The sequence below is a fragment of the Trachypithecus francoisi genome, unplaced genomic scaffold, assembly GCF_009764315.1.
Source record: "Trachypithecus francoisi isolate TF-2019V2 unplaced genomic scaffold, Tfra_2.0 Lachesis_group4, whole genome shotgun sequence".
Classification (NCBI taxonomy): Eukaryota; Metazoa; Chordata; class Mammalia; order Primates; family Cercopithecidae; genus Trachypithecus; species Trachypithecus francoisi.
In genome coordinates this window covers 103,361,509-103,619,376 of record NW_022681469.1, presented here as the reverse complement: position 1 = coordinate 103,619,376, position 257,868 = coordinate 103,361,509, and the positions used below count along the sequence as shown (strand labels likewise).

Sequence of the window (257,868 nt, the reverse complement as noted above, 5' to 3'; positions counted from 1 at the left end):
CTCAGCTCAACATGACTTGACATAGTGGGCGCGCTGGCACCCAGAGAAAGAGAGAGAGCCAAAGCTGTCCGTCTTGCAGATGGACAGGAAGGAGCTAGGACACAGTTCCGCTAGCTCATGCCCAGAGGGAGAAAGAGTTAAGCTGCTGACCCTGAAGGCAAGGGAGAGCAGGCTGCACAGGTCTGTGTGGGAGCAGTGGGCTCAAGCAGCTGAGACAGGGCGGACAGTGTGAGAGAGCTAGTGTGAGTAAACTGTTGATGAGAGCTGTTGCTGAATAAAACCATATTCACCTGCCTATGGGCCCCGAGTGTTCTTTCTGTCCATGTACCCACTCCCCTCAGACTTCAGCATGGGCTGGACCTGGACCCCAGGACCTGACACCAAGTAAGAAAAGGAACAGCCCAGGGATCAAGGGTATTCCTCTTACATAAGGTGCTTTTGTGCCAATTAGGAAGAGGTGCTCCTGCAGATGGATACATTGCAGAAAGGAGTGTTCAGCTGATTAACTGAGAAAAGCTGTTCCATCTCCCTGTGGAAGGGCTATGAGAACAAGGTGCCTCTTCTGGGTAGACCAATTAGAGAAAGGTGTCCCTTCCTTAAGGCTGATTGGGTCACACTACTGAGCACCTGTCAGCCTCCCTTTTTCCCTCAACCCCAATCTGTGCCTTTGTGTGGGTACACCCTGGGCATAGCAACCTTGGTAAGAGCCAGGAGACCTGGGATCTACTCTCAGCCCTGTCACTAATTGTTTTACTTCTCTGGGCCTCATATTCCTATCCATGAGATTTAATCTAACAATCTACAGGAACATCCTAAGAACAGCAGGAAGTCATTGATGTGAAAGTGCTTTTTCTTTTTTTTTTTTTTTTTTGAGACGGAGTCTTGCTCTGTCTCCCAGGCTGGAGTGCAGTGGCGTGATCTCGGCTCACTGCAAGCTCCACCTCCCAGGTTCAGGCCATTCTCCTGCCTCAGCCTCCCGAGTAGCTGGGACTACAGGTGCCCGCCACCACGCCTGGCTAATTTTTTGTAGTTTTAGTAGAGACGGGGTTTCACCGTGTTAACCAGGATGGTGAAAATGTTTTTTTTTAAGGTGTAGTTTCACTCTTGTTGCCCAAGCTGGTGTGCAATGGTGCGATCTCAGTTCACTGTAAGCTCCACCTCCTGGGTTCAAGCGATTCTCCTGCCTCAGCCTTTTGAGTAGCTGGGATTACAGGCAAGTACCAGCATGCTCAGCAAATTTTTGTGCTTTAAAAAGTAAAAGGTTTTGCACAAATTGACCCATTGATATTCTTCCCCGAGAGGGTCAGTACTGAGACGGTCTTTCAAAATTACCCAGTCTAATCTCCAGGTTTTTTGTTTGTTTGTTTGTTTGTTTTGAGACAGAGTCACACTCTGTTGCCCAGGCTGGAGTGTAGTGGTGCAATCTCAGCTCACTGCAACTTCGGCCTCCCATATTCAAGAGATTCTCTTGCTGTAGCCTCCCAAGTCACTGGGACTACAAGGCATGCACCAACACACTTGGCTAATTTTTTTATTTTTAGTACAGACAGGGTTTCACCATGTTGGTCAGGCTGGTCTTGAACCTCTGACCTCAAGTGATCCGCCCTCCTCGGCCTTCCAAAGAGCTGGGATTACAGGCGTGAGCCACCACGCCCAGCCAAATCTCCATTTTTTATAGTCAGGGACAAAGAGGTCCCAAGAGGGAAAGCGACTTGTCCAGAGACACACAGCAAGCTGGTGACAGAGCTAGAGTGAGATCTCAGGTGCTCTGACTCCTTGTTCACCCAGTGCACCGTCATTCCACCAAGTCTCCCCACCCGGCTTGGAAGGGCAGGGGGCCCTGCTTCCCTTTGGCTCTTTTTTAGCATAGACTAGTTTCTGTGATAACATCTCTGCCAGCATTCCTTCACTTCCCGGCTCATGCGTTACCCTAGAGAGCATGTGGGCCCCAGCTTTTCTCTCAGTACAGCCCCCTCTGGCCTTGTCTGGAGAGGCATTGAATATGGGTAGTTTTATTTTTATTTTTATTTTTTTGAGACCGAGTTTCGCTCTTGTTGCCCAGGCTGGGGTACAATGGCATGTTCTTGGCTCATTGCAACCTCTGCCTCCCAGGTTCAGGTGATTCTCCTGCCTCAGCCTCCTGAGCAGCTGGAATTACAAGTGCCCACCACCATGCCTGGCTAATTTTTGTATTTTTAGTAGAGACAGGGTTTCACCATGTTGGCCAGGCTAGTCTTGTACTCCTGACATCAGGTGATTCGCCTGCCTTGGCCTCCCAAAGTGCTGGGATTACAGGCATGAGCCACCGCGTCTAGCCAAATATGGGTAGTTTTAGACATGCTCATGGCAGAATGATCAACAGGTGGAAGAAGTGGGAGGCCCAGCCAATGTGGATCCCTGAGAGTCCATGTCCACAAACAGGGGAAGGATAGTGGCTAAAATAGGTCTTGTAGGGAATTTTAAAGACAGATGAAGTGTTTGCTGAGGCAGTCAAAAAGGGGCTGGCTTCTGCCAGGTGGCAGCCAGGCAATGCCCAGGAGATGAGATTGCCAAGGAAAGGAGGCTACAAATGCCCCCTCCTTGTGATGTCAGGACCTCCCTTAGCGAGCGATCTGGCCAAGACACGGGAAAAGACACAGGATCCAGACCCGGGGCTCTTGGATGTCTCCTTGGACAGCTCAGTGCAGAGAGTCAGCTGGCTGCCTGGAAGTAGAGAGTGGGCAAGGGTGTGAGGGAATCTTTGGGGGCTATGGAAGCTGTTCTAGCTTGTGAAACAGGGCCAGGATGGACTCAGTGACTATGCTGTGCTCCTGTGATTTGTCTGTAAGTACTCTCTAGATGCTCTAATAATACATTTTGTTTTACTCTATCCAGTGGGCAGAACCTGTGATATGCTGTCAAGACTATGGGTGAAGGAGTCTTTAGAGAAGAAAATCCCATTGTGACTAAAGGAAGGAACCTTCTGTTTGGGGCGGGGAGGCGGACTTGCAAGCCATGACCATCCATCCACATAGCTGTTTCATCATGCAGCACTGAAATTCTGTACCTGTTAGACAGTAACTCCTGGTCTCCCTTCCCCTCGCCCCCAGCAACTGCCATTCTACTTTGTCTTTATGAATGTGACTACTCTAAGTACCTCATATAAGTGGAATCATACCGTATTTGTCCATTTGTGACTGGCTTATTTCACTTAGCATAATGTCTTCAGGTTCATCCATGTTGCACTGTGTCAGGATTTCCTTCCTTTTCAAGGTTTTGAGTAATATACCATCGTATGGATATGCCACATTTTGTTTATCCATTCATCCACTGATGGACGCTTGGTTGTGTTCGTGTTTGGGCTATTGTGAATAATGCTGTTATGAGGCCAGCCACATGTAAAACATGTAAAACTCACTGAATTCTCCCACTAGCTCATGTGGACAGTATTATTTTGAAATTCCATTTTACACATGAGGAAACTGAGGCACAGACTTTCTCAAAGTAGCTATTAAGTAGAGAGCTGGGCTTATGCACCCAAGCACTGACATTCCAGAGCCTGAGCTTAACCTGGACCCCACACTGTCATCTCACAGGGGTGCCAGAAGAACATCTAACTGGGCTTGGGAGAAGTCTAGGAAGACTTCATGGAGGTGATCTGTGAGCTGAGACTTAAGAGCGAGTAGTTCACTGACGGCTGATGGAGCGAAGAAGGGCTAGCCATTCCCAGCAGAAGGAAAACCTGTGTGTTGTGGCTAATGACACAAAAACCCATCTCCATTTCTAAGTCATGGCCCCTGTGGTCCCAAAGTAACATGAATACAAAAACAGAAGACACAGGAGATTTATTACCTGTGGGGTACCCCCCACTTCCTACCTATCCCCCTCCACCACATCATAGGAATCAAGTATCAAGGCCACGCCAGACTTGGAGAGATGCCAGCAGAAGCATTTCATAGGCTCAAAAGGATATACATTTCCCGGTCTCTTCCTGACCTATTTCTAACTCCCGCGTCCTTATGGGGGTGGAGCTGGAGTTTGAAGGGGCTGTGGTGGAGGTGGGGAAGAGGAGGATGAAACCCCCACAGCTCTTTTGACCTCTGCCTGTAAGTTCAGCCTATCTTATCCTAATGCATTCTTGGCTCATTGCTGAGAAATGCTGCTTATCTTGCGACTCCATTTAATCTCAAAAACCCTGCATTTATTCTTTTTCCTAGAACTCAGAAAAAACCCAAGCTCAGGGAACATGGTTGTTTACCAGAGGCATTTTAACTGCTTATCTAGAAAGGAAAGGAACAAAAGTTAGCCATTCTGGTCATCTCAGCTTTGGCAGCACAGAGGTCACGGAGAAGTTTTCCTAGGCAACTGCCTCTACTTATGAGTAAAGCTATAAAGACATACAGTTGTGTATAAGCACAGAAGTGAGATAGGCCCAGGCTCGTGTGGAGATCAAAGACTGCAAGACTTGAGCTCTGAGATCCTGCACATGTGGGCATGTTATATGTGCAATAAGTGTGTGGGGTGTCATGAATTGAGATCTTAATAAAAAGAACTAGAGGTGTAGAAACACGTCATCTTGAAACAAAAGAACGCCAGCGTTCCAGAGATTGTTAGTTGTTCTCCCGTGCCCAGTATGCCCCTTAACTTCTTCATAGTAATAGATTTGTTTTTAGCTGGGCTCCATTTAGCTGGGCAAGGCTGCCTTAAACAAAGACTACATTTCCTAGTCCCCTTTGTAGCTTTGTGTGGCCAAGTGAGTGAGTTCTGACCAAAGGGATTTGAGCAGAAGTGTCGTATCAGCTTCAGAAGCCTTCCTTAAGATGTGGTAAACCTGGACTCTGCTATTTATTCTCCATCCTTTACCCTGTCCTGTGATCTGCAATGTGGCTGCTGGCATCTTGGTCTAGGAGGTCAAGGCCACACATGGCGGAGAAGCAAGACAGAGGGAAACTGGGAACCTAACGATGTGAAGCACTCAGAAGCCCTGGGTTTTATGTGAGAGATAAATAGACTTTCATCTTGTTGAAGTCACTGATATTGTTGTTACCCTTATTATTAGTATGGCAGAAATGCCAGAGAAGTGGTGTTGTGTCTCTTTCAGTGCATAAGGAGGTGTATAGTCCTATGGCTGGGGACTATAACTTTGATCACTTGGTTAATGGGTTGGACAACTTCTCCATCATAAAGTGAACATTTTCCCCTTTGTAATTAAGCAGTATCTTATGGAGAGATTCTTTGAGACTACATAAATATCCTGTATCCACCAGTTTTAGCATCCATTGATGATTATTGTCTGAATGAATTATTATCATTATCCTGGTTGCCAAATGATGATTGGCAAATTCCATCATCCTTTCTACATTTATGAGTTTGACATTCAAATGTAAGGAGAGGCTTTTCCTTCTCCTTTATTTATATATATAAACATAGACTCATGGATTCTTATTTTATTCAGTTGGTTATAAGCTATGACTATCATTACTTACTCTGATGTACAGATTTAGCCAGTAGGAGCCCTTTTAAGCCAGGTGGTTTGTTCTTCTGATATGATTCCCTCATGTTTTTGAGTACTTCCTTACTAAGTTACTCTTATTTTGAGTTTTTCTGTCACTCTGAATGGAAGTGGATATTAACCAGTATAATCAGGCGTAAGAGTAAAAGAAATGGATGAGGGCTCTAGGGCTTCCTCCTTCCGCTCTGGACCTAGAGACCCAGCTCCTGACATGCCACGGGCAGGAAGGGGTTCACAAAGCAGCCACCCTTCAGCCAGAGTTAAGCTGGGAAGGCACTGGCTGCTGCTTGCTCCAAACAGCCTTGTTTTTGTGAAGGACTCAAGCCAGGAAACCTGGGATAGTCACAGAGTAGAAGCCCTGTGACTAACTTCAAGCCCTGCCTTAAAGCTGAGGATACATCATGGTCTCTGCATAGAGACTGAAGTAGAAGGGAAAAATCCCTACAACCATCAGCTCAGGTGCATGGAGTTCAAATATTCAGGTAACCAACCTAGAGGAAGGTGCTCCAATTGAACCATCAGAGCAAGGGAGCCAGGTTTGTACAGAGCTGTAGAGTAAGAAGTCAGAGAACCAGGGCAGAGGGAGAGCAAGAGGCAGAAGATTAAAAATTGTGAGCAGCACGAGGCATCTCAAGGGCACATATAGAAAATCATATTTGTACAGCCTGGGGTAAATGGAGAAGACTGTTCATGGTAGTAATGGCCTATGGTCTCTGGCCAGATAGGCTCCATTTAGCTGTCCCGAGGCCTGAGGAGATTGTGACTCCAGCATCCCTATAATCAATTTGTGATACATCAGTGTGGACAATCCCTGTGGGAATATCTGGTCTAGCAAACCCTGGAGAAAGAGACCACTGCCCCACAATTGATTGAGCTTTCACTCATTCTTAGACGTTTATAGTATTTAGGTTGAAAAGATAAGCTGCTTTAACAAAAGACTCCCTCATCCCCACTTCCAGAAATAGACAAAAAAGTAAAAAAAATAAAAACATTAAGCTCAAACCAGATGAAAGTGTATTTCTCTCACCTGTAACCATCTGAAGTCCATATCACCATGTGACTCTGCTCCATGCAGTCATTCAGGGAACCAGGTTCCTTCCATCTTATTTTTGCCATACCCCAGGATAGCACACTTAAACTTGAGTAAGCATCAGATGTACCTGGAAGTCTTATAAACACAGATTGCTGGGCCCCACCCTCAGAGTTTCTGATTCAGTACATCTGATGTAGGGACTGAGAATTTGCATTTCTAGTTTTCTAGTGATGCTGATGCTGGTGTCTGGGGGCAACTACACTTTTGAGAATCACTGTTCTTAGGTGCTGCTTTTGTTTTTAGGGTCACAGCACATGCTCATTGTTGCAGCTGGTGCTCTGGCTTATAGGAGAGAAAAGAGGATGAAAGAGATAGGGCCTGGTTTTCAGGTGCCGGCCCTCTTAATCTGCTGCTGACAAATTTAGTTCCATGGCTGCCTCTGACTTCAAGAAAGCCTGGGAAATACTATGTGACTTGGAAGTCATTTGCCCAGCTCCAAACATATAACCATGCATGAAGGAAAGAATGGATTCTGTTGGGCGACTAGCAGACTTCACACAGGACTTCACCACTTTGGGAGCAGTTTCAATTCATTTACTCAGACTAGAATTTTTATGCAGAATCCTACTTTGGAAGAGACTATGTTATGATTTCCAAAGAATGTCTGCACCGTTTCAACAGGAATTTTTCACAGGGAGGCACTGACGGCTATGTCTGAAGGTTTGGGGTCTGTACTTGCTGGTGAAAACATTAGAATATGAAGCAACTGCCAAAAGTCTCAGCTTGGCCCCAGAGAAAGCACCTTTATATCTGGACAGCATCCAAGGAGCTTTGATCAAGAATTTCCCAGGGCCAGTCCAGGGCAAGTGTGCAGCAAAGTAGGTTGGGTTTATATTATTTAGGGGTGTCTGTGTGTGTGTGTGTGTGTGTGTGTGTGTGACCTAACTGGTTCTTTTTCTCTGGGGACAACCTTCTTTCTCCCTTAATTTATTTTAAGGAATTGGCTCACATGATTGTGGGGAACTGGCAAGTCTGAAACCTGCAAGGCAGGCTGGCAGGTTGGAGACCCAGGGGAAAGTTGATATTGCAGCTTGAGTCCAAAGGCAGGCTGGAGACAGAACACTCTCTTCCTTGGGGAACTTCAGTCTTTTGCTTTTAAGGCAATCAACTTATTGGATGAGGCCCACCCACACTATGAAGGAGAAGCTGCTTTACTCAAAGTCTACACACAGCAACATTTAGGCTGGCATTTGACCAAAGAGCAGGGTATCATGACCTAGCCAAGTTGACATATGAAATTAACTATCACATTAGTAGAGAATTATATATTCTTCTTGATTAAAATGGACATTTTCTCAAAACCCCATGGGATACCTCTGCTATCTTCTTTCCTTGCCCCATTCAGTCCCTGTGCACAGACCTGCACAAATGGCTGAGCCTCATCATTCCTAACAGCGAGGAGGTCTTGGATGCGCCAGGCCTAGTGAAAGATCAACAATCTCACTGTTGGGGGTGGGGGTGGCTGTCCCATCTCCTCCTATTGGAGCCTGGCTGGGGCCTGGGTCCCCCCTTCATCTCCAGTCTCATGTTGGCGACCATGTGGACACAGCCTGGCAGCAGAGATTGGGAGGTGGTGGATAAGACAGAGCTATGGGGGGAGTGTGCGAATAAGCTGTTCCTTCATATTGTCAAGGACAGTGGCCTGGGCTGGACCCCCTGTCCTGATCTTTGGGGATGGTGGCCAGACAGCTGGGAAGGTCTGAGAGTCACATCATTAGAAGGAGTTTCACAATGTTCTTCCAACCCCACTAGTCAGACATGTTGCATTTGGTCAGATTCCTGTTCCCAGCCCCTAACCCTGACAGCAAGTCCCTGGGAGGACATGGTTATGAGGACAAGCGTGTGTGCTTCTATTCTCTGGAACTGGATCCAAGCCTTCCGGACACTCCAGGAGCCCTTGGTTGGAGGGGAGGATTCATTTGGTCAGTCACCTCCCTGGAGCATCCTGGAGGAGGCAACACTTGATTCTCACAGTCTTGCAAAACATCTGGCCCCCGTGTAGCAGGCCTCACCTTCCTGCTCTAAGTCCCACAACACAACAGATGCATCCTGCTGCCAGAACCAAACAGGGCACCAGACAGAATTCAGGGGGTCCAGAAATTCCTGTAGGTAGACTCACACAAATGCAAGAGCTCGTTGACTCAGAGATACACACAGCCACAGCCGTATAATGATGGGTATGATTATACACACACACACACACACACACACACACACACACCCCTTTCTCCTCTGTGTGACAGCTGCATTATGAACCAAGGCCTCTAAATTGTCCCTCCAATGTAAAGTCCATTGAATTTTTCTCCCTCGCTTTCTTCTCTACCTCAGGGACATGGAGTTAATTAATAACACAACTCTTGGCCGGGCGCGGTGGCTCAAGCCTGTAATCCCAGCACTTTGGGAGGCCGAGACGGGCGGATCACGAGGTCAGGAGATCGAGACCATCCTGGCTAACACAGTGAAACCCCGTCTCTACTAAAAATACAAAAACTAGCCGGGCGAGGTGGCGGGCGCCTGTAGTCCCAGCTACTCGGGAGGCTGAGGCAGGAGAATGGCGTAAACCCGGGAGGCGGAGCTTGCAGTGAGCTGAGATCCGGCCACTGCACTCCAGTCTGGGCGACAGAGCGAGACTCCGCCTCAAAAAAAAAAAAAAAAAAAAAACACAACTCTTGTCAATTCATGACATCCTGCCATCACTGGTCCTTGAGAGGCCATCTTTTATTAACTAACGAATCAATAGAAGTAATATAAAAGATGCTTAAGAAACAAATACACTCATGACACCCAGAGCACCGACGAATACTTACCATTACCTGCGTTGTTCTCATCTGCCACGTCCTTGACCTTCCTCTTCCCAGGTAACTGCTGACCTGAATCACAGCTTCATTTCCTTGCTTTTATTTTTATAAAGCTTTACCAAAGCTCTATTTTCTTACAAGAAATTATGACTTCTTGGTTTAAGTTGTTTTTAAGCTTACACAAAGATTTTATGCTATCTGTCATCTTTTGGGAGTTAACCTTTGCACTCATATTCCCATTGTTAACACTCCATGTGTAGTCCGTTGCATTGTTGAGAAGGTGAATGAAATAACTGCCCATCACTAATGAGGTGCATGCTCATCTTGGCTAAATCTGGCTTTAGGTCAATGGGTAACACGGAGAAATTATTACTTTCTGGATATATAGTTCTTGCTTATTTAGCAGGCTTCATGGGTTTATCCCTGTTTTATAAAACCTGGAAAAGCATTTTCTTTTCTTTTTAAGTGATTGTAGATACTTACAATGATTGGGTTCTTATTTTGATGGCATTGCTGTTTTTATCTCTAGCATGTTTCTTTACAAGAAGACCTCAATTACCATTCATGTTCAGGCAGAAATGCAGGCCTCCCTTAGGCTTGTGAGAATGTTCCAGCTCACAGGAACATGATGTAGAGAAATGAGGATTCCTTGCGGAGGACTGGTGGAAAAGAATGGGACACATGATGTGATATGGTCTTTCCCAGATGTCTGGCAGCACACCCTCTGCCCTTCCACGATGACCAGATTGCCCCTTTTACTTGCCACCTTAAGGTTGTGTTAAGATTTATTCCCAGGAGCCAGCTATGTGCCTGGAAAAAGAATGCATTCCTGCACTTCTCTTCCCTAACCTTTCATTCCAATGTGAAAAAAGAGTTTCAGGGCCAGGAAAGTCACACACACACACACACACACACACACAAACACACACACACTTAACCATGTCTAGCCTAAGTTTTACCTGGATCACTGATTGGTGTAGTTGCCTCCCAGCTAGTCTCTCTGCTTCCACATAGTAAGTCCTCATTTAGCATCATCCATAGATTTTTGGAAATTGCAGCTTTCAACAAAATGGCATATAACAAAACCAGTGTTACCATAGGCTAATTGCTATAGACAAGAGTTGAGTTCCTGGCATATTTCTGGTCCCAAAAATATCACCAAACTTCTAAATAAAGAGCAAGATGTTTCAAATAGTAAACATTGAAATAAGTGTGAGCTACACATCCAATTAAGAAAAATTCACTTTAAAAAGTAAGATAATTACTTACCCGTTTATTCTAGTTCAGGATCAAGAGTGGTCAGGGCACAAGGCCTGCCTTGGACAGGACAACATTCCATCACAGGCAGCACTCACACCCACACCCACATCCACAGTCACTCACACTGGGACCATGTAGACACACACATTCACCCAACGTGCACAGCTTTGGGATGCTGGAGGAAACCCATGCAGACACGGGGAGGACGTGCAAACTCCACACAGACAGTAGCCCCAGCTGGGAACTGATTTTTTTTTCTTTTCAACGTCATAATGAAACAATGTTGAAGGAAGTAACGTTTTTTGAGGATCCGCTGTACTTGCCCCTAATCTACAATCTATTCTCAAAACAAAAGCCAAAGAGATCCTGTCAAAACCTAAGTCAGAGCCTGTCTCTCCTCTGCCCAAACTTCTCCAAAAGATTCCCCATTCAGAGGAAAAGTCAAGCCCTTCTGATGGTCCTATACTACCAGGCCCCTCTTTCTGTCTTCTCTCCGCTCCCTCTGGCCTACAAATTTCACAAGAACTCGGGCTCGTCACCCTTGCAGGGCCTCTGCATTTGCTGTTTCTTCTGCCTGAAGTGCTCTCCCTCCAAGTCTCTGCATAGCTCATGTCCTCTCTTCCTTGCTGAAGTTCTACCATCTCAGTGATCTTATCCAGTCAACTTTTAAAAATTATAATTTCTGCTCTCCATAAAAAGTCCTCCTATACTCCTTCCGTGGTTTTTTTCTCTTTACATCTGTGAGTTTTGGGAGCCAGCTGCAGTGACTCACTCCTGTAATTTCAGCACTTTGGGAAGGTGCATATCCTCAAGTCATCCTCCAGACTGGAGGACAGCTTAAGGCCAGGAGTTGAAGACCAACCTGGGAAACATAGTGAGACCCTATCTCTATAAACAAACAAACAAACCAGGTATGGTGCTGCATGCCAGTAGTCCTAGCTCCTTGGGAGGTTGAGGTGGGAGGATCATTTGAGCTCAAAAATTTGAGCTTACAGTGAGTTATGATTGTGCCACTGAACCCCGCTTAGGTGACAGAATGAGATGCTGCCTCTAAAATAAATAAATAAATACATAAATAAACAAATACATACATAAAATAAATCTATGATACCCTTTAAACCACCTGTGGTGCTCTGTATGTGCTTTCCATGCATTTACAAATTTTTTTTTCTGTCCATCTCCCCATTTCCATCTTTCCCCATTCTCTCTCTAAGAAGGCATATATTTTACAGTGTTAAATCTGCAGCGCCCATACACCTGGCACGTGGTAAAGACTCAACAAATGTTTTTAAAGGAGTAAATGAATGAAGGAAGGAATGATTTCTTCTCTTTTCACCCTCATCTGCCTCCACAGGGGGAAATCTCTCTTTCTTTTGACCTACTATATAACACCTACTATCTGTGATACACAACAGCAATCCTCAACATTTTTGGCACCAGGGACCAGTTTCGTGGAAGACAGTTTTTCCATGGGAAGTGGGGGATGGTTTTGGGATGAAACTGTTCCACCTCAGATCATCAGGCGTTAGATTCTTATAAGGAGTGCACAACCTAGGTCCCTTGTATGTGCAGTTCACAACAGGGTTCGTGATTCTATGAGAAGCTAATGCTGTGGCTGATTGGACAGGAGGTGGAGCTCAGGTGGTAATGCTCCTTTGCGGCTACTCACCTCCTGCTGTGTGACCTGGTTCCTAACAGGCCACAGACCCATACTAGTCCACAGCCCAGGGGATTGGGGACCCCTGATACACAATCTCTTATGGAGCATAAATCTGTCTCATGTTATTCTTTTATTGTTACACATCATCCATCAGTGTGTCTTCACACCTGGAACATGAGGGCCCCTGGACCAAGCATCACACTGTCTCCTGCAACTCCACCCTTCTTTCTCTCATGTAAGAGCATATGACTCTTTCTCACATAGCACATCGTGTTCAAAGGAGGCATCTCAAAGAACCATCGCAGGTTGGGAGGAGAAAGTGTCTGGAGATTATGGTGCAATCTGCCACATTAAAGCCACGTCCTATGGAGACTGTATAGGGTGAGACAGTTGCTTCCCAAGTGTGGTACATGTGCCAGTAGTGGTCGTAAGGTGATTCAGGTGAATGCATACCTTTCTGGTTTTGTGTGTGTTTTAATGTGTATTACAGATTTAATAAGCATACAAAACCCAACATCTTGTGGCTATTACTGCTTGGGAACACTTTCCTTTTAAAATAAATTGTAAAACGTGTATGTGGATTTAAAGAAAATAATACGTAAGTAACAGTATAGGGGTTAAGGGCTGAATTGTGTCCTTCAAAATTCCTGTGTTGGGCCGGGCGCAGTGGTTCACGCCTGTAATCTCAGCACTTTGGGAGAGCGAGGCCGGCAGATTGCCTGAGGTCAGGAGTTCAAGACCAGCCTGGCCAACATGATGAAACCCCGTCTCTACTAAAAGTACAAAAATTAGCTGGGCACAGCAGCGGGCGCCTGTAACCCCAGCTACTCGGGAGGCTGAGGGAAGAGAATGGCTTGAACACAAGAGGTGGAGGTTCACTTGGCAGTGAGCTGAGATTGCACCACTGTACTTCAGCCTGGGTGCCTAAATGGGACTCTGTCTCAAAAAAAAAAAAATTCCTGTGTTGAAGTCCTAAAGCCTGGTACCCCAGAATGTGACTGTGTTGGATAGGGTCTTTAAAGAGGTAATGAAGTGGAAATGTGGTCATTAGGATGGGCCCTATTCCAATACAACTGATATCCTTATAAGAAGAGATTAGCACACAGGCACACACAGATGGCTAGCCACGTGAAGACACTGAGAGAAGGTGGCCATCTATAACAGAAGCCAGGGAGAGAGGCCTCAGAAGAAACCCATCGCTGACACCTTGATTTTCGGCCTTCAGAACTGGGAGACAATAAATGTGTTGTTTAAGCCACCTGGTCTGTGGTAGTTTGTATGGCAGCCCGAGCGAAGGAATACAATAGGTAACATGCAGAAGTGGCAAAGATTGTGAAGGTGGAACCCAGGTGACTAAGTATGGGGAAAATGTACTGGGCTTGGTTAGAAATTCAACTTTCCCAGTACCCAGCTGTGTGGGCCTCAGCAAAATCTTAGCCTTTCTGAATCTCGTGTCTCGTTTTAAAGAATGGGGGCAACAGTAACCACCTAGTCAGGAAGTTGTAAGGATTAAAAGTGCAAGCGTGAGTTAAGAGCTTGGTGATCAATAAATGGCAGTCTCATTGCGGGAAAGCAGGCACCAAGGGGGCGAGGAACATGTCCTTTAATTTCGGTCCCCAAGAAGCAGAATCCTGGGCTTTCTTGCCCCCATGGTCCAGGCCCGCCAGGTCAGTAGCGTTGGTGGCCCCAGAGGGGGCCGTGGTGCTGAAGGTGGACCTGAGGGGGTCACTTTCCTGTGAGTTTAGTCCTCCAGAAACAAGGAGGCAGGCATTCTTCCCATTTTATGTCTAGGAAAATGGAGCCTCGGAGCGGAGTGGTAATTCGTCCTAGGCCTCTCGGACGACCAGTGCCAAGGTCAGAGTGAGGCCCCGAGCCCGGAGCCCGTGGGCGGTGCCCTGGGCGACACCGGGGCGCCCTGGCTGCGGCCTCCCACTCTGAGACACGAGTTTGCAGGACGCTCCACCCCTTCCCTCCCGCCCCAGCCAGCCGGCCCCAGAGAAGGGGAGGAGTTCTCGCAGCGCCGACGCCGCCGTCGCCACGGCAACGCGGCCATACTGCGCCAGACCGACCCAGCTGCCGGATGCTGCGGCCCGGCGTGGGCCTAGTGGGCAGAGCCACAGCCAGAGCCAGTGCCATGGACAGCCTCTTCGTGGAGGAGGTGGCCGCCTCCTTGGTCAGGGAGTTCCTCAGCAGAAAGGTAACGGCTCGCCCCCTCCAAAACCCGGGAAGTGGCTCTAATTTGGGGGGATCATCGGGATCTCCCCTGAAGGCTTTGCACCTTCTGGGAGGGCGCCCGTTCCCTGCCTACTGTCTGCTCCAGAGATGCCCCAGAAGAGCGCCCCTTTCCCGGGACAGGGGAAACTACATTTCCCACAAGGCGTTTCTGCCGTCGTCAGCGGGCGCTTCCGCAAGGCAGGGTTTGAGCCCATCCGCTGCCCTCCTGGGGCATCCGCGATCCGGGACAGAGGCAGCTGGGAAGGGGGCTCGGGGGCCGCGCCAAGCAATCCTAGCGCGGGCTCACAGCGGGCAGGCCTGCGCCCCAGCCTGGCTGCTGGCCTCCGTGCGCGACCCACGCAAGTCAGGGTCCCCACTCGGAAAGAACTTCTCCCCAGAGGGAACCCCAAAGGGCCAGAAAAGTTCTTGACGGTCAAGCCCTTAGTCATTTTAGTCAACAGTGGGAATTCCAGTGGTTGCTTTAATTTTTGTAAGTTTTACTATTGTCTTGTCCCAGGAGAGTTTTTGCAGCGCTCACAAGTGTGGAAGGTCCTTAGCTGTCATCCGGCCTCAGGGTGGAGATGGGGACCTCCGTGGGGAAGGAGCTTGCCGGGGGGTCTTAGGCGTGGTAGTGGAGGGGGATATACATCAGTTCTTTCAACACGTGGTGACTGAGGGCTGCAGTCTGTGTGTTTTGTCTACCCTTGTAATGTCATACTGGGCTGGGGCGATGGACACTTGTCTGGTATGAAAACTCATACACGTAATTTTTTGAATGGAGGAAAGGGGAAGGACTTTGAAGTCAGATGGAGAGGGTTCAAATATTTGCTACTAGTTTGCAGTGTGAACCTGAGTACTTTACTCAAGGCCTCAATTTCGTTATCTGTAAAACACGAAAATAAGACCTACCTTTTGCAGATTTGTAATGAGGATTAATAATAACATATGGGCAGCTCTCAAGCATTGGATCTGACATATAAATACCATGTGCACGTAGGTGTTCAACTTTATACCTCCTCCCACCCTCACTGTCTCTGACACCAAAGAGGTGTCTCTGAACTGCACCTGTTTGGAAAGTGTCTTTGTGTGTTTTTTTATGATTTATTTTTATCTGAAAAAATTTTGAATGCATTTGGCTTTGTCGCATCTGCCCTGTTTTTATGGCTAATTGACCTGCCATCACCAAGTCCTGGCTGCATGTTGGATATCAGTTAACACACCCTGGGAAGCTGACTGTTACCATCATTTCTTTTAAGTCTGGGTCACTGAACAAAACTCTTAAGAGAGGGCTTCCTCATGTTCTTTCTTGAGTACAAATGAAGTCCAGTGTCCTCACTGACATCCAAGCCTGCCCTGTAGCTTGACCCCAGCTTACCATCTCAGTCTCATTTCCAGCCTCTCCCACATCCCTCCCTCCAACCCCCCACTTGACATGGCCAAGTTCCCCTGGTCACCTCTCCCTCCCGTGTTTTATCTGGGCACACTAAGGCCCTAAGAGTAGAGAGGAGTTGCCCACAGTTACTCAGAAGGTATTGGTGAGCTGGGGCTGCAGCCCAGGTATACTGCTTTCTCATCGCCTTCTGCTCCAGGGCAGAGACCATGTGCTCCCCACGGGGTTTTGTGCAGGCAGTCATTGCACCCAGCAGTCGTAAGCAAGAGAGCTGCCACCTTGGTGCCCGGTACCTGGAAGGTGATGGTTTGTTGTCTCAGATTCTCATAACAGTCCTGAAAGATAGGTATAAGGATTCCCTTTCACATAAGATTATGGTGAGACCAGGAGGCCAAGAAACTTGCTCAGGGTGAGCAGGTCAGACCATGTAATTCCCCTGCTCAAACCCCTCTACTGGCTTCACATCGTAATTAGACTTCAAGTCTCTCCATGACTTGACTCTGGCTACCCTCAGACCTCATCTTCCATGACTGCTTGCTCCGCCCTCTACCCTCCAGCCACTTTGGCCTACTTGAAGTCACCAAGTGTGGTCTGCCCTCAGGGAGAGTCATGATAGTTTCCTGGAGATGGCAGGGTCCACTGAGGTGACTCTTCTGCTGCCCCAGCCTCTTGGGTCTGTGGCTCCACTCCTGCAGTGACTGTGCCATCCTCCCTCTGCCACCCTGCCCCATGGTCATGAGCTGAGCTTGTCGTTACCAGTACTGTGCCCTTTCTGTAATCTCAATTCCAAGCTTCCCACCTGTCAAAATTTCCAGCTTGTCCCCCTTCGTAGTCCCACATAAACTCTTCTCCAGCCTCACCACGTCTATATTGCATTGTTCCTGCCAACTGTTCACAGTCCCTTGGGCCTACCGTTACCCGCCTACTTCTCACCCACCCATCGTTATAATTGCGCCCTCCATAACAGGCGCAGCTCTTTTGCCCTTCTCTCCCTTCATCATTCTCTTCTGACAGTAAAATTCCACTCGCCCTGCTCCACACTTGCACCCATAGAGCTGAATGGGATTGGAGAGAAACACACACCACCATGTTGATGGTGTCACTCTAAATCCATGACCACACCCCCTTGTGGTGCCTTATGGGTGCCTGCCCACCTGGTTGCAACTCTCCAGCCTGTTTACTTTCTCAAATCCTGGATGACCATTTCATACCTTCTTTCTCCTCAAACCCCAAAGCTCCTTCCCCATCTAATTTCGCTGACAAAACAGAAGTCATGAGGGAAGTCCAACAGGCTCCCACTACCACACTTGCTCAGATTCCTGGGCCTGCACCACTCACTCGCTCTCTCTGGTGTTCCTGTGGATGAATTCTCCACACCCCTGGTTAGGCCCGCCCCTCCACGTGTGCATGCCCCCTCTTGTGTGCTCAGGGATGTCGCTGTCTCCTGCACCATGCATTTCTCTCCTCTACTAGGTTACTCCTATCAGCACATATACGTTGTGCCCCTGCAGAATCCCATCTTGACCCCCAAACCCCAGCTACTGGTTTATTATTTCCTGCCTTTATATAGAAACCCCATAAAGGAGCTGTGTCTACTCATTTTATTATTTTCTCTGCTTTCTCAAACCATTTCTAATCAGACTTTTGTCCCCACCATTCCATGGAAATAGCTCTTGTTAGGGCCATTATTAACCTGGGATTTTTAGTCCTTGCCCTTCTTGATCTAATGATTATGTTTGTCACAGTTGATTGTGTCCTTCTGCTTGTCTTCTAGGAGACTGTCCCTCTTAGCTTTCCTCCTACTGCTCTGGGTGCTCCCTTCAACGTCTTTGCTGGTGCCCCTCATTTCCCTGTCCTGTGTACTCTGCTGGGCTCAAGGACTCAGTTTATGGCTCTCTTCTCTTCTCCTGTCTATTCACTCTCAAGACATCTCAGCCAGTCTTGTGGATTCCCATACCATCTATATGCTGACAATTCCCAAATGTCTATCTCTAGCTGAGACCTCTCCCTGAACTCTTGAATTCTTCCAACTGCCTATTCTACATATCTGCTGGGATGGCTAACAAGCATCTCAACATGTCTCTGATAGTGTTTCTGCTTATACTTCAGACATCAAATGTGTGGGGTATTTTTCCTCCATACAAACTAAGTCTCCAACTCTCCAGACACTAACTGGGTGTTGTACAATTCAATACAGTCCTGACACTACCTGTAGTTAGTGCAGACCCTGCAGGTTAAGGTCTCAGGCTCATGACTGCCCTCACTTCAGATGACGGTCAGAAGTCCCAAGTTGCCGCCTGAACTTCTGACCAACTAGCTATAAATTGAGGATTCCCACAATCCCCTTCACAGTTTTAATAATGTACTAGAATGGTTCACAGAACTCGGAGAAACACTTTACTTACATTTACCAGTTTACTATAAAGAACACAATTCAGGAACAGCCAGATGGAAGAGATGCATAGGGCAAGGTGTGGGTGGAGGGTCATGGAGCTTCCATGCCCTCTTCAGCACGCTGTCCTCCCAGCACCAACCTGGGAACTCCCTGAACCCCATCGTTCAGGATATTTTATGTCGATTCTGTTATATAGGAATGTTCGATTAAATCATTGACCATTGGTGGTTAGCTCAATCTATAGCTCCTCTTCCCTCCCTGGGAGGTTGGGAGGTAGGGCTGAAAGTTCCAGCCCTCTAATCAAGGTTTGCTCTTTCTGGTGACCAGCCCCTATCCTGAAGCCATCTAGGGGTCCCCAGCCACTAGTCATCACATTAGCATACAGAAGACGTTCTTATCACCCTGGAGATTCCAAGAGTTTTAGAATCTATGTGCCTGGAACCTGGGACAAAGAACAAATATATATTTATCATAATGTCCAAAACTCAATTTCTGATTTCCTGTTCCTCCTACAACTGTGCCCATTGGAATAAATGGCACCTCTGTCCTTCTGATTGCCTAGGCCAGAAACTTCGGAATTATTCTTGGCTTTTTCCTTTCTTGTGCACCTCATATCCAGTCCATCAGCGAATCTGTTGACTTTGTCATCAGAGCACATACAGAATATAGCCACTTCTTACCACTTCTGTTGCGAACACCTTGCTCCAAGCCACCCCTGTGTTTCATGTGAGTTGTGAATTGTTCAATAGCCTCCTAAATGGTTTTTCCTTGATCTTCTGCCTCCTACAGTTTATTTTCAACCTAGCAGCCAAGTGATCTTTCAAAAATATGTCGGTTCGAAATAGTAGCCTTCCCATTTCACAAAAGCCCACAAGGCCTTTCCTTATGAGTCTCTGAGTGACTTCTGATTTCCTTACCTCCTTTCCCCTGCCATGCAGCTCTAGATGCACTGGCCTTTTGCAACTGGCTCAGGGCCTTTGCACTTGCTATTCCTTGCCCAGAACACTTTTCTCCCAAGTGTCTGTGTGGCCTGCTCTTTTGATTCCTTCATCAATCAATGATGCCTTTCCTGACCACCTTAGATAAAGTAGCAGCCCATCCCCATACCCACTGTAGCCCTCTCTGTCTCCTTATCCTATTTTGTATGTTTTTTCCCCATATCATACTATACTTGTTGTCTCTCCCCCTGTAGAGTGCAGGTTCCCTGAGGACTGGGATTTATATCTGTTCACTGCTCTGCCTCTAGCAACTGGACTTACGGTAGGGTCTGTTCCCTTCATTTCACAGATAGGGAACCTGGGACAGGAGTGAGCATGTGGATGATGCTGAACAAATAGCTGACCATCTAAAAGAGTGACTTTCATCCTTATCTTCCCTCTTCCTGCTTTGTCTCCCTAGTAGTACGTATTAGCAGCTGCCACACCATACATTTATGGTCTGCTTTCCCAACAGAACATTAGCTCCTATTCCTTCTGTCTCTCCTGCATCTAGACCAGAGCCTGGCATATAGGAGGTGCATGACAGGTGTTTGTTGGGCGAATGAAGTTTGAGTGGGCTGGATGGGACTGAGGACTGACTGACTCCCAAGGGCACCCTTGTCTCTACCCCAATGGTATTTCTTTTCTTTTCTTTTCTCTTTTCGTTTCTTTTTTCTTTTTTTTCTTTTCTTTCCTTTTCTTCTTTCTTTCTTTTTTTTTTTTTTAGAGACAGGGTCTCACTCTTTCATCCAGGATGGAGTGCAGTGGTGAAATCATAGCTCACTGTGGCCTTGAAGTCCTGAGCTCGAGGATTCCTCCTGCCTCGGCCTCTCAAAGTTCTGGGTCTGCAGGTCTATGGCACCATGCCCAGGCCCCCAGTGGTTTTCAAATGCTGGTGTGCATCACACTCTAGAGCCGGGGTAGTGGGGGGGTTTGTTAAATGTGCCAGGGCTTGCTGATTTGAACTGTTGACAGACATAAAGAATTATCCATCAGAGAAAGACCCTCGTTATAGCATGTTCCACATCACTTTGACTGGAGGGAAAGCCATGGTTAAGCCCAGATGAAATACGGGTGGTTGGTTTTGAACCTCACCTCTCCTTCAAACAGACTTTTCCTGATGCACCTAATCCACCTTTTTTCCCACACATATATCCATTTCTTTCCATTTCCCTTCCCTATGGCCTCCTCTTTCCTCTGTTTCAAGGTTGTGTCCTTACTTTTAGTTTCCCAAATTGACCTTCTTACCTAAATGCATGGTGGGCATGGGTTTTGTCGTGTTTCCCCAGCAGCTAGAGCCTCTGTAAAATTCTGAACACAAAGGCTCTGAGAGAAGCTGAAGCCTGTGTAGCACTGGGGGTCTGGAATCCATTAAGAATAAGGAACACCGCTAACACCAGGCTGAGCTGTTGGTGAGGCATGTTCTCAGGCTCCAGCCATTTGACAATCACCATGACCCAGTGGGGTAGACAGAAAGTTGTGTTTGGTTTTCAGATTGAGAAGCCAGGCACTTGCAAACAGGACCCTCACTTCCCCAACCCCAGATTTTCCACTGCTAGAGCATGTCTCAGCTGGGCCTTGAACCTTGGTCTTCTGGCAGTTCAGGGTGGGATGATGGAAAGTGGCTTTGCTGGTGACTTAGCAGACATTTACCAAGAGCTTCCCATGGGCCTGGGTCCCAGAGTCACGGACTCACAGACTGGGATGGTTATAACGCCCGCCTGTGATGTGGTTCCATTGTGTTACCTTGGGCAAGTCAACCCCATCTCCTGGTTTCCCCAAATGAGAGTGAAGGGAATGAATATTAGCCTTTTGTTTATGTTTTTTCTTTCGTTTATTTTTAAAGCTGCTTTAAAAATATTTGAATATTCCATATTCCATAGTATATGGAATCATATACTATGATTCCAAATCTAGGACCAAACCCAGGACTCCTGTGCACGAGTCCTGAACTCACTCCTTATCTGTGAAATGGCCTGAAAACTTCAGCCTTCACTTAGCCCATGGGGCTGTTCTAAGAATCAGAATAATATTGATAATTGCAGAGGTGATGTCAAGTGTAAAGGTTATATGAGAATTATCTTGGTGCACATCAGGAATCTTTTGCTTGTGCTTTATGAGAACAGCGGGCTTTGATTTAAGATGGTAAACAGCGATTCAGATTTCTTCCCTCAGGGCTTAAAGAAGACATGTGTGACCATGGACCAGGAACGCCCACGCTCTGACCTCAGCATAAATAACAGAAATGATCTTCGAAAGGTTTTGCATCTCGAATTTCTCTATAAGGAGAACAAGGTATGTGCTTTCTAAGGTGTGGTGTGGAGTCTTGGAACTGAGTTTGGCGCTGCCAGAGCACTCACGGGCCCTGCCAGTGACAGGAGAGGCTTGAGGCGCTCTTGGCCTGCCACACTTGTAGTCAGAGAGAAACGGACCCCCCAAGTGCAGACAGACCCCCAGCAGGAGTGGGTTTTCCACCTCGGTCAGCTGGTGCTGCCCATTGGCGTGTTGTGTGTGTGTGGTTGTCGGGCTCATTTTGAACAGAGCCTGTGGCAGGGCTTAGCCTCCCACAGTTATTCCCTGTACTCCTGCCTCCCCACACAAGGCTATTTTTAGTAAAACTGTACTTAAGAATATCGTATCCAGTTATACTAAAATTTTCCATTCCCTGCTTGTGTAAGAGTTTCCTTCTTCAGTTCTGAGTAATACCTTAGTCTTGAGTCTCCTGTGACATATAATTTAGGTAGAGGAGGGAATTGGGTTCAGCTAACCCAGGTGCATTAGAGTTGGGAAAGCAAATGGAACCGCATTTTCTGGGGCGGGAAGAAATCTCTGATCCCCTATACTTGATCTCCCCAACCTGCTATTACAGGCTTTCCTGGCACCCTATAGTTTTCCTGTTTTTGTGTTTATCACATTGGCAATAGAATATTTATGTGATTTTAAAATTAGTATCTGCCTCCCCCAATACCTTGGACACAGCAGAAGCCAGAAATGCAGTCTTTTTTGTTCACTATTATATCCCCATACATAAAGTGTTGTCCGATGGCATAGTAAATAGTCAGTATATATTTGTGGAATAAATGAATAAATGACTATACAAATGAATGAAGCTACACTTTCTACTTAATTTTTAAAAATCTGTTAGGAAGACAGAAAAAGAATGGGCTGTCCAGCAAATCTTGCCTTGTCATTGGGCATAGTGTCAGAGTCAAAAAGAAAATGATACAGTTCAGCATTTATCACAATTTTTTAAAAAAGCAATAAAATGATATCTCATGTGGAAGTCCAATATGCAAAGCCAACAAGGGAAAATGCTCTATTTGAAGTTGAGAAAAGGAGGTCTTGCTTTCTCGGCTAGCCTCTCAGCGTCCAACTTTAAACCACTGATCAATTCCCTCCTCTCAGGAGGGAGCTGTGAGCCAGAGAGAGTTGGCTATCCAAGGTCTCACAGTCAGTTACCAGGTAGGGATGAGGCTAGAACCAGGTGTTTTGATTCCCTGTCCTATTGTAGGAGTGATTTTTTCAAATGGACTTTAGCAGTTTGGATTCGTAGGGTGGTAGGACCAAGGCTATTTTTTGAGACACCCAGAGGATCCGCTGAACCACTTGAAAACTATGCAAATACATGTCATAGGCCAGGGAGGAACCTAGGTCAGGCATCTCTCAATAAAGTGAAGGATGGAATTTCAGGCAAACATATAAACTAAAAACAACTGGCACCTACAGGAGCACTCAGATTGCTAGAAATTTTCGTGCTCCCCTTAGAGAAGAAGTAGGCATTGGCAGCCAGGTGAAGTCTATCAGGCTCAGTAAAGACATCAAATAGAAGGCCTTTGTCCTCTGGGTCATGGGGTGACATGCAGGCACCTGTATCTCCTGTCCTGTAGCAAGTACTTTGTAAGTCCTGTAGAAAGACTGGTGACCCAGGCAGCAGATGCTCTGCAGTCCTCCGTCTGCTGTGTTCTAAGGCAGGAGAGTGGACTGTACACTTTAGGAGAATTTTGCACAGAGAGTGAGACAGCTACCCAGAAAATTCAGTTAACCATTCTGGTCACATTGGGCTTTTAACATAAATGTACCTTACCTAATTTCCCAAAAGTGTCTTTGATATTGAAGCTATTTTTATTCCCTCATTGTGATATAGTCTCCCTAAAGTAGTTGTTAGTTTAAGATACTTAAGATATTTTCATGAGATACTGATAAGTGCCCTGATTGATACAGCAGTTATTAGCTGTTATACAATGAATTGGAGTGTATATTTTACAGGAAAATTATGCAGTAGTCTATCTATTACATAATAATTTTGACATTCATTCAGCACAAAGCTAGCCTGATTCCAGGAAAACCCTGCAATTTAATGTTAATATTTCCAGTAACTTGTTTTAACCTATTAGGTATAGGATAGATAAAAATGCCTATGTAAATTGAGATCTTGAAAAACAATATCTAGATTCATATAAAGGCTGTGTCTGTTGTGAGCCAAGTGATGTGAAAAATCTTAAGGGAGAATCAGGTAATTCAGGGGCTTAAGTCTCTCTTATTGAGAGAAAAAGCAAGAAGGCTACAATATAGTATCTTTCCCCTAACTCTCTTTATTGTAAGCTTCGTTTAATCTTAGACAAAATAGTTTTTGTTTGTATCTCTTACTGAAAAAAATAGTAAAACTGTCCCGGGTTTTATCTGATGAATCTGTTGAGTTTGGTCGTAGTCCATGGGCTGTGGGTCTTAGTCCCGGAGTCCTGCTGCATGGATGAGAGGACTAGGAAGGCGGAGGACTTGGCATGCCTCGAGGGCCTGCTCTGCTAGGCTCCTTGGTAGGTGCCTTGCTAGTCTGCAAAATCACAGAGTGCCCCATGTCTAGCCACGGCTTGGCAGGACCTGGGTGTTACTGGGCGAGTGGCTTGGGGACTGACACATGGCTGGGTCCCTGAGGCCAGCCTGCATGTTGTTGCATGAATAGCTGTGTCTATCCAAATTACTTACGGGAATTTACATCTTTGCTGTTCTGGCGTAGTAAGTATCAGTAGGGTGTGAGAATCTGTATTTTTAAAAAACGTCCAAAGGGAATATTTGGTATAGGCAGGGCTGGAAAATACTGGTATCGTTTAATTCCAAAACCTACTACTGAAGACTTTCGTTTGCCTTTTGTTTTTAAGGTTGGAGTGTAAAGTGAGTCGGTCCTGACTGCCTCTCTGTGCTCTTCACGTTAACCTTCTGCTTCAGTTGTCTCTATCGTCGCTGGTTTCAGTGTTAGATGCAGAGCTTACAAGCTAAAAAAATATTCAGGCCCCAAATACTTACGAATCTGTAGGGTTAGTGTTCCCTACAGACTCTGTTTGTTAAATGAAGGGATATATATTTTATAAAGTTATTCCTTGGAGCAAAAAACCAAGAGGAAATTTGCTTGTACATGCCTCTATTCCTACCACATTTTATTCTAGTTGTTTATTGAATCACCTGTCTCATGCACTGGATGCTAGTTCTTTTAGGGTAGAGATTTTGTTTTTGTCTCTGTGTTCCTACCCAACATAGTGCCTGACACATATAATATGTGGCCAGTAAATGTTGGCTGAAAGCTTGTATGAATGAGAAGTTGATAAACTTACTCAAAAAAGTGGAATAGTTGGTTTTTCCACTCTTCCGTGAAGCTGTATATAAATTAATGATTTTTTTTTTCTCTCCCAATGATAGGCAAAGGAAAATCCTCTAAAAACAAGTCTTGAACTCATCACCAGATACTTTCTGGATCACTTTGGAAATACGGCTAACAATTTCACTCAAGATACCCCAATCCCTGCACTCTCAGTTCCAAAGAAAAATAACAAAGTGCCATCGAGATGCTCAGAGACTACACTGGTAAATATATATGACCTTTCAGATGAAGATGCAGGATGGAGAACATCATTGTCAGAAACAAGCAAAGCCAGGTATGTTTTCCCATTATTCTGTTTATTAGTTTCCTATTGCTGCTATAACAAGTTACTATGTACTTCATGGCTGTTTCAGTCAGTATTCTCCAGAGGAACAGAATCAATGTGGTCTCCCTGTGTGTGTGTGTGTGTGTGTGTGTGTGTGTGTATGTGTGTGCGTGCGTGTATCTATATGCATATGTACCTGTATGTATATATATAAAGAAGTTTGGCCAGGTGCAGTGGCTCATGCCTGTAATCCCAGCACTTTGGGAGGCCAAGGCAGGAGGATCATTTGAGACTGGGAGTTCAAGTTCAGCCTGGATAACATAGAGAGACCCTGTCTCTACAAAAACTTAAAAAAAAATTCGCTAGGGGTGGCAGTGTGCACATACAGTCCCAGCTACTCAGGAGGCTGAGGCGGGAAGATCATCTGAGCGTTGGAGTTCAAGGCTGCAGTGAGTTATGATCACACCACTGCACACTAGCTTGGGAGATGGAGTGAGACCCTGTCTCTTAAAAAAGAAAAAAAAAAGGTTTATTTTAAGGAGTTGGCTGATGGGACTGTAAGGGCTGGTAAGTCTGAAATCTGTAGGGCAGGCTGGAAATCTGAAAACTCAGACAGGATTTTCATGTTATAATCTTGAGAAAGAATTTCTTCTTTGAGAAACATCAGATTTTGCTTTTCAGGCCTTCACCTGATGGGGTGTGGCCCACCCACATCACTGAGGATAATCTGCCTTACTTAAAGTCAGCTGATTGTAAATGCTAATCATATTTACAAAATGCCTTCACAGCAACAGCTAGATTGATACTTGACTAAACAACTGGGTACCACAGCCTAGCCACATTGGCATATAAAATTCAATCCTCACAGTAGTTAAAGCAATGCCAATTTATTCTCTTATAGTTCTGCAGGTCAGAAGTGTAAAATCAGTCTCACTAGACTAAAGGCAAAGTGTTAGCAGGCCCGGTTCTGTCTGGAGGTTCTGAGGGGAAAATCCATTTTCTTTTCTTTTTTAGCTTCTAGAGGCCACCTATGTTCCTTGACTCTTGACCCCTTCTTCCATCTTAAAGCGCATCGCTCCAGCCTCTGCTTGTGTTGTTACATCTGCTAACTTTACTACTACCTTTGATCCTCTTGTCTCCTAAGAAGGACCCTTGTAATTACATTGGGTCCACCAGATAATCCCATTTTACGACTCTTAATTTAATCACATCTGTAAAATCCCTTTTACTGTGAAGCTAACCTGCTTATGTAGTTAACCATAAGTGGGTTAACCCACTTATGCCTAGTGTTCCATTATTGGAACACTAAGCATGTGGGAGTTGTTTATATCCTACTGCTGAAGGTCATCACCAAGGTCTGATTTTTCACTCGTGCAAAAATTCAAAAAATTGCAACCTCTGGCATAAATGGATTAATAGATTCCAGGGATAAGGATGTGAATATCTTTGTGGGGGGGTCACTGTTCAGCTTCCCACACTCTGTGTTTTCAAAATCTCTGCTGTGAAGTACTGTTATTATCCTGTTGAGGCTGTCAGAATGGACTACTTTGTGATGGAGAGTAGTTACGATTCACTGTGTTTATTTTAAATTCCATGGTTGTAAGGTTCAAGCACTTGCTTTATTTGATTTTCTTAAAAACAGGGGTATGGTATTGGTATTCTAAAAGGCAACAAAACACTGTAGAGATGGGAATAATCTGAAAAATAAGTGCTTTTAAAAATCTTAGGAAGAAAATGAATTGGCATTCTTGATTGAACCTCTATTATCTGGGAAACAATGACATTAAATTACGACCTTAAGACACTGCAGTCCCCTGTAGTGAGCTTAACTTCCTGGGAATGGGTGCTGTCTTCTGGCTCCATTGAAAGGCATTTCCTCACCTGAGGGTCGCTGAAGCTCAGGGCATGGGTGTCAAGCTGCCAAAAGGTGAGATCGTGACAAGCAATTAGCACAAGGATTCGGAGGTGCAGAGTTGTAAGGGGCTATGATGAAGCTCTTCCCCCGAGGCACTTACTGCCTGGCTGAGAAGTGAAATCCTTCTGATACAACAAAACAGCAACTAGGAAGTTGAAGCTCCCGAGGCCTACCCAGTTACCCAAGCCAAAAATGTGGTTGTTCTTGCCTCTTCCTTGTCTGTCATCTTCTGCATCTGTGAGTCCTGTGAGCTCTTCACCCAGAGTGATAATAGGCACTTTCCTTCTTTCCTCCTTTCTCTGCCCACCGGCAAAGGCCTCAGTTCACACTCCCATCCTCTTTTCCTGGTTAACTCCTACAGCCCCTCCCTGGTCTCCAGGCCTCTAGTGATCTTCCCCTCAAATCCACCGTTGCCCTAAGGTAGTGTGAGCTTTCCACGAAAGGAGTCTGGCCATGCCGCTCCCCTACCGAAGGGCTTCAGACATTCCCCGCAGCTTTCAGGGTAAACTCCTTAGAATACCATGCAGAACCTCATTCCTGACCAGCCCCGGCTGCTCCCCTGAGCACATTCTGCCTTAGAGGCCTGTGTGCTGGGGCTGGGCCTTCTCCTGGGGACCTCTTGCTGCCTCATGCTCTCAGACTCAGGTGCTGCCTTCTCTGGGAGCCCTTCGGGATTTCCCCAGGCTGGTTCCAGTCCCTTCCTCTGCTTGACGTGCCCCAATTTCAGCACACACGACTGCCCTCCCGCATGTGACCCAGTGCCTGGTAAGCAGCTTGGCATAGGGTAGGGGCCCGTACCCATTTATGGCAGAGCCCAGTAGTAGAAAATAACTGAGCCTGTGTCACAGGACTGCTGGCTTCTGGGTGATCAGAGGTAAGATTTCCCTTTGCCCGGGTCTCTCGTTTTGTCTTGTGGGCTCTCTCTTGTTCTTTCTGAGTCTGTGCTTATTCTCACAGTCTCTCACCTTCTTTTGTTCTTTTTTGCTTTCTTCCTTCCTCTCTCTCTAACACACACACACACACACACACACACACACAGCCATTGGCACACCTGACTCCAGGTTTAGCTGAACAGCGGGGAATGCCAAGTTTGCTGTGGGTCTTCTCTATGCTTCTCAGTGGTGTGCGGCAAGGCTGGGCTTCACATACCCCATGACTGTACTGAAAGATTATAGTCTTCCTTAGTCATTCAGGTCTGGAAGACTAAGGATGCTCTTTAGTCTTAAGGACTTGAGGGGTCCTGTTATGGATCATCATCTCTGAATTTGTTTGCTTGTTTACTGGCCTTATTTTGTAGGGCAGACTTGCCCCGATACCAGAGTATTGTCTGTTCCTTGTCTTTCATGATAATGCACTGGCTGGTTAGAAGTCATTGTAGACTTATTAATGGGCTTGCTTTGAGTGCCCATTGAATGTGGAATTTGCTATCTTTGTTATTGATTCCTTCTGGAGAGTCTGTTTTAATGGAAATATTCCTTTTTCACAGACATGACAATCTTGATGGAGATGTACTTGGTAATTTTGTATCATCTAAAAGGCCCCCACACAAAAGTAAGCCCATGCAGACGGTTCCAGGTGAAACTCCTATGTTGGCTTCTGCATGGGAGAAGACGGACAAGCTTCACTCGGAGCCCTCCTTGGATGTGAAGAGGATGGGAGAGAATTCCAGGCCAAAGTCTGGTCTGATTGTGCAAGGCATGATGGCTGGGCCCATCGCCAGCTCCCCACAGGTGGGGCTGTTGCTCTTTCTGTTGTTATGAGACTGGAGGCTGAGGACTGGGCGAGGCTTAAGGCACGCCTGGGTTTATTTGGGGTACCTCACAGGACAGTCCGAGAAGAGGGCCTGTGCATGGGGTGGGAAGTACACTGCCTCTGTTTTCTCCCTGGCTCTACTGTCAATGACCCATGAGGCCTTGAGCAGATCTCCTTTCCTGCCCTTAGCTTACCCATTTTGTCTGTGAGGTGGATGCCATGGTTTTCTATTCCTCTGCTGGGTGAGAATACCTACTCAGCTTTGTCTTTGCAATTCAGGAGTGGAGAACCTATCCAGGTTTAGAGAGCATCTTTAGGCTGAGTGTGGTGGCTCACGCCTGTAATCCCAACACTTTGGGAGGCCGAGGTGGAAGAATCGCTTGAGCCTAGAAATTGAGCCTGGGCAACATAGGGAGACACTTGTCCCACTGCCCCATCTCTACAAAAAATTGAAAAGTTAGCCAGGTGTGGTGGTGTGCATCTGTAGTCCTAGCTACTTAGGCGGCTGAGTGGGGAGGATTGCTTGAACCTGGGAGGTTGAGGCTACAGTGAGCTATGATCATGTGACTACTCTGGCCTGGGCAAGAGTGAGACCCTGTGTGGAAAAAAAAAAAAAAAAGAAAAAACCAGAGAGCATCTTTTAAAATAAATGTGAAACATGATAGTTAAAAGGGACTAAAACCCCGAAGCCTTATGGTTTCATTTATTTTGCTTTTATTTTTTTCTCTTTCAAAAAGAGATTCTAAAAATTTCACATTGTTGTTTTATAGTCTCCCTTACAGGGTGACCATGGTAGAGTTCCATTAGGCAGAGAGACAAAACCAAATCAGAGACATATGTAAAAGAAGTTTGCAAAACAACAAACAGAAAAGCAAAGCAAAAGTAAACACCAAACTCAAAGTGCCATATCAGTCAAATCAGGGAGCCTAAGCCAACAAAAAATAGGTGTCTGTGTCCACCTGCGCTCTCACTTACCTGCTGTATGTTTAGGTGTGGGTGTAGGTGCTGGCACTGTTCTCTCAGTTCATTTGGAATTAGGACAGAAAGAAGTGAGTCCTCTCCCTGCTCCTGACTCCATCTTGTGGGATCTTTGGTCAAGGTTTTTATTTCTCTTGGCTGCAGTCTCTTCTATTAGACCAGCTGTCTAAGGTCTCTTAGGGCTCTGGGATTTCAGTGCTCTCGAGATCATGCAGTCTTGGGGTCCAGATCAAGGAAGAGCCTGCCCGCCACTATGTAGTTCAGGCCACACCTTGATGTCATACCCCATCCTAGGCCTTCTTGTTGAAGAAGGACATTCATAAACTGAACCCTGTCCAGAGGAAAGGGGCTAGAATGGTGAACAGTTTGGAGGAAATTAAAAGGTTTGGAGATGTTTAATCTTGTGGGAGATTGGCAGAATATAAGAGATTTCTTTGAATATGGAGGTTGGAGTAGCCTATCTCTATGTGAGATAAACTCTGTTTGCAATCTTGAGCTTAGTCTGTAAGCCTCCTGAGAGCAGGACACTGTTGTGTTTCTGTGTAGTGCATGGTGTGTGCTTGCTGGCACCATTGTTGGGTTGAGTGGTGTAGCCCTGCCTGGTGGCTCCAGATAGCACAACTGGGCACCAGCGGATGGAGGTTGGTATAAGAGCCCTCCATTAGTCAGAGCCACTTCAGCAGTGGAGCAGGTTGTTTTGGAAGGGACTCAGCTAGTTGTGTAAAAGGGAAGTTAGGTAACCCATCTGCTGGGGACACTGTGGAAGGAGCCTTGCCTGGGTGACAGTTTAGACTTACATCAGTAGTTCTTAGACTTTTAGCCTCAGGCTGTCTTTATACTCTTAAAATTATTGTGGAGTGCAAAGAGCTTTTGTTTATGTAGGTGTGTCTCTTGCTATCTACTGTATTCGAAATTAAAAGTGAGAAGTTAAAAATATGTACTTACAAAAATCATTAAAAATAACACTAGTAAACCTATTACATGTAACATGATATATTTTAATGAAAAAAATACATTTTTCAAAACAAAAAATTAGTGAGATGAGTAGCATTGTTTTACATTTTTTTGCAGATCTCTTTAACGTCTGGTTTTGTAGTAGATAGTTCAAGCCTCGTATTTGCTTTTGCATCCAGCGTGTTGCAATATGGTGTTTTGGTTGAAGTGTATGAAAAAATCTGGCCTTACCCAGATAAGCAGTTGGAAAAGGGAAAAGTATTTTAATAATCTTTTCAGAAAACTGAGGTTTTTTTTTTTGATGCTACACCGAAACTAGACAAGTTATAGTTTCTTAATGTGAAATCTTAAACCATATAGGTGAACTTTTTGTACCTTATCAATTTCCTTTGGTATGTCTTGCACTTTGAATTTTTTACCCCTGATGATTTAGTAACATAATATATTGGTCATTTGGAAAATATTGGTTACTGAGTTATATAGATCTTCCAGATGTGGACACATCTCATTAGACAAAAAGAAAATCACACCAAAAAATTTCATTTGTTGATGTCACTCCCAGCTGATCCAAGAAGTTTTTAAGTATTGCAAAGCTCTCAAACTCACAGTGGCAGTTAGAAGTTTTCCAAAATTCTAATTTTTACCTGACAGCTTGTATTTTATCACTGACAAAAATACACCATTTGTTTCCCTTGAGGTGACAGGCTCAATTGATTTTCAAGAAAATGCCTGCCAAATACCCACACTTGAGTAACCATAGTTTGTCTCTCAGTGGTTCCATGAAAAAACCAGCAAGTTCACTCGCAGCCTAGACAGTCGCGCAGTGCCAGCTGCCATCCTCCACGCTCAGCGGAATGCCTGCACGCCCCTCCCACTGTGTCACTCAGGGTGTTGAAGAGATGTGTGTTGGAGAGTCTAAGGGCATAAAATGAATACTTTTTATGTGTCAGCATGGACATTCCTCAGTGAAGTCAGCACTTCGTTCGCCTATTTTCACTGCGAGTGTGCAGGTAAAGAGGGCCTTGGGCACTAGTGGAGTTTGGTGCCACTGCCTTGTTTCATGCTTGGGACCAGCAGTTTTTCCCACTGTTGCTTTGTGCACAAAGTCAGCACAGTGGAAAAAGGCACCTGGGACCAGCAGTTTTTCCCACTGTTGCTTCGTGCACAAAGTCAACACAGTGGAAAAAGGCAAATTGTGTCATCTTACTACTATCAAAATAGTTTTGAATTCCCTAAAAGGGTCTAGGGACTCTTAGGGGTTGGTGGACTACTCTGAGGACTGGTGAACCAGAGGAGCATGGTTCACCGGTATGATGTCCTGCTCATCAAGTGTGTGCAGTGGAGATCCCCTTTGTACCTGTGCTGTGACGGAGATGGCTTGGACCTGCTTCGCTGCCGAGGGCATTGCTGCAAACTTCTCCTTTTGGTAATTGTTTTGGGAGGTGGTATCTGAAACCGCAAAGGATGTTGAAGGATGGGTTGCTATAGAATTTTGCCAGATTCTCTAGAAGGGACATTGTGGACTTTGAGTACCTTGGTCATACTTTTTGGTTGCTCAGGAGAAAAGGGCCAAAGATTGTTGGGTATTTCATCATTTTTACTACATCGCTTCTGTATTTAAGAATGACTTAAGAGGCTGGGCTCCCTGCAGCAGCTCCAGCTCCCTTCGGCCAGAAGTTTGAGTCTCCTTGGGAATGGTGACTAATGTCTTCCCCACTTTGTGCAGGGGATGTCCTGAGTGGCTTTGGGAGGAGGTTTATAGTGCTTAGTAATGTCTGCTTAGCCAGAACCCTACAAAATTAAGGTGTCCTTATTCCAGCCCAGGCTTTACTATTTGGTCTTGGATTATTTCTGGAAATATTGAGAGGTTCAGAATTTTAAACCAAGGAAAAGCCTGGTATGTCTGTCTTTGTCTTCCCACCCTCCCATTAATAACAACGTGAGTTCCCATTTCCTCCACTAATCTTTGACGGTAAGGGAGGATATTTGGATATTTCAATTGACTCCTCTAGAATTCCTTCATTTCAAACACTAAGCAAATCTTGAGTGCCTATTAGGTATACGCTGCTGAGCTGGGTGCTCTGTGAACACCAGAGGCAAATTAAGAATGACCTCTGCCATCAGGAGGGGGTTAAGACCATATGTAAGTGGGCACAGGGCAAATGCATGTAGGAGTAGTGAGCGTTTGCTGACTGCTGCAGTACGTCTGGCTCTGTGCTAGTGCCTTGCACAGGTCTCATTTCATCCTCCCTACAGTCTTGTCGGAGAGAAGTACTACAGATGCCTCATCCTTCGTCCAAAACCTTTGGGTTGGATGTCTTTTGGAATTTATATATATATATATTTTACATTTGGAAAGGAAGTACAGTGCATGAGACACATACCACATAATGCCTTTTGTAGGGTTTGTGGTAGCACCCCATAAGCAAAAAACATGACCATTTCAGCAACTCCATGTAAGAATGAATATTCACATTTTAAAAAGACTATAAACAGCCTCATAAACAGTTAAGAATTTACCACAGGATTTTAAAAAACCTTTCATTTTCAGAGGTTTTGGGATTTATTTATTTATTTTTTTGAGTTGGTGTCTCGCTGGCCCAGGCTGGAGTACAGTAATGCGATCTCGACTCACTGCCATCTCTGCCTTCTGGGTTTAAGTGGTTCTCTTGCTTCCACCTCCCGAGTAGCTGAGATTACAGTCATGCACCACCAGGCCTGGCTATTTTTTTGTATTTTTAGTAGATATGGGGTTTCACCATGTTGGCCAGGCTGGTCTCGAATTCCTGGTCTCAAGTGATCCACCCGCCTTGGCCTCCCAAAGTGCTAGGATTACAGGCGTGAACCACCATGCCCAGCCTGGTTTTGGGATTTAGAAATGACAGGTAGTGGATTGTGGACTGGTTATATTACAGGTGAGGAAATCAGGGACAGGGAAGTTAAGCAGCCTGCCACAGGTGACACAGCTGGTAGGTGGTAATGCAGACTGGAGCAACTGCTTCACCTGCTGCATGAACCTGCTCTCTGTAAGGGCTGCGAGAGAAAGGCCCAGGCCTGCTCTGAGGTTCCGGCAGGTGGGGTGTGCATCACTGAAAGCACAGAGGTGGGAGCATTTGAGTAGCTCCTCAAAGAATAGGCAGGATTTTAAGGGAAAGAGTCAGGGGTGGGAAAACACATTCCTGGGAGAGACATCACATCATGGGCAAATGCTTGAAGTGGGATCTGTGTTTTCCAGCTCCCCTCAAGGGTCCTCACTGCTTTTGTCCTTACTCCCTTTAGGATTCTTTTCACAGACGCTCTCTGAGACGTTCCTCACCCTCAAGCAGCTCCACCCAACCCCAAGAAGAGAGCCGGAAGGTCCCTGAGCTCTTTGTCCGTACCCAACAGGATATTCTGGCCTCGAGCAACAGCTCCCCTTCCAGGACCTCTCTAGGTCAGCTTAGTGAACTGACCGTAGAAAAGCGGAAGACCACTGCCAGCAGCCCTCCCCATCTGTCCAGCAAAGGGCTGCCCCCGCGGGACAGGGCCAGGCCGAGAGATCTTTCTGAGGACAGCCCAGCAGTGGATGGCAGCACAGACGCGGACAGGATGCCCTTGAAGCTCTACTTGCCTGGTGGTAATTCCAGGATGACCCAGGAGAGGCTGGAAAGAGCATTCAAACGGCAGGGCAGCCAGCCCGTACCTGTCAGGTGAGTGTGCTATGCCAAGGTGACGGCTTTTCAAAAAGAAACTCCACCTCTCACGTGTTGTCTAGTCCCTAATGGCTCCCAAGGGGACTTCTTAGGCTTCTTGGTCTCTCAGAACAAGCCTACGAAGTAACCAGCAAGGCAGTTTGTTATGGTCTACCAGGAAGAAAACTCAGCCAGAGCTCACACACCTGGAAAGCTGAAGAATGCTCTAGACAGGGGTGTCCAACCTTTCAGCTTCCCTGGGCCACACTGGAAGAAGAATTGTCTTGGGCCACACATAAAATATGCTAACAATAGTTATGAGCTAAAAGAAAAATCGCAAACAAACCTCAAATGTTTTAAGAAAGTTTATGAATTTGTGTTGGGCTGCATTCAAAGCCGTCCTGGGCTGCATGTGGGCTGCGGGTTGGACAAGCTTGCTTTAGCAGATGGGCTCAAAACATACCTGCAGCAACATGGCCAGGCAGATGTGGCTAAGAGTTTCTTGTGGGAAGCCAGAGATACAGTGATGAATCAGCTCCCACAAGGATCCCTTAGGGCATTATTTCTAATTTATTTTATTTTTCACCCTATGCTTACTTTTATTCTTTACAGTAGGACTTGATGATTCCTACATTGATTGATTTTTTTAATGTTAAACCAACCTTACATTCTAAGAATAAATCCCACTTGGCTATGATATATTATCTTTTTGTATATCATTGGATTTGACTTATGAATATTTCGTGTAGGGGTTTTATGTATAAGTTTATGAAGGAGATTGGCTGGCGTATTTCCTTTCTTGCAACAGCTTTGTCAGATGCTGATACCTAGGTTATGCTAGAAGTGGTCCCTCTTTTTCTATCCCCTTGAAGAGTGAGTATAAGATTGATGTGATTTCTTTCTTAAATATTTGGGAGAATTTACTGGAGAAATTTTCTGTGCATTAGGTTGAAAGGTTTAAATTATGCATTCAATTAACAACTTTTTAATTCAAATTTCAACTTTCTTCTTGTGTAAGTTTTGGCAAGTTGTATTTTTTCAAAGACTTTGGCCACTTTATGTATATGTTTTTAATTTATTGGTATAAAATTGTATAATTATATTATCCTCTTATTATCACTTTGAAGTTGGTAAGATCTATAGTTATGTCTCTGTTTCATTCCTGAGATTGGTAATTTATGTTCTTTCTCTCTTAACTGGTCTCAGTAGGAATTTGTCATTTGTGTAATATACTTAAAGAAAACTTTTGGCTTTATGTTTGTTTTCTATTTCATTGACCTCTGCTCTTATTTTTATTATTTTCTTCATTCTCTTCTCTTTGAGTTTGATTTGCTATTATTTTCTAGTTTACTGATTCTCAGCCTTCTTCTTTTGTAATATCTTTTAAAGCTGCACATTTCTCTGTAAGTAATGCTTTGTCTGTATTCCATAAGTTAATATGTTAAATATTCATATAACTTAGTTAATATATTTTCTAATTCCCATTGTGGTTTTTTTTTTTTTTTAACCCATGGGTTATTTAGACATGTACTACTAATTTCATACATTTAGGGTATTTTTGTGTTTATATATATAGTTTATACATTATTTTTTGTTTATGTAATTATATATATTATTCTTTATGATTACAATCCTTTGATATTTGCTGAGATTTCCTTCTAGTATATATTTACAGCTTATCTCTGATAAGGAGCATGTATTTGGAACTTTAAATCTAGTCTGATAATTTTTTATTCTAGTTGGAATAATTATGGCATTTTTATTTTTATTTTCTTTTTACTTGAATAACTTCCTTTAGTATTTTTTTTTTAGCAGGTAGGTTAATTTTTTTTTCTAGTTTTTGTTTGGAAATGTCTTTGGTTTGCTTTTTTTTTTTTTTCTTTGGAGACAGGGTCTCACTCTGTCACCTAGGATGGAGCGCAGTGGCGCAATCACAACTCACTGCAGCCTTGACCTCCTGGGCTCAGGTGATCCTCCCACCTTAGCTTCTTAAGTACCTGGGACCACAGATTCACTAATTTCCACACACCTGGCTAATGCTTTGTATTTTTTGTAGAGACGGGGTTTCGTTATGTTGCCCAGGCTGGTCGTGAACTCCTGGGCTCAAGCGAACCTCCCATCATGGGCCCAGGGTAGGTATTCTCATATAACACATGGTGGGGAGGGGCTGCCTGTGGAAGAGCAGCCCACTTCCAAGAGGAAAAAGGGCAAAGCTGAGCCTAAATGCCTTTTATTTTTTATGGAATTTATCAGTTATAAAATTCACACTTCCTCCCTTAGGGTGGAGCGATTAAAGAGGGGGAGAATGGCCAGGTGGGCCAGACCAGCAGAGCCCTCTTCAAACTTCTAGAAAACACTGGGAGTTGAGAAAAAGCATCCTTCAACCCAGCAGTTATTATCCCCATTTCACAGATGAGGAAACTGAGGCACAGAGAATCCAAGGAACCTGACAAGGTTTCTGGATGGATGCAGATCCAAGGGTGCACAGACTGGCAAATGGAATATGGGCTGGATTTTGGCTCTCTCTCACTCCCTCAGTGAGGCATCTTTGCGTAGTGCACATACTATAAAACTCTACACAGTGCTCTTGATTTGAAACCAGGGCCAAAGTAATCCCAGTGGTAAATGTATCTGCATCCACTACCCTTCCCAACTCCCCTCCATCAGTGCCCCCTTCCCCTTGTTGTTTAATTCAGTTTGGTAAACAAGGGTCTCAGTCCTAGTGTGTACCAGGTCCTGTGAGTTCCTCAAGGGGAGAAACGCATGTGCACATATAATTCTTCTAAAGCATGGGAAAGTACAGTGAGATGACCTCAGAGCTGGCCATTAGCACAGAGCCAGCTTCACTACTCTGTCCTAAGGAAGCTGGAGGAGAGGGGCTACTTGGGGCTCTTTCAGGGGCTCCAAATATCAGGTTCAGGAAAATCCATGGAAGTCACACCTGGGGCAAAGGTGGGGTTAGGGAGCAGGTGGAGGATGCAACCTGCTGAGATGTTAGGAGGTGTGAGTATCTGTGTAGTCAGGCGCTCCTAACTCTGACTCCTCAGATCTGACCCCAAGAGCTGAAGGGACTATTTTCTGGTTTATTTTTTGTTTTTCTTCTGTGTCCTTTGATATCAAAAGATGCTTGGATTCCTTTGGAGGGGCAGATGCACTCTGATTTTTTGAATTTCCAGCTTTTCTGCACTGCTTTTTCCCCATCTTTGTGGTTTTATCTGCCTTTGGTCATTGATGATGGTGACGTACTGATGGGGTTTTGGTGTGGGTGTCCTTTCTGTTTGTTAGTTTTCCTTCTAACAGTCAGGACCCTCAGCTGTAGGTCTGTTGGAGTTTGCTTGAGGTCCACTCCAGACCCTGTTTGCCTGTGTATCAGCAGCGGAGGCTGCAGAAGATAGAATATTGCTGAACAGCGAGTGTTGCTGTCTGATTCTTGCTCAGAAAGCTTCGTCTCAGGGGTGTACCCTACCGTGTGAGGTGTGAGGTGTTGGTCTGCACCTAGTCGGGGATGTCTCCCAGTTAGGCTACTCAGGGGTCAGGGACCCACTTGAGCAGGCAGTCTGTCCGTTCTCAGATCTTAACCTCCGTGCTAGGAGATCCACTGCTCTCTTCAAAGCTATCAGACAGGGACATTTACCTCTGCCAAGGTTTCTGCTGCTTTTTGTTTAGCTATGCCCTGTCCCCAGAGGAGAAGTCTACAGAGGCAGGCCTCCTTGAGCTGTGGTGGGCTCCACCCAGTTCGAGCTTCCAGTGGCTTTGTTTACCCACTTAAGCTTCAGCAATGGCAGGCGGCCCTCCCCCAGCCTCGCTGCCACCTTGCAGTTAGATCTCAGACTGCTGTGCTAGCAATGAGGGAAGCTCCGTGGGCGTGGGACCCTCTGGGCCAGATGTGGGATATAATCTCCTGATGTGCCGTTTGCTAAGACCCTTGGTAAATCACAGTATTAGGGTGGGAGTTACTCGATTTTCCAGGTGTTGTATGTCTCATTTTCCCTTGGCTAGGAAAAGGGATTCCCTTCCCCCTTGCGCTTCCCAGGTGAGGCGATGCCTCACCCTGCTTCAGCTCTCGCTGGTCGGGCTGCACCAGCTGACCAGCACCGATTGTCCGGCACTCCCCAGTGAGATGAACCAGGTACCTCAGTTGAAAATGCAGAAATCACCCGTCTTCTGTGTCACTCATGCTGGGAGCTGGAGGCTGGAGCTATTCCTATTCGGCCATCTTGGGTGTGAGCAATGGAATAAAGCTGGATGGAGAACGACTTTGTTTTTTTTGTTTTTTTTTTTTGAGACGGAGTCTTGCTCTGTCGCCCGGGCTAGAGTGCAGTGGCCGGATCTCAGCTCACTGCAAGCTCCGCCTCCCGGGTTTACGCCATTCTCCTGCCTCAGCCTCCTGAGTAGCTGGGACTACAGGCGCCCGCCACCTCGCACGGCTAGTTTTTTTGTATTTTTAGTAGAGACGGGGTTTCACCGTGTTAGCCAGGATGGTCTCGATCTCCTGACCTCGTGATCCACCCGTCTCGGCCTCCCATAGTGCTGGGATTACAGGCTTGAGCCACCGCACCCGGCCCAGAGAACGACTTTGATGAGTTGAGAGAAGAAGGCTTCAGTTGATCAAACTTCTCAGAGCTAAAGGAGGAAGTACGTAACCAGCGCAAAGAAACTAAAAACCTTGAAAAAAGAATGGATGAATGGATAACTAGAATAATCAATGCAGAGAAGACCTTAAAAGAACTGACAGAGATGAAAACCATAACACGAAAACTACGTGACAAATGCACAAGCTTCAGTAACCGACTTGATCAACTGGAAGAAAGAGTATCAGTGATTGAAGATCAAATGAATGAAATAAAGCAAGAAGTGTGGAGAAAAAAGAGTAAAAAGAAATGAACAAAGCCTCCAAGAAGTATGGGATTATGTGAAGAGACCAAATCTACGTCTGATTAGTGTGCCTGAAAGTGACGGGGAAAATGGAACCAAGTTGGAAAACACTCTGCAGGATATCATCCAGGAGAACTTCCCTAACCTATTAAGGCAGGCCAACATTCAAATTCAGGAAATACAGAGAACGCCACAAAGATACTCCTCGAGAAGAGCAGCTCCAAGACACATAATTGTCAGATTCACCAAAGTTGAAATGAAGGAAAAAATGTTAAGGGGAGCCAGAGAGAAAGGTCGGGTTACACACAAAGGGAAGCCCATCAGACTAACAGCAGATCTCTCAGCAGAAGCTCTCCAAGCCAGAAGAGAGTGGGGGCCAATATTCAACATTCTTAAAGAAAAGAATTTTCAACCCAGAAATTAATATCCAGCCAAAATAAGTTTCATAAGTGAAGGAGAAATAAAATCCTTTACAGACAAACAAATGCTTAGAGATTTTGTCACCACCAGGCCTGCCCTACAAGAGATCCTGAAGGAAGCACTAAACACGGAAAGGAACAACAGGTACCAGCCATTGCAAAAACATGTCAAAATGTAAAGTCCATCAATGCTAGGAAGAAACTGCATCAACTAGCAAGCAAAATAACCAGCTAATATCATAATGACAGGATCAAGTTCACATATAACAATATGAACCTTAAATGTAAATGGACTAAATGGTCCAATTAAAAGACACAGACTGGCAAACTGGATAAAGAGTCAAGACCCATCAGTTTGCTGTATTCAGGAGACCCATTTCACATGCAGAGACACACATAGCCTCAACATAAAGGGATGGAGGAAGATCTACCAAGCAAATGGAAAACAAAAAAGAGCAGGGGTTGCAATCCTAGTCTCTGATAAAACAGACTTTAAACCATCAAAGATCAAAGGAGGCAAAGAAGGCCATTACATAATGGTAACGGGATCAATTCATCAGGAAGAGCTAACTATCCTAAATATATATGCACTCAATACAGGAGCACCCAGGTTCATAAAGCAAGTCCTTAGAGACTTACAAAGAGACTTAGACTCCTATACAATAATAACGGGAGACTTTAACACCCCACTGTCAACATTAGACAGATCAACGAGACAGAAAGTTAACAAAGATATCCAGGAATTGAACTCAACTCTGCACCAAGTGGATGTAATAGACATCTACAGAACTCTCCACCCCAAATCAACAGAATATACATTCTTCTCAGCACCACATTGCACTTATTCCAAAATTGACCACATAGTTGGAAGTAAAGCACTCCTCAGCAAATGTAAAAACCGGAAATTATAACAAACTGTCTCTCAGACCACAGTGCAATTAAACTAGAACTCAGAACTAAGAAAATCAAAACTGCTCAACTACATGGAAACTGAACACCCTGCTCCTGAATGACTACTGGGTGCGTAACAAAATGAAGGCAGAAATAAAGATGTTCTTTGAAACCAATGAGAACAAAGATACAACATACCAGAATCTCTGGGACACATTTAAAGCAGTGTGTAGAGGGAAATTTATAGCACTAAATGCCCACAAGAGAAAGCAGGAAAGATCTAAAATTGACACCCTAACATCACAATTAAAAGAACTAGAGAAGCAAGAGCAAACATATTCAAAAGCTAGCAGAAGGCAAGAAATAACTAAGATCAGAGCAGAACTGAAGGAGATAGAGACACAAAAAACCCTCCAAAAAATCAATGAATCCAGGAACTGGTATTTTGAAAAGATCAACAAAATTGATAGACCGCTAGCAAGACTAATAAAGAAGAAAAGAGAGAAGAATCAAATAGACGCAATAAAAAATGATAAAGGGGATATCACCACCGACCCCACAGAAATACAGACTACCATCAGAGAATACTATAAACACCTCTACGCAAATCAACTAGAAAACCTAGAAGAAATGGATAATTTCCTGGACACTTACACTCTCCCAAGACTAAACCAGGAAGAAGTTGAATCCCTGAATAGACCGATAGAAGGCTCTGAAATTGAGGCAATAATTAATAGCCTACCAACCAAAAAAAGTCCGGACCAGATGGATTCACAGCCAAGTTCTACCAGAAGTACAAGGAGGAGTTGGTACCATTCCTTCTGAAACTATTCCAGTCCATAGAAAAAGAGGGAATCCTCCCTAACTTATATTATGAGGCCAACATCATCCTGATACCAAAGCCTGACAGAGATACAACAAAAAAAGAGAATTTTAGACCAATATCCCTGATGAACATCGATGCAAAAATCCTCAATAAAATACTGGCAAACCGAATCCAGCAGCACATCAAAAAGCTTATCCACCATGATCAAGTGGGCTTCATCCCTGGGATGCAAGGCTGGTTCAACATTCACAAATCAATAAACGTATTCCAGCATATAAACAGAACCAGACAAGAACCACATGATTATCTCAATAGATGCAGAAAAGGCCTTTGACAAAATTCAACAGCCCTTCATGCTAAAAACGCTCAATAAATTCGGTATTGATGGAACGTATCTCAAAATAATAAGGGCTATTTATGACAAACCCACAGCCAATATCATACTGAATGGGCAAAAACTGGAAGCATTCCCTTTGAAAACTGGCACAAGACAGGGATGCCCTCTCTCACCACTCCTATTCAACATAGTGTTGGAAGTTCTGGCTAGGGCAATCAGGCAAGAGAAAGAAATCAAGGGTATTCAGTTAGGAAAAGAAGAAGTCAAATTGTCCCTGTTTGCAGATGACATGATTCTATATTTAGAAAACCCCATCATCTCAGCCCAAAATCTCCTTAAGTTGATAAGCAACTTCAGCAAAGTCTCAGGATACAAAATCAATGTGCAAAAATCACAAGCATTCTTATACACCAGTAACAGACAAACAGAGAGCCAAATCATGAATGAACTCCCATTCACAATAGCTTCAAAGAGAATAAAATACCTAGGAATCCAACTTACAAGGGATGTAAAGGACCTGTTCAAGGAGAGCTACAAACCACTGCTCAGTGAAATAAAAGAGGATACAAACAAATGGAAGAACATACCATGCTCATGGATAGGAAGAATCAATATTGTGAAAATGGCCATACTGCCCAAGGTAATTTATAGATTCAGTGCCATCCCCATTAAGCTACCAATGACTTTCTTCACAGAATTGGAAAAAACTGCTTTAAAGTTCATATGGAACCAAAAAAGAGCCCGCATTGCCAAGACAATCCTAAGCCAAAAGAGCAAAGCTGGAGGCATCATGCTACCTGACTTCAAACTATACTACAAGGCTATAGTAACCAAAACAGCATGGTACTGGTACCAAAACAGAGATATAGACTAACGGAACAGAACAGAGCCCTCAAAAATAATACCACATCTACAGCCATCTGATCTTTGACAAACCTGACAAAAACAAGAAATGGGGAAAGGATTCCCTATTTAATAAATGGAGCTGGGAAAATTGGCTAGCCATAAGTAGAAAGCTGAAACTGGATCCTTTCCTTACTCCTTATATGAAAATTCATTCAAGATGGATCAGAGACTTAAATGTTAGACCCAAAACCATAAAAACCCTAGAAGAAAACCTAGGTAATACCATTCAGGACATAGGCATGGGCAAGGACTTCATGTCTAAAACACCAAAAGCAATGGCAACAAAAGCCAAAATTGACAAATGGGATCTAATTAAACTAAAGAGCTTCAGCACAGCAAAAGAAACTACCATCAGAGTGAACAGGCAACCTACAGAATGGGAGAAAATTTTGCAATCTACTTATCTGACAAAGGGCTAATATCCAGAACCTATAAATAACTCAATCAAATTTACAAGAAAAAAACAAACAACCCCATCAAACAGTGGGCAAAGGATATGAACAGACATTTCTCAAAAGAAGACATTCATACAGCCAACAGACATGTGAAAAAATGCTTATCATCACTTGCCATCAGAGAAATGTAAATCAGAACCACAATGAGATACCATCTCACACCAGTTAGAATGGCAATCATTAAAAACCAGGAAACAACAGGTGCTGGAGAGGATGTGGAGAAATAGGAACACTTTTACACTGTTGGTGGGACTGTAAACTAGTTCAACCATTGTGGAAAACAGTGTGGCGATTCCTCAAGGATCTAGAACTAGAAATACCATTCGACCCAGCCATCCCATTACTGGGTACATACCCAAAGGATTATAAATCATGCTGCTATAAAGACACATGCACACGTATGTTTATTGCGGCACTATTCACAATAGCAAAGACTTGGAATCAACCCAAATGTCCATCAGTGACAGACTGGATTAAGAAAATGTGACACATATACACCATGGAATACAATGCAGCCATAAAAAAGGATGAGTTCATGTCCTTTGTAGGGACATGGATGCGGCTGGAAGTCATCATTCTCAGCAAACTATCACAAGAACAGAAAACCAAATACCACATGTTCTTACTCATAGGTGGGAACTGAACAATGAGAACACTTGGACACAGGAAGGGGAACATCACACACCGGGTCCTATTGTGGGGTGGTGGGATGGGGGAGGGATAGCATTAGGAGATATACCTAATGTAAATGACGAGTTAATGGGTGCAGCACACCAACATGGCACATGTATACATATGTAAAAAACCTGCAAGTTGTGCACATGTACCCTAGAACTTAAAGTATAATAATAATAAAAAAAGATGCTTGGAAAATATGTCACCTGGGCTCCCGTTGTGGGGGTTGTGGCTGTTTGGGGCCACCTGTCACTTGTCACTGGCTTATCAGGGCTGCCCTTGTTGGGTTCCTCTCACCATCACTCAGAACCATGGGGACTCTGTCCCTGACCTGGGCAGTCCTCTAACCCTCACCTCTCCCTCTCACTAGAGTGCTGTGTTGCGGGCAGATGCCTTTCTCTACACATTTATGGATCTTGCTATATCACCCACACACCTGACCTGAGTAGACCCTCAGGAAACTTCTGTGCAGTACATGGGAGAGGGAATTTTGACTTACAAGCCCCCAGGGCTAGGTCTTCCAAGCTTCTTGGCTCCTCAGGGGCACTTTGTGAAGGTGGGTTGTTTGGAGGCAGCTCACTTGTGTTGCTCACAGCCCTCTGTTGGGGTGTGCTGGCCTGTCATTTGTCTGAGGGTCCCTCAGAGTGAGTTTCTGGACCTGCAGATGGCCACAGGGACCTTCCTGCGATTGGTTTTCTGCAGATTAACTCAAAACACACCATGCTGGGCATCTAGCAATAGGTGTAGGCATAGGCTGCACAAGTTCCAGCCATTTACTTGCACAGTCTGCTTCAGAAACCTGGGCGTTAACTGTGGTTGTGAATTGAGAAGAGTTTTATCCTCCCTTAGGAATTCAACCCACAGCAGTTGCCACAGCACTGACATCTAAGGGTCAGGGCTGGTGAGCAAATGTGTGCCTTGTCACATGGCTTCAACCATGGAGCTGTGGGATCCAGGGGTACCAAGACATGAAGGCTTATGGTATAAATGAGGGTGCTGAGGCCCAGAGAGGGGCACAGACTTCTCCAGGGTCACACAGGCCATCAGGGTCAGGGGCAAGACGACCTGACAGTATAGGCAGATAGAGGGGTGCATGTGTTTTCTGTTGCTGGTGTAGCATTACCATAAGCTTAGTGGCTTGAGGACAGACACAGATTGTCTTGTGGTACTGGAGGTCAGAGATCTGAAGTATGTCTCACTGGTCTGCAATCAGGTGTCAGCAGGCTTCATTCCTTCTGGAACCTCTAGGGGAGAATCTGTTTCTTTGCCTTTTCCAGGTTTAATTGGCCACCTGAATTCCTTGGCTCCCTTCCTTCACCTTTGAAGCCAGTGATGTTGGTTGAATTCTGCTCAGGCCACCTTCTTTCTGCTTTTCCCCTTCCTTCTCCCTCTTCTGGTTTTGAAGACCTTTGTGATTACCTTGGACCCACCTGGTTGATCCAGGACACTTGCCACATCTCAAGGTCATTTGATCTGCAACCTTGATTTCATCTGCAATCTTAATCCCCCCATCCCCCCTTGCCATGTAAGCTAACACATTCAGGGGGTCTGGTATTAGGATGTGGACATAGTTGAGGGAGGGGATCATTATTACGCCTGCCACAGAGGGCACATACTTTTGTATGTTTGTTGGAGCATTGTACTTTTTTTTTTTTTTTGTCTCACTACAGTTTTTAAAATATTCATCTACTCTCTCGATCTCCCTTCTGACCACTCTCAAAAGATTTTTTTGTGTTTTCACATTTTCCAGGCATTTCCCCCATCTCACTGTCACATCTGTCTCTTTTTTATCTGGGCCTTGTGTGGAAAAGGCAACAGGAAATCCACAGCCATGCCATCCCCAGAAGTAGCAGGCTTAGGCGAGGGGAGGATGTCTGGCTTTGGGGCCTGCCGTGGCGGGTCCGTGGAGCTTAGGGTCGTCATTGATTTCATGAAATGGATTTTGTCCTGGAGAAACTGAATATCTTCCCAGAATACAACCTTGAAGTATGATGTAGTCCGTGGAATTGAAGTCTAATTTAGACTTTTAAAAAAGATTTTTAAATTGAACATTTTTATTTTTTATTTTATTTTATTTTTTTTTGAGACGGAGTCTCGCTTTGTCGCCCAGGCTGGAGTGTAGTGGCACCATCTCGGCTCACTGCAAGCTCTGCCTCCCGGGTTCACATCATTCTCCTGCCTCAGCCTCTGAGTAGCTGGGACTACAGGCACGCACCACCACGCCCGCTGATTTTTGGTGTTTTTAGTAGAGATGGGGTTTTACCATGTTAGTCAGGATGGTCTTGATCTCCTGACCTCGTGATTCACCCGTCTCGGCCTCCCAAAGTGCTGGGATTACAGGCGTGAGTCACCGCGCCCGGCGAGCATTTTTAAAAAGCAGAGTGGAATATATGTATCTTTAGAACTTGTTTAAATTCTTAACTTCATAGACTGTCAATGCTGGAAAGATCCTTAGAATCCAAGCCCTTTATTTGGCAGGCAGGGAAAATAGAGCCCCAGAGAACAGAAAGGAAATGACTCACTTGAGCTTTTGCAAGTGTAGCAAAGTTTTTTTCATGAGCTCTGTTTTCACTTTGTAGTTAATGTTTAAAGCTTTCTTTTTAAATAGCTATGCTCCTCCTGTATTCACTTAAAGCCTCCATCACAGATGTCACTAACCAACATATGATGTCTTGCTCTTCATGTTACAGATCCTTTGGTTTTGGGTAGACTTGATTTCAGACTCTTATGTTAATTCACAGGCATACTCATTTGTTCAGTTAATTTATTCAACAACTATTTAGCAAGGACCAGCAGTCTGTTTTTTTTTTTTTTTTAGTTTTTTTTTTTTGGAGACAGAATCTTGCTCTGTCACCCAGGCTGGAGTGCAGTGGCACAATCTCGGCTCACTGCAACCTCCACCTCCCAGGTTCAAGTGACTCTCCTGCCTCAGCCTCCCGAGTAGCTGGGATTACAGGCCACAGGCCACCATGCCCAGCTAATTTTTGCATTTTTAGTAGAGACAGGGTTTCACTATGTTAGCCAGGATGGTCTCGATCTCCTGACCTTGTGATCCGCCCGCCTTGGCCTCCCAAAGTGCTGGGATTACAGGCGTGAGCCACCGCGCCCGGCCCTAGGACCAGCAGTCTGTGAAAGAAGGCTTGTACTGGCTTCGAATGCTGATTTTTAGTGCCCCTTCTCAACTTTGCATTCAGTGACATCACATTGGTAGCTTGGAATTGGTCATGGTTAGAATATTTATACCATGGAGATTGGCAAATGCAGCACATCAAGGTCCCCATCCCTGGAGAGCCAGTTGTTAACATTTAGCAGCACACCACCTGCGATGGCCTACTGTGTGCCAGACCCACCAGCCAATCAGCTGTGAACAAAGCAGATTGAGTCCCTGCCCTCTTGGAACTTCCACTTCCAGTGAGACTAGGCAGCCCACAGTAACACCAAAACAAGGAAATGTATAATATATCTGAGGATTAGAAGTGCTAAGGGGAAAAATAAATCATGGAAGAGTGACAGGGAGCCCTGGGGACAGAGCTGCTATTTTATAAAGAGGTAGCCAGGAAAACCTGCCAGAAAGGGTTATATTTGAGAGGAGGCCAGAAGGGAGGCAGGGAACATGCACTTTGATCTCTCGGCGCAAATGCAGAGAGCAGTTGTGCACAGGCCCTTCAGTGGGAACATGTGAGTGATTGAGGCTGGAGCACATCGGGGAGAGAGGAAAAGAAGCAAGAGAGGAAGCAAGGGCTTGGTCTGTGGGGCCTGGAGGCTGCTGAATGCATTGGCTTTTACTCTGGATACTCCTGTATCTAGGAGATATGGGAGCCTTTGGAGGTCGAGCAGAGACATGCTGTGCTCTGTATTTTAATAAGATTCCTCTGGCTGCTGTGTTGAGAACAGATTCAAGTGTGGAAGGAGAAAGGCAAATGTGGAGGCAGGGAGACCAGTTAGGCAACTGCAGTAGTAGAAGAGAGCTGATGGTGGCTTGCATCAAGGAAGTGGCAGTGAAGGTGGTGAGACGTGGGCTAGATTATGTGTATGTATACATATATGCAGATGTATATCATGAGTCACTTACCAGCAGGGATACGTTCTGAGAAATGTGTTCTCAGAAGTGCATCCAGATCTGTGGGCCCCCGGAGGCACTGGAGAACCCGGGAGAATTTGGGGTGCACCTGTCTGACTCCTCGAGACTGCTGAAGTGGAAACATCATAGAGTATACTTCCACTGACCTAGATGGTGCAGTCTACTACACATCTAGGCTAAATGGCTTAGCCTATTGCTCCTAGTATACAAACCTGGACAGCATGTTGCTGTATTGAATGCTGTAGGCAATTGTAACATGATAGGAAGTATTTGTGTATCTAAACACATCTAAATTTAGAAAAGGTACAGTAACAATATGATATTATAATCTTATGGAACCACTGTCATAGATGTGGTCTGATATTGACCGAAACCACATATCTCATTGGGATTTGCCTATGGATCGGATGTGCTGTATTAGAGAAAGAAAGGAGGCAAGGATAACCGCAAACATTTTGCTGAACAGCTGTAAGATGGGGGTTGCCATTCCCTGAAATGAAGACTGTGGGAGAAGCAGGTTTAGGTCATGGTCATTGGGCCATAATTTATACCTCTGGTCTGCATGTTACTTTCTATCAGGCCAGTGGTGTTTCTTTGTGAACTGGCCCTCCTGTGGCCTTGGTTCAGGGATCATGTGCTTGGAGTCCACACATGTGAGCAGCGAGCTGTCCTATTACTGTTGTGCTGTGACCTTTCTCCTCTGGCACTGGGGTTTTTTTTGAAGCTGTTAAGAGGCTTCCACACCAGGACTATTACTAGAGCCCAAGTTAGTAGGATTGCTCACAGCTACTGTCTGAGGACAGTAAAAGCAAGTCTCCACCTTGCCTTTAATTCATGCACTTCTTTGTCCTGTGCTTGCAGGTTGCAGTCTGCCTTGACCTCCAGGCCTCTCTGGGCCTCTGTGCTCCTGTCTGTAAATGAAGGGGTTGGATGGGCTGCTCTGTAATGGCTCCCTGACTCTACCCTCTACACACGCCTAGACCAGACTTCCGACTTCTTTTGTAATCTCTGAATCACGTTGATTCAGTTGACGCCTAAGGCTCATCTTATGTAAATAATGAGCCTGTAAACTAGGGTCTCGTGACTTTGGAGTCCCTCCTAGACTATGGGCTCCTCTGAACTCCTGTGGGTGTATAGTAAATGGATATAGGACACAGCAGCCTGGAATCACTCCCAGCCTTGAGTGTGAACATCTGTCATTGGAGGCCTGTTCCAGGCTGTTCCTGGCTACAGCATTTAGAGATGAAGGCAGGCTGACCAGGGCAAGGTTAAATTCCACCATCCCTAACCCCTTTGCCTATTACTTGTTGAATGGTTTCTCAGGTTAGGTTCCTAAGAACAATGGTTCTTAAACTGTGATCCCTGGACCGGCAGCATCTGCATCATCTGGGAACTTGTTAGAAACAACTTGTCTGACCCACTGAGTCAGAAGTTTGGTGGTGTCCTGGGTTTTAAGCTTTTTAGGTGATGTCATGCATGTCAAGCTTTAGGAAGCAATGCCCTAGGGGCCAAGCCTGTTAGATTCCGGTACATGTAATTTATTGGGGACATGCTGTCAGGAGGAAGTGGGGTGAGGAAAGTGGAACTGGGCAGGGGAACAAGCTCAGCAAAGGTGTTAGGGCTAAGGGCTCAGGCTGATCTCCTGGGGAGACGTGGAGCATGAATTGACTCAGAGTTAGTCCCATGTTTAAGCAAGGGAGTGGGCTTTTTGTGCCCCTCTGTTAGTCATTGGCTATGGGCTGCCCATCCTGGAGTGGGGCGGGCAGTGTGCAACCTCCTAGATGAGTTTGGCAAAGGACAATTCTCCAGAAAAGGATGCAACTATGAGCCCTTAGCAGCTGACATTGACAGCAGCTGGGAAGTATGTACCTGTCCGAGGCATCTGGGCAGGACACCTGTGGCCTCCATGTTGGTTCTCCATGGCTCCTTCTACACTCACCCAACCCCTGGGTATTACAGTAAAGATAAACTGCAAAGCCTGTCCCTGGATAGCACCTTAGGTGCATTGGATGCCCTGGTGAGGTGGGCCAAGCCAGAATCTTTTACAGGTTAGGATACAGACTCCAGAAGGGGAGACTGAAACGAAACTGTTTCCAGGCTCAGAAAGCCTTTCCCGTCATGACATCTGCAGCCCTCTGCAAGAGCATTGTTTCAACCCATTACTGGCTTTATGGCTGGGTTACATCCTCTTGTCTTAGTGAGGTGAGAGGTGTCATAGCCCAGGTGGCACTGGGGATGCTAGTGCATGATATGGTTCCCTGCCTCCAGAAGCCCAGGGTGCACCGGGATGCCCTGTGTAATTGGGTGCTAAACTGTGACCCTCACAAAGGAGTGGAAGTTCAGGGAGTAGTTAAGGGACGCTATTGAGGGGGCAGGAGGGCCCTAGGCTTGAAGAGGTAGTGTTTAATGTAAAAGACTTCCTGGTGAACCAGTAACATTGGAGAAGGAATGGCTGTACTTCTAATTCACAGATCCAGGGCAGATTAACCTGCCTTGTTCTGCTGTGGATCTCTGCAGCCTTGATATAGCCAAGGCCCCAAAGTCTCAGTGTTTCTGCCTTTGTGTCGAAACACTCTGACACTGGGGATGCCTGGCAGTTTTTCAGGTTTTGCAGAAGAATGGACAGTAGATGGCAGCAGATCTTCATCAATCCTCCCAACCCCAGCTACTTAGTCTCGTTGCCCTTGTTGCATAATTTAATTCAGCGGACACTCACCAGGCCCCTACCAGACCTTTCTTAAGCAGTCCAGAGGGAGAGAGACAAGTGCATCCCAAACTCTCCCAGGTCCTCTAGTGCCTCTGGAGGCCTCCAGATCTGGAGCAAAAGCCACAGGCACACAGATGCCTGTCTGTGTCCAGAGGGGGACTGAATTGTGCCAGCCGGGACTTGGAGGAGGCTTCACAGAGGATGTGGCATTTGCAGTTCATTGACTGTTCCCTGCTTCTGAGCATCTCGACTCTGAAAACATCTGCACCTCATGGGATGAGTAATGGGGAGAATTTTCATTTTAATTTGTCTTTATGCATTATTTGGACTTCACATGAGACTATTAAGGTTCAACATCTGACTCTTGAGAGACACAATACCTAGTTCCTTTCCAGCATGCCAGTCATCCTGTGTGGATAGTGGCCGGCTTGGGCTCTTGCACTGGTTCAGCTTGACCTTCTTAACCTGTTCTGGGGATCTCTCTTCTGTGATGGATACAGCTGTCTTCCACGCCTACCATTGATGCCCGATGCTCAGCCACTTCTCCCCACTTCTCAGCCTGTTGATCACATTCTACCCTATACATGTGCCTTCAGTCCACAGTGGAATACCATTTCTCTCTTCTTCTGATTGCTGGCCTCCTGAAAGTAGGCACAGGAGATTAAACATGAGAAACAGCGCCAGTACATATTACAGGCCACTCTGAGCCCTCCAAAAATGGGGTTGATGACCCCGAAACCCTGTGTGTTTATTATAACCCCAAGGTACCTTCAGTTCCATGGTTTCCAAGTCTCTGACCTGATGCACCTGTCAGAAGAAAGAGATTTCCCTTGACTCAGATTTCCTTTGAGATCCAGAAAGTGCGGCTAAAGAAGTGAGAGAGGGGACACACATCTCCCTGGAAGGGAAGATGAGTGATCTTGTATTGTCCATCTGTGGACATCAGCGTGGCAGCTCTGAGATCCCCCTTGGACCACACCTGGGCCCTTGCCAGCTCCATCCTAGGTTCTGAGTCCTGGGATGCAGGCTGGGAAGATATTCCATGCAGGAGAAGTCGTAACTGTTAGATGGAAGGAAGCTGTTGAGGCTCTGAGACAATATTTGGGAGATGAGTATGAGAGAGCACGAGTGGTATTATGGAGAGTCTTTCCTGTATTCCTTTTTTTCTCACTCCAAGATGCTTTTGTGCTGCTTTGTTAGCTATGTTCCAGCAGTTCCTGGCTACCAGAACCCCAAATAAAGGCCCACGTAGAGGTTAATAGGACCAGGACAAGGCTGAGTGAGGTGAAGCATCTAGGATGCAAAATGTAAGGAGCTACTCATTCTCACAGTTGTTCAGCTGCAAGCTGGATGCCTGCATGAACCTGAGAGGGAGGGTCTGTTTAAATTTTGCACCTTAGGCTTCTTGATTATCTCACCCTAATCCTATCCTGGTTAGCAGAGTCTGGCTGCTTTCTTTTGTTCCCTCAGTATCTTGGACAACCCTCAGTATAGAAAAATGATTTGATAACTCATATTTATATTCATGAACTTTTTGAGGCCTGGAATGGGGCCTTATTTCTCTGTCTTTACTCGGCCATGTCTCTGGACCTGGCAATAATAAGTGCCAAGCAAATGAGAGAGTGCACTTAGCAAGGAGAATGGAAGGGAAAGTAATGCTAATCTGTCTGGGATAGTATCATGAAACTTAAAAGTGATAAATCTTTCATATAATTGGAACAGTTTGAACTTTAGTTTGCCTGTTGGCATTCATTAATTTACTCAGTAATTTTTTGTTCGTACAAAACTAATTACATGACCACCCGATCACCCAACCATCTATCTAGCCAACCAAACAACTAATCAGCCATCTGACCACCCAACCAACCATCCATCCCAACCAACCAACAAAACCAACCAACCCAACCAACCATCCGACCATCCATTCATCCAACAAACCATCCCACCCACCCACCCACCCAATGCACCCAACCAACCAACCTAACCAACCCAGCCAACCAACCATCCAGTCCACCAGCCAACTATCCAAACATCCATCCATACAACCAACCAACCAACCCACCCAACCAAACCAACCAACCATCCATCATCCATTCATCCAACAAACCATCCCATCCATCCACCCAACCCACCCAACCAACCAACCTAACCAACCCAGCCAGCCAACCATCCAGTCAACCAGCCACCTATCCAAACATCCATCCATCCAACCCACCAACCAACCCACCCACCCAACCAAACCAACAAACTCACTGTCCCAACTGTGATGCCCCATCTTTAAGTCATCTTGAATGTTGCCTTCTTTAGGAAGCCTTTCCTGAGCTCTTCACTGTACCTATACTTGGACATGATCTGTTTCTCAGACCTCTCATGGCACATGTCACGCTGGAGAGTTGACAGGCTACTTTGTTCCTCCTGCTGGACTGTCAGCTGCCTGAGTATAGAGGTGACTTGTCTGTGTCTCTACCTTTTTCAGTTTTGCTCGGAATTATTCCAATAAATAAGAATTGAGATGGATTCTTGACTTTGCTTGGAATTTGGGAGGGGAGAATGAAGTGTGAGGTCTTTCCTTAACTCAAGAGGTTCATAGAAGAGCAGAATTAGTGACTTAGCACACAGAAAAAGTCAACTAAAAATAGCAGGCAGATCTGTTGCAGGGTCAGATAGATGGTGCTAATTGAGATGCCACAGGAGCTTAGAGGAGAGGGAGGGAGTTTTCTGGATGAAGCAGGGCTGAGCTGAGCCTGAAGGCTGAATGGGTTTGAATAGCGCAGTTTTGTGTGGCAGGGGGCAGTCTTATTCTTCAGGCCTTATTGCTGTGCCTGGAACATATTCATCAGTCTTCTCTGCCTTGCTCTAAGCCTGAGGTTTTTTTGGGGGTAAGGGGAAAGTTTGCTGGTATCCCCGTGGTCTCATTCCTAAAGACTGAAGCAGCTCTCTTGTTCTTCCCCAGACTATTTTTCTACAGCCTGCATTGGGTTCTGCTGCATTTGCAGACATTTTTGGATAATGTACACTTATGGTGGGTCATGGAGAAAGGACCTAAACTCATAGCTCCTCCTAAGGATCATGGCATTTGTTTAGGGAAAAGATGGGTATCCTTGTTCCTACCCTGTGATAGGCTGGATGCCTTGGGGCCTGACATAGAGAGAGCCAAAGTCTTTCCCTTACCAAATCCCATTAAGTCCTGCTGGAGTACTGGGTGGATGCCTTCCCTCATGACTCTTGGGCTGGTTTTCTCAAATGGTGGCTGAGGGCTGGATTTCTGCTGTGACTGTCAGAGCTGGTGTCTCCATTTTGGAAAGATGGCCTCTGATGCTGAGTTCTGTTAAGGGCATATTGGGCAGAGTTCCTCAAATCACAAAAATGACCTGCCAGGGCAGCTTCCCGTATGACTAGATTCTGTGTATGTGCCTCATTCCAGAAAATTCTACTTTGTTTTCTCTACTCATTCCACAAGAAGTTAGTAAAGCCATGGGATTTCTTTCATTTCCTGTTGAGGCCAGTTTTATGGTCGTAGGTCCGTCAGAAGTGGGGCCTTTTCCCAATAAAGTAAACAGTTTTTGATCTCAATCTAAATACTTGGTATTTAATTTTATTGAACAAAGCATTTGTAGAGTGCCTCTTGCTTGTTGGAATGGTGTTGGGGAGAGAGATGCTGAAGATGAGGTTCCTGCTCCCAAAAGGCTGAGACATTCTGACAAATATGTACTACAGGATTGAGAAAAAGATGAGTGTGATAAGGGATCTGGCAGAGTGCCACAGAGATGGAGTCTGGATAGTTTTAGGAATAATTATGCTGTCGATGTCTGTTGAGTCCTGTCTATCTGACAGGCCCTGTTATAGGAGCTTTGGACTTATTACTTCATTTAATCGTGACAGCAACTTTGCATATTTACAGGTGGGGAAACTGAGGCACAAAATGACCAAGCAGTCTGAGTTCATACAGGTTTTCTGGCTCTTGGGGCGTTAGTCTTAACCATTATCCTAGGCCCTGACCTGGGGGAAGAGGACTGTTGAGAACTGGCATTAGCAAGGATGTAGAGGACAGGTCTGGCAGTTGAGAGAGAGGAAGAATCCCAAGCCAAGGGGATGCTGTGAGCAAAGAGGTGGGCAAGTTGGTGTAGCTGGAGCCCAGGGGATGTGTGAGTGGTAGGAAGAGGGTGGACTGCAGGCCCGACAGGTGCCCCAAGAGCCAGACCTTCTCCTCTAGGCAATAGAGAGGGATAGAAAGTTCTCTTGTGTTTTGGGTTCTGTTGTTTTTTAACCAGGAAGATGTACCGCAAGGTGAGTCTAGGGGTGCAGCAGGTCTGAGCAAGGTGACTGGCAGCAGGGCCCCAGCTGGGAAGGCAAGTAGGCTCTGGCCTAGATGTGCCAGAGGGGTGAGGAGCCAGGGAGCGGAGGAGGAGAATCCAGAGGACGAGGCAGTCAAGGAGGACTGTGGGCCTGGAGGAAGGGGAGGCTGGGCAGGCAGTTAGCAGGAGTAGGGGCACCTGAAGGGGAGGTGCTGGTTGAGTCAGGAAGAAGATGAGTTGTTTCTGGATATGTCCAGTGGAGCTTTTGTTTCCACAGTCAAGAGTGGGGCAGAAACGCAGGTCCCAGGGAATGTTGGGAGGAGCTGGCATGGGCTGAAAGCTGAATTCCTTGGAGGGTGGATATTGCCAAGGTCAGTATCCTGCAGTGGAGACCACATGCTTGGTGTGGCCAGGGCAAGAAAAGACAGTGGTCAGAGCAGAGCCCCCCCCAAGGCGAGGGAAGAGCCAGTGTCTGGGAGGCAGGAGGTTGCAGCTTCAGACCCTTAGGAGAGGTGGGGAGGTCACTGGGCCTGGTGATGGCGGTTCCCAGGTAGCTTTGGAGAGAGCACCTTTAGCAGAGTGCTCGGGGGCAGAAAATCAACTGTAGCGTGTTGAGGAATGGGAGGAGATGAGGATACATGTGGAGAGCCTTTGTGAAAGAAGTTTAGAGATGAAGGGTACACAGGGATAGGGTGGCGGCTCAAGAAAGAGGAAGGTTAAGGAATAGGGCCCTTTACTCAGGACAAGAGAGATGCGCGCACGTTTGCGAACCATGTTTGCACCAGCAGCAGAGACAAGAAATTCATCATTCACAGAGCCCAAGGAGACAGGGTGCACGTGCTCGGGTGGGGCCCAGAAGGGGACAATACCAGAGTCATTTTCTGCTACGCTCAGTAATGATAATTGATGTCTGTGATTATGGGCCCAGGGCATTACAAGTCCCGAAGTGCCTTTTAAATCTCTAGTGAAAGAGTCAATTCTACTCAGCAGAGTTGTTGAGTTACTTGAAATTTATTCCAATTAAACAAAGCTTTGTTAAGTCAAGTTATTGAGATCTCCTATTTGGGAAACATTGCATTGTATTGTATTCTGAGACTTTGAAACTTGGCTCGCCATCTTTCACATATTTAGTAACTCTTGGCACGGTGAGGTTGAAAGGGCCTCGCTTTAGAATTGAACAGATTTGGGTGCAAATCCTAGCTACGCCGTATACTAACAGGGCAAAGGCAAAAATTTTTTTTAGCCTCTTTTAACTTTTTTAAGATTGTCATAAGGAATAAGTAAAATAAAATATATAAAATATTTGGCCCACAATGGTTATTTTAGTAAATATTAGCTTCCCCCGACCCCAGCTATTTGGTTAGTCAAAACACCCATTTAAAAACAATAGATGGATATATTCCTGGATAGACGGGGATTTTGTGAGAAGGATGGAAAGTGAGGTTGGAGTCAGATTATGGAAGATTGTGATGGTCAAAAGAGAAATGTTCAGGTTAGTTGTGAGAGCCAGGGCCAAGGGCTCCTGTGCCTTTGTGCATGTCTTTCCCCTGGGATCAGACATATAGTAGGCTCTTGGAAACGTTTGTGGATTGAATGAATTTGCCTGCCTTGAGGCATTTCCTTCTTTTTTAATTGAAGGCTAGGGGAAGGTGGGTCCATTTGAAAGCTCTGGAGGGTGAGGTCGATGTGTCCTCCTACCCTCTTCTCTTCCAGAAGGTTTTCCCAGGCCAGGCCTGGACAATGGGCTGGCACAGTTGGCTCCGCTTGCCTAGGCCCATGTGACTGTGGTCCTCCATGTCACTGCATCTGCCTTGAGCCCAGGGTTTCACTCAATTGTGTGAAGGGTCAAGGTGCATGGAAAGTCTAAGGGAGGACAATGGCATTTCTATAATCGATGTTGCTTCCTTTGGTCCCAGTGTCACTTTGTTTAGCCTTTCTTCTTTAAATAAAATTTCGTTTGAATGAGAAGAAAAGGAAATCATGTAAACTAAAAAAGTCCCAGATGGAAACCAAGACCAAGTACTTTGCCACCATCTGAGGATTAGAGACTGTTCGGCAAGGCTGAGAGCCACATCCATTATTTCATATCCACCTCCTCATGGAGCAATGGCACACTGAATGGCCATTTTCCAGAAGCTGCTATATGGAGGGCAAATGATCTTATAAGGGCATTTTGGCAGGTGTCTAGGAGTCAACCCCTGGAGCTGCCAAAGAAACCCATCCACACACAGAATTCTCCCACCCATAGTCTCCCTCTGCCCCTGCTCAGCTCCCTAACAAATCTCAAGTCTCTTTCTAGCCCTGACATGAAAGATCAGATGTCTTTAAAATTCAACTTACTCCTAGGAGTATATTAAGAGAAGTTGAAAGCATCCATTTTAGATCAAAAACAAAAGGAGGTCTAGTCTAAGGGAGGAGACCACCCCTCATATTGTCTTATGCCCAATTTCTGCCTCCAAAGAAAGAAGAAGTAAAAACTAAAAGGCAGAAATGAAATCCACAAGCAGACAGCCCGGCACCACACCCTGGGCCTGGTAGTTAAAGATCAACCCCTGACCTAATTGGTTATGTTATCTATAGATGACAGGCATTGTATAGAAAAGCACTGTGAAAATCCCTGTCCTGTTCTGTTCTGTTCTAATTACCGGTGCATGCAGCCCCCAGTCACATACCCCCTGCTTGCTCAGTCGATCACCCTGCTTGCTTAATCGATCACGACCCTCTTACGTGGACCCCCTTAGACTTGTGAGCCCTTAAAAGGGACAGGAATTGCTCATGCAGGGAGCTCAGTTGTTGGAGATGTGTTTCTTGCTGAAGCTCCCGGCTGAATAAAGCCCTTCCTTCTTTAACTTGGTGTCTGAGGGGTTTTGTCTGCGGCTTGTCTTGCTACAGGTTCATTTAATGTTTAGTAAAGACATTACTACTGATTTATTATTCTTCTTTTTAAAGAAAATAACTACAAAAGTGCACGCGCACCAGATGCAAGAATCTGGGAGAACTTAGACAAGGATCCTGGTTTTAAACAGTGTTGTCATACAAACAAACTCCATACGGATTTGGCAGGAGAGCGTCCTTATTCTAAGGAGATGCAGGCTGAAATATTTAGGGATGGTGTGTCATGATGTCCACAGCTGGCTTTCAAATCGTTCAGCAAAAAGAAAAATAATGTGTGTGTGTTTGTGGGTGTGTATGTATGTATGCATAGAGAGAGGGAGAAAACAAGTAAGGCATATGTCAACAATTTGTCACCATAAGTGAAGAGTATATGCTGGTGTGTGTTTTATTTTTCATTCAGTTTCCCTGTTAGTCTAAGATTTTTCAAAATAAAAAAAGAGAATAAAAAAACACATGGACTAGATAGGAAAAACGAATCGTTAATAGGATCTATCTCTTATCTCTGAGTAATGATCATAAAGAAGTGTAACCAGGTTTGTTATTCACTGCTGGAATCTGGGTAAGGTGATGGTATAAAACCCAAGGCTAGCCCAAGACACACTGAGGGAGCACCTCAACACAGCTGATGAATTTTTGTTACATGGGCATCCGCAAGCTCTTGTACTCCAAGGAATCAGTGGTTACAGAAACAACAGCTCGCACGTATTTTCCGGGTGCATAGAAAACAGGATTTTTCAAGTAGGTCTGCTGGGCCCTGGGAAGCTGGTTCCCACCCTCCTTTTCCAGACCTATCTTACGCCCTCTAACCAGCTAGGGCTGGAATCCTCACCCAGCCTTCTGGTTGTTTTCTCAAAACTTCTGGACCTTTGATTCCACTCCCACCGTGAGGCTCAACATGACATTTCCAACAGTAGACTGCCCAGAATGGGTCCAGCTGCTTCCGATGGTTTTCCATTTGTTCTGGAAAAAGCTCCAGATACCTTTGGTCAGAGCTCTTCCCGGCGTCTGCCTTGCTGCGGCCATTTCTCGCCCACACCATCTGGAAGGGGCTGCCGTCTGTAGGTCCCTGCACATCTGTCCCACTGGGGAGGGAGACGATGGTGCGAGAGTGCAGCTTGGAGAACCAAGGACTTGGGATTTTGGAGGGGGTACTTTCAGCCTCATGCCTGCGTTAGATTCGGATCCTTAAAAAACCAGAGAACCAGAGCCCTGCCAGAGGGCTTCATTCCGCCTCTGTGGAAGTTTCATTGTAAGGAGAAAAGGGATTGTGGTACTCCGATTTTTTCTTTTCTACTTCTACAAACTCATGTGAATTATTGTTACCTTTTAAGGATCTGGGAGGGAAACTTGCCCTGTGTTAAAGTGTTCAATCCCCAGGTCCTGAATTCTGTGTGAGGTGGGCCTTGTGCTCCCGCGCTGTGGGGTTCGTGGAAAGTTTCAGTACAGACTTTCCACCCTTGAGTGGCTGGATTCTCAGCCACATCCAGCCACTCAGTGAATGCCCTCACCTGCTGGGCTTTCCACTCACAGCCACCTGTGCTGAATAGCTGAGGAACCTCAGCAGAGGCAGGAGGCAGTAACCCCAGAATGGGGGCAGGGAGGAATGGGACCCATGGTTTGCTACCCAAGCACCCTCACAGCCCATTTCCAGGGAAGATGACTGACTGTCAGGAGAGGCACAACGGGCTGGCAGGCCGGCTCAGGGACACAGCTAATTTTAGCCCAGGGTGTACTTGTCCGAATTGGGGCTGGCTCCCTCATGGAAATTCCACAGCTCTCTGGTTTTATGTGTATGAGTGGTGTAATGCTCAAAATTTGCAAAGTTAACTTGGGTTTAAAGCAACGTGTTTCTTTCTCCTTCTTCTAAAAATGCCCAGAAAATAGTCATTTCTCTGTGCTTTGGGAGTAGGTCAAAATTTCCTGGAGGTTCTTTTTTCATGATGGGGCAGTGTGGGGTGGAAGGAAGCATAGCTCTAGGAAACAGTCTTGACTTGATCTTGCTCTAGCCAAACCAGGGGAGGACAGAGAATCACAGTCTCTGTGCCCAAGGAGACCTTTGGGTCATCCATTTGGTGCAGTCAGTAAAATAAATTATTTTTAAAAATACTGGAGGACCAGCCTCAGGTTCAGAGGCAGAGCCAGACATTGTGGTCCTGAAACTTACACAATCTGAGTGACCTCTTTAAGGGAAAGAATATGAAAGTATTTAATTTTCACAAATTTTCCAAAAAGACAAGACTGTGTGAACACACATTTCTAAGGTCTCTTAGAAAGAAAAGTCCCTGAAGCGTAAGCTTCGTTAGCTTCATGGTAAATCAAATGCTCTTCGGGTTGTTATTATTATTATTTTTTTCTGGCCAAGTAAGGACATTAAAACGATTTCATAAAATTTCACAATCTTATTTCAAGATTATGTCAACCTTTAAAATGAACAAATTAAGCTTAGCAAAACATTTCGCTGCATTGTTTTTTATTTTTCTCATGTCACCACGGACCTGTGTGTCTTGGACAGTTGGTAATTTTCCAAGCTTCAGTGTCTTCATTTGTAAAAAATAGGGCTAAAAAGTTCTTATGCTGCTTTCTACACAGGACTTCTATGAGAATTAAATTTTAAAACGTGCTTAGCAAGTGCCAGGAAAAGTAGAAGGTGCTGCTTAGATGAGCAATTATTATTGAAGGGCAAAGCTATAGAACATTTAGTGTCCTTACAAGGTCACAGAAAAGGTAAATCAAAGCCCAGGGAAGGTAAATATTTGCCCAAGGTCACTTGGAGAAAGGCATGAGCTCCAAAAATAAGTGTTATTTAAAGGTAAGCCTCTTCATCTTTTTAAAAGTAAATGAGGCCGGGTGCGGTGGCTCAAGCCTGTAATCCAGCACTTTGGGAGGCCGAGACGGGCGGATCACAAGGTCAGGAGATCGAGACCATCCTGGCTAACACGGTGAAACCCCGTCTCTACTAAAAAATACAAAAAAACTAGCCGGGCGAGATGGCGGGCGCCTGTAGTCCCAGCTACTTGGAGGCTGAGGCAGGAGAATGGCGTGAACCCGGGAGGCGGAGCTTGCAGTGAGCTGAGATCTGGCCACTGCACTCCAGCCTGGGCGACAGAGCGAGACTCCGTCTCAAAAAAAAAAAAAACAAAAAAAAAAAGTAAATGAACCCAAATTTCTTTCTTTTCAAATGGCTATGAGGTCAACCTTGGACCCAGTCAGAGCTGTTTCGAACATGCGGCTCACAGCTCTTATATAAATGCTTATGTAGGGGAATGCCTTATAAGTTTGAAAGGAAAATGCTTCATCCTAGAAGTTGTTTTAAACCATGCTTTGACATATTTAACCAAACAGAGCCTAAGTGGGTTTAGTGTTTTGTGGGACTCAGCCTCTCTCGTGGGTGCAGCTTACTTCCCTGACACGTTGGTTGGCCTTTATTAGGACAGTCTTGGGCAGGATTGGTGCCCCAGAGTGGCTTCTCCTAGCAGCTAAGTAAACATCTCCACACAGCTTTTCAATCTACTGTGGAAATTGGCAGCCACTCCGTCAGGCAGCCTGTCAGAACCTTCCTTTTGTCATGCCAAGGATGACTTTAGACCTCCCTGGGACAAGGCCAAGGCTGTAGAGGCAATCCTTTCCATCCTGGGCTCTCACACCATCCTTGGGAGGCAGCCCCAGGGACCTCTGGGGAGGGAGGCTGGGCTGCCAGGGATCCCTAATCAGAGGCAGCCTTAGTGGCCCTGCCCACTGGGTGTGCAGCCTGCGGCCCACTTACACCTGGGACACCTCATGCCAGGCACCCCATCACATCTCCAGCACTGGCCTTGGTCACTGGGCTCATCCAGCATCTCGTGATGGGTGGGCTTGGTCAAGTCCAGCAGCCACGGGCTAGTGTGCAGAGGGGTGGAGGTGAGACCAAGATGAAGGGAGATCATAGTCTAGCAACATTTTGCTTGGTGAACTGCATACCTCAGGCCAGACTGGTTATTCAGTGAATTTGAGTGTGTTCCAGAGACATGCTTCATAGAGATCACTTTTCCTTCAAGAAGGTATTTTTCTCTCCCTGGGGTAACGTCATGTCTACCCACCGTTTCACTGCCTGTTGAGCAACTCCTGCCTCTTGCACCAGTCACCTTTTGGAGCTGACTTCAGCTGTGCCCAGGAAACTTCAGCCTGAGAGAAGAGCAGGGAGGTATGAACTGGGAGGGCCACAAAGTCCTGCTGGTATGTGTCTCCCCAAGGGAAGAGCAATCTGTCCTAATGCATTTTGGGTCTTAAGAAAATGAAGGCGGTGCCTCAAATATCCAGCATGGGATAGATTAAAATAAACCAAGATGAGAGTCAGGAGCCTAAAACTCTATTTCTGCCTACTAACCAGGGGCCCTGGGAAAGCTCTGTCCTTGACTCCACCTCCAGCAGGGCTGCAGGATTAGATTAGATGGTCTAGATTAGCCTTTTCAGCCCTTCCAGCTGGATGAGCTATATCTAGGTGATCTCTGAGTACTCCTCAGCTTCCAGAGGGAGCAATCATTGAATACCAATTGCGTGCCAGGGTCTTGTATGAGAAATTGGAAGATTAGGGAAATAATATGAGGGAAGGTCACATTTCTTTACACTTTTGTTTTGCAAACTGTATGCCCTTGAAGAAAACTTCTGAGTCTGAGACTGTGATAAATTTCTTCTCCATTCCTGGAATGTTCCAGAATCCAGCCTGACTCAAGGAACAGAGATACAGGAAGGAGAAATGTTGGAACTGATTTCAGATCTTGCTCTGGCTCTGCATACTTCTTGTCAAGGACGTGTGCCAAGGACTGTTGGGAGGGACACGTACGGAAAGAGAGTTTAGCTGAGAAACCATCACCCCAACAAAACAATGGCTTAGGAGGCTGGAGTACCGCACGTGTTCTCTCCAGCCAGACAGCCTGGGCCCAATGGCTTTTCCAGGAGGATGCGGGGCCATCCATTTCTCCCTCCCTCCTACCCGGGCCCCCCCGCCCCGCTCTGCCTCCCAAATCTGTCCTCACTGGGCGATCTCTATCTTTGTCCACCTTTGTCATCATGGACCCAGATGAGAGAGACTTGGGTATGCAGCTCAGTTCCCAATTAAGGGTTTCACTGGTTTCAGGAAGATAATTTATTTGAGTTGAATTGTTAAGGCAGATTGTTTTCACAGGATTCCAAGCAGAGAGCTTTTCTCACAGGAAATGTCAGACCAGCAATTCTAGTCAGGTTTTCCACATCCTTAAGAGGAAAGAAAAGACAGAGAGAAAAAAATATTCCTTTTATATGTTGTAGGTGAACCATTTGAGAACTGGCAACTGCCGGGTATAAACTTAAGATCTGTTAAAGTTGCTATTCGTTGTGATGGTTAGTGCACACGATGACTTCTCGATAACCCAACCCTTCGTGAGACCTCATGTTCTTTATGGCTTAATTTGAAAAACGCCTGTGAATATCCAGTGACCAAGGGAGGTGGAGGAAGCCCCTCCAGAGGCTCAGAGTCCCGCTGAGCTCCCAGGAGGTGAAGCCACTGAAGAATTCCCATCCTCTCCTTGGACCTTGTTTTCCTTGTCTGTAACACCAAAGGTCATGCCAGGTGACATCTAAGTGCCATCCAGCTCTAACCACAATTCTGTACTCCGCCTATACCTAAAGGAGCTTGGCTGAGGAGCTACAGGAAACCAAAGAAAAAAGGAGAACAGGAAAGTGAAAGGAAAAAACTTTTCTTCCATGGAGAACTTGGGTTTGTCCTTTTTTTTTTTTTTTTGCATTCTACATTTAAAAAAACTTTTTTAAAAAAGTCTTTTTATATCAACTTGCCCTCAGGGATCTGACTCACAAAAGCTTACTGCTTCTCCAGCAGTTCAGTCATTCACGAGAGCTGTTGAAGTGATAGGGGCTATGCAGAGTCACTGATGGAAAAGCCAGGAAGGAGTGCAGCACCGCTGTCCCTGGTGGGCACCTCCAGTGTTTGCTGTGTACATACATGGCCAAGAAGTGCTTGCAGGTGGGGAGGGGCTGGGTCTGAAGAGCAGAAGCCCAGGTTCCCGAAGTGTTGTGGTTCTTATAGCCCCTCAAAGACAACTCCAGCAAAAGGGAGGTTGAGACTAGAGGCAATGCATCTGTTGACAGGTGATGCCAGTCTTACCTATCATGTGCGTGTCCATCCAGTTCTTCTATGTCTGCCCATGTCTGAATAACTCTCTCCTTAATTATAATCTAACTGTCTTGTTCATTGCACAATGATGTTCTGTTTCACGTGGGGGAGTGGTAGGAGTGCTGAATTTGTAGTCAGGAAACCTGGACTCTGGTCCTGGGGTTTTCAGTTTCACTCGCCTTGTTGCATGGCCTCCAGTATGTATATCACCAGCATATTGGGTATGTGTGGGATGCTGGACATCCTCATCTTGTTACTGACTCTAGCAGGGATGCTTCCAATGCCTCAGCGTTAGGTAGGATGTTCTTTAGGGTTCAAATAAAACCCTTCCCTTAAGCATGCTAAGAATTATTTTTAAAGAACCATATATGGATATTTATTTTTATCAAGTGCTTTTTCTGCATCTATTTAGATTATTTTATATTTTTTAAATCTCTTGGTTTGAATTACATTATTAGATTTTCTACTGTTAAAATAGTCTTGCATTTCTATTTGGTCATAATTTCTCTCAAGCTCATGGCTAATACAGTTGTCTATTTTATTTTATATTTTTGTATTTTATGTTTACAGGTATTCGTTTTTTAGAATCAAGGTTGTGGTAGCCTCATTAATCATCATTATCTCAACTAACACGTAGACATTTCTGTATGTAGGGTGCTATTCCTAGTACTTGATGTATTAACTCATTTAATTCTCACAACAATCTTTTGAGGGAAGACTATTATTAGCCCCATTAGATGACGAATAAAGAATAGATGAAGAATCTGAAGCCCAGAGAAGCTGGACACTTGGCTCTCCTGCACAGACTTTTAGTGTGTCAGTGAGATTCACAGCTGGGATGGGTGGTTCAGGGTCAAAGTGCACACTCTTTGGGAATGTAAACTGGGGAGATTTTCTCATATTTGGTGGAACACATCAGTAAAACTCTTCATGTGTATGTTGGGGCTGGAAATGGGGATGAATTTTAAATTAATGATTTAAGAAAATTATTATAGGTAGTTTCGGATTTTCTGTTCATTTTTTAGTCAGTTTTGTGATTTTTCTAGAAAGTGGTCCCACCTGTCAGTTTTCAGATGTATTGGTTTGAACTTATTCGTACTATATTCTTCTTACTGAAAAGCTGCCATTGATAATGTTTAGTTTTATCCTTCCTTTTCACTCTTAGTATTGTTTATTTATACTCTCTTCTCTTTATCAATCTTGCCAAAGGTTTGCCTTTTTATTAATCTTTTAAAAGAGTCAGTTTTGAGGGTTGTTGAATCTATTTATTATTTCTTGTTTCATTAACTTTTTCATCTTGCGTTGATTTTTCCTCCTTTCTACTCTCTTTTTTTTTTTTTTTTTTTTTTTGAGACGGAGTCTTGCTCTGCTGCCCAGGCTGGAGTGCAGTGGCCGGCTCTCAGCTCACTGCAAGCTCCGCCTCCCGGGTTCACGCCATTCTCCTGTCTCAGCCTCCCGAGTAGCTGGGACTACAGGCGCCCGCCTCGTCGCCCGGCTAGTTTTTTGTATTTTTTTAGTAGAGACGGGGTTTCACCGTATTAGCCAGGATGGTCTCGATCTCCTGACCTCGTGATCCGCCCGTCTCGGCCTCCCAAAGTGCTGGGATTACAGGCTTGAGCCACCGCGCCCGGCCCTTTCTACTCTCTTTTGGTCTATTCTGTTGTTCTCTTTTGCAGGGGGGTGCTTAGCTCTTTGCTTTCCACTGTTCCACAGTAATAGGTGCCTTTATGCTATACATTGCCCTCTCCATATTACTTTAACTGCTTCCCATAAGACTTTATAAGTTGTGTTTTTGACGTTAACCATTTTGAAATCTTTTCTGCCATTATTTCTTTAAAATTTTCTAATGCATGGGTTATTTTGGGGGGATGTAGAGGAGCTATCTCTTTATTATTGAATTCTTGTTTTATTTCTTAGTAATCAGAAACACAGTTTGGAATTTTTTGAGACATATATGTGGACTGCTGTATGGTCAATATTTATAAATTTGTGCTTGACAAGAATATATTATTTAACAGTTGGATATTTTGGATCAAACATGTTATTTTAATGTTCAAATATTCTTTATTCTTATTAATGTTATTTTTCTGCTTGATCTGTTAGTTGCTGGGAGATATGTGTTAAAATTTTCTATTATGCTCATGGATTGAACAGTTTCTCCTTGTAGTTCTGTCAAATTTTTGATAATATGTTTTGAAGCTGTGTTGTTAGGAGCATAGAGGTTCATGATGGCTACATTTTTCTGTTGAATTTTTCCTTTTATTACTCTCTAGTAAGTAAGTTTATCACTAATAATACTTTTTATCCCAAAGTCTGTTTTTATCTGATAGCATTTAGCTACATCATCTTTTCAATGGCTAGTATACAAGTGGTATATTTTTGCCATGCTTTAGTGTTAAGCTTTTTTATCATGTGTCTTAAAACAGCATATAGATACTTTTTTAAAGTAAAATTCAATCTCTGTCTCTTTTAACTGGCAAGTTTAATTTTTTTGCCTTTAGTATAATTGCTGATTTACTTGAATTTATTTGTCCTGTTATATTTCATACTTCCCTTTTGCCACACTTTTTCTTTATATCATTTCTCCTCTTTTCTTGCATTATTTTTTAAATTAACCATTTGAAAGTGAACAATTCAGTGACATTCAGTACATTCACAGTGTTGTATAACCACCACCTCTGTCTAGTTCTAGAACATTTTCATTTCTTCTGAGTAAAATCCCTTATGCATTAAGCAGTTTTTCTCCATTCTTCCCCTAACCCCTAGTCTCTGGCAACTACCAATCTGTGATATTTCACATAAGTGGAATCATATAAGCTTTTGTGTCAGGCTTCTTTCACTTAACATAATGTTTTTGAGGTTCATCCATGTTGTAGCATGTATCCATACCTCATTCCTTTTGATGGCAGAATAATACTCCATTGTATGGATATATAACATTTTATTTATTTACTCATTTGTTAATTGACATTTGGGTTGTCTCCACCTTTTGGTTATTGTAAATAGTGCTGCCATGAACATTTATGCCCATGTATTTGTTTGAGTCCCTGTTTTCAGTTCTTTGGGGGTGTATACTGAAAAATGGAATTGCAGAATAATTTTATTTTTAACTTTTTGGGGAACTCCCAGACTGTTTTCCACAGTGGCACTTACTTGTGAATTATTGAAATGTATTTTGTTCTACTCTTTTCACATTTAGAAATTATACATTATGTTTTTATTGTTCTGGTGGTTACTTCTAAATTTTTTTTTTTTTTTTTTTTTTTTTTTTTTTTGAGACGGAGTCTTGCTCTGCCGCCCAGGCTGGAGTGCAGTGGCCGGTCTCAGCTCACTGCAAGCTCCGCCTCCTGGGTTTACGCCATTCTCCTGCCTCAGCCTCCCAAGCAGCTGGGACTACAGGCGCCCGCCATGTCGCCCGGCTAGTTTTTTTTTTTGTATTTTTTTAGTAGAGACGGGGTTTCACCATGTTAGCCAGGATGGTCTCGATCTCCTGACCTCGTGATCCGCCCGTCTCGGCCTCCCAAAGTGCTGGGATTACAGGCTTGAGCCACCGCGCCCGGCCTAAATTTTTAATCTTAATTGACTTTAATCAATCCTTCTACCCCCTCAAAAAAATGTGACATTTTGGGAAGCTTTAACTCTGATGATCGTTTCCCATTCCTATGCTCCTGTTTATTATGTCAGGTGTTTTAGTTTCATGTTGTTTTTAACTACTCTTAAATTAGTTGCTATTGTTATTATTTTAATTGTTTCTATTGCCAGTTCTCATTTAGGTTTATCTAAATGCTTACTGATTTCTTTTATTCCTGATATGAGTCCTTAATTGTTCATTCAGTGGAGGTTTGTGATAGTTAACTGTTTTAATCCTTGTCTGAAAATGTCTTCATTTTGTTCTTACTTTTAATGATGTTTTAGTTGGGAATTTCAAAGTTGACAGTTATTTTCTTTCAGCTTTGAAGATGTTATTTTATTGTCTTATGCCCTTGTCATTGCTATGGAGAGGTCTGCTGTAACTGTTTATAGGTAATACGCCTTTTCTCTAAGATTTTTCTCATTGTCTTTGGTATTCCAGTAGTTTTAAAATGACATGTCTAGGTGTGCATTTATTTTTACATGTCCGTTTGAATGTCATGTTTCTGTGAGGATACATGTCTGGAAAGTTCTTAGCAATTACCTTTTCAGGTATTCCCTTCCTAGATTCTCATTATTCTTCCCTTCTGGAGCTTCTTTTATATGTAGGTTGGACTTTAGAAGTTTTTCCTCCATGTCTCTGCTCTTTCATGCATTTTATCTCTTTCCTGATTGGTGATATTCTGAGTAATGTCATCTGATAGCTCTTAGTACTTAATGATGTCTTCACTTGTCTAATCTACTGTTTATGTTTACCAAAAGATTTTTTCCAAACTTTAAAGATGTTCAAAACTGCAAAAAACTTGAAAGAAGAGTACAATGAATATCTGTAGGCTTTTCACCTAAATTCAGCAATTGATACAATTTTGTCACATTTGTTCTTTCTCTTTCTTTCTCTCATCTCCTCCCCAATATATATTACATGTATTTATATATACACGTATTTTTCTGATGATTCATTCTAAAGGAAAATACAGATATCCTGGCATTTCACTTGTAAATATTTCGGCATGCATCTCCTAAGGGCAAGAACATTTTCCTCCACAATCACAGTACCCACAACACTTCTTTCTTTCTTTCTTTTCTTTTCTCCCCTTCCCCTCCCTCCCTCCCTCCCTCCCTTCCTTCCTTCCTTCCTTCCTTCTTTCCTTCCTTCTTTCTTTCTTTCTTGACAGAATCTTGCTCTCACACCCAGACTGGAGTGCAGCGGTGTGATCTTGGCTCACTGTCACCTCCATCTCCCAGATTCAAGGGATCCTCCCATAGTCCTATAGATGGAACTACAGGCTCATACCACCAAGCCTGGCTAATTTTTGTATTTTTAGTAGAGGCAGGGTTTTGCCATGTTGCCCAGGCTGGTCTCAAACTCCTGGGCTCAAGTAATCCTCCTGCCTCAGCCTCCTAAAGTGTTGGGATTACAGGTATGAACCAGTGTACCTGGCCCAATAAATTTCATATTGATTCAATAACATTAACTGACATGTAGCCCATAATCACATCTTTCTCAAGTGTTCCCGAGATATTCTTTTTTTTTTTTTTTTGAGACGGAGTCTCGCTCTGTCGCCCAGGCTGGAGTGCAGTGGCCGGATCTCAGCTCACTGCAAGCTCCGCCTCCCGGGTTTACGCCATTCTCTCGCCTCAGCCTCCCGAGGAGCTGGGACTACAGGCGCCCGCCATCTCGCCCGGCTAATTTTTTGTATATTTTAGTAGAGACGGGGTTTCACCGTGTTAGCCAGGATGGTCTCGATCTCCTGACCTCGTGATCCGCCCGTCTCGGCCTCCCAAAGTGCTGGGATTACAGGCTTGAGCCACCGCGCCCGGCCCCGAGATATTCTTTTAGGCTTTATTTTTTTTTCAATCCAGGATCCATTCAAGGTTTGCCCATTGTCTTGGTTGACATGCCTGTCTAATATTTATTTATTTATTTCAGACAAGGTTTCACTCTTGCCTAGGCTGGAGTGCAGTGGCATGATCGATCACAGCTCACTGCAGTCTTGGCTTCCCAGGCTCAAGTGATCCTCCTACCTCAAGCCTCCCCAGCAGCTAGGATTACAGGCGTGCACCATCACACTTGGCTAATTTTTTATTTTTTATTTATTTATTTTTTGCAGAGATGGGGTATCACTATGTTGCCCAGACTGTTGTCCAACTTCTTGGCCCCCTGAAGTGTTGGGATTATAGGTGTTAGCCACTGCACTGAGCCTCTAGTCTATTTTAACCTCAGTTTTAGTTTTTCATGAAGAGAATGGGCTTGTTTTCCTAAGAACACCCATATTCTAGATTTGTTGTCTTGTTTCATTATTAGGTTTATATTAAGCATTTTTTGGGGGGGAAGGACAATACAGAAGTGATGTTGTGTATTTCCTGTTACATCACATCAGGACCACATTAATGCCAGCTTGTTTTATTTTGATGATGCTAATTTGGATCACTCTGTTAAGGTGGTGTATGTCACTCTCTCTATCATTATAAAGATAACTTTCCCTTTGGCAATTAATAAGTAATCTGAAACTTTCAGACCATATGAATACCCTGTTTCTCAAAAACCTTCCATCCAGTTGTATTGGCATCTACTGATGACCCTTTCCCATATAAATGATTAAATTGGAGTGTATAAAATGATGATTTTCTAATTTTATAATTCCTTCTACATTCATTGACGGTATTCTGTAGAGAAGAGCTTGCCCATCTTCTCTCTCTTTTCCTTGCACTACCCGCAGCTTCTTCCTTTTTGTCCTTTATTCCTTCCTCTTTCAGTAGCAGATTCATGAACGTTTTTTTCAATATTTAATGTATTATCTATCACCATTGTTATATGCCCATTATTTCAGTGACTACATTTACTCTTCAGAGCTGCCCATTCTTTTTTTATGTATAATGTCTAGCTCTTTTCTTTTTTTTTTTTTTTTTTTTTTTTTGAGACGGAGTCTTGCTCTGCCACCCAGGCTGGAGTGCAGTGGCCGGATGTCAGCTCACTGCAAGCTCCGCCTCCCGGGTTTACGCCATTCTCCTGCCTCAGCCTCCCGAGTAGCTGGGACTACAGGCGCCCGCCTCGTCGCCCGGCTAGTTTTTTGTATTTTTTTAAGTAGAGACAGGGTTTCACCGTATTAGCCAGGATGGTCTCGATCTCCTGACCTCGTGATCCGCCCGTCTCGGCCTCCCAAAGTGCTGGGATTACAGGCTTGAGCCACCGCGCCCGGCCGTCTATCTCTTTTCTTATGATTTCCATTCCTGTTTTTAAGAAGTTTCTCTAATCTTTCTAATGTACAGCCTCTCTGAGATTGTCGCTCCATCTTGAGTCTTTGGGAGTCCTATTTGCTGTGTCTGTTGGCTTTCACCCATGGTACATCGTTTCTCATGTGCTTGAGAGTTTATTATTTTCAGCATATTTTAGTAGGACTTATAAAACAAATAAAAAAACAAAAAAACCTCTCTCTTCCAGGGAATCTTGTGTGAACTGGTTTGTAGAAGTGCTCTGTCAGATTATTTTACATTACTTTGGTTAGGTGTGCTGGGGTATCACTGACTTCGGAAAAATTTATGTTAATTTCTTGTATTCTAGATTCTTGTGTCATATGAATGGGGTCAATTTGACCATTGACACTGGGTTCTGATATTTCGTCAAATATATAGCAAATGTCTTAGTCTATTTTCTGTAGCATATAACAGAGTACCTGAAACTGAGTAGTTTATAAGGAAACAAAATTTGTGTACTACAATTCTGGAGGTTGGAAAGTCCGAGGATGGGAGGTCACATCTAGTGAGGGCCTTCTTGCTGGTGGGGGCCCTCCGCAGAGTGCTGAGGTAGCTCAAGGAATCACACGATGGGGAGGTTGAGTGTGCCAATTCAGGTCTGTCTTCCTCTTCTTAGAAAGCCACCAATCCCACTCCCATAACAACTTGTTAATTTATGAACCCATTAATCCATTCATGAGAGCAAAGCCCTCATGACCCAATCATCTCCTGAATGCCCCACCCTCTCAATACTGCCACATTGGGGATTTAATTTCAACATGAGTTTTAGAGGGGTCCGATATTCAAACCATAGCAGTAAGTGATCAGTATCTTTATTTTCATGAGATGCCTTTCTTTTAGAACCCATAACTAATTTAGCCAAGAATCTAGTAACAAACAGAGGAGTAAGCATCTCCTCTTCTCAGTTTTTATTTTTTTTTGTTGTTTATTTTTATTTTTTAGGGGTAGCGGCTTGCATGATCATAGCTTATTACAACCTTAAACTCCTGGGTTCCGGCAATCCTCCCACCTCAGCCTCCCGAGTAGCTGGGACTACAGGTGCGTGACACCACGCTCAACTAATTTTTTTATTTTTTGTAGAGAGAGGGTCTTGATATGTTGCCCAGGCTGGCCTCAAGTGATCCTCCCGCTTCTGCCTCCGTCTCCGCCTCCCAGAATGCTGGGACTATAGGCATGAGCCACCACACCTGGCTTCTTCTCTGTTATTATGTGAGAGTGACTCTTCACTAAGCCAAGGATTCAGGTATTCAGAGATTGAGTCCTGGTCCCTTGGAGCCCAGAACACCAGCAGTGACCTGGCTCGTGCCTCTCCCTGGGGCTGGGGCGGGGCATGAGAAGAGCTGTGGTGGGAGGTGGAGGCCTCAGCAGAGGGGTGAGCGGAGTTTTGCCAGTTGGCCCCCATGGATTTATTAGTTGCATACTTTGACACATGTCTCTGGGTTATCTGAACAATCACACTTTGAAAAAGTGTTTTGAATCCCTTGATTGATCTTTTTGTCGTTGTTGTTCAGAATAGTTTCACTCAAAGGGAAGAACATGTTTTTAAACTGACCTTTTAAACTTTGTAAAGCTTATGCCAGAAAGAGACACATGAAAGGAACAATAAGCACATTCTCTACATGGAAGCATAATTGAAGTCTCTGGTGATGAGATCTATGGGAACCCGGCACAAAGCATCTGAGCTGGGCTCTTATAGCTGATGGATGGCCCTCTGGGTGGAAGTCCTGTGACCAGAGAGAGAGGCCAAGCTGTACCCTACCCAGTGGGTACATGATTCCCACCATCTCAGCGGGCTCATGGCCACCTGCCTACCTTCAGGAGCCAAGGGAACCACTTGGGAGATTTGGCCCTTGTCCTATAGTCTGCAGGAAGCCATGGAAGTTTCTGAGCAGAGGAAGGATGTGGAAAATCGAGGCAAGAGCAGAGTAGAGCATTTGAAACCAGCGGCCTGGGTTTGAATCCTGACTCTGGCACTTCTATGTCGTGTGACCTTGTGTAAGCCACCTGGCTTCTGTGAGAATCATCTGGCACTGAGCACCCATTTATGGAGCACTGGCTATAGGCTGGACACCCGAGATCCGGAGGAGACCAAGATAATCCTGCAGTCCTTTCTTCTTCCTTGCTTGTAACTCTTACCATGTGTGTTAGTTTACCATTGCTGCCATAACAAATTACCACAAACTAAGTGGCCTCAAACAACATGAATTTATTATCTCATAGTTCTGGAGGGCTGAAGTTCCACTGGGCTAAAGTCAAGGTGTTGGCAGGGCTGGTTGTTTCTTGAGGATCCAGGGAGAATTTGTTTCCTTGCCCTTTTCACCTTCTAGTACCCACCTGGATTCCTTGGCTTGTAGCTCCTTCCTGTCTGCAAAGCAGATCACTCCAATCTCTGTTTCTATGTTCACATCACCTTCTCTTCTTCTGTGTCAAATCTCTCTTTACCTCTTTATGATAAGGATCCTTATAATTACATTGGTCCCATTTGGGTAATACAGGATAATTTCCTCATCTAAAGATCTTTCACTTATTCTCATTTGCAGAATCCCTTTTGCCATGTAAAGTAACATTCGCAAGGAAGTTCCAGGGATTAGGATGTGGATATAATTGAGAGCTGTTATTCAGCCTACCACACCACGTGACATTGCATTTAATGTCTGTTCATTTTCATATCTGTGTAATGTGTTTCTTCTGGGCAGTGAGATAGATAGGTCTGCCAGATAGCCTCACATGTGCTGGGTGAGTGAGTGAATAAATGAATGAATGTGTTCTTTGGAGTTGAGAAGAAGCTGATGTTCCACTTGAGCTTTAGAGGATTAGTGTGAGTTTGCTTGCCAGAGTATTCTAGATGGAATGAGCAGCTTATGAAAAGATATAGAGGCATGAACTGAGACGTTCAGCATGGAGGAAATGTGGGTGGAATGTGATGGCCCAGAGTGAGATGAGGCTGGGCAGTAGGTGGCCGGGTCATGGAGAGCCTTGCAGGATACCCTAATGGGCCTGGATTTTATTTTTATAAGGAAGCAGTAAATGTAGTTATTGCCATTGTCTTTGGAGTTACCGCCTGGGTTTAAATGCCTGTGCTGCCACTTACTTGCTGTGTAACCCTAGGAAAATTACTAAATGTCTTTGAGACTGAGTGAAATAAGTGCTTCATAAAGCTTTTCTGAGAAGTAGATGACTTTTGAGGCTTGCAAAGCATTTAGCACAGTGTGTGGAACAGTCAAAGGAGCCTGTAGGAATGTATTGGTATTCTTGCTGTTATTTTAATACATGTGATTATTGTTATTATTGATGGTGATGATGGGGACTCTGAAGAATTTCAGCCAGGCTTCAGTGTTGTGGTCAGATTTGCTTTCTAGGAAGATGACTTTGGCAGCCATGTGAAAATGTTGGGGGCCAAGGATGGGTGACACTAAGGGTCAGGAAACCAGTTAGGAGCCTATTAAAATAATCTAGGTGAGAGATGAAGAGGCAGAGAGCAGAGGTGGGGGTTCAAGAGAGATGTTATTGAATGCAGGATGTTGGAGAGATGTCTTTGCTGCTGCTGTTCCCTGCTTGAAATCATTCAAGGGGGATTTTAGAGGCTTAGTACCAATGCCTTGGTCCTTGATTTTCAGAAAGGGACACTGAAGCACAGCAAGGGGAGGATGCCTTGCCTTCATCTCCAGATGAAGCAGTGACAGATGGGATAGGCAGGGTAGAACTCAGGTCCTCAGCCCTTTGTTGCAGAGCAGGCGGAGGTGGGAAGAGTGTGACTGGAAGAGGCTCCTGATGAAAGTGCAGTTCTTCATGGATGGGGGTGCTCTGACACAACCTCAGTGTGATTGCCCCTTCCACACCCCTCTAACCACCCCTCTGTGCCTTAACTCCTCTTTCTAGCTCATTCTTCCACCAGTCCCCACAAGAATGCCTATAGAATCCTGGTGGTGTTGGGCAGAGGGGTTTTGTGGTTTTGAATTAAGGCAAATGACTTGACTGAGTCAAGGAGGGCACGTGGAGGATGAGGACTGCCTGGGAGGAAGGGTGAGGGAGTTCTGTGTTCTAGCACCAGTGAAAGAAACCCAGAGTCTGAAGAAGTGTGTACTCAGGGATTTGGTACTGTGTGTCCTCTGAGGTCTTCCATTCACGCCCCTTCATACATCTTCAGGAGGAAACCAATTCAATAGAGTACACCAGGGCAAGATTACGATTGTTACTTCAATCATATCTTACCCTGCAAGGATGTTGGAGGAAAATATATTTCAATGCCACGCTCAAAAGAGCTGTCATTTTTTAATATAGTAAATGGGTTTTCAGAGAGTGATGTAATACTGTTATTTTTAATACTTTCTGTTTAGAAATGATTTTACTTTATTTCAGATCGATGCATGCTAGAGAACAGAAAAATCTAAAGGGAACTTTAGAAAATGCTCCCTTAAAGGTTCCACCCTTAAAAGGTGGACCCTTTTAAGAAAGCTCTGTGTGTACATACCTGAATTTACAAATCAGAATCACAGGGCAATGTTTTAAGTAACAGGAAGATACGGGAGGGTTCCTTTAAACACCTTGGTACATTTCAGAGGTTTCTTATAAATAACTGCTGATGGCTTTACCAGAAAGCTAGGAGAGAGGAAACAAACAAACAAAAATCATGGAGATGAGATGAACGGATTCTGGGCAATGATGACAAGAACTTGGTTTGTTTGTGCGTGTGTGTGTTTCCCAAAAGTATTGCAGTGAAATTGGCGAGATAGCGTACCTGCAGTGCTTGGCAAATGCCAGCCTACAGAGCTGACCATCCTGTATTGGCTGGTGTATGAGTCTCTTTGTGAGAACACAGAATCGACAAGCATCATGGAGGCTATTTGGTCCCATCCCATGTGGAACCTATGGCTGAGAGAGGGGGAGTGTGGCCGGGCGCGGTGGCTCAAGCCTGTAATCCCAGCACTTTGGGAGGCCGAGACGGGCGGATCACGAGGTCAGGAGATCGAGACCATCCTGGCTAACACGGTGAAACCCCGTCTCTACTAAAAAAAAATACAAAAAATTAGCCGGGCGAGATGGCGGGCGCCTGTAGTCCCAGCTACTCGGGAGGCTGAGGCGAGAGAATGGCGTAAACCCGGGAAGCGGAGCTTGCAGTGAGCTGAGATCCGGCCACTGCACTCCAGCCTGGGCGACAGAGCGAGACTCCGTCTCAAAAAAAAAAAAAAAAAAAAAAAAAGAGAGAGGGGGAGTGAATTCAAGGCACACAGAGGCAAGGCCAAGACTAGAGAGACCTGTCTCCTGAATGCCTGTCCATTGCTTTTAACAGTCTTCTCTGCCGTTTGCATTTCTCTGTCTGTCCCCTCTGGTACATTGATATTTTCTGTTTTCTAGGAAAAATCAGTTGCTGACGTCTGACAAGGTGGATGATGAGCTGGGTGCCCTGCGGCTCGGTAGGTGCAGCGGGTGCCTCTGTGCTGTGCCCATCAGGGCCCAAGGGGTCCTCATTGGCTCTGTCTGAGAGATGGGTGGTGGGGGGCCCCTTTCCTTCCACCTGACCTCAGCAAGTGGGTCCAGTCAAGTGAGCAGAGCAGACTACTCTCTCTCTGATTGATGTCTTCTACTTCTTGCCCTTCTCTCCTGGGGACATCCTTTTAAGAGACCAGTCAATCCTGGATCTACACTGTGGGGCCAGAGAAGCTCTTTGGTATTTTTTTTAGGGCCATTCAGTAATGGCCTTAGTAAGTTAACTAAGGTCTCCAGAAAACAGTTCTCATTCAGAGTATCAGTATAGCTCTGTCTGGGAAGGCCCATCCTTTTAAAAAGTTTTTCAGTGTATTATGGAGGCATAAGACACAAACAGTGAAGGCATTAAGTGTACAACCTTAAGTGCTCTGGTGTGCATCTTCACTTCTGTGTACATCTGTGTAACTGCTCTCTGAGATCAAGATAGAGCATGTTTCCTTCCACTCTTTAGTTTTGAAGCAAACTTTTTTCTTTCTCTTTCTGTAATTTCCTACTCTCCAAAGACTGATGTGTTTGCAGGGTTTTGCAGAAGCAGCTAGAGATTGAGGATGTTGAGACCAACGATTGACCGTGAGAGGATGAGGCTTGAGTGCTGCCAACATTTGCTCCTCTTCTGGAGCCAACAATTTACCTATTGTAACATTTTGGGCAGACAAGAGCTGTTCAGATGCTCTTCTTCTCCCTTTTGAACTCTCCCTTTTAAACTGAAGGAAGAAAGCAGTGCCCCTATTTAGAACTCCCTTGTGTGAGACGTGTAGTCTGACAGTTTGCTTTGACGAAGTTGAAAGAAAGGTGCAGGCCTCTGAGCTGTGGAGGCGGAGGTGGGGGTTTGTTTACTCTGCATAACTCATCCCAGAAGCAGCAGATCCTCAGAACTCCCCAGATGGGGTAGACTTCTGTGCAAGGCTGTGCAGAGTACAGCATGGAGTCAGGAGGTGCTGGCATCCAAACCCTTTTTATGTACCACTGCACTTTAAGATTTTGCAGTGAAAGCTGCTTGTGTTTGGACACAAGCAAAGCAGTTCCTGGTCTTCAGAACCCAGAGAGCTTCTACTGGAAGGAAGGCTGTTAGCAGTTCTCAGAAGCAGCTGTTTGAAGTGTGTGTGTATATGTTTTCTGGAGGGAGGCCGACTCCTCTTTGCTAATGGCTCAGCTAATGATTTAGGAAAGGAGAAGAAGGTGAAGGATAGGAGACCATGGAACCCAGTCATGGAGGGAGTTCATGAAAGAGAAGAAAGGAAGGAGAAGTCTTGTGGGGGCCAGGGTGTTGGGAGTTGAGCAATTCAGAAACAAAAATCATATTTGGTTAGAGGAACAGCACTCCTTCTCCACCCCAGTTCATTTTACTTTGGTTCAATTCAGTAAACTCTTGTCAGCAATTACCTGCCAGGGCATATGCAAGGCTCTGTAGAAGGCAGACCAAGGTGAATAAAAGGTGGCCTTGCCTTTTTGGAGGGTGGGGTAGGTAGGACAAAGGAAGAGAGGTATCTTCCCATAGCAACACATGAAGCAGATGCCCAGCAGTGCTTAACTGCTTTAATAAGCCAAGTTCTGTGATGGGTTTCTGTATTAGTCTGTTCTCATGCTGCTAATAAAGACATACTTGAAGCTGAGTAATTTATAAAGGAAAGAGGTTTAATTGACTCACAGTTCAGCATGGCTGGGGAGGCCTCAGGAAACTTACAATCGTGGCAGAAGGGGAAGCAAACATGTCCTCCACATGGCGGCAGGAAGGAGAAGTCCCCAGCAAAAGGGAGAAAATCCCCTTATAAACCATCAGATCTCATGAGAACTCACTATTACGAGAATAGCATGAGGGTAACCACTTCCATGATTCAATTACCCTCCCACGACACGTGGGGATGATGGGAACTACAGTTCAAGATGAGATTTGGGTGGGGACACAGCCAAACCATATCAGTTCTGGAAGCTTCCATACTGTGTAGGTATTTAGTCTGGACTCTGAAGAATGGGCAAGGTCTTGCCAAATAGAGATGTGGAAGGAGCCGTATAGGCCAAAGCCTGGTGTATGTGTGAGAAAGATTGGCTAGAGGTAACGGCCCTGTCGGGGAGGGTATGGGGGTCAGTGTGAAATGAGGCTGAAGTGAAGGCTGGGCTGGGCAAGATGATTTTGAGTGCTGTGCTAAAGAGCTATACAGCAAGTCATTGGGCAGAGATTCTGTGCTAGTGAGATATCTAGGGCTGTGCATTTGGGGAATATATCTGGACTTAGGTGTAGAATAGACTTTAGGGGTACAAGCTTAGATATTGGGATACTGGTGAGGGGCTCTTGGCGTAGTCCAGAGAAGAGGTAATGAGACCCCTGTTACCTGGGAAATCCAGTGGGTATTTCAGTACCTGCCCGAATATCACCTCTTATGGGAAGTTTCCCTGAGCATTTATGGCAGAATTAATTGCCTCCCTCTCTGCTCTGAAAACCCTTGCACTAGTCCCTTTTTCAGCACTTACTGGGTTATGTTGTAATTTTTCAGGAGGCTCTGTCTCTCCCTTGGCAGGGAGCTGCTTGAATGAAGGGGTGGGGCCTTAGTCATCTCTGACCTGTGTGTCCTACATCATTCCTAGTACATCATGGCTGCTCAAGAATGCTCTTGCTGAGCAAATAGAAACATAAGGGCATATTCCTGTGACAGTGGAGAGAGAAAGGCAACGGGGGGCAGAATATGAGACATTTTGGAGGCAGAGTGATCTAGAGGCTGGACTGGCATGGTGGGTGAGAGAGGGTAGAGGTTTCAGCCTGGGGCTCTTGTAGAAGGGTAAAGAAGAGATGGGTCTTTTATTGAAACTGGAGCCAGGAAGGGTTCTGAGTTTCTGGTGTTGGGGCACTTCCAGAAGATATCTTGTGGTCAGTAGGAAGTTCTACACAGGTTCCCAGAAAAAAGCTATGCGGACCATTCTCCCTATGGAATCTCCTATGAACATCATTCCCCTTGGTATCTTTGACTCCCTATTGAAATAAAACCCAATTACTTTATACATACATACATACATCCTACAAAAAGCACGTAGAATGGTATGGGAAACAAAATCCTTTCCTGCTTTTCAGTCAGACATTTAAACCAGGACCTTAAAAATAGCATTCTCAAACCACTGACATTTACATTACAAATTGTCTGCCTGGCCAACATGTCGTTCTGGAGTGTTTTGTTTTTCCCTTGCATGGTGTTCCCACCACATCTGGGCCCGAGGCCTGCTGTATGGTCCTGAACCAACTCCCTGCATTCAGGGCAATTTCTCCCTGTAGAAGCCAAAGGAGTTTGCCTTTTCCAAGGGGCTCACTCTGGCCTATGCTCCATCAGGGTCTGCTTTTCCTGGGCCCCCAGCCTTCATTCCCAGATTTTCTTCCTGGGACCCAGGCAGAGCATGTTTCAGGCCTGGCTCCCTCCCTGACAACCTCAGATTAAATAGAAACCTCTAAATGGTCTTAAATACTATCACTTTGTGCCTCCAGGAAACAATCTGGCTCAAGGCATTGCAAGAAACCCTTCAGGGACAGTCCTCCAGTAATCTGGAATCACTCAAGTTATCCTGCCCCTTTGTTTGGGGCCTCAGATGTCTAAGGTGGAATTAATCACACATCTCTTTTCCTCCAGAGAACATTCTCAGTGTTGGTCTTTGCAAAGCCTGCCTATCAGTCTTCTTCCCTTTCTTCCTTTCTACCCTTTTTTTTTTTTTTTTTTTTTGAGATGGAGTCTTGCTCTGTTGCCCAGGCTGGAGTGCAGTGGTGTAATCTCACCTTACTGCACCCTCCGCCCTCTGCTTCCCAGGTTCAAGTGATTCTCCTGCCTCAGCCTCCTGAGTAGCTGGGATTGCAGGCCCATGCCACCATGCCTGGCTAATTTTTGTATTTTTGTAGAGATGGGGTTTCGCCATGTTGGCCAGGCCGCTCTTGAACTCCTGACCTCAGGTGATCCATCCACCTCAGCCTCCCAAAGTGTTGGGATTACAGGCATGAGCCACTGTGCCTGGCCCCCTTCCCCGCATTTTACATTTCCCGCTCTCCTTCCCTTTCTCCCTCCTAACTTTCTTTCCTTATTTATCTTTAGCCCTACCCCTTATACTCTTATTACTTTCCTTTCCCATATGCAACAATTCTCTTATGCTTAATCTGTATCTTTTTCTTGTGTATGCTCTTGCAAAATCTATAATGTTTTGTGTGCATCATTTTTACTTGACATAGATAGCATTGTGTTATATATATCTCATTTGGTTTCTTACTTTCTCTACCCACGACCATGTTTTTAAGTCCCATTCTTGTTGCTGGGTAGACATCTGGTCTTTGTTTTAGGTTATTTATGTAAGGCCATGGTCATAGGGTAGCTTTTCAGAGACCCTAACTAAGAAGCTGTATTAGTCCATTTTCATGCTGTTGATAAAAGTATATCTGAGACTGGGCAATTTACAAAGGAAAGAAGTTTAATAGAGAACTCAGAGTTCCACGTTGCTGGGGAAGCCTCACAATCATGGTGGAAGGCAAGGAGGAGCAAGTCAAATCTTGCGTGGATGGTGGCAGGCAAAGAGAGAGCCTGTGTAGGCAAACTCCTGTTTTTAAAAGCCATCAGATGTCATGAGACGTATTCACTATCAGGAGACCAGCACAGGAAAGACCCACCTCCATGATTTGATTATCTCCCACAGTGTCCCTCCCACAACACGTGGGAATTATGGGAGCTACAAGATGAGATTTGGATGGGGATACAGAGCCAAGCCATATCATTCTGCCCCTGGCCCCTCCCAAATCTCATGTCTTCACATTTCAAAACCAATCATGCCTTCCCAACAGTTCCCCAAAGTCTTAACTCATTTCAGCATTAACTTAAAAATCCACAGTTTAAAGTCTCATCTGAGACAAGGCAAGTCCCTTCCACCTATGAGCCAGTAAAATCAAAAGCAAGTTAGTTACTTCCTAGATACAGTGGGGGTACAGGCACTGGGTAAATGCAGCTGTTCCAAATGGGAGAAATTGGCCAAAACAAATGGGCCACAGGCCCTATGCAAGTCCAGAATCCAGCAGGGCAGTCAAATCTTAAAGCTCCAAAGTGATCTCCTTTGACTCCATGTCTCACATCTAGGTCATGCTGATGCAAGAGGTGGGTTCCCATGGTCTTGGGCAGCTCTGCCCCTGTGGCTTTGTAGGGTACAGCCTCCCTCCCAGTTGTTTTCATGGACTAGTGTTGAGTGTCTGTGGCTTTTCCAGGCACATGGTGCAAGCTGTTGGTGAATCTACCATTCTGTGGTCTGGAGGACAGTAGCCCTCTTCTCACAGCTCCACTAGGTGGTGCTCCGTAGGGATTATTTGTGGGGCCTCCACCCCCACATTTCCTTTCTGCACTGCCCTAGCAGAGGTTCTCCATGAGGGCCCCGCTCCTGTAGCAAACTTCTGCCTGGACATCCAGGTGTTTCCATACATCCTCTGAAATCTAGGCAGAGGTTCCCAAACCTCAATTCTTGACTTCTGTGCACCTGCAGGCTCAACACCACATGGTAGCTGCCAAAGGTTGGGCCTTGCACCCTTTGAAGCCACAGCCTGAGCTCTACATTGGCCCCTTTTAGTTATCACTAGAGTGGCTGGGACATAGGGCACAAATCCTTAGGCTGTACAAAGCACAGGGACCCTGGGCCCAGCCCATGAAGCCGTTTTTTCCTCCTAGGCCTCTGGATCTGTGATGAGAGAGCCTGCCATGAAGACCTCTGACATACCCTGGAGACATTTTCCCCTTTGTCTTGGGGATTAACATTTGGATTCTGGCTACTTATGCAAATTTCTGCAGCCAACTTGAATTTCTCCTCAGAAAATGGGATTTTCTTTTCTATTACATTTCTTTTCTATTGCAAGTTTTCCGAGCTTTTGTGCTCTGCTTCCCTTATAAAACTGAATGGCTTTAACAGCACCCAGGTTACCTCTCGAATGCTTTGCTGCTTAGAAATTTCTTCCACCAGATACCCTAAATCATCTCTCTGAAGTTTAAAGTTCCGCAAATCTCTAGGGCAGAGGCAAAATGCTGCCAATATCTTTGCTAGAACATAACAACAGTCACCTTTGCTCCAATTCCCAACAAGTTACTCATCTCCATCTGAGACCTTATTGTTCATACTACTATCAGCATTTTTGTCAAAGCCATTCAACATGTCTCTAGGAAGTTCCAAACTTTCCCACATTTTCCTGTCTTCTTCTGAGCCCTCCAAACTGTTACTCAGTTTCAAAGTCACTTCCACATTTCTGGGTATCTTTTCAGCAGTGCTCCCCTTTACTGGTACCAATTTATTGTATTAGTCTGTTTTCATGCTGCTGATAAAGATGTTCCTGAGACTCGGCAATTTACAAAAGAAAGAAGTTTATTGGACTTACAGTTCCACGTGGCTGGGGAGGCCTCACAATCATGGCAGAAGGCAGGGAGGAGCAAGTCACATCTTACGTGGATGGTGGCAGGCAAAGAGAGAGCTTGTGCAGGCAAACTCCCGTTTTTTAAAGCCATCAGATGTCATGAGACTTATTCACTGTCACAAGAATGGCACAGGAAAGACCCACTCCCATGATTCAGTTATCTCCCACTGTGTCCCTCCCACAACACATAGGAATTATGGGAGTTACAAGATGAAATTTGGTTGGGGACACAGAGCCAAACCATATCGGAAGCATTCTCATCTAAATTCAGATTCATATTTAAATTCCAGACTTTTTTTCCCAGCCCAATGGTAGAATCTATTGGCTTGTTCAGTGACCTGAGTCTCTAGGAGTTCTCCTTGTGCTGTGGCTGATTCTCCCTGGGGAGAAGGGAGGCTGCAGCATAAGATATAAGCTGTGTGTCCTGGGAGTGGTGGCCTTTGATACTACCCCCGCCCACACAGGCCCGCTCTAGCAGGCCCCTCTAGGGAGCTGGGTTCACAGAGCCAAGCCCTCAGCTACCCTCTGGAGTTCACTCTGCTCAGCCTTGCCAGCACCGTTGCCTTGGCATTGTTTCTCCCTGGGTCCTTTATCACTGTGTTCTGGTAAATGCAGTGGCAGCAGGTGTAATGACAAGGGGGCCTTAGCTAACTGGGAAGTCACAGCTGGTGCTACCAGAGACCCAGGTGGGACCCTCTCCAGGCCTCAGTTGCCCTACTATGAGATGACAATATCTGGAATATGGCTTAATGTCCTCCCTGCTGGAGGCCCAGGGCAGTGGGATGGCAGAGTGACTAGGAGTCACTCTCTCTGCCACTCTCCATTTGATTGACTTGGGGCCAGTTACTTAACTCCTCTAAGCCTCAGTTTCCTCATCTATAAGTGAGGGTAATAATAATTACTTTCTCATAAGGCTGTTGTGGAGGAAGGTGATCAAATTCAAGCAGTCAATAAATGCAAGTTACAATAGTGATCATCTGCAATAGTTATTTTATCAGCAATGGTTCCATTTTCTTTCCTAGTCTTGTCCTCTTCACCTTCGTCCTCAGGGGAATGATCTTTCGAGTCATGCCCACCTTTTTTAAGAAATGTGTCTGAGCTAGGCTTTCCTGGTCCTGGTTCCATGGCTTAGGCCCCGGGCACTTGTTTCACTGTATGTCCATGTGTGGAACTTTCTAGTGGACCAGTAGCTAAGTCTCACTTGGCAACATCCTCGTAGTATGAACAGAACAGGGTTGTGGCAAGGAGCATGGACTCTCTTGATCTGGTTGCTTCCCTTCCACTGAGGGTCTGGGAGCCCCAAAACAGAGCTGAGGTGAATGAACTGGGGAGGAACTCTCCTTTCACTCAAACCTTCTGCAAACTTAGCAATGTCTGTGGTGTTCAGTGACTTCATATTCTGTTCTCTGTGAGTCATAACAAGGGGCTCACATGGCCATGGTTTTCTTTCAGAGGATGTGGAGGATGAGTTGATAAGGGAAGAGGTCATTCTGTCCCCAGTCCCATCAGTGCTTAAGCTGCAGACAGCATCAAAGCCAATCGACCTCTCAGTAGCAAAGGTAAGTGTAAGGAGACTCCCAGGTTAAATGCATCTTGATTTGAATGGGTCTGGATGGCGTGATTTTGGTGTTTCTGCCCCAATCCAGCTCATTGTAATCTCTTGGTCATTGTTGAAATGGAAATTTGGGTGTGGTGTAGAAGAAAATGTGTGATGTAGAAGAAAACTGAGAGTCAGGAAAACTGCAGTCTGGTCCTGGCAGCTCTTGTTCCCTCTCCAAGACAAAAGGTGAGGGAGGAGGTTATGTCCTCCCCTCCAAACACTGTGGGAATAGAGCTGCTTTATCATGTCCCTGTGAGTACCGTTAGGGTGTAATGGGAATGATCCAGTTGTCCCCATTAGAGCAGCGCTGTTCCTGTACTGGTCTCCTAAGCTCTGGCCAGGTTGCAGTGAGGGAAGGACAGGGAGGTGTTAACAATTCTTCAGCACTGTCCAGGTGCACTTCCATGGCCACTTAAAGGGCCCCATGGTCACAGGGGACCTGGAGAGGGTTCCTGGCCACAGCAGCCTCCTCTGCAGGGGTGTCTGGGATTGCTCACCATCCTCGGCTACTAGGGTGGCCTCACTACTCCCGTGGCCAGAGGCTCCTGCAGGATGGAATGTCATTCCCGCTGTCCTCTTCTGGCCTTTCACCAAGATCCAGGAGGGAAAAATAAGACTCCTAGGGACACAGCTGACCTCCTTTTCTTCCTGCTTACTACAGATTTACTCAGCATACAAATCAAAGAGCAAAATACTTTTCTAGAGGTTTTGTCCTTTCGTTTCCTTCCCTTCTCCTCCCCTCTCCCCTTCTCTCTCATATCTCCCCTTCTCCTTCCATTGTCTCTTTTGAAGCTACAGAGGATCAGATACACTTAAGTGGCCCCAAACCTGGGAGGAGGTGCTCTGTCATCTGTCACCACATTCACGGGACGATGAGTCTTTGCAGAGGGCACTTACACTTGGGGCAGGCCCCTTAGGCTCCTAAAGACTACCCAGCAGTAGCATTTCCAAAAGCAACTGGAAAAAGTGAGGCCTGCAGAGAGAACAGGAGGGCCCAGGGCACGTGGCCTCTGTGGAAAGCAGAGTCCAGGTTCGCAGGCTTTGTTGACCACACTGTGCCTAGCGGGAGCTGTCATTCTGAGCCCCGACAGATGAATCCACACATCCTTTCTCCTGTGTGCCACCAGCCCACATTTGATGACATGTGGACAAATGCTTCTGTCAAAGAGATTTTTCCTTATATTTAATGAAAAGGAAAAAAAGAGCTGATTCTGGTGGAAAATAAGGAAAGGTCTGACCCAGACAGGGGGTGCAGGGAAGTGGCTGTAGAATCCACCTGCTGGCCTTGGGACTCACTCAAGGCTTCAGAGACCCCCTCAGATGTAAAACTATGGCAGAGAGAGGGTGGGCCCATCATGAGGGGAGTGGGTGGGGACACGCTGCCTTTCTCATCTGAGGGCCTGTCCATGGGGAAGGGATTGACCATTCTGGGGGCTCTGGAGGGTGATGCGTGGGTTAATGGGGGAATGAACAGTGAACTCATTATCAGCCAGAAGTCTGGAGAAGACAGCTGTGAAAAAGTTGAAGGGCTGCCTTGAGAGATGGTGGGAACCACTTCGCTGGGGGGTTGGGGTGGTTCAAGCAGAGTTCATGGGGGACCACTCATGGGCGGCATCACAGAGGCGGTTCTTACGCATGGTAGAGAGTTGTACTGGACCAGGAGTTGGCAGGCATGTTCTGTAAAGGGCTCAATAGTGTATTTTTGGCTTTGCTGGCCCTGTGATCTCTGCTGCACCTATTTAACTTTGCCATCATGGTATGAACACAGCCACAGATGGTATGGAAACAAATGGGCTTTGCTGTGTGCCAGTAGAACATTATTTACAAACAGGTGGTGTGGGCAGATTTGGCCTGTGGGTCACAGTTTACTAACCCTGCACTAGAGCACCGGCTCTCAAACCCGGTGCACTGTGGAATCACCTGAGGGAGTCTTAAAACTACTGGTACTAGAGTCTCACACTCAGCAACTGGGGTTTAATTGACTGGTGTGTTTTCTGAACATCAAGATTGTTTTTAGGAACTTCCTATCCTACGTGGTTCTAATGTGAGGTCGAGTTTGAAAACCCCTAGTCTTGCCTGTGGAGGGTCAGAGGACCTCCAAGATCCCTTGCAAATCTAAAATTCTCTTTCTCAAGGCCCCTGTAAGGAGCTTACAAAGATTTTGTCCCATGTGAGCACAGGCCGGCTTGGTTTAAAGATGTTCCAGAGGTAAGACCCTCAGGATTGAGTTTATCTTTCCTCACATGTAAGAATGAGCTTGGAAAATAAAAAGAAAAGAGATGAACCGTGCTAGAAAATGGACTTCCCTGCTAGAATTCAAGAACAACTTCTGCAGGAATATGCACACTGAACATTGTATTGTTGTTTGCTTTTAAAACAACCAGTAAAACTCTCTCTTCTTTTTATAGGAAATAAAGACCCTTCTGTTTGGTTCCAGCTCTTGCTGTTTCAATGAAGAATGGAAACTTCAGAGTTTTTCCTTTAGTAACACAGCCTCATTAAAATACGGCATTGTGCAGAACAAGGCAGGTTGCTCCTAGGTTTCCTTGGGACCTTTCTGCTGGGCCATCATGCATAGGGGCGGGTGTACCTCCCGGTTTTGGTTAATCCTGTGAGCATTAGCTGGGCTGTTCTGGGCCAGCCAGCCCCGCATGTGCTGAGTTGTCACTTGGTGCAGGCACTTCAGATATGGCTGGTGGAGCGAGAGCTGGGGAACAAGACCCTCTGCTTTGGAGATGTTCAAATTGAACATGGATTTAAGGAGCACTTGTTGTGAGTGGTGCAGGTGCTGCGATCCTCAGCAGGAGAGCGCAGTAGGAGGCCTTAAGTCTGCTTGGGGCCGCTGGATGGGGCCTTCTTAGGCTGATCATTGAGAGATTCACAGGATTTTGCAGATAGAGCTGGAGAAAGGGCACTCCAGGCAGGTGGCATATGAATGAAGGGGAAGCGGTATGAAAGTCTGAGGGCTGCAGGAAAAGGCAGAGGGATCAAGTGTGCGGAGCAAGTGCTTGAAGTGAAGGGTGTAATAGAAGCTGGGCCAGCAGAGGCTGCTGGTTGCAGATCTAGAACATGGCTTATACCCAGTTCCCACATTATACTCATGGGCAGAAAATAAGCTAAACCCAGGATCAAGAATCAGCAGATGAGCAGAGCAGCTTGGTCCGGTTCAGTTTCTTAAGCCCCAGGAACCTCCCCTGCGCCACACTGCCTGAGGTCGAGCCCCAGGACCACCAGCTTCTGTCCCTGCCTCTGGTGGCCAAACTCAGCTGGTCTTCATGAGCACCCTAGCCTACCGTTCAGACAATCCTTAAATCCGAATGAGGTCTGTTTGTGTTGTTCAGTCCCACCAGCCTTTGCCAATGTGTCCCAGGAGTCAGATCCTGTGCTAAGCCCTGTGATGCCTACAGAGATGAGCTCCTCAAGGAGCCTCTGCACTACAGGGTGGGAAAGGACAAAGATACAGCTAATGTGGTACCAAAGCAGGCCACAAGGGGAGCAGAAGAGAGCGCAGAGCTCACATAACCATAGGCTGCTGAAGGGGCTCGCTGCCAGCCAAGATGGTCAGGAAGGCTTCTTGGAGGAGGAGGCCTTTAGGATGGGCCTTGAAGGCTGGGTAGACAGTTAACACTCTCAACCTGTAGACACAGAAACGTTTCCCTATATGATGGAACACCTATGGTGATGTCCCTGGCTTCACAGCTGACTGGTTATGAAGAGTCACTTTCCTCCCATGACACACTGTCAGCTGGCCCCTTCCTCTAGGAGTGGACGCAGGGCCTTGTCACTCCCTCTCTGTGACCCAAGGTTAGTGTGTTGTAGAAGCAGTTGCCACATCAGAAGCCCTTCTGTTGCAGAAGGCAGGGCCCCTTTACTCTGTCACTTGGGTTCTGGGGTGAGTTTGGGTGAAACCAAAAACTCTGCCCCAGGCCAGTTCTCACTGGCAGCAATGGTCTCGTTCTTTGCAGGGTGGTCCTTGCGGAGTCCTGGCTGCTGTCCAAGGCTGTGTCCTACAGAAACTCCTGTTTGAAGGAGATAGCAAAGCTGACTGTGCTCGGTAAGTCAGTGATCATTCTGGCAATATCTTATTTTCCCAAGTCTTCTCTAGAGTGTCCAGAAAAAACAAGCAAGGAAGCGTGTGTGTTCCCTGATATTTCCTGTCTTCTGCAGGTCAAGAAAGGAGAGGTTAATGGCAGCTAGCTGACAAGGCCTGCGCAGACCAGTGTTAAGGAGACTTGTATGCGTTTGTTTCTAAAAGCGAGGAGGGTTCTCAGTGGTGCTCCACCTGGGAAGGGGCTGCAGGAACAACATTGAAACCAATTTCCTCTCCTCACACAGCAAAGCTGCCCAAATCCCTTACACCCACCAGGTCGACCTGCTGACCTTTTGACTGAGTCCAGGCCTCCCCTCCCTCCCCACGCTATCTCCCCTCTGCCAACATTCGTAACCACACATTCCAGGCCACCCCACAGACTCATCGCTTCCACTCCCTGCAGCCGTTCAATTTTCATTTCACACGTTAAGTGTTTGCACATGAGCAGCTCATTCTCATTCATTCAGCACACATTCCTGGAACATCTCTGTGCAGGCACAAATGATATAGGGGAGATTTAGATGAGCTCTGTCCTCTCCAGAAATGCTCCATGAGGTTGAGAGGCAGATAGAAAACCCCTATCTCATACCGTCATTGGTGCCAAGATGAAAGGATTGGCAGAGCACTGGTGGAGCTGGAGGCGAGGCCTCCTTTAGGAGGTGGCCTGCCTCTCTTTCCCTCCCTGCAGGCCCGGTGACCAGCTTGTACTGAGTCACCCTCGGAGCTACAGAACTTCTGGCAATTGGCCTTTTAAAAAAAAAAAATTTAGTTAAAATATAACATATACAAAGTAGTTATACTATGTGCGTTCTGCTCAATGAATTATCACAAAATCACACACCCCTGAACACACTGCCTAGATTAAGAAAAAATGTTTCTAGTACTCCAGAAGAATCCTCTGGTACCCAGCAGGCACCCCTATTCTCCTGAAGTGACATTAATCCTTAAATGGATTTTAAAACCATACTTAATCTTGCCAGTTCCTGAACTTTATTGAAAGGTACTTGTTCTTTGAAATAAGCATTTGAGAATCTTTTTTTGAAAAGCCTGGGTGCTACATGGATAACAAGACCCATTGCCCGTGCATTCCTGGGAAAGACGCTGTTCACTGGGAGAGCCATCCAGCCAAGATTGGTACTCCAGTGAAACACATTTCACCAGCATGGATGATTTTGCCTTAGATAGGGTTCAAATGAAGGTGGCTCTTCATGCTTGGCATCTTATAATTTTTCCAGTGGTTTTGCACAGTAATAATCAAGGCATTACCTCCCCAACCAAAGATGCTAATCAGAAGCACAACAACGTAACACTTCTGTGGCAAGATCTCACCTGTTCTTGTTCTTCTCTCTGCTTCCCCTCCCCTTTACTCTCAGGTCTATCCTTCATGGCTCTTGTCTGTACAGGATCATGCCCCACTGCCTGCTCTGGAAGTTCAGCCCCACAAAGGGCTGGGAGGTTTGAATGTCATGGGCAGAGACTCTGCCATCAGCTCTCCCTGGTGGACTCAACACAGTCCTGTATGCTCAGGAATGCTCCTGACTGGGTAGATCTTTGCTAAGTGAGAACCCCTGGCTGCCCTCAGAGGGTACAGGGATACTGAGCACATACGCACCCACCTACCTACCTCCCTTCCTTCCTTCCTTGCACTGAAAAAAATATGCAGAGTGTACTTACCAGGTCCTTAGCAGGGATACGGGGCTGAACAAGACACATACAGGTGCCCTCATGGCACCTACGATTGAACAGGAGAGCCAGATAGGAACAGGTGGTTACAGGGGACATGCTAAGGGTTCACCTGGACATGAAGTGGCTCAGGGTGGGCTCCCTGGTGGACTGACATTTTCATCTTACGGAGATATGAAGGATGGACAGAACCCCTGATTCCCCTTCATATGCATCCTTGCACACTCTTATTTCCCCTCAGATTTTTTTCCCTTTCACGGCAAATATTCTCAAACTCCTTCCTGGGCCCTCAGGCTCTGTGCTCAGGCTCTGCACCTGCTGGCTTCTCTCATTGTACATGGGCCACATCTTTGTGGAGGCCTCCTCGGACCTCCCCCATTAAGATAAACCCAGGCCGTGCCTCTAATAACTGCACTGCCAGTTGGTGCTCTTGCTCATCGATGTGGTTACCTGTCCACATCTGCTGCCACCTACTACTGCCCACACCACTCCAGAACACAAGCCCCATGAGAACAGGGACCTTCCTGAGCTGGTTCACAGCCAGGCCCCTGGCATCCAACCCTGTGCCTGGTCCACAGAAGAGGCCCTCAGAATTTTTGTTGAGTGAACACATGGACAAATGAATGAGTTATCCAAACAGGGAGGGGAGGCGGATTGGTATTCCAGTAAAGAGAACGAGATGTGCAAAGCCTGTGGGCAGGGAGAGGAGTGGGGAAGTCACTGGGGATGGTTAGGGCAGCATTTGCAGGAGGAGGGTAGGACCTGGGGTAGTGGCAGGTCAGCGCCAGGCTGCCAGAGGGGGCTTGGGTGCCGCCAGCTGCTTGGATCAAGCCTTGGCCCTTGCAACAGATTGTCTCTCAACTCATTTCGGCCCAGTGCTCCTTCAGAGTTGCTTTTGAACTTCAACATGGGCTTCTAGGGGAACTTACAGATAGTTTCCCAACAATCAGGACAAGGCATTTAAGTATGTTCCAGGAAGAGCCGACTGCTCAGGGCACAAGGCCAACTTGGTTTTTTGTTGCCCTACCCCCACCCCACTAAGGGGATGTGAGAGCTTCTGTATCCCCCAGGCCACATCCATGGGGGCCGAGCTCTGCTTTCCATATCAGGGAGGGAAGCCAGGCCTTAGAAGGCAAAAGCCATCCAGGTTGGGATCCCAGGGGGACTCTGGGTAGAAAGAAAACTGCTTAGCTGGAGGAGTGAGGTTTTCTACCTGTCACTGCTGGCCAGGCAGGCACCTCCTAGCTGCAGGCCAAGGATGGTGCAGCCCACTGGGTCCTGGGGCCAGTGGGGGTGGGCAGAGGAGGAGGGAAGAAGGAACTGCTGGCCTGTTGGGGATTGTCATGTGTGGGGGTGTGCCAGGTGCCAAGGAGCCGGACCCTATGGGGTGGCCTGCCTGGCTGGACCAGAGGAGGTCTGTGCTGTGCAGCTAGGAGAGCATAGCCTGCTGGCCAGGGCCACTTTCTCCAGCGAGCCTGGAAGGATTAATGGTGTGGGAGAGTGACCTTGCCTTTGTTTGGAGCCCTGAAACTCTGGGTGCTGCTTGTAGCCCACCCCCTGGGCTGGGTGCTGCTTGTAGCCCACCCCTACCGGCTGCTGCCCCATCACAGAGGTGCTGTGCTGTGTAGGATGAGTGAAGTGGTCTGACTTCCTGCTCCCACAGTCCTCCTGGCAGGCCTCAGGGGACATCCTTCAGACTCAACTGAGAGGGAGGAGTGGAGAACCTGGCTCAGTTATGGAGCTTGCTGAAAAAGCCTCAGGGGACTCAGGCAGAGGTTTCGCAGGGAGACAAGCTGGGGAGGCCCAGAGACCCTCTCCCCTGACCCCAGCAAGGACTCGCCTCCTCCTGGTAGTGGGCCCCGGGCAGCAGGCACCAGATGCCCTCCCCAGCCTTCCCACCCCAGTCTCCTCCCACTCTCCTGCCCTGGTCCTGCCTCAGGTCCCGGGTAGATAGGGGTTGGGGAGGGAGAACCCTCCTGAGGACCGGTTAGGGCTTCTGTCAAGTGAAGACCAGGAAGACCAGGGAGTGAGGGCGGGCTCTCTGGGGCCTGGAGAAGAGAAGGGAGGTGGAGTCCATGTCACTGCTTTGCCAAGGCCTTGCAGGTCAGAGGCTGCAGAAGGTCGTCCTTGCCAAGTGGGTGGGTGTCTAGCCTGTAGATGTTGGTGCCCAGGCTGGGAGGGGGAATGCATGGCTCTGTGCCCCGCAGCCACCCTGGGAGAGGGGAAGTGTGCTGAAGAGAGCACCAGACTGGGTCAGGACCTGGATTATGGTTGTGTGGAAATGGAGCATCACTTTCTCTGTTTGTGAAGTAGGAATAGTCATCTCTGGCCTGCCTAAATTGGACTCAATAAGAAAATGCAAAGTCCTTGGTAAATCTTCAAGGGCTCTACAAGTGAGTAGGGCCATCAAACTCAGCCTGCCATGGTACAGATGGGGAAACTGAGGCCCAGAGAGGGAAAGATGGTTGTTCAGGGTCACATCTGGCATCCCTGGCAGAACCAAGACTGGTACCTGGTGCCCCTATGTCACACTGTGCTGCTGTGCCCTGCAAGAGGCATGGAGCAGTGGGGGCCCAGGGAGACCAGGAGGGAGGCTGAGGGCTCTGAGTTTTAGACTTCCATCGCTGGACACCCATACAGACTCCTAGGGACCAAGGGGTGGATCTGTTCATGAACGGCTTCACGATGGAACCTCCCCTTTGGCTTTAAGTTAGAAAAGATGAACACAGAAGAGTACAGAGAACAACATAGCAAACACCTACGGAGCCCCTGCCCCACGCGAGCAAAGGGGAAACACTGGGTCACGTGAGCAGGAACCTCTCTCAGTCCTCAGCTCCTCGGTTTCATTGACTTACATAGTTTTCACATTGATTGATTGCATTATTGATGTTCCTCCAAAAGCCATGTGTGCATAGTTGGGTGTGAGGCTTTAGCACTCCCTTTTGACCCTGAAATTCTAGGATTTCAGACATGATCCAGCTTAAAAAAAAAAAAAAAAGACAGGCCCCTCTGTTCTCTTCAGGAACACCACAATGACCTGCCATCAGCTGCCTTCTGATCTGGGGCCCTGGGGAGCTCAGGCCCGAGGGCCAAGAGGCAGCCCCTGCACTTTCCTGCCTGTGTGTGAGGTCTGCCTTGGCCCTGGAGGCCCCCACCTCAGTTGTTGCCCACCACCACTGATGGGGAAATGGTTCTGTGAAAGCAGATAGAGGATGGGATCGTACTCTCCAGGGAAGTCACGCTGAAATAAAGGCATCTTGGCAGCAGTGGTGTTTTTTCTGCAGGACTGTCTGGCTTCATTAAGACTCATTCCATCAGGCCAGCAGTCGGCCTCTCCTCATTCGGGAAGGACAGAGCTGGGCGGCAGGACTCGGTGTTTTTCCACTTGAGAAGATGCTGTGCCGGCTGGGCTCACAGAAAGAGATGAAGAGCTCTTGATGCCCGTGAAGGCCTGGAGAGAGCCACAGGCCAGGAGCGGCCCTCAGACGCGGGTGCAGATCTGAGAGTCGGGGAATCCAGCAAGTCCTCCTCTCACTTCCACTTTGCCTCTGAAATTGGGGAATTCAAGGCCCAGAGAAGGAGGGGAGCTTGCCCAAGGCCTCTGTGGACATTGGTAGCAGAGCCCATGGTCCTGCAGCCCCAGGCCAGCCTTTCTACCCTCTGTTGCAGCTTTTGACCCTGAGAGGGAGCAGACAGGGAGCTCCCCCAGATTGACTATAGACTCTGTACATGGCTCCATGGGCACGTCACATGGACAGGTGAGGCTATTTTGAGAAGGTTAGGGTAGAAGCATCTCTTTCATCTGAAACACTTGGGTAATTTAGGTAAAAGCAGGATGTATTCCCTCAAGATCATTTATTTCCCCTATCTCTAGATAAATGTCTTTTTCCTGGACTTCACCTGTAAGGAATTCGGCTCTTAAAGAAACTTCTCTTGGTTTAAGAGGCTGGCCAGGTGCCAGCCTCCTGGAAGGAGTCTGACTGATCAGGAAATGCAGACCTGCTTGTCACCCGTGTTCTGCCAGTGAAGGCATGCGCTGAGCTATCTGGTAAAGGCCTGGGCGATTCCAGACGCAGCACCTCCTTCCCCTGTTGTCATCTGTGGGTGCAGGTTCTTACGCAGGCACATAAAGCCCTGGCTAATCTGAGGTGGGTTAAAACCACGGTCCCCAGCCTTTTTGGCACCAGGGACTGGTTTTGTGGAAGACAACTTTTCTGCGGGCTGGAGATGGGGTGGGATGGTTTCGGTATGATTCAAGTGCATTACATTTATCATTAGATTCTCATAAGGAGCGTGCAACCTAGATCCCTCGCATGCACAATTCACAACAGGGTTCCTGCTCCCATAGAGTCTGATGCCACTGCTGACCTGACAGCAGGTGGAGCACAGCTTCACTGGCTCACCCACTGCTCACCTCCTGCTGTGCGGCCCTGTTCCTAACAGGCCACAGACCAGTGCCAGTCTGTGGCCTGAGGGTTGGGAACTCCTGGGTTAAAGACAGAATGGCAGCGTTGGAATGATGCTTTGGGGGCATCTGACCCAGTGCCTGCCTGCATTTGTAGGTGGGCAGGCAAACAAAGGCCAGGGAGGGCAATGGTTTCCCCAGAACCTGTGACCCAGGAATCGAGCCCAAGTCTCTTACCTGTCTGACCACTGTACTTTTTCCAACTCCACTGAGTTTTCTAGAAAACTGTGTCTCAAAAGAGAAAGATGGAGAAGGCCCAGGGAAAAGAGAGACTGGCAGAGTTACTAACTGGAAGCCAGTGAAAAGAATGAGGACTTGTGCTTGGACACATGGTGGTTCAAAGGGGCTGTAAGCAGAGCCTGTAGGATCAGGGGACAGGCCCCACCGCAGAGCAAGATCTCTTGATTGTGTTACGTGGTGCTGAAAAGACAGGGTCAAAGGCAAAGGAGGCTGGTTCCTAAAACCAGGTGCCCAGGACAGTTGGTTCAACTTGCCCAAGCTCTCCTTCCTTCCTCAGTGTTTATTTTTTTCCAGTTTTTACTTACTATCTGATCTGGGTAAATCACTGTGCCTCCATGCCTCAATTTTCCCATTTTAAAAAGAGGATATAATAGTACTTCCCTCATAGGGTTGCTTTAACAATTTGATGAAATAACATGGAAAGAGCTTATAACAGTGTCTGGCACATGATAAATATATATGTTGGTTTTTCAAGCATTTTTAATTTTTTTTTTTTTTTTTAAGAGACAGGGTCACTCTGTCACCTAGGCTGGAATTCAGTGGCATGATCATGGCCCACTGCAGCCTCCAGCTCCTAGGGTCAAGTGATCCTCCTGCCTCAGCCTCCTGAGTAGCTGAGACTGCATGTGCCACCACACCTGGCTGATTTTTTAATTTTTCCAGACAGAGTCTTGCTATGTTGCCCAGGCTGTTCTCAAACTACTGGCTTCAAGCGATCCTCCCACCCGGGGCTTCCCAAAGTGCTGGGATTGCAGACATGAACCACTGCACCTGGCCAGTGTTGGCTTTTAAAGTCTTATTTGTTGCTACACTGAGAAGCTTCCAACTGAGAATTACCTGCTTCAGTAAGTTAGTGTAGAAGTGTTTGCCAGGGGGTCTCCTTACTTCCAGATAGGGAGCTTTTCCAGCATAGGTACACTCCAGGCATGATTTTGTATAACATCTATCCCTGTCGGGGAACACAGGTCACACCTGTGTTGTAGGAAGACACGCCCCCACCCCCACCCCATGTGTATGTGCAATGGCGACTGGACGGGGGGCGAGATGGAGCAAAAATGCTGGTGGGGCACTGGCTGTAACAGCTGAGCTAAGGGGCAGAACACCCTGGCCTGGGCCACACAGCAATGGGAGGGTGGGCATGAGGTATTCAGGATGTGCAGTTGACAGTTCATGGCCATCATTTGTATGAGAGCAGGGCATGAAGCAGGAGCTGTGGGGGTAATGGAGTCACGTTTGTGGGTTCTGAGTCCAGTCCTTTCTTCTTTTTCTGATAAGCACTGCTTTCCAGGGTTCCCTTAGTCCTTGGTGTGGGCTCTCCTGAAACCTAGAGCAGTGTTTTCTCATGGTTGTTTTCATAGTGAGCCGTGACCTGGGCCAGTGCTCCCAGCAGCTGGGGCATCCGGTTCGGTGAATGCTTGGTAACTATTTCCTCCAAGGAACATGATGGGCTTCCTAAGGCTAAAGAAGTGTCAGGCAGTCACTGTTTTATTTTCTTAAGTGCTTGAGTGCTTGTTGCTTGTCTCATTGGATTTGAAGGATTTCCAGTGTCAGAGGCTTGGTGTCACTTTCATATTAGATGTTGGAAATCCACTTTCTCCTTGTCATGGCCCACGTGGGGACTTGATGTTTTCATAAAAGACAATAGTAATAGGCACCATTGATTCAATAGTCACCACATGCCAGCCACTGGTCCATGGGCCTTACAAACATCTCGTGTAAAGCCATGAGGGAGGTGCAGTCGTCATTGCCAGTTTATGGATGAGGAAACTGAGGGGCCACTGTGGTCTGTCACCTTTTAAAGTAATTGGATCACAGCAGCTTGGGTGTAGGTCACTGGATATATATCCCAGGCACCGGGCAGTGACCACATGCTGCCCACTGTGGTGGGCTCCTGGTTTCTTTTCTCCTGCTCTGGAAAAGAGGGACAAACTTCAGTATTCTTCCTCCCCAACAGTTCCACATGGAGCTCAGGAATTATTTGGTGACTGAAGGCAGGCACCCCCTCCTCTGTTTTCCTTTGAGCCTTAGCAGGGTCTTCATCAAGTCCTTTTGTTTGTTAGGGAGAGACCAGCTAGCTTCCATATGAGTTTTTTAAAAATTTGCAGAATCCAAGAGAAGCCTAGAAGTATAGCTCGAAGGAGTCCTGGGAATGTGAAATGGAAAGAAATATGTATATTCAGCCGTTTCCCTTCCCTCTCATTCAGTGCAGGCACCAGGGACCTCTTAGTTACCTTTTTTATTATAGAGAGGTCTCTGCCATGTTTGATACAGCTGACTGCCTGTCCATTTGCTCCTAAGACTGTGTCGTGGCACTCTCTCCTCATTCCGCCCCTCTGACCCTTCCTTCTCTACCTCCACTGATTCCTTAGAGTTCCACAGGGTTCCACCCTTGGCCACTGTCTCTGCTTTTCTTCATTCTGTCTCTGGGAAATCTGTGCCAGCCCCAGCCGCTCTCTTGGGCTTTCTACATGACTGACAGCCTTATCTAAAGATCTGAGTGCATCTCAAACTCAGTAAGTCTGAAGTGCGACTCATTATCTTCTATCTCCAACTACCTCTTCCTAGCCACATTGTCCTTATTTCACTTGATGGCACCACCATGTACCCACCCAAAACACAGAGCTCATCCTTGAATCCGTCCTGTCACTCTGTGTCTAAATGTCCAGCAAGTGAGGCTGCTGTCCCCTTGGCCCTGGGAGTGAAGAGCACCGCCTGTACATGCTGTTGACTCCAGGTGCTTGGAGGTGGGCATGGCCAGGGCCAGAGCAGAGTCCTGAGATGGCAGTCATTCCCGAGCACTGCTGGCTGGGCCTCTCAGTCCCTGTCAGAACTCATAGCCCTTTCTCTCACACACTTCTGGGCCCCACCAAGCCTGCAGAGCCCCCTTTGCTCCTATGGGCCCTTTCCTCTGCCTCCTCCTTCTCCAGCCCCACCCAGGGCCTCCCACTTGAAGGCACCTCCTTTGGCCCTCAGCTGCGGAGACCCCTCTTTCCTGGGCTTTGCCTTGGGGCTCCTGGGCTGCAGGTGGCCCCTCTGCAGGCAAGGGAAAGAACAGGCCATCTGCAGAGGGGGCTGCCTGACCACACTAAGCAGAGCTGCACCATCTCAGCCTTGTGTCCACATGGGCATAAATGCCTTCCTTTTCTTGTCCGCAGGGGCCTGCAGCCTTCAGATGCCCACCGGACCCGCTGCCTCACCCTGGCCCTCGCAGATATTGTGTGGCGAGCAGGGAGCCGAGAGAGAGCCATTGTCGCACTGTAAGTGGTTCCAAGGTCTGTGTTGCCATGGCTCATCGTCTGCTGGCAGCTGCCGGCAAGCTGGCTGTCTGCGCTCCTGTCCTTGGGTCCTTCCGGTCCCCACCCTGTGCCACATGCTGGGAGGAGCCCTGCAAGCCAGCCTGATGTGCTGGGCAGCCCCAGACTCAGGGAGAGCCCCGTCCTTCCATGCGGCCCTGTGATGCCCTCTCTGGGCTCCAGTTCTCATGTGGAAGGTGTGGTCTGTCTGCCCTGGTTTCTTCCTGAGGAGCTCTGGGGTGACCCCTCAGAGGAAGCCTCTGACCCCTGCAGCCAGCTCCTCTCTATAGTTCTCTGATCTGGAGACCTCGGGAAACAGCCCTTCAGGTTGATCCAGTCCTGACCCCACTGTACTGCTCTTCCCAGTCCCCAAAGCACACTGCCATTTGCTCTGTCACTTGGGTCCCCATCCCATAAAGACTCAGGGAGGTGAGATGAAGCCCAGGCCCTGGACCCAGTTATTCTGACCCGCATCATCTCTTCACCACTGGCCCCATTCTACTGCATATAACCCACGTGCAAGGTTTGCTGGCTCTTCAGCCTGACCCGTCAGAGTGGAAGCATCACTGTCCCAGCTGTGAAGCTAAGCGGTAGTAAAGGTGATCGCTTTTGGGGCCAAGGACCATACTCTGGGGGCACATTGGTCACTGTAGCATATCGCTTCAGAGAAAGGACTCTTAGATCAGACTCCCAATGCTGTTGCTTATTGGCTGTGTGACGTTGGGCAATTGATGTAACCGCTCTGTTTACTCCTCTGGAAAATGGGGATGATTATAACGATTACTTACTTGGATGGCTGTGAGACCTAAATGAGTCAGTATAAAGAAATGATATATAATAAATATGATTATCAGTTTGGATCATTTTATCAATATGAATAGCTGATAAATAATAATAATAATTGTGAAGTGTTTAGGACAGTGTCTGGCACATACTAAGCACCACGTATTAGATATTGTTATTTATTTTTGTTATTATTACTGTCACTTGTCTTTGGTACTCACCTTCCGGTTAACTTACTAATCCTGGCCTTTAGGATCTGCAGGGCAGCCCTGAGAACAGATGGGGCAGGAATTCAGTTTCTCCCTGTTTTACAGATTAGAAAACAGAAGCCCAGAGAGGGAGGGTGGCTGGTCCAAGGCTACACAGCCACTAAAGGAGCACGGGGCCCCAAATCCGGCTCTGATTCCCGGCCATCTTGGGCTGCACACCCCTGGGGACTGCACACCCAGGGGGTGCCTCAGAGAGGACGGAGGTGGTGTTCCTCCATCAGTGAAAACGAAGGGCAAGTCAGCATTCCGCAGTCTGGAAACACATTTGTCAGTTGTCGGTGAGAGTCAGGCTTCCTACTGCCAGGGGTTGGGTTTGGGTTTGGTTATTCCAAGCTCTCCCTTTGCAGTCTTTTTTCCATTTCTTTTTTTTTTTTTTCTTTTTCTTTTGAATCCTGCTATTGGAGTTCTCTGGGCCTAGCCTAGTGGGTGAGTTCAAAGTGGGGAAAAACGAGAAACTCTTGGCTCCATTTTCTCTCTGGAGCCACCTTCTTATTTGTCTTTATTTAATGACACATGTGGTTTTGCCCCGGCTGGAGGGCACGCCTTCTCTCCACTCGGAGGACTCATGCACCTTCCTTTCCTTTTTAGGGCTTCAAGAACACAGCAGTTCAGTCCAACAGGGAAATACAAAGCAGATGGAGTCTTAGAAACAGTATGGCTTTCTGGAAAATTATCACGCAACCTTTGGCTTTGTTTGGGGACTGTCTCCTTTCATATAAGTAAATCCTTCCTCAGCTGGGGACAGGCTGGCCTTCCCGCAACCCAGGTCCCAGGAATCCTCGTCCTGGGATTAGGGTGGGGACAGACGTGAGGTGGCTTTGGGGATGAGCTCCTGCTAGAGCTGGCTTGACGGTCTAAATAAAGGCTGACTGGCTCCCTGTCCCCTTGAGGGTGTGCAGGTCTGTCTGGTGAGGTCTGTACGGAATGCCTTTTGGTGAAGCCCTGGGCTTCCCTGTGCCCCTCTTCCTCTTTCTTTAGCATCTGCTCCTGGATTGTTGTGGGAGGGGGTGGGGCAGGGGTGGTAAGGAGAGGGAGAGAAAGTTAGAACGTGGGGAGGAACTTTAATAGCTTGGAACACCAGCCATAAAGCCAGATCTAAGTCATACACAATCAGGGACATAATGGGAGACGTATATTTTTGTATTTTGTAAAATATAAAAACAGTGAAGTTTTTCAGCTACTTCTTGCCAACCTCTTCACTGAGAATTTTTGTGTTAACAAATTAGTTTCATTTGACCTCGGTTTGGGCATGTGTTGCCCTGTGACCCTAACTGAGGGTCTTGCATTGTTGAATATTTTCTCTTGAAGTGTTTTTTCCTGGCCTGCCTGAGAAAGCAAAGGAGACTCTTAAGGGCTGCTTCCCGCTGAACTCAGGATGGCCGGTTCACTTCCACCTGGTCTGGCTATTGTGATTTGGATATCGACCTCCGCACCAGCCTCCTCTCTGGTATCAGTGACTCGCCCATGGGGTGCAGCCCTCCCCTGTTGGGGCCACACAGGAGGCTGGAATTCTGGAGTCTGAGGTCCAGGGCTGCCACAGGGCTGCCTGAGTCCCAGCGACTCCAGCAGTGCCAGGCAGCCTTTCAGTCACGCAGACGGATGGCCGTGCCTCTCAGCCCCGACTTGGGGACGCTGCTCTCTGATGCAGGGACATTCCCAAGTGGGGTTTTGTAGCTACTGAAGCCGGGGAACAGAAGCTAATCCAGGATGGGGCACTGCACCGGGCTTGGGCCACTCATCCTGCATGTGTGTGTCTTCGCAGCTCACGCTCCACAGTCTGGCCTGCTATGAAGATCTGGTGACTTTTCTCCAACAAAACATTCGTCAGGTATGAAGCGCGCCTTACTCCTGTGGGATGTGCAGCCCTGAGCCTTCTGATTTCACTGTGGGAACAGTGCTGTGAACTGGAGTTCTTCCCCCTGTCACCCCCCGCCGGGATGGCGAGGAAGCTGGGAAGGAGGGATGCTGGCCCCTGGTTGGGGGCTGAGGAGAATGGACTTGGGGTGAGGGATCCAGCTCCTGCCATTGCATCCTCAAGGGCTGGTCCTGGAGGCACGGCACAGGGAGCAGCCACAGCCAGGGCTACTGACAGCAGAGCTGGATAGGTGGGGTCAGGACACAGGAAGCAGCTGTTAGATGGAGGTCAGCACAGCTTTCTCTCTGTCCGAGTGGAAGCAGCCACCACTGGAATACAGGAGCTCTTTGTCAGTGAAGTGGGTCCTGGGACCAGCTGGTGAGGTGACCAGAAAGCGGCTTCCTGGGTGGGTTGGAGGGCTTAGCAGTGTGATACACACTTTGATTAGTGTCCCTGGGGTGGCAGGGCTGCTCTAGGTGAGGGCTCTGGAGCACCCGCCTCTTGCCAGAGAAGAGCTGTACATTCACTCCTGGCCATGAGCTGGGTGGGATGTGGCCAGGGCCAGACAGCAGCAGATCTCAGGGCTCTGGGAAGTCGCGGCAGCAGAGCTGTGGCATCACAGGCTCTGTAGGGAGGGGCCGCACACTCCGGGGGTAAAGAACGCGGTCTCTGGAGCTGGTTGGCCTGGCTTTGAATCTAGATTCACCCTTCAGTAGCTACCTGACCTTAGGCAGCTTACTGAATCCTCCTGTACCTCACTTTCCTCATTTGTAAAATGTGGGTCAGAAGAACAGTGCCTGCCTCAGAGCATCATGCAGAGAGCCTAGGGCAGCTGGGCTGTGCTTGTTCTCAGTAGTTGTTAGCTTCTGTTGTTGACATTAGGACTGCCATTGTAATGATGCTCTAAGGGCAGCCTTGAGATGGGTTCCTTGTAGACATGTATAAATGAGAGGGACGCATTTCAGAAGGCGGGTGTGGCCTGAGCTAAGGCCAGCAGACCTGCCACCTCTGAGACCCCCACTACGAGGCCTCACAATTCTGACATCTGAGTGTCAGGATCGAAGCAGAGGAAGAACACAGACCTTTCTCTCCTGGTGTGCTGGCTGGTCCCTGAGCCTTCCCTTGCCTTCCCTTTGGCCTTCTGGATGTGGGATCCATTCTTTTCGGCCCCACAGAAGGCACTGGAGGGTTTGGTGGTAAGCCGGAGAGTGGGAGGACTTGCTGGAAATGGGACCAGGACTAAAGCTCTTGCTGTCAGACTGCCTTCCGCAGAACTTTCCCAAGGACCCTGAAGGCCTGGGCACAGCCCTGGGAAATGACCAGGCCCTGGCAATACCAGATGTCCCTTGGGTAGGCAATGGGACCTGCCTTAAGAACAAGAGGAGGCAGGTGTGGTCGCCAGAGGGTCAGTCCACCTGAAGTGCTTTCACCCCTCAGCCCGGGCAGAGGCCTCAGGGCCTGTCCCAAAAGCAGAGATTAGGATGGCTGCCTTTCTACATGGGTTGCTCTGTCCAGGCGCATGGGAGGAGGAGTGCTGGCTGAGGCATCGGGAGCCCCCTGTCTGTCCTTTGCTACCTGTCCCCAACTCTGGTTTTTCACTGGAGTCACTCAGCAGGCCATCTGCTGATGCAGTGCATTCACCACCTGGCCTGGGCAGAGGAGGCCTGGAGCAGGGGCCTGGGGGCCTCCTCTGGCTTATTCCGTAGTCACATGTGGCCTTGGGAAAGTCACTGGCTCTCAGTTTCCGCATCTGGAAAATGGAAGATGGAGCAGTTATCGGGTAGCTTCCAGCTCTTCATCGTCTACGTGTGGTCCTCAAAGAAGAAGCTTAAACACGTGGAGAAGGGTATCTTCCAAATGCAGTACTAGGCAGTCTGAACGAGCAGAAAGGAGACCTGCTATTGTTCCAGAGTGTTGTGAGAGTGCAGCAGTCACAGGAGAGATGAGCAGAGTCTGATGGCATCCGTGTCCGTGTGTGGGATCTGGCCAGGGTGGCCAGGAATGGGATCGCCTAGTCACACTCTCAGCTGAAGCAGAGCTTGGAGCCACCAGGGCCAGGAAAAGGAAGTGACTGGTGAGGCTTCAGGGGCTAAAGTGGAGCCTGAGGGTGATTGCTCAAATGCCCACAGATCCTGAGGCTTGTAGCTGCCCACTGATGGACTGGGGTGGCCCCTCAGCACCAGGACCTCTGCATCCTTGTCCATGAGACGGAGCCTCCCCCTCAGCCTGTACCCCAGGACTTTGATGAAGCCTAACCAAGACAGGGACTGTGGAAGGGGTTCAGAGAGTGGGATTTGTTCCAGGGCGAGGGAGCCTCCTTGCAGCGATGCCTCTGGACTCAAGACAATTGCCTCCTCGCCTGGCTTTGGTCCTTGGTACAGGCAGTCCATATTCGGCCCTCCTCACCCTGGAAGGCAGCTCTCCGCCTGCAGTTTAATTCATGTTTTTGCTGGAAGCAGTTGAGCTGCCTCAGCACTGCCCTCACCAAATTCATTTTCCATGGCCTGGGCCTAAGAGGGGTTCCTTGTGCCAGGCCTGGAAATGTACACCAAGCCATCTTTGCCCAAAATAAATTGCCTCCTTGCTGTGTTTTCATTACTGCTCACTCTCTGGGCAAGGTGTCTGGCAGGCTCCTGGCCAGCTGGAGGATGCCCCCACCTCTGCCTCCCCTTGGAGTTCCTTGGTAGACTCAAGTCTCTACGGAGTGCAGAGCAGCACTGGAAGAATGGCCTCTTCTTCCCAAGTGGCACCACTTTCTAGACCCTGATGGCAGTTTTCAGGCCAGTTGCCTTGCCTGACCTCGCCTTTCAATGCAGGCATGTTGCCCTGTGGCCTCCCATGTCTTGGCAGCTTGAATTTGATGAGATAATTGTAATAAAAGTTTTAAAAAACAAAATGGAATATTGGTGCCATTTAGTTGTATTCCAGCAAGAGCAAGAAGCCTCAAGCAGGGTTCTTCCCCACCCACTGAAGAGAGGCATGTCAGGCCTCGGGGGTCTCCTTGAGGGTGTTCCTAGGACTGAGGGAAATGCTGGCATAAATGTAATAATAGTTCCCCAAATTTACATAGAGAGTTGGGGCTTACAATGGGCTTCTGTGTCCGTTTCTTCATTGCCGGTATGTAGGCATTACAGGCATGGCGGAAGGGGAAACAGACCACAGGCCAAGAAAGTACTGCTGCTGCCCCAGGACAGCATATATGTCCATGGCAGAAGTAGGCAAGAATTCCAGAAGGGGAAACTGAGACCAAGAACACTTTGTGATTCGTCCAAGGGGAGATGGAAATTTGTGGCAGATTAGGTAGGCTTTCTATGGAAAGGGACACCGAGACCAAGAGCTTCATGACTTCCCTAGGCAGCATGCAGAGCTGGGACAAGGGGCTGGTGGCCCAAGTCCTCCTGGGCTTGTGTCCCCCCGTGCAGGGGGAGACATCAGCATTACTCTTTGCCATTTTCAGAGCACTTCCGCAGACATTGTGTCATAGAATGTGCACCAGAAGCCAAGGAAATAGGCCAGGTGGGTCTTCATTATTCTTGTTTTGCAAAGAGGAAACAGGGCAGCAGAAATGAAGTGGCTGGCCTGAGATCACAGAGTGAAGATGAGGTTGATTGAAGATGGTTGTTGATTCATTCATTCCATTCCTATTTCCAAAAAAAAGATTGGAAGTTGCTTTTTAAAAGAAAATTATGTCTTCAGGGTTCTGCTGTGCCCCTGCATAGTCAACTTGCCCTCTCTTGCCCGTGGACCTTTGCATGTGCTCCTCCTTTTGGAGCAACGTTCACTTTTCTGATTCCTTCCCTTCCCTTAGGTTTCTGTTTGGACATCGCTTTCTCCAAAAACCCTTCGTTGATACTCCCTCCCCAAACTTGAAGTCTGTGTTGAAGGCCCTTCCTATGTGTTTCTGAAGGAGCCTGCATTTCTGTCATGGCAGAACCCCTTCTTCCAGCCTTTTCAAGTTGCTTATTGTTTTTTCTTCCCTAAGTTACTTCCCCAGGAGGAGAGATCCATATCCACCTTGTTCACAAGTACAGCCTTAGCTGGGAGCATCCTCTCGGCACAGAAATTTCACCAATAATTTTTTTTTTAAATGACTGATTGACCAAGTGAATTCATGGATGGAAACAAAGAGTATATTTTGAGGAAAAGATAATTTTATCAGAAGCTTGAGCTGCAGTAGTTACCATGGTAGAGAACCATATTTGTCTCTGAGCTTCCTGGCAGCCAAGGCAAAAATGTAAACATGATAAGTTTTATAATTTTCATTGTCTGTTCCGGGAGAAACAAGTTGGGATTTTTTTTTTCTTTCTAATTTTATGTCCAAAATGTGATTACACATAAAGAACACTGACTATTATAACAGGCAGTGTCTTCAGTCACAGTTCATGGTTTCCAAAGTGGGATGGGTGAGGCCTTCACACTGACTTGCAGTTGGGGATGGCGTTTCTCCAGGGAGCAGAAGTGACATGGCCCATCCCAGTAGGCTGTGGCCCACTGGGCTCACTGGACAGATGGGCAGGGCAGAGCCAGCTTCGTTCTAACAGCTAACACAGGTGCCAGGCCCTGTTTGAGGTACTTTATAAGGATTAGCTCATGTAATTTTCACAACTTGGTGAGGGTAGGTGTTGTGATTATTACCCTCTTTTTACAGATGAGAAGACTGAGGATAGAGGAGTCCAGGAATGTTTCCATGGTCACATAGCAAGAAGTGGCAGAGCGAGGATTTAAATTAGGCGGACAGGCCCCAGGACACCAGCTCCAAACCAAAATTTGGAGGAGGACTCACTTTGGATGCAAAAATCTAAGGGGTTGCCAAAAAACTCAGAAGTTAGCAAAACCTATCGTTTTAAAAAATCAAAGTTAATCAGAAAAATCCACAATGAACAAAATACCAAAATGTTGATATTTTAAAATATATATATAAACATTTAAGATATGCATCTACATGGCTGCCTCCTCCGCCTCACCGGATCCTGACTCTGCTCCAAACCTGCTCTCTGCTGCTCTCAGCACAGCACAGTTCTTCTGAGTAAGGGATCTGGAATTAGAGGTCCCTGGAGTCCGTGTGTGCTGCTGACAGGCTATGCGGCCTCAAGCTGGTCACTCAGTTTCTGAGCCTCAGTTCCACATATGCTAGAGGGCAGTAATCATAGTACCGTCCCCCAGGCCTGTCAGAGTGTTCAGGGTGATAATGCCCATTAGACGCTTGCATCATAATGGAGCTGGCCATGACTGTTGCTGTCTTATGAGTTTCGAGGACTCTGAGGTCACTGATGCTCTCTGTGGTGGTCCCTGCATCACCCTCGCTCTGCTGTCGTTGTCATTCAGGCTGTTCCAATGCCCCATCCTTTAGGAGGTCAGCCTTCGGGCCACCCAGCAACCCCAGGGCTGGGTTGGAGGCAGCTGGCTCAGGGCAGGCTGCTCCCTGGGGTGTGGCTCCCACAGAGGTGTGGGGCTGGGAAGAGGGAGGTGCAAATGGGATGGAGCTCATTTTTCTCTCCCCCTCCCAGTTTGAAGTGGGCCCCTATGGCTGCATCCTGCTCACCCTGTCTGCCATCCTGTCCAGGTCCACGGAGCTGTGAGTATCTTTCTCCCTCAACTTCCTGGGGCTGGGCTGATCTGTCTTGTTCACTGCTGCCTCCCTAGAGCCCAGGATGGTGCTTGGCACATGTTGAGGGCTCCATAAATGTTGTGGAAAGGATGAATGAAGCAGTGCAGTAGGGGAAGGAGTAGGGGAAGGTCTGCTGGTGGAGGAGAGAAAGTAGTCACATTCTACATGTACACATGTCCAGGGCTACCATGTGTGTGGTGGACAACCTGAAAGACACGCCACCGGCCCTCAAGGAGCTTGCCTGGGACGGCAGTGTGTACGCACTTGAGCACTCAGGGGGATGCCCCTGGCACTTGTGCAGGGGATGGACAATTGAGGCTGAAACCCAGGAGATGGCCGAGGGCCCTCAAGAGCTCAGGACAGGGAGGCCTCGCTGTAGACCAAGGCAGCCCTGTAGCTGCGAGGACAAGACTGGCATCCTCGGTGGTGAGTGGGCGGTGGCTAGTAGGCCCTGGAGGCAGGGAGAGGTGGCAGGGTGGCTTGTCCTAATCTCCCCTGCCTGACCCCTGTTGGCAGGGTCTGTAGGATGAGTCTGTATCAGATGAAACATACCCCCCCAGCCTGCCCCCCAGCTGGAATTTCCCCATGAAACTCATTTGCTAGGAGCTTTTTAGGCCTCTTTGTATTTGTCACCTGGGCATGTCACCAGGAAGCGTAGCAGATTAATAGCGCGTGAATGGTTGTGGAAAGTATAATCGATTGCCCCATTCTCTTTCAAGCAGAGGACAGAACCCTGGAGGCCTGGAGTCCTGGGAGAGTGAATCTTACTTTGAGGGGTGCATGGTGGGGAGGACTTGGGAACAGCTCTCAGCAGGTGGGCCCTGGGAAGTGGGGAGGCGGGTGAGTAGCCTTGGGGTGCCCAGGGGCGGGAGGTCGCAGCAGGAGACACTTCTTTCCTGGCCTGGTTGGGTCTGGTCGGCGCCCTCCCTGTTTCCAGGGGCCTCTGCTGTGGATTCGGGGGAGGACAGTGGGGACTCTGTGACCTCGTGCGCCAGGCTGCCTGCTGCTTGCTGCTTCTGACCTTATTAAATGCGTGTGAGTGCACAGCGCTTTCCAACTTCTAATCCTGCCATAATGATATGATTCATTCCTGGCGTGGACTCACGTGCGTGGAGACCATAAGCTGCACCACCTTCTCCCCAGGACTGGGTTTGCTCCTGGTTTGCCTCATTCCTGGGCTGACGGGTTGGGTGGGAGTCTCCAGGTCTCCTTGAGGGGAAGCTGCACTCTCAGGAGGGCCAGGCTCAATGATGCCAGTCTCAGCGCCCCCATCCGTGTGGGGGCCCTCTGGCTCTGGGAGTCTAGGGCTCTGTGCTCGAGTGTGTCTGTTCTGGTGGTCACCGGGGCAGCCTGGGAGTGGGTGCCTTGTTACCTGCATGCTCCTGTATGTAGCCCTGTCCCTCTAAAAGGGGCTTCAGGGTTCCATGCCCAGGCCAGTCTTCATGTTGTGCAGAGCTGGGGGACTAGGGCTGCTTCTTCCCCCTCCCTACCCTTTCCAGTCAAGCTGGGCACCTGTGGGGAGTCAGTGTGGGGAAGGCTGCCCTGCTGGACCTGCACAGCCTCATGCTTATGGGCCTGAAGTCACACCCCTGCCAACACGCATACACAAACACAAATATGAATACACACAGATACACAGATGTGCATACATGGCCACACACACAGACACACAAAAACTCACAAAGACATGGACACACACACAGACACATAGTCCAGCTGTTCTTCCAGGACATCTGTGGCTCTTCCCTGGGTCCTGCAGGCAGATGGTCAAGGCCCCTGGGGCAGTATGGGCCTTGTCTCCCAGAGGACCCAAATAGAGCCCTGCTGTGGTGTTGGAGCCAGGCAGGCAGGCAGGCATGCCTTGGGCTTCGTCTTACCCTGTGGCCTCCCCTTCCCCTCTCCTAAGATGACAGTGTGTAGGCAGGTCTCGTTGCCAGTGGTAAGGATAGTGTCTGTGAGGTTTCCCGTGCGCCAGGCCCTTTGCCTTAACATTTTGCGTACAAACACATGGAGTCCACAGCAGCTGTGTTAGGTGGGCACCGCTGTGAGTGCTCGCACCATCCCTGTTTTTCAGAGGAGGAAGCAAGGCTGAGGGAGGTGAGTAGGCTTTGAGATTATACAGCAAGTAAAACTGGTGGCCCTGGGCCCCACCCAGGCCATCTGGCCCCAGAGCTGGCTCTTTGGGTTTGCTGTTTGTAAACCTGAACTTTGGAAAAAGTTGGTTGGTTTTAGGCCTGACTCTCTACTCCTCTGAATAGAGCTGGAGTCTCTTCCTCTAAAGTGGGAGTGAGAATTCCTGCCTTACAAGATGTAGCTGTGCTTAGCACAGCTCCTGGTGGGTACAAGCTGGGAATAATGGCCACGGCTGGTCCGACCCTATCCCAGGAGCTCAGATGCCTCTGTGTGCCTTCTTGTCTTTTCTTGCCTGCAGCCTTGGCTTGGGGCCCTGTGGGGGAGGCCGTGCTGCCATCTCCATAGGCACAGCCACAGGGATGTCCAGCAATTCCCGACGGGGCTTCTGCAGTGACACTCACCCTTGGCAGGCACGTCCAGAGCAACCGAGAGCTCCCTGTGCTGAGTGCCACTGGAGGGGTGAGGAGGGGCCGTGGGACCACGCCCCGCCCAAGGTCGTGCAGTGCAGAGGTGTATTTGAGAAGACACCCAACTCTCTCTGATTTGTTCAAGTTCAAGATAACTTTAGTTAAGCTTTTAGTTAAACTGAGGGCTTAGAGTGAGGATCAGGGCAGGCTTTGGGCAGCCTGTGCCGCCTGGGGGCTCCTCCAGATCAGTGTTCCCTCCTGACTGCTGCATGCTTCCCCCGGAGGGGTTGCAGATGTGGGCATCTGAGTGGAGCTAACCCTTCCACCCTACCTGGGGCCCAGGGGAGACTCCTGAAGCGGAAAGACAGGAATGCCAGCAAGGATGGGAATAGCCTGGGCAGTCATGGTGCTGCCCAGATCCCATGAGACAGCCACACTGAAATTATTTCAGATAATGTGCTAGCATTTCTGCATGTGGGAGTGTGCCCGTGAATAAGCCATTCTATGGCCTTCCAGAGGGTAGTCCCCAGAACAGCCTGCTCCTCTCACGTGCCAGTCACACTGCACTCCCTGCATCCCAGCACCTCCAGCCTTGGCTCTCTGAGGGATACCAGGCTCTGCTGAAGGTTTGCAGTGATTTGTAGGGCAATGATAACAGTTCTGGGACTGGAATCCCACCTCTGCCTGCTGCCTCCGGGGCTAGCAGCCGGCAAAGGCCTTTCTCTACAGACATTTGGACACTTGGGTACAAATGTCGTACACCTCAGGCACCATTAAGTTTGTCCCGGGAAGCCCAGTGGGGTGGCAAGTCACAGGAAGGCACTCACTTCTTGGCCACAATGTAGCACCAGGATACCTAGGTCCTCAGCTCAGCTCAGTCACCGACAACCATGTGACTGACCCAGCCTGTGCCTTGGGTTCTTTATCTAACAGGAGGGGTTGGGCTGGTGCTTTTTAAACTATGTTTGTAATGAAAACAAAATCTGATTTTTTTTTTACCCAAATAAGCTTTATCCTCAAGCTCACTGTGTGAAGCAGATGCAGCAGAATGACTTTGATTAGAGCAGCAGAGGTAGGAGGGAGAGTCCCCTGCTGCCCCTCCCCAGCCTCCCAATCCAGTACCAACCCCTGCTGTCCAGCCATGGCCCCTGAGATCCCCCTTTGGAGAAACCCCAGCTCTGCATACATAGCTTAAAAACCTCAGGACCAGATGATCGCCGAGGGCCTTCCTGCTCTGAGGTTCAGATTCAGCTTTGCCAAAGAATCCTCTGATGCCATTTCAGGGCAATCTGTTACCACTTGGGGCAGTTGAAAACATGTCCTGATAGCAAAAAGAGACAGCTGAGTCTCCAGGACCAATTGTAGTTCAGCTCAAGAGAAGCAGAGTTTGTAAAGAACCAGCCAGTTCTTTACAAATACAGCGTGTGTATGTGTACGTTTGTGGTGGTGTGATAGTGTGTGTGTGTGGATGGGAGAGACTGGTGACGCTGTATGGCCAGGTGTGAGATGATGTGGGTGTTGGTGGTTGTGTTTGAGATTGTGTGAAGGGTGACTTGATTGTGTACACGTGCATGTGATTGTGATGTGTGATGGAGAGGGCATGGTGGTCCCTCCGTCCTGGTGAGGGTTCTCTGACTCATGCCTGGGCACTGGAGGCTTCTCTTCTTTGGCCCTTGCACCAAAGTCAGTGCCTCCTGTCTGTTGGCCATTGCTAACCCAGACCGGAGCCAGGGTGAGGACACCATGGGCAGATGTAAACCTAGCTGAGCGCTGCCGACCACTGCCTGCCTGGCCACTTCATTGTCAGAGGCCTCAAGAACAGTCGAGAAACAGACCTTTGAGGCTGGTTTATCCCAGGCTGTGTGCAAAGCCTTGTGAAGGTTTTTTTCCCACTTGATTTCAAGCTGTTTCTTTTCTTTTCTAAGATCTTGAATTACTTATGGTAAATCTCATGCCGGATTTCATGCTCACCGAGCTTTGCTGCTTTTCAAACCGCATGGCTGGAACTTTCCCCAGGGAGCTCTCGCAAGCCCCAAGGATGCTCAGGGTCCTGGGGTCAGGGCCAGCTCTGAACCAGACCTGGGCAGCACTGAGCATGGGCTGCTCCAGTGCCTCGGTGGAGCACAGGCTTGGCCAGGTCATTGAGGCCTTGAGAAGATCCAGTGGGGGTGAAAACCTTTTCATGCAGTAGATTCTTGGCCTTCATGACAGTAGCAACTTCAGCTTCTCAAAGGCAGTCTTGAAAGTCCGGAAGAGGTGGTAGCTTGTCATTTGCTGAAACAGTTTTCGAACAGCACAAGCTAGGTGCTGAGGGTGAGGGATGACACTGGGCAGGACCCACACTATGTCTCTCTGTGACTCTTCGTAACTCTCCTCAAGAGATTAAAAGCCATGGCAGCAACAAAATAGTTTATTCCTTTGTGCAAATAGTCCTGAAACAAAAGCCAACTGTGAGTGTTGGCTGGAAAGACAGTGACAGAAGCTCAATTCCCAGCCAGTGTAAGCAGAAACAAAGCTACTGACTGATTCCTATCAGAGGCCCAGGCTTTAAGAGGGGCTGGATCCAGGAACCCAGACGTTTGTCTTTGGGAGTCGGTGTCTGTGTTTTGTCTCTTCACTTCTGGCTCCTCTGTCCCGGCTGTATTCTCAGGGAGGTCCTCCTGCACGGTGGGCTCAAGGGAGCCCTTCTCCAGCAGTTCCTCAGCCTGCTGGGTGCTGGGTGCCATTCCTGGTGTGATTGCCGTGGCCAGGCCTGGGCTGCACCATCACAGGCGCATGGACATGGGGTATCCCCAAAAGGCAGTCACCGCCCAGAGAAGGCCGCCACATCTGCTAGCAAAAGGATAGGGCAGAGTCAGGAAACAAGTGTCTGAGAACAGGAGAGCAGATGTGGGTTTAGGGTGGGCTGGGCCTTCATAGAGGCCCCCAGGCTCCTCTCAGTAATGGAGAAAAGAGATCACCAAGCTTTCTGTTCCAGCAAGTGTGGGCAGTGCTCACCCTGTCAGAGACCCTCTAGGGGGAATCACAGGGGTGGGTGGTTCGTGGGGTGAGATGTGAACAGGGGCTGTTCCCCTTGAGAATCACAGGTTCTTGGAGGTTCAGATGTGCTGTTCTGAATGGGAGGGGTCCACGGGATGCTCATCAGCTTACCTGGGACTCTGCTGAGCCTCTGCCAGCCCAGAATAATGAGGTGTGAACAGAGCCACCCAGACCAGGAGCCTGACCACTGGGCTTCCATCTCTGCACAGACACCTCAGCTTTGTGGCTCACTTGCCCTCTCTCACCTGAGTCTTCCCCCAGGTCACATGTGAGGCAGGGTGGGACGGGTCAGTGTCCTTCCTACCCAGCGTGCTAAGATGTTTTGAAGCTTAGCTGGGAAACAGGAGGAGAGGAACTTCCTCAATAAACTCCAGCCCAACTTGAACACTGATTCAGATTGGGGCAGAGGCGTCCCTAATGAAGATTTTCAGCAATGTCTCAAGAGACCAAGGTGACAATGGAAGGTGGACCCACGGGGGCATGGATGCCAGTGTCATGGAAATAGTGGGCCCGCCACTGAGACTGCACTTCCTTCCACTGACTTTGTCTCTCTCCCTGGTCCCACCCCTGGGAGCCACCTGCTCCTCTGTCCCCAGGCCCCTTTACAGAGAGCCAAATTCCATCCTGTAGATCTCTGCTTCGCTTCCTCTGGAGACCCTGTGCAGACCCCTGACCCTGTGGAAGACTGAATCTGGAGGCTTAGCCTCATCGGGAGCTGGAGGTGGAGGAGAGAGGGAAAGGGCCCTTGCTGCCATCCTGGGCCTTTGTGGTCTTGTGGCAACCCAAGGGATGGGCCCACAGGCTGGAACCCTTATCTCATTTACAGGTGTGGGAACTTTGAGAAGTAAAGGGTCAGTTAATGGCACAGCTGGCAGCATCACCCGAGGCTCCTGGCTCTCAGTCTAAGACCCTGTGCCTGCATCGTCTTCCCTGGACTGTGGGAGGGGGTAACAGGAGCTGCTCAGCTTAGAAAGACTTAGACTTAGAAAGAGAGGTGGCAAATGAGGCCCTAGATAGGCCCATACCAGCTGGGTGCTTGACTACCTGCTTCCCTCTCCCAGTGCAGCTGGCCTGGGCTAGGCTAAAGCAAGCCAGCTGTGCCTGGGCCAGACCCCTAGGCTGCTGAGATGGCAAGTCACAGCCACTGACCTGTGACGACAGTCATTCTGCCATGGACACCAAGCCTGAGAGCTGGGTGGGAGGGGCCCACCTGGAACAGCTGAGAATGGGGGCCACACCCATGCCGCTGAAGAGCTGGGAGGTCTCCTGACCCTTGGTCCTATGTGCATCTCCTGCCCCTGCCCACTCACCCAGGGACCTTACCTATGTGTTCATGAAGGGCCAGGTGTGCAGAGAAAGAGGACAGGCCTCAGAAGGAGGGAGAGGTAATTAACCTTCTGGAAGGGTCTCCTGTGCCAGACCAGCCTCAACTGTGTGGGTGGGGTGCTCACTTCCACTTGCCTCTTCCAGCTCCTGGAAGCTCTTCCACCAGGGCCTTTCTCACATGCAGTGTCACCTGGGGTAGTTGTGGGTAGCCTTGTGTCATTTAGGGGCACAGTTGCTGTGCACCTGCGGGGTCTGGAGCCCAGTTCTGGCCCTCAAAGTCCTTGCCACCTGGAGAGGCAAGACAGGCGAGTGAACAGCAGTTGGTGGGTGTCCTTAGGAAGGAGAGGAGAGATGGGGCATTTCTGTCCCTGGGGTGAGTGAGATTATAGAGGAGGTGACATTTAGCAGGGCTCTGAGGGATAAGTGGGAAGGGTTTTGGCAGGCAGCAAGAACAAAGTAGGCAAAGGCCACTGGTGGGAGTTTGCAGGGATCAGTTGCAGAGGGTCTGGCTGCGGGGGAAGGAGCTGGACGTGGTGGGTGGCAGAAGGCAGCTTGGGAAGGGCTTTGGCCAGCTGCTGATGAGGCTGGGCCCCTGCTTTCCCTTCTTCCTCCTTGCAGGTCCCTCTTTCTCCGTCCTGCAGAGCCTTCCACCAACTCTCCCCCTGCCTCCTGGGCTCCCATCCTAGCCCTCTCCTCTTACTGCTTCAAGAATGGAAACAACTTTCACCCTCTAGCCTGTGGGATGCTCTGCAGTTTGCAAGACCTGGTATGGTCTAGTCCCTTATTGCAATAGCCCTTTGAGGTAATTATTGTTATCCCTGTCAGGGGATGACACACCGGAGACTCAGAAATGGAAAGCGATTTACCAAAGGTCACGCAAATGGGTCCTGACACCCATTTTCTCTGACTCATCGCCTACTCCCTCTTGGCCCTCCTGGGAAAACAGTTGATATCCGCTCTATTCAAATCCTCTTCAGATATTCACGGCTCCATTTCAACTGCTTGGAAGTCTCGGTTTATTCTGGGTTCTTGGCTGTGATATGAGTGGTTGAGATGGCAGGAATCGTGACCTCTTGGTCATTGTTTTTGTTTTGTTTTGTTTTTTGTTATTATGGTTGTTATAGTAGGAAAAAGGAAGTGACGTTTACTGAATGCCAATTGCCTTATATAGTTCATCTCATTCAGTTCTCACAGCAGTCTTTAATAGAAGGAGGGGTCGTCGTACCTGTACTGCAAATGGGGAGACTGAGGCTCAGAGAAGGAAATAACTGATAAGTGTCAGTAATTGGATTTGACTAGGGCCCTCTGACTTTAGAGCCCAAGTTCTCTTGGTTGTACCACAGCTGCCCTTACACTATTGGTGGTGTCCTTAAAAGTCAACATAAACCCCACGAAAGGGCTGTTATCTCTGGAGGTCACTGCTGGTGGGTGGGGAAAATGTAGTCAAGGGTCAGTTTCTGGGAAGGGCAAGCAGGACCTGGCCTGGTGGGACAGGGTTCCTCCAGGGCCTGGTGCCCTAGTGGTCAGGTGGAGCGGGGATGGCTGGTTGGGTCTCCCCAGGGTAAGTACTGCTTACTTCAGGCTTGATGTTTTCAATAGAGTCATGGACCAGGCACACTTGTGCACATCCTAGGAGGCGCCTAGAGATTTCTTGCTCCAGTTCTCTGGTTTTCTAAGTGAAGACACAAACTGAGAGAGAGGTCAGGACATGCCTGAGGTCACTCACCAGTCAGGGGCCAAGTGGACACTGGTGTTAGGTGAATGGCTGTGCCTGTAGGCTGGGACCTGGTCTCTAGACCACTTGGACTTATTTTCCTTCTTATTCAGAAACTTTTATACCACATGCCCAGATTCACACAGTGAGGCTTTTAGATGAAAGGGCGAGCTGTGCCTGAGCCAGCAATGGTGGGGGCTAGGGGCAGGGCTTTGGGACTCCAGGGCTTGCTTCGAGCTGGCTGGCCTGACTGATCATCCCATATTTCCGGCCACAGCAGACACTGTGATGTTGGTACTAGGGACAGAGTCCTAGTCCTGCCTACTCTGTGTGACCACAAAACCGCAAGTCCTTTTTACTGACTGGACCTCAGTTTCTCCATCAGTAAAACAAAGATGGTGGTCTTACTCTCCTGGCTTTACAAGGCTTTTGAGAGAAAGATGCATTTGAAGGTGCCTGAGACTGTGCAGATTCAAGGCCCATGCACTGTGCAGCCTGCTCAGTGGCAGAGCCTCTTCGCCTTCTGGGATGTATGGACAGAGGGCAAGTGGAGAAGGGAAGCAGAGGGCCCTGAGTCTGGGCTGACGTCTGTCACTAACTCAGGGCCAGTTCTCTACTCTTTCTGGGCATTCATCTTACTTTCTGCAAAATTCCAAGCCTTGCAAACTCTCGCAGCCCTGATATCCCCTTTGTTCTGTTTCTTAATACAACGTAGGATCTCAGGAACCTTCAGATGGTGGACAGAGTTGGGAGGTTTGGTCCTTGCTGGCATCCTGGGCAAAGCTCTCTGTTCCTCCTCCTCTATCTTTGGGTGATATAGGCATCCCCGGAGGCTGGATCATCACCCCAGACCCTTGGTTCAGGGTTCTGACCCTTCGCTCCCAGAATGCTGCGGAGGCTGGTGTTAGGGCAGCCAGAGCCAAGCCTATTCTGTGAGTTTCCACCCCCTGGTCCAGCCCACTCCTCCTTTGTGCTTGTTGGACTGAAATCCCAGCAAGCTCTGCTCCCTGGAGGGGCCCCCAGTGTAAGACAGCTTCCATTTTGTCTGGTCCTGGGCCCTCCTGGCTCCTGTCATGCAGCTTGGTGCCTGGTTCCTCAGGCTGTGCAGAATACTCTGAGGGCCCAGGGCTATCCAGCCCTCAGGAGTACATGAAGGAGACAGCTACCCATTAGACTGGATGGTTAAGTCAGTCCTGGGTAAGGGACAGTCACAGCTGTGGCTCAGGTGGCCCCTGCTCCTAGGATGCTGCATGTCCTTGGAGATCCAGGGGCTGATAGAGGAGAAGGATGGGACAAGCCTCCACACTGCCTTCAGCCCATAGGATTCATGTAGTGGGCTTCTGCCTGTAATATTTCATTTGAAGAAAGGGCTCTGAATCTAAAAAGATGTTGGAGGCCACTTGTGTTGGTTTCTAGGGCTGCCATAATGACAGACATTCGTGTGTCACAGCCCTGGAGGCAAGAAGTCCAAGATCAAGGTGCCAGAGGGTTGGTACCTTGTCAGACTTCTCTCCCGGGCTTGCAGGTGGCCACTTTCTCACTGGGTCCACACAGCTCCTTCCCCGTGTGCTTCTTACAGGGCTCTGTTCAACAGAGTTTTCATCTCCCAGAGGGATTTACCTTGGGGTGGCTAAAAGGAACCATGTCCTAATGGCAGGCTTCCTAGCATGACAGCAAGCTGGGAAGGAGGATGGAGACTTGGGAGGGTTTTCTGCCTCACGTGTGGCAGATCTCTGCTTACGGGGATACTGAATTGTTCTGGTGCCTAGTGGTGCTCAGCCCATTTCTTTCAATTTGGGGAATGTCTTCAGCAAAGGAGGTGTTCACCTTGCACCTTTGGAAGGACCCCATTCTGAGGGTGGAACCACAATGGTACCATGGTACCTTCATCTTTCGCTTGTGAGTGTGCATCTTTGGTGTCCCTGTGTGTCCAGATTTCCTCTTCTTCCAAGTCAGATTGGATTAGGGCCCACCCTAATGGCCTCATTTTAACTTAGTCACCCCTTAAAAGGCTCTGTTTCCAAACACACATTCTGAGGTGCTGGAGGTTAGGACGTCAACATATAAATTGTAAGGGGACACAGTTCATCCCATTACACCTCTCATCTTCTCCAGGCCCCTCATGCTGCAGGAGGGGAGACCGAGGCCACACAGCAGGCTGGGACTAGCCATGTGGATTACCTTCTCTGGCCAGTGCTGAGGCTGTTGTTCCTCTGCTCAAGGACTCCTCACAGTCAGCTCTCCAGAGAATTCCCCTAGAGGGAGGTCTGGGCATCTAGATTTGCCAAAGTTGTAAATCTCTTAAACCATAAGCTACTCCTTGGCGTCTCTCTCTCTCGAATGCCCTGATGTGAAATGCAGATGTTCCTCCCTTTTAAGATTCCAGCGCACTGCTGAATTTCCCATCGTGTTTGCACCTAAGGATGCAATTACCATTTCCTCCCATTGTCCTTTCTGCCTGTCCCCCTGCTCCCAGCTGACGCAGGCTCTCGAGCCCACTGGGTGAACACGAGGCTATGAGCTTATGAAGCTAGGACTGCTTCTGAAAGCTCCGGGTGGCATGGGGCCAGTGATGCTTATCGGCACCCCCCTCAGGACCCTTTTGAGGTTATTTTCTTCTCTTCAGAAGATGCTTGTATATGCTGCGGAGAGCATTTCCATCAATTCTTCTGCCTGAGCTAGGGCCAGCTGAGTGCTATGCTCTGCTGTGAGTCACTCCCAGCTGGCTCCTTCCCAGGCCTGCTGGGCTATCTGTGGTGGGTGAGCCTCAACCACCCTTCCCTGAAGACCCCCAAGCCTTAGTGGTTCTCTGCAAGCTCCTGCAAGGGTAACCCCAGCTCATCTCATGTGGATCATAAACCTTCCGTGTTTGGCCATGGTTATTAAAAACCACAAGCAAGCGTTTTCCCCAAGTATTGTGGAGCTTGAGTTTCTAAACTTGTTTTGGAAGCAGACGGAGACCCAGGCGTGTATTTTAGGCTTGTAGGCTTATGGCAGATCTTAGATTTAAAGCATAAATTGAGACCAAGTTTCTCTTCCCCCCAGGGTTGTGTGTACCCCCCTGGGTCATGTGTACCCCCAAGGGCTGTGTGTGACCCCCAGGTTCAAGTGTGACTCCCAGGGCTGTGTGTGCCCCCCAGGGTCATGTGCAGAGGTGAGGGGGACAGACCTGGGACCCAGGCTCCCTGGCCTCACCTTGCCCCCCAGAGCCAGCTTCTCTGCACTTATTCCCACATCTATAAAATAGAGCCAGGAATTGCCTCTTCACTTGGGGCTGGGGGTTGCAGTTGCCACCTGCTGAGCACAGTGAGTAGATAGCAGCTCCTTCCCTGTGTGCTCCTTACAGGGCTCCGTTCAACAGATTTTCATCTCCCAGAGGGATTTACCTTGGGGTAGCTAAAAGGAACCATGTCCTAATGGCAGGCTTCCTAGCATGACAGCAAGTCGGGAAGGAGGATGGAGACTTGGGAGGGTTTTCTGCCTCACCTGTGGCAGACCTCTGCTTACGGGGATACTAAATTGTTCTGGTGCCTAGTGGTGCTCAACCCATTTCTTTCAATTTGAGGAATGTCTTCAGCAAAGGAGGTGTTCACCTTGCACCTTTTGAAGGACCCCATTCTGAGGGTGGAACCACAGTGGTACCATGGATTGGAGGCACAGGCCTCAGAGCCGAGCACCCTTGAGCAAGACATCCCTTCTCTGAGGCTTGGTTTTCTCGAAGGGTTTTAGGGAATAACGTGTGTACAGTGCCTGGTGCAGGAGCAGATGGTAGTGACTGTTACTGTATAATTCAAGGAAACATTAGAGTGCATTCCTCCCATTCTACAGGCTGGCAGACTGAGGCTCAGAGGTGGAAGAGGGTTCCTCAGTCTTCACCATTGGTAGTGACAGTTGGGATGTGAATTCAGGACACTGGATTCCAAACTCAGAGTCCTCTCTTCTGTGTCATGCTTCAGTTGCTGTTCTCTGGTGTAGGCAGAGCTCTGGTGAGACTGGAATGGAGGCCATTGTCCAGAGAACGCAGTGAGCTCTACTTTAGGAGGCCTGGGCTCTAGCTCCATCCCTTCTGGGTGGGAGCCTCCTCCATGGAGGGCATAGAACAGAGCACTCAGGTTCCCACCAAATCTGGAATTCTGGGTCTTAGCCTGGAACCCAAGGGGAGCGCCTGGTCACCTAGCGAGGTTTGCAACCTGGGTCAGGCAGAGCTGTGCTAACAATGCTTCTTCTTGTGTTTTCCAGCATCCGCCAGGACTTTGATGTCCCCACCAGCCACCTGATTGGAGCACATGGCTACTGTACACAGGTCAGGGGCGCTGTGGGGCCCAGGTGGTCCTTCCCCCTCCTCTGTCCCTCCGAGAGGGAGGTGTCCTTCTCCCTCCTCTTGCCCAAGAAAAAGGCAAGTCTTTCTTGCCTCTGCCAACACTCTCCAAGCAGCTTTCACATGCCCACCTCTGCTGGGTTTCACTGTCATGTCACGGAGACCTAGAAAGAGAGTTCAGTTTCGTGTCTGTTTCTGGACAGCTTTCTGTGCACTGATCTATGTGCCCAGAGCTGCAGAGGATGCAAAAGAGGCTGAACTCAGACCAAAGTGCTACACGGCCCAGAGCCCAGGACGCAGGGAGTAATGTCTCAGGCATGGGCCAGGGGACCCTGGGTCCAGGTGGGGAGATGATGGCTCTGGCCCCTTCTATGTTTGCACAAGGTGTTGTCTTTATAGCCACCCTTCTCTCTGCATCATTACAAAGGGGCCCTCAGTGGACCTCACGGGGACGGAGAAGACCCTGAAAACAGCTGCTTGTCATCGATCCTCTCAGTCACCCAGGTGACACCAGGGAAGGGACCTTTTCAAGATGTTACCTAGTGAACATCAAAACTGGGAGCTCAGCTCTACACCTGGCTTCTATCCATGCCTTTCTCCCCATGATGAGGCCTCCCAGAGTGGCCACATAGGCCACAGTGAAATCTGGCTCTCAGCGCATGGGGGGCCACAATGCATAGCATGGATGGGCTGGACAGAGCTGCACATCTTCTGGGTCCAACTGAGGACTCAGTTGTCCTGGGGGTCCTGGCTCACTTGCGTCCAGCTCTGGAAACCTACCTGGGCACCATACAAGGCAAGCTTGGGGCCTGTGGTTTGTCCAGGGCACCCACAGAGGGATTGGGGGGTTGGCTGCTGCCCACTACCGTAGAGGAAGGCCTCATGGGGAGTGGCTACTCTTCTGGCTGCCTGGGGTGGCCCCACTCTCACTCCAGGGACCTGCCTGCCCCATGGGAGCTTCCCCTTTTCTGGGGCAGAGAAGGATGCTGCCCAGGTGTGAGCAGTCAGGCAGGGTGCAGAGGAGCCCAGATGAGAGTCTGGGGCTGGGTCCCAAACCCTATTCTGTTTCACTCACAATATGAGCTGGGGCAGTCTTTTTCCCCTCCTGCGCGTCAGCTTCCTCATTTGTACAAGAGGCATTTGGACTGGACCAGGGTTTCTTACACTTTGAATGAATCCGCTAGGGGTCTTGTTGAAGAGCAGGCTCAGATTCAGTAGGTCTGGGCTGAGGCCTGAGATTCTCAGTTGCTATCAGGCTCCCCAGGGAGGGGGATTCTGCTGGTTCACAGACCACACTGAGTAGGAAGGGACTGCTGAGCTTTGCCGTTGTGTGACTTTTGAGTCTAGGAGCAGGGAGAGGCCCGATGCCCCTTCTCCACCATCTCAAGAAGGCTTCTTGCTATGAGGAAGGTTTTAGACAGAGATCAGGGAGCAGGGGCTTTTATTCCTCTTGAAAAACCAGATGGGAAAACTGGAACTTGCTTGAAAAAGGCTGTGCCTTTCTCAGCAGCTGCTGCCCCTGAGGTGCTGTATTTTACAGCCGATATTTCCTCCAAATTCTTGTGTCTCATTTCCTCTACAAGGACACAATAAGTCCCCTTTAGTATCTCCCTCCAGTGGAGGTCCCTCTGCGGCCATCAGAGGAGGCCTCTTTTACTATCACTGGGGCAGGGGTGTTGGTGTTAACTGAGGGATTTATTAACCCCCGATGTCATTTTCACAATTCAGGGGAAAATGCCTCTATAACCTCTGCCCTCCAGAGTTTACACTGGTCAAGGGCCGTTCTGGCCATTCCTATGTGCTCCATCATGGGAGTGATGCCTCCTTCTTGCCTCACAGACAGCGCCAGCTGTGGCAGAAGGTGGATGAGACAGAGAGACCTGCCTGCCCTAGTGCTGGGGCTGGGCTCGCTCAAATTCCTCCTCAGCAGGCCCTTAGAGGCCACCCTTCATCTTGAATCTGTGCCCAGGCAGATAGTACCATGAGGGTAACAGGGTTGAGGGAAGACAGAAGTCACATGGGACAGAGAGAGCCAGATGTAGGTGGAAGCTCAGCTCTGGCACTAATGGGCTATGTGGCTTGGGTAACCTGCCTGTGAGCCCCATTTTCTCCACTCCTAACAGGAGGTTGGACCCCTGGTTACCCTGTGTAAGGAAGGGACCTTCCAGCCGTGTTGGTACACCAAAATGTGGGAGGCATGGGTTGCAGGTGACTGCTGGAGGAATGTTGCTCCACATGTCACTGTCTCCAAGTTCCAGGGTTGGCATGCTTGTTGGTTTGCCAGGTATGTGGCCTGAGTCACAGGGCCACCAAATGCCTCATGCCACGCAGTAAGACGACGGCAGAGGCAGAGCTAGAACTCAGACTTGGGCTTCCTACTCCCACCTCTGTGATTCTGTTCTGCTGCCTACTGAAGTACCTTCCTCGGCTTTCCCTGCCCTGTTAAAACCCCACCGTCACTGATGAAGTTCAAACAAGGCCTGGAGTTTAGTTATTGGTACTGCACTGTGGTCAGTTTCCTGGTTGAGATAATGTGCTCTGGTTATGTAAGATGTTATCATTGGGGGAAGCTGGGTGAAGGGTACACAGGAACTCTCTGTACTATTTTTACAACTTCTTTTGAATCTAAAATTATTTCAAAATAAAAAGGTTTCTTTAAAAAATAACATCATTTAAGACTCACCCAAATGTTACTTCTCCTTAAAGCTGCCCTGACTCGGTCATGTGGCCTTGAGTTCATCTGGCTCCAGAGTACTCCGTGCACACATTTTTACAGCCCCAGCCACATCCTGCATTGTGAGTCAGCATGCAGGCATGCACCTGACTCCCCAGTCTAGATGCAAAGCACATGTCAAGAGCCATATCTCACCCTCTCACCAGTGCCCCCAGTAGCCTACAGCATAGGACAGGGTCCTGTGAACAGTTGGTACTCAATGAGTGCTTGTGGAATAAAGGTGGATGGGTGCCTGGAGTTACCTTGATGAGAAAAGTTGGTGCCTTTCCCACAGGGCTTGTGGGAAAATTGAAGTCACAGCCTCCTCTGCTCTCAGGCTCTCTTCCTCCTTGCTTTCCTTCCTTTTCCAATCTTTTTCTCTTTCCCCCGTCTCCTCTCCACCCTTTCAGTAACTGATTCAGACTTGATGAGCCTATCCCCTTTCTCTCATCTGCAGGAACTTGTCAATCTGCTCCTGACTGGGAAAGCTGTGTCCAATGTTTTCAACGACGTGGTTGAGCTGGATTCTGGGGACGGGAACATCACACTTCTCAGAGGCATTGCTGCACGCAGTGATATTGGCTTCTTATCTCTCTTTGAGCATTACAACGTGTGCCAGGTACCCAGATGCTCACGTTCACCACAAGTAGGGGAGCCTGGCTCCCTGGAGCAATGAGAAGGAGGGAAGAGGGGAAGGAAAGCTGGACTCCACTTCTCAGAGCTGGCTGAAATTCGGGTCCAGTTGGAATCACAGAGGGCCTGGGAAGAAGTACAGCTGCTCTGCTGTGGCTACAGGCCTGTAATTCAGACCCAAAGCCAGCTGATACCGTGTTCTGGGGAAGATTGTTTGAAAAGGACTTTGAGGGATTTCCACAGTGATTGTGGGTCACAGTGGCTGCAGCTGGTGTCTGTGTGGTGGGGGAGCCTTCCCAAGGGACAGGAACTTGAGGTCTTAGGCCTTGTGTTAGTTTTCTAGGGCTGCCTAACAAAGTACCACAGACTGGGTGGCTTGAAACAACAGAAACTTACTGTCTCACAGTTCTGGAGGCTGGAAGTCTAAGATCAAGGTGTCAGAAAGGCCATGGTCCCTCCAAAACCCATAAGGAGAATCCTTCCTTGTCTCTTCTAGCTCTTGGTGTTTTCTGGCAATCCTTGGCGTTCCTTAACCGTATGGTGATGCTTCTATAGATGTATCACTCCGGTCTCTGCCTCCATCCATCATCATAGGCCTACCTTCTCCCTGTGTGTCTTTTCTTATACAGACCTCAGTCATATTGGATTAACTGGATTAAAGGTCCACCCTACCCCCATATGATCTCGTCTTAACTAATTATGCCTGCAACAACCCAAATACAGTAACATTCTGAGGTACTGGGGGCTAGGATTCAACATATCTTTTTGGACGCACAGTTCAACCCATAGTAGGCCTCACACATCCTGTTTGCTGTCGTGTGGTCCCTCTGCATCCTGTGTCACTGCAGCCAGGGGCTCAGAAAGGGCTGGGCCGCCAGGTAAAACTGGACAGGGCATGGGTGACTGTACCTCTGAGGAATGTGGCCAGGGACTGAGGGAGCTGGGCAGAGGAGCACTGGACCCTGCCTTCTTGTTCTAGCTGCCATGGAAACTGTCTCTGAGCGTTGCTTTCCATGGCTTCAGAGAGTCCATTGTTCTGTGGTTGATTAAATGGGAAGGGTTGTCCTGAGGGGCAGCAGGAGTGCTTTTCACAGTGACCACGCCCTGCAAAGATTCTTGGAGGGTCTGGATGAGGCCTCATTCACCATATATCCTCAGAACCAGGACACAGAGATTGACTCAGTGGGGCCATGCAGATGGTGCCAGGCGATTCTACTCTGGATTTTCAGGGTGGAAAAAGACTAGGGTTTTAAGCCAGGACTCAGTTTTACCCACCCTTCCCATATGTTGAGGTGTGCTGTGTCTTGCTAATGAACCATGTGGTGCAGCCCCCTCCCCAGATCCCCTCTCTGGGTGATACCCCCAGCACGCCAAAAGCAGACTTCTGGGTCCCAAAGACTTGGGGTAAGAAAGAGTGAGAGTGTCTACTTCCTGGCTGTGCTGGTGTCAGGAGGGAGCCCAGGAATGTGGCTGGTGAGAAGCACCAGGGCTCTCAAGCACCAGACCCTGGGTGTGCTCTGAAAGTATTCAGCTCAAAATTCCACGGGCCAAGAGAGGTAACCTTGGCCAGGTTCATGGAATTCCCACGCTCACCAAGAGCTCTGGTTTCATTCTTGGGTCAAGGGTGTTGGTCAGAGAGTAAACTATTTTCCTGTGGTCTGTGCAGGGTACTTGATGGGAAAACCAGTTGGGGTTATCCTTCCCTTGGAATAAAATGACTGTTGAAGAAATTCAGGCCCTACAACCATCTCCCCTCCTCGTGGGCTTTTTGGATCCACATAGACCCTCGGCTGTTCTGTGCTCAGTTGAGGACTGGGAGTTTTGTTTCCCTGCAGTAGGTGGATGCTTCCTTCCTCTGCTTTGTAACTGCAAGCTCACTAAGGAAGGAGCCCGGGCCTCCTCTTCTCCTCCATGAGCTCACTGAGGGCTGGGCCTCAACCCTGCCTTCCACTGAAGGCTCAGGGCCCGGCAGCTCAGACAAAGCCCTTCCCTCTTCTTCTTCTTCTTCTTTTTTTTTTTTTTTTTTTAAGACAAGGTCTCACTCTGTCACCCATGCTGGAGTGATCTCGGCTCATTGCAACCTCTGCCTCCTGGGTTCAAGCAATTCTTCTGCCTCAGCCTCCTGAGTAGCTGGGATTACGGGGGCATGCTAATTTTTTTTTTAAAGTAGAGATGGGGTTTCACCATATTGGCAAGCCTGGTCTTGAACTCCTGACCTCAAGGGATCCACCCACCTCAGCCTTACAAAGTGCTAGGATTACAGGCGTGAGCCACTGCACCCAGCCCCTTCCCTCTTTTTAACACCACCTTCCATCCCTTCTGTCCCCAAGTCCCTTGGGCCCTACACAATTAGCCACATTGGACATAGAAGGAGTCCAAGGTAGTCCAGCACCCAAGCCCAGACCTGGACTCAGAGCCAGGGCCCTGCTCTGGCCTGGCCTGGCCCTCTCCTCAGGCAGCACAGATACAGCCACAGGGAAGACTGGCATTTGGAACAGCCTGGGCCATGACGTCCACAGCGTTCACTCACTAGCAGGTGAAGCCCCTCGCTGGCAGCCTGTCTCCAGGCTTCTCACTGCAGCCTGGGGTTCTGGGGCCCTCACTGAGTATGTGGGAGGAAGAGGTCCTACCTAAAAGTGAGCTGCCCAGATGACCCCTACTCAGGTTGTGCCTGGGGAAACAGATGAAACTCTGTGCCAGAGAAACTCACCCCCTGCCATAAGTAACTGGCCCGGCCTGGTTGTGTCCTATGGGACCTCCATGGGCTATCTGTGACCCCACCAGGCTGGTCTTGCCCATCTGACTTCCAGCTCGCTCCCTCAGTCCCACAGCTGGCCCAGGACAAGGCTCACCGGCGAGGGGTGGACTGCATTCTAGGCTGCAGTTGGAGGTCAAGTCCCTTCAGGCTCGTGGTCATGGTGGTGATGGGGGACTGACAGTCCAGGAGGGATGGGGTGGGACAGGGAGTTTAGCCTCAGCACTTCTTTCAAGACCTGTAAGGCATGTTCACTGCTGTCTTCATGAAGGGGCCCACAAAGGAAAACAGCCTGACAGGCAGAGTTGTGAAAGCTCCCTCCTCCTCCTATCCTCCCCAGCTCAGAGGTGGCCACCATCGACCCATTTACTCAACCAGGAGCATGTCCTCTCCATCAGGAGGACATGTGCCTCCCCCTGAAGTTGTTTCTCAAGCCCATCCACTTTCATGGGTCAGAGCCACCGGCATCGCTGATTTTGACACCTGTGACAGCCCAGCCAAATTTAGCTCCTGTCCCCATTGCTTTCCCCCTATCCAATCCTGTCCCTTCACTGAAGCCAGTGTGATCTTTAAAAATACACGCACGGTCATATCATTCCTTTTCTCTGGACCCTCAGTGGTTTTCCAGTCCTCTGAGACTGTTGTGAGCTGAACTATGTCTCCCCGAAATTCCTGTGTTGAAACCCTGACCCCCAGTACCTCAGAATGTATTAATAACTGTATTTGGCTTTTAAGGAAATGATTAAGGTAAAATGAGGCCACTAGGGTGGGTCCCAATCCAGTGTGGCTGGTATCCTCCTAAGCAGAGGAGGTTAGGACACAGGTCACACAGCAGGAAGGCCTTCTGAAGGCACGGAGAAGGCAACCACCTACAAGCTCGGGGGCAAGGCCTTCAGAAACAGCCCTGGTGACAACTCTGACCTCCAGCCTCCAGAACTATGAGATAACAAATGTCTGCTGTCTGAGCTGCCCCGTCCGTGGTATTTGTTATGGCAGCCCAAGCAGACTAATGCAGAAACTAAAATCCAAAACTTCCCACCACCCCCAACGCCCTGCCAGACCTGCACCTGCCTTCCTCTCCCACCTCAGCCTGCGCTACTCTCTCCTGCAGGCTGGGGCTTCTCTCGGGCTCTCTCTCACCTCCCGGTCTTTGTGCACGCTGCACCCTCCACCTGCCCAGCTTTTCCCTCTCATCGTTTTGACTTAAATGTTACTTCCTAAATGGCAGCCTTTCCTGCCCTCATAACCCCATCTAAGTAGGGGGTGCTTCTCATTGTCCCCTCCATATCTTGTCAGTCACCATCAGGGTATCTTTATTCTTTCCTTCTTAGGGCCTCTTCTGGATTTTAAGCATCACATTTCATCGCCTTTAGGATGCAAACTTGACCACATTTGAGCACTTCTGAAATTTTGATGCATTATTACAGTTGATGGTGTGTCAGACTTTGACACACCTGCTTTTTCTTTCTTTCTTAGTGATACAAAATATCAATGGTAGGCCTGGCGCGGTGGCACAAGCCTGTAATCCCAGCACTTTGGGAGGCCGAGACGGGCGGATCACAAGGTCAGGAGATCAAGACCATCCTGGCTAACACAGTGAAACCCCGTCTCTACTAAAAAATACAAAAAACTAGCCGGGCGAGGTGTCGGGCGCCTGTAGTCCCAGCTACTCAGGAGGCTGAGGCAGGAGAATGGTGTAAACCCGGGAGGCGGAGCTTGCAGTGACCTGAAATCCGGCCACTGCACTCCAGCCTGGGCAACACAGCGAGACTCCGTCTCAAAAAATAAATACATGAAAATAAAAAAATAAATAAATAGTGAATCTGAGGGCATCCTGGATTCAATAAAGTACAGTGGAAATGTATGGGTTTGATTATTTAGTTAATGTGTCATCCCCATCAATCTGGTAAGCTCCATAAGGACAGCACTGTTCTTATTGTCTCTAGCACTGTGTCCCCATTGCTGTCCTTAGAAATGCCACACCATAAATTCTGTCCTTAGAAATGCCACACCATAACTCGAGGCAAGTAAATGCTAATCCTTTTAAGTGAGTGCTTCTAACCTGGCTGTCCATGGATGGCTTTAGGCCATTCACAACCCCCGCCCTAGAAGATTAAGTAATCCCTGATTGTGCTACATGTTCCCCCACCAGGACAAAGCCTCAGACTGTGCTGTAGGAAATGTGGCCCTCCCCGGCCAGCACCTCCCCCGCCCCCCCCGGCCCCCCACCGCCCTGCCCCGCCAACTCCGGCCTCACCCCAAGCCTTTGGTTACTCAAGAATTTAAAGGAAGTGAATTTCATTTCTGGAAAATGTCACCCACTTGGAAAGAGGCTCCTGAATGAGGAAATTCATTTATAAACTCTTTGGGCAGCTTTTTTCCCTTAATCTCTCGACTGTTATTTCTGCGTGGCAAGCTGTGATTTTGTCCCTCTGTTGGAAAATTCAGGGTGGCTGATTATGCAAAGGCCTGTTCCCTGGTCAGCTTCGGGGCTCTCTCCTTGCTGTGAATGAATACTGGGTCCCTGTGTCAGGGTTCCCTGTTCCTGGCGATGCCCTCACCAGAAAAGCCTCTTTGAAGCATGGAATGGAAGCCAAGTTTACGTGGGGTTTAGGCACGTCCAGCCACGTCCTGTAAGACATCTAATTCCCCCACACTTCACTGAGGAATGAGTTCTGCAGTCCACTTGAATGGCACACAGGGCTGGGGTGAGGCCTTGGTGTTGGGGGAGGGGACACTTGAACCTTAAGAAGGACAAGTGCATTGTAAAGATTGTCCCCCTACCTTCTGAAGGAGGCAGCTTTAAATGTGCATGAATTTCACTGGGGACCTGGTTCAGGACCTTCAGAGCACAGCCCCGCTGTCAGAGACATCCCAGACCAAGATGGGAGCTGCTCGACCACTCTCCTGTGAAGGGTTCTGGAAAAAGTATGCCCTTCTCCCCACTGGAAAAATAATTCCCATTCTTTCTTTAATCCACAGGCTGTAGCTGTAAATACCTGAGCATGCAAACATCTCCCTGGGGCTGGTGGGGATTAGGCCAGAATCAGCCTGGCCCGTGGCACGTACATAGCTGAATAAACCAGGGCCCAGGGTCAGGAGAGGCGCCGCCCAAGGAGTGTCAGGGGCTGGGGGAAAGTGCTTGAAGGCCAGGCATTCAGGGGCTTCACAGGGGGTCCTTGTCACTTCTCTTCCCGTTACAGGCAAGATGCTAGCAATGTGCTGAGGGTCCCGGTGCTTATTCCTCCTTATCTGTCTTCCACAAACACGCTTCCACCATGAAATTCCCCTGCTCTGAATGCTCCCTATCCAAGTGTTGCTGCAAGCTCAGTGCCCTGCTGCACCCTGAATTTCTCTGGCCCTCCATTCCTGGCACCCCCACAGACTTCTCACTCAGACCTTTCCCTCCTGGCTCCCCAGGGCTCCATTCCTCCCTGTCTCTACCCTACAGTTCTAGTTCAAGTCCTGCTTCATCCATGAGAAATTTCATTCGTCCAGCATTTACTTACCTCGGGCTCCTGGAACTTAAGGGTGTGATCTGTCGAGCATGAGGCAGAGGTGCTGCGGCTGAGGTGGGTGGGCACCTAGTAATGTGCTCCCTGGGAGCTGGAAGGAGGAAACTATTTCTGCTCTAACAAGGGATTTGGGAGATGCAAGCTGTCCAAGGGTAAGCAAGCTCTAGGCTAGTGGACAAGCTGAATTTGTTTGGGGGGTGTAGGAAGAACTGGTTAGGAAGTCACTGCCATGGTACATGTTGGAGGCTAAGTAGATCTCAAGAGGAAAGGCTGGCAGTAGGGGAGCTCTTGGATGCAGAATGAGCAGTACTGGGAACCACTAGATATGGGGGAGGAGGGGGCGAGTGATACCGGGTCTCGGGTCTGTATGGCAGAGGCCCTGCGAGCAGCAGCAGGTGGGGTGGCAGGGCGGGGATGGCCTTGGGAAACAGCCTGGTGGCCTGAGCAGCATGGGGGGCTCCCAGCATCAGACACAGACGTGGTCTTCAGCAGGGCCCCTCTGAGGTCAGCCCTGCCTTGGGTCAGACAGAAAAATGCCCTGGCCCGTTTCCCTGGGGACGGCATTTCACATCAGGCCTCTCCCTCATCCAGGTTGGCTGCTTCCTGAAGACCCCAAGGTTCCCCATCTGGGTGGTGTGCAGCGAGAGTCACTTCAGCGTCCTCTTTAGCCTGCAGCCGGGGCTCCTGCGTGACTGGAGGACTGAGAGGCTCTTTGACTTGTACTACTATGATGGCCTGGCCAACCAGCAGGAGCAGATCCGGCTGACCATTGGTGCGGGCCCTCCCCCCCTTCCCCAGGGAGCCTCCAGGCTGATCACAGAAACCAGCATTCATATCCACCATCCCCCACGACAGACAGTAGTGCAGACTCCAGCGTCCAGACTGAGGGATCAGAGAGCCAATGCCCGCAGGGCCTCCCTGCAGGCGGCGGCCAGAGCTGGGCCTTGAGCAGTGGGTGGCATTAAGGGTGTTGGGTAAAGCCTATACCACATGGTGAAGAGCCCTGAATACTATGCTGACCAGCTTGGATGTATTCTTCAGGCAGTGGGGAGCCATAGAAGGTTTTAGAATCGGGGTGGTGAGATCAGAAGTGTTTTTAGAAAGAGTATTGTGGTAGCTGAAGTGGGACTTGGGTGGGGACCAGTGAGTTGTGCAGGTGAGAACAGATGTCAGGGATGAGGGTGGGTCCAGTTGAGATGGAGAGGAGGGGACAGGGACTAGAAGGGGTCGGGTCCCGGGAGTGGTCTGTGCTGACCTCAGGGTGAGTGCAGGGCCCTGGGTGACATGTGGTGTGCCTCTCTCCTCCTTTCCAGATACCACCCAAACCATCTCTGATGACACAGACAACGACCTTGTCCCACCCCTCGAGCTCTGCATCAGAACCAAGTGAGTCAAGCCCCTCTCTGGCTTTGAGCCTCACCCCGAATAGCTTTGAGGAGCCATGGTTGGGGGCCATCAGGCCTGCGGGGTTCCTGACTACCCTGATTCAAAGGGGTGTGGTGATTGGAAAGACACAGGTTTCTCCACTCACTGGGGCCCAGGTTCAGGAGTGTGTGGTCTGCAGTGGTGATGCGTCTTTAGACAGCTTATGAGGCTGCCCTCATGGTGGGGGGTGGGGGCTACATATGTACCTCTTGAAGCCCCTCCTCCCTCAAGGTAGCAGCAGCCAGATGTGGCAAGTACCATTAGGCCCGAAGGAGGCAGGACAAGTACCATTAGGCCCGAAGGAGGCAGGACAAGTACCATTAGGCCCGAAGGAGGCAGGACAGGGGTGCTTACCTGAGGGTGGGGGAGGCTTGAGCAGGATGGGAAGCTAGGAGCCCTGGCCCAGCCTGGGGGTGGTGGGAGGTGCTGCCTGGAGCGGCACCCTCTGCTTGCGGAGGAGCTGGAGGAGCAGCTCGGCCACTCTGAGCACTGAGCAGCATGCCTGTGGCCTCAGAGGCAAGTGGGACCTTCAACTCCTCTGACCCAGCCCCTCTGTATTTAAGGGGAGGCTGAGGCTCAGGCTAGGGGAGGGGAATGTTCAGTCACTGGGGTGAGTTGGGGCTTACCTCCTTGCTGTGTTCTCTGAGAGGACCCCTGGGCTGGTGGGGCCGTAGCTGTCAGAATTGCTCCCCTTGCCCTGGCAGGCCCTTCACAAAGCCCTTGGGGAATGACCCGGAGGCCTCAGCATGCATGAGAGGAGTAGCTCAGGGGGCAGAGGCCTGGATCCTAGTCCCTTCTGGAGGAGCAGTGGAACTGGTAGCATTTATGAGTGTGGGCTCTGGAGAGAAGTTGCCTGGGTTCCAGCCCTGGTGTTGCCGCTTCTTGGTGTGAGCCACTGGACCTCACCTTCCTGCACCCCACTTTGTCATCTGTAAAATGGGAGTGATGCATACCTTGCTCACCAGACCTTGTGAAGAGTGTTTGGGACATTACTAAGTGCTCCATGGTGTTTATGCTCACGATGATGACCTCAGCCACTCCTGATTTGGTGTGATCTCAGAGAATCTCCATTTCTCTGCCTGTGAAATGGTTGGGGTTGTGGCAGGGGGATGGAAAATGGCGAGGCCCCACAATGCTTACTGCCTGAGATCCACGGGCCACAGTGAGCTTAGGGTTGATGCCCACCACAGGCAAGCGAACCTTTGAGAGGAGATGCAGAGAAAGAGAGCCGTTCACATGGTGGAAACACCAGGAAGGGGAAGTGGGAGGAGCACAGAGACATCCTCGACGTGCTTTGTCTGTCCGTCCATCCACCTGCCCGCCCTCCCGAGCCAGGGATGAAGCATTCTTGCAGGGTCATGTGCCGGTGCTTCTTTCGTCGGGAGGATTAAGGGCACCTGCAGGTCGCTTTCCTTTCATGTACAAAGGGCCAGTCATTCAAAGTGATGAGAGAAAGGCAGCAGTGGGGACAGGAGGTGACACTAGCCTTGGCATCTGTACAGGACAGCGTGGGAGGCCACAGGGCATCCTTCCTGCAGGTGGGCCTGTTGAGCAGGGCTCCGACACCCTGGACACAGCCTCTGCTTGCCTCTGGACTCCCAGGACCCTCTCTAAAGGCCTCCGTCTGACTCTGTGTCTCTGTATCGCTCCCAGTGGGTGGCCCACCACCTGACACCTCTCCACTGCCTCTTCCGGAGTAACTCCTTTTTCCCCAGAAATTCTTCCACTGCATGACTCACCAAGCACCTCCCAGCGTGGGCCCAGGATTGGACTTCTTGGGCTCAGCGCTAATTGACAATTGTTTGAGACTGACCTGGGGCTTTGGCCTGCGTGGAACTCAGTCCACGCAGAGTGAGAGTCTTAGTGTGTGGACACGGGCCTGAAGCTCCTCTTCCTCTTCTATTGGCTGCCTCCATCTCCCAGGACTTCCTTCCCCCGCCCCTTGGCCACTTGTAAGCAGGTGACAGTGAGGTGATGTGGGAAGCAGAGAGACTGCATGATTTGAGCCAGGGCCCTGCCCTTCTCTGCCCTCACATCTGCTCAGTGTTGTGTGAGCTTGGACAAGGCTGAGCCCCAGCATCTCCTCGAGCAGTCATGGATGGAAAATAATTCTATCTGTGCAGCACACAGGGGCTGAGGGGAGCCCATATGCATTTGTGGCTCATGCATGGGGAAAGTTTGCTCCAAAGCAGTGGCTTCAAGCTTCAGGGGCATCAGAGTCACCTGGAGAATATGTTAAAACACAGATCACCACCTGCAATCCCAGCACTTTGGAAGGCGGAGGCGGGCAGATCACCTGAGGTTGGGAGTTTGAGACCAGCCTGACCAACCTGGAGAAACCCCATCTCTATTAAAAATACAGAATTAACCGGGCATGGTGACGCATGCCTGTAATCCCAGCTACTCGGGAGGCTGAGGCAAGAGAATCGCTTGAACCCGGGAGGCGGAGGTTGCAGTGAGCCAAGATCATGCCACTGCACTCCAGCCTGGGCAACAAGAGGGAAACTCCGTCTCAAAAAACATGCAAAAACAGAAAACCAAAAAACACAAATCGCCGTGCCCCACACCTAGGGTTTCTGAGCTTTTTCAGATCCAGGGCAGGGCCCAAGAATTTGCATTTTTAAGGAGTCCTTGAGTGATGCTGATACTGCTGGTCCTGGTACCACACTTTGAGAACCAGGTAAGGGCAGTACCCACCCCCCACGCAAAACCCTGCTGCCTTGTGAGAGTCGGGTATCAAGTGAGGCATTGATTCTCTGGCCTACCATAGGCACTGGGCCGGGGGAACCGTCTTCCTAGCTCCATTAGCTATCCCCTCATCCCCAGGTCTGTGTTCCATGTCTGCTAGAATTTTGCTGACACCAGCTGCCTGCCTGTTCCACTTCCCACATCAATCCCCTATCATGGCGGGTCCACCTGGGCAGTTATTCCTAGAAAAGCTGAGTGGGTGAGTGGAGAGTGAGAACACTGCCCCATACCCGTCAGTTAACATACCACTGCAATGGGAGACAGCAGGCCCAGCCTCCCAGAATCCTAGTCCAAGGGGTCTGATTACAAAGGCTTGCGTTCTGTTTCCATCCCAGATTTTCAAACAGCCCAAAGGGACAGACTATGGAAAGTGGCCTCCAAGGTCAGTGAGGACCCACTTCCAGGGGGCCTGGCCTCTTAGGGGTAAGTCCTGCTGTCTGTAGGAAGGCCCCACCGTGTCAGGAAGGGGATGCACATGACGTCGCGGCATGAGCTCAGGTCATTTCAAAGGCTGCAGTCAGAACCCAAGCTCCTGATAAGAGGCAGCTGTGTGCCCACAGCATCTTGTCCATCTTGCTCGGTGGGTGGGGCTGCAGGGTAGGCCAGCCTGGTGGACAGGCAGAATTCCCCTCCATCAGGTCAACCCTCATAGAACCCCTGGGCTGGATACCATGAAGGAAACAGCTGAGCAGGACTTGGCTCCTGCTGTCAGAGAGTTTGCCATCAGCCAAAAGTCAAGTTCGGAATCAACCCTGTTACAGTCCAGGGAAAGACGCACCACCCACCCTTACACCCAGCTCTGATGCCCTGCAAGAACCCCTGAGCCACACAGCTGACTGTCTGGCAGCTTGCTTGACTCTACAGAAAGGCCTTTGGGCACCCCCTGTTATCACCTCTTCTTTTACAGACAGTGAGATGGAGGCCTCTAGAACAGAGGTCTGTGTCCCAGCCACACTTTCAGTCACAAGCTCCAGGAACTGTGGCTTATGCTTTTGCTGTCCCAGCCCATTGGAAGGTCACTGAGCGGGCAGTGACTTCCCACCACCTGGCTTTGTAGCCTCGGTGGCATTGCACAAGCCCAGACTGCTGATTTCGCCTTCAGAGAACAGCATCCTAATTCAAACCATCCCAGATCCCATGTGTCTCTGCACTTTGCTGTGATGCAAACCTCGGCCTGAGAGAGTCTCCTGTTACCTTTGCCTGTGTCAGGAATGTGGGGTCTGTCCCCTGTCCCCTCCCCCTGTTGTACTGTAACCATCTCAGCAAAAACAGGCTAATTTAGGGTCATTTCCAAACAAGACACACACAGTGACCTCTCTCATGCTTCCAGCCTAGCTAGAGGGAGAAAAATGAAACGGTTGTCAACAGTCCAGAGAAAAGAGGAAAAGAACCCATAACCGGAGCCTGGGGCTGGGGCACAGATGTTTCTGTTCGGAGGTGCAGACGAGAAATGGAAAATGTGATTCCAGCTGGGTACGGTGCCTTCGAGGGGCTGAGGCAGAGCACCCACCTCCCTCAGCTACCTTCACTGCCTGCGGAACCTCCCGTTCAGCTTCCATGCTGACACCGTTTTGCCCAGGCTCCCTGTCCGTAGTGCCTCCCACCCAACAGAGGAGCATTCTCTGGGTGCTGCCACTCCCTACTGTCCATGCCAGCCCTCTTCCGATGCCCTGCCCCCCACACACACCTGCCCTGTGCTGGCTCTGCAGTCATCAAGCTGTGTGAGCTCCACAAGGTCTGGTTCTTCTCCCCGCCTTAGTTTCCCCATCTGTCCCTGGGATCTAAGGATCCCTCTCCTGAGCTGCTGTGAGGTTGAGAGAAGAGCTGTGGAAGCACTCGCTTTCCTGTGAGCCGCCGTGACCTCTGGGCATGCCTTGGGGAGGAGGAGGAATCAGGTGGTGGCAAGTTGGGCCAGGGCTCAGGAGCAGGCAGAGAGGAGAGGGCAAGGCAGGGCTTTGAAACGTGAGCGAGGACCGTGGTTTCCCTGCTGAGTGCCTGGGAGGGCGGGGCTGCTCCCTAAGCAGGCGTCCACGAGGAGCCGCTGGCCTGGGGGGTCGTGTTCATGCAGCAGCTCCCCCACCTGCCACCTCCACCTGGAGCCTAGGCTTCAGGCGCTGGTGAAACCAGCTTTGCCTTGGAGCCTGGCCTGGGTGCTGACGGGGACCCATGGCTGGCCTGGCAGTCAGAGAACACTTCTGCAAAGAGGAATCTGGATCTGATCCTGCAGGATGGCGGACTGGGCAGGGCCCAGCAGGGGTTAAGGCCCAGGGGTGAGGGATACCCACGTGACTCATCCTGGAGCTGCTCCCCATTCCGAATGGCTGGAGCTTGGGAATGGAAACTTTCACACAGGCCTATTTGTCTGGAGATACAAAGTGTGCAAGAGTCCCTGGATGATTTTCTACCAGTCAGGAGCTTTGAACTCAGGCCTGCTGTCTTGTCCTGGCTGGCACAGGCTCTATGAGGCATCTTTTTTCCCCCGTGAAAAACACAGCGTTCATCAACGTTGAAAAGCAGTTAAGGCAGGTAACCACCCCTCTGTTGCAGGGATGCCTTTAGGGGGACAGGGCCTTATTTTCCGCCATGAAGTGCCTTTCTCTGTGATTTTGAGTTGACTTGAACCCCAGGGACCATGGTGTTTTTACAGAGCCAGTGGTCTCAACGGGACGATTTTGTGCCCCTGGGGTTATTTGGCAATGTCTGGGGACATTTTTAGTCATTTCAGCCCTGGGAGAGGATGCTAAATATTTCACAATGTACACGACAGCCCCCACAACAAAGAATTACCCAGCCAAAATGATTAAGGTACGAGGATGAGAGACCCTGCTATAAACTGGCTGTCTGGCAGTTGCCTCCTGCATTAGCACTGATGAATGAGTCTGGAACTGTGATTCGGTCTCTTCTGCTCCTCAGGGGTGTTTCCATTTCATCCCTCCCCTTTCTGTGCCTGTCCACAGTTGTTGGTTGCATATGCGGAGCCCTTCTTACTTGTCCTTGTAATTGACTCACAAGCTTTCAGAACGATTCCAATCAGGGAACGATTCGATTCATCCCCTACACAGGCACAACATGTGTCATGGCTCGGCCCTTTTAATTTTTAAAATGTCTCTGCTTTGATTTTTCTATTGTAATTGCAAACTGCTTCCCCGTGGTGTTTCTAGTACTCTCCCTGCATTTGCACCTGTTGGCTGGATGGAGAGGGTTGGTTATGTCTATAGGAAACCTCAAAACCAAGCCCAAACTCAGCAGCCTGATAGTAAGACTCAGCCACTGTGGTCACACAGATGTTGTCTAGTGGCAGATGAGTGTGACTCACCCCTGCACTGAAGCAGCTTGCCAGGATTCAAGGAATTTGTAAATTGAGAGCTCATAGGAGGTACTTCAGTCTTTCTGAGTGAGGAGAGTAAAGGTTTGGAAGGATAGAGAGGGGTGGGGTGAAGGGTCCTGGGCACCAGGCTGAGAGCAGGCACGTTACTGTCCTTCCTGCCTCCCTTCTGCCACCCTCTGGGAGTCTGCATTCAGGATGTGTTCCTTGGTGTCCAAGATTTCAATGCTTACCCACAAATCTTAATAGAACAATAAAAGCTTTTTAATGACACACTCCAAACTGCAAAGATGATGAACAGAACAAGAAAATTGAAAATCTCAAACCCTCATTGTGTGGCTGCAGATTGCTAAGGTGCTTTTAACCCAGCAGACGTAATAGATGAACTCAGTACCCAGGAACGGGGGTCAGCACAATGCCTTCCCAGCCTGCTTACCTCCAGAACCTGCTCAGTTGTGTCAGCCAGAGCAGTGGCCATTTTCCTGCTGGTTGGACCTGTATTAGCTACTACAGGACATCATCAGACTCCACCTCCAAATAGTATCAGCAGTGGGCACTCATCGCCGAGGAGCAGTCTAATTTCGCCAAGCCAAGCCAGTTTGTCTCCGAATACAGCCCCAGTGTCTCTTACAAGAGCAGTGAAGATGAACACTATGATGCGGATAAATTCCATCAAACTAGCTCAACCCCGAAACCCAGTAGACTCCTCTGGATCTGCTTGACACACAGAAGCCCTGTAAATAGTCCGAAGCACTTGGATAGTGTAGAAGCACTTAATTCTTCTACATCCGATGGAACAAGTGCTGATGCTGGTCTTTTCACTTCAAAACGATTGAGGAAGGGGAGGTGGGGTTGTGGATGAACATGAGAGTGTTATCATGCACCTCTTGTCACAAGTTAGACTGGGAATGGATCTCACTAAGGTAGTTCTTTCAGTATTTATTCTTAAAGTATCTCTTTTAAAAATGTATGCAGATATTTTTGCACACCAGATGTGTTTCTAAGCATTTATGACCAGAAGGATCCCAGGAACCGAATGGTTCAGGTGGTAAAAGGGTAACTCTCAGCCTTTCATGCTGGCAGAAAAGGATTGGTTGCCAAAAGACCATACAACCCGATTTTGGGTGAGATCTTTCAGCATCACTGGACATCAGCAAATGACACAGAGGAGGATGCGGAGAAAGTTTTGGACACCGTTGCCCCAAACAGTGTAACATTCCTGGCTGAGCGTCTTTTCCAGCATCCACCCATTTCAACCTTTTATGCCAAGTGTTTCAACAAGAAGATACAATTCAGCATTCCTATTTGGACAAATCAAAATTTCTTGGGTTGTTGACTAGGGAGTACAATGTAGGGCAGGATTGCATCTTGTGTCTTGACTAAGATGAATGTGACATCCTTACATTCCCCGATGGTATGCACGATCTATCCTCACAGTGTCCCGGGCAGAGCTAGGAGGAGAATGCAATATTAATTGTTCCAAATGGGCTGTATGCAAATATCTTCCACACCAAACCTTTCTAGGGGAGCAAGAAGCACAGAATTGCCATGAAGACTTTTTTCTCCAAATGACAAGAAATCTTTCTGCTCATTCGAAGGGAAATGGAATGGTGTAAAGTATTCAAAATATGCAAGGGGAAAATCCAGTCTTTACAGATACCAAGAAGTTGTCTGTAACCAAGAGGGAAGTGAGATGGAAGAACAAGGTGAGTATGAAGCTTGCTGCCTTTAGAAGGGACACTTTCAACCTAAAAATCAGAGACTTTGATGCGGCAGTTGAAGGAAAGCACTGACTTGAGGAAAGACAAAGAGCCTAAGCCTAGGAAAGGAAGAAAGAGATTCAGTGGAAGTTTAGGCTGTGTCATAAACATGGGGAACAGTGGGTTGAGGATGAACCATTGACTGAAAACTTTTGGTGGTTCCAAGCCTTCCGTTGGAAAATGCAACTGTGTTACTTTGGGAGAACCTGTTCACACCCTTCTCATTGCAGTTCCAATGTCAGGAATCCTAGACTTTCTGCATATCGATGTACAATTCAGTTGAAGTGAGAAAAGCTTCCCCTTTATATTCCTCTGTGGCAGGTTTTCTTCAATCCTGAAAAAAATCTTCAGGGTTTGAAAACAAAATGTCTGTTCCCTGCCCAAACCTCATACTTGGAAAAGCATTTATGAATTCCAGCCTCAAACTCTGCACTGTAGAACTGCTGGGAGACATTCAACATCTGTTTCCTAGTTCATATATAGTCTTAGGATATCTGTATATGTATAATATACCTAGTGCCAGATTTTATGTAAACACTCCATCTGCTATAAATTTGATTCCTCTGAGTGTTTTTAGAAAAGTAGCACCATGTGTTAAAATCAAGTGCTAGGACATGTCATGGTCTCACCTACAGTAACTTTCTTTTGTAACTAAACTGTTACTCAGTTGTCTGTAACCCTGGACCATAATTTAGTTATACTCTGTGCTTCTTCAGGTTAAAACAAAACAAAACAAAAAACTGTCATGTTACTTTAGTGCTCACAGCCGTTCACTGCCTTTCTTTGGCTCTCAGTAAAACCCAGAACCCTTACAAGTTCATGCCAGCTTCCTGGCCCCTCCCCACACTCTCTCCCCATTGTTCTTCATGCAGCCATATCTAGGACTGCACAGGTGCCTCTAAAGTGCTAACCACTGGGCCCCACTGGAGAGCGGCTGGTCCACGTGTGTGGATCATTCATGTCAGTGGAGGGCCTCGGTGGAGGGCCTAGTGGTGCCAGGCACAAAGTAGGTTGTGGTACAAAAGAATGCGTCACCTGCCACCTGGCCTCTCCATTGCTCTCTGGGGCCCTGGGTGTATTTGTGTTTCGTAAGAGACTGGTGTGTGGGTTTGTGTGTGAATCTGGAGTGGTGAGATGAACAGGGTGGAAACTGAACTATTCAAAGCCTCCAAGACAAAACCTTCAGGAAGTGGAGGCAAGAGATGGGCTCTCATCTGGGACCCTGAAGCTTGATCTCTCTTTGTCTCTCTCCTTACTCTACGCTTAGGTGGAAGGGGGCATCAGTGAACTGGAACGGCTCAGACCCCATCCTGTGACTGTTGGATGTGGGTAAACCCTGTAGTCCACCATTCATCACCTCATCACCGAGGATGACAGCTGAACCCCAGGCCTCTGGGGCAAGTCTCATGCAACCCCAACCTGGGTCAGCGTGGCTGCAGAAGCATCCAGAGCCTCCCTGCCCCTTCCATGAAGGGCCCACCCAGGACTGTGCTGGAGACCCAGTGTGTTGCTGTGTCCCCTCCCAGCTGAGCTGTCACTGCTGAGTACTGGAAGGAGGTTGCCAGGATCTCTGCTGCCTTTGTCTGCATCCCTCCCTTGCTCCCCGCTGGGTGGTCCCTCGCCCAGGTCTCCGATGTGGTTGGCCCCAGGGACTCATTATTTCTGGTAGCTGGCTTTCTATAAAACGAGTCAAACCCATGTCAAGGGCCCAGACTCATTTGTTCCATAGCTACGAAGAGCGTGGTGTGCACTGTCTGTGCTGATCATGGCTGGTGTGGGGAAGGTGGTGGGTGATTCGCCCAGAGCCCACATGGGGCCCCAGGAGAATGGAGGTAGACCTGGAGGGCAGGCTGGACCTGGCCAAGTAGATACGGGAAAAGAGCCTTCCAAGGAGAAGGAGGGACCTCTTGGCCATGGGGGGACAATAGGACAGGGATAAACAGAGGGACTGGGGACTGGGTGTGGTCCCTGGTACGTGTAGGGGAGCATGTGGGGAGAGGGCTGACTGAAAATGTGGGTGGGCAGAGCCTGTGGAGCCCTCACATTCCAGAACAAAGATGGTATAAGTTGGAATAGGAAAAGTGCGATAATCACTCATGAAGGGGAAATAGTAGTCTGAACCTTGTTTGTTCCATTCATTGATATCCCACCAGTTTCAAAAAGAAGGTGAGAACGTGCAGAAGTACAGTGGCCTGCTGGTGAAGAAGCGGGTGAGGAGAGAGGTTGTGTGAAAAGCACAGTGAAGGACTCCTTTGCAGTGGTTCACAAGAACGGGATGGATGCAGGAGCCCAGGGGCACAGCACTAGCCTCTCAGGGTTTCTGTCACATTGAAGTCTGCCATCCTTGTACCCCACCCTGTCTGCCCAGTGAGTGCTACAGTTGGGACTGTGAGGGGGCTGTGCAGAGGTAGGTGTGTACACACAGGAACCAGGAGATGCACCCCTGCTGTGTCTGCTCCGGCCCAGGGAGAAGCCTAGGAGAGCCACCAGCACTGGACAGCAGCCTGTCCCCAGCTTCCATGTGCCCCTGGGGCTCAGGACACAAGCAGCTCAGGGCTGTGTCCTGCTATAGGAGACCCCTTTTATTTTAGGTGCCAGGGGGGTAAAACTGGCATTTGGATGGTGACAATGAAAGCATTTGTCTTGTGTTCTTGTGGATGGGGCATGTGTAGAGGCCTGACTGTTGGTCTTTGGGGAGAGGCAGGCTGAGAGCCAGCCAGGCTGGGAGGGAAGTGGGAGGGTAGGGACTGCTCTGTCCAGGCTGTGCTGAGGCCCCGGTGGGGTTTGCTATGTAAACTCCAGCAGCCATTCACAGCAGGCTTCCAGCAGAAATGCTTCCTATATATCCCTGAAATGTTTATGCATTTGTTTTCCTTGGCCAGGGATAGGGCACTCCAGCTGAGCACCCGGACAGAGGAAATCGGTTTCCCAGCAGCAGCCTTGTTTATCAGCCTGGGAAGGAAAAGTGTGTCTTTTCAATGAAACTCACTTAACCTCCTGACCAAGGTCCCTTTGGCAGGGCTAGAGAAAACAAACTATTCCCATTGTGGCTTGAGAAGACCATTTCCAACAAATTACAAACCTGCTTCTCTAGAAGCCAGGTACATTGTGCAGTTTGACATTCCTTGCCTAGGTTTTCCTGGAATGGAAGATGAGCACAGCCCAGCACCACCCTCCCCCAGACCCAGATGCTGGGGCGAGTCCATGGTGCTGCTACCAAGCCTGCAGGAATGAAATACAGGCCCCTGACTCCTCACCTGTGGGCAATCTCCATCCAAGGGGCAGAGTTTTCTAGGGAGACTGTGGGTGGGCTTCAGAGTGTCCAGAGCCGCCCAGATTATGTGAAAGGTTCCCCTCCCCTTGCAGTGGTCATTTTGGGAGAGGGAGTTGTGGTTAGCTTTTGTCACCTTTCCACCTTGAACTTGGAGTCCTCCCCAGATGCCCAAGCTGGCTGTAGCTCCTCTGGGGAGGAGGGGCAGGGCAGCAAGGTCTTAATCTGTCCTGCAGCGGTGCTGGGTATTGCTGTGGGCCCTCTGGTGAGCACATAGGAAGTTCTAGCCTCCTCTTTTGTGAGGGGGCTTCCCGCTGCTAAGGACTGCCCCACGTCAGCTGATACCCTCTCCAACTGCTGCTATGGCAGCTCTCCAGCCCCTCTGCCAGAGCCAACCTCTCCTCTACCACCTTTATGGAAGACCTGAGTCTTCCTTCTGCAGGATCCACACTTGAACTGTGCAAAGCACCAACATATCATTACCTCCCAAATCCTGGAGATCCCCCGCTCAGCCCATCTCCTGCCCCGCCACCTGTCGGGAGCTCCTCGCCTCTAACCCTTCCCACTCCATGTGAGTGTCCCACACCTTGGGGTGCACACATCAAGCTTTCAGGCAGTCTCCTTGGAGCCTCCCTCACTTGGCTTTAGGAGCAGAGATTCACCCTCTCTGCTCCCCATGGCTAGGGGAAGGGGACCCAGGGACCCCAGCACACTGATGCTTCTCTCCAGAGACATCCTCACTAGCCCCTGACCTCTTCGACTGCCAGCCCAATACTTTCTTCATCCTCTTTCGTGGTGGGAGGACCATTCACAGCACTCTCCTTATTCTACATAGAGGGAGCACCTGTCAGAAGAGCGGTTTCCAGAACTGCAAGAATTCCCTGGGGGTCAGAGCTGGACCAGGGCTTAGAGGGGCGTAGGAGGTTGTCCTAAGGCAAGGTTTGTCCAGACTCCACCTGACTGCTCCCCAGGGTCTCCATGTCTGAACCCAAAGGGAACGCAGGGATGGGGGCAGGACCCAGCCCATCCAGAGCTCCAGCCCTGGAAGAGGAGCAGCAGCGCCCCCGCCCGCCATGAGGGCCGGGGCTGGTGAGGTCTCAGAGAGGCTTCCACAGGCCCTAGGCTCTGCTAAGCAAGGGTGGCACAGCAGGACATCTCTGCCCTCGTCCGGATTCACCACTCAAAGTGCTGTCCTCAGACCAGCAGCAGCAGCATTACCTGATGTTAGGGCTTAGAAATACAGACTCAGGCTGTGCCCAGAACTAGTGGATCAGAGTCTGTGCTTTCACAAATCCTTGGTTGAATCTGAGTTCAAGTTTTAAAGCCCTGCTCTGGAGGCTGTGATTTTGTGGAGAGACAGTGTGAAATGCACAAGTAGCCGCCAAAATGAACTACTGAAGGCATGTGTAGGAGGCGCTGGTGGGCACGTGAGGAAGAAGCCCTATCAGATCCCAGGCCTGAGTGCAGCCCTGACTCCACTGCTTCCTGCCTCTAGGGCCTTGAGCACTTGACTCTAGTTCACCGGGCCTCAGTCTCCTCATCTGTAGAATTACAACCTCCTAGGGCTGGGATGAAGATTAAGTGAGTTACTACATGGTGCAGTGCTTAGAACAGGGCCTGGCATAGCACCAGGACTCAGTAAATGTTGGCTCCTAATATTTCCAATGAGATAGGAGGTGGCATCTCATCCAGGTGTTGGAGGATGAGCAGGGTTTTAACAAGTGGAGAAGTGGATGGAAGATCATTCCAGCTGAGAGGAACAGTGAAAGCAGAGAGATCAGGGGAGTCCTTGATGTCTGCGGGTCTCCTCTGGGGTGACCACGGTGTGGGAGGCCCAGAGCAGTATGAGTGGAGGCAAAGAGCAGGAGAGGGCCTCAGACGATGGTCTGGGGCTGGGACGTTTTCCTGGGAGAGGAGAACTTCTCAGTGTGCTGCTTCAGACCTCTCTCTCCCTGGCAGGAGGGTGGGGTGTGGGGCAGAGGCTGAGAGCACGTTGAGGGGATGGAAGTGAAAGATGGCTGGTGGCCTTTGCAACTGGAGGCCCAGTGGACCATGCTTACATGGCCACTGAGCTCTTAGGGGATCCTAAAATTTGCAGGAGGCAGTCAGGCTGCCAAGTCTATTTGCAGGTATTTCTCCACCCACCACAGTCTGCCCTACTCCCTAATCATGCACTAATCCTCATGGAGCTGTAGGAGCTTTAATTACCAGGCAAAAATGCCAGGCATTTGTGATAATAGAGATTGCTTAATGCAAACTCCAGGATGAGGGGGTGGGCTGATAGGTGGGTGGGGGAGGGGCCAGGCAGAACGCTGCTGTAATGCCTGCGCGTGTGCTCCTGGCAGACCTGTTATGCAGACCTGTTATGCACAGAGAGGGATCAGGACCCTGCTGGTCAAGGGCCAGTGGCTACCAATGCCTGTGGGTGGCCTTTCCTGCCCTTCCTTTTCACACCATCTTCCAGACTGTGGCGCTTCCTTCCTTTCTCCCGCTCATTTTCCCGCAAAATACTCATCCGTCCTGTGTCCTGTTCCTCCAAGAAGTCACTGAAGGCCTTCTTCATACAGATGGGGAAACCGAGGTCCAGACAGGAATCGTTAAGAGCCCTCCTGGGCATTTCTTTTCCACAGGGGTCTCTTGGAGACCAGACCACCAGATGGTCTTGGGGCTGGATGGAATAAATCTGATGGGGGTGGGGGTGATTCCAACCTGCCTCCCTTTTTGCCTCCCCTTCTGCTTTCCTCTCCAGCCCCACACCTCACCCACAACAGACCTCAGCAGCCTCTTCCCCAGCTGCCCCTGGCTGCCTGCAGCCTTCCCTGGTGTTCTTTGATTCACCTGGGTCCTTGCCCTCTGGCTCCCCATGTCCATCTGTCAAATCCTACCCATCCCACAAGGCCAGCTCCAAGGCCCCTCCTCTAAGAAGCCCTCCTGGATTACCCAGCTGAAAGTTCAAGTCCTCCCCTCTGAGTGCCCACAGGACTCAATCTTATCCCCTCTTTCACAAGCCTATGTCTTAATAGTTAGAGGGTGTCGATCACCTGGCCACAGGTTCCTCTGTTGTCACATATACACAAGCAAACACAAACACATGCACACACACCCCTGTGCACCTCTACTGCTGTTTCCTTACCCCTGGGCCCGGGACTCCTTCCTCCCTCCCTCCCTCCCCCATGGGAGGACAAGCCCAAAGCTCCATCTGCCCACTTTGAGGCCCCTCCCCTGCTCACACCCACTCCAGGCAGAAAGCCTCGGCAGCTGGGTGTCAGGGTGGGAAGGTGCTGCCTGAGGCTCCAAACCGTTGGTTCCAGGTGTGGCTTTGAGATTAAACCTGGCGCCTTTCCTGTGGCCCTTGATAAGGGCGATCCTGGTTGTTTATCTGGCATTTTCTGCTTAAGGCCTGTCTGAGGTTCAGCAAAGTCCCGCCTCCCTCTGCGATAAGTACAGCACTCGCGGTTCCACCTCCCTGTGCCTGCTCTGTGGGGAGCCCAGGGTTGGCACCATCCCTGGGCTTGCCCTTCCCCTCCCCAGCACAAGGACTGACCCTGAGGAGTGCTATTAATAATTATATCAGGACAGTTTCGTAATCAAGAACTGCCGTACACAGGAACTGGCGTCTGAGGGAGGATTGTTCTGTTACTGATTGATCTCCCACCACCCTGCCCTTCAAACTCCAGGCTCAGATCCTTCTTAGATTGTATTTGGGGGATGGAGCTCAGATGAGGAGAATCCTCTTGGTGGGCTGGAGCAGTCAAAAGCTTCTTGAAGGGGGAGAATTGAAACTGGACCCTGAAGTAAAGTGGGTTGTGGGAGGGGCAGAGAGCATTCCAGGTAGGATAAGCAGAGGGTCTGAGTTTTCAGGGGCAAGGGGCCTGGGGACTCTAGGGGTGGTGGGAAGGTTAAGGATGTCAGGGCTGGATCCTGAAGGGCTTTGAATGTCGGGTTAAGGAGCTTGAGCTGTGAGTACTAGGGAGCCATGGAGGGTTTCAGAGCAGGGCAGTGATGGGTCCAAGCTATTTCGGAAGACTGATATGGCAACAAATGTGGAGGACAGATCAGAAGGAAGATGCTAACTTCTTAGCCGGGACCGTGGAGAGGAGGATCGGGTGTGAGAGAGCCTGCTTTTTTTTTCTTTTTTTCTTTTTTTTTTTGAGACAGGGTCATCCAGGCTGGAGGTACAGTGGCACAATCACAGCTCACTGCAGCCTTGAGCTCCTGGGCTCAAGCAATCCTCCTAAATCAGCTTCCCAAGTAGCTGGGACTACAGGTGTGTGCCACCATGCCTCGCTAATTTTTAAATTTATTTTAGTAGAGACAAGGTCTTTCTCTGTCGCCCAGACTGTTCTCAAGCTCCTAAGCTCAAGCGATCCTCCTGTGCTGGCCTCCCAGAGACATCCTGCCTTTTAGAGCTTCAACCAAAGGAGCAAGGTGGTGGGGTCCATGAACCCGTACCCAAGTCCGCGCTCTCTTCCCTGCTTCCTGGCAGGCAGATCTCGCATCCAGCAGCGTTTCCCTCTGCCTACTCCTCTGTCAGCACTGGTGGCTGCAGCTCTCCTGAGAGCATCTTTGCAAAACATCCCTGCCACATGATGAAGGAAGGCTTCCTCTGCCCCCCTGCCTTGGCAAGCCATGAAGGAGGGGGCCTCAATTCGAGGAAGTGCCCAGGGCTTTGTTCTGACTCTGGCCATGGCTGGACCCACTGCCTATTGTTTTCCATGCCATTGGTGACCTTGGGCCAAGTGGACTGGACTGGCTGGCTCCCACCTCCAAGTCAATTGCGGAAGACAGCCAGGCTGGCAGGATGATTTTCAGTCCCTAGGTGGCCTTGAGTCGGGCCCCTGCCCATGCAGAGACTTAGTTTCCCCAGCTCTTGGTGGTCCCAGTTGGTATTATGGAGACTGTTTATCTCCTAGGAACCAGAAATCTCTTATTAGGCAGGAAGGCGAGTTCCCAGCCCCAGAATAGACCCATACCTCTTCCTGTGTCTGCTGTTGTTGTGGGCCCTTGTCCTGGACCTGTGGATCAGGGGCCCAAGTCTGTCTGCCATTCTCTCTCTCTTGGTTTTGGAGATCCTTGCTGAACCTACCATGGGGTGTGGGCTGTGAGAAAAGGGGCTTGGGTTGGATGATGGAGTGGTTACAAGCTTGTACTGGAATTTGGACCACCTGAGTTTAGATCTTAGCTCCAACCTCTCAGTTGTGTCACCTTAGCTAAGTTACAAAACACACACACACACACAGTGACCTTTCTGAGCCTCAGTTCCCTGTCTGTAAAATGGGAATAATAACAGCATAAACTTCATAAGATTGGTGTGAGGATTAAGTGTAAGGTCCCTAGAAGAGCGCCTGTGCTTAGTAGGTGCCCAGTAAGTGTTGGTTCTTTTGCCATGAACTGATAGGAGGGTGCAGGGGTTGGGGCAAGTTCACCTCAGTGAGATTCGGGAAGGGTGACCATATGAGATGCTGTGATGCAGCGAGGCCTGCTGGGCATTGTCTCTGTGTACTGACCCCTGGAAGTCAGTCCCTCCCTGTACCTTTCCAAACCCAGCCCTGAAAGGCAAGGCCCTCTTCTCCTTTCTCTGGCTCTCCAGGCCCCATAGCTGCTCCTGGGTCAGCTTGATAAATGGCTTCTTCTCTGCTTGCCCCCTTAAGGCTGTTCCTCCCCACTCTGGGCTTTGGTTCCCTGCTTGTGAAAGGAGGTGATTGATGAGGAGACACTGCACAGCGGCTGGGCCAGCATTCCCAGCAGTGACCACTCCTGAGACTGAGATGGAGGGCAACAGGGGCAGACACTGTGTGCAGCCCCTAACAAGCCTGGCACTCACACCTCCCTGGTGACAGATAAAGAAACTGAGGCTCAGCCAGCCAGGTGCTTGCTCAGGGCCTGAGGCTAACAGATGCTAAGTGCCCACACTCTCCCTGCTCGTTCCTCGCCTCCTAGAGGATTTGCTGGGATTCTGGAAGGCCCCCAAGCAGGGCAGAGGAGAGGGTGGGGCTTCCTGGAACCCCTCCTGTCCTATCTTCCTTTATTTCCTGAGACTTACTTTGGGGACTCTGGAAAAATGTGTGAGTGTCTTGGTTTCTATACCCGTGTGCTATTGTGTGAGAGCCCAGCCTTTCCTTCAATTCAGACCCCTCCCCACACCCCTGACAAGCAGTCCGGAGGGAGAGATGGGTCAGTGCCCCTGTCTGGCCCACCTAGAAGGCAGCCAGCCCGCGAACGTGACGCAGCCCCAGTGCCTCCTGCAAAACCCACTTCCTATTGCCTCTAAGCCACCACAGAAAATGCCAAGCACTTTTTCCTTCTTCCCAGCTAAGGCAGACACACCTTGGGTTTATTTGTCTAAGGATTTTCCATTTCCTTTTCTGGAAAGTTGTTTGGGTCCTGCACGTTGCTATCTCCACAAAGGAGGCTGGGAAGAGAGGCACGTGTCCCTGAGAAGTGAGAGTGGGGAAAGCTGAGAACCCAAGACCTGTGGGACTCAGCAGTGCTCACCCTGACACCTGCCTGAGGCCATGATGATGCCCAAGGCCTTTTGGGCTGGCCTGTCATAAGAATAAACCTATTTTAGGCTTGAACAACCCAGGCCGGGGCAGTGACTTCCCCAGGGCCTCATGGCACGAGGTTGCCAGGTCTCCCCTGCTCATGGCTATGCTCACAGTTGTCTTCAGAGGCCCTCATTGTGTGAACTTCTCATTCAGCCCTGGCTCCCACTTGGACAGATTTGGGTGGTGTAGGACTCCCTGAAGGCAGAGCCCCTACATCTTTACCTCTGCATCCCAGCCCGGTGCTCCTGAGGCAGAGCCTGTCCTCCTCATCTGCACCAACCCAGGAGTGGGAAGCAGAGCATCTCCATGGCTCCAATTCAGTCTATGCAGAGAAGACAGGCTCACGTGGCCACATCCTGGCGGCAGCATGCCATCCCCGCTCCACCAGCTCCTCCCTGAGAGTCAGAGCCAACCGTGGGGAGAGGGGCAGTGAGGGAACCTCCCCTGCTCCTGCTGTGGCTAGAAGCCCACCCCTCCTAGCCCTCTTTCTGCTTGGACCTTCCTCTCCCCAAACCACCTCCCTTTCTTTATACAAACAAATCTGTCTGCCATGTTCCCTACTCCAGGAAGCCTTTCCCGATTACTGGAAAGAGGTGGGGCTCTTCCGCTGCCCAGAGATCCACCTCACCCCTTCCTGTGGCTCAGGCCTGGTCCCAGCTGCCCACCCCTACCCACCAGGGCTGCATGGTAGAGCATCACAGCTCCAGGGTTCCTCCATTGGCAGGGGCATTTGAGTCCACTAGCATCTGAGCCAGCAAGTGGTGGAAGGATGGTTCCTATGGGCATTGACCCTGGTACTAGCTCAGGCGGGGCACCGGGCACTGTGTTATCAGAACCACGACGACTCCGCATCAGGGATTCGCCCTACTGAGGTGCCCGGTCTGAGTCCTTTCCATCGAAAGCCCTGCTACCGCTGGCTTTTCAAATCTCTGCTTGATCAATTCCCTGGATGGCCAGAATTGGGGAAAAGACTTCCTATTAATGACAGGCAGCTGTCTCTGCTATCAGAGAGTAAGAGTTGGTAAATACTTCCTTCTTTCTTGCCATGACTTCCAGGAAGCACAGATGGAAAGTGATGCTCAATGGCAATCTGTCTCTGGTGCCACGAGCAGTTTCCTTCCTCTCTTTGGTTTTATTTTCACTAGATTGTTGTTAGGAGTTTTTCTTGTAATTCAGTCCCTTAGTGTTCAAAGTGTGGTTCTGGGACCAGCAGCATTGGCATTGCCTGGGCGTTTGTTAGAAATACATAATCTCAGGTCTCACACGGCCCTCCTGAAGCAGAGTCTGCATTTTAACAATACCCCCGGGTGTTTATGCTCACATTATAGTCTGAGAAGCACTGATGGAATCCCCAAAGACTTTTTTTTTTTTTTTTTTTTTGAGACGAAATCTCGCTCTTTCACTCAGGCTGGAGTGCAGTGGCGCAATCTTGGCTCACTGCAAGCTCCGCCTCCCGGGTTCAGGCCATTCTCCTGCCTCAGCCTCCTGAGTAGCTGGGACTACAGGCTCCCGCCACCAGGCCCGGCTAATTTTTTTGTATTTTTAGTAGAGATGGGGTTTCACCGTGTTAGCCAGGATGGTCTCGATCGCCTGACCTCGTGATCCGCCCACCTCGGCCTCCCAAAGTGCTGGGATTACAGGTATGAGCCACCGCGCCCAGCCCCCCAAAGACCTTTTAAATCAAAGCTGCGTGAAATAAGACCTGTGATGCTTCTTCCCCTTTTCTATCCCGATTTCCCTACCAGGGGCCTCCCACGAAGCCCTGTCAAGCCCAACCCCACCCCATTCAAGCCCCACCCCTTCAAGCCCCATCGCTTCCAAACCAGCCCTTGCTCTGATTTTGCCCCTCATTCTGCTCCAGCGGGGTCAGTGACTGAAGGCTGTGGGAGGGGACCCTCTGTGTCGTGGTCTGTAGGGATGAGAAAGATAGTGAGCTTGTGCCCCAGGATAGGGACCCTCCAGGAGCTGGCTGATCCCTCACAGACTAAGTTGACCCTCCTATGGCACTGCGTCCTCATGGTTCTGTTCCTGGTCACTCCTGGTGAGTGGGGCATCATAGTGTGGTCACACCAGGCCCAGGTACTGTCGCCAGGATGAGGCAAGAGCAAGGAGGGCCCGAGAGACCTGGGAGTGGTCGACCTGAGGAACTGCAGCCCCAGGGAGTGGGTCCTTAGTCCCGCTTCTGCTCCAAGAGCTGTCGCTAGGTGGAGGGTGCAGGAAGTGTTGGATCTGCAGCCTGTAGGGCAGCACTGGGACAGGGGGCTGAGTTCCCAGAAGCCACATGTAAGGAGCAGCCTTCAGAGCTGGCCCACGGTGGGACCTGCTTCCCAGGAAAATGACCAGGGCCCCACCAGGGGAGCACCCACATGGAGGTTAGTGGCCCTTTGGCAGGGATTCATCCAGGGGATTCCAGAGTCTGATCATGTGTACTCCCAGGCCACCTCTGCGAGGCCTTCAGATCCCCAGGCTCCATGAGTCCAAGCTCTGCCTCCTCCTGGAAGGCTTTGTGACTTCTGCCCTCCTGATCAGCTCCTCCCCACCACTCCAGGTGTCTGTGAGTCTGGGCCCCCTTCCAGCCTTCAAACCCAGGGCCTGGGCCTCCTCTGTCCACCCATCCTCAGGCTCAGTGGGTAGGGATGGGCAGGAGACGAAGGCAGACCTGTGATGCAGGCCTGGCAGGCCCCTCCATCTTGGCTGGCCCTAAAAAATGGCCACTTCCAAAGCCTCTGGTTCTCGAACACCAAGGGCTTGGGGAGGGACCCTCATTCCCTGTACCCAGGCTGCTGCTAGTGCTGTATTTAGCCTTCTTCCTGGGCCTGGGCCTGGCGTGGACACCCAGGCTTCCTGAGTTCCAGGCTCTGCGGCCCTAACCCCATCTGGCTCTGGCTCTTCAAAGGCCCCCTTGATGCCAGCCTGGAGTGGGGTGTTCAGGGAGGAAGTAGGGACATGGGTCCTGCCTCAGTCATGAGGCAAGTCCTGTGCTCTGCTGCATGCCCTGCTGGGGGCCACTTTACTGTTTGTGGGGCTGGGGAGGAGTAGGTTGAGACTGGTTCACTGTGTACGACATTGGGGAAGTTACCTGAGCCCATGGCCTCAGTTTACTTTGGTGCAATGGGGACGTAAAGGCCTGCAGATCCTGCTGCTGTGATGTTCCGATGCTCTGGCAACAGGATGGCCTGGAGGACATGGCATGGGGGGCCTATGAGGTGGCTTCCCAGGACCTGCATACCTGTAGAGCAACATCACAAAGCAGGAGGTGTGTGTGCTGGGGTGAGGCTGGGGAGCTGGGAGCTGGCTGAGATGGGCCCCAGGGCAGGGGACCATGTCATCATTTTCTCATTAGGTGAGACAGTGATCTGCCCATGTGAGATGATCTTGCTGGCCCTGTGGGCTCCAGGAATGTTGGCTTCACATGAATAGATTTGCCAGATGGACGTCAGAGGGAGGGGGGTCTCTGGGTGGACAGGGGCAATGGTAGGCCCTGCCCACCCTTCCTTCCACCCTTCTAGGCCTCACCCACCCCAGCCCCTGCCCACAACATCCTAGGGGAGAAAGAGCAAAGGGGCACTGTCCCACAGGTGGCCCTGCCCCATCCCTCCTCTTGGTGGCCTAGCATACCTTCCTAACAGTGCCTGGTGGACTGGCAGATGGCAGGTCCCGCTCAGCTTTGAACACCTTCCCAAGCTGCCTGCACACGGGGCCTGCTCCCCACCTGGCTGTGCGCAGAGAACTGGGTCAGGCCCGGCCCCTGCCTTACTCAGGCTTCGGGATACTGTCTGGAGATGGAGACCAGGACACACATAGCAAGTAGAGTGTCCCCAAGAGGGGGCCCAGGAAGCAATGCAGTCATAGGAACACTCATAGCTTCTCTTCTGCCATTTAAACTCAGCTCTCAGTGAGGACAGAAGGTGAGGGAGGTCCTTGGATGAGGGGCAGCACAGGTGGCAACTGCTGTGAGCACTCGGGCCAGAGAGACAGGCTCAGGGCTGCAGGTAGTGGAGGCCGCAGTGTACATGGCACAGGGCTTCAGAGGTGGTGGGGTGATAGTGACCACAATGTGTATTACTCCGTGTGTGCATGTATGCACATGCGTGTCCTCATATGTGTATGTTCAGGCACACACGTTTGTATGTGTGTGCACACATGTACAGGTGTGAAATGTGGTGGTACATCGTGTGTGCAGATGTGTGTTGTCCATGCATGTGCACGTGTGTGTGCAAGTATGTGTTTGTGTGTACATGAAGCCCATGCACTGTCAGAGGTGGAGGAAGGGATAACCAGGCCTATTGCCAGGTCCATTGCCTGGTTGTGACTTGGCAGGGCCTGCAGCAGGGACTACAGACCCATCCTGAGGGAGGAGAGGGTTAGGGACCCAGCCACCACCTGGAGCTTGTTGCATGGTCCGTCTGAGCACAGCTGGAGTGTGCCCATCTCCAGTCCCGCCCTATGCACTGCTGGCTGGTGGTGGTGGTGGCAGCAGTGGTGTCGGGGCCACATTGACTTTTGTGTGCCAGGGTTCTTTGGCCTTCATGGGCCCTTTCCTCCAGACATTAAGACATTAAAGATTCAATTTTACAATTGCATTGGCATCAAGATGAATGTATGAATCCTGGTGGTGAGGCCTGTTTGAACAGCCCTGAGCGCAGTGAATAAGGAATTTCACCAAAGCTCTGGGGCCACTTGCATCTAGGCCATTCCACCATTGGGCCCAGGAGGGAAACAAGACTGTTCCAGGCAGGGCATCTGTTTCTTCAGGTGAAACTCACTGGGCTTTGCATGCTGGGAACACTGAAGAAGCCAGGGAAGCTTTGGCCTTTGAAGCAGCTGGCTTGAACCCGGAGGAGGCAAGGGCTCCCAGAAAATCAGACTGGGCCAGGAGGCAGTGGGAGCAGTGTCAGTGGCCACAGTGCTCTCAGGAGGAGACAGAGCCAACGAAGATGCAGTGAGAGGTGACAGAGGCAGCAGCCACCAATGACAGGGTGGGACTAATTCCAGGGGGACATTTGTCATGGGAGCCTTCAGGAGAGGAAGAAGTGAACCGAGAGTCCAGCGCCCAGAGACTCCCTGTGGGGACACCTGGCTGGAGGTGCGGGGTGGGAGGGGCTGGGGAAGGGGAGCATGAGAACCACAAAAGGCCAGCAGATGGCCCAGAGCCATGAGGCAGTGGCTGCTGACTCTTCAGGGACTGCGGTGTCAATGAGGGGTTGACAGGCCTCTATCTTGGCTCAGGCCTTGATTGGAGATGCAAAAACGTCAGGTCCTGGGGCACTGGGAGAGTAAAAGGCAGGGTCTCCTGTGGATTCCTTTTGGCTGCCCAGGCCTCTTGGTTCCTGATCAGGGAGGGCACTTTTCTGAGTCCTTGCTGCAGCCTGAGGAGGAGGTGGCCTCTTGTTAAGCAGAAAAGGAAGGAGGAAGAGGCTGGGTGTGGCAGGCAGAGCAGGCCAGGCAGGACTGGAGACCAGGGGTTCCAGCCTGGCTCCACCCTGCCCTACCAGAAAACTCTCCGAGCCTCAGTTTCCCATGCACCAGAGAAGGGCATGAGATCTGGTGCTATCTGACCCCTTCTCCCAATCCTGGTGCTTTATAACCTCACAAGCCGACATGGGAGACTTCTGAGGGAGCCCAGGGCGGGAAGAGCAGAATGGAGGCTGCTGGGGCCCGGGAGAGAGGCGGACCTCAGCGTGAGGATGTGCTCCAAAGCCACTTAGATACATGATGCTTCCTTCCAGGGCCCCACAGCGCTGAGGCCATTCCAGGCAGAGCCCCTGTCCTGCCCTTCCCTCCCTAAGGGTGTGGGCTGGCAGCCTGGCACAGATGCCACCCCCAGCTTTTTCTGCAAGTGAGGAATGCTTGCCCTTTCCGGCCAGTAGGGATTCCTCACCCTCAGGGCAGGGCTGGGGAAAATGTGACTTCACTCCTTCCTGGACTTCCTTCCCACAGAATTGGGGTGGAAGTAGGGCCCAGTCTCCTCAGGGCACCCTCATTCTGAGAGTTCAGTCTGACTCTCAAATCTCTGCCCCCGTTCCTGAATGTGGCACCTCAAGCCCTCACGGACCCCAGCCTGGCTGACGGCAACTTTTTCCCATCCTGTCTCTGTGGCTCATCCTCTATGGCATCAAGCAGGGACCATTGCTGGAGAGTTGATGGTAAAACATCAGAAAACTATGCTTTCCATAAAGAAATGGGTACAACATTATCCCTGCACCCCTAGGACAGTAAGCCTGGCCAGTGCTCAGGGCAGGCAGCGGCAGGGTGAGGAGGGGGTGGGGGCAGGGAGAGGAGAAGCGCATGGGAGGCAGTAGCCTAGAAAATTACTAAGTTGTTCCAGCTCTGGTGAATCACTGGTGGCCCGCTAAATCCGCTTTTGATTTAAGAGAGATCGTGTGACACCTAAATGTTCAGGAATTATCTGTCAGACAGGGAGGAATTCACCGGCTTTGAGAGGTGGGTGCCTATCTCTTCTCTCGGGGGATTGAGATAGTCAGCAGATGCCACCAGGATAACCCCCTCCACGCCCAGCCCTGTGCTCAGCTCTGCGGCAGGGCACGGTGGGCAGGAACACAGAGGCCTAGGCCCTGCTTCGGGGACTGTGGGCCTGGGGTGAGCACGGCCTTGGCCTTCACCGAGGGTTCTGTTGTGGAGGAGGGATCAGGAGGGGCTGCTGCAGCTGGGGAGGAGGGCAACGGCACCGTGGCAGAAAGAAGAGTGTGGGTGCCACCAACCAGGCACTGCCAGCCTGGGGCATGGAGCCGGAGCCTCTGTCTAGAGCAGGAAGGGGTGGTGAGGGCCTCAAAAGGATGGCCAGTGGAGAGCTCCAGTCAGAGGAACTTGAGAGACCCTGGGGCCATCCTATCTCTTTTCTGGGTCTGTGTGCTCTGGGCCTGGGCCCCTCCTCTGCTCCCCCAGGCTTGGAGAGGGCTGGCCTTGCCTCATGCAAAGGACCACTCTAGACTGGTACCAAATCTGGCCCATGGCCTCCTGTGGGTGCAGGCCTGTGTCTGCACCACCTCTCAGGGTGACCTGAGAGCCAGGGCCGGCAGGTCAGTCAGGAGTGGGATGGCAGCGGATGCCCTGTGCAGGATCTTTAAGGAGAGCCGGGAGCCACTGGTCAGTTGGGACGGATTTACTGGGAGGAGCATTTTCTGATTTTTCACCACCTTCTTTCTAGTACCCTCGGGAACTGGGTCCTTTCTTCCCACCCTCCATCAGGGTTCTCTGCCCCAATTCAGGAAAGCCTGAATGATTCTGGAAAATTCATCCAAGTTGTGGGCGAGCTGATGGTGACTAGATGGTCAGGACCAGTCTGCTGTCTGAGTCCCCTCCTACCCCAAGCTCCATCTTCCTGGTGGCCCTCCTGGAGGGAATGAAGTCATTGTTTCCCCTAGCCAGACTTGTGGGTGGGAAATCCCTGCTGGCCCCAGAGGGATGGTCCATCCCGCCTTGGCCCCTCTACCCTGCACTTAGCAGAAGCTTCTGGCCAGTGATAACCTCAGCCACACCCAAGGTCTGGACCCTCAGCCAACATCCAAGGCTCCGTCCACCCTCCTCCGGATGCAGCCCAAGGCTCTCCCACTGGGAGATGGGGCCCAGACAGTCCTGGGAACAGCCAGCTCTGGCTGGAACGTGGGTCTCCCAGGCATGTCAGGAATGAGGCACATCTGGAAAAGCCTTTGCCGAGACCATTGCTGTCAGCAGGGCCAGGCAGTGACCAGCCTCAGTGGCCTTAAGCCCCGCCCAGGGCTCAGAAGTGGGGGTGGGGGCAGCCCCTTTATTTAGCTTGGCTCGGCCCGAGTCCATGGGAGGACCCAGGAGCCAGCAGAGGGCGAGGGGACAGCACCTGCCAAGTCAGGAAGTCCTGGAAGAGAGCTGGGCTGCACACAGCACCTGCTTTGGAGCCTAGTCTCCTAGGGCTCACTGGAATCACAGGGATGGCTCTGGCTGCCCTCAGCTCCTCTGGTGCCCACTCTCAGTCCGGTGCTTCCATTCCTGCCCCACCACCCCAATTATACATGGTTGTTGGAGGCTGTCCCCTCTTCCCTCCCTCCCCCCTACCCCATCCTGGCACCTCTCTGGGCCTGCAGCCCCCAGATTTTGTACTGGGCTTTCTGTCTGGTAACCAGGTCATCGGGGGCCCTTCCTGACAGGCGGGCAGAGAACTGCATTTGGGCTCTAGGATGGGTGCGTCCTGAGTTTTCGTGCCAGCTCTGCCTTTCCTTGGCAAGCCACTTATAATCTGAGCCTTCCAGGGTTGCAGGAAGCAGGCCCCAGCTGGACACTGTGTCCTTTCTTCCTTCCTTCCTTCTCTGGTCGGCCTGGATTTGTGGCAGATCAGGGAGAAGGAGGCGGAGGGGTTGGAGACATCCCTGGGCCTGGGGCTCCAGCGGCAAGCCTTTCCCCTTTTTATCCACATGGCCAGGTGACGGCCACAGGGCCCCTCAGAGATGGTGGGCACATGAGCTCCGTATGGGCATTCCTGGCCGTGCCTGCATTCTGGTGGCGCCTCCTGCTGACAGCCATGCCTTCCTTCAAAAGAATGGAGCTGTAATGGTATTAAAGGCAGAGGCCACGTTCACAAGGGGGAGAGGGTGGGAGACACAGGGGGAGGTGGAGTGGCACCCTGAGGACCCTCATAGCCTCCTGAGATTGGTGGGCACCTACCTGCCTGGGCAAAAGTGCTTTGCCTGACCACTTTGCCCTGATCCCCCCCGGCCTCCTGCCACAGTGCAGAGCAGGGGCTTCTGCTGAGCGCGCGCACACACACACACCACACACACACACACACACACACACACACTCCACAATACCTCGATCATCAGCCAGCGTATCCTCACCTAGCCTGTGGGCCCTCACACCAAGATGGAAACTGCATGTGAACAGGAGCTGGTTTGTCTGGCTCGTGGCTGTCTCCCCTGTACCCAGAGCAATGTCTGGCACGTGACACACACTAAACATTTATCCAACTATATGTCAGATAAATTAGAAAGTCCCAGATGACTCTTACCCACATGGGCCCCCTGGGAAATCATGGATCCTTAGCTGCACAGATGCTGACCCAGCCACGGACACCATCATGGACACACGGGACATGCCTGGGTCCACACAGGCCTGTTTTCCTGTCTCTGCCACTCTGCATGGCCACACTGGCCTGAGTTCAGTGGCTCCTTGTGGCCTGGTGCCAGCTCTGCCTCTGCTTCTTTCCTCAAGTCTTCTTGGCTGGGTCCCAGCACCCGCCAGCCTCATAACAGCCCTGCACCAAGCAGAGCAGGGCAGAGACAGGGGAGGGGAGGAGGAGGGTGGTGTGTATGTCCCTCAGTAGACATGGTCTGCAGGAGACACCCAGGAGCCTGTGGCCTGAAAGGAAATGGCCGTGTTCCAGAGGACTCTGGTCTGAGGGATGCCACCCCCTGCCCTCAGGAGCCAGGTCTGCAGGAGAAACAGTCTGCCCTCCAAAACTTCAAGGTGAGGGGATCCTAGCCCTGCAGAGAGAGCTGTGGTTGGACACCCCTGGAACTGACCAGAGAGCTCCTCATGTGAGTCAGTGTCCCTGCCAGGGCATGGGGCCAAGGGCCAGGAGCCATGGGTGTGAGGGAGCCTCCCAGAGCCTGGAATGCTGAGCCAGGGTTCCTCAGAGGAAAGGATGTAGAGGAGGGCCCAGGAAGTAGCCCAGCAGGGCCAGTTCCCTCTCCTGGACAGCTAAGAAAGTACTGATGACTTTCGGCCACCGGGCTCTCTGAGCAGGCAGGGCCTGCTGGCCACCACCGTCCTGTATAGGCACTTAGGGGAATGCGTCATCCCCACCTGCAGCCCCAGCAAACACACACCAGGCTGGTCCCTGGCAGTTCACCCTGAGAGCCAGGCCACAGCTGGGCAGAGGGGTGACCAGTAATGGCTGGTGTCATTCTCTGCAGGATGGCCCCTGGACAAGAGGCATAAGACCCACTCATCCTTATCCTGCCCCAGGCACACTTAGAACTCAGAGAAGTCCTCTCACCAGGCGTATAAATGGGAAGATGCCAACACTCCCGAGTAGGACTGTGGTGGGGCAGGCAGGAGGTGGGAGGAGAGCCCAGATCATCCCAGACCCTCCCTAGGGGATGCAGGGGGACCCTCCCTCCTGGGCCTGGCTCTTCCAGCACGTTCCATGCAGCAGGCAAGTGGGCCAGGCCCAGGGATTCCTGACAGCTCGCTGGCCCCAGAGTCCGGATTCTTTTTGTTTGTTGGCTGGCATTGGGCCTCTGGATTGGAGATGCCCAGGGCACCGGGGGCCCGCGGGGGTCCGCAGCAGGGCCTCGGCCCCTCCCTCTGCAGGGGCTCGTCTGGCCCCTACCACTCTCTGCTTCTCCTCATTTATCTCTCCCTTTCTACTTCTTGGCTCTGGGTCCAGTCCTATCTTCCTGTTTCAGTTTGTCTTTTCCTAGCCCTCTGCGCTCTCTCTGTCTCTCTTGGCCCTGCTTGTCTCTCTGTCTCTCTTGGCCCTGCTTGTCTCTCTGTCTCTCTTGGCCCTGCTTGTCTCTCTGTCTCTCTTGGCCCTGCTTGTCTCTTTGTCTCTCTTGGCCCTGCTTGTCTCACTGTCTCTGTTGGCCCTGCTTGTCTCTCTGTCTCTGGTTGGGGATGTGTCTCTTTTGCTTCCACTTTTGCTCTATTTCCCTGCTACTGTCTTTCCTTTCTCCTTGTCTGTCTCTTCTCCTCCCCTCAGCCTGCATCTCTCTGTCTCTCCCTTTCTCTCCTGCTCCCTCCCTCCTCTCCAGCACCTTCCAATGCTAGGTGGGGCTGCCATTCCTTCCACCTTCCCAGTGACCCGCCAGTGTGACTGCCTTGAGAGGAAAGTCCTAAACTGTCCCCATCTTCACCAACCTGCTCACAAATCATTGGTTCAAATTGCTCTGGAGAAGTTTGGGAGCTCCCAGGGTGGCGGCTTTCTAACAACTCTGCCTAGCTCAGGCCTGTCCCCAACCATGGCACGGAGGGCAGCCACAGACAACCTCTCTGCACCTTCTGATGCCTCCGTGCCCCATCCACACAGGCCTGGCTCGGGGAGACTGGGGACTCTGGGACATCCCTAACCATGGCATGCAGTGGCCGTGCGGGAGGCCCTGACTGCCCCTCTGGAGCCCTGGGCCCAGGGACTCCAGGCCAGTGCCTCTCTGGATTGGGATGGAGATGTCAGGCCAGCAGGATCATGGTGCCTGCCTCCAGGGATGGCAACGTCCACCCACTGAGTCCAGCCCGCCCGCCCCACCCACTCCGGAGCACCTGGCTGTGTCCTCAGGAACCCCCTGAGCTTTGCACACAGAGCGGAGACACCTGGATTTCTCTGGTCCCCTGAGTGGGGCCAGCTTGGAAGAATTTCCCAAAGCCTTATTAGAGCGACGGCTGCCTCCTGCCTGCCTCCTTGGGCTGGGCAGGGCTGAGGGCGGAGGGAGAGAGAGAGGGAGGGGGAGAGGAGGAAGGAAAAAGTTGGCAGGCGGACAGCAGAGCCGTGTCTGCATCCATCCAGAGGAGGTCCTTGCGGTGTGGGGCGGGCCAGGAGTGAAGAGAGGCCTTCCTCCCTTTGTGCTCCCCCCGCCCCCCGGCCCTATAAATAGGCCCAACCCAGGCTGTGGCTCAGCTCTCAGAGGGAATTGAGCACCCAGCAGCGGTCTCAGGCCAAGCCCCCTGCCAGCATGGCCAGCGAGTTCAAGAAGAAGCTCTTCTGGAGGGCAGTGGTGGCCGAGTTCCTGGCCACGACCCTCTTTGTCTTCATCAGCATCGGCTCTGCCCTGGGTTTCAAATACCCGGTGGGGAACAACCAGACGGCAGTCCAGGACAACGTGAAGGTGTCGCTGGCCTTCGGACTGAGCATCGCCACGCTGGCACAGAGCGTGGGTCACATCAGTGGCGCCCACCTCAACCCGGCTGTCACGCTGGGGCTGCTGCTCAGCTGCCAGATCAGCATCTTCCGTGCCCTCATGTACATCATCGCCCAGTGCGTGGGGGCCATCGTCGCCACCGCCATCCTCTCAGGCATCACCTCCTCCCTGCCTGGGAACTCGCTCGGCCGCAATGACGTGAGTGGGGTGTCCCCGAGCTTGGGGGGTTCTAGAATGATGCTGAAAGGCACCAGTTCCATCCTCTGCCCATTGTGCAGATGGGGACACTGAGGAATGGAGAGGACAAGAGGTTGTTGGAGGTCACATAGAGAGCGGGGGCGGGGGGGCGGGAAAGAGCTGGGGCTGGAACTCAGTTATGCATGCCTCCCAGAGCCTGTTTTCTGCCAGGCACTGTGGGAAGCTGAGATCAAGAGAATAATGGTCTTGCCAATGTCCCCTGCAGGGCATCTATTATGGGGAATAAGCTTGGCCAGCAGTTCCTCGCCCCTTGGCTGTAGCTTTTTGGCCCTTCTCAGTCCTGCCTGTGATGCCAACTCCCTCCTCCTGCAGCCCTGCACCCCGGGGAAACTTTGCCCGCTTTCCCCAGCCACCCTGAACCAGATGCCCAGCCTGTCTGCAGCTGGTTCTGCAGGTGTGTGAACAGGACTCTCTCAGGGAGCCCCCCATATTCACACAGATTTCCAAACAAACCACCTCTAGGAATCAAGAGAAAGGCCCTCTTCCACTCTTCTGCCCCTGGAAATTAGACAAAGATAAGGGAGTGAAAACACTTTCTGCAGCTGTTTGAAGGCAGTTTTCCTGGATTACAGTATGGGCTGGGGGGCAAGTGCTGGGCTGCAGGGTCTCCAGGCACTGAGAGGTGTGGCGTGTGTGTGTGTGTGTGCATGTGCGTGTGTGTGCATGTACGTGTGCGTGTGTGTGTGTGAAGGTGTGTATGTGTGCATGCATCTGCCAGCATGAGTCTCTGTGCTTGTGTAAACTGTGTGCATGTTTGTGCTGCTGTGTTAGGGTGTGTGGGGGTGAGTTTGCAACCACACGTGCCCATGGCTCCTGGCTTGAATGGGGTCTGGACTGGGGTCACTAATGACAAGCAGATACTGGTAACTGGGTGGCAGCTGTGGAAAAGAATGTCTCCTGGGCTGCTTAGCATGGCAAAGTGGCTGCTAGTGGCAGCTGCCTGCTGTCCCAGACCTGGCCTTTCCCAGCTCCTCAGACAAGTGCAAACTCAGGCCGGGCTTGGGCAACAGCAGGGGGCGATTTGGCCTGAGAGACTGAGGAAGGCTTGGAGGATGTCTCTGAGGGCCCAGGGGACAGGTGGGCAGGCTTGGGGGTGCCCTCACAAGGAGGGAGAGAGGTTAAGGAGCAGAGAGGAGGACTTGTCTAGAGAGATGAGGCTGGCAGGGCTGTAGGCAGGGCAGGTGGGTGTGGGGACGGTGTGGGTCATCTCTGAGGGCGCCTCAGAGATGGCAGTAGTGTTTACAGCAGCTGTCCTCTCACTTCCCGGTCAAAGTTCAGATCCTGCGGCTGACAGCCTGGGGGAGGCTAGGTGAAGGTCTGGTGCAGAGGGCAGCTGGCTCAGCTCAGCCATGGGGGGCTTAGCGCTTTTGTGTCACGGTGACACCTCACCCAACCTCCTCTGCAGCCAACCTCTGCTTGGCCCAAGATTGAAGATTACCTCCATGGGCTGGAGTTTAGACTTTAGCCAGTTTAGACGTGGCTGAGGGGTATGTATGGGACAGAGCTCAGGCAGGCCATGTCAAGCTCTGCCCCCAGGTCTCAGTTTCCAGTGGGGGCAGAGCTTGTAGCCTCGGGGAGTTCCACTGGGTAGGGTCAAGCTCACACTGAAGCTTGGCTGGGTATGATAGGCTGGGGAAGCATCCTGTAGGGGAGGGGATGTGATTCCTAGATTTTCTGGCCCCGTAGCATCCCTCCCATCTCACAGGGCAGAACCTCTGCCCCTGCTGCCAGAGGCTTCACACTCTAGTATGCGCATCCGAGCCAGAGGCGGGAGGGCGGCCCCTTCTGTGCCATCTGGAACACAGGCCACACCCGACTCCTGTGCCCCATTCCCTCCCTGGCCTTCATTTGTTATAGTCACCCCAATACTTGGGCTGGGCGTGTTGCAGATGGGAGAGAAAGAGGAGCAGCCTAGTGTGGGAGCCGGCCCTGGGCTGGGAGGCAGACACCTGGGTTCAAGACCTGTCTGCTGCTAACTTATTGAGCTTTATTGGAGCTGAGGACCCTGACCCTCAAGAGGGGACTTAGGTCTTGTGACCTCACAGCCACACCCGGACAGCCAGCTCACTTCATTGCTTTGAACTTATCACCCATCCCACGAACGCTGGCTAAGAGCAGCCCAGCAAGGGCAGTGCTGAACATAAGGGTGCTAAGCACGATGGTGGGGGCTCAGGCACTGCCCTGTCCTGACAGTGGAAGGGTGAGGGTCAGAAGCTCAACTCTGGGCCTAGAAATAGAGACGGTACCCCCCAAAGGCTCCCGTCAGACACTGGCCCTGGAACTGGAGGGGTCTCAGGCGTGGCCTGGATGCCTCAAGAGGAGCAGGGAACAGTCTGGGCAGCAGGTGACCCACTCTCCTTCATGACCTGGGGGAGGCTCCTGCAGCTTCTCTGGCCCTGAGCCCCACCCTGGGCAAAACCGGGGTGGGGCAAGTGGTTGGCATGGAGATTCCCAAGGAAAACAACAAAAGAGGTGGCAGGAAGTGGTTGGGGTGAGTCAGGGGGTGTCCCTTCGGGACATGTTGGGGACAACTTTCTCCTGACTGAGTCAGGGCTCAGGATACGCCCTAGAGAGACCGTGGGCCTCCATCCAGCCTGCAAGGTCCCGGCTAGTTCTAAGAGCCAAATACCAATTTTAGCCAAGGGTGAGAGGCTGGGAGGCTGGGGTGGACACTCTTGCCTGTCCCTGTCCTAGCTCAGCCACTAATACCATGTGGCATTACACAACAGACTGGCCTGTGTGGCCCTAGTTCCCGTCTATGAGATAGGGACATAGCAGGGTGTGACTGGGCTCTGAGAAGTAGGAGATGCTAGTGGACTCAGGATTCCTGGTATTTGCTGGCTTTTTTCATTCTTCTGCTGTCTGGTCTGCTCAGCCGGCTCCCTACAAGCATGACCGGGAACTGCTGGGTGCTCAATGTAGGGCTAGGTTAGCTGGCTGCCTCCTCAGAGAAGCCCACAGCCCTAGGTCAAGATAAGCCAGTGCCCAGCTGTCTGTGATATGGAGCAGGAGGCAGATGCGATAAGCGGTGTCAGGGCGGGCCTGGGAACTTTTGAACTTAAGGGGTGGGAGGGCCAGGAAGGTATCAGGGAGAAGGTTTCGTAGGAGCCTGAATGTGGAGACATTGCAGAGGGAAGGGACAGAGGGACTGTGTGAGCACAGGCTAGGAGGAGGTGGAGGCCATGGTGTGGGAGTTGTGGGGTATGGTCAGGCTGAAGGGGCATGGGAGGAGGGTGGTGAGTGCTCAGGATTTGGGCCAGGGGCTGCATCCAGGGGAAGGGGTCTGGATCCCCAGAGCCTGTGATTTCAGCCCGCTGGGCTCAGGCAGAGGGCAAAGCTACCCTCTTTGGGGTCTTCTCCCAGCCCTGCTCATTCAGGGCCTGACTGCTCATGAAGAGGGTTTCTACCTGCAGCATCAGGGGCCTGACTGAAGCCCTAAACTCTCCCCTTTATCCCATTTTTCTGGGCCTGAGTTTCCCCAGCCATACAGTGAGAGGCTCCTTCATGCCACCAGTTCTCCCGGGGGCGCTGCCACCTCCTCCAGAGCTCAGAGGAGGGCTGGGGAAAGGAAGGCAGAGTTTCCATGTCCCTGCCCAGCCCGGCCTGCCCAGGGAGGGGCTGGGGGCTGGGTGGTGATGCCACATCTGGGACATATAATTACTGTTTCCGCCAGCCCCAGATGAGGGGGAGGGCACAGAGATGGGGCGGGAGCTGCGTGGTGGAGACTTCCCTCATCACAGAAAATCCTGAGGCTGCTTCCCCTTTAAGGCCCTCAGAACAGCCCAGCCGGTCCCAGTGTTGCCCATCCCAATACTTGGCCCTGACCGGGGCTTGCCCTGGGAACTCTGAAGGGGCCATGCTTTGAGAAGGGACATGGCCCCCTGGGATGCCTGTCTGAGGGGCTCACCCCCTGCTCATTACCCCCAGGTCACAGCCTCCTCTCACACCTTGCCTTCCCTTCGCCACCCCAGGCAACCTTCTGGCAGCGTGAAGGGGCCATTAGTTCACTACAAGCCAATTTCAGATGGTGCCCCCACTTAGTCTAGGGCCCCCACCCAGCAGGGGCCATGGCCCTTACCTTCTGGAAGCACCAAGTCTGGAGTCTCCTGAATGGCTGGGATCTGAGCCCTCACACCTAGAGGTGAAGGCAGGAAAATGCTGTCCATGAGGCCCTGCAAGTAGCCAGGGTCCCCTCAGTCAGGGCTTCCCCCTGGGGACAAGAGGGGCTCCTTGCCCACATGGAATGGTGCCCAGGGGGGTCATGAGGGGCTGTCTTCACTCAGCCAGGAGCTACAGTTCAGTGGGGTGGGCATACTCTGAGGCTGAAATCTCCAACTTAAAAGATACCCGGAAAGGCTGGAAAATGCCCCCGGCCCTTTCAGCAGCTTCTCTCAGTGCCTGCAATCTCGCTGTCAGGGCCCCTTGAGAGGCAGATTTCTACTCAGTGTAAAGAATGTTGTTGTTGATATCATTGTTGACATGAAGAAGGGGCTGCCTCTAAGTCAGTAAGATCCTTGCCATTAGGGGTGTGCAAGTGGATGCTATCTGGTGGGGAGGCTGTTTTGGGGGTGCTGTTCTATGCAGGGGTCCAGTGGGGTGGGTGACAGGTTCTACAACATAGGCTTTGTGTCATGCTGAGACCAGCAGTTCTGATGATCTGCAGGGGATCCGGTGCTCAGGTTTCTGATCTGGGGCTGGAGGGTGACCAACCCGAGGTCAGGCAGGAGGTACTTCTGGATACTGCCAGGGGCTAGAATCTGGGCCAAGGCCTCCATTTTACTGATGGGGAAACTGAAGCCCACGGAGGCATGAAGACAGAGGTATGGCGCTGCCTCCTAGCCCTTGATTATTTCTGCTGCTCCGAAGTATACACACATGGCACAAACACAAACATGTACACACATGTGCTCTTGCGTGGGGGATGCACACACGATACACAAAGCACATTCTCAAGACCGGATGGTCCCACTCAGGCTCTGGGACCCAAGGAGGGTTGGGCGGGGGTTCCTCAATAGAGCCTTTTCCTTTCCCTGCCCTGGAGTTAGGAAAAGAAGGAGGGAGGGAGGGAGGGAGGGAGGAAGCCATTGCTTTGTGTATTGTTTCTTGTCAGGAAGATGAAATGGTTTCTGGGAGCAAATAAAGGGCTTGTTGAGACCTGCTGCTTTCTCACATGGAGGGCTCTTTTTTTTTTTCTCTTCTCTTCCCTCTCTAGCTGGTAGTGGCACCTGTGTGGGTGTATGACACAGGGAAACAGTGAGGCACTCAGAAGTGCCATCAGACATACCAGTGCAAACACACAGCACAGCCTCCAGGACCTCATTTCCTGCAGAGACCCCTGTATGATAGCTGTTCCCAGAGAGGGCCGAGACACTTGGTCAGTACCTCATCAGTTGTCTAAATATCCAACATGGGATGAAAAAGAGTGTGCATTCTCTAATTCAGGGGTAGAGGGTTTTTCATATTTTTCTTAAAGCAAGCTTATTAATTATGGGGTTTGAACCCTCCCTGTTCGTGTTGTTGGTAGTTTTTGGCTGCTTCATTATTCTATACATTTCTAATAGAAGATTGTTAAAATTTTTCACTCTGGTGGTAGAGTGATCCAATCCTCCTTGTAATTCTGTCAATTTTTCCCGCATTTATTTTTAGGCTATATTGTTTGGTGCATACAAGTGGGGGGTTTTTGTAGTTCTTTTATAGATTTTTAAAATTTAATTATTGTGCAATAAACCACTTACAATCTAACAAAAAAGAGAAAGAGTCAGCCCTGGACACATGTGGTCATCCACAGACACAGCAGGCACTTATTTACAAAGACACACAGAGGCACACAAAACCAGGAATACCCCCATGTCCACGTGTGAACACCCATGGAGGAGTGACACTGTGGGGCCCACATGGGTCTCCTCACTGCCCAGTGCTGAGTCCTGGAGGCACTGGGGTGGGCAGGGAAGGCCTCGATGTTTCCTGTTCCTTGAGAACGAATGCTCAGAGCCTCAGTCAGGCCTGGCTCTGGAGCCTGCTGTTCCCCAAAGCCAGGGCGCCAGAGTGCCCAGGCCAAGCCAGGGGCCCCATGCCTTGGAAGCTATCCTGGTTGGCCTGTCTATGGGCAGCAGGGAAGGCTTAGAGCACATTGCCTGGAGATATCATCCCTGGGCTGTCCTGGAGGCAGGACACTCTGGCAGCCACAGAACCACCTTCTGCCGGCTCCCAAGTCCACGCTAGGAATAGCCAGGTTCCTTGGCTGGGCCTGGGAGTGACCAGCCCATTGACCTGTGAGTGTAGGGTGGCACAGACTATGGGGCAAGGATCCCGGCTTTGCTGCATCCTCCCTGGGCCTCAGCCTCCGCATCATCATCTCACTGAGCCATCACACAGGCTGCCCTCTGGGGCTCCCAGAGGCTAATGATTGGCCCATTGTTTCCCAGCTAGAAAGTGAAGAAGATAGCCCTGGGTCCGGAGAGCACCTCTGGAGCCAGGCTGCCCCTAGTGAAGGTGGGGGTTCTAGAAAATTAGCATTCTCTGCCACTTCTGTCACCACACAATGAGCCTCTCCTCAGACGTGTGGGCAGAGAAATGGCAGAGGTCCCCCACCCTGTCCTCACCGAGCTCCCAGGCCAGGAGGAGATGCACCCATGTAGGCTGCAGGATGATTGGTTTCCTACAAGATGCAGAGAATTCAGTGAGGGCATGGTGGGTGGGAGCAGAAGTTAATTCCAGCCAGGGATCTGGGAAGGCTTCTAGGAGCTGGTGGGGTCTGAACTGGGCCTTGAGCAGTGGTTTTACAAGGGCTCAGCACAAAATGGAGAGCTTGTATCTTTCTGACACTTCAGAAGAAATGTGTGGATTATTCTTTAGGTAATACTTGCATTCACAAAACCCAGGGCTGCAAAAGCGGGAAGAGAATTGTTCCGATTGTTACTTTTTTCTGCCTTAATAAGACCTGGGTCAGGCAAAACTACATGGAGATGTTCAAACACACACACACACATATACACATATATATACTATATATAATATATGTGCATATATATAAAATATATTTTATATACAAATACTTCACATACATTTATACATTCACATATATATATATAAAACAAGTGATTACAATGGGAATTGTCCCTGGGTAAGCAACTTTTCAAATTTAATGGGTTGTAAACAGTAACGCACATTTTGAAGTATTTTACCTGCTCTTTCCTGGACATTGACTTTCAACAGGCCTTTCAGTGCCCCTTCCAATTCTGAATTATCAAGTTTTTCCAGATGTAAATAATGCAAGTGTATTAGGCAGTTGAAGGAAGGTTGCCAGTAGATGTTGAAGCAATCAGGAGAGGCTTCCTGGTGGTAGTGGTAGTGGGTATTGGAGAGGAAGGCTGTCAGCCCATGTGGTTCTCAGCAGTCAGGAAAGCACATTCCAGAATTCCCAGGACAGGTGGCTGACCCCTCCCCTTCCCAAGGACTCAGAGTACAGGGCCTGGAACCATCACCCCCTGCTCTGTCCACTTTGCATAAAAAGCCTGGTGTCTTTGGGTAGCAGCTGGGACTCTCACAGCTGGTTAAGAAACAGAGGAGGAGATGAGCTCCTTCTGGTCACATCTGTGAGGGGTGGGGCTGGGAGGATTCTCCAAGGCGGGAGCCACTTACAGCGATGACTCCATTAATCATCGGGGAAGGGCTGGTTTCAGGACTTCGGCCAGCTAGCAATTAGGCCAACCCCACAGAGCAGAAGATAGAGGAATAGAAGGAGCCGCGAGCTTCCTGACGGCTCAGATCCAGAGGGACAGGGGCCTCACAGGTGCAAGTGTGGGTGGGCATCAGGACTAGCCGGGCTGGCTTCACCAGCCTCAACCCCATTCAGCCTGTCCTAATTCTGGGCAGGCTTCTGCCAGCAGCTCCAGCTGCCGTCACTCCTTCTGCCTGTCCCCAAATCCTGCACACACAATGAGAAGAACCAAAACAAGAGTCACAACCACTACCCCATCCCTTCTGCATCGGCAACTCTTTCCAAATGCCCTGAGACAGCCCCTCTGGCCTTAGAATCTCCCAGCTGCTCTGGAGAGCAGGCATGGACAATGAGATCCATTTTGTAGATGGGAAGACTGAAGACCAGAGGGGATAGGCCATGCTCACAGTGCCAGAAAGTAGAAGAGTCAGGACCTGAACACAGGGCTTCTGCCTCCTCAGCCCAACCTTGGGACAGAAAGGGAACTGGGCATTGCCCAGAGGGCTGGCGGACCTAAGGGATGTAGCCCTGGGGTCCGCCAGGAAAAGCCCAAAGTTGGGGCTGCAAGGCAGGGGAGGGGATGTGAGTCATTCCCTGTAACCCAGGGCTGCAGACAAAGGCGGGAAGAGGATTGTTCTTGTAGGATGGCCTCAGGGTGGCGCTGGGAAAACCTCCAAGGTGTACCCCCCTACCTTGGATTTTGCAAAATTCCCTATGGCCTTAGAGACACTCCCATACCCTGAGGATGGGAGCTGGGTAGTGAGACTCCCATCTGGGAAGTGTTTGGGTGCAACAGCAGCCCTGCCTGGGAGAAGGCAGCCTAAGTGACCTCATCTGGGCATCTCTGCAAGTGAGCCTTTGCTGATGTGGTCCAGCTCCCCTGTGTGAGTGCACTTAGCCCCTGGGATGGCCACAAAGCATAGTGGAAGGTGCTGGGGCTTCCTGGGGAGGGGTCCTCCTGGGGCAGCTGCATGGGGAGGGCTTTCATGACCTAACAGCAGCTCCTATTCCCTTCTCTTTCCATGAGTCATGTTTCTAAAAGTGGCCCAGGAGTAAGTGGCAGCCAGATGGTGGTGGCGGGGCCTCTCTGGCCAGGGAGAGGGAGGGTGAGGCTGGGGCCAGCGGTAGGGAGGAAGAAGAGAGAAGGAGAGACAGGGAGGGCAGGGCCAGAAGTAATGGGAGACAGGCCTTGGACCAAGGAAAGATACAGGGGTGGAGAAGGAGAGAGAGAGGGTGGAGACAATAAGGGAGGCAAGCACAGAGGAGAAAGAGGGGTGGAGGGAGCCAGGACCTCTCTGAAGGCCTCCCCAGCCCCAGAATTTAGATGTGGTTGGGCATGGGGTGGAATGGTCTGGACTTTTGGGTATGAAGCCATGTCCCCTGCTGGGCCTTCCCACCTGTTTGCATCTCTTCTCCTAGGAGTGCTCCTGACCATCATCTTCATGCCTGGGGCTTGCCCCTTACCTCTGGCCTTGGTACCCCAGAATACCCTGGCCTGGTTGCAGCTGGATGTGAAGGCCTCAGCTCACCCCAGGCCTCTCCAGCTTCTAGGCAGAGTGGAGCCTGGGTCTAGGCAGGTATTAGGGGCTTAGCTGGAGTTTCATCAACAGCAGTGGGTGGGTTCAAGGTCTGATTTCCACTACCTGCTGTGTGTGCTTGCCCGGGACCCTGTGATGGACTCTGAAGGCCCATCTGAGGGTCTGCCCTCCATGCCTGGGTCTGGGAGGCCTGGGGATCCTTGGGGTCCTGCGACACAGTCCCTGCCTACCCTTCTCACCAGTCCTCACCACCTCTGTCCCCTGCAGCTGGCTGATGGCGTGAATTCGGGCCAGGGCCTGGGCATCGAGATCATCGGGACCCTCCAGCTGGTGCTGTGTGTGCTGGCCACTACCGACCGGAGGCGCCGCGACCTTGGTGGCTCAGCCCCCCTTGCCATCGGCCTCTCTGTAGCCCTCGGACACCTCCTGGCTGTGAGTCAGGGGCCCTCCCAGATGGAGGTGGGGGAAGGGAGGGCAGGGGCTGGTGGGGTGCCCTACCATGGGCAGCCAGTGGGACTCCCGACAGGGCTCTTGCATTGGGTGGAGGATGGCAGGTCAGTGCTGGGGGCTGGGGGCAGGGTCCTGCCCTGGAGAGGAGCAGAGGGACCTCCTGCCCAGCTTGGGGTCAGCACTCCTCTCTCCCTGGGTCTCATGGTCCCCCACCCTGATTGTTCTCTCTCCCTCCACCCTTTCCCTTCTCTCACTCTCTCTTCACCTGTGACTCTCTGCCTTTGCCGCTCCCTGTTTCCCTCACAGATTGACTACACCGGCTGTGGGATTAACCCTGCTCGGTCCTTCGGCTCCGCGGTGATCACACACAACTTCAGCAACCACTGGGTAGGCGACCCACAGGCTGCCCCTACTGTGCAGGGAGGTGGAATGGGAGGCTTTGGTGTCTGACCCCACCCTCACAGTGTCCCTTCCTGTCCTGGAGGCTCTAGGAGACAGCCAGGGGACAGGAAATCAGGAAACCAAGGCCTGCCATGTAGAGGCAGGGTGGGGTCACACTGCGAGCAGTTTCAGGCCCAGTCTCTGCCCTCCCAGCTCGGCCCTGCCCCATGCTGCCTGGCCTCCAGGTCATCCCAGCTGTGTGGTTGAAAGTCGGGCTCCAAATCCTGGCTCAGCCACTTTTGGGTTCAGCATGACCTTGCGCCGTGTGCTTGAGCCTTGGTTTCCTGAGCTGCGGAGGGGGATATGGTGGTACCCACCTCTCAGGGTGGCCGGGAGGAGGAAAGGGCTCACTCCCTATCTGTAAACTGAGCTCAACACAGAGGAGGCGCTCAGTGGATTTTGGCTCTTATGGTTGTGGATATGGATGTGCTAGGCCAGCTTTGCATTAGGCAATGGTCTTTGGGGCCCTTTCAAAGCTGGGAGCGTGGGGGCAGTGGCCTTCCTCAAGAAGGGGCTGCTACTGCCCATGCCTGAGCTGGGCCATGCAGAGGCAAGGAGGTGCCCTTACCACATACTCTGGCCTGGGCCAGTTTTGAGGGCACTGGAATCAGGATGTTAGGATTTGGTCCTCCTACCTGCCTCCATCCTAGGTGGGAGAAAACCTGTCCAACGGGGTGGTGGGCTGGGAGGTAACCCAGGGAACACTTTCCAGGGGCTTCTGAGTGCAGCCATCTCAACACACCTGCTCTCTTCCTAGATTTTCTGGGTGGGGCCATTCATCGGGGGAGCCCTGGCTGTACTCATCTACGACTTCATCCTGGCCCCACGCAGCAGTGACTTCACAGACCGCGTGAAGGTGTGGACCAGCGGCCAGGTGGAGGAGTATGACCTGGATGCCGACGACATCCACTCCAGGGTGGAGATGAAGCCCAAATAGAAGGGGTCTGGCCTGGGCATCCACGTAGGGGGCAGGGGCAGGGACGGGCGGAGGGAGGGGAGGGGTGAAATCCATATTGTAGACACTCTGACAAGCTGGCCAAAGTCACTTCCCCAAGATCTGCCAGACCTGCATGGTCAAGCCTCATTTGGGGGTGTTTCTATCTCTTTCTTTCTCTTTCTGTTTCCTGGCCTCAGAGCTTCCTGGGGACCAAGATTTACTAATACATCCACTCCCTTGAAGTCGTGGAGGAGGTGAAAGAAAGGGACCCACCTGCTAGTCGCCCCCTCAGAGTGTGATGGGAGGTGTGCCACAAAGTCCCCCCTTGCCCCAAAGTTGCTCGCTGACTCACCTGCGCAGGTGCCTGGGATTCTACTGTAATTGCTTTGTGCCTTTGGGCATGGCCCTCCTTCTTCTCCTAACATGCACCTTGCTCCCAATGGTGCTTGGAGGGGAGAGATCCCAGGAGGTGCAGTGGAGGGGCAAGCTTTGCTCCTTCAGTTCTGCTTGCTCCCAGGCCTCCGACCCGCTCGGACTTACGGCCTGACCTTGGAATTGTCCCTATCTCAGGGCCTCAGCGACCTCCTTCTGCAAAGTGGCAGGGACCGGCAGAGCTCAACGGGCCTGCAACCCCTAAGTGCAGACACAGCGTGGGTCCAGAAGATGTGATCTAGACCAGGGCTGCTCTTCCCACTTGCCCTGTGTTCTTTCCCCAGGGGCATGCCTGTTGCCATACACCTCTGTGTATGTGTGTGCAGAGCAGACAGGCTACAAAGCAGAGACTGACAGCCAGCCAGGTAGTTGGAACTTTCTGTTCCCCATGGAGAGGCTTGCCTAGATAGAATAAAGCCATTTAGAGGGTGTAGGAGGAATACCCATGTTACTTCTCTGAGTTTTAGTTGGTCTTTGCATCTATCACTGCATTATCTTGCTCATTCTTTCAGTTCTCTACTCACTCTCATCAGTGTAGACACAGGTCACCATTATGCTGGTGTATGTTTATCAAAGAGCACTTAAGCTATCTGAAGTCCAAAGCCTGAGAACAGAAAGACCCTGATGCAGGTCAGCCCATGGAGGCAGATGCCCTTGCTGGGCCTGGGGATTTTCCAAGCCCTCAGCTGGTCCTGAGCAGGATGGAGCAAGCTCTTCTCTTGTTCATGAGCTCCTGGTTGGAGGCATTTGAGCAGGTGAGTAACCTGCACAGGCTTGCCGTGTGACCCCTGGCCACAGCCTTCCGTCCACATTGACCTGGAGGGGAGGGGTCAGCCTTGACCTGATGAGGTCGCTATAGTTGCAGCCCAAGGACAGTTCAGAGATCAGAATCAGCTTTGAAGGCTGAATTCTTCCACTCATCTATCTACGTAAGTCCATTCATTTCCACCAGGGCCAGAGCAGTTCCACCACTGTGCACTTAGCCATGATGGCAACAGAAACCAAGAGACACAATTATGCAGGTATTTAGGAGCAGAGGGACAACCAGGAGGCCCTTAGCTATCACCAGCGCATCACGTTTGCACACTGTCTTCTCCATTCCCCAGCAGGAACTTCTAGCTCATTTAACAGATAAACTGAGGCCCACGGTTTCAGCTAGACAATGATTTGGCCAGGCCTAGTAACCAAGGCCCTGTCTCTGGCTACTCCCTGGACCATGAGGCTGATTCCTCTCATTTCCAGCTTCTCAGTTTCTGCCTGGGCAATGGCCAGGGGCCAGGAGTGGGGAGGGTTGTGATGGAGGGGAGAGGGGGCACACCCACCCCCTGCCTGGTTCTAGGCTGCTGCACACCAGGACCCTGCATCTGTCTGCTCTGCATATATGTCTCTTTGGAGTTGGAATTTCATTATATGTTAAGCAAATAAAGGAAAATGACTTGTAAGGTCCTTCGGGCTTCCTGTAGTTTTTCTTCTTTTGATGCCGTGTCCCCACAAATGTTTCTGGATTACTCCACAAGGAAATCAGTCCACTGCTAGAAACCCAGTCTGAGGAGGAGCCACTGCCTCCCCTTCTGCCTTCAAGACCACCGATCTCAGGCGATGGATACAGTCACACCCCAGAACCCTATTTGAGGGATACAGGGTCCTGCCCCTAGCAGGAGACTTCCAGAGCCCAGTGGGATGACTTTGGAGACCTGGGGGCAGGGAAAAGGGACAGGCTTCTGATCAGTTTAAATGGAGCGATGGGAGCCATTTTTGATTCCGGAGTATGGACGGGATGGGGGAAAGCAGGCCTGAAGTCTAACAGCCCCCTCATCCCCTCTACCCTCCACAGAGTAGGGCCCAGGGAACACTAGGGATTGTTCCACCTTCCTCCCTCCCTCCACTCACATTTGCAACCCATCTGACCGGGGCTGGGCATCTCATGGGAGACAGACTCACTCCTCAGAGCCCAGTGCAGTTAGGGCTACTTCAGGTTGAGACTGGGACCCCAGCTCCTGATCCTTCTGACGTGCACACACTCTTAATAGTGCCTGATAATAGGGAACAGGTATCACCACGGCAGTGGGCTGAGGCGGGAAATAGTGTATCGACAGGTCCTGGGGCCCCAGCACTGCTCCTGGGAGACACATGGTTCCTGTGCCCTCTGTGGAATGCCTGGCTGATGGTGATATAAGGGGGCTGGGTCTCAGGGAGCCAGGAGCTAGGCACCCCCAATGAAGACTGAGGCCATGTTGATGGAATAGGGTTTCTAATTTCAGTGTGCCCTGGGTCACTAGGCTGTCTCAGTCCCTGCAAATCAGTGCATCACATCTGCACACTCTTCTTCATTCCCTCGCAAGAACTTTTAGCTCATTCGACAGATAAGGAAACTTATCTCTCAGCTTGAGAGGGGCATATAAATGGCAGAGTGCCAGCCAAGCTATGGGAATTGGGTATGGGCTAGCCCGCTGAATCCCAGGCCTGCCTGTGAGGGTGTTCCAAGCCTATCTCTCACGGCCCTTCTCGGCTTGTCTCCTTAACTTGTCACATTCTTCTAGGCCTGAAGCCCTCCCAATCACCAGTATGGGCCTAGCCACCCCACCTCAACTCCTACTCATTCACTCCTACCCCAACCCCATTTCACCCCCACTCCATGGCACAGCCTTCTTTAGTGTATTGCTTAGATATGACTTCTAGAATCCTAAAGCCATGAGGCAGGGCCTGAGTAAGACATTAGGGAACTGGTATTGCTTGAGCACTTACCATGTGTGAGGAATCTCCCTGAGATTTTGCATACATTCGCTCTAATCTTTACAACATCCTTGGAAGGTAGAGATATGTGTCCCCATTTGTAGAGGATGCCAGGGCCCCTGAAGATGAAATGATTTGCCCTAGGCCACACAGGGATTTGAACTATTCTACTTGGCTTCAAAGATCAGGCTTTTTCCGCAATGTGGTCTGGGCCGGTTTTGTCATGATTCCTGCTAAGTTAAGCTCTGGGCTAGCCAGGAAGCCAGGCTTCATGAAGAGCGCAGCCACTCCTGCAGAGTGGGCATGGGGAGGGGTAAGGCAGGAGAAGGGCCAACCCCAGAGCCATCTGGCATCAGGAGAAGCCTGTTCATTCCAGGGCTAACTGGACGTGGTGTCACCCAAACCTCCCTGTTGCCTTCCAGGGCCTCTTCTTGGGAGGAAAGTGTCTGAGAACCATATTCACCCAGCAGAGTATCTGAGAAGGGGAAGGGCAATGCTGTACCATGAGGGATAATAATGCAGTAAGAAAGGCCCTCAGCTACTCATCAGGCCAGGGGGCAATAGCTTTGGGCCAAAGTGATCCCAGACTCCTCCTCATCTTCCAGCCTGTGGTTTTAGTGCTCCAGGCACCCCATCTCTTTGGGGCTACCCCTGACTCTGATCTTCTCATCTTCTATACAGCCCGACACAGGGAGAGGTTTGAGGGAAAAACAGATGAAATGGGGCTCCTTGGGTAGCTGAGACCTTGTCTGTTTGTTCATTAGATTTTAATGGAGGTAGTAAATTTCTTGAAAACTCCCAGGATTCAATCTTTGTCCTCAGGCTGTTGAACATTCAGGCAACTGCACATGTGATGTGACTTGGTGAGGGGCACCTGTCACGCATCTCCGACTGGGTCCCTGATGAGACCAGACAACACGTCACTATCTCCATCAGACGCCCTCCTGGCCCTCCCCTTGAGACTTGCACACAGAATGGCTCAGCTGGCTTGGAAGGTCATGCCCCCTGCACCTGGCCCAGAAGGAAGCAGAATTTGATCCAACAGCCATTGAATCCTAGAGTATTTGTCTTTCCATTAAACTCACAAGAGCAAAAAGTTACAGTTCTGCATATGGTTCTGTTATTGCTCCATTTATTCTGAGGACCCCTAGGAACCCTGGGAAGATCAGAAGGTCAGCCAGAGCCCAGCGGTGAATGTTCACTTCAGCCACACATATTTACGATCTCAAGCATCGGATCAACCTCTTCTGGGTTTCTAAACATTTAGGAGTCTGAGATCCTTACAGATTCACATTTGCTTTTTGACATTTCACTTTCTCCTCCAGAATCAAGGGGATTCATCTTTCCTGGCCCTGGAGAGGTGTTGAGAGGTTATAGGGAGAAGACTTGATTTCTGAAACACCTTGGGCTAGGATTCGTCCACTGGCCAGAGATGTGGTAAAGCTTCAGTGGGATTAGTGGCCCATAGCCCTGGCCCTGCTCCCAGCACCGTCATCCATCTCAAAGCTTCTGTGGGCTCCGAGGGCCCAAATGGAAGGGTGTAGCTGGCTCAAGGCCACTTGACCACAAGGACCACGGCACTCTTGGGGGATTCGGTAGATGCAGGGAGGGTTCTCTCCCTTTGGGGATTTTTTTTTTTTTTTTTTGAGACGGAGTCTTGCTCTGCCACCCAGGCTGGAGTACAGTGGCCGGATCTCAGCTCACTGCAAGCTCCGCCTCCCGGGTTTACGCCATTCTCCTGCCTCAGCCTCCCGAGTAGCTGTGACTACAGGCGCCCGCCTCGTCGCCCGGCTAGTTTTTTGTATTTTTAAGTAGAGACAGGGTTTCACCGTATTAGCCAGGATGATCTCGATCTCCTGACCTCGTGATCCGCCCGTCTCGGCCTCCCAAAGTGCTGGGATTACAGGCTTGAGCCACCGCGCCTGGCCCCTTTTGGGATTTTTAGGCAGTCCTCAGTATCCCTGGAACCCAAGCCAGGAATCTGGAAAAGCACTGGAGGAACTGGTGCCGGGACCCTGCCCATGGTGTGGCCAGGTCACGTGCTGGCCCTTTGGGATTTTTCCATCACTCCTGTAGGTCACACCTTCACTGGTCAGAAGCCTCTCTAGGAGGGGACAGTGATTAATGTTTCATGGAGGAGCTGCTGGGCATGACGTCTTGTTTTCTTTAGGTTTAGAATACAATGAGGATGATGAGTGGAATTTGCTGCCAAGCTGGGGGCCAGTGTGGGGCCATTCTTGGGGGCCCAAAGACCCAAGGGTAGTGATGTTTATTGTCCTTACTGCTAAAAAGGGGGCGATTCTGTAGGTAGGGAAGGCAGGTGAAGCCCATGCTTATAGGGGTGTCTTCCCTAGCCCTCAAGAGCCCACTAGTCCCCACTGACACCTTGAGCCCTGGTGTGCAGAGAGGCCTATGGCGAAGGGTATCCAGCAATTTTAATGAGCTCATCCTGCTTAGGTGATTCTGCTTCATTCCAATAAAGCCATCTTCTCTGCATGTAGGATTTTGCTTATTTTTCTGTTTTTTCCAGCTCACCAATCAGGAACTGGGTGACAGCACAACTGATCTTCAGCCATACAGGCTAGTACAGCTTCACCTGGATGTGTCTTTTTTTTTTTTTTTTTTTTAGATGGAGTCTCCCTCTGTTGCCCAGGCTGAAGTGCAGTGCTATGATCTTGGCTCACTGCAACCTCTGCCTCTCAGGTTCAAGTGATTCTCCTGCCTCAGCCTCCCTAGTAGCTGGGATTACAGGCATGTGCCACCACACTTGGCTAATTTTTGTATTTTTAGTAGAGATGGGGTTTTGCCATGTTGGCCAGGCTGGTCTCGAACTCCTGACCTCAGGTGATCCACCCCCTTTGGCCTCCCAAAGTGCTGGAATTACAGGCATGAGCCACCGTGCCCAGTCCACCTGCTCTTAAAATACTAAAATATTTCCATCTGTTTTGAGCTATCGAAGTAACATCGTCCCATTCCTGCTCTCTGGCCTTCCTAGCTTCCTGGTCCCTCTCTATTTTCTCCTAGACTTCCCCACAATCCAGCACTCAATGGGTTAAGGGGGCCCCTCAGATCCTGTCCAGCACTAGAGTTGTAGGATAGTTCCGATGGACTGGTGTCCTCACCATACCAGGCTGGTATACATTTTACACGTCAACCTTGGGTGGGAAGGAGTAAGAGGTGTCTATCCAGCAAGGTCCAATTTAGAAAAAGGGTGTGTGTATGTGCATGTGTGTGTGTATCAGCAGATTGGGGCACATAGTCCAAGGCTGGAGTTCAAGGCTCCTCTCTGGTCCTCAGTCTCCCCACCTGTAAGGAGAGTGGGTGAAGTGGTCCCTTTTCTGTGATGTCTCAGTGTTCCAGTCCCTCCCTGGCCTGGAGGTGGTGCATTGCTTCATCTGGAATGCCCAGGGAGTGAGGCCAGGTGGGACAGTGCACGTGTGGGGTGCAGCTGGGCCCTGGGGGGCATCTTTCCCCTGGAATGCTCCCACTGTGCTCTGGCGGCTCTGCTCCCTCTGTGCCTTGAGTTATGTGGAACTCAAGAGATGTGTTATTCCTAACAGATGTCACCACCAGGTACTAGACTCAGTTTGCCTAGAGCCAGCATGCTCCCCAGGTCGAATATTGGTTTGAGAAGGCTGGCCTGGCTTGTGTTTATTAAGGGTGAGTTGGCATACATTTCTCAATAAGCTTAAGTAGGTAAGTAGATACATAATTTGTAGAAGAGTATTATCCTTTCTCCCTCTGAAATAGGAATATGAGGGAAGCTGATTCGACAAACGAGTCCAATCCAAAAAAAGGAAATCCAAAGAATTAGCACAGATGAAAACGTTCTTAAGGATTGGAGCTTACAGTTCACAGCAGTCTTGAACATTCTGAAAGGGGGCAACGTGCCCCTGGTGACTTATTCATATGAGTTTTTTTTTTTTTGAACTTAGCTTATATTTTTCATAATGCGACTTAAAGAGATGTAATAACTTATGCCTTTGAGGAACTCAAATAGGAAACCAAAACAAATCAAACCAATGAAACTAAGACAATTTATTTTAATCATGTACGTGTAAAGTTGGTGGCTGGGGGTGGTGCTCATGGCACACAGCGTGTTAATATAGTTGGAATATGACTTTGGGGGTGTGTGTGCATGTGTGTGCACGTGCGTAGGAGGCTCAATTCTTCGGAGAGTCACGTCAGGCCTGTCAGCAGGAATGCCCACGCTGCATCTGTGCACGTCTGCGAGCTGCCTGTGGGCCCAGCTGCAGGGTCTTCTGGACTGTGTCAGGCTACTGCCTGCCAGGGGATGACAGGATTCATGCGGACTCCAAGGAAACCTTCTTTAAATCTAGCTTTTGAGCAATATGAGGGCACCTTACCCAGACCCAGTCGCAGAATAGTGGCACATTGCCGAGTTCTGGGCAGCTGATGTTGCTTTTTCCTGCTGGGAAGAGCAAGTTTCTGGGGGTCTGGTGGGAGTCTGGGCTCCCCTTCCTCACTTGCCAAATCAGGCTGGCAGGATGCTCTCATCCATCTTCTTTGCCAGATCCAATGTCTAACCTTGGACTGATTATACACAAAATATTTTTTTTGGTCAATGAACATTATTTTCAAGAAGAAATACATAATAAATTCAAAATGTGATTAAGAATGTCAGTAACCTTTATATTCATTGATCACATTTCCTCAGCTGACATTCCTTGTGAAGTCAGGCACTGGGAGGTGAATTCCATATTTAAGACAGCAGAGCGTGGCCAAAGCTAGTTTCATGTCCCAGTGAAATCATTGACAGAGGAAGGTTGTGGAGGCTGGTCACAGGGGATGTGGCCCCATAGTTCCAATAGGCCACCTTGTGCGTGCCAACGCCAAGCACGTGCTGCGGCTCTGAAATACACCCCGGGGTGCCCTTTCCTAGCGTTCTGTGCTTTCACCCTGTGTGAAAGGGTGGGCCTCAGCAGCGAGGAGATGGACTCGGGGATTCCCCCGCCCTCCTACGCCTGTACCTTTTTGTGTCCTGCCTCGCTTTACCCCCTCTCTCCCATCTGTGTCTCTGCAGACCTAAAGAGGAACCTCCGCTCAGCGCCCTGTGGGAGGATTCCTGGGACCTTGGGTGGGAGTGACTCTGTTAAACTGTTCGTGAAGTTCCCTGGAACCGCTGAGCCGCTACTGCGCCTGGATTGTAGCTGATGGGCTGGTGGCAGCTTCCATCCGAGACGAACTCCAAGAATTTCCGCTGCTGGCAGTGACCTCCTGGGCTGGGATGAGCAGCTGCATCTGGCTCCAGGAATGTGAGGTCTGAGACACCATGCCCAGGAATGCCTCCATGGGCTTGCAATTGCGGTTCCAGAAAATTCGGAGGGCTCCAGGCCCCTGCCCCTTTCCCTCTTTCTCCCTAAGTGTGAAGCTACCCAGACTCCCCTTGGGGAGATTTTTCTGGAGGAAAATACCCTGTAGAGTTGGATTTGAAATAGCTTAGCGGCCAGAGGGACTTTACCAATAGGTGCCACCCATGCTCCTGGCTAAGGCCTGAGTGGAGTGGCTTGGAGAGGTCACCTGCCCTCTGTGATCCTCGCCACGTGAGGGTCACAGCTCTTGGAGCTATCGACTGGTTTTCTTTTTTTTTTTTTTTTTTTTGAGGCGGTCTCGCTCTGTCGCCCGGACTGGAGTGCAGTGGCCAGATCTCAGCTCACTGCAAGCTCCGCCTCCTGGGTTTCCGCCATTCTCCTGCCTCAGCCTCCCAAGTAGCTGGGACTACAGGCGCCCGCCACCTCGCCCGGCTAGTTTTTGTATTTTTAGTAGAGACGGGGTTTCACCGTATTAGCCAGGATGGTCTCGATCTCCTGACCTCGTGATCCGCCCGTCTCGGCCTCCCAAAGTGCGACTGGTTTTCATGGGTGGCGAGGTAAGTCTGGAAACCACATCACCCTCTTGGAGTCTCACCATTCAAGTCAGCAGAGTAGAGGCTCTAACAAGGCCCACAATAAGAACTCATTTTTTTTAAGCCAGTGTTCACCAAACTTGTTTGCCCACAGAACCTTCTTTCGGAAGTAACACAGATTACCATTTCCGACAACTGGATTTCTACAAAACACCCATTATAAATGCCGGCCTGGGTGTTATCTCTGAGGGCCCCTTAGCTTTCAGATTGCCCTGTATAAAACCTCAGGATGGCTTAATCTATCAAAACCTCTCCCGAGGGCAGGTGTGAGGGAAGAAGCAGGAAAGTGAGGTTTAGAGTTCCCAGTGATGGTGCTGGTGAGGTAGTGGGGGAGAGGGGCAGGTATAGGGTGTGCCAGAGAGAGAGAGAGAGAAGCGGGGAGAAAGAGAAGGAGAGAGGAAGAGATGGGGGGTGGGGAGGACCCTCCCACACTCTCCCTCCAGACCCGTCACTGATTAATCCCTGTCCTGCCCTGCTAGGGGAGCTTGTACAGGAGCCAGCAGCTTCTCCTGGGGGAGAAGGCCCCCAGGAACGAAGCCTCCATGAATCATTGACTGTCCTTCTATTGTGCTGGAACCAGCTGGGGCTGGTGTCCGTGCCAAGCTCCTGGAGCTGTGGGCAAAGGTGGTGCAGGCTGGGGGTGAGCCCAAGCAGAGCTACAGCCTCATCCAGACCCTTCCAAAATAGGCCAATCCCAGCCCATCTGGATGGGCTCTGCACACCGAGGCTCCCTCACTCCCAATCTCCCGCAGCCAGTGGAAGTAGAGCGAACACTGGGCTAGGAGTCAGGACCCAGAGTTCCGGGCTCTCCTCTGCTACTGACTCACCGTGGCACCTTGAAGGAGCCCCTTCTCCTTTCTCAGCCTCAGTGTCCCCATGTAGACATGGGGATTGAATTTGAGAGTCCTGAAAGACACTCCTGGCTCAAGGATTTTGTCCAAAAGCTTTTCAAAGCCTCATTCCTGCAAGTCTATGTGTTGGCCTTGGGGCTTGTTATTGAGACCCCAGCTGATCTCCTGCAACTCTGTCCTAAATCACACCTCACGGGCTCCATGCTTGCTCACCTCCACTTTTAGGGACACACGGAGGGATGGCGGTCTGGGGACCTTTCTCAGAGGCTCCGGCATCCCAGCGACCAGGGTTAGGTGGGGCCACTGTGACGGTCCACTTGTGAAAGGGGTACGCCTGCACTCACCCTAGGGGACCTGCTGGCCCTGCCGCTGCCTTGCTGTGTGACCCTGGGCAGCCCCTCTCTGTGCTGAGGCCCCCATAACACAGCACTGAGAGGAAGGCCTGAGATGGCTGCTGTGTGCTGTTACCGTGGCGGGGCCTCTCTGCCCCGGCTGCAGGAGCCAAGAGCCAGTCCTGCCCGCCCGCCACGGGAGGAGGAAACCGGTGCAGCCCTCACAGGCCTGGCTCTCATTCCACACACTCCGGGGCTTATCCGGGTGGAAACATCACCCTGGCACCTCAGCCCAACTCTTGGGGAAGCTGCCAGAGAGGCCCCTTCCACTGGGTCCTCCCAGGGGGACTATATTCAAAGCTGGGAGCTTAGCACTCCCAGGGAGACCGTCTTCAAAGCCCTGCCCACGTGCCCACATCACCCCTACCCTCTGCTGCTGGACGCTAATCCTTCGGGGACCCCTGCAGGGCAGGTTCTGGGGCTTAATTCACTGAGGAGGGAGTTAGGTTCCTTAGCAGTCAGGGCTGAAGTAGAAGCTTCCTGTTGGCGTGGTTGTCCTGGGACCGCCATGTCTGCCTGTGGGGATACTCAGGTGTGATGACATGAGAAAGCCAGATGAGAGCTGGAGGTGATAGGGATTGACCGAAGCCCCGACGCCTGCACCATCATAGAGCTGGGAACACTGAGGCCGGAGAGATGGGACCTGCCCCACGTCACCTCTGGGCTCGGTCACAGAGATGGGACTGGAGCTCTTTCTGCTGCCCCGAGCTAGCATTGGCCCTCACCTCTGATTGCCTTTTACTGTGAACATTTCTCATCTCTGCTTTTCTCTGTCTGTGGGGGACAGTCCTACACCATCCCTGCCAAGGCCTTTACAGTCCCCCGAATGGCCCTGAGCACAGGCATGATCGCCAGCTCACCTGTCCCTGCTCTAAGCACCGCCATCCCTGCTGGCCCTCCACCGTGAGTCCCAGGAGACAGTTCCAGGGGCAAAGAAACATTCGCTGAACAAAGGAGAAGAGGAGAAAACAGTGTCCACGGGGCCTGGGCCTTGTAGGCTGGGCATTCTGGCCAGGCCAGGGACACTGTTTCCCCAGGCGCCGAGTGCAAGGCCTGTGGTATAGGAGCAGAGGCCAGAGGAGCTGCTGGGGAGGAGCCTGGCCTGGGAGAGCTGAGCAAACTCGTGAGGCTCAGAGTTCTGGGTGCCTGTGATTTCAGGATGGAGTCTGGGGTTTGGAGATCGGGAGTCCCTGACTGGGGTCAGAAGGGAGGCTAGAATCCTCAGCGTGGTCAGTGAGGGGCAAGAGGAGCACCGTTTGCAATGTCCCTGCCATGTATTCGGCACCGCACAGGAACCTCATTTCATATTTACCACTTGGCTTGATGCCCATAAATGAGCTGAGAGTTAGGGATCACTCATTCATTCATCCGATAAATTTTTATCGAGCCCTTACTATGTGTCACGCACCATTCTGGGTGCTAGGTATTGAAGAAAACAGACAATGTTTGCATTTTATAGATGAAGAAACTCTGAATCAGAGAGGTTAGGCAAGCAACCAAAGTTACACAGCTGGAAAGGTCTGGGACTACGTTCTTTGCGTTTGTCTGTTACGTTTGGGCAGAAAGACAGGGCGGTGGAGTAGAGAGGGCCCAATGGCCTTGCTATGTGAGCGAGAGCAAGTCACTTCCCCTCCCTGGACCTGAATTTCCTCAATTGACTTTGAGGCCTTTGGCCAAGTGGTCTGGAATAGCTCCTGCAGGCAAAAACTGAAATTAAAATTTTACATGTGAAAGCTCCTGAATTTTGAGTATGTTCTATGCATCAGATCCTGGAGTGTCCATGGGGAGCCATTGAAGGTTCCTAAGCAGGGGTCGGGGGAGCATTCCTGAACTACGCTTGCTCCTGGGCCCTTCCCACTCATTCTAGGGTTATCAGGGGAAGCAGCTGAAGCAGCTGAGGCAGGGACACAGGGACATATGGTTTATAAATAAGGGAGCTGAGTGGGGCAGGGATGGATCGGGTGGGAAGGGTGAAGGTTGAGCGGCAGGGAGAGGCCAGGAGAAGGCCTCAGGGGAAATCCATCTGCTCCTGGTACTCACCACCCCCCACCACCCTGGGGCAGACCCCTCCTCTGATCAGAGCTGACTCCAGCATCCCCTGTGTCCAGCCCCTGGCTCAGCATCTCTGAAAGGGGCACCAGGGGCTGGACCTCTGGCCTAGCCCTCCAGGTCCTCCCAGAGGGTACCGGGGCTGCTTCCTCCATGAAGTCTTCCATGCTGAGTCCAGTTTATCTTGACCATACCAGTACACATCACCAGGCCACCCAGGTTTGTCAACAAAAGCACAGGATCATCAGTCCTCGGTGCTCAGAGAAGAGGGGTCAGCAGTGAGGGAGGCTGTTGGGAGAGGGGCCTTGAAGAAGGGTTAGAGGCTGGGCAGTTGGAGGAGAGGGTGAGGCAGGGGAGGAATTTAATCTGGGGAAGGGGAGGGATGATGGAAGATTTTCTCTCCATCTCAGGCCCTGCCCCTCTTGCCTGCGATACAGTGGTTACTTTCTTTCCTGCCTCTCCCAGTACACTTTAAATTTTTTTATTTGATTAAAATAATAAAACATTTGTTATTTACACAATAATACATGAAACTTAGTAGAATGGTTTAGACCACGGGCTCTGGAATCAGGATGCCTGGGTTAGAATCTGGGGCCAGATACCAGGTGTGTGAACTCCAACAAATCACTGATGCCTCAGTTTCCTCATCTGGAAAATGAGGACCCGCCTCATGAGGTGGTTGTGAAGATTAAATGAGCATATACATAAGCACATAATATACATAAAGTGCTTATTAAAGGGCCTGGCCCATAGTAAGCCTTAAATGAGTATGAATTATTAGAGATGTAAATTATAAAGTTTAATAACATAATACACACTCATGATCCGAACACTCAATTCAGGAACTGGAATGTTTCCAAAATTTGCATCTAACTTGTGCGTCTCTCCCACTGCCCAAGCATCCCTTAAAGGTGTCTACTATTCTGAATTTTGTGTTTGTGGTTCCTTTGCTTAAAAATAAAACATTTGTATTCATGCCTGTATGCCTAATCAATATATTGTTTCACTTGATTTTTGAGATCTATAAAATTGGGAGCATACTGTAGATAGCCTCTGGGCTGCCCACTCCATCTTCAGTTTCTGGGAGATGCATCCATGCTGTGCCTGTAGCAGTGGTTCATTGCTGTGGGGAACTCACCACCCTCGATTTCTTACTGGCCACTGTTTCCCACTGCTGACCACAGGGAGAGCACAAAGCCCACCGTGTCTGCCCCAGCCTCTAGGCCCTCAAACTCCCTCTCCTGTAGCAGTCCAGCTGGCTCCTTCCTCAGCACCCTAGCCCTGGCTGTCTAGCTCTGTCCCTACCCAGACTTGGGACCACATTTTTATACACTGCCTTTTCTCCCATCTGTGTGTTGCTCTGCAAGGAGTGACTGGCCGGGGGCACCAGCCTGTGCCTGAGTCCTTGCTTTACTTCTAATTGGCTGTGTGACCCTGGGTGGGCCTCCTGCCCTCTCTGGTCCTCAGTCTCCCACTTGTAAGGAGAGTGAGTAAAGTGGTCCTTTCTCTGGAATGTCTGTGGTGTCCCAGTCCCTCCCTGGCCTGGAGGTGGTGCTTTGCCTTATCTGGAATGCCTGGGGAGTGGGGTCAGGTGGGACAGTGCATGTGTGGGGTGTAGCTGGGGCCTGGGAGGCGCCTTTCCCCAGGATGCTCCTACGGTGCTCTGGGGGCTCTGCTCCCTCTGTGCCTTGAGTTAGTGTGTAATCACCACTTCAAACCAAAATAAGCACATTGAAATTTGGAATCAAAGCCTCAAGGTGAGTTACAGCACGCAACTTGGGCTGCAGACAGCACCCAGGGCTGGGAACCTAGGAGCCTGAGTCCCAATCCCAGCTCAGAGAACAACTTCCTGTGAGACCCTGGGTACCTCAGTTTTTCCTTCTGCAAAATGAGGTCAATTCTCCATGCTGGGCACATGCGAGGAACAGCTGGGTCTGTGCATCTCACAGGTGTATATAACTCACCTCTCCAGCCCCACTCCCCTCACAGGGCTGGCTAGAGAAAGCCTGCTCCAGAAGAAAGAGGGCAAAGTCTGTGGTGAAGTTTAAAGTTTATAAAGAAACGAGTTATCCAAGCACAATTTAAAGCACGGTCTTCGGTTGGAGGAAAACAGTGTCACATTGTTCTCACGTTGTCTGGCTGGTGGCCAGTGTTCCTTCCGCACCCCTGCCCGCCTACACCTCGCCCTCACCCCTCCCCCTAACAGGTGTTACCTCTTTTGCCTGCTTTCCCAGTTTTCCCCTATTTTTTGTGATTTTGATGTGGAAACTTCCAGACATTAAAAAACTCTCATATACACAAATACAGTTTTTTTTTAAACAGAAAAAAATCCCCCATATTCCATCACTTGCTTTTATCTACTAAAAATCTTTATATTTTAATCAGCTTTATTGAGGAATAATTTACACACAACAAAGTTCAGCAAGTTTAAGTGCACACTTTGGTGATTTTTAACAAACGTGTACCGTAGGGTGACAGTCACCGTGATCCCTGGATAGGACATTTTTGGACATTCCTAAATGACTGCAGGGGTTGAGACTGCTGCTGGGAGAAGGAGAAAGAGGCATCTGAGGAAGAAGCCAGGGCCTGTGGGGGAGTGGGACTAGGCAGGCACTTAAGGATGGTGCCTCTGCACCAATGGGGGATAAGGGATTCCCTTCCTCAGTTCCATCATTTCTGTTCAGCACCAAATCTACTTTGGAACTGCAAAGTTGACTTAAAAGTCTTTTTTTCTTTTCTTTTTAATTAATTTTATTATTTTTTTTAAGATGCTATGTTGCCCAGGCTGGTCTCGAACTCCTGGCCTCAAGTGATCCTCCCACATCAGCTTCCTGAGTCTCTGGGATTACAGGCATGAGCCACTGCATCTGGCTCTCGACTTAAAAGTCTTAATAACCTAAAACATCTAAGTGTTATTATTAACAGTGTCCCCAGGACTCTCAGCTCTGATCCTCATCCTGCACCTGACCCTGGCCAGAGCCTAGCCCTGGTAGTTTCCACTGCAGCCCTGTTTAGAGCTGGGTCTCTCAGGGGATCATGTGAGAGCGGCAGATGGCTCTAGGCCACCAAGCCCCTGCAGCCCTGCAGAGCCACAGCTCAGAGAGGGCTGGGGCCGGCGGCTCCTGTCTGTGGGGATCCATTCTGAGGTCCGAGGGCCCCTGTGTCTCCGCAGGACTGCTGCCTGAGCCTGAAGGAAGGACAGCATGGGGCACAGGAGAGGGGCTACACCCCAGCCAAGAAAGGAGTCGCTCTGGTACTCTCCACTTCCAGGTTCCCCCGCAAGGGAAACTTGGGCCAAATATCCAGAAACTGCTGATCCCCAAGGCCCATCCACCAGCTCCAAGTCCCCGGCCCCAGCTCTGGGCATCCTTCAGCCTGCACATGCCTGGCGCCATCCTGTGACCAGGAGCTGCTTTTAGCAGTTGCCGTCGGCAAGAGGCGGCCGTTGCGCATCATCACCACCAGGGGGCACCAGTACAGGTGGGACTAAACCCTGGGAGTTTCACCATCCACCAGAGGCGCTCTCTGAGAACTTGTCCGTCCCAGGGGTCAAGGAGTCCATCTGCTAATGGGATAGGGAGGTCGGCTTAAAATCTCGGCCGATATCTCTGATATCCGTCAAGATTACATGGAAAAACCGTAACACCAGCTATCCCCTATATTAAATTTAAATAATTTTAATTGTGCAAGTAGTGAGGGTACAAATACATTTTTCTTAACAATTGAAATACTGAAATTAAACATGAGATTCCATTTGACCATCCCCCCACATCCCATACCTTTCCACTTTTCCCTATTTTTATAGTTCTAGACATTAAAATATACACAAATATAGGGTTTTTTAAATTCAGAAAGCATATACATTCTACAACTTGCTTTTTTCTACTAAAAATCTATCAATGTTAATCAGCTTTATTGAGAAATAGATTTAGGTATTATAAAAATCACCAATTTTATGTGTTCAATTTGATAAATTTTAACAAATGTGTCCAATAGTGTAACCACCATCGTGGTCACTGTATAGATTTCTGACATTCCTGAGATATTCTCTCTTAACCCTTTCCACTCAATTCATAACTTCATCTCTGCACCCTGGCAACCTCTCATCTGCTTTCAGTTGCTATAGTTTTACTTTTTGTAGAATTTCATATAGATGGAATCGTCCTGCATGGAGTTTTTGAGTCTGTCTTTCACTCAGCTTTTATGCTTTTGAGATTCATTTATATCGTTGTGTGTATTACTTTTTTATTATTTATTTATTATTTTTTATTACTAAGTAATATTCCATTGTACGCATATACCGTAATTTACTTATCTATTCATCAGTGATGAACATGTGGGGGTGTTCCCAGGCTTTGTCCACTATGAATGAAGCTCCTATGAACGTTCTGGTACAAGTCCTTGCATGAACATATATTTCGTTTTCCTTGGGGAAATACTTAGAAGGATTGTTGCATGGTATAAATGTATGTTTAATTTAATGTTCTTCTGCTAAACGGTTTTCTACAGAAGCTGTACCATTTTGCATTCCCACCAGCAATGTAAGAGTTTTAGTTGCTCCACATCCTTGCCAAGACTTGTGTTGTCAGGTTTTTACTTTAAGCCATTCTAGTAGGTGTGTTGTAGTATCTTACGATGAAATTTATATTTCTCTAATGGCTTGTGATATTGAATGTCTTTAAACGTGCTTATTTTCCATTCACATCTTCTTTGGTTAAGTGTCTATTCAAATCTTGTCCATTCATTTAAAACCAAATTATCTCCTTATTATTAAGTTGTAGGAATTTTGTATATAGTCTGGGTATGAGTCCTTTATAAGACATATATTTTATAAATATTTTTCCTCTTTCAGTGGTTTGTCTTTTCATCTTCTTAATGAAACTATGTCTCTTTAACTTTTTATTTGAAATAATTTTAGACTTACAGAACAATTACAAAGATAGTTCAAAATTCCTTTAATGGCAACATCTTACATAACCACAGTGCAATTATCAAAACTAAGAAATTAACATTAGTATGATACTGTACCTAAACCACAGACCTTATTCAGATTCCACTAATGTTCTTTCTCTGTTCCAGGATTTGCCCATGTCCCCCTTGGTTTCCTCTATCTGTGACAGTCAAGTATTTTGTCCAGTGTCCCTCAGCTTGGGTTTGTCAGATGTTTTCTCATTATTGCATTGAGGTTGTGGATGTGGGGAAGAATACCAAATGCCCTTCTGTTTACATCATTTCATGAGGCACATCATAGGAATAGGACATCATCTCTGGTGATGGTAACCTTCATTACTTGGTGTCTGATGGATTTCTTCACTAAAAAAGTTCTAAATTTTTTCCCTTTGCATTTAGTTTGAAGGTTTGAGGGAGATACTTTGAGACCAAACAACTATCCTTTCTTTCCTTCAACTTTTGCTTTCCTCAATCCTGTTATCCCAGCACTTTGGGAGGCCAAGGTGGAAGGATCGCTTGAGGCCAGGGGTTCAAGACCAGCATGGGGAACAAAACAAGACCTCATCTCAAAAAAAAAAAAAAAAATTAGACAAGCGTAGTGCATAGTGGCATGTACTTGTAGTCCCAGCTACTCAGGAGGCTGAGGCAGGAGGATCGCTTGAGCCCAGGAGTTAGAAACTACAGTGAGCTATGATCATGCCACTGCATTCCAGCCTGGGCAACAGAGTGAGATGCTGTCTCCAAAAGAAAAACCAAAAACAAACAAAATAAAAGAAACAAACAAATCTTTTGCATTCATTGGTGAGTTTGCCTGCAGCAATTATTACTGTGGTGTTCTAATGGCAATTTTCTATGCTTCTCCTTTCAGCTACCTTTATTAACTGGAATCCTTCTGCAAGAGTTTTCTCTTCTCCATCATTTATTTATCATGTGTGAACTCAGGGCTATTGATTTTACTCCTTGGATTGTAATCCAATACTACTGCTATTTATTTGGTTGCTCAGATAGCCAGCCTTGGCTGTTGGGAGCTCCCCTAGCTTTGCTCCTGTGTTCTTTGGCATGCTGCCAGCCTCCCTCCTCTGCTTACCTTTCTTTCCTTTTTTTTTTTTTTTTTTTTTGAGCATTCTCCATCTTTCTGGAACCATGAGATGCTCCAGGATTATCTTGAATTATTTTTGCTCCAGGCCTGGAATCAACTTCGTCAAGCAATTTCAGTTTTGTTATTGGAGAATGGTAAATATCATTAATAGATATCAAGATCTGTGTGCCAGCTTCTATGCGGGTGGCTGTCTCGTCAGACAGAGCTAGAAAGTATATGAATGGGTACTAATTCATTTGTATGCAAATTGTCTATTTATCTATTAATTGATCAATCTATCAATCCACCAATTTATTGATCCATCATCTATCTATTAAAGAAAAGCGTGACTTTACACTGACACTTGTGACTGCAGTCCAGCACAATGTGTTCAATCTGGCATTTTCCCTTATTTGTAACTTTAGCTCTCATTAACTACAATCTTTCTTTGGATCTTATTATCTACAGTATATTTACTTATTTGCTCTGTTCTATTATACAAGTAAAATATTTTTTGACTTGTTACCTCATACTTTTGTGAAAAACAAACTTGACAAGTAGAGTACAGTGTTTATGAACCATTTTTTAAATCTTTAATCTCACAGCATCCAGGCAAAATACTTAGATCTAATCCTTTCTTTTTCATCTCCAGGGTGATTGTGTCATGTGTTTGTAATGTAGTCAGTTTCATTGTCACAGTCTGCATTCCATCTTGGGAACCCCTGACATTCTGTTTTTGTTTTTGTTTTTTAACTATTTGCATTCACTCTTTGGGGTGTACAGGCCTATGGGTTTTGACAAATGCATGGAATCTTATATCCAAAACCACTTGATATACACAAGAGTTTGTTAATGCTCCCAATTTCCTCATGCTGTACTTTCGTAGTCAAACCTTTCCCCTACTCCCCACCCTAGGCAATTATTTATCTGCTTTCTGTCTCTACAGTTTTTGTCTTTCCTAGAGTGTCACATAAACTGAATAATATAGTATGTAGCCTTCTGGGTTTGGTTTCTTTCTTTCACCTACCAAAGTGGATTTAAGATTCATTTGCATTGTCGCATAAATCAATAGTCTATTACTCTTTATTGATGAGTCATATTATATTGTGTCACTGTTCCACAGTCTGCTTAACCATTCATCTATTGAAAGAAAGGATCATTTCCAGGGTTTAATAATTATGAATAAAGCTACTATAAACATCTGTGTAAAGGTGAGCATAAATGTTTGATTCACTTAGGTAAATACCCAGGAGAAGGATTGATAGTAAGTATATATTTAACTTTAAAATAAACTGCTAAAGTGTTTTGTAAATTGGTCGTACTATTTTCCATTCTCATTGGAGTTCTCAGAGAGTTTCAGTTGCTTTGCATCTTGGCAAACCCTCGGTTTTGTCAATTTTTAAATTTTAGCCATCCTAGTAGGTGTGTAGCTTGTGGTGTGTAGCTTGTAGTTTGTAGCTTGTGGCTTTAATTTGCATTTCCATAATGAAATATGACGTTGAGCATCTTTTAGATGTTATTTACCATTTGTGCACCTTTCTTAATGAAGTGACTGTTCAATTCTTTTGTTGATTTAAAAAATTGCATTGTCTTTCTTCATGTTGAGTTTTGAGTGTCCTTTATGTATTCTACATACAAGTTCCTTATTGGGCATTTAATTTGCAAATATTTTCTCTCAGTTCATGGCTTGTCTTTTTCTTCTCTTTGCAAGGCAAAAGTTTGTAGAATTTTGTTAAAGTCTAATTTATCAATCTTTTTTTCTCATATGGATTGCGGTTTCAGTATTGTATCTAATAAGTCTTTCCCAAGCCCAAGAATATGCAGATTTTTTTCCGTATTTTCTTCTAGCTCATTTATTATTTTATGTTTACATTTAGCTCTATGATCTATTTTGAGTTAAGTTTGTAAAAGGTGTGAGGTATGGATTGAAGTTCATTTCTGCTTTTCCAAACAAATATTCAGTTGTTCCCGCACCATGTGTTGAAAGTATTGTACTTTCTCCACTAAATTGACTTTGCACCTTTATTTAAAAATCAGGTAACTGTATTTGTGTGCGTCTATTTCTGAGCTTTCTGTTTTGTTCCATTCATCTATGTGCCTATCCTTTTGCCAATACCACACTGCCATGATTCCTGTAGCTATGTAGTAGGTGTTAAAACTGGATAGTGTGTCCTTAACTTTTCCCCACAATTCCCAGAATTTTGTTCTCTCTTTTAGTTTCTTTGTTTATCCATGCAAATATTAGAATCATGCAAATATTAGAATATATACTATATCTATAAAAACAGCTAACTGGAATTATGTTGAATCTGCAGATCAAATTGAGGATAATTTGTATCTTGGATCTTTTAATCCATGAACACAATATAGCTCTCTATTTTTTTCAGGTTTTTATTTATTTCACTTATGTTTTATAGTTTTCAGCATATTTTGTTATATTTATCTATAAGTATTTTATTTTATGAAGCTATTATATGTAGTGCTTTTAAAAGTTTGATTTCTGATTGTTAATTGCAAATATATGGAAATATAATCGATTTTGTATGTATACTTGGATCTTGCAACATTGCTAAACCTACTTATTAGTTCCAGGATGTTTTTCTGTAGATTTATTTGGATTTTCTACATAAATTAGGGTTTCAACCAAAACAGCCAGTTTTATTTTTTCACTGAAATCTGCAGACCTCTTATTTCTATTTCCTGGCTTCTAACCTGATGTTGAATAGGAGTGGTGAAAGAGGACATTTTTCTTTTGTTTCCTGTTTTAGGAGGAAAGCATCACTCTTTCATCGTTTAACATAATGGCTGTAGGTGTTTTAAAGGTGCTCCTTTGTCAGGTAAAGGAAGTTTCTTTTTGTTCCTAGTTCACTGAGAGTTTTTGTCATGAACAGATGTAAAAATTTGTGAAAAGATTTTTTCTACATATCTAGAGATAATAATATGGTTTTTCTTCTTTAGTTTGTTAATACAGAGAATTATATTGACTGGATCTTGAATTTTGAGCCAGAAATATATATGTATGTATTTTTGGATTCAAGTTGTGAATACTATGTTGAAGGTTATTTTGTGTATGTTTTTAAGAGATGTTGGTCTGCAATTTTCTTCTCTTGGAATCTCTGGTTTTAGTGTCAGAGCAATGTTGACCTCATTGGTTGACTTGGGAAAGCACCCCTTCCTCTATTTTCTGGGAGAGATTGTAAAAAATGTGACTATTATTTCTTCTTTAAATGTTTGTGAAAATTCACCAGTGAAAGCGTCTAATATTGAAGTTTACTTATTTGAAAGGTTTTCTTAAAAGACAAATCAGATTTCTTAATTATGTATATGTCTATTCAGGTTATAATTTTTTCTTGAGTGAGTTTTATTAAAGTCTTTCACATAGTCTATTTCATGTAAGTTGTTGAATTAATGACATACAATTGTTCATAATGTTCCTTTATTATTCTTTCAATATTCATAGGATTTATAGTGAAAACATTTTTTTCCTTCCTGAAATTGGTAACCTGTCTTTCCTTTTCCCCTGAGGAGTTTTTTCAGATATTTATTAACTTTAATGATCTTTCTTAAAAAAAACCAGGCTTGGTTTCATTTGCTTTCTTTGTTGTTTTTCTTTTTCCCATTTCATTGATTTATGCTATCTTTATTATTTTCTTTCTTATGCTTATGTTGTACATAAGTTGTCCTTTTCTGTTATTTTTGTGATGAAACATTAGGTCATTGATTTTGATATTTCTTCCCTTTAAATGTAAGCATTTGGTGCTACAAATTTCCCTCTAAGCACTGCTTTAGCTGCACCCCACAGATTTTGATGTGTTATATTTTTCTTATCAATCAGTTCAGAATATCTATTAATGTCCCTTGTGATTTCTTCTCCAACCAATATAGTATTTAAAGTATACAGTTCAACTTCCAGGTATTTGGGGATTTTCTAGGCACCTTTTTATTAGTGATTTCTGGTGTAATTCCATTGTGGTCAGAGAACATACTTTGTATGATTTCAATTTTTATCAATTAATTGAGACTTGTTTTATAGCCCAGAATATGGTCTATCATGGTTAATGTTCTGTGTGTACTTGAGAAGAATGTGTATTCTCTTGTATAAAATACTAGATAAAAGTTTTATTTGATAAAATATTTATAGAAGTTTTTCTGTATGTGTCAATTTGGTCAAACTGATTGTGTCGTTCAAATTATCTATACCCTTACTTATTTTTAAAAATGAACTCTTAATTTTAGAATAGTTTCAAATTGATGGAAAAATTGCAAAGGTAGTATAGAAAGTTGCCATCTACCTCACACCCAGTTCCCCCTATTTTTAACATCTTATAATAGTGTGATATCTTTGTTGCAACTAATGAACAAATGTTGATACATTATTATTAATTAAAGTCTATACTTTACTCAAATTTCTTTAGTTTTTAATGTAATATCCTTTCTCTGTTTCAGGATTCCATCTAGGGCAGTACATTATATTTAATCTTCATATTTCCTCAGTCTCCTTTGGGCTATGACAGTTTTTCAGATTTTCCTTGTTATCGATGACCTTGACAGTTTTGAGGAATATTGGTCTAGTATTTTGTACAATGCTCTTCTAATGATGTGGTGGGATGAATGTTTGTGATTCCCCCCAGATTCATATGTTGAAATCCTAACCCTCAATGTGATGATATTGATATTAGGAGGTGGGGCTTTTGGGAGATGATTAGGCCATGAGAGTGGAGCTCTCACGAACAGGATTAATGCCCTTTTATAAGAGACCCCGGAGAGCTAACTTGCCCTTTCCATCAAGAAGATGGCTGTCTATGAATCGAAAAGAGGGCACCTACCAGACACCGAATCTGCTGACACCTTGACCTTGGACTTCCCAGCCTCCAGAGAAATAAATGTTTATTGTTAAAACCCCCCAGCCTATGGTATTTTTGTTATGAAAGCTTGAACAGACTAAGACAAATGGGATTTGTCTGATGTTTTCCTCATACTTAAACTGGATTTGTGGGAGAAAGACCACAGAAGTAAAGTACTGTTGTTATCATACCATATGAAGAGCATATACTATCATATGAAGAGCATATACTATCAGTGTAATTTATCATAGTTAATATTAACCTTAATCACCTGGCTGACATCGTGTTTGTAAATTTTCTCCAGTGTAAAGTTTTTTCCTCCTTCCCATTTGTACTCTTTGGAAGGAAGTTGGTAAGGAAAGCCTATATTTAAGGCATGGAGAGTTATGCTCCACCTTTTTGAGGCTGGAGTAGCTACACAAATTATTTGATAGTCTGCACAGGCCATTAGTCTATTCTTCCCTTTTACCTATTTATCTAATTGTTTATTCATGTAAGTTTGGATTCGTGGATATATATTTGATACTTTGGGTTATAATATAATATTATTTAGTTAATTTCATTGCTCATATTGTTTCAGCTTTGGCCACTGGGAGCTCTTTCTGTTGGCTTCTGTGTCCCTTTGATATAATCCCATCATTGTGGAACTTTTGAGTGCTTCCTTACTTCCTGTAACTATAAGAAGTTCCAGACTCATCTTCTATATTTCCTGCCCCAGAGTTAAAATTGGTCATTTTTTAAAGGATTCCTGATTCTTTTGATTGTGGAATGATATTACACAGCAAGACCTGAGCATTAGATGTGCTCATGGCTACTGGGGTGTCATTGCTTCTATGGTCTTATACTTGCTTTATTGATTACCCAGGAGTATTGAAACCTCACACTAAAATTTTGGATTTGTCTATTTCTTTTTTTAAAAAAATGATTTCTGTGCTTTCTTCATACATTTTAAAGTTTTATTATTAGGTGCACACACATTTAGGGTTGTTATGACCTCTTGATAGGTTGATCCCATTATCATTGTGGAATGTCCATATTTATCCTTGCTACTATTTCTTGTTTAGTTTACTGAAGTTTACTTTGTCTGATATTAACCTAGTCACTTTAACTTTCTTTCAGTTACTGTTTGAATGGTCTGTTTCCTTGTTTAACTTTTTTTTTAATAATTTTTTTTTATTATACATTAAGTTCTAGGGTACATGTGCATAATGTGCAGGTTTGTTACATATGTATACTTGTGCCATGTTGGTGTGCTGCACCCATCAACCCGTCAGCACCCATCAATTCATCATTTATAACTCCCAATGCAATCCCTCCCCCCTCCCCCCTCCCCATGATAGGCCCCGATGTGTGATGTTCCCCTTCCCGAGTCCAAGTGATCTCATTGTTCAGTTCCCACCTATGAGTGAGAACATGCGGTGTTTGGTTTTCTGTTCTTGTGATAGTTTGCTAAGAATGATGGTTTCCAGCTGCATCCATGTCCCTACAAAGGACGCAAACTCATCCTTTTTTATGGCTGCATAGTATTCCATGGTGTATATGTGCCACATTTTCTTAATCCAGTCTGTCACAGATGGACATTTGGGTTGATTCCAAGTCTTTGCTATTGTGAATAGTGCCGCAATAAACATACGTGTGCATGTGTCTTTATAGCAGCATGATTTATAATCCTTTGGGTATATACCCAGTAGTGGGATGGCTGGGTCATATGGTACATCTAGTTCTAGATCCTTGAGGAATTGCCATACTCTTTTCCATAATGGTTGAACTAGTTTACAATCCCACCAACAGTGTAAAAGTGTTCCTATGTCTCCACATCCTCTCCAGCACCTGTTGTTTCCTGACTTTTTAATGATTGCCATTCTAACTGGTGTGAGATGGTATCTCATTGTGGTTTTGATTTGCATTTCTCTGATGGCCAGTGATGATGAGCATTTTTTCATGTGTCTGTTGGCTGTATGAATGTCTTCTTTCGAGAAATGTCTGTTCATATCCTTTGCCCACTTTTTGATGGGGTTGTTTGTTTTTTTCTTGTATATTTGTTTGAGTTCTTTGTAGATTCTGGATATTAGCCCTTTGTCAGATGAGTACATTGCAAAAATTTTCTCCCATTCTGTAGGTTGCCTGTTCACTCTGATGGTAGTTTCTTTTGCTGTGCAGAAGCTCTTTAGTTTAATTAGATCCCATTTGTCACTTTGTTTAACTTTTAACCTATCTTTGCTTTATGTTTAAAATGGGTTTCTTGTAGGCAGCATGTAGTTGGGACGGGTCTTGATTTTGTTTTCCATCTGACAATCTTGTTTTTTTTTGAGGCAGAGTCTCACTCTGTCGCCCAGGCTGGAGTGCAGTGGCATGATCTCTGCTCACTGCAAGCTCTGCCTCCCGGGTTCACGCCATTCTCCTGCCTCAGCCTCCTGAGTAGCTGGGACTATAGGCACCCACCACTGCGCCTGGCTGATATTTTGTATTTTTAGTAGAGATGGGGTTTTACCGTGTTAGCCAGGATGGTCTCGATCTCCTGACCTCGTGATCCACCTGCCTCAGCCTCCCAAAGTGCAGGGATTGCAGGCGTGAGCCCCCGCGTCCAACGGACAATCTCTTTAACTGGAGTAATGTCATTACATGTAATTTATTGATTGATGCTGTTTGATTTATTCCTACAACTTTGCTATTTGCCCTTTATTTGTCTTATCAGCTTTCTGTTTTGTCTTTCTTCTTTTCCTTTTTTTGGATTAATCGTTTTTATAAGATTTATCTTATCCCCACTATTGACTAGTTAATCATATCTCTTTGTTTTATTTTGTTAAAAGTAGAACCTCACAGATTTCAAATATATATAACAGTTTACTTTCAAACTATATTATACTGCTTTATATAGAATAAAAACTTTACAATCATATACTTCTCTTTTCCTCCTTCAATCCTTTTACCATTGTTTTCATGCTTTTTACTTCTACATAGGCCACAAACTCCACAACATAAGTATTAGTTTTGCTTTAAGCAATCACTTATCTCGTCTTTTTCATTTTTAAAATTGTAGTTAAAATATACATGACATAATTTGCCACTTTAGCCATTTTAAAGTGGTTTAGTGGCATTAAACACATTCATAATGTTGTGGAAACATCTTCACTATCTAACTTTTAATCATATCAAACAGAAACTCTGTACTCCTTAAAGTGACAACTCCTCATTATCCATTTCTCCAGACTTTGATGACTTCTATTCTCTTTTCTATGTCTATAATTTGCCAATTCTAGATACCTCATATAAATGGAATTATACAGTCTTTGTCCGTTTGTGTTTGGCTTATGTCATTTAGCATAATGTGTTCAAGTTTCATCCATGTTGTGGCATATATCAGAACTTCATTCCTTTTTATGGTTAAATAATATTCCATCGTAGGTATAATAAATCACATTTTGTTTATTCAGTCGTTTGTTGATGGTCACCCGCCTTTGGCTATTACAAATAATGTTGCTATAAATACTGGTGTACAAATAGCTGTTGGCACTCTCCTTTAAACTTCATTAATATGTATGTGTGTGTGTGTGTGTGTGTGTGTGTGTGGAATTGCTGGGTCATATGGTAGTTCAATGTTTACCTTTTTGAGAAACTGACAAACTGTTTTCCACAGCAGCTGTGCATTTACATTTCCACTAACAATGCCTGAGAGTTCTAATTTCTCAACACCCTCGTCAACACTTGGTATTTTCCTTACTTTTTTTAAAAAAAATAACCATCTTAGTGGATGTAAAGTTGCCATTGTTTGGTTTGTTTGAGCCTTCCGAATCTCATGTTGAAATTTGATCCCCAGTGTTGGAGGTGAGGCCTAATAGGAGGTATTTAGGTCGTGAAGGCAGATTCCTCATGGAGGACATATTAATGTCCTCCCCTGGAGGGTGGTGGGTGAGTACTCACTCTGTTAGTTCCTGTGAGAGCTGGTTATTTAAAACAGCCCAGCACCTTCCCTTCTTGCTTCCTCTTCCACTCTGTGATCCCTGCACATGTTAGAGCCCATTCACCTTCTGCAATGAGTGGAAGCAGTCTGAAACCCTCACTAGGTGCCAATGCTGGTGCTGTGATTCTTGTACAGCCTACAGAAACATTAACCAAAGAAACCTCTTTTCTTTATAGATTACCCAGCTTCAGATATTTCTTTATAGCAGCACAAATGAACTAAGGCAGAAAATTGGTTATGGGGGAGTGGGATGTTGCTATAAAGATACCTAAAAATGTGGAAACAGCTTTGGAACTGGGTAATGGGCAGAAGTTGGAAGAGTTCGGAGGGCTCAGAAGAAGACAAAAATATCAGAAAAAGTTTGGAAGTTCTTCAAGATTTGTTAAGTGGTAGTTTCAAAACTGTTGATAGAAATATAGACGCTAAAGGCCATGCTGATAAGGTCTCAGACAGAAATGAGGAACTTATTGGGAACTGGAGCAAAGGTCATCCTTGTTAAAGAACTTGTCAATGCCTAGGACATTGTGTCCATGCCCTAGGATTTGTGGATGACCAAACTTAAGAGTAATGTTCCAGGGTATCTAGTGGAAGAAATGTCTAAGTGGCAAAGCATTCAAAAAGTGCTGGGGTTGCTTTTAATGGTTTATGATCAGATGTGGGAGCAAAGAAATGACCTAAAAGTTTAGTTTATGATTAAAAGGGAATCAGAACATAAAAATGTGGAAAATTCTTAGTCTTGCCATATGGTAGGGAAGGAAAGAGCATTTTCAGGAGAGAAATCCAAGGGTGCTGCAGAGCAACCTCTTGCTAGAGAGATTAGCATAGATAAAAGGGAATCTATAACTTAAAAAAAAATGGTGACCAGGTGCTAATAGTCAAGACAATGGATAAAAGTCCCTGAAGGCATTTCAGAAATCTTTAAGGTGCAACTCTCAGCATAGGCCCAGAGACCTAAAAGTATAGAATAATTTTGGGAGAGACGTCTGTGTCACTGTTGCCCTATGCTGCCTGATGATACTACTTCCTGCGTCGCAGCCACTCTGACTCCAGCTGAGGGTAAATGGCTTCAGGTACCATTTGAGATGCTTCTCTGAAGCGTACAAGCCATACACCTTCATGGCTTCCATGTGGTGTTATGTCTGCAGGTGCACAGAACGCCAGAGTGGTGGAGGCTTGACAGCTTTCACTTACATTTCACAGAATATATTTGAAAGCTTGGATGCCTGCTGAAGGAGTGGAACCCCAACAGAGAGATTCTACTAAGGCAATGCTACCTGGAAGTATAAAGTTGGAACCCCTGCAGAGAGTCTCCACTGGGGCACTGCCTAGTGGATATGTGGAGGCAGGACTGCTGTCCTCCAGACCTGAGAATTATTGATCCACCAGCGCATGACACCTCAGCCTGGAAAAGCCACAGGCATTCAAGTCCAACCCATGATGCAAGCCACAGGGCTGTTTGCAGAAAACCCATTGGGCGTGTGGCTGCCCAAGGCTTTGAGATCTCACTCCTTGAACCAGTGTGGCTAGAATGTAGGACATGGAGTCAAAGGAGAACTTTTTTGAGCTTTAAAATTTCATGTATGCCCTGCTGAGTTTTGAACTTGCATGGGGCCTGTTACCCCTTGCTTTTGTCTAATGTCTCCCTTTTGGAATGGAAATGTTTGCCCAATGTTTGCTCTGTCATTGTATCTTGGAAGTAAATAACTCGATTTTGATTTTATAGGATTATATCTGTAAGGAACTGGCTTTGAGTCTCAGATGTGATTTTGGACTTTGGACTTTAAAGTTGGTGTGGAACAAGTGAAGACTTTTGAAGACTATTGGGAAGGAATGATCATGTTCTCTACATGAGAAAGACATGAGATTTGGGGGACCAGAGATGGAATACTATAGTTTGTGTGAATCCTCCAAACCTCAAGTTAAAAACTGATCCCCAGTGTTTAAAGTGGGGCTTAATGGTCCAGTGGTTTGGGTCATGGGAGCATATCCCTCATGAATAGATTAATGCCCTCCCAGGTGGGAGTGGGTGAATTGATTCTCACCTTATTAGTTTCCACAAAAGCCAGTTGTTTAAAAGAGCCTGGCACCTTCTCCCCTTGCTTCTCTCTGCACATGCTGGCTCCCATTCACCTTCTGTCATGACTGGAAGCAGTTTGAGGCCCTCACAAGATGCTGGTACCATGCTTCTTAAGCAGCCTTCAGAACTGTGAACCAAATAAACCTTTTTTCTTTATAGATTACCCAACCTCAGATATTTCTTTATCAAACAATATCAAACAAAGAGTAGTTCTATCTCATTCTAGTTTTGGTTTGTATTTCCCTAATAACTAATAATATGAAACATCTTTTCAGTGTATTATCATCTTTGGGGAAATGTCTTTCAGGTCCTTTGCCCATTTTTGAATTGGGTTGTTTAGTTTCTTATCATTGAGTTGTATGTGCTTGCATTAGTCTGTTCTCACACTGCTTTAAAGACATACTAGAGGCCGGGTGCAGTGGCTCACGCCTGTAATCCCAGAGCTTTGGGAGGCTGAGGCAGGTGGATCACGAGGTCAGGAGATCGAGACCATCCATGGCTGACACTGTGAAACCCATCTCTACTAAAAATACAAAAACAAAAATTAGCTGGGCATGGTGGCAGGCACCCGTAGTCCTAGCTACTCGGGAGACTGAGGCATGAGAATGGCATGAACCCAGGAGGTGGAGCTTGCAGTGAGCCGAGATACACCACTGCACTCCAGCCTGGGAGACAGAGTGAGACTCTGTCTCAAAAAGAAAAAAAAAAAAAAAGACATTCTCCAGACTGGGTAATTTATGAAGAAAAGATATTTAATTGACTCACAGTTCCTCATGGTTGGGGAGGCCTCAGGATACTTACAATCATGGTGAAAGAGGAAGCAGGCACATATTACATGGCAGCAGGTAAGAGAGAGCATGTGTCAGCACAGGAATAACTATTATTGATAAAACCATCAGATCTTGAGAGAATTCACTCACTATCATGGGAACAGCATGGGGAACCACTCTCATAATCCAATCACTTCCCACAAGCTCTCTCCCTACCTGGTGATTACAATTCTATATGAGATTTGGGTGGGGACACAAAGCCTAATCATATCATTTCACCTTGGCCCCTTTCAAATCCCATGTTATCACATTTCAAAACTAATCATATCTTCTCAACAGTCCCCCAAAGTCTTAACTCATTTCACCATCAACTCAAAAGTCCAAGTTCAAAGTCTCATCTGAGACAAGGCAAGTTCCTTCTGCCTAGGAGCCTGTAAAATCAAACTCAATTTTGTTACTTCCAAGATACAATGGGGGTACAGACATTGGATAAATGCTTCCATTCCAAATGGGAGAAATTGGCCAAAACAAAGGGGTTACAGGCCTCATGCAAGTCCAATATCCAGCAGGGCAGTTATTAAATCTTAAAGCTCCAAAATAATTTCCTTTGACTCCATGTCTCACATCCAGGTCATGCTGATGCAAAGAGTGGCCTCCTATGGCCTTGGGTAGCTCTGCCTCTGTGGCTTTGCAGGGTATAGTTTCCCACCCCAGCTACTTTCACAGCTGACATTGAGTGTCTGCAGCTTTTCCAGGCACACAGTGCAAGCTGTTGGTGGAGCTATCATTCTGGGGTCTGGAGGTTGGTGGCCTTCTTCTCATAGCTCCACTAGGCAGTGCCTCCGTGGGAACTCTGTGTGGGAGCTCCAACTGGACATCCTGGCATTTCCATACTTCCTCTGAAATTTAGGTGGAGGTTCCAAAACCTCAATTCTTGACTCCTGCAGGCCCAACATATGTGGAAGCTGCCAAGGCTTGGGAGTTACATCCTCTGAAGCAACTGCCTGAGCTATATGTTGGCCCTTTTGGCCATAGTTGGGACACAGGGCACCAAGTCTTGAGGCTGCACAGAGCAGGAGTGGGGACCCTGAGTCTGACCCATGAAACCATTTTTCCCTCCTAGGCCCCTGGGTCTGTGATGGGAGGGGCTGCCATGAAAATCTCTGACGTGCCCTGGAGACATTTTCCCCATTGTCTTGGTGATTAACATTTAGCTCCTCATTACTCATGCAAACTTTTGTAGTCAGCTTGAATTTCTCCCCAGAAAAATAGTTTTTTTTTCTATTGCACTGTCAAGCTGCAAATTTTCCAAACTTTAATGCTCTGCTTCTCTTTTAAACATAAGTTCCAATTTCATATCATCTCTCTCAAGCTCAAAGTTCCACAGATTTCTAGGGCAGGAGCAAAATGTCACCAGTCTCTTTGCTAAAGCATAGCAAGAGTGACTTTTGCTCCAGTTCCCAAGAAGTTCCTCATCTCCATCTGATTCCACCTCAACCTGGACTTCACTGTCCACATCATTATCAGCATTTTGGTCAAAACCATCAAACAAGTCTCTAGGAAGTTTCAAACTTTCCCATATATTCCTGTCTTCTTCTAAGTTCTCCAAACTGTTCCAACCTCTGTCTGTTACCCAGTTCCAAAGTTGCTTCCATAGTTTCAAGCATCTTTATAGCAGTACCCCACTCCTGGTACCAAAATGTGTTTTAGTCAGGGTTCTCTAGAGAGACAGAACTAATAGAAAATATGTATATATGAAAGGTAGTTTATTAAGGAGAATTGACTCACATGATCAAAAGGTGAAGTCTCACAATAGGCTGTCTGCAAGTTGAGAAGCAAGGAAGCCAGCAGTGGCTCAGTCCAAGTCCCAAAACTTCAAAAGTAGGGAAGTCAACAGTGCAGGCTTCGAAGGCTTGAGAGCCTGTGGCAAACCACTGGTGTAAGTTCAAGAGTCCAAAGCCATCTCTCTCCCATGCTGGATGCCTCCTGCCCTCAAACATAAGACTCCAAGTTCTGATGTTTGAGGGCAGGAAGCATCATCCATCATGGGTGAAAGATGAGGACTCATCAAGTCAACTTTTTCCATTGTCTTCTGTTTGCTTTTTCTAGCCATGCTGGCAGCCGATTGGATAGTCCAGTCCACTGACTCAAATGTTAACCTCTTCTGGAAACACCCAGAAACATCCAGATACACCCAGAAACAATACTTTGCATCCTTCAATCCAATCAAGTTGACACTTAATATTAACCATCACAGTGCTCTTTATATATCCTGGATATTAATGCTTTATCAGATATATGACTTGCAAATATTTTCTCCCATTCTGTGGATTATCTTTTCAGTCTCTTGATAATGTTCTAAGATTCCCTTAAGTTTTTAATTTTGGCAATGTCCAATTTATCTATTTTTTCTTTTGTTTCCTATGCTTTTGGTATTATACTTAATTAACCATTGCTAAACCCAAGGGAATGAAGATTTTCCCCTATATTTTCATTTAACAGTTTTATAATTTTGGCTCTTTTTTTTTTTTTTTTTTTGAGACGGAGTCTCGCTCTGTCGCCCAGGCTGGAGTGCCGTGGCCGGATCTCAGCTCACTGCAAGCTCCGCCTCCCGGGTTTACGCCATTCTCTCGAATTTTGGCTCTTAAATATAGATCTTTATCCATTTATTTTGAGTTATGCTTTTTATAGGGTGTAAGGTAAAGGTCTAACTTCATTCTTTTGCATATGGACATCCAGTTTTCTCAACATTGTTTGTTGAAAAGACTGACTTTTCCCCATTGAATGACCTTTACAGCCTTGTCAAAAATAAATTGGCCATATATGTGAGGGTTTATGTCTGGCTCTGTATTCCATTCCATTGGTCTATATATCCATCTTTGTGCCAGAACTACATTGTTTTGATTACCATAGCTTTGTAGATTTAAATTTGAGAAAAGTGAGACCTCCAGCTTTGGCTTCGTTACAAGATTGTTTTTACTTTTTGGGGTCCCTTGAAATTCCATATGAATTTTAGCATGGGGTTCTATATCTGAAAACAATGACAATAACATTTTTATAGAGATTGCATTGAATCCATATATTACTTTGGGTGATATTGTCCTCTTAACAATGTTATGTCATCCAATCCATAAACATAAGATACCTTTCCCTTGCTTTAGATTGCTAATTTCTTTCAGCAGTTGTGTAGTTTGCTATGTAAAAGTATTTCACTTCTTTGATTAAATTTATTCCAAAGTATTTTATTCTTTTTGATGCTACTGTAAACAGAACAGTTTTCTTAATTTACTTTTCAGAGTACTCAGTGTATAGTAATACAACTAAAGTTTGCATGTTGATTTTGTATTCTTAAACTTTTATGAATTTGTTTTTATAATGAATAAAAAGAAATATTATAGTCTCTAAATTTTATTCTCAGCAACCACAAAAATGATTTTGAATTCCACAAAAACAAAAAAAGCTTTAAGATGGTCCAAGTTTTTATTTCACACAGACATAGTTTGCATTTACATAGTAAATGCTTGGGAGGACAGCAATAGCCAAGGAAGTTTACACATTTACATAGTAGTTGGTGTTCTGCACCACTCCTACCCTTTGTGTTATCACGTGTGTTTAACATGTATGGTTTCCAACTCCCTGCTTGGCTCAACTCCTTTCTGAAGAGACTATTTTATTCATTACTTAGTCTGGGTTCCTGAGTTGTCACAGTACTCTTCTGATATTAGTGTTTCGATATCATTACCAAAATAAAGTTATCTAGACAAAATTTTAAAGTTAAATTCTAGTATAAGAAATTTCAAATAATTTTTCTAAGACACATCAAAAAGAAGCAATAAGACATGACATAACAGCAAACATATGGGCTTTATGTGCCCATAACTAGTTGATTAACACCTTTATATGAATCAATTTATTTCATCCCCACATATAACCTTTTAGATTACCTTGTTATCCCCAATTTAGGGAAGGAAAGACTGAAGCACAGAGTGATGAAGCTAGTAATAGGCAGATGTAGGATTTGAACTAAAGCAGATTAGTGTATGGCCCTGAATTTTTAAAATTAATTCTAACAGTTTTTTTGTGGATTCTTCAGGGTTTTCTACGTATAAGAACATGTCATCTGCAAACAGATAATATTTTTTCCTTTCTAATTTTGATGGTTTCTATTTCTTTCTTTTTTTTTTTTTTTTGCCTAATTGCTTTGGCTAGTACTTCTAAAACTATGTTGAATAAAAGTGGTGAAAGCAAGCAATCTGTCTTGTTCCTGATCTCGGTGAGGGCAGGGGGGATTTTTAGTCTTTCACTGAGTATAATGTCAACTGTGGGTTTTTTTTTTAATATGTGGCCTTCATTATGTTAGGGAAACACCCTTCTATTCCTAATATACTGAGCGTTTTTTATCTTGAAGTGCTGTTGGATTTTGTCACATACTTAATCTGCATCATTTGAGATTATCTTTTTCAAAAAATTTCTTCTATTAATGTGGTGTATTACATTGATTAATTTTCATATGTTGATCTACCCTTGAATTGTTGGGATAAATTCCACTTGGCCATGCTGTATAATCCTCTTAATATGTGATTACATTTGTTTTGCTAGTATTTTGTTGAGTATTTTAGCATCTATATTCAGAAAGATCAATGATCTTCTCAACAGTGTAAAATGAGAAAGAAGACCTTTTATTTTCAGTTTTATTCACCTTTTCTAGTCTCTGCTTCCCTTCCCTTCCCTTCCCTTCCCTTCCCTTCCCTTCCCTCCCCTCCCCTCCCCTCCCATCCCCTCTCCTTCCATCCCCTCTCCTCCCCTCCCCTCACCTCCTCTCCTCTTTTGTTTTTTTCTTTCCTTTTCTTTTCTTTTTGAGATGGGGTCTCACTCTGTCACCCCGGCTGGAGTGCAGTAGCACAATCATAGCTCACTGCAGCTTTGGACTCTTGGGTTCAAGCAATCTTCATGCCTTAGCCTCTTCAGTAGCTGGAACTACAGATGCATGCCACCACACCTGGCTAATTAATACTTTTCTTTCTTTTTCTTTTTTTTTTCTTGGTAGAGAAGGGGGTCTCATTTGTGTTTCCCAGGCTGCTCATGAGCTCCTGGCCTCAAGCAATCTTCCCTCTTCAGCCTCCCAAAGTACTGGGATTGCAGGCATGAGCCACTGTGCCTGGCCACTTTTCATTCTTCAGTGTAGTTCCAAATTTTCATTTGTTCTCATTTTCCTTTTGACTTGAAAAAGTTCCTTAGGCATTTCCTGTAGTGTAGCTCTGCTGAAAATGAATTATCTTGTCTTTGATTTCTCTTTAAAAGTCTTTGCCCTCATATTTGAAAGATATTTTTGTTAATAAATAGATACAGTTTGAAAGATTTTTTCTGTCAGTGCTTCAAAAATATCTCTCCACTGTCTTCTGATTTGCATAGTTTCTGATGAGAATCTGTGGTCATTCTTATTTTTGTTCTGCTGTACACAATTTGTCTTTTTCCTTTTGGTGGCTGATAAGATTTTCTCTTCATGACTGTTTTCAGTAATTTATAATAATTATCATGTGCCTGGGAGTGTTTCTAGTTTATTATTTATATTGTTAATTGAACTCCTTGAATCCTTGATATATATTTTTTATCAACTTTGGTAAAGCTCAGTCATTTTTTTTCCCAATCTTTTTCTGAACCTCCCTTCCTTCTGTGACTCTAGTTCCATGTATGTTAAACCACTTGATATTGTTCCATAATTAACTTATACTCTGTTATTTTTAAGAAGTTTTTTTCCAGTTTTTACCCAGTCTTTTCTTCCTCTTTGCATTTCATTCTGCATAGTTTAAATGAGTTGTCTTCAAACTCATTGCTCTTCATTCTGCAGCATCTAATCTGCTATTAATGGCAACCAGTGTAGTATTTTTTTCATTTCAGATATTACATGTTTTATTTTAATAAACTGAATTTTGGTCTTTTAAAAATATCTTCCTTCTCTATTTACTATGACCATGTTTTACTCTTTGTAAAACATATGAGGCATATTTATAATAATTGTTTTAACATCTGTGGCTGCTAATTTCACCATCTTTGTCAGACCTGGGTCTGTTTCTATTGATTGATTTTTCCCTTGGTTATGAATTATAGTTTTTTACTTCCTTGCCTGCTTGATAAATTTTTTATTGGATGTCAGACATTGTGAATTTTACATTGTTGATTTCTATATTTTATTTTGTTTATTTAAGTGGTATTGGATTTTTTTTTTTCTAGTGAAGTTATGTTTTGGATCTTTTTAAGGTTTGCACTTAAGCTTTGTTAGAATGGGTCCAGAGCAATCTTACTCTAAGGTTAATTTCATCACACTACTAAGTCATTACCGTTATATATTCATGCCCTGTATGTTACATGTCTTATTTTTTCCACTTGGGCTAATCAGAGCACAAACTATTATTAATCCTGTGTGAGTTTTGAGCATTTTCTACCTACTCCATTCCAGTTATTCTTTCTCCAGCCTTAGTTTCTTCTCACACATTCTCAGATAGGTATCCAGCCAAAGACTGCAAGGTGGAAACATTGGGGAGGACCTGTTTTCAGAACTGTGGAACTCTGTCTCTGTGTCATGGTTCTCTCTCTAGTGCTCCGCTTCAAAAATTTCACCAAAGTTGACTTTCTCAGTCTCGAATCTTTATTTCCTTTACTCATAAAAATCACCAGAATATGTTTGGGTTTCTCTTCTTGAGCTGTGGCCTGGAAACTGCCTCTAGAGAAAAACAAAGAACAAAAAACTGGCTTGTAGGGATCAGCTTGTCTACTAATGTCTAAAAATAAAAGGTTTTGTATAGTTTGGTTGAAATTTGTGTTGTTAAGGTAGGAGGGTAACAGTTCCTATTACTCCAACTTGGCTGGAAGCAGTTCCTCAATATATATTTTTAGGACATCTCCATGTTGACGTGAGGGGTCTCCAGAAAGCTCATGGAAAATAAATATTATGAAAAACTATGCATAGGTTTCAAAAATTTTTAGCACTGAAATAACTGGTACTAACTTATTATAACGTGTCTGAACAGGATCTAGTTTGAGGCACTCAAGAGGGATAAGACATAAGTTTGAAAAGAGCTCTTATCAGAGCAGGCCAGGTGCAGTGGCTCATGCCTGTAATCCCAGCACTTTCAGAGGCCAAAGTGGGCAGATCAGCTAAGGACAGGAGTTCAAGACCAGCCTGGCCAACATGGTGAAACCCAGTCTCTACTAAAAGTACAAAAATTAGCCAGGCGTGGTGGCAGGCACCTGTAATCTCAGCTACTGGGGAGGCAGAGGCAGGAGAATGGCTGGAACCTGGGAGGCAGAGGTTGCAGTGAACCGAGAGTGCATCACTGCACTCCAGCCTGGGTGATAGAGTGAGACTCCATCTCAGGAAAAAAAAGGAAAGAAAAGCTGTTTTCAGAGCAAAATAAATTCTGCTTTAATTGCAGCAGGAGCTGATATCAAATTATGATGAAGCTTGTGTGGAAGAGTGGTGAAATAATTGATACTTTATGAAAAATTTAGGGAGTCAATGCCCCAAATAAATTAGCAGTTTACAAGTGGATAATTCCTTTTAAGAATGAGATGATGTTAAAGATAAAGCCTGTAGCAGCAGACCATCCGCATCAATTTGTGAGGAAAAGAATTAATTTTATTCATTCCCTAATTGAAGAGGACTGATGATTAATGGCAGAAACAATAACCAACACCATAGACATCTCAATCAGTTCACTCTACACAATTCCAGCTGAAAAATTAAAGTTGGGCAAGCTTCCCAACTGATGGTTGCCAAAAGCATTGCACCCAGATCAACTGGAGACAAGAGCAGAGATTTCAGTAGAAATTTTAAACAAGCAGGTCAAGATCCTGAAACATTTCTTCAAAGTTTTGTAAGAGAAGATGAAGGATGGCTTTGCCAGTACAGTCTTGAAGACAAAGCACAATCAAAGCAATAGCTACAGAGAGGTAGAAGTGGTCCTGTCAAAGCAAAAGCAGATCGGTCAAGTGCAAAATTCATGATGAAAACAGTTTTGGGGATGCTCAAGGTATTTTGCAGGTTGACTTTCTGGGGAGCCAAAAAATGATAACATCTGCTTATTATGAAAATGTTTTGAGATAGCCAAAGCTTTAGGAGAAAAATGCTCAGGAAACCTTCCCTAGAGAATCCTTCTCCACCACCACAACACTCCTGTTCATTCCTCTGATCAAACAAGGCCAGTTTTGCAAGAGTTTTGATAGGAAACCATTACACATCTACCTCACAGTCATGATTTGGCTTTTCATGACACCTTTTTGTTTTCTAATCTTAAAAAATATTTTAAGGGCACCCATTTTTCTTTAGGTAATAATGTAAAAAAGACTGCATTGACATGGCTAAATTCCTAGGACTCTCAGTGTTTTAGGGATGAACTACATGGCTGGTATTGTTGCTTACAAAAATGTCTTGAAAGATTGTGTTGAGAAATAGAGTTTATATTTTTTATTTTTTAATTCCATATTTCCATGAACTTTGTGAACTCCTCTTGTACAAATAGATTTAGTTCATACCTTTCAACTGCTCAGCAGTATTCCATTGTATGAATAGATCACATTTTGTTTAGCTATTCCTTTCTCATTGGACAATTGTGTTGTTTTCTGGTTTTTACTGCATGTTATAAACAACACTGAACTCAGAACACAAATATCCAGAAATGGAATTTCTGGCTTATATGGTATGTTCATTCTCAAATTCAATAGATAATATCAAATTGTTTTTCAAAGTGGTTATACAAAATTCGCTCTCATCTGAACTTTATGGATGCTCCCATTTCTTTACATTATCTTCCAGACACTGTGTTATCAGACGGTAAAGTTTTAGGCAATGTGATAGGTGACAATGGGTAGTTTATCATTATTTTTTTCATATTCTTTAGTATTAGTAATGTTAAACATTTCTTCATGTGTTTATTGACCTGTATACTTCACTTCTTTTCTGAATTGTCTGTTTATATCATTTGCCCACTTTTCTACTGAGTTATTTTTAATTTTTATCTTTCTTACTAATTTTTTCTTTCTTTTCTTTTCTTTTTCTTTTTCTTTTTTTTCTTTTTTTTTTTTGCGACATAGTCTTGCTCTGTTGCCCACGCTGGAGTGCAGTGGCACGATCTTGGTTCCCAGCAACCTCTACCTCCCAGGTTCAAGGGATTCCCCTGCCTTGGCCTCCCGAGTAGCTGGGACTATGGGTGAGTGCCACCAGACCCAGCTAATTTACATATTTTTAGTAGAGACGAGGTTTCACCATATTGGCCAGGCTGGTCTCAAACTCCTGACCTCATGATCTGCCTGCCTTGGTCCCAAAGTGCTGGGATTACTGGCGCGAGCCACCATGCCTGGCCGATTTTTAGATATTTTTAAAATATATTTTTGATACTACAGATTTGTTTGTCAAGATTGGTTGCAAATATTTCTTTCAGTTTGTAGCAGAAAAATGCTTTTAATTTTCATCTATGGCATCCTGTCTTGAACATACATTTTAAAATGTTGATGTGGTCACACTTGATTTTTTTCTTTATGATTTTTATTTTATATGACAATCTCCTTTATTCTAATGCCATAAAAATTTTTCTATTTTTTGAAGCATTTTTATGATTTTGTTGTTTTGTAGTCAGGATTTTTAACCCAGAATTTATATTTTGTAAAGGTGAGTTAGAGATCTAATCTTATTTTTTCATACAAAGAATCAGTTTTTCCAGTCTTCTTTGCTGTTAGTCCATCTGTGTTACATGCTGTCATAAATGATTGTCCACTGTGATCTAGGCTCTGCATGAGGTTCTATACAGTACGCGGTTTTCTTTGTCCACGTATCCCACCAATCCTATAAAGGTGTTAGTATCATCCCCATTTTTCAGATGGGAAAACGGAGGCTCATTTAGATGTTTTGTTCTCTCCAAATCTTATGTTGAAATAGACCTGCATTGTTTGAGGTGGGGCCTGGTGGGAGGTGTTTGGGTCATGGAGATGGATCCCTCATGAATGCCTTGGTGCCTTCCCCATGGTAATGAGTGAGTTCTCACTCTGCTAGTTCATGCAAGTTAGTAGTTGAAAGAACCTGACATCTCCCTTGCTCTCTTGCTCCTTCTCTCGCCATGTGATACACCAGGGGTACCCCCTTCACCTTCCACCATGAATGGAAGCTTCTCGAGGCCCTCACCAGAAGCAGATGCCAGTGCCATGCTTCCTGTACAGTCTGCAGAACTGTGAGCCAAAATAAACTCTTTTTAAAAATATAATACCAAGCCTTGGGTATTCCTTTATGGTGATACAAGTGGACCAACATAGAGGCTCAGAAAGGCTAAATAACTTGCCAAATATATGACAGCTAGCAAGTGATGGAAGATGAATTTGAATCCTGAGTGTATACAGAATTAGCTAGAGAAGACAGAGCCATGAAGAAACAGGCCTGCAGGGATCCTTGGGGAACATGAACAGTTAGAGCAGGGTTTCTCAGCCTTGGTCTTATTGATCTTTAGGACTGGATAGTTCTTGACGTGGTCGAAGGTGGGAGCATCCTGTGCATTGTGGATGCTTAATAGCATCCCTGGTCTATACTCATTAGATACCAGGAGCACTTCACCACTCCACTCCCCACCCCAACTCCTAGTTTTTATTTTGATAATAAAAAATGTCTCCAGACATTGCCAAATGTCCCTTAGGGAAGCAAAATTGCTCCAGGTTAGGAACCACTTGTTTAGACAGTAATAACTATTATTAATTATCACTATCAACCTCAATAACTAGCCATCATTAATGCTAATGACGTTGATGCTAATTATCAACAGCGATTAATCGTAAGACTTTTTTTTTTTTCCTGGTGCTGTTGCTTCTTTGTAGCTGAGTAACAGAAGGTTCTAGCTTTCCCTTCAAGTTATACCTTTTCAGCACTCTGCTTTTCCAATCTATGAGCTCTCAGTCTGCCAAGAGAGGAGCTCTGCTCTCCCCTAAAAGTGTAAAAGTGTGCAGAGCTCTGTGTGGCATGCTGCTTGCACTCTGTCCACAGTTAAGCTCGTGAAAACACTTTCACAGGGTAGGAGGGTTTTGGAGCTTGGGGTAGTTCATGTTTTCTTTTCGAAATATTTTTCTTCAGCATTTTGTTGACAGTGAAGAAAAATGGAAAAATAAACCCCTGCTGATGTCAAAACAAGCCCTAAATCCAGATGTAGCGGGGGCGAGGAGCCTTCAACATTCATGATGCGATCGGGCTGTAAACATGTCTGGTGTTTTAGCACCCGGCCCAGCAGCTTCTGTGAGTGGAGACGTGCACACAAACATCAGGACCTGTCGGCTACTGGGACATTCAGGTCTTTCAGAGGTGACATCTTTGACATTTCAAAATGCTGTGCAAGATCCAGGGGCATTTAGAACGCTGTCTTTAGCCTGGCCCATGGAGACCCTGCATTTTAAAGTTGAAAACTATAATAAAAGTGACCAGACAATGAATGTTCAACATAGTTTGAGTGGCTGTGTAAGCCTTCTCATTTGTGCTACTGATGACAGTTGTCCTCCTCTATTCAAGATGACCTGACCCACGAATCCTCTCACAAGGCTTCCATCCAACCTCGTTTTCCCCTCTTGCCGTGAGAGTTTTGGAGATATTTTGACAAGCCCCCATGTGAAGTCCAGAGCCTTGACACTGGCAGCTTCAGCTCACCATCCAGGCCAGAGTCCTTGCCCAGTAAAGGACCCAGATCTTGCTGACACATTCCTGGCCAGTCCATGCCAGTGCCTAGAGACCACATTTCCTTTCCTAAGACCATTCCAACCCTCCATCTCCACTGATACTGTCCCCTTCCCCTTCCCCACCAGGTCTACACAGCTCTGCCCTCACTCTCCAGCCCTGTGGATAAGGCTAGGAGCAAATACCAAACAACCTGGGGGCTTCCCAAGGGCAGGCCTAGGTCCCCTTCCTATTCTGTAAGATCCCATCAGTCTGAGAGGTCACTCCAGCGATGACCACCAGAGACCTGGGCCTAGAGAAGAAAGTGGTAGAGAATATTGACCAAGTGACCTGTGGCTGTCACCTCTCTGGGCCTTTGCTATCAGGACAGACACACGAGCAGACTTATAGGCAGATTAGAAGGTGGTGAGGGCAGGGGCTCAGCCCCTGCCTGCTGGAAACAGAGTCCCACCTCAGGGTCAGGGCTGAGCTGAGCAGGTGTCCTGCAATCCTGGTGAATATTCAGTGGGCTGTGTCCCCTTGGCTAGCTCCTGCCTATGCAAACAGCCACCTGAGAAAGGGAAGCAGAGGGTGCAGTGGCAGCAGCTGTGTCAGGGGACAGCAAGGGAGGGAAGACAGTCAAGGCTTACTGAGGCTGATGGAGGGAGCTGCTGCTGGGCTCACCATGGACCGCCGGATGTGGGGGGCCCACGTCCTCTGCGTGTTGAGCCCGTTACCAACCGTGAGTAGCCAGTTCAGACCCTTCTGCCTCTCCCACTAGGCTCCAGATTTGGAAGCCACAGGGCCAACTGGAGCCTGGCAGAGACCCTACTGCCCTTCGACTCTAGAGTCCCTCCCAACGAGCAGGTGGCAGGTTATGGCTTGGAGAGTTCCTGATACCAGGGCCCCCTCCCTCATCTCCCTCTGCCTGGCAGTCTGTAGTGACTCTGGGTAGCGCTATTAACATGTCCTTCTTGGGGCTGCACTGAGCTCACCTTCCTATTGCTTCCCCCAGGGCCTGGCTGTGCCCTCTGGGGGCCACAGAGACCCTGTCTGCCCCAAGACAGTGCCTCAGAATTGGGAAGGCAAAGTCAGGACCCCGTCTTAGTCCCCCTAGTCTGCTCTTTCTCTTGGCTGTGCATCTGTGATGCTTCCACACACTCCTGTGGTAAGATTTCCAGACCTCTTCTTAGCCCCATGACTCCTTGAGCCACTCTCCAACTTGGTGGTTTCCTTTGAAGAGGGTGTGGCCAGGGAAGGAGTGGAACCTGAGGAGTTGGTGGAGACCAGCTGCTTCTGCTCCAGCAGTTAGGGGATCCATCATCCTCTCATGATGCCGAGGGCTGGAGAGACTTTTGACAACCAAATCGTACTCCATGGGCTAGAGAGCTGGAGCACGGGGATCAGGAGAGAGGGCCCTTCTCGAATGTGCTGCAGTTTCACAGTAACTTTCCAGGTTACTGCAAGTGACAGCAGGGACCAGACTGGGAGTCACAAGGTTCTGGTGGGGGCTGAAGCATTCTTCCTCTGCTGCCTTATTGGAGGGTGCTGCCCCTCCCGAGCACCTTGCTGCACCTGCTCTTAAGTGCACAGGCTTTGGGCTTGAATCCTAACACATGAAACTAGTCGTGTGACCTGTAAGTTCCTCAGCCTTCCTGAGCCTTGCTTATCTCTTTTGTTAAAAGAGAAAATATCCTCTGGTCTGGATTGTTGTGCATTGAGTGGAATCTGATTTGTCAAAGGCTGGGCATCAGGGTGCAACACAGGAAACTTCGACTGCCCCCTGGCTGCCATCTGTGTGTGCTCTACAGCAAAAGATGAATTTTTAGCAGAGGGACCCAAGACCTGGTGGTGGCCATTCAGTAGATGGTGCTAGCACCAAAGCTAAAACTCCATCACTGCCAGCGTGGGCTCCATCCCCTGCTGACACCAGGAAGAGCAGCAGGCACAGATGTGAGGCCTGGGGGTCCAGGGAGATGAAGCCTCCCCTCAGGGCTGGGTGGGGCCCAGGATGCGTGTGGGGGTGACTGGGAACCCCAGGATGTGTTTTGCCAGTCCTGATTCAGCAGGAGCATTTGGATAAATCTTGGAACAATCTGTCCTTCCACTCCCACCACTTCCCTTCCTAGAATCTCTCCTTACATCTGGCCCTGTGACCACACATCCTGAGTCATTAGTTGGGCTTCTCTAAATTTCCCTCCTTCTCTTAGAGGTGTGGGCGCTGTCTGTCCATCCTTTTGGCAAGAGGCTGCTCACCTGGAGTCCTTTGCCCTCAGTGGTTCCCCCAGATTGGCCCTGAAAAGTTTCCCAGGCAGGGTTGGGGCTTGCCAGACTGTGCGGTAGGCGGAAGGATAGGCCGAGACCACAGCTCTTCCAACAGCCCAGGGTCAATGTCAGGTTGACAGTGTGAGAAAGTCCCATACAGGCCCATCTGCCCTCCTGCTCTTCCTTCCCTGCTTTGTGCGCTCAGTCTGTTGGGAGATGTGGGAGAGACGCAATGGGGCTCTGCCCTGAGATGGACCTGGGGTTAATGAGTCCTGGGGAGGAAGCCAAGAGCTGAGTCTGGGGCACCCACCAAAATCAGACCTGGAGCCTGGGTAATGGGTGACATCTGCACCTGAGGCCCTGCAGGGCCAAGCAGGAGATGGCAGAGCTGCATCCAAGCCATGGACCCATGGGGTCAGCAGGGCAGGACAGGAGTGACTTCTCCTGCCAGGGCAGCACTGGTGGGGGTGACCCTTCTTACTGGGCTGGGTCTCCAGATCTTCTCCTGGCCCACAAGTCTGCGGCAGAGCTCTCGGGTCTCTCCATGTGGTCAACCACCATCTATTGTCCCCATTCTGGTGGTCAAAGTCCCTACTCTCTGACCCCAGCCCTGGTCTTACATCTGCTGCACTATTTGCTGTGCCTGCATTTCTCCCAAAGAACACTAGCTGTTAATTAAACATTTGCTGACACGGATCCTGTTAGACATCGAGGGTGTGTGTGTGTCGGGGGGCGGGGTGGGGTGAGGGGTGGGCCATGGGGAGAGAAACATTAGTCCTGAGCAGATACTTCCCCAATACACCTTTTCCCACTTCCCTTGTCCTTGCACATGTTCCTTCTGTTCCAGACGCTCTTCTCCCCACTGTGTGTGTCTGGCTCTAAAAAGTGCTCCTTTGTCCCCAGGTCTAGCTCAAATGCCACCTCCCCAATCCCTGTGAGAGGGACACTCCCTCCCATGCTACCTGTCTTGCTTCTTTTTGTTTGTTTTTCTGAGACGGAGTCTCACTTTATCGCCCACGCTGGAGTGCAGTGGCACGATTTCGGCTCACTGTAACCTCTGCCTCCTGGGTTCAAGCGATTCTCCTACCTCAGCCTCCCGAGTAGCTGGGATTACAGGAGCATGTCACCATGCCTGGCTAATTTTTGTATTTTTGTAGAGATGGTGTTTTGCCACGTTGGTCAGGCTGGTGTCTAACTCCTGACTTCAGGTGATCCGCCCACTTTGGCCTCCCAAAGTGCTGGAATTACAGGCATGAGCCACTGCGCCCGGCCCCTGTCCTGCTTCTGATCACAGCTTGCACAGGGTCTATTAGGATCTAGCCCTTCTCCCTTCCCCAGCCACTCCTCTCCTGTGAAAGCCTGGGGGAACAGACGTCTACACTGGTTGACTCGGATGTGTGTTTTATACAAAAATGTGTATGCTGTATACCCAGTTCACAGTGCAGAAAGTATATTTTGTAAACTTGGCTTCCCTTCTATGTAACTGTTTGGGCTCTGGCCTACTGGGCGAGCAGTTTTGGTTTTCCTCCAGTTTGGGGCGGTGGGAGGGAGAAGTGGTAGAAATTCCTGCTGTTCATTCCCAGTTCCCTGGAGAACTTGTTAAAATGCAAAGTGCTAGATCCACCCTAGATCTCTGCATATCCCTGCTTCCATCCCAGTGGATCTCTAGTTGATTCTTGCACACTTTCAGAAGTACTGCTAGAAGATTTCCAAAAAAACCCCAACTTGTTTCCAGCTTCCAGAGATCATTTCTCATGGCCACTGTGTAGCACGAAATTTGGGAAGCTCCTAAAACTGTAGTCTTTCAGGGTTGCTCAGCTGTCAAGGCTATGATCCTTTCATCTACACATCCATGAACCCACACATCCATCCTTACACAGCTCTCTCATTCATCCACCATGCACCCATCCATGCAGCCAGTCATCTGTCCGTCCATCTGTCTATCCGTCCATCCACCTCCCCAGCCATATATTTGTCTGTCTGTCTGTATACTCATCCATTCCACCAGCCAGCTGCCTAGGCAGTCACACCTTCCTTCCTTCCTTCCCTCCCTCCCTCCCTCCCTCCCTCCTTCCTTCCTTCCTTCCTTCCTTCCTTCCTTCCTTCCTACCTTCTATCTGAACATCCACCAAACACACCTGAAAGTACTGCAAGCAGGTCTTTGCTCAGGATTAGGGCACAGAAATGAATCAGGACTTGTCCCTGTTCTCAGGTCATGTGGACCACAGAGCCCAGAAAGGCACTCAATTGGCTTGGCTCATCCTGTTCACTGTTTCCAGCAGGTATTGGGCCACATGCACCCAGAATGTGACTTCATCACCCAGCTGAGAGAGGATGAGAGTGCCTGTTTACAAGCAGCAGAGGAGATGCCCAACACCACCCTGGGTATGGGGCCTAGGAGGCAGGTGGCGGCTTCTCTGATTCCTTTATGTCCTCTGGCATCACCCCTCGGATTGCTGGGGCAGCCCTGTGGCTGGGCTGAGTCTCTGCTGCTCCTGGCTCTCTATCCAGGCTGCCCTAGGACCTGGGATGGGCTGCTGTGCTGGCCGACGGCAGGCTCTGGCGAGTGGGTCACCCTCCCCTGCCCTGATTTCTTCTCTCACTTCAGCTCAGAGTCAGGTGAGGGGTCCTGGGTGTGGCGGTGGGAAAGGGAGGTGCTTTCGTCTGGAAGTGGCAGAATCTGGCAGACACATCACTGGCTTTGAGGGCAGACTGACCTGGGTTTGTATACCAACTTCCCCTCTTCTGGGGTGACCTCGGGCCCGTCAGTCAATCCTGACCTCTGCTCCCTGAGCTGTGAACTGGGGAAAACGAAAGCATTAACTGCGAAAGAAAGGATTAGAGTGCGGAACCTGTAAGTGTTGGACCTGGGTGCCCTCCAGGTGTTAGCAGGAGGCTGGCTGCAAGGGTGGAGGGGGGCAGGCCTGCCTGTCTGCCAAGACACCACTAACTGCCCAGGATGGAGAGGGTGGGCACCCCGCTGCTCTGCTTTACCTCCCTGGCCTGGGTGCCTGGACAGCGAGGGCCTCTTTTCTCCCCTACTGCCTTTAGGAGGCTGGCAGCCCAGCTCACCACTCCCCACCCCTCAGGCGAGTAATCCTCTCTGTGCAGAGATGGCGCCTGTGAAGCCAGAGATGGAAGGCCCCATAGTGTGTCCCTGGGCAGGCTACATCTGGGCCCCAGGCCTCTGGAGCCACCCTCTCTGTTGCTGAGAGGAACTGTCCATGCAAACCCTGTCAGGGTCACTTGATGGTCCATGGCACCTCCAGCCCCCTCCTGGGGAGAGGGAAGGAGTTGTGGCTAGAGAGTCTTGCTTGCCTCCCAGGGGCTGTGAAGCGGGATTGTACCATGACTGGCTGGTCTGAGCCCTTTCCACCTTACCCTGTGGCCTGCCCTGTGCCTCTGGAGCTACTGGCTGAGGAGGTAAGAGGCTCCTGGCATCCTGGAGGAAGGACTGCCATGGACATTTGTATGGGTGGGTGCACAACGTCGGGGCCTCCATTCCCCAGCCTGCTGGTTGGAATATTCCTTACAGCAGTTTTCCAGCAGACAGCAGTGAAGCATCTGGAGAAGAGGGGGTCTTCTGCTAAGTTACTCAAGGGTGACCCATGGGCCAAGTTACTTGGAGGGAGAAGCAGGGCAGAGGGCATGTGGGAGATCTGCTGGCTGCTGTCTTGGTTCCGTGTCCAGGTCTCCAGGGCAGGGAGCTTAAAGTGGTTCCAGAGGCAACAAGGATCCTGGCAGTCCTGGGAAGTTCCTTTTCTTCTCTGACCCTCAGTCTGTGGAGCAGTGTGCATGGTTGTGGTGTGGGCAAATGAGGGAAACTCAAGCCCAGAGTGATTGCAGAGAGCTCCTAATACCAGTGAGCACACCCACACTTCTGCATCCAGCAGGGCCTTTGCAAGACACTCCCACACCCATCATCCTGTTTCTCTGTCCCCTTGATCTCTGAAAGGTAAAGCATGACTACAAGCATTTTTCAGATGGAAGCATTTTTCTGTAAGCATTTTTCAGATGGAAAGACTGAGTCAGGGACAGGCAGTGATTGCCGGGACCCCGCAGGAGAGCTGGGATTGGGGCCAGTGCCCCGGCCCCTGCTCCCTTCCCTTGTCTGCACCCTCTATCTTCAGGGCCAGGCTGCACTCTGACTGATCCAAACACTTGGCCATGGGACTCTTTTGCCTGCCTGCCTGTGGCCCCAGGTGTCCCTGGCTGTCTCCTTTATTTGGGGACATTGTGTTCTTAAGCTGATGAGCAAGCTGGATGTCAATAAACAAGCTGATTTCCTCTTGGGCTTTTGTCATTCCCCAGGGACCTGTAGTATCTGCGGCTGCCTCTCCTCACCCCCAGAGCATAATGAGTGTTAAGCATCTCCACTCCTCGCCACTGCTCCTCCCTCACCCGCAGGTCAGGTGGAAGGCAGGCTGGAAACAAAAGCTCTAGTGCATAGGGGGAGCTTTCCATGGTACCTGCGGACACCTCTGCCTCCAGATGGGCAATGTTGGGGTGGAATGGCAAAGGCTTCACCTGCTTGATTGCCAAGCCTCTCTTTCCCCCAAAGGCCCTGAAGCTGAGACTTTCTTCTGTCTCTGCCCTTCCCAGGAATCTTACTTCTCCACAGTGAAGATTATCTACACCATGGGCCATAGCATCTCTATTGTAGCCCTCTTCGTGGCCATCACCATCCTGGTTGCTCTCAGGTTTGCCATCCTCATCTCCAGCTCAAGAACCTTCCTTGGCTCCCTATTTCCCAGAGGGCCAAGTCTGCTTCCTTGCCTGCATAGCCGTGAACTTCCCAGATCTAGGCACCATACCCATGTCTAACTTTCCCTTCCCTTTTGCCCACCATGTAGACCCATCTCTTCAAACACCAGAACTCACTCCTATCTCTGCCCCTTTGCTTATGTGGCACTCATTCTATTTGCTTAGAATTCCTCATTTTTCTCAGTGTATTTATATCTGAGAAAGCCCAGCTTCTATCTGCATCTAACAGTCCTCTGCCTCCTGCCCGGAGGCCCTCTTGACTGTTACAACTCTCTGACCATTGTCCCTTTTAAGACCCCACCCCCTCCTCTAGCCTTCAAAGTCTGAGCGTGGCATCTGGCCTGTGCTGATCTTGGTCTCATGGGGATGAGTGTCTCTGATCATCCAGGGGGCTCCTGTGGGTGGTACCTGCCATTTCTGCCTCTCTTCCCTGAGACTATGAGCACCCTCAAGGCAGGGACCAGATATTCCTCTGTTTCCACACTTACCCTGAGCACAGGAATGGTTGCTCAGCTGTCCTGCAAGGGTTAAACTGAAGCCTCAAGTTCAGCTCAATTCAATTCAGTTTGATTGCATCCAATTTGATTTGATTCACCTCCTGCCCTGCTCAGCCCAGTTGCAGCACACCAGAATCCCCTCCCCCACTTGCTTCTTGTTCCTCATTTCTCCCACTCCCCCCAGGAGGCTCCACTGCCCCCGGAACTATGTCCACACCCAGTTGTTCATCACTTTTATCCTCAAGGCGGGTGCTGTGTTCCTGAAGGATGCTGCCCTTTTCCACAGCGACGACACTGACTACTGCAGCTTCTCTACTGTAATGGCCGTGGGTGAAGGGGCTGGGTGGGTAGGGGAGACAGGAGGTGGGATTACAGACCCAGAAGTGCCTGCCCCAGCCTTTCCTGCCCTGTGGGCTGACCCTGGGGTTCCTGCATGGCCAATTACAGAACAGGAAAATGCTCCTCTCCCATGTCAGGCCCTAAGTTCTCACGCCTTTCCTGGACTGTGGTGTCGATCCATGTCATTTCCTATATTGCATGCTCTACTCCGCATTCTGTAGTTCAACCTAGACCATGCTTCACTATGCACAGCCTTTTCCTTTCCTTTCATCCCTCCCTGAGCACTCATTGGTCTGTGCTGGGGGTGTGTATGCAAGGGGCTGGGAGGAGCTGGGTCCCTCCTTTAGGAAGAGCCCATGGGAAAGAATGCACACAGATTAGCGGACTCCCAAGTGGAGGAAGCTGAGAGCTAGGAGAGAATGAGAGAGGGCTTCAGGGAGGAGGAAACCCTGGAGCTGTGTTGGCAGCAACAATAGGGAGATGGGGAAGGAGAACATTCAAGAGGAGGGACCAGGGGGAACAAACTCGCAAAGGCAGAAGGACCTAGGCCATGTCCAAGAAACTGGGAAGGCACCATGGGAGAGGTGGAGTGGAGACAATAAGAGGCAACTGAAATTAAAGGGAAGTTGGGCAGAATGTGGAGACCTACCAACTGCTGGATTCTCTACAAGTATGCTGGAAATGAACAGTGAAATCAGTGAGCAAACTAACACGTGACCTCAATTAACTGATGAAAGAATGAATCATACTTCACACTGAGCACTTATTTTGTGCCAGGCATTGTACTAAGTGCTTTACATGTGTAGTTATCCTTTGAACAACATGGGGTTAGTGGTGTTGGCCCCCCTTTCAGTTGAAAATTCAAGTATAACTCTTGACTCCCCTAAACGTAACTGATTGCCTACTGTTGACCTGAAGCCTTACTAATAACATAAATGACTGATTAACACATATTTATCTGTTACATGTGTTATATACTGTATTCTTACAATAAAGTAAGCTAGAGAAAAATTTTTAAGAAAATTGTAAAGAAGGGAAAATAAATTTACTGTTTTTAAATGGAAGTGGATCATCACGGAGGTCTTCATCCCCATCGTCTTTATGTTGAGTAGTCTGAGGGGCAGGAGGAAGAGAAGTTGGTCTTGCTGTCTTAGGGGTGACAGAGATGGAAGAAAATCTATGTGTAAATGGACTTCAGCAGTTCACACCTTTGTTGTTCAAGAATCAGCTGGCATTATCTCTTGAATTTTTAAAACAACTTGAAGAAGAAAGCATCATTTTAATCCCATTTTGTAGAGGAGAAGCAATTGGCAAGGTCACCCAGTGGCACATGGGCGGGGCTGGGATCAAACCTGGGCCAACGGAACTCAGAGGTGGTCCTGCTCACCCGCTGGCAGGTGATCAAGTCATGCAGTGAGTGAGTGAATGCACAGGTGCCTGTGTGTGTTTTTTGCAAGACAGAACTGTGGCTGAATAAGTCAACTCTAGGGATTGACTTCAGCTCAGGAAGGATGGGGGTAAGTGAAAATAGAAGCAAGTCTTAGGCAGTTTCCATTTAATCCTTATGACAAGGACTTGAGCGAGGTATTGGAAGTTTTTCCTTTTACAGATGAAAAGCTAAGGTGTGAGGAGATTTGCACAGGAAATAGATGGCAAATTAGAAGCCAAGCTGTCTAGATCCCAAATCTGTGCTCTTAACCCTCAGTGTATATCACCACACCTCCTCTCGGGTGGCCCAAGGAGCTGGAGGTCCCAGCCTAAGGTGGAGGGGCCTGGAGGTTCTGTATCTCAGTAGGGTAGGGGAGATTGGGGTGGGGGCTCCAGTGGGTGTCCTAGCTCTGAAGCACCCAGGTCCCGGCCCCCAGGTTCTATGCAAGGTCTCTGTGGCCGCCTCTCATTTCGCCACCATGACCAACTTCAGCTGGCTGTTGGCAGAAGCTGTCTACCTGACCTGCCTACTGGCCTCCACCTCCCCCAGCTCAAGGAGAGCCTTCTGGTGGCTGGTTCTCGCTGGCTGGGGTGAGCACTGAGGGCAGGTTGGGCACCATTGGGAGGTAAAGGGCTGGGAAGGCCCAGGGAGTTCACATAAAGGCCCCTCCACATCACTCTGAGGCCCAGAGAAGGGGAGGGACAGGCCACAGTCCAGCAGCAAGTGTTGGAGGTGGCACCAGGGCCCTGGCTCTAAGGTCCTGTCCGGCCCTTCCTTTGCAGTGCCCTACCTGGCTGATGGTGGTGGGAGGTGGGAGGTGGGGCCAGAGCTCAGAGCCAAAGATGCAGACCCCCTCGTTTGTGTCTCCCCTGTCCTCCCATAGGGCTGCCCGTGCTCTTCACTGGCACGTGGGTGGGCTGCAAACTGGCCTTCGAGGACATTGCGTGAGTCGGAGCGGCCACCTCATCATACCGGCTGGGCCTACATGGGTGTGGAGTGGACAGTCAGGCCGCGGGCTGTTCTGCAGGCTGGGAAGAGGAGGAGGAGGGACTGCTCGGCTAGGTTGGGGGGTGGGAGAACAGTCTGTGGGTAGCACAGAGGAGGCATGAGCCTGGCAGGAGAGTGGAGCTCAGATTCCTAGGGCTGTGGGGCTGGGGGAAAGTGGGGCAAGGGAGTCGCCAGGGGGCTTCCTGGAGAAAGGGACATGTTGGGGCCAGCAAGGAAGCCTTGAACAGGCAGAGTTCAGAAACGTTTGTCCATCTAGGTGGATACAAAGGGTGAGCCCAGCCTGGATGGGGGTGCCCCTTTGGGTGAGACCCTAACTGGCTGAGACAGGAGAAAAGGCTGGAGGGGAGGTGGGTGAGACCAGAAGTCATGAATACCCAAGAGAGGAGGGAGCTGTCTGCGTCACCACAGTAAAGGGGACTTTCCAACAATGGCATGCTTGCCTCGCTCCGCAGGTGTTGGGACCTGGACAACAGCTCCCCCTACTGGTGGATCATCAAAGGACCCATCGTTCTCTCAGTCGCGGTCAGTCCCTGGGCCAGTGTCCTTCGCTTTATTCAGTCAACCTCCCTGAAACTACCGAGGGGCTGTGCACAGCAGGAAATGCAACTCCAGGCTGGGTGTCTTGAAGACTGGGCTCCAGCCTCACTCTGCCACTGATTCTCTGTGAGGCCCTCTCTGGGCCTCGGTATCCTGTTAGTAAAACCAGAGGGGTAGTGGTCTCCATCAGCATGTGGGCTGTTCCAGCTCAATTTTGATGAGTGTAATGCGCTGGTTGCAGATCATTTACCACTGCAGTGAGAGACTGGGGGTGCGGGGTGGGGGCAGTAAATGGAGTCTGTAGCTAAACCCTTCTCCTCCCTCTGCTCTCACACACAACACAGAGGCAGTGAAGACTGCTTTGCATGGCTTTGGTAAATGTACAAATGTTTTGCAACTTAGCAACTGTGCAAAGTGAGGGACATCTGCTTTGTGCTAGAGAAGAGCCTGGGAGGTGGCTGGAGGCTGGTGGCGAGGCCTGATCGCCCTCCTTGATCCCAGGACTGGAGAGGGACAGGAATCCTGGGTCCTTCTCTGTCCTCCAAGGCTCAAATGTGGGACCTCCCAGCTCCAGGCTACAAATTCTGGAGCAATGATCTGTGCGTTCATTCACCTGCACGTTCTCACGTCTCAAGGATTTAAATTTTCTAGTTCCCAAATGGACTGGGGCTCACCCCAGCCACCCAAGGCTACCCCCTCACCCTTGTCTTCCACCTTCCTATGCCTCTATTTCCAGGTGAACTTTGGGCTTTTTCTCAATATTATCCGCATCCTGGTGAGGAAACTGGAGCCAGCTCAGGGCAGCCTCCATACCCAGTCTCAGCATTGGTACTGTGTGTTCATGTCTGGGGACACTGGGAAAGGGTAACTGGAGAGGGATTCGATGTGGTGGTTCTGTCTCTTCCAACAGGCATTCATGACCTCAGCCCCATACTCTTCCCTATGTTCCCAGAGACAGAATAGACCTGGCCCCTTCCTTCTAGGGGATCACATTATTGGAAGGATGAGGACTCCAAACAGCCAGTTCCCATGCCAAATAGAACGATGAGTGCTGGGGTCAATTTCTATGGGAGCCTGGGGAGAGGGATCCTTTCTAGGTAAAGGGTGGTGTGGTCAAGGAAGACTTCCTGGAGGAAGTGGTTTTGATCCACACTTTGAAAGATGCATAGACTTTGGGATAAACTGGGGCAAGAACAGTTGTCAGGGGAACCAGTAGGATCCAGGGCCCAGAAATAAAAAAAAATCCCAGGGTGATTGTGGGGAGGTGGCATTTCCCAAGGTGGCTGGTTCACAGAGTGGATATAGGGAGGTGGTAGGAAGTGAGAAGAGATGAAGTGCACATGACAGTTTCTAATCCCAGCCTTGGGAGCCTCGGATTTGTCTTTCCTGCAGGCGTCTCTCCAAGTCGACACTTTTCTTGATCCCACTCTTTGGAATTCACTACATCATCTTCAACTTCCTGCCAGACAATGCTGGCCTGGGCATCCGCCTCCCCCTGGAGCTGGGACTGGGTTCCTTCCAGGTGAGGCCTCTGCAGGCACTCTTTCTTTCAACTGGGGGTGCTGGAGGGAGGTGCTGTTGCCCACGGGCCTTGGCTGAGTTCACAACAGGGTGACGGCTATTCTTTTTCATCCATCTATTCAAATATCTGTCTGTCTGTCCATCTTCCAGCCACCCATCTATCTATGTATTCAACTACCCATGCATTCTTCCATCCATTCATCCATCCATCCATGCATCCATCCATCCACTCACCTACCCACCCACCCACCCATCCATCCATCCACCCACCCACCACCCATCCATCCATCCATCCATCCATCCATCCATCCATCCAATCTATTCAACACTTACTGATCCCCTATTATGTGCCAAGTGTTGTGCTCATTCACAAGTGATGCAGAAATAAAGTCAGAGGAATGGGGCCAACAGTACAGCCCTGGCAGGCTTGCTACAACAATTCTATGAGACAATATGCCTGGCACATAGTAAGGAATGAATGCATCTAAATTCCCCTTTCAATCAGACCTGGCCCAAGCCATAGGGATGAGTAGGGAAAAGGTAGCAGAAAGACTGTGGACACCGTCAGGCCAGGCCAAAGTGTTCTGATGGGATCTTTCTTCTTTGTCCCACAGGGCTTCATCGTGGCCATCCTCTACTGCTTCCTCAACCAAGAGGTGTGTGATTTTTGAGGCTATCCCTCATGGAGTCCCCCTCCCACCAGACCTAAGGCCTCCCCTCCTCTCTCCCACTCAGGCCCTGTAAACCCCAGTTCAGGCCACACCTTGACTCCTGGGAGCCTTTGTGGTAGTCTGTCCTGAGCTTCTGGATCAAGCTGAACCGGAATATTTCCTGTAAACATCTCTTATCTATCCTTCCTCTGAGCTGGGCTAAGTTCTACTAGCTACTCTTCAGGAGGTGGAGGAGGCCTTTCAGGGATCAGGAGAAGGATTAGGGTAGGGAGTCAGAAGGAATCCCCCAGTTATGTGTTCCTAAAATTGAACAAAGGGGAGAGTTGGGTAGGGGGTATGCCAGCTGAGGGAGAGACAATCAGAACAGATAGAGGAACCAAGAAAGTCAGAGGTAAACATACAGGGAACTAGGAAAATAATCAGATGCAGAGACAAAGAGGAAGATCTGGAGCCTGAGAAACAGAGAGCACCTAAAGGAAAGAGACACACAAAGAGAGTGGATGGAAGGGGAGATAGGCATGAAAAGACAGAACAGATGGTGCTGCTGCACATGTGGAAACGTGGGGACATGGCAGAGACTGACGCAAAGTGAATTCCACCCAGGAGGCACTGAATTTCCCCCTTAGGACAGTCCTGCTCTGGGGAGAGAGGCAGGGGAGAATCGATCTCAATGCCCCAGACTCCCAAGTTCCCCCTTCGTGCATCTGCAGGGCCATGCGCTCCCTCTGCTGGCCATGGATTTGCCACGGGCTCTGCATTCTGTGAGAGCTGGCTGCAGATGCCCTATCCCCTTCGCTGTGGAGTGTCGCTCCCATCTCATCTGCCACCTCTGTCCCTTACTGCTCCTTCCCCCCTCTCTCTCTTTACTCCTCACCTGGCCTCTCTAAGTCCCATTCAGCCTTATCTGGTGTCTGGGTGTAGCAGACCACGGGCCCTGGGGGTCCTGGGAGGGGCAAGAAGCATCCCAGGCTGAGGCTGGTGGGGTGTGGAAAAAGTGTTTCCACAAAGAGTTGTGAAGGGAGCTGTCTCGGGAAGCGGTGTTGGAGACCAGGTGGTTACATACCTCTGGTGACAGGGAGCTTACTACCTCCCAGTAGCTCTTTCTGTTGTCAGGCAGCTATGGGAAAGATCATCTTTATGTTGGTCAGGTATCTGATTCCTTTTGTCTTTCACCACAACCCCAGTTCGGCTCCACTGCATGAGGCACATTCTTTCAGCACCCTATGCCCCTGAAAGCCCCTCGGAGATGGAAAGATACAGACAGCACCCCCAACCCCCAATCCCACCCTTCCACCTCACCCCAGGCTACTTTTCTTTTAGTTACTTTCAGTCCCCTCAGCTGCAACCCCTCAGATAGAGTTCTGAATCCTTTCTCCCTTCAGGTCGTGTCCTCTGGACAGATTTCCAGTGGCCAGAGTTGAGCTCACAAAATTGAGCCCCAGAGCAAGGAGTGGTCTAAGTGATTAAGAGAGAACAGGGTAGTTATTTGACCAGGAACTCAAGAAAGCACCTATAAATGTCTTGGGCTGGGCTCAAAGGCAGGGCTAAAATCAGAGAAAGGAGCTAAAAGAATGGTGAGAAATACTCACAGGAAGGAGGAAGTAGTATCCTCCAGAGGTAGTACTTAGTAGTGCCTGTGCCCAAGCATGACTTTTCCTGCCCCATGTCTCTGTTTCTCTTACACGGTCTCTCCCTGCACCTTAGTCTCATTGGGGTTGAGTAGCAAAGCCACAGGGGGACCTTCCTAACGTCCTCTTCCTTGTCCCTGGAGGTGAGGACTGAGATCTCACGGAAGTGGCATGGCCATGACCCTGAGCTTCTGCCAGCCTGGAGGACCCGTGCTAAGTGGACCACGCCTTCCCGCTCGGCGGCAAAGGTGGTGACATCTATGTGCTAAGCTGCCTCATCATGCCACTGGAGTCCACGCTTGAACTTAGGCAGCTACCATGGGTCTGCCATGCTCTGGCAGAGCAAGGGGGCCATATCCCCACCCCAGCTGTTACCCAGCCTAGGGTAGGGGCGGCCCTTCCTCTCTGTCTCTGCATCTGACTCTCTTTTGAGGTTCCTGTATGTTTACTTCTGACTTCTGTGGTCCCTCTGTGTCTGCTCTCACCCATTCCTCTTCCTGGGGCCTGGGGCTCTAGCCCACGGCTCAGAGGAGCCAATAATCCTGTCAATGAATAGACATATGTTTGAGTGAATAAATGGGGCCTCTAAAGGGGAGCGCACCTGCGTTCTTTATTTGGATGTCTGGTGCTGAGCTGCGTTCATCATTCCTCAGTTCATGCTACATTATGATTATGTATCTGTGCAAGGGGCCTCTTGTTTTATTTATTCTTAAAATGTACTCTCTTTTGTCTTCACCACTCCCATTCGCCTCCTCTCACAGGCAAACAAGCAAGCATGCTTAATGTGAATACTTGTGTTTCTGTGTGTCTTGCAAAATACATGGTGTTTTGTGTGTCTGTACTTTAATTTACATAAATGCTGTTGGTCATATGCCTCATCCTGCTTCTAACGTTTCCCCCCCAGCACTGTGCTTTTAAGAGATGCTCCCAGGGCTGGGCGCAGCGGCTCCTGCCTGTAATCCCAGCACTTTGGGAGGCTGAGGAGGGCAGATCACCTGAGGTCAGGAATTCGAGACCAGCATGGCCAACATAGCAAAACACTGTCTCTATTAAAAATGCAAAAAATTAACTGGGTGTGGTGGTGGGCGCCTGTAGTCCCAGCTACTTGGGAGGCTGAGGCAGGGTAATCGCTTGAACCCAGGAGACAGAGGTTGCAGTGAGCCAAGATCACGCCCCTGCACTCTAGCCTGGGTGACAAAAGCGAAACTCCATCTTAAAAAAAAAAAAAGAAAGAAAAAAGAAAAAAAAGCGGGGGGGGTGGGGAAGGGACACTCCCGTGTTTCCCTGCATACATCTGGTCCGTTGTTTTGACTGTATGTGGTGCTGTGTAGAGTCATTGCCCACGGGTTACTGTCCTGTCCTGTCTCCCCTGCACTCTAGTAAACATGCACATGCTAGTCTCCTCCAGAATCTGTGAGAGTGAGCCTCTGTCCGGGACTCACACCCAGGAGGAGCAGTGCTGGGCATCCATTATGCCTCCTGTTGATGTGACTCAGTGGTGCTAGATTGCATGCTTCAGATCTGCACTCCACCAGCAGCTCTTGAGGTCCCTAAATCCCACAGCCCCACCAACACTTGACATTACCCAGCTTTGTAATGTTCGCCAGCCAAATGGGTGTAAAGTGCCATGGCACTGTTGTCCTAATTTGCATCTCCCTGATATCTAATGGGTGTAAACATCTCTTACTGTACCCACTTGCCTTTTGGGTTTCTTCTTCTGGAAATTGCTTGAGTCTCTTTCCCTATTTTGCTCTGGAGTGGAGATGCCTCAACTCCAGGTCTTTTTCTTATGTCCTCTCCATTGCGTGCCCTCCTGGGTCCCAGCGTACTGCCCACCCATTAAGTGAGGACTCCCTTAATGTAACACATCTACATAGTCTGTCCCTCCTCCAACCTCCTTCTTGGCAGCAGGGAGGAGAAGGAGACCCAGGCTGTGTCCATGGGGATCTGTTTATTGACTGACAGTGGTAGAGGGAGATTCCAGTACAGAGAACAGGCAGAAATGGACACTGTCAGGTCAGAATGAAACTTCTCCCTTCTTGGTCTACCCACAACAGACCTGTCCTGCAGACCTCAGTTCCATTTCCCCCATTTCCAGGCAGCCTTCCCTTACTACACTAGCTTTTCCGGCCATTCCTCCTTTCTCCGACTACCCTGAGAGTACAAACCATCCCCTCCAGCCTCTGCCTACTTGGGCTGATCACCAGGTGCCATTTGCCTTGTCCCGGTCCTTGCCTGGGCGCCTCCCTTCTCTGTGATCCACTGCATGGTGGCCCTCTCCTCTGCACGGAGGATCTAGCTTGTCCTCTATGGCCTGCCTGGACCAGGTATTTTTTCTCATGCACTGGGAACAGAAGGAGTAGGCATCCTTTACCTGTGCTGGCTCACAAGTGTGTATCTGGTGGAGGCAGTGGACGGACATCCTCCTCCCTTACAGAGTTCCAGGGAATGGACACACAGCTACATGAAGCCCAAGGCCACACTGTTGCCCATGACGCCCAGCTGCCTGGCACCTTTCTGGTCAGACAAATGTCAAAGTGCGGGCCCAGTCTGAAAACCAATCATATTCAGTCTCAAATCATAAAAGTAATTCATACTCATTGCAGGCATTTAGGAGATACAGAAGGATTTTTTAAAAAAAATCAATCATAATCTTATTACCAAGACATTCACCATTGATACTTTTGTACGTTTCCAGAAAGATTTTTTTTGTGTGTTTTGGAAACATCTAGAGATCATATTGTATTTGTAAAATTGCATATGATTTTATGCATTAAAACAATATACATTATATATAGATGGCCAATAAGCACATGAAAAGATGTTCAATATCATTAGTCATTAGGAAAATGTAAATCAAAACCACAATGCAATATTGTTTCATGTCCATGAGGATGGCTAAAAAGAAAACAAAATAGCCAATAACAAATATTGGCAAGAATGTATAGAAATTGGAACCCTCATGTATTGCTGGTGGGACCAGAGAATAGTCAGGTGCTTTGGTAAAAAGTTGCACAGTTGCTCACAAAGTCAAACACTGAATTATTCAGAAAGTCCACTCCAAGGTAGGAATTGAAATAGGCAAGGGAATTGAAAATGTATGCCTACACAAAACTTGTACATGAATATTCATAACATCATTATTCATAGTAGCCAAGAAGTAGAAACAACCTACACATCCATCAACTTATGAATGAATTAACAAAATGTGGAATATCCATATGATGGGATGTTAGCTCCATTTTTTCCGTTTGAGGTAATGAAAAATTCTAAAATTAGATAGTGATGATGGTTGCAAAATCTGGGAATACACGAAAACGACTGAATTGTACACTTTTTTAAAAGGGTGAATGTTATAGCACATGAATTATATCTCAATAAAGCAGTTATTAAAAATGAGTAAATGGGAGTTTGCTGGATAACACTTGCAGACAATTTTTCTGCTACATAATTTGAAAAGTCTATATAATATTATTTATTTAACCAATAGTTATTTAGCAGGTATTATATTGGTGAAATTTTCTCTCGATTTTAAAAATAAGTATTTGTGATGATAAACTTCCTTGCATACATTTTTTTTTCACATATACCTCAAAAAGACAAAAACAAACTCCTAGACCTTCAGAATAAATTATCCTAAAGTGGAAGAATGTTTGAACCAATGCAATGCACATGATAAGTCTTTTAGTACCTGTTGCCAAATTGCCTCCCAGAAAATTGGTCTAGAGAATTCTTGTACAATGTAAGTGTTATGGTTTTTCTGCATTGTTATTATTTTCTGAGACAGGGTCTCACCTGTAGGCCAGGCTGGAGTGTAGTAAAGCAATCACAGCTCACCGCTGCCTCAACCTTCTGGGCTCAAGTGATCCTCCTGCATCAGCCTTCCCAAGTAGCTGAAACAACAGGCATGCACCACCATACTGGCTAATTTTAAGATGTTTTTGTAGAGACAGGGTCTCAGTATATTGCCCAATCTGGTCTCAAACTCCTGGGGCTCAAGCAATCCTCCTGCCTTGGTCTCCCAAGTGCTGGAATTACAGGCATGTGCCTGGCTGGCATAAGTTTTTGTCTTGTCATGTGCATTGCATTGGTTCAAACATTCTTCCACGTTAGGATAATTTATTCTGAAGGTCTAGGAGTTTAAGTTTTTGCCTTTTTGAGGTATATATGAAAAAACTGTATGCAAGGAAGTTTGTTTCTCTGAGTTTTGACTGGTGTTAGCAGTGTTAGTAATGGTGTTAGCATAGTGGTGATTGTAGTTAGTTTGGTCAGTACGCTTTAATATTAGTTGTGATTAATTTTAGTGGTTAGCAATTGGTAGAGTTAGTGGCTAGTTAGTGGTTAGCATTAGTTAATGTTAGTTAGTGGCTAGTGTTGGTGATTAGTTACCAGTTAGTTTAGCAGTTAGCTGTTAGTGTTAATGTTATTTAATGGTTAGTGTTACTGGTTAGTTAGCAGGTAGTGGTTAGTGGTAGTGGCTAGTTAGCGGTTCATGTTAGTATTAGCGGTTCATTAGTGGTTAGTATTAGTGGCTTGTTAGGAGTTAGTGTTAGCAGTTAGATATTAGTGCTAGTTAGCTAAAGTTTAGTGGTCAGTGTTACTGGTTAGTTAGCAGTTAGTGGTTAGTGGTAGTGGCCAGTGGTCAGTGTGTTAGTTGTTCATTAGTGATGTCAGTGGTTAGTTAGTAGTGAGTGGTTAGCATTAGTCAATGTTAGTTAGTGGTTAGTGTTAGTGATTAGTTACCAGTTAGTTTAGCAGCTAGCTGTTAGTGTTATTACTGTTATTTAGTGGTGTTACTGGTTAGTTAGCAGTGAGGAGTTAGTGGTAGTTAGTGGCTAGTTAGTGTTGGTGGTTCATTAGTGATTAGTGTTAGTGGTTGGTTAGCAGTGAGTAGTTAGCATTAATGTTAGTTGGTGGTTAGTCAGCCATTAGTGTCAGCAGTGAATGTACGGTATTGGCAGTGGGCAGAAGAAACTCACTCTGTGAACTGTCCATCCCTCGCCTAGAGGTTTCATAATGGCTGCCAAGTTCACCACTTGCTCCCTTTTAGTTTCAACTGGAGCCTCAAATTCTTTTCGCTTCTCTTGTCTCTTCCATGACGGATTCGCAGACTGGGCCTACGATGGTAGGCAGATTCCTGGGCAGATCCTTTGACTGGCAAGCTCTTCCTCATCTGAACCGGGGTGGGGGGCGGGGCGGCGGGGTTGCTCAGGAGGTGACATCTGAGGGAGTCTCACCAGGGACGCTGGATGGCGGGCAACGAGCTGGGCTGAGAAGCTCGATGATCATTCTGGCCACCAGGTGGCAGTCTAACTGCAGCCAAGAGCCCTGGCTGGGCCGGCGGTGCGGCCTGCCGGAGCTGGTGCTGGAGATGGACGCAGGACCCCAGCGGCCTGACTAGGGCCCAGCAAGCAGAAGGGGCTGGTGGAGAAAGGGCTGCTGGTCTGGACAGCCTAGGTGAGGAGGGAGGGTCCTGGCGGGAGTGTGGAGGAACAAGACATCCCCACGCACCCCGCACCCCGCCCCAGACCCCAGTGTTGATGACTAAGAAGCAGATTAAGAAGAGTGAGAGCTCAAGAGTCAGGAGAATCAGGGCCTACTAGAACTCGTGCAAGATCCGGAGCTTCCAGGTGCTTCCCTGGGTCCTGGGCTTTCTGCAGGACTCACCCCCATCTACCCCGGTGTCCTCCTTCTAGCCAGCCTCCCTGCGGGTCCTGAGAGGAGAACTTCCTAAAGAGAAGGAAGGAACTTGGACTTTCCCTCCTGTTATGTTCAGGCTCCTCTGTGAGAAAGAGGAGGAGAGAGGAAAATGAAGGGCCCATTCTCTGTCCCCAGAGAGTCCCCAGGAACGTTGGGAAGATCCACAAGGATGAGCCTGAACGTAGATGTGAGAACTGGTGTGCCGGGTTCAGACTCTCTGGCATCAGAGAGGACCGGGTGCGGGTGTGGATGTGGGCAGGAGCAGTCAGGGAAGACTTCCTGGATGAGGGGACTCAGGCAGGGGGTGTAGACCCTAAAGCCCCACCAGGCCAGGCTGCACAGATCCCTTTCTACTGTCTGCTGGGCAGGAAGCGGAATGGGGCTGGTCTCAGTTTAGAGAGCAATACTTGGAGGAAAGTTCGGGTAGGAGGGTGATATCAGGCCCAGGCTTCATTCTCTCTAGGGACTTCCATGGCATTCCTGTGAGGGCTCTGGGTCTGCCCAGCCACACATTTACCCATGTGGTGAGTGTTCACTGAGTACCTGGGGGGACAGGCACCTTGCTAGAGTCTGAAAATACAGCCACAAGCAACTCCCAAATGTTCCCCTATGCAAGGGCTTAGGGTCCGGTTGGCAGTGGCCAATTTTACATGTCAATATGATTTGGCCACAGGATGCTCTGGTATCCCATTAGTCATTGTTTGTGGGAGTGTCTGTGGCGGCCGTTTCTGGAAGGGCTTAGCATTTGAATTGGCAGACTGAGTAAAGTGATGGCCCTACCCAGTGAGCAGGCACCAGCCAACCCTTGAAAGTCTGAATAGAAAAAAAAAAAGGGGGCAGAGGAAGGTTGAACTTGAGCTTTCTCTGCCTGGCTGTTGAGCTGGAACATCTATCTTCTGCCCTCCAGGATCCTGGTTCTTAGGCCTTCAAATATACCACCTGCCCTCTGGGGTCTCTGGCTTGCAGAGGGCAGATTGACTTACCAGCCTCCCTAATTGCGTGGGCCAATGCCATACAATAAAGCTCTTTCTCCACTGTGTGTGTGTGTGTGTGGTGTGTGTTCTGTGTGTGGTGTGTGTATATAAAATGTTGGTTTTATTCTCTGGAGAATCCTGAGTGATACAGAAGGCATTTTTTAGGGGTCTCTGTTGCAGACAACCGGACCCACTCTGGCTGAGTTAAGCAAAAACATGACAAGTTTAAAGACATTGGGTAGCTCCCCTATCTCTAGGAGTGCCCGAGCTCAGGCCCAGAGGCAGTGGCCATCCCGCACCAGGGGGCCACTGTGGCAAATTCCTCATTTCACCACTTTTGGTCATGGACACAGCTGCTCACACCACCAACACCAGGGACAGAATGCCAGAACCACCACATGGCTGTCCTGAAAAGCCAAACTCCTTCCCTGCCACGCTGGCCAAAAATATGATTCCACCTGGCACCAGCTTCCTCTTATTGCTCTCTTCCAGATCTAAGTCCCACAGAGTTACCCCTGATGGCACAGTCTAGTGACCCTGCCCACTATCTGCAAGGAAGGCTGGTACAGCAAGCTCAGACCTCTCACTTGGAAAGGGCCCTCCTACTGTGGCAAGGTTCTCAGATACAAGAAGGGTGTTCAGAACATGTTGGCTGGCCACAAGCATGACAAATGTGTGGCACCAAGAGACAAGCACACCATTCAAGCAATCACATAATAATGGTGATAGATGCAGAAAGAACAGTAAAGTGTTGGGAGAACAAATATCTAGAGGACCAAACCTGGACTGGAAGTGTAAAAAATAAAAAGGCTTCCTGAAGGAAGTGACCACTAAGCTGCGATTGGAACCATGAGAATGAGTTGACCAGGCAAAGAAATGAATTAAAACAAAACCAGGTGGAGGAAACAGCACGTGCAAAGGCGCCGAGGTGGGAGGTGGGAAGGAGCTTGGTGTGGGAGGAGATGCAAGTTAGCTACTGTGGTTGGATCTTAGCAAGAAAAGGGGAGCATAGGGCGAGCGGCACCCAGATCATGCAGGATCAGGAAAGCTATGCTAAGGATTCATCCCAAGAGGGACTGAAGTGTATGATGTGACGAGACTTAGGTGTTTTAAATGATCACTCTGGCTGGTATACGAAGACTGAATTTCAGGCAGAGACCTCCACTGGAAGCAGGGAGGCTGGAAATGGAGACATGGACTAGGGTGATAGTGGTGGAAAAGTAAGGACCAAGTCTAAAGCTATCTAACTCAGGGATGAAACTGTGTGTGAGAGCAAGAAGACGGACGGAGACATCCCAGAAGCCTACTGGAATGAGGGGAGACAGAGAGGAGCAAGATTTTGGGGGAAGAGCAGGAGCAGCTCAGTTTGGGCACATTGGGTTTGGTGTACATTGAGACAGCCAGCAGGATGCCAAGCAGTGGGCTGGAGTGAGAAATGAGGCCTGGCTCAGAAGTGGAGTTCATGAGTGGCGGCATATTGGTGGTGTTTGATGCCAAGGGCATGGGTGGGGCCACACTGCAGTGAGAGTGAGGCGCAGGATGAGAAGGGGACTGAGAGCTGAGCCTGGAGAGATCCACACATTCACAATCCCATGAGGGAGCAGGAGCCCCCGAAGGAGGCAGAGCAGGGGCAGGAGTGCTCAGAGATGTGGGAGGAGAACTAGATGAATGCGGGATCCTGGGGCCCCAACAAAGATTGTCCCAGCGAGGGGCTGGCGAGCCCACTGAGAAGCCTTTATGAGAGGATTTGGAGGCACAGCTCAGAGGAGAGCGGATTTGGCAGAGGATGAACTTGGAGGCTGGGTTCAAGGGTGCCGAGAGGGAGCGGCTGGGGCAATCCAGGAGAACAACCCTTTACCGAGGCTCCTCTGGAAGGGCGGGGGGAGCCGGAGGAGAGTGGGAGGAGTCATTTGGTTTTGTTGTAAGAGGACAGCCCAGAAAAATGCTACAAAGTGGATATGGGAGTCACTGAAGAATGGGGGGCACGTCATGCAGGGGGGTGGTCAAGGAGTGAGAAGGCAGGTCCCCAACCCAGTGTGGGGGGCCTTGGCTGGGAAAGGGAACGCTGCCCCACAGGCTGGCAGCAGGGTGTGTGGCCTGGGGGTGGGCAGGAGAGGGAGGCCAGCTGCTGGCTCCTGCATTCATCATGAAGGCGAGGTTCTGGCCTGCTGGAGGTGGGCATCAACAGCGGGTGAGAGTGGAGAGTGGGTGAGTCTTGAGAGTGAGGAAGATGGAAGCAGCTGCAGCAGAGGTGGGAGGACAAGCAGGTAGGGAAGAACATGCAGTTGCCAGCCCGTGTTGGCAGGTCAGCTGCCCCGAGAGCGGAAACTTGGAGTGAGACCACTTTTTCTAGTAGAATGTCTGGTACAGACAAAACTGACTTGGGCTCATTCAGGGTGGGGTTTTGCCCCAAAGGCCAAGGCACGAGGCACTTCTAGGTGTTTGTCAGAGAGTAACTGCGCAATGCCACAGGGTCCCTGCTGGAGGGCCTGCTGGAAGGGAGTGGAGTATTAGGTGGTAGGGCTGGGTGGGGGTGCAGAGGAAGCGTTCTGGGAGGACAGAAGGGTGTGGTCAGAACAGAATGCTTTGCAGCACAGCTGGTGTGACTTCCAGCAGTAGCATGGGCTCCGTATTGGTGCGGGAGGGTGTGTCTGCTGGAGGTCAAGGAGGTCCACGAGAGAAGGAAGGGCAGGGACTGCAAGGTCAGTGGGTGACAGGTCATCAGCCTGGGCACTGCTGTCACTCAAGGCAAAGGCTGGGGTCGAAGGGCAAGGATGACCTTCGAGCCAGAGCCTCCAGCCATGAAGTTGGAGAAGGGGCTGCAGGAGCCTAGGGGTTACAAAGAGGAGGCTGGGGCAGAGTTGGGATACAGTGAGTGAGGAGAGGCAGACCGGAGGGAGAGTCCAGACAGCGTGGGGTGGAGAAGACTCGGGGTGCAGAGCAGGAACCGAAAAACCCCAGGCACTGGCCCCCTGCCCTCCAGAGCTTGGGCGACCAGTCCAGCCATCCTGCTATGGCTTCACCCTCCCAGCTCTGGGGCTGCCAGAGGCCCTGGCCCTGGAACTGTTAGGAACAGGGCTGCCTTGGGCAGATCCAGGCCTTGGAAACCAACAGGAAACTGCAGATATTATTATTATTATTTTCTGACAGTCTGTTCTGCCTCATCTGTGTGACTCTCTCGTGTGGATTTTTCTCTTCTGGCTCGCTCTTGCACACTCTCTGTCTCTCTGCATCTTTCTCTTTATGAGGCCCCAGATTTCAGCTGTGGGGAAGCAACAGAGCAGCCCATCAGGCAGCTGCCGCATCTCCATGATACCAAACATCTGGGTCCCGGGGCTGGCCGGAGGTGGCCGGAGCTTTCTGTGGGCATGCAGATGGCCAGCCAGCCCCATCTGTCAGAATTCTCCTCCGTAGTGCTCTCTGCCCATCCCCCATGCCATCCCTCCCTCCCTCCCTCCCTCCCTCTCTAACTCTCCTGTCTTCCTCTCATGGCCATCCCCTCCCAGGCAGGGTGCTGTGCATGTGAGCGAGGACTGTGTGACCTTCAGCCTGCCACTCCCTTCCCTGAGGGGTAACAGGTGGGACCTTGCTTGGGTTCCAGCTTCCCCACAGGCGTCCCTGGGAATAGGTCAGAGCCTGCGAGTCTCCCTCCCTCAGAGGCATTGCATAATCAGCCTGAGGCCCTGTGCACATTCCCATGGTTACGGGGCTGGGGAAGGCTGGCAGTGGTGGCATCGCCATGGCACCGGCGTGGCCCGTGGCTCTGCTGGGTGTGGCGCAGGCACAGAGGGGCTCTGGGCTCTGGCTGCTGGAGAGATTGTTGCGGGGGACGACCTTCCTTTTGACTCTTCGCAGAGCACCTCAGCTCAGCGGCCACGGTGACCTAGGAACAAACCCTTGGCACACTGGCTTGCTCAACACAGACCAGACTTGGAGTTGTGGCCTCAGCCCCAGCCTGAGCCCGGACCCTGCCTGCAGCCCATGTCCTTTGCAGCTCCTTACTCAGTCCTAACTTGGGCCCAGTTGGAGCCCTCCTGGAGCACAGCCAGGCCCTCCCACCAGGCCCTGCGGGCATTTCCACCTGCACTCTGCCTGCACTCTGGCCATGGCCTCAGTCCTCTGATCTGCACACCCCTACTCCCCCAACCCCTTAGTTCATCATTAAGGAATCAATAATACATATTAAACAAGCTGTCTGTAAAGAGAAACAGACATAAAACAAGGTTATGTATCAATCAGTTGACAAAAATATTGTGACCACAGGCTTGCAGAGCCTATCCAGGTTTTTTTCCCGGTCGCTGTGGCTGCCTAGTGAGGTGGTCTGCGAAGAGTCAGGGGGAAGGCTGTCCCCACAGTGATTTCTCTGGCAGCCAGAGCCCAGAGCCCCTCAGTGCCTGCACCATGCCCAGCAGAGCCATGGGCCATGCTGGTGCCATGGCGATGCCACCACTGCCAGTGCTGTACCCGCCACAACCAGTACTGCGCCCGGGGGCCCTCACAGGGTGGAGGGGAAGAGTGGCAGACCCAAGCCTCGCTTTTGGGGGGCAGAGAACAGAGGTATGTGTGTGACTCAGGCCATCAGAGCAGTGAGAGTTCAAAAGTCAGAGGTCAGTTGAAAGTTTGGGGTCAGAGTAGGCAGAAAGTCCTCCTGCTGGAGGCAATGGTGGGTGTGTGGGGCTGGAAAGGTTGGATGGAATTTGAGGAAGGGAAAAGCCAGGGAGGCAGAAGAGCCGCCATGAAGGTGGAGGGCCCAGAGCCCGGAGTGCAGGACCCACTGGATGGAATTTGATCTCTCAAAAATAGACCATGTGCCTGTGTAGAAACTTCTCCAGGCTCACCTCTGCACAGATCTCATCCAGGAAGCATGGGGGCGGTGTGGATTCACAGGGCTCAGGCAGACCCCCTAGAGGCAATCTCAGCAGGAAGAGCTTCACGCAAGGCATGTGAGAGACCCCCACGCATGGCCCCTCCTGAGCCCAGAACCCTTTGTCCAGCTGCCTCTTTGGCTGCCCCTTGAGCTCCACGGCAGACCCCTCATCTTGGCCCTCACAGGGTACAGCCCATACAGTAGGGACAAAACAGATCCCGTCACTCCCCGCTTTCTGATTTGACCAGGAAAAAAATAATCTAAATTCCTTTCTGCAGCCTGCAAGGCCCTGGGTGTCCTGGGCCAGTCCAGCTCTCCAACCTCAGCTTCTTTTGCCTTCCTAACCTGTGCTCCCCTCTGGCCACACTGGCCTTCCTGCTGTCTTCTGATCCCCTGAGCTTGTGTTCATTTCTGCTCAGCTGCTGCTTGGAACACTCTCGCCCTAATGCCTCCCATGGCTGCCTTCTTCCATATAGCCCCCATTCAGCGCCAGTGTCACCTCCCCAGAAAGGCCTGTCCTGGCTGCCTAGTGACATCACTCACTTTCACCATTGCATTTCCTTGTTTTATTTTCTTCAGGGCACTTAGCAGTAATTACAAACAATGCTCATTATTTGTGGAGTTATGTTCCATAAAGTCACTATGAACACTGAGTTAGCAAACAGAACCATTGCTCCTAGGGGATAGGCACCTGTAAGGCTGTGGTCGCAACAGTTTTGTCAACTGATCTATACAATCGATACATAATCTTGTTTCATGTCTGTTTCTGTTTACAGATAGCTTATTTAATATGTATTATTGATTCATTAACATTGAACTAATGGCCAACAGCACTGTGACTCATGTCTGAGTAAAGCTTCTCTGGCACACGTCTTCCTCATAAGGCACATCACAGCCCTCTTGTACTCAGGAATGCAGGACAGCACTCCAGCCTACACTCAGGAGTCACTTGAAATAGTGAAATCACCAATAAAAAGCACAAAAATGTGAAACACGTGACACTAAATAGACCACTTGGTGACAGTATGTAAACAAGGGAAGGGACCCTTGTTTACAGTCTGAGAGCTGCGACAAGAAGTCAGAGCATCCCCTGCTTGGGCCTCCGCTGGGAGGTGTGCATTGGGCACTCAAGCTTTTCTCCACTCTGCGAGTGTTCTACGACGACGGTGGAAGCGCTGCCAGTGTTGACACTGGGGCTAGAAAGCAGGCAAACCCACAGACACGGAATGTGTGACTAATGAGGGTCAGGTGTAGGCCATTTACGTGTTTGCGTGTTATTGCTGGTCTTCCCATTGTCTTACTCATTGCTGCATCCACAGCACCTGAAACAGGTCACGGTCAAGATTCTGTAGATGTCTTTATTATTATTTTAAAATTATTATTATTATTTTTTGAGACGGAATCTCACTCTGTTGCCCAGGCTGGAGTGCAGTGGCACACTCTCGGCTCACTGCAACCTCCACCTCCCAGGTTTAAGCGATTCTCCTGCCTCAGCGTCCTGAGTAGCTGGGACTACTACAACCGTTTACCACCACACCCAGCTAATGTTTTGTATTTTTGAAAGTAGAGATAGGATTTCGCTATGTTGGCCAGGCTGGTCTCGAACTCCTGGCCTCAAGTGATCTGCCTGCATTGGCCTCCCAAAGTGCTGAGATTACAGGCGTGAGCCACTGTGCCTGGCCCTATTTTTTAATTTTTTTTTTGAGACAGGGTCTCTCAGTACCAAGCTGCACACAGACTGGGACTTGGAGTGACTTCTCAGCACCCAGTCCCGGCTGGAGTGTGATGGTATGATCAGAGTTCACTGCAGCCTCGACCTCCCTAGCTTGGGCGGTCCTTCTGCTTCAGCCTCCAGAGTAGGTGGGATTTCAGGTATGTGTCACCACACCTGGCTTTTTTTAAACTTTCTTTTTGTAGCGACAGGGTCTTCTCATACTGCCTAGGCTGGTCTCAAACCCCTAGGCTTAAGTGATCCTCCTGCCTCAGCCTTCCAAAGTGCTGAGATTACAGGCGTGAGCCACCATGCCCAGTCTCACAGTAGATGTCTAACAAGTATTTATCAATGGACTGCCCTGGCCCCGCTCCCCCACACACACACACACACACACACACACACACACTCCCCCCCCCCCCCCCCCCCCCCCCCCCCCGCTCCTTAGGAGTTCCCAGAGCAGAAAAGACATGGAGAGTCCCTTCCTCTGATGCTCCTCTCCTGGGCACCACAGGCAAGGGAGAGGAGAAAGATTCTGGAAGAAAAGCAGGGTATGTGAGAGCCCTTGTCCTAAAGCTTTCTCATCCCTATCCTCCCTTTCCTTATGGGCAGACCTGTCGCTCAACACAGGGAAGGCTGGTGTGCACGTGTGGTTATGTCCACTTTCCCGTGGTGTCGCCATGGGCACAGGCAGTACGTGCCCAGCCTGGCCGAGGTTGCCACTCCTGGTCCTGCGGGAATAGTGTGCGCGCATGCACGCTTGTGGGTGCGCGCACAGAAGCACATGTGCCGAGGGTGCAGGCACGTGCGTGGGCATGTGCCCGAGCTCTGCCCTGACAAGTCCTGCCGGCTCCCTAGCAGCTGGAACACCTGCTGTGCTGACAGGGCCTGCAATCACGGGAAATTACCAAGCGCAGAACTAAAATTAAGGCTGCTGCTGCTACCTCTGCTGCCACGGAACCTGTTTACGAGCCAAAACGCCTGGAAGAGGCCTCGGGAGGAGGTGCTGCGAGGAACTGGGACTGCTGGGGAGGACAGGGATGAAGACCGGGCAGGGAAGCCACAGGGACAGCAGGAACCCAGGCTTCCATTTGGCAAGTGTCTATGAAGTGTCAGGTGCTGTGCTGGTTAATTTCCATACTTTATTTAGTCATCACAACAGGTACATATGGCCCCCTTGTACCAACCGAGAGCTAGGTGTCACAGAGGTTAAAGCTCTTAGCTAGCAGAGCTGGGATTTGAAGCGGGGAAGCTGTCCGAAACAGGGACTGGGCCATATCGCTGGACTCTGTGGGGTTAAGTTTCCAAAATGGGCCCCGCAGAACGTCTGATGTGCTGGTTTTTAGCGCAGTATTTGATGTAAGGAACACCAGAAAGAAGCCCTTGAGTTTAGAAGAGCCCTCCTCCTAACTATAACCTGTAGTTGGACCCTGTGGGAACCCACACATGCCTCCAGGAAGGACAATGAGCTGACCGTTCACACCAATTCTAGGGAACCCGTTCCCACGCACAGTCTCCCCACCCCTAGTGTATCCGGAATTGGTGGGTTCTTGGTCTCACTAACTTCAAGAATGAAACTATGAACCCTCGCGGTGAGTGTTAAGTTCTTAGAGAAGGTTTGTCAGGAGTTTCTTGCTACTGGTGGGTTCGTGGTCTCGCTGACTTGAGAAGTGAATCTGCAGATCTTTGCGGTGAGTGTTACAGCTCTTAAAAGCGGCGCGTCTGGAGTTGTTCATTCCTCCCAGTGGGTTCGTGGTCTCTCTGGCCTCAGGAGTGAAGCTGCAGACCTTCGCGGTGAGTGTTAGTTAATAAAGGTAACACGTCCGGAGTTGTTCGTTGTCCTGGTGGGTTTGTGGTCTCACTGGCTTCAGAAGTGAAGCTGCAGACCTTCCGGATGAGTGTTATAATTCATAAAAGCAGCCACAGCCCGGACTCAAAGAGTGAGCAGCAGCAAGCCTTACGCTAAGAGCCAAAAACAAAGCACTCAAGCACTCCACAACCAGTTGCTGCTGCCGGCGCCGGTGGTCTGCTTTTAGTCCCTTATCTGGCCCCACCCACATCCTGCTGATTGGTCCATTTTACAGAGAGTTGATTGGTCCGTTTTGACAGAGTGCTGATTGGTGCATTGACAAACCTTTAGCTAGACACAGAGTGCTGATTGATGCGTTTACAATCCTTTACCTAGACAGAAAAGTTCTCCAAGTCCCCACCTGTCCCAGAAGCCCAGCCGGCTTCACCTCTCACTGGCACTCGCTGAGAGACTTTGTGGCACCTAGTCCGGGGACTCCTGCAGTCCAGAGGGAGGTCGTTCCAGACAACCAAAAGGAAAAGGGGGGACGCGAGAAAGAGATGGAGACCCGCCATCTGGGCCAACGATCCCACGAAGAGGGAACAGCGGTCCACACTCGGGACCCAGCCTCTGATCAAGCCCAGCAGGCACTGGCCGGCCGGCCGTGCCCAGTGCACCCGGAACCCGCAGCCTGGCTCCGGCCCGCGCCTCTCTCTCCACACCTCCCCCCGAGCAGAGAGAGCCGTTTCCGGACTCGGCCAGCCACAGAGAGGGGCCCCCACAGCGCAGCGGCGGGCTGAAGGGCTCCTTGAGCGCGGCCAGAGTGGACGCCGAGGCCGAGGAGGCGCCGACAGCGAGCGAGGGCTGCTAGCACGTTGTCACCTTTCGCCGGCATCACCAGCGCAAGGCTCCCCAGTGTTTATACGGGAGCTTGGGGGGATGCAGTATCAAGCTGCACACAGGCTGAGACTTGGAGTGACTTCCCAGCATCCTGTGGCCCCGAAAAGCCCCTGGCCCCAGAAGGACCCACCTGTGATCTTGAGAACGAATCTCCTCCCCTTCCCCGCTCACCCTGGCCAGCAAGCAGGTGATGAATGAACCACGGGGGATGTCTGTCGAGGGGCCCTGGCTGAGGGCAGCGGCAGGTGGGCACATACCCATGCTGCTCCCATCCCCTCAATCTCAAGGAGAACCTGGCTCACCGGTTGGAAGCTGTGGAGAGAGAAAGCTGGGCCCCGAGGCCATATGTCATTTGTTGGCACACAACCTGGCTGGCCTCCAGCCAGTCAGCGCCTTCATCTGACTTGGCATAAAAATGACAACAGCGCCAGGCACTGTTCTAGGATGCACACATCTATACACAGTCCTTAGAGGGCCCTTTGAGGAAGGATGGTCATCTCCATTTTACAAGTGAGAAAACTGCGGCATAGAGAGGTTAAATGGTTTGCCCACAGCAGCCCATCTGGGAGGCCATGGCGCCAGGACATGGACTGTCGGCCTGGGCACCCTGGTAGCAGAAGCTCTGTGCTGACCACCATGCTACATGGCCTCTCTCAGGTCCCCCAGGCCCTTGGCCCTTCTCAGGCCAGATTCACATTGTGCAGGCAGCCTGGTGGATGGCCTGACGATGGCCAGCGTGGGTGCCACGCCACTGCCCCTGACCTGGCTCTGTGGGACAGAAGGCTGTCCTGGACAGAGTCTGAAGCAGCTCCTCAGAGCATTTGCCAACTCAGCCTCTGCTGCCTCCTGGGTCTGCCCCTTCTGCCTCTTGGTGGCCTTCTGGGGACCTGAAGAGGACAGTCACAATGGCTGTGGACCTGCTCACCCGTCAGCCCACACAGCCCTGGCCCACACTGAGAGGGGCCAGTCGTGAGACCAACTGTGTTCTAGGCCCAGGCTTGGACTTTTTGTTAGCTTTAAAAATCTTTCTTCTCTTTGGGTTGTGACTAGCGCGGGCTCTTCACCTGCTTGCTCAGTCATGCCACTCATGGGCACGTCATGACTGGGTTTATATCTGGGTATGGGAGCTTCCTGGGTCACCCTCTTCGCACCTGCCTGCAGCACTGCTTGAGAGCGGTGGGCACCCAGGCAAGTGGTGATTAGGTGCTTGCCTGACCCTCCCACCTCACCTCCCTGGTCACCTCCTCCTCCTCCTCCCTACTCCCAGAGCAGTGGCTCCTGCCAAGTTCCTCCCTCTAGGGCCCTAGGGGTTCAGTGAATGTAATTGGAAGCAGCTTCTTAGTAGTGACCCAGAGGCTTGCTGAGGGCGTGGGGAGGGGACCAGACTGTGGAGAGCCAGGCCTGTGGCCAGCAGAGTCTGTTGCGCAACCTGCAGGCTACACAGCCCCAGCCCCAGAGGGTTGCATGTCTCCCTTTACCTTTTCCCCATTCAATCCACAATGGCGGCCTGGGGGCAGACACCACATTCCTGGCACTAGAGGCTAAGTCACCAAGAGGGCCCTACACTCCCGCATAGAGCTATTCAGAGCTCTGTCCTTCACCATGGCCAGGGGCTCAGCCTTCAAAGTGGAGGGCCTCTTCCTCTCTTGCCTGTCCCTTCTTGGAGGCATGGGTTCTGGAGTGGCCACTGCATTTGCTGTTAGTTGCACCTGGGTTCAAGCCAGGGTTGAGGGCACAGGAAGATATGGTGGCTATTCAACTATTCAACCCGCCCCCCAAATAAAATCCCACTGTGACTGAAAATAAATCCCATCATTTGCCAAGTCCTCCCCATTTCACTCGAAGTAAAACACCAAAGGCCTTAACAATGGCCTACGCCGGACTACAAAGACCTCCGAGTCTTGCCTCTCTGGACGAATCTTCTTTCTTTTCTTTATTTCGTTGCTCACACAACTCCAGCCTTGCTGACCTCCTTGCAGTTCCTGCCCCAGGGCGTTTGCACTTGTCACTCCCTCTGCCTGGAGCAGGTTCCCTCAGACACCCATATGACTCACTCACCGCTTCACCCTTAGTCCCACCTGCAGCCTCTGCAGTGGCTTTTGCTATTTCTTCACTTTATTTTTTTCTCCATGGCGCTTACTACTAAAATAACTTATAACTTATTTATTTACTATGTTTTATCATTTCTCTTTCTCCATTAGAATGTAAGCTCCATGAGGGTGGGTTTTTTGTTCTGTTTATTCAGCAGTGCCTACCACAGAGCAGGCATGAGAAAAATGTTTGTGGAAATGAATTGAAATTGAAATTAAAATAGTCATAAGGATGTCCAGAATTCTAATTTCTCCCATGACTTCCCTGAAGTTTCCATTTCAAATTATTTGAAACCAAAGTCACCTAAAAAAATCTTTCTGTTTTCCTTTGGGTGAATTCCAAAGGAATTCAGGGCATAGCCCCACCGCGGCCTGCTACAAACAAGCACTTGGAGGGTTTCTGAGGCCAGGCTTTCTGCTGGATGCTGTAAATAGAAATGTGAGAGAGACACCACCCTGCCCTCCAGAGCTCACAGCCTTGGGGGAGGCCCACAAGGAGCAGGTGGCAGTGACGAGAGTTGTGACAGGGAAGCCCAGGGGCTGTGGGCGCCCATGGGAAGGGAGAAAGCTCCAGAAGGAGGGAATAGTCAGTGTAGGTCTCTTAACTCCTCAGAGCTGTTTCCTTTAGTTAAGGCTGAGCCTGTGAGTGGACTTGGAGGGCAAATGAGACGACTAGCTTCTGGGCGCTCTGTAGGTGACACGCAGATGCTGGCTTTCATTTCTTGCTCCTCACTAGTGAGCAGGAAGGCAGGGTGGAGATTAGTAAGCCCATTTTACGGATTTTGCCATGTTTATTATAAATTATATGTTATATTAACAAATAATTTATTATTTATTAACATCTTTTACTGTGTGTAACTTTCTCCCCATTCCTCAAATTTTAGTTACACCGAGAACTCCTGAAGGGCTGGGACCCTTCCACTTCTCTTGCTTCCTTCTTACCGCCATCTCAACAGAACCCAGATCCAGCCTTGGTAAATTAGGATGTTGGGACTCGGAGTGGGAGAGTCACTTGTCTGTGGTGGCACAGAGTATCAGAGCTTGGGCAGGAGCTGAGGCCAGGCCTCCTGCTTCCTTGCCTGAGGCCCTTCTACTGCCAGACACATGCTCTTCGGAGCCCATCTGTAGCCTATGTCTAAGGTTCCCCCGGAAGAAGCCGTGGCCCCTCACCCTGCTAAGCCGTCCTCCACTCCTCCAGCACCCCTGGGGCCATCAAGCTCAGAGCTGCAGGCCTGTGGGGATGGCTGGAGGCGTGGGAGTCAGGGCAAAGCCGGTTCTCACTGAGGCCTTCGCGTGCCTCTGCCAGGGCTCCACAGTGCCCTGGCTCCTCCTCTTCTCCTCTGAGGATGGCTATCTCAGTGGAGCAGCCCTGGGAAGGACCCAGCCTGCCGTTTTGGGACAGACTCTCCCAAGCCTCAAGAAAACTGATCTACAGGGCTAGACGGGCTGTCATAAAAATTGAGTGTCATACCTCTTCTTAACATCATATAGATGAGGAAACCGAGGATTGGAGAAGGCAAGTGGCCTGCCCCGGTCCGAAGGCCCAAGGCAGGGCTAGGTCTGGAGTTAGAGTTCCGTGTCACCGTTGAGCCTGAAGGTGTCTGCTCTTTTAAGGCCTCTAGTGTGTTTCCTCTGGGCTGGACTCTGAGTGTCTGGGTAACCGTGTGTATTCATCCATTCTCACAGTGCTGTAAGGACATACCTGAGACTGGGTCATTTATAAAGGAAAGAGGTTTAATTGACCAAGAGTTTAGCAGGGCTGGGAAGGCCTCAGGAAATTTACAATCATGGCAGAAGGGGAAGCAAACATATCCTTCTTCCATGGTGGCAGCAAGAAGTGCCCAGCAAAAGGGAAAAAGCCGCTTATAAAACGATCAGATCTTGTGAGAACTGACTCAGTATGGCAAGAATAGCATGGGGGAAACTGCTCCCATGATTCAGTTACCTCCCATCAGGTCCCTCCCACGACACGTGGGGATTATGGGAACTACAATTCAAGATGAGATTTGGGTGGGGACACAGCCAACCCTTATCACCTGACATAGCTACAATGACAGGGTGCTCACTACCAGTCTGTACTTCTTCTTGGTTCCTCTCCATTTCTATTCTCTTGAGCCCTGGGCCCAGGTCTTAGGGGTCAGGTTTCCTTGGCCTTCCCTGATCTCCCACAGGGTGCTGCTGAGGACCTCCTGGGCTTCTCTCTACCCATGTTTATACAGGGGGCTCCTAACCCTCTTCTCTGCTCTACACAGCACACTGGGGCCCGAGACAAGGTTTGCTCATTCTTGTCATTCATTTATTCAAAAATATCTAGGTGTGGTGGCATGCATGTGTAGTCCCAGATACTCTGGAGGCTGAGGTGGTTGGATCGCTTGAGTATAGGAATTTGAGGATGCAGTGAGCTATCATGGTGCCACTGCACTCCAGCCTGGGTGACAGAGCAAGACTCTGTTTCTAAAAATCAGAGGAAACAGGCCAGGCACAGTGCTCACGCCTGTAATCCCCACACTTTGGGAGGCCGAGGCGGGCAGATTACGAGATCAGGAGTTCGAGACCAGCCTGACCAACATGGTGAAACCCCGTCTCTACTAAAAATACAAAAATTAGCCAGACGTGGTGGTGCATGCCTGTAATCCCAGCTACTCAAGAGGCTGAGGCAGGAGAATCGCTTAAACTCAGCAGGCGGAGGTTGCAGTGAGTCGAGATTGTGCCATTGCACTCCAGTCTGGGTGATGGAGTAAGACAAAAAAAAAAAAAAGGAAACAAAAAACCCCCAAAATGTTTATTAAACTTATGATGTACTTTGTACCAGGTACTGTTCTAGGCATCATGGATACAGTAATGGAAACAAAAATATCAGACCAAGAAAAGACGTGAGCAGTCCCCGACTTAGATGCCTCACTACCATTATGTACCCTCTTCCAACTGTGAGACACATAACCAGAAGGACAGACTGTCAAGGCAATTAAGAGACAGATGGATGCACAGGAAAAAAAAAAAAAAGGTTCAAAACAGAAATAGGGTGAGGCACAGGGGAAGCTTTGCAAAGCACTGGTTCCAAGGTTAGCTACAGTCTTTTTCTACCAGGAAATGACAAGGCTATCCTTTGACCCTTTTCAGGACTTGGAGGCGGAGGAGCCCTTGGGAACATCTGGAACATCTGCGAGCCATTCTCTCCCACTGAGGAGGACTGGGCCAGGGCTAGTGTGGGCAGGGGGTGGAGACTGGGAGGACAAATAGATCCAGCAGGACACCCCCCAGGCCTCTTCCTGCTCCCAAACCCCAAACATTGCTTGCAGAACCTGGGCGGGCTGGCACTTTCCCAGCCTCACCGCAAGACTCCCTAGTCTCCAGCTCAGCGTGGGCCAGGCCTACGCAATCCACACCCTCTGCAGGGCTCCTCCCAGGTTAGGGGTAGCAGGAGAGAAAGCCAGAGCTGTGTGAGATTAGAGGAGGAAGAGCAGGCCAGGGAGGAGGCTTTCTGTGGGCGAGGGCATGGCTGGGAGGAACTGAACTAGGGGGAGGGAATAGAGGAGCCAGGTACAGGGGGGATAACAGAGGGGAGCAACTTCTACTCCAGACTGACAGTGACATGAATCGAAACTTGCCCCCCACCCTTGCTCTTGGGATTGAAACTTGAGGATGGAAGGTGTTATGGACTTAATTTTGTCCCCCCACCCCCTGATTTATATGCTGAAGTCCTAACCCCCAGTCTTTCAGAGTGTGATTATTCAGACGCATAACCTTTAAAGAGGTAATGATGTTAAAACGAGTTCATTGGGGTGGGCTGTAATCCAACATGACGGGTGTCTTTATAAGAAGAGGAGATTCAGACACAGACAAAGGAGGAAGACTGTGTGAAGACACAGGCAGAAAACATCTGTCTACAAGCCAAGCAGAGAGAGGCCTCAGAAGAAACAACCCCGCAGATACCTTGATCACAAATTTCCAGGTTCCAGAATCATAAGGAAATGCCTTTCTGTGGTTTAAGCTCCCTGGTCTGTGGAATAGGTCGTCCCTGTCTGTGGGATAGGTTATCCCTGTCTGTGGAATTGGTCATGGCAGCCTGAACTGACCACACAAGAGTGAAGCTGTTCAAACAGGGCACCATCCACTGTCTTAGGGGTGGGTACTTTCAGTTCACTGGACACTCCACTGTCTGGGCACTCTGCCAGGAAAGAGACACACATACCTTCAGGCTCACAGTCCTGGCTTATGATTTCCCAGGGATTAGAGTCAAAACTGGGGCAACTGGAGAAGCTGATACTCTTCATTTGAACTAGACAGGGTGATCTTTGACGGAAATGAGTCTACTCGGTGAGTTGTATTTGCTTTCAAGAAAATAGGCCGGGCGCAGTGGCTCAAGCCTGTAATCCCAGCACTTTGGGAGGCCGAGACGGGTGAATCACGAGGTCAGGAGATCGAGACCATCCTGGCCAACACGGTGAAACCCCGTCTCTACTAAATATACAAAAAAATTAGCCAGGCGATGTGGCAGGTGTCTGTAGTCCCAGCTACTCGGGAGGCTGAGGCAGGAGAATGGCGTAAACCCGGGAGGCGGAGCTTGCAGTGAGCCGAGATCATGCCACTGCACTCCAGCCTGGGCGACAGAGCAAGACTCCGTCTCAATAAAACAAAACAAACAAACAAACAAACAAAAAAAGAAAATAGAAAAGAAAAACCGGCACAACATTGTCAGTACAGAGACCTACCAGAGGTGGAAGTGCCACTGCCTTCCTCTGGGACTCTGAAGGGACAGAAGTGTCTTCTTCCTACGTAGAGCCATCAGACTCAGGGACTCATAAACATAGCAAATGCCTGAGGCAGGGCAGTTTCCAAAGCTCTAGGATGTACTGGGCTGCTGAAACGTCTAACCTTGAGGGGAAGGGTTGGTTGTCCATGGAAGAATTGTGCAAATAGCTAACTCTTTCCTATTCCAGACATTGACGACAGACTGCATGTTTAAAGCATGTCACATGTGTCACCTTAATTAATCCTCACAAAACCCAGGCACTATCAGCGTCCCATTTTACAAATGGGAAAATTGAGGCACAAAGAGATGATGTGACTTGATCAAGGTTACTCCACTGATAAGGAGGAAGAGTAGTAACATCAGATGGAGAAGGCGTGTGAAGAGGAGACGTCTGGGGAAGGGTTAGGGAGCAGGAGAGCTGTCATGTGAGCTGCCTTCTGAAGTCTTATCCCTCAGTTTGGAGTGACTTTAGGACACTTATCTGAACCCTTCAGTAAAAGATGAAAACTCCTTTTTGAGGTACAGAGAGAATTTAGTCTGAGGAAGATAAGCCCTACAAGATGTGGTTATTGAGACAACCAAAAAAGTCAAAGTGGGCAATCATAAACAATGACAAACACCTTAAATATCTGGAGACAACTTAAAAATCATATACATTCATTAAGCACTCTTGATGTGTGGCCAAGGCCTCTTGTTTGAACAGGAGTCTGCTGGCTGATGAGAGTTCTTTTCTATCTTTATTTTTGAAAAACCACATGCATGATGTCTCATCTTTGATTTCCTGTTCTGGTTTCTTTATAGAGTAGGGAAAGCATAAAATCCCTCGCTGGGTGTCATAAGGGCTGAGTCCCCATTCCTTAGCTCTGTTTCTTTCTGCGCATAGTGTAGGATGGCCCTTTGGTGCCCATCTGGAGTTAGTTATGGCCACACGACTTAGCTTGACCAGTGGACTGTAATAGAAACGATGAGTATCACTTCTGGGCAGATGCTTTAAGAGTTGGCTGAGGCCGGGTGCAGTGGCTCACACCTGTAATCCCAGCACTTTGGGAGGTGGAGGCAGGCAAATCATCTGAGGTCAGGAGTTGGAGACCAGCCTGGCCAACATGGTGAAACCCCATCTCTACTAAAAATACAAAAAGTAGATGGGCTCAGTGGCGGGCACTTGTAATCCCAGCTACTCAGGAGGTTGAGGTAGGAGAATTGCTTGAACCTGGGAGGCAGAGGCTGCAGTGAGCTGAGATTGCACCACTGCACTCCAGCCTGGGTAACAGAGGAAGACCCTGTCTCAAAAAAAAAAAAAAAAAAAAAAGAAAAAAGAAAAGAAAAAAGAAAAAAAAAAAGAAAAGAAAAAAAAGAAAAATAAAAGAGTTAGCTGGGCATGGTGGCTCAGGCCTGTATTCTCAACACTTTGGGAGGCCAAGATGGGAGGATTGCTAGAGCCCTAGAATTTGTGGTTTCAGTGAGCTATGATTGCACTACTGTGCTACAGCCTGGCTGACAGACTGAGATCCTGTCTCTGTTTTTTTTCAGAAGAGTCAACATATACTTCACCATGTATCTACAACCTCAGGTACTGGAAAAGGTTCAGATACATTGGCTGAAGCATCCATTTGTGCCTGAAGCAGAGCCCCATTTAACCCATGATAGGCATGTAGCATGAATAAAAAAAAAACCTGTGTAAGATTTAAACTACTGAGATTTTCAGAATGTTTGTTACTGCAGCCTACCCTTTCTTATCCTAACTGACACACTCATGAAGTTCTATGAGTATAGCCTTATTCTTGGCTAGATGTATTTAGATATGTTTCTCCAGTATTTTAATATGGGTCTCACTCAGACCTCATTCCACAACAACTATTTTTAGATACTTGCTTTTACTGTATGATACTCAGGAACCCAGCCCTTCTTCCTGATGTTACTTCTATAGTGAAAATGTGGAACTGCAAGGAGGCATCCACTGTGCATGTACCAGGCAGCTTCTGTGGGTATGGTCATCTGGAGCATCCTGAGGGTAGGTACAAGGCCCTTCTCTTCTCCTAGTTGAGAGAGACAATTTCTCTTGTTGTGAGAGACAATTTGCCATGGACCATGAGACAATTTGCCATGGACCTATCCCTGAACATTCCTGCTGGGAGTGCTGAAAATACAAGACTCTGGTTGCTCTTTACCCGGGCTGTTTCGCAAGGCTGTACTTGCCATGAGCAGCCATGAGAGATGTGGTAACACCTCCCACCAGGAAAAGACCAAGTTTCTTTCCACTTGCTAGAGAAGTGGCAAATGTTTCAAGCTCAGTGTTACTCTCCTGTAACGCGATCCACTGGGTGACTCACCAACAAGGGCCCTTTGCATTGTCTTTGTGGGACTTGGGTGACGTTGGAGAACTGAAGCAATTCTATGCAGCTCTGGCTAGTGCTTTTGCTGTGAGTGATGAAGTCCTTTGTTTCTGACCCAGGAGTCTTGTAGCTTTGGCCGACATCCATGGAACAATAGCAGGCTAGCTTGTTAGCTTGTAAATTGGGTGAAAATCTCAGACACTGCACTTTTCCTGACATCCCAATTCCAATTCAGCATAGGACTGGGCACGTAGTGGAATGATGGGAAGTAAGGCTTATGCTTTTCACTTATTGATCTTGGGGCGAGGGAGTCCCAGGACAGCCTTTCTCCACACCTAATTCTCTGGTGGCCATTTCACTTCCTGTGCCTCCGTTTTACCCTCTGCAATGGGGATAACAATCTAGGATCCCCGGTTCACACTCAGGGCTGTTAGATTTGAGAGTCTGGGGGAAGATGACTGCTGCTCTCTCATAATCACCAGCTGACTTCTGTCTTTTCTTGAGATAATTCTAGGAACTTAGACCCCTCCCAGAGAGACTTAGGGAAGAGGAAGGAAGAACTCACTATCAGTGAGAAAGAGGAATGTGACTAGGAGAGATCCAGTTGGCTGTGGAGTCTTCCTTTCTGGAGCTTCGCACAAACAGGACAGGAGCTTGCATGTTTTCAGGAGGCAGGGTCAGACTGGATGCCTCTCATGGCTCTGTTTGGAATGAGAAGCATGATACCCACCTCCAGGAAGCTGATGGGAAGGACTTGCCCTAGTTTCTAGCCAGCAATTTAAGTTTGCTGTGTCAGGACAGCAGCAGTGGCCTAGCAAAGGTAGATGGCAGCCAGAAACAATGTGAGATGCATGTGCCATCTCTCCCTAGACAGTGCTGGAATTTGTCCCCAAACACATACCTAGCACAGACAGGGTGCATCATGCATTTCACATTTAATAAATCTTGAAAAAATAACTCAGTGCAAAATTGGGGAAAAAGGGAAGGGATAGTTGTTTGTCTGCACCCTCTCCAACTGTGGCATCTTTGCTGTGCCCTCAATAACGGTCACATGGGAACCTGTGTGCCCCTGAATTCCTCCGCTACACTTTAGGGAAGGAGGCTGCCTTAGGGAAGAGTGATTTGTGTATGCTCACAGGTCAGACTGGAAGGTGAGAGAGAGACGAGGTGGTGGGATGACTGCAGCAGACCTGGCGAAAGGTGAGGAGGGCCTGAACTAGGGAGGAGTTCAAGGACATGGGTGAGGTCTACTTCTCAGCTGGGGATGCAGCTCCTGACTTCTGTGGGGCCCCAGGGTGGCATCCATGAAGACCCTTGTGTTTGCTCAGCCCCTGCTGAGGGCTTCCCCTTCTGCAGAGGATTCTGGGAAAGGTTGCCCCTGCCAGCCTTTAGTACTAAGGGATGGTGGTTGGGCCAGGCTCAGGAACCTAGCCTGGGTCCCGCCATCCCAGACCCTCCCCACACCACACCAAGGAAGGGCCTGTCACCAGGATAAGTATGACCCTCCTGTGTCCGAGTCCTCATTTCACTTACAGCTCGGCGCTAATCCAATTGCTGGCTCTAACCTAATTCTCCATTGTTGCTAGAGTCCTTTGCCTGCCGATATTAAAAATCTTTTCATTTAATTGTGCAGAAGATAGATCCTTCTCAGCCATCAGGTGGTAAATATAGAATAGCTGATGTGTAGCTCTAATTTCTTCCCTGGTGGGCCTCCTGCAGCTCTGAGTAATTGGGGACCAAGAAGCTCTGGGAGGAAGGAGACAGGAAGGAGAGAAGAGGGAGGCAGGGCGGGGAGCTGGGACCTTGCTATTGTCAGGAGGTTACAGATGAAAGGGATCTGGTCAGTATGTCCATTTCTGCAGGGCCAGTTGTTTTTCTCCTGAATCTCTCACGCTACCTGGTGACTGGGGTCCTGAGATGTTGCATGAGAATCATGTGTTCCTCCGCCATAGGAGATCAAGATGCACCATCCTAACATATCTTTGGTGAAGGTCATGGGATCCCCAAGTCACCAAGAACCACAGCTATTTGATACACCAAGACCCTTTGTGATGATTGAGTGTAAGCCTCTGGTTTGGGGACCACATAGTTTCCCAGGCAGGCACTGAAAGAGTTGATGACAGAGGACAAGCATCTTGGTTTCTAGCCAAAGAAGAAAAACTATGTGGAACACTGTGGTTACTGTGTGTTCCCATAGGAGAGGGACAGTGGCATTGAAGTGAGGCTCCATCAGCCATTAGCAGACCCAGGGTCCTCTCTCATTCACCCAGCAAATGGCAGGGCTCCAGTTAAAGTTACTGGCCTCACACTTGGCTACCAAGCAAGAAGGAAGCATCCTAGGAAGAGCCACTGGTCACTGGACACTGCCTCTCTGGTGGCTCAGTCCCAACTGAGACTTCCCAGGAGTTCTCAGCTTCCAGGATTCGCTGGTGCTCTGGAGAACACGGCAGGTTACTCCATCTCTTGGAGGGAGGGCTGCAGCTTCCTGTCAGCTGCATGCTCAACTGCTGTGAGCTCCCAGCTCCTCATGCCTGTCCCATTGGCAGACCTGAGCTGCTGAGACTGCTCCTGCTTCCCTGTAGGAGGTTTTGCTGCACCTCAGCTCTTGGACTCCATTCTCTCCACCCCACCCTCTCACAGGCTGATGCGGGGGCATTCCTCTTCCCAGACTGGGGACCTCAGGTAGCCTTTCCTTCCCTTCTCCCTCCTGCCTCAGAGAGAGACACAGGTATTTCGTAGGAGTGCCTGTTTCCTGAGCACTTGGGGGATTCTCGGGGCTCCATCCCCGCCTGGCCCCATCACCCCAGGCCCTCTGGATAGGCCTGTGCTCTCCGACTCCGCCCCGTGTACTCTCCAAGACCAACTCCTCCTCTCCCCCACTAATAGTGGGTTTTGCACACCCCTCTTCTCTACCCTTCTCTACCTGCTGATGCAAGATCCTTGGGGGAAGAGGAAGGAACCCTCACGGCTTGGGAGCTGCTGAATCCTCTGACCAGGGGATCCTGAAGAAGGTGACTAAGGTGGTTTCCAAGACCCTGGCCCGGAATATTCCCACTGCCCTTCTCTGTGAGTTCTTCTCCTCTATGGCTCCTGCATCTTCAGAACAAACAACAGCAGAGCACGTGACTGCTGGCAATGCCCAAATGACTCCAGTCACAGGATCCCTGCATGTCCGGGCCAGAATGGGCAGCACAGCTGACCCCTTTCCTGTTCTCAGGTGAGGAAATGAACAGCATGTGGGAAGGCATTTTTACCCAAGCTCATGCAGTGGCTCTGTGCTAGGACCCAGGCTTCCTAGCTCCAGTCTAGATGCTAGATATTTCTGTTCCTATTGTCAGAATGATAGAGAACTCACAAGGATGGGAATCAGGATGACAGAGTGTCAAAACCAACTCTGCCCTCTGGCAGTGGTGTGACCTCCAGCAATGTACTCAACCTCTCTGGGCCTCCATTTTCTCATCTGTAAAATTAGGGTGACAATGATATCTGGCTTGTGAGGTGACACGAGAGTCTGCTTAGATAACCTTCCCAAAGCTCCAGCACAGCGTCTCGCGCATGGTAAGTGATAATTAGCTCTCACGCAAAATTCACCTCCATTGGATTGAAAATTTCTCCTCAAACCAAAGTGAGGAGCATTAGCTTTTCAAGCAATGAGCAGGCATTTAATTTACTCCCTCAGAAAATTGAAGGGTTCTGTGTTGGGGAACTATTTGGATGACTTTTCCAGAAAAAGAAGGTTGTGCAGATGTCTTTTTTCCCTCCATGGAAGTTTCCCAGCATACAGCAGGGACAACAGAGCCCTTCTGCTCATCTAGACACTGCCCCTGGAAGCAGAGGGAGCCACCCAGGCCAGGCTGCTGCTGGTTCTGCTCTGGAAGGCCTGCAGAAGCTCAGGGCTGCCCCATCTGGAACCTGTCCTGCATCTTCTGCAGGGCTGTGGGAATCCCTGCCCTGCTTCCCTGGAGGCTTTGGAGCAATGACTACGCCCCATGGTTCAGGCCCTGGCAGGGCTTCAAGCAAAACTGCTGATATTTACTAGGGCTGGGGCTAAAGATTACCTACTCATCTGGGCTGCAAAATTTAAGGAGTGCTCCAAACCCTATAACCAAAATACGCAATAATGTCCTATGTTTACAAAACAAAATTAATTTAAAAATCCGTGATGAACAAAACATCAAACTTAAATAAAGGCAGCGTTTGATCTTGTGCCAGCAGGAGCCTGAGAACAAGTACCTTTCTCATTTCATGCTACCTCAGCCCTGAGTCCTGGGGCTCCTCCTAGATCAGTGAAGTTGGCCTCTGGGAATGGGATCAAGGTGGGAATATTTGGGAAAAGCTCTGCAGATAATTCTGCTATAAGATGTTTGAGTACTTCCACTGTGAAAGAAATAATAAATGAAAACTGAGGGTTGCAGAAGGGAAGGGATGGGAGATGCCATGTGGTCCCTTCACAAGGGACTGCAACTCTTTAAGAGCTATATGCAAACAGACAAGAGCGGTTCCGTCAGCCAAGGGGACTGCCATTCTGCTTTTCCTCCTCCATCCCTTTGGGAATTTCTTTGTGAATTCTCTTACAATTCAGAAACTCCCAGAATGATGAACTGATATGACAAATTAACTTGCTCTGTCTTTGAAGACCCTCTGCTCTATCGTCTCCTACTCCAGAAAACTGGGGTCCTTCCCTGTGCTCATCCACGTCCTCTACAGACTTCTAGGCCCAGCCTATGTCTTCTCTCTTCCAGGAAGCCCTTCCCAATGCCTCCTGTTGCGGGATCTCTCCCTCCATTCCTTCTGTGGCGCACATTTGAGATCCTACTAAATGACAGGCCGGATTAAGGATAGACAGGGATTGAATTTTCAAAAAACTGCACTTGGGGAATTCAGATAATACCATC

General features: G+C 48.8%; 3 protein-coding genes and 1 long non-coding RNA gene across 9 annotated transcripts; all 4 read left to right on the top strand.

Annotated features, from left to right (window-relative positions):
• Positions 1-14,314: 14,314 nt before the first annotated feature.
• Positions 14,315-140,143, top strand: MINDY4 (MINDY lysine 48 deubiquitinase 4). 6 transcript variants are annotated; one of them, XM_033194613.1, is made up of 18 exons: positions 14,315-14,499; positions 21,454-21,573; positions 24,970-25,205; positions 28,598-28,841; positions 34,075-34,484; positions 76,214-76,272; positions 84,201-84,307; positions 86,757-86,873; positions 88,314-88,402; positions 97,982-98,083; positions 99,760-99,823; positions 100,934-100,999; positions 106,534-106,601; positions 119,493-119,556; positions 122,742-122,903; positions 129,779-129,959; positions 130,501-130,573; positions 139,713-140,143. In XM_033194613.1, exons 1-18 carry the CDS (start codon positions 14,383-14,385, stop codon positions 139,759-139,761), a joined length of 2,328 nt encoding a protein of 775 aa, XP_033050504.1. In that variant the 5' UTR covers positions 14,315-14,382; the 3' UTR covers positions 139,762-140,143. The 6 variants fall into 6 exon arrangements, with proteins under 6 accessions (XP_033050504.1, XP_033050502.1, XP_033050503.1 ...); XM_033194611.1 differs by lacking the exon at positions 139,713-140,143 and adding an exon at positions 138,284-139,705; XM_033194612.1 differs by lacking the exon at positions 139,713-140,143 and adding an exon at positions 133,696-134,215.
• A 19,573-nt stretch (positions 140,144-159,716) lies between these two features.
• Positions 159,717-173,335, top strand: AQP1 (aquaporin 1 (Colton blood group)). Its single transcript, XM_033194617.1, has 4 exons — positions 159,717-160,311; positions 169,897-170,061; positions 170,386-170,466; positions 171,278-173,335. Exons 1-4 carry the CDS (start codon positions 159,928-159,930, stop codon positions 171,455-171,457), a joined length of 810 nt encoding a protein of 269 aa, XP_033050508.1. The 5' UTR covers positions 159,717-159,927; the 3' UTR covers positions 171,458-173,335.
• On the top strand, positions 160,320-165,425 carry LOC117073568. Its single transcript, XR_004433279.1, has 3 exons — positions 160,320-161,030; positions 161,063-161,552; positions 161,705-165,425. It is a non-coding gene; the product is annotated as an uncharacterized LOC117073568 (long non-coding RNA).
• A 40,437-nt stretch (positions 173,336-213,772) lies between the features above and the next one.
• GHRHR (growth hormone releasing hormone receptor) lies at positions 213,773-228,409 on the top strand. Its single transcript, XM_033192932.1, has 13 exons — positions 213,773-213,939; positions 217,745-217,847; positions 217,974-218,081; positions 218,788-218,885; positions 220,065-220,162; positions 220,908-221,040; positions 222,928-223,081; positions 223,375-223,435; positions 223,952-224,021; positions 224,773-224,864; positions 225,429-225,558; positions 226,172-226,213; positions 228,000-228,409. Exons 1-13 carry the CDS (start codon positions 213,856-213,858, stop codon positions 228,123-228,125), a joined length of 1,299 nt encoding a protein of 432 aa, XP_033048823.1. The 5' UTR covers positions 213,773-213,855; the 3' UTR covers positions 228,126-228,409.
• Positions 228,410-257,868: the final 29,459 nt, after the last annotated feature.

What these genes read in the sequence shown, in the direction of transcription:
- MINDY4 (XM_033194611.1), top strand. Translation starts at nt 14,383, where the DNA reads ATGCTGCGGCCCGGCGTGGGCCTAGTGGGCAGAGCCACAGCCAGAGCC. An exon ending in CAGATGGAGTCTTAGAAACA is followed by an intron (nt 99,824 to 100,933) that starts GTATGGCTTTCT and finishes GTGTCTTCGCAG; the next exon opens with CTCACGCTCCACAGTCTGGC. An exon ending in AGCATTACAACGTGTGCCAG is followed by an intron (nt 122,904 to 129,778) that starts GTACCCAGATGC and finishes TCCCTCATCCAG; the next exon opens with GTTGGCTGCTTCCTGAAGAC.
- GHRHR (XM_033192932.1), top strand. Translation starts at nt 213,856, where the DNA reads ATGGAGGGAGCTGCTGCTGGGCTCACCATGGACCGCCGGATGTGGGGG. An exon ending in TGGAGCTACTGGCTGAGGAG is followed by an intron (nt 218,886 to 220,064) that starts GTAAGAGGCTCC and finishes TGCCCTTCCCAG; the next exon opens with GAATCTTACTTCTCCACAGT. An exon ending in ACTACTGCAGCTTCTCTACT is followed by an intron (nt 221,041 to 222,927) that starts GTAATGGCCGTG and finishes CCCGGCCCCCAG; the next exon opens with GTTCTATGCAAGGTCTCTGT.
- AQP1 (XM_033194617.1), top strand. Translation starts at nt 159,928, where the DNA reads ATGGCCAGCGAGTTCAAGAAGAAGCTCTTCTGGAGGGCAGTGGTGGCC. An exon ending in ACTCGCTCGGCCGCAATGAC is followed by an intron (nt 160,312 to 169,896) that starts GTGAGTGGGGTG and finishes TGTCCCCTGCAG; the next exon opens with CTGGCTGATGGCGTGAATTC. An exon ending in CCCTCGGACACCTCCTGGCT is followed by an intron (nt 170,062 to 170,385) that starts GTGAGTCAGGGG and finishes TTTCCCTCACAG; the next exon opens with ATTGACTACACCGGCTGTGG.